Source organism: Thamnophis elegans, chromosome 9 (assembly GCF_009769535.1).
Source record: "Thamnophis elegans isolate rThaEle1 chromosome 9, rThaEle1.pri, whole genome shotgun sequence".
NCBI classification, from domain to species: domain Eukaryota; kingdom Metazoa; phylum Chordata; class Lepidosauria; order Squamata; family Colubridae; genus Thamnophis; species Thamnophis elegans.
The window spans coordinates 56,327,232-56,568,749 of record NC_045549.1 but is presented as its reverse complement, the minus strand read 5'-3'; the positions used below and the strand labels follow the sequence as shown (position 1 = coordinate 56,568,749).

General features: G+C 41.2%; 2 protein-coding genes across 3 annotated transcripts; both read right to left on the bottom strand.

Moving 5' to 3' along the window:
• Window positions 1–15,130: 15,130 nt before the first annotated feature.
• TAPT1 (transmembrane anterior posterior transformation 1) lies at window positions 15,131–96,943 on the bottom strand. Of its 2 annotated transcripts, XM_032224456.1 has the most exons (14): window positions 96,550–96,943; window positions 83,356–83,486; window positions 74,314–74,432; window positions 51,571–51,733; window positions 46,047–46,182; window positions 42,852–42,949; window positions 42,645–42,714; window positions 38,806–38,886; window positions 29,479–29,588; window positions 24,730–24,789; window positions 23,600–23,668; window positions 22,710–22,786; window positions 21,002–21,162; window positions 15,131–17,765 (listed from the first exon to the last, which is right to left on the bottom strand). In XM_032224456.1, exons 1-14 carry the CDS (start codon window positions 96,926–96,928, stop codon window positions 17,542–17,544), a joined length of 1,878 nt encoding a protein of 625 aa, XP_032080347.1. In that variant the 5' UTR covers window positions 96,929–96,943; the 3' UTR covers window positions 15,131–17,541. The 2 variants fall into 2 exon arrangements, with proteins under 2 accessions (XP_032080347.1, XP_032080346.1); XM_032224455.1 differs by lacking the exon at window positions 38,806–38,886 and having other exon boundaries at window positions 96,550–96,889.
• Window positions 96,944–101,473: 4,530 nt separating this feature from the next.
• LDB2 (LIM domain binding 2) lies at window positions 101,474–225,847 on the bottom strand. Its single transcript, XM_032223545.1, has 8 exons — window positions 225,433–225,847; window positions 182,421–182,523; window positions 152,408–152,580; window positions 135,351–135,473; window positions 133,338–133,421; window positions 107,691–107,814; window positions 104,800–104,951; window positions 101,474–103,116 (listed from the first exon to the last, which is right to left on the bottom strand). Exons 1-8 carry the CDS (start codon window positions 225,562–225,564, stop codon window positions 102,886–102,888), a joined length of 1,122 nt encoding a protein of 373 aa, XP_032079436.1. The 5' UTR covers window positions 225,565–225,847; the 3' UTR covers window positions 101,474–102,885.
• Window positions 225,848–241,518: the final 15,671 nt, after the last annotated feature.

The following is a 241,518-nucleotide window of genomic DNA, read 5'->3' as shown; positions in this document are numbered from 1 at the left end:
TTTGCCAGTTCTCCGAACTGCACAAAACCATAACAACCGGTTCACCTGAACTGGTTCGAACCGGCTAAATCCCACCCCTGCCACAACTCCTGGAGCAAACCATTCCATTGATTAATCATTGTCACTGTCAGGAAATTTCTCCTTAATTCTAGGTTGGATCTCTCTTTAATGATCTTCCACCCATTATTTCTTGTCCTACCTCAGATGCTTTAGAGAATAGATCAACCTTCTTTCAAACTGGAAAATATCCAGACAGATATAAATATTCTCAGATGACAATGCTATGGACACATTTTGGAGAGTATATCTAATGGCACGTCATTTTAAAGACAGTAGTAGTTCTGGTCTGATTTATATCAAAAATATCTTTAGTTAACCTAATTAAAAATAAATATTTAATTCCTTTCTTGTTCTGTGATAGAAATTTTTGACAAGAAAAATCTCACAGATCTTCAAAGGAGTTTATAATAAAATCCTTCATAGTTAGCTTGGCAGAATCACAGAATATCAACCAACAAGAGGGGCTTGAAAAGTTTTCACATGAGGAGCATATTTTCTTCTCTTTTCATTTTTGGTTGATCATGGGATCTTGCCTTTGACTATGCAAGTCTTATTTTGATGTCACACTTACTAATGATTGACCCAACTGTTATATACCCATGTAATTTTCAGTACATGCACTGAAAGTCCTTTTATCTTTCTATTATTTAACCATTTTTCCTGAGATTGAGCGTTACAAAAGAGGAAAGGCAAAAAGTAGTTTCTCGTAACATTACTCCCACTTTTTATGTCAGTCATCTCCCTCATTCTATTGTTTTCCATTTTGCCTCTTGCATTTAGTCTCCTGCTTCATCATTGACCTGAGAAAGTAATATGACACATTTGCAAGTTTGAAGAAATTAGTGCAGTTTTATTTACTTATTCAACATTTCCCACTATAAAATGTGGGAAACATAAAATGTTGCAAGATTGAGTTTTTCTGTTGAGTTCTTTCTATCTTAGAAAAGATGTTGAATGGTGCTGATTAAGATATCATCATTATCTCTAAGTTGTCTTCAGTGGTGGGTTTCAAAATTTTTTAGAACCTATTCTGTGGGCATGGCTTGGCAGTCATGTGACCGGGCAGGTATGGCCAACTTGACATCACTCATGCACACTCAGTTACATGGCCACCCCCCCCAAGCCATGTGGCAAAAATGTTTGGAACTCCTATGAAAGGGGGGGGGGAAGAGAGGGGAAAACCTCCCAAAAATAGACAACTGGAGGATTAAGGGCCGAAATTAGGGAGATCAGAGAAGGCAGGACAGAGAGGAATCCAGTAGAAAGCTATCACACTTTGAGGAAAGAACTTTGGGAGATCGGTGGAGGCAAGATAGAGGGGAATCCAGTAGAAAGCTATCACACACTGGAGAAAGAACTTTGAGAGATCGGTGGAGGCAAGACAGAGGGGAATCCAGTAGAAAGCTATCACAAGCTGGGGAAAGAACTTTGGGAGATCGGAGGAGGCATGACAGAGGGGAATCCAGAAGAAAACTCCTGAGCTTGCCTCTGCTGTCTGGTGGATTGTGCCGCTGGACCTCTCCATGCTTCTCCGTTCACCACCTCCACTCCCAGGTATGGGACTTGACACCGAATTGGGCTAGGATAGTGCGGACTGGTGGGAGGAGTGAGTGATGGAGTAGCTTCCAGATGGGCGCTGCATTCCAGAAGTTACTTCCAGGTCCATTTCACCATCCGGTTCTCCCGATCCGGTGCGAACCGGCAGAAACCCGCCACTGGTTGTCTTCCAAATAAACTCTAACAAGCATTTGGTGCATGTTGTTGGGTTCTGCTTCATTGGCATTTGAGATGCACAAGTATTTTGATACCCAAACCAATAGTTCCCATGGAAGGATAATTGCTTGTTTAACTACTTACTCATTTGATTTGATAGAAAAGGAACTCATCTGATTTGCAGATGTCACCAAGCTGAGGGGAATAACCAACACTATAGAAAATAGACTAAAGATCCAGAAGGATCTTGATTTGAACACTGGGCCCTATCCAACAAAATGCAATTCAATGGTGACAAAAATAAGATTTTATACTTAGGCAAGAAAAATGAAATGCACATGCATAGAATAAGTGATACCTGGATCAACAATAGTGACTGTCAGAGGGATCTAGGAGTCCAGCTGTAAGGACCTGCCTGTCTTCCTTTCCCAAGAAAGTATAGACTCCTGAAGCATGGTATTTCAAAACAAACCTTTTATTGAGAAGAAGAGAACAGAATAGCAGAACAGGTGAAGCAGATTCTAAATCCCTTCCCAAACTATACAGTTAGACATAGGGCTGTAGGATCCCTCCCTCCAGTCCAATGTGGATTTAGCCAATCCACAGGTGTGAAGATGTTTATTGTAATGGCTGTCTTGAGAAACAGATAAGGAGTCGTTCCCAGGATCTTCTTCTACTTGCAGCAAACTGAAACAACCCACATGGCTTTCCCTCCTTCTTACATTTCAAAGAAGGTGAGAAAACTGCAAGGCACTTAGACACCAGGAAAAAGGTTATAAAATTACAGCTTATCCCCATGCTCCCCCCTCTCTCCATTTGAATGGCAGTATCACGTTAGGGATCTGACACCAGCAGTGTGCTGGTACCACCAAAAAAGCTAATGCAGTCCTAGGCTGTATCAACAGAGGAATAGTATCAAGGTCACATGAAGTGTTAGTACTGCTATATACCCCCACTGGTAAGATCACACTTGGAATGCTACATCAAGTTTTGGTCACCACAATATAAAAAAGATGTTGAGACTTCAGTGCATAGAAGAGCAACAAAGATGATAAAAGATATGGAGGCTAAAACATATGATGAACGGTTGCAGGAACTGGGTATGTCTAGTCTAAGAAAGAGAAAGACTATGTGTTACATGATATCAGTCTTACAATATTTGAATGGCTGTCACAGAGAAGAGAGGGTCAACCTATTCTCCAAAGCATTTGAGGGCAGGATGAGAAAAAAATGGATGGAAGTTTATCAAGGAGAGAGCCAACTTACAACTAAAAAGAAATTTCCTGACAGGGAGGACAATTAATCAACTTGCCTTCAGAAGTTGTGGGTGCTCCATCACTGGAGGTTTTTAATAAGAGATTGGACAGGCTATTGTCTGGAATAATATACGGCCGTGATGGCGACCCTATGGCATGTGTGCCAAAGGTGGCACACAGAGCCCTCTCTGTGGGCATGTGCGCCGTCAGCAGCTGCTCTTCCGGGCTCCGGCACGCCCATGCATGCCAGCCAGCTGGTCTTCATGCTTGTGCATGCCAGAACTCAGAAGACAGCAGCTGCCTGGCACGCATGCACATGATGGAACCCAGGAGAGCAGCTGGACACCACACACACACACACACACACACAGAGGCCAGCTGCACTTTTCTGGTTTCCAGTGCTCTGGCACGTGCCACATGTGCACGCAGGTGCACGCTCCAGTTTCGGCACTTGGTGCCAAAAAGGTTAACCATCACTGGTAGAGGGTTTCCTACTTGAGTGGGGGCTTGGACTAAAAGACCTCCAAGGTGCCTTCCAACACTGTTGTTCTGTAATTCTGATTTATAACAACAACTTGGAAGGAGGATTGGAGAGAGACAGAAAAAGAGAAAGGGAGAAAGAGAGCAAGAGATCATGATTGACCCAAAGTCACCTAGTTATAACACTATTTTGAATTAGAGTCTATCAGAATGGTATATATTAGTGATGGTGAATGCATGCATGCCCACACCCATAATGCTATGTCCTCGCCCCCCCATGAGTGCACAACACCACCACCCCAGTGCTTGCGCACAGGCCTCACTGAAGCCTCCAGACTTCCTATAGGCACTACTTCTGAAGGCAAGCTCTTCCATTGGTTGATTGCCCTCCCCATTAGGATATTTCTCGTTACTACATTGCTTTTCGTCTTGGTTAGTTTCCAATCATTATTTGTCTTGCTTTTTGCTGCTTTGATCCTCTCAGCTTTGTAGAGCCCCTCAAATATTGCAACAGTGCTATCATTTCACCTCTAATCATTTTCATTAGACTAGACACGCCCAATTCCTGTAACAGTTTTGTATGTTTCAGCCTCCAGCCTCCTAATCAGAGGTGGGTTCCCACCAGTTCCCACCGGTTCGGTAGAACCGGTTCATCTAATCTACTGAACTGGTTAGAAGAGGTTTCACCAGTGGACCCGGAAAGCAGGCCACACCTACAGAAGAGGTTCCAAAAATTTTTGAAACCCACCACTGCTCCTAATGATTCTTGCTGTTGTTCTTTGCACATTTTTTTTCAAAGTCTCAACATCTTTTTAATATTGTGGTGACCAGAACTGAATGCAGTATTTGAAGTGAAGGCTTTATAAAATAGTAGTAGTACTTCACGTGATTTTGATTCTATCAAAATCTATTAATGCATCTATTAATGCATTGTATTAATGCAACCTAGGATAGCATTGGCTTTTTTGGCTGCTCTACTGCACACTGTTGGCTCATATTTAAGTGATTGTCCACTAGGACTCAAGATTCTTCTCTGTTACTGGCATTAAGCCAAGTTTCACCTAGTCTGTACTGATAGTCGGTTTTTCTTGCCCAAGTGTAAAACTTGACTTTTATCTACACTGAATTGCGTTTTGTTAAATAGGGGCCAGTGTCCTAATCTGTCAAAATCCCTTTGGATCTTGAGCCTATCATCTAAGGTGTTGGTTATTCCTGCCAGCTTAATGTCATCTGCAAATTTGATGAGTTCCCCTTTTTATAAAGATATTGAAGAGTAGTGTGCCTAAAATGGAACCTTGGGTTATTGTTGTTAGTTGCGAAGTCGTGTCTGACCCATCGCGACCCCATGGACAACATTCCTCATGTCCTTCCTGTCCTCTACCATCTTCTGGAGTCCATTTAATCTCACGCCTACTGCTTCAGTGACTCCTTCCAGCCACCTCATCCTCTGTCATCCCTTTCTTCTTTTGTCCTCAATCTTTCCTAGCAGTAGGCTATTCTCCAGTTAGTCCTTCCTTCTCATTAGGTGTCAAAGTATTTGAGTTTCATCTTCAGGATCTGGCCTTCTAAAGAGCAGTCAGGGTTGATCTCCTCTAGGACTGACCAGTTTGATCACCTTGCAGTACAAGGGACTCGCAGGAGTCTTCTCCAGCACCATAGTTTAAAGGACTCAATTCTTTGGCGCTCAGCCTTTCTTATGGTCCAACCTTCACAGCCATACATTGCAACTGGAAAAATCATAGCCTTGACTATACATACATTTGTTGGCAGGGTAATGTCTCTGCTTTTTAGTATGCTGTCTAGATTTGCCATAGTTTTCCTCCCAGGGAGCAAGCGTCTTTTAATTTCTTGGCTGCAGTCCCCATCTGCGATGATCTTGGAGCCCAGGAAAATAAAATCTGTCACTACCTCCATTTCTTCCCCATCTATTTGCCAGGAATTGAGAGGGACAGATGCCATTATCTTAGTTTTCTTAATGTTGAGTTTCAAGCCAACTTTTGCACTCTTCTTCTTCACCCACATCAAGAGGCTCTTTGGTTCCCCTTCATTTTCTGCCATTAGAGTGGTATCATCTGCATATCTGTGGTTGTTGATATTTCTCCCGGAAATCTTAATTCCAACTTTTGATTCATCTAGCCCTGTCTTTCTCATGATGTGCTCTGCATATAAGTTAAATAGGCAGGACAACAGTATACAGCCTTGCTGGACTCCTTTCCAATTTTGAACCAATCAGTGGCTTCATGTCCAGTTCTCACTGTTGCTTCTTGACCTGCATATAGGTTTCTGAAGAGACAAATAAGATGGTCTGGTATTCCCACGTCTTTAAAAACTTGCCACAATTTGTTGTGATCCACACAATCAAAGGCTTTAGCATAGTCAATGAAACAGATGTTTTTCTGGGACTCCCTAGCTTTCTCCATGATCCAGAGTACATTGGCAACTTGAACTCTAGTTCCCCTGCCTCTTTGAAATCCTGCCTGTACTTCTGGTAGTTCTCAATCCACATAGAACTGGAGCCTAGCTTGTAGGATTTTGAGCATAACTTTACTGGCATGTAAAATGAGTACAATGGTGCGATAGTTTGAACATTCTTTGGCATTGCCTTTCTTTGGAATTGGAAGGTAAACTGACCTTTTCGAATCCTGTGGCCACTGTTGAGTTTTTCAAAATTGCTGGCAAATTGGGTGCAGCACTTTTACTGCATCATCTTTTAAGATTTTGTATAGCTCAGCTGGAATACTATCACCTCCACTAGCTTTGTTGTTGCTCAGATTTCCTAAGGCCCATTTGACTTCAGATTCTAGGATGTCTGGCTCTAGAACCACCCCATCGTGGTTATCAGGAATGTTAATCTTGTTCTTGTATAGTTCTTCTGTAATTTTTCCACCTCTTCTTAATCTTGTCTGTCTCTATTAGGTACCTGCCATTTGGGTCCTTTATCATGCCCATCTTTGTATGAAACGTTCCCTTCATATCTCCAATTTTCTTGAAGAGATCTCTGGTCCTCCCTAGTCTATTGTTTTCTTCTATTTCTTTGCACTGTTCATTTAAGAAGTTATTATGATCTCTTCTAGCTATTCTCTGGAATTCTGCACTCAAGTGGATTTTCTTAAGTAAGCTTCCCATTGGGAGAGCGGGTACATTCAGTGAAGCGTTGTGAGAGTTGTGTTGGAGAACACACAAACCAGCATACAGAGACACTGCAGTTTAAATAGGCTTTTACTTTCGTGGAAATAGAGGTATCAGAGTCCATCAAACTGTCCAAGTTATACACGGATAAGACAGTCATCAATGTCTTTCAGTTAAGAGATAATCCAAATAACATAGTCCAGTATCATATAATCAGTTCAGTACACAAAGTTTGCTAACAGTTGCAAAACTTACAATAGCTCACGGCACTTCCAGATCAGCCCAGCATCTAACAAACAGAGAGAGCTAACAGTCCTTCTGGCTCCCTCTTATGGCTGATTGAGGAAAACAGCAACCAATCACATTTTACAGTATGCTTTAAAGAAACAGGTACAACATTGTTACATGATTTATATATTGCCAACCCAACCATTAGATTATATTCCTAACATTCTCCCCTTTGGGTAGGACAATATATAAACCTTACAATCTTAATCTGTATTCCTCGCAACAACGTTTATGCTTTATATTACCTTGGGTAAAATGATCTGCGATGTCTTCAGACATACAATACTCCAGTGAAACTAATTTACTATTCACACTTTGCTGTACATTCAGATATCTTATATCTGTGTGTTTTGACCTAGTTTTTACAGCAAGATTGGATGCCATCTGGATTGCTGCTTGATTGTCTTCATAAACAATAGGTTCTCGTATGTTAATTCCCATATCAAGTAGCAGTTGTTTATAGCACACCAAGTCTGTACATAATGACAGACATGAGAATTCAGCCTCCATAGTCGATAGACTTAAATGTTTTTGTCTAATAGACTGTGCAGAGCACAGTCAATCTGATTTCTGTGTTGATCGTCTCCATGTGTAGAGTCATCTCTTGGATTGTTTGAAAAAGAGTGTTTGCTATGACCATCATGTTCTCTTGACAAAATCTAAGTATACTATGTCCACAGCATTTCACTGATCCACTAATTTAGTCACTTTTGTTGAAGAATGAAATAGATTTCTTTGCATTATCTGTTTTTGATGAATTAATGTTGGCTTCTGGGTATAATTTTGCTTGCTTCTAAGTGTTCACAGGTTTCTTGCCTGATAATCTTTTCCAAGATCTTCAGGTCTTGATGTCGAACTCACTGGTCTGTAATTTCATGAATCTGTCCCCGCTCCCTTTTTTTGAAGATGGAAACTACATCAGCTCTTTTCCAGTCCTCAGGCAGTTCCCCAGTGCTTTGAAAGATACGTTTCAATGGTTCTGAAAGCATGTCTGCCAGTTCCTTCAGTAATCTGGGGTGTAGTCCATCAGGACCCAGTGATTTGAATCCATCTAGAGCTGGCAGGTGTTCTCTTACCTTATTTTTGCATGTTTTAATTTTCATCCCTAACCTATCATTTACTCTTCTGTTTTTGATAATTTGTGTAGTGCTTCCTTCTTTCCCATCTTATCCAGTGGTGGGATTCTTTTTTTTTTTACTACCGGTGCTGTGGGTGTGGCTGGGTGGGCATATGACTGGGTGGGCGTGACTGGGTGGCTGTGGCCAACTCAACATCACTCACATCAAGGGGCACCTCGCCGAGCACCTCTCCTCCCAGCCACTCCGCGTCACACCCGAACTTAACGTAGCTATAGTTATGTAAAAATGTTGTTCATCTTTTTTTGACTTTATTATCTGCATCTACATACTATAGATGTAGTTTCATGGATCACAGGCTTTTCAGGGGCTGCCACAAAGAAGGGGGAGAAATATATTATCCAACGAAGCAGAAGGCAAAACAAGAAGTAATAGATGGAAACTGAACAAAGAAAGAAACAACCTAAAGCTAAGGAGAAACTTCCTGACAGTGAGAAAAACTAACCAGTGGAACTACTTGTCTCCCGACATGCTGGGTGTTCAATCACTGGAAGTTTTTAAGAAAAGACTGGACAGCCATGAAATGGTATAGGGTTCCCCCCACCACAAGTCCCTTTTAAGTGTTATTCTGTTATTCTGACACTCAGATTTTGGCATCCTCAGTTTTCCTGCTTGAGCAGGGGGTTGAACTAGAAGACCTCAGAAATCCCTTTCAACTCTGTTATTCCTGAAACACACACACACACACACACACAATTTAAGCAAATTTCCTTTTTTTGGAAAGCTTAGAATCAGAAGGTACCTTGGAGCAGTGGTGGGCTGCAATTTTTTTAACAAGTTCTGTGCTCTAATGACTGGCTGGGCACTCTGCCAGTCAAAACGGGGCGCAGGGGTTAATTACAAAATGTGGGCATTGCTTTATGACATCCAGACCCAGTGAGCAAGGGGTGTGAATTGCACAGAAAATACACTTTTGTTTGGTTATGAAGAAATATCTCCAAAGTCAGATGTATACTAAATGTAGACTGACTTTTAGCTACACATCTTCCTAGCAAACAGCAAAATTTGAAGCTCCAGATAAAGAGGATTCATTTTAGGATGAGTAACCGCAGTTTGCATGCTGGAGGTCCCTAAGGAAATGCTTGAAAACTCTGTATTTTAAAGAACATTTGAGGGAGGGGTGCAGAATAGCCCTTCTCTGCCTGAGGCTGTAGAGACCTGGCACCAATCAAAACACTGTTTGTGAAGCAACTGATCAACACTTACAGGGGGAAGCCACTAGTATATGCAAATAAGAGCAAACTCCACTCTCTTCTAGTATTGATGATGTTATCTTGTTTGCAGGGACGTGCAGTCAGGGGAGGCAGAGCCTCACCACTGTCATGAAAAGAAAAAAAATGTAAAAGGAAAAAGGCTGAGCTAGTTGCTGCCAGAGTCTCAGTGGATGACTCTGCTTAGTGCTTGACTGTTTAAAAAAGCCTCCCAAAAACTACAGGAGGAGGCAGGAGAATGAGGTGCCTCATCTAGTCTGACTTTATGATCACTCGAGCAGAGCTAAGCAAGGGTTAAAAGCTGAAAAATTCCTGACGTAATTCTCCTGCCTCCTGTAGACGGCATTTTTTAAGAGGCTTTTTTAAACAGGTAAGCAGAGTCATCCACACGGTGACTCTGGCAGCAACTAGCTCAGCCTTCAGCTCTTGTCTTTTTCCTTTTACATTTTTTTTCTTTTCATGATGGCAGGCAAGAGCAGAGTTGAAATCCTCTCTGAAACAGCTGGAAAGGGTATGTGATTGCATGCAGAGCTAGGTTGCCTTTACACACACACACACACACACACACACACACACACACACCTGGATAAAAGTATATCAGCCCAGCTTTACTGATTACAAGTTTGAAAAGGCAATGTGGCTCCACTTGCAATCAAAGGCTCGGATCGAAAGGCAGCAGGGGAATGGGGGGGTATGGCAGAGGAGCTGTTTTCAAGCCATTGGAAAATATATCCAATCCAACTTCTTTGTTTGAGATTGAGTGAGTGAGAGAGGGATCCAACTTCTTTGTGTGCGTGTGTCTGTTTGAGAGAGGGGGGAGGGAGAGAGAGAGGGAGGAAGGAGGGGGAGGGAGAAGAAAAAGAATGATGGAAAACTTTTTTGCAAAGGAGAAAAACAAATGCTGTCGCTTTAAATCAGAACTGAGCATGCCTGGCTGTGGAATTCTGGGTGTTGAAGTCCACAAGTCTAAAACAATTTGAAACCACTGTCAGTGGTCACCAGCCAAAAACCTCACCGCACGCCACTGCTTGTTTGGTAATGAAACATCTACAAGAAAACCATCAAGCTCAGAGAGCACAAATGACTCCACAGTTCAACTCTGAGCTACAAATATTCTCTTCTATCAATATTCTCTTCTAACGTTTTGGTTATAGGGACTCAGTGTCTGCATTATATGAGATGGCTCCCAGTGGATTTCATTCTAAATTTTGATTTCTGTAAATTATAATGGCTGAGTATTTGAGCCTTCATACATAAAAAAAATTTACAAAGCTAAGGGATAAACAAATAAAAAACAGATTTGAAAAAAGAAAAGGCTCAGGAAAGAAAAAGAGTGTAAGTGTAAGAAAGAAAGAGGAAAAGAAAGAAAACCAAAAAGGAATGACTTCCAAGTTTCTTTGGTACAGATTGCGTTGGCATCCTTCAGTCTCAAAAGACTATGGTATCATGCTCTGGAAAGAGGTCAAAGCTGGAATGTCCTCTCCAGCATGAGGCCTGGATAGATTAATATGGAGGATAGACTGTTACCCAAGCCGCAGATCCGCCCTCTCCACGCCACTGAAATAGTCCAATGGAACGGCAGAGCCAATACGATTGGTTCCAAATGCGCCACAGGAGTTACCAGAATGTGGTTGTACACAGTCACGAACTGCTTCCGGGACTCTGGCTCTGGATTTTGCCTCATGGTTGAGTCCTGAACCCTTTTCCAGTAGTGGATATAGCCACACGGCAGTGGAGGTTTGTAATCAGTTTCCCTTCTCCTAGAAGATGGTTCTGCTGCTTTATCTACCATTGGGGCGTAGAGCCCTCTTCCGCCTTCAAAACCATTGACCGTCTTCTCCTGTAACCGTGGAAAGGGGCCCTTACAAGGCGGTACCAGCTGGGCCAGTTGGACCAAAAAATTTTAAGGAAGTGTTACTCCTCCATCACTCACGCTTTGTCCTGGCTTGTGACAGGCAGAGCCTGGCTTCCAAAACGTTGAGCCCAGGATGATGGGTACAGATATAAGTATAAAATATATCAAATTTTTACTCTAAGATTAACATTTGTCTACATTATTTCCATAATCCCATATCTAATCATCAAAGCACAGATCAACTTTTCATTTCAGTTTCTCACAAAAAGTCCAGTAATGATTCATATTGCTTTAATCACTATTTGTTAAGGAAACCATAACTGATATATTTAATTGCACAAAAATAAAACAGGAATGGAAAATCCTAAGATGTGGCAGGCTTGAGCCCCTAATACAACAATGGCTTCCAAGCTTGACAGGCTTCCCACCCTCAATAGAAGTGTGTGTCATGTAATGAAAGTAACACAGGGGGTTCATCAGATACCTAAGCGCTCTCCCCCCTCCCCCAGGGGGACCCTTTGGATTAGCAGGGTATTTGTCATGAATTGTTTAATTAGTCTTCCTGCCTTCACATTCCAGCTTTTTACCCACGTAGCTTCTGACAAAGGGTACCCTTGCCAGTGAACTAAGTATTGTAATTGACCCCCATACAACCTGGTCTAGAATGTTTTTCACTTCATAATGGTTTTCCCCTTGCACTACTATAGGAGGAAGTGGGGCCCGGGTCCGAGGCCTTAACCTAGATCCCAGGGCCAGTTTTAGTAGGCTACAATGAAGCACAGGATGTATTTTCCTTTGAATGCTGGGGAGATTAAGCTGAACTGTCATTGGATTGATCACTTTCACTATTGGGAATGGGCCTGAGAACCTAGGTCCCAATTTCTTGGTAGGCAATCTTAGCCATATATATTTGGTGAACAGAAAAACTTTGTCTCCCACTTGGAAGAGGGGATGAAAGAAACAATGCTTATCTGTCTGTTTTTTATATTCCTCAGCAGTGTCTGCTAGTGCTTTCTTCATATTCTTCCAACTCTTCCTCAAAGGCTTCATCCACTCAGTCACGGTCATCGAAGAGGGGAGGCTCTCTGGGTAGTTCTGGCATGGGGACAAATTCAATGCTGCTGGTGACTTGGAAGGGGGTTAGTCCGGTACTGCTATGCAGTTTTGTTATAAGCCACTTCTGCAAACGGCAATACGTCTGCCGAGTTCTCTTGCTGGTAATCCACATAGCATCGTATATATTGTTCCACCATGGTGTTCACTCTCTCCTCCGTGGCATTAGTACTTAGATGAAAAGCTGAGCTAAGTCCTTGTGTGGATCTGACTGATCTCAAGAATTCCCTCCAGAAATTAGCTGTGAACTGGACCCCTCAATCCGAGATGATTCAGCGGGGAATTCCATGTAGTCGGTAGATGTACTTGATGAACAATTTAGCTAGCTTCTTCACAGAAGGCACTCCGGAGCAAGCAACGAAGTGTCCTTGCTTGGAAAATAAGTCAATTACTGTCCAAATGACTCTGTTTTCCCCATCTCTGGAAGTTCAACTATAAAATCCATTGCCATGTCTTTGGAAGGTCTGCTGGGGCTTCCTACTTGTTGAAGGAGCATTTTGTGAACAAATTGTGCCTATTAGGTTTATATTAGGTTTACACAAACACACACATACTTTGTCATTGTACATTACACATACAACGAAATTCACATAACACCCAGAGACCAGTCACAACACCCATAACAATCCGCAAACACCCACCAAGAAAAAAACTCCGCCCCTGAACCACCCGAACATCCACATAGCAGACCAAGTAGTACTGACCAATAGCTCACTGATGGTGACCTTTAGTTCATTGTTGAGTGCAATTATAGCTCTGGGATAAAAACTATTCAGAAGGCGTGTGGTCCTAGTTTGAATTCTGTATCTTCTGCCAGAAGGCAACAGTCTAAAAAGATTATAAGCAGGATGGGAAGAGTCTCTGAGGATGTTATGCAACTTCCTCAAACAGCGAGATGTGAAGATGTCGTCCAGGCTGGTAGCTGGAGCCCGATGCTATTCTGGGCAGTTTTAATAATTCTCTGTAGAGCTTTTTTGTCTGCTGCAGAGCTGCTCTCATACCATGCAAGAATGCCATATGTCAGGACACTCTCAATGGTGCTGCAATAGTAGGACAGAAGTAGATGCTGAGATAGATTTATCTTCCTTAGCATTCTCAGGAAGTACAGCCTCTTCTGTGCCTTCTTCATAAGCATGTTAGCATTCATGGTCCATGAGAGGTCCTCTGAGATATAAATGTCCAGAAATTTAAAGTTACCAACTCTCTTCACCTCCTCGCCATTTATGTACAATGGTAAATGTACACCTCTCTTTTTCCTGAAGTCAATTATAAGTTCTTTAGTTTTTTGGGTGTTAAGTATAAGATTATTTTCTTTACACCACAATGTCAGCCTTCCTTCCTATAAGCAGACTCAATGTTCTTATCAATGAGCCCCACCACTGTTGTGTCATCCGCAAATTTAATAATTGTGTTGGTGTTATGCAATGAGGTACAGTCATGTGTGTACAAAGAATAAAGGGGCTTAGCACATAACCCTGGGGGGCTGCTGTACTTAATATCAGAGTAGAAGAATGGTGAGATCCCATCCTTACTGACTGTGGCCTATCTGTCAGAAATTCCTTTATCCATAAACAAATCCTCTGATTTACACTTATTTATGTAACTGGATACTTGATTTAGTTATTGTAGGCCCATTTTGTGTGAATTGGAAGTGTTTCCAATTCCATCTTCTTGAGTACAGGTTCCCCACAGAGTTATTTCTTGAGTCCGTACCAGTGGTGGGTACCGGTTCAGACCAGTTGGCCAAACCGGTAGTGGTTTGGTGGCCTGGGTTGCTGGAACGGGCAGCGACCCAAGCCTGCCATGCCCCCGAACCGGTTCCCCGGGCAGTGCCACTATCTTGTTTTTTCAACTTTCAGAACAATTTTAATTGCACTGTGTATCAAGCATGCACGCATGGAGCACACACACGAGCGAACCAGCAGTACTACCTGCCGGAACCCACCCTTGGTCCCTACTGTTTATCTTGATGACCCATGACTGCTGGGCCAAGTGTGCTATGAATCATATTGTGAAATATGAGGATGACACAGCAGTGGTGGTCTTCTCCGGGATGATAGTGGAGATTCTTATAGGAAGGTGAAGACTTTGATGGACAGGTGTAATAAAATAACCTGGTTCTGAATGTTAATAAAACAAAGATCATCGTTGATTTTAGAAAGAGCCAGCATAATCACACTCCACTTTCTATCAAGGCTGCAGCTGTGGAGATGGTCAACAATATTAAGTATTTAGATACAGATAACTAATAACCAGACTTGGTCTCTTCATACGTTATTTTTAATGAAGCATACAAATCAGCGTTTGCATTTCCTGCATCAGTTGAGGAGAGCACATCTTTCTCCTTATATCCTGGGCACTTTTTACAGAGGCATGAGAGCGTTTTAACAAACTGTATCACTGTTTGGTTGGTACTAGCAGTCCCTCAGATAGAAGGTCCATAGAGTGGTAAGGACAGCTGAGATTATAGGAAGCTCACTTCCTGTTATTCAGAATACTGCTTATAAGCACTATGTGCTCAAAGCATTGTTAGAGAGCCCACACACCCACTTCATGGTCTGTTTCTGTTGCTTCCCTCTGGGAAGAGGTTTTGAAGTATTTATAGCAGCAGTACTAGATTCTGCAACAGATTTGTTCACTATGCCATCTTGTAAACTCGCAGGATTCTTTTCCCCCCACCATGTATATGTATACATTCGAACTAGACTGTTATGGTTCTGTGTGTCATATATGTTGGTGTATGTGGCTATTTGCATAATGGTTATCCTTTGAGAGCTGAATGCAAAGAAATTTCACTTTAATGTATGCTGATTAGTGTACATTTAAAATCACAGTAAAATTCTATTGTCTTCTATTCATATTGTATTTTCTATTTTGTTTATAGTACACTGCTCACAGTCAGTTTGGACTTGGGTGGGACTTAAATTGAGTTAATTAATTTCATTTCTGTAAAGGCTTGATGCTCTTTAAAAAGTTCAAAGGCAGGTCTGGTTATTTCACTCTATTCTCATCAATTCCTAGATTTATTTGATTCATGAATATATCTGCATTTGGTTGTATTGCAGGATTTGGTTTAAATAGATAAGATTGTATTTATTTACTACTTTCTGAGTTGAGAACAAAGCTTTGTTAAAGTGTGTGTGTGTGTGTGTGTGTGTGTGTAAGCGATAGATAGAGAGAGAGAGAGAGAGGGAGGGAGGGAGGGAGGATATTGAATGATTAAAAGTTGATTTGTGTTTGATGAGATATATGCTGCATAAAAATCTTAGGTGGTGGTAATGAACCAATTCTAGTAAGTGTAATCAAAATCCTATCATCAAAAGAATACAAAATAGAGGAAAAAAGTAGGATATCATAATGAACCGGGGGGGGGGGGGGTGTTAAGATTTTTTTTTAGTTGAAATTATGTCTAGTTCAACAGATTTCAGGTCAATTTTTGCTTTCTTAGAACGAAGAAATGCTAAAAACAGCTTATTTTCCCAACAGACTGATGCCAATAGAATTTTAGCATCCGATAAAACCAAAAGGGCCTTAGCCAGGATTCTAGCCAAGAAATATAGAGCTTCAACAGCACAAGAGAACATACAGATCCTCTTTGTAGTCAGAGATACATGAACCTGCCAACAGCATTTTCCACATGAACATGGACAACCCATCAATCTTTAAGGCTCCTGCTGGAAGAATTGTATCTCCTATAAGTGTGTACAATACTTGAGGATGGATGGATCTGAAGTAAAACTCAATTTGCTTCCTCATCCTTCAAATTCTAGCAAAAAAGCTGGGAGTCTTGAATATGTGGTTGCTGTTTTCTTTTGTAAACAAAGGCTACAAAATTTAGTTTTTATTTTGACACACAAGATGCAATTATAAAATCCATACATAATTGTTTTACAAGGAAAAGGTCATTCCAAGCTTCCTTTCAGCTACATTTAAATAAAATCAAATTACAAGATTTAACAAATGTTCTGAATTTAATTTTAATGAATCAAATTTGTCAGAAGCAGTACGTTTATGAAATTAATATCTTGTAAACTTCAACTTCAAGCTTTATATTTCTCCCAAAATGTTCTCTTAAGTTGAGAAGCTGGTCAAAGGAGGTTGGCAGCATGAGGAGAAAATTATTAGAAACACTTGACTATCCATACTGCCTTCTTTCTTGGAACCTGCTTGTCAGGATACCATTCCCACATATTCATCCTCTCAACTTTGGGGAAATAATAAATGTATTCTGGACTTCAAACATTTGTTTTGGCCACTCTGCAACAGCTAAGAAGTAAGTTGCCAAAGATTTGCTTATTATTCAACACACACAATTTTGCTTTTTATTTAAAAAAAAAAAAGACACTTGATATTGCATTGTGTTCCTTAGGCATTGAGGATAGAGAAGAAAGGAGCACCTTGAGTATAAATTTGCTCTTAAATATGTGGAGCTAAAAAGAACCATAATTCTTGTCTTAATCTTCTGTGCACTCCTCTATACGCATCAAGTGAAGCTGCTTCGTATTTCAAAACGCTAGTTTCATAAAGCTGGTTTTCAGGAAAATCTATTTGAGTCTGTCATTTTGGCAACATGCAGCTTTTCCAGCCAAAGCAAAAAAAGAAATAATCTTCAGTTGTTTGACATATAATGCAAAGAAAATAGTTGCACAGTGAATAGGCTGGCAGCTGGAACTGAAGCCTACTGATTTCTACCTTGATACTTAAAATGCTGAAGAGCAAAGATAAGCTCCTGACTTCTTGTTCCTTCAAACTTTCAACTCTTTCCTTGTTATGATCAATTTCCGATTTAAAAGTTTAAGATTTAGGATGAAAACAATTAATAGAAAATCTTAAAGGATGGTCCATTTTAGTTAGATGAAATGCATTTTGAGCCATCACCTGGGGGTAAGTTTATCCTGATTATTTATTTTCCTGTAAATCGGGGAAAAAATGGCAAGAAGAGAGGTGCTTCTCAAGAACTTTTCAAAATTCTCTGTTCCAAATTCTCTGGCAAAACGAAGTGTGAAGGAAGCACAGATTCATACAGGAAAAGGGTTTTAAAGGTAGGTCACTTTTCAGAAAAGCGACACTGCAGCTCTGTCCAACTGTCAATGGTTTCTTCTTTTAAAAAAATCATTTTTCAAAATACCAAGGTTACAAAGCTGACACTTGATCCATTTTTCAAGCCAACTTACACCCTTGTCAATAGATTTGTTGTTGATAATTTAAGTTTTAAATAAATATTGGTATGCCTATTTGGCATCTGTCTGTCACTGACTGCCCTTTCTGTTCCAACTGTTCAGTCTCCCACTCACAGACTGCTAGTCAATTCGATTTCCACAAATGGTAAACCTGTCTATCTCCAACAAATCTTTCTTCGTGGATTTGGATTCTGCGCTGTCTTGGCATATGTCTTTCTCATCTCCGTCAGGAGTGGTCAGAAATTGGTCAGAGGGGCTTGTCACCAGTTGGGGGGCTACATTTTCCTTTGGTTGCACAGGCTGACTGGTCACTGAATCAGAGAAGCCTTCCTCAGTGGAAAGTCCTGTGTAAAATATAAGCACAAATTCATTTTGTTGTCTTTATTTAGATCACTGTAGCTACCCACTCAAAAAGACTCTAGTTCAGTGTCTACCAATAAAATATATTTCAAAGGGGAGGAAAAAGGGGAATCCAAGAACAACAAACACCCTTATGGCATTTTCAAGACTAACAAATGGATTGCAGTCTTCTTCATCTGATACAAAGGTGCCATCACACTTTTCATTGGGTTTTCTGCAACAGTGCAATATAAGCACCTTGTCTCAGGGAAGACACAAGACAACTCAAACTACTTTGTCATACATTTTCTTTGGTTTGCTAATGATAGTGTTCCATACTAAGTCTGATTTTTGGGTTCTTTGATGATGTATGATTCCATTCATGTAAGACCTTTCAGCCAATAAATAGGCAAGCATGAAGGCGTATAGGCATTCATGACGTGAAGTCTTGAATGTGGTTTGAGTATCCTTAGCAGGTAGAACAACTCATTACACAAAAATGTAAGATGAAGCTTTGTCTCCATTATCGTAACAATAGGAACTCTTAGCACAGGACAGCATAAAACATGTGTTCATTCAATAAGGGACCTTTACAATTAGAGCATATAATTATGATCACTAATTTGGAAAAGCTTTAAAGATCACATTAAAGAATTACATCTTATTGAAGCTGGTGGTCTTTAATCAAATAGGAAACTTTCCAATCAGAGATGATGGGAGGAAAGGGCCATTTTCCCCCAAATTAGTTGGGGGTACCACTTTTTACTCCAATCTTGGAACAAATGAGATTGTTTAAGTGACACTGTTCTTGCAGCTTGCTTTTTTGTTGGTTTCCTAGATCACTTATTATCTATTTATTCCTGCAGTGAAAACTGAAAAAGCAAATTAGCAAATCAAATGGAAGGTACAATTATCATTTGCTAGAGCCCCTTGAAGAGAGGAAGGGAAAAGAAAGAACATGCAATTACTTACCATATTTTTCGGACTATAACACGCACTAAGATTTTGAAGAGGTAAATTTTTTAAAAACGTTTTTGCACTCTACAGACCTCCCAAACCCTCTGCACATCTAGTTTTTTGTGAAAAACATGGCCTGCAGAGAGTTTGAGAGGTCTGCAAAGTGCTCCTGGGGGCTGCCCCCCCCAAAAAACGAGCAAAAAATGACCCATTTTTCACAAAAACGGCATGCATAGGCTTTGGGAAGCTTGTAGACTGCTCCTGGGAGAGGGCAAAAATTAGCAAAAAAATGGCCCATTTATTGCTCGTTTTTGCACTCCCCAGCCCCCCAGGAGCACTTTGCAGGCCTCCCAAACCCTCTGCACGTCCATTTTTGCAAAGGGGGTGGGGTTTCGGGAGGCCAAAAATGCTGTATTGAGTGTATAAGACGCACCCAGATTTTCACCCTCTTTTTTGGGGGGGGGGAGGTGCACCTTATACTCCAAAAAATACAGTATGTTTGGGACAGAAAACCATTTTGGGACTCAGAAAATAATTGCTGCTTCTTTGACAGGTAAGCTGTACACTCATATTAAAAACTGTGCCATGGGGAAGTTAGACTTTTGAACTGCATCCTGAATATTATCCCTGAAGTTTTTACAATGCAGATGGCAAAAAGTTGTGTTTCATTGAGCTTTGAAAATGCAAAAGTCTGCCTTATGAAGAAGAAAACTTAATGCAACTGTCAGAGAAAGGCATTTTATATTGGCTGCTGTAATGTTCATGGCTGATTTTGAAAATAATGCATTGCTCTGACTTGTTTTTTTAAGTGGGCTCACTTTTAGGACTGCTTGTATAAAGAAAGATGAAAAAACAGGCGGAGAGTATTTCATTGTTTTATGGTGGGATTTTAATGTTTATTTTAATCTTGCCCTTAAAAATTGTTTCCTTGGCCAATTTTACTGTCACAGGTAGGGCCATGTAACCTATCACCTTACTTCTTTGCATGCATGCCTGTGTGAAAAGCAAGTAAGGAAGGTATGTGTTATCACTATTCTCTATGATGGTATACCTGATACATTTATGAAATATTTGCCTTATCAAAACACAAGGTAGTTGAAATACTCATTGTGGAGTCACTCTATTCAGAGTTTGGAATAAACCCGTTATTCTTCTTTGATGCTTCCTAGCAGCACAAAATTAGCTACTGTTTGTACTGATTGAGACTTCATCAAGATATTCTGACTACCAAGATTGTTCTTTTTACTTCTACCATGTTTCCCCAAAAATAAGACAGGGTCTTATTTTCTTTTTACAAACAAAATATGGCTTGGGCCTTATTATGAGGGGAGGGTTTATTGTTTTGGGGTTGCTGGGCGGCTGCTCTCTTGTGAGCAGGGCACAGTCTCATGGGCGAATGGCTGTGTTGTGCTGTCAGCGCAACACAGCAGCCATGAAGCAACCACACTCATGAGCAGCCACCTGACAAACTCCCTTTCCAGCCGGGCACAGCGCCGTTCAATGACCTAGGGGTATTGCCAAGCCGCGTGAGCGCCCGTTCGCTGCCACCCGGCTCCCGCGGCTTGGGAAATGGCAGTGAATGGCGCTCTGCATGGCTGGAGAGGGGGGTTGCGTGAGCGGCTGTTCCGTTGTTGCTCGCGTGCTTCCCAGCCTCACGATGCCCTGGCCCAACTCTCTCCACAGAGCCAGGGGACCTCTGCTGCCGCCGCCGCCACATGGCTTTTTCTGCGGCTTCCAAACTGAGTCTTCCAAACTGAGTCTTCTGGCAGTCGCCACTCTGGGCGTATGCTCTGTGATTGTGGGCCAACTGCCAGCAGAGAGTACAACCATAGAGCGTACGCCCAGAGCGGCCACTGCCGGAAGAGTCAGTTTGGAAGCCACAGAAAAAGCCATGCGGCAGCGGCGGAAGTCCCCTGGCTCTGCGGAGAGAGCTGGGCCAGGGCATCGTGAGGCTGGTAGGCTCTGCCTGGCTGGAGGTGGAGGGATGTCCAGGAGGGTTATTTGCGGGGGAGGGCTTATATTTTTTACCACCAGAAAAATGTGGCATTATCAGGACATGTTGTAATTTCGGGGAAACACGGTATGTAGAGTGATCTGAGGACTCTGAAGCAATAAAAGGACTGCTGAGGGTTCATATGCACTTCAAACCCTGCAAAATTCATTCTTCTTAAGAGGAAAAAGTCTAAAGCTGGTTTTATTCAGAACTATTCAGATTTAGCTCCTTAGATGCTACCACTCATGCCTCTATTTAATACTGGAATCAGCATTTTGACATTTTACTTACCTTGAGGAGACTTGTACTTGCTCTGTGCTTTGCCACCAGATTTTCCTGGGGTGCTGGAAGGAGGTGGGTTGAACAACTTCTCCTCCATGTTTGCTTCTTTGACATAATGGCAGGACTTTCCCAGCAATACAATGCTGTTAAGTACCTTAAGTGATATTAAACTGAAAACAATAAGTGCACAGGATTAGATATCATGGCCTGAGTAGGTTCACCTCCCCCAGAGGCTTCCTCAAGCTGTTTATTAGGACAACACATAGACACTATTTTAATCTGCTGTGCATTAACTAGAAATGTAGAACAAACTTATTAAATTTGTGCCAGGGAGCCTGGATTCATTTTGGTAAAGAACTTGATGTGCGTCCAAGAAGGGGCTTCAGATGAGTTTGACTACCTGGACCAGGCTGTGTGGACAAATGGTCCTGTTTTTTGCAAAAAGCTGGCTGAGGCAGATGAAGAACCACTACCAAGCTACCAGTGCTGTTCTTAAAGATGAGGAGGCAGATGCTACTGAGTCCAACTTCAAGGAGGCCTCCCAATAATTATCATGCAGTATATTACCATCATATTCGAACATCAATACCCTGCATTATTGAGTGTGTTGGGGCAGCAGGGCAGGCAAACATGCATTCACACAACTTTCCCTGTATTTCCACACTCAAGAATAGAGAGGTTTATACCTGCCATGTTCAAATCAGCTGGATAAGAGCTAACGATGATAAAATGTTTTATTTTATGATTTCCCATTATTATTCATCATGAAATTCCCTCTTCAATAGTTTGCCAAGCCTGGAAATCTTAACTAAATCATGAATTGGGCACTGATACCAAGTTATGACATCAAGTGTAATTAGTGGAAAATTAATTCCATTAAAAGTAGCAGCATTTGCTTTCAAAATAAAGGTTATGGTGGGCAACACTTCTGTGAAATACATTTTACCCTCTTTAGAAATGTAACTTTCTAGAGATGGGTGGCACAAAAATTCAATAAACAAACAAACAAACAAACAAGCAAATCGGAAGCATGTTTTAAAGTGGTAGTTGACTTTTGGAAAGAGAAAATAAACATATTAAGAACTTATTGTCCAACCTTGGAGACATAAACATCTTATCTTTTAAAACAAGAATTTTATGATTCTTGACTAATGTATCTTGTCTTTTTATCTACATTGAGAGCATATGCACCAAAGACAAATTCCTTGTGTGTCCAATCACATTTGGCCAATAGAGAGTTCTATTCTGTTCTATGTGGCTTTCAACTATTGAGCAGTTTGCAGAATTGATTATTCTAGATCAATCATGGATGACTAATAAATCATGGCATCAGTTTATTAATATGTGTATGTCTGTAAGTATACATATCTTGTACGCTTTTCTTTTCTTTTTTTCTTCTAATTTTGTATACTCTTTTTCATCACATATTGTATTTAATTAATGAAAAATATTTTCTTAAAAGCTCAATGGACAAAGTATATTTAACCTGTGTGATTAAGCAATAATAATCACGATTAAGAAATTTTAGTTCTAAACATTTTATTTATATAGTAAAACCTTAAATCTTTGTATTTAATATTTTATTACCAACTCTATGGTGCTGATATATTCTTAATAACAAAATGGAACTTTATTGTAAGAACTTTTTATGTTTCATGTTTTGGTATTCTGATATACCTACAGATAAGCTTTACACAATTATTTGATTTACACTTACCCACAACAGAAAAGAATTACACAGGAATAGGACAAGACCCCTTGGACTTTTACAGAACTTGTAACAACTCTGATAAGCTAGAAAGAGAAATAACAGGGAATTACTTCTGAGTTATTATTATTAATTATTTCTGAAAAGGCATGGGTCAGACCTGCAGTTATATTCCTTTTGGGATCTTTGGCCTGTCACTCTTTTATTTTCCTATGCTATTTCATTAGTGTAGTAATTGGGAGGGGGAATAGTAAGGAGTAGAGTTGTAGAATGTATTGTTGTCGTCCCTTTCTAGAAGCTCAAGGTCATCTTTTGTCTCTGCACCTCTGATCTGACCGGAACTAGATGGGTGGAAATGCCAGTGTGGGTGAAGAAGATTGGACCATGTGATAGATTTATGGGTGTGGGGATAAGATCATGAACTTTCAACTGGGTGGAATCCCAGGAAGCTTTACATTTGGGATTTCCACAGATGTGCCAACATGTCTGTCTTATTAAATTGGAACTTTAAGGATAGCTCTGCCTTGGACTCTGATTTAATTCTGCATGATATTTGGAATGCTGACAGCATGAATGTGTAGTTGAAATTGTTTAAGTTATTTTAAATATAATTTAACATTTAAGATACCCCATGTTAAATTATTTTAACAGATAGCAGAAGCACACAATTTTATTTCAATAATATACAATAACCACACTCTAACCCAGGACAGAGGGCCATCTCAATTTAACCTGAAAATCTTGTTCACCAAGTCCAAAATTACAGTATAGAGTTATCCAAATTTTAAAATAAGAGTCAATATTATTTTATTTTTATTAACTAACATGCTCAGGAAAATATTATTTGATCCCCTGGGGCAATTTTCACTAGGTACTATGTGGGGAAAAACATGACTTACTAAAACAGCCAGTGGGAGTGGAATAAAGCCCATTCTCCTGGATACAGAGTCACTGTAATCTGTATATGCCTGAAGGTAGAGAGCAGAGAGCAAACTATGAAAAAAGCACTGGAACAGGCAAAACATTGAAGTACTATGAAGTCTTGGAAGTCTGTTTACGGAATTGCAAATTACATATTATTACCTTACATTATTACATATTGCAAATTTATTTACTTTAAATTCAAACTCATAAAGAGAATTAAAAGTCAGTTCACAACTGATCAGCATATATTAGTGGTTCAGGGGCAGAACTTGGCTGAAAAAAGCCAAGGAAATTTGATGGGGTTAGTACTTTGAAGGGAGAGCATCAGGAAGCAATAAATCTGCAAGCCACCCTGAGCAGTTGAAGTAAATACTGGAAGAAGTAAATGGCCATCTGTTTCCATAACTGTTGCCACAAAAGTGACAAAAATATGTCCATTTTGTCATTAGGAGTATTTTTGACACTTCTAAATTATCTAATGGAAGGCCCTGGGATGGATCATACAAATTAACAGGTACAGCATTGAATGGTTTTAAAACTAGGTTTAATTACTTCCTATAATATTTTATTCTTAGTTCATTATGACATAAATAGTGCAAGTGAAAGGCATTTCCTAGGAATACTGGAAATTAAATCAGGTGCTTGTGGCCACAGGGATGTCCTTGGAAGTTCAACTTCACACAGAGATCCAAGTTACATATAACAATAGCAATAGCAGTTAGACTTATATACCACTTCATAGGGCTTTCAGCCCTCTCTAAGTGGTTTACAGAGTCAGCATATTGCCCCCAACAATCCGGGTCCTCATTTTACTCACCTCGGAAGGATGGAAGGCTGAGTCAACCCTGAGCCGGTGAGATTTGAACAGCCGAACTGCAGAACTGCAGTCAGCTGAAGTAGCCTGCAGTGCTGCATTTAACCACTGCGCCACCTCGGCTCATCTATATCTACATATCTACATATGATGATCTCTCCAATTGCAATACTTTTCTAGTTTCTTCCTAATGTAAAATTAAATTGCAAGCAAATCTAATTAAATGTGCACATTTCTCAGTACTGAATTTTTTAAAAAAAGATTTGTATAAAACTACAAGCCAACACTTACATTTTTCTGCCGACTGCTAACAAAGTCAAAGGCAAGGCTGGCTTTGTATTCACTGTAAACCTGTGGACAGGAAAACAGGCAAATCCTTTTATTAGTCATTTGACAGATTAATAGCAGACACTTATTATTAGAGAGAAAAGATAAATGTGCATATGAAAACCCTTGAGTCTGTTTGCTTTTGAATATTCATGTAGCCAGGGACAGCATCTGCAGTAATCAAAATCCTAAGTCAGATGGAAATAACACTATTTGGTTGCTTCAATTGGACTAGGGATAATAGGTGGGGTATATGTTTGTGTTCTTAAAAGGAGGATAGAAGATGAGGAAGTGTGTAGATAATCCACTCAAAGGAACTAAGAAATATGCAAGAACCAAGTTTGTGGGCTCCAGGCAGGGATCAAAACCCTTTTTTGGGCTTGACATGCCCCTAATAACACCCAGACGTTTAATGTAGGTTTTCTTATCTTCTCTTTCTACACATAGGACAAATGAGCTGGGTGATTTGACGAAGAGAGAGAAATAACCATTCTGTAACCCGCTTTCAGTGAACAGCGCCTCTTCCCCCAGCCTGCCAGGTACAGACAGACCCTAACATTTCGAGGCTTCAAAGTCATTATAGTTGGAATTAGAGTACATAAATTATATTGTAAGATTATACTAAAATAGAAAATTTGGATTAAAATTTAGGGAGGTCTATAGTACAAGTTTTTAAATAAGGCCCCAAAATAAGATTCTGTTTTTGTCACTAAACCCAATTCAGGTTCACTATCAAAAATCTTGGGGATATGGAATAGTATGGCTTTCAAAACTTTGGGAGAGAAAATTAAGCCATCCACATTTTTAAAAGATGCTACGTAATTATTATGTGAATTATATCATATTAAATTTACATAACAATTATTATGTAAACTTATTAAATTCTTTTAGGGAATTTGCTAAGTTCCTTTATTAAATCATTTAAAGCAGCAACAAACTCATCCTCGATGTGAGCCTGCCTTCCACAGGGCATACAACACAATGAAAAAGAAAACCACTTTCCTTCTTGTTTATTTGTAAGCTGTTACAATTCAAATAAATTTTAAAAATAATGGTAAGTTGGAGAATGCTTGTGTTATCAGAATTTTGTCATCTTGTAGTTTAAAGACAGAGGAGCCATACCCTGCTGTTATGAAAGTATGGTGGGAATTCATTGCTGATACACTTAATTTAAGAACACTTTAAATATATCACAGTAGAAAAATAAAAACAATACAAAGGCTCTTATGAAGAAATAAACTTTACTGTCAGATTGTCATCTGAAGCTGCCATCTTCAGCTTCTTTGCTCCGCTGGCATCCTGCCAGAAACCAAAAAGGAGGGGGAAAAGGAATTTGGGGAAGCTAAGCTCAGGTTGTGATGGGGAAGACAAATGGAGAGGAGGGGGGAGGAGAAGCTGACAAGAACCAGAGGTGTCAAACCACAATAAGTCAATCCCCAAGGACACGTGGCCTGGGAATGGAATGCAAAACTACATTGAGAGGCACCAAACATCAAAGTGGTTTCCAAAACATTAAAATGGAATACTATTGGACACTGTTGAACTGGTCAAGGGGGGAGGGCCAGGGAAAGGGGGAAAATGTAACCATTGCATGGGAATATTCAGTTCTAGCTTTACTTTCATTGCAACCGCCTGACATTAGTAAAATAACCTGTACTTCAACCAAATGGAGTCAAGAGTCTTTCTTTCCAAAATGACTAAGTTGGAGCAGGTCTGACATTAAGCCCCTCCCTGGCTGGGATATAAGGAGGGGTCTGTGGGAGGTGCGGTTGTCGGAGACAATCATGCATACTCCAGAACATGTCCCTGCAGCGGATTCCTTGCCAGGATTTCCTTGCCACTATCCAGGTTGGTCAGGACTCTTTGTGTTGGGATTGAAGTGTTAATTGAAGTGTTCCCCCTTGCGGGGGAACTCAGAGACTGCTAAGGCTTGTGAATCACCTAAGGATGTGTGACCTGGAGCTTTGTCAGTGAATGCAGCTGTATTCCTGCCTTTCTAAATAAAAAGGGGTTTCTGCTCAGGAGTAGGCTGTTGAGTGGGGCTCGAGAAGGCTGGGTCAGAACACCATGCTGCCACTCCACCGTATGCTTCAAATGCAGAAAAAGAGGGGCACTGAGCAGCCAAATGCCAAGCATTGCACCAAACACAAAAAGCCAAATTCCTGTATCCATAATATAATAAAGGCCAAAACTGAGGATTTAGTAAACATTACAATACACATTGATTGCAGCAAGAATATACCTAGCACAGCACCAAAAAAGAGATATGTTGAATACATTATTAGACAGGGAAACTAAAATGGAACAATAAGCTGCAATGCTAAAATTGACAATATACACCCATCATGAAAGTTTCAATAGGAATATATTACATAGCTAGGCAAATTTAGACATATGTTTTAGAACTCAAATAGAAACCAACAACAATTAGTAAGTGTCTAAACCAGTGATGGGCAACCTTTTTGGCGTGGTGTGTCAAAAATCGGCAAAAAATCGAGCATAACTCGCGTTGTGTGTCACTTCGACAAAAACATAATTTTGCGCAATTTATAGTTTAAACTACAAAAATGTATAATTGCAATATATAATTGTATTTAATAAACCAAAAACAAATTATTTAACATACCTGCTTAGTAACTTCTTTGTTAAGCGCTTTTGCATGCTGAGCTATGGAGTGAGCAATGCTCAAACTTGCAGAGTTTAAATTTGTAGAGCCTTTCATAAATTTAAGGATGGAGTTAGATTGGCTCTTATAAAGGTGTAGCTTCCTGGAAATGTATTCCCTCCTTTCATCCTCACTTTTTTCCAAGAGCTGGGAATGATTAGTTTCAAAATGTCTATTTATATTCCACGTTCTGCTTACTACCGTTTCAGTACATAGAACGCAAAATGATCTGCCATTTTTTTCTATAATGCCATACATCTCGCTCCATGTCTCTTGAAAGGGTCGGCCACTGCCACTACCACTCCCTTTACTTAACCTTTGTTTTTTATTTTTTGGGTGCTCCATCAGTGGGCCAGTGACAGCAGATAGAATTATAGATAGCCAATTAGGGGTTAACTAGCCTAACAAGCTAACACAACCTCCCCCTCACTTATCTCAGTTATTGTGGGCAATTACAAGTCCATGGCACCCCAATATTTGCTGCTAATGGCGCTCACAGTTCCCGTTGGCACTCCGCTGTTCCCTGCTGTGGTGCGGTCGTAACCGACAGTCCCAGGAGTAGACTCTCTGTGCCGGCCTGACTGGAGAGAGGCGCGCACTGTTCCCGCGCTCCTCTCCTGCGGGTCCTCCCTCGCCGCGCTGATGACGTGTGTGCGCACGGCACGCACGCCTTACCAGCAGCCCCTGCGCTCAGAAAGGGGCGGCGGCGATACAGTAAGTGAGTGTGGGCGGGGGAGATCACACGTCCCCCCCCCTGTTCCTCCAGCACAGATTCTTTCATCCTCGGCGGCCGTGCAGGAGCCGAGGATGAATCGCATGAAATCCTGTGCGTGTCACCCCAAATGGCTACGCGTGTCAGCACTGACACGCGTGTCATAGGTTCGCCATCACTGGTCTAAACTGTGGTTCATGCTTGGGGATACAAATAAAAAGAAAGAGGTAGATAATTATTTTTTTCTCATTTTCACTAGGTTTTTATAAATTGAAATACAGTGTCATCTTGCTTTTTCATCTTTGTGCTTCAACATTTCCTTTTCCTATTTCTTTTGTACTTCAATTTTCTAACAAAAGACATATATTTTGTTTAAAAGGATAAATAAAGGGATAAATACAATTTTAAAAAACCATCAATCAAAAAAAAGTATAGCAGTTCTCAATTTACGACAATCACTTAGTAACTGCTCAAAGTTACAACAGACCTCCCCAGGCTACTTATGATCCAGATTCAAAGTTCCAATTTCCCTCCTCCTCCTCCTCCCCCAGATTGCATGATTGCATTTTGGGCACCTGGAATGGGTCAATAATTATGGCTATTTGCATCATCACATAATGACTGCAAATAACTTCATAACATTTGGCGTTATGTGGTGATCCATTTTGTGATGTTTTAGCTCAGTTATGTCTGTAAGTTGAGGACAGAAGTATTAATATTAGGCAGAGTTCTTTATTAAAATCTTGCTGAAGAACAGAACCAAGAGATAAGCGAATAAAAGGTGACAAAAAAAGTTAGTTTAGCTGTAAATCTGAGCAGAAGGAACAAGCGATTGCTGTATCTCTCTCCTATAATCAGCTTGGATTATTTTTCCATGTTTAACAACATAATCACCCCTGTCTTTTCCTATCCCCAACCTATGCTATCAGTTAAGTTTACAAGTTAGCTTTTAAGTTTTTAATATGCAGATAGTTCTCTATTTTGGTGTTTCTCAATCTTTGCAACTTTAAGATATGTGGACTTCCAACTCCCAGAATTTCCCAGCCAGCACTGCTCTCGAAAACACTGCTCCATAGTACAAAGATGTGGGAAGAACTCAACATAGGGAGCCTGCCTTTAGGAATAGCCCCAATCTAAGTGTAACTATAATAATTAATTAATTTTGTAAGATCCAATTCCATTAAAAAAAGAAGTATGGTATATTTAGCTATTTTTAATCAATGGGAGTAACTCATGCACAGGTGAGAAAGGCAAGGTAATATTTCCCTCATTTCTTCTATAAAACTTAAAAGCAGATTTGGTCCAATCATTTGGAAATGTTTAAGTATATACTTACATCAGCTGTGATGTCATTGAATTTGGTTATGAAAGCATGTTTCACAATATCAACAGCAACTTCTGATGCAATCACCATGCAGACATCAGGGAACAATACCCACAAATGATCTGTAAAAGAAGGAAGGAATTCACAGGAATAAATTTGGTCTGGAACAAAAAAAAATGATCTAAACACAGATGGAATGTCTTATTTTGCATTCCCCTCAATATATGCAAAATAGAATCCTTAATCCATATTCTTAAAAGCGAAGTCTGAAAATATTTAATAGAATGCCGGCAAAATGTGAATCAGGACCAATTTCCTGACATTATCAGGGTCCTAAATCTGATCAGTACAAGGGTGAAATTGCATATAACCAAAGATACTGAGACGAATTGTGCTCTACTGAATGGAGCAGAGCAAAATACAAGGCATAGTCATTTGTTATAATGTCACTAAAAGCACTTCAGTAACTTGTAAAAGAAGGAATTAAAATTATGTACCAGTCAGAACTTAATATCCAATGGCAATACAAAGATATAAAGAATAAAGTAATAAATAAATAAATAAATAAATAAATATCTGCTGGTTTAAAAAAGATTAATGGAGTTGTTCTATACATAAAGCCTCAACTTAAACCTAAAATACTTATAGCAGATGAACATGGTAGATTTGTAATCATGGAAATTGAACTTAATGGAATAAAATCAATAGTGATTGGCGTGTACAGGTCAAATGATGATAAAAGATTTTTAAAAGAATCTGATGGATCAATTATTACCCTTTTCAAATGAAAATTAGTTTGTGTTGGGGGATTTGAATTGAGTAATTATACCAGTTTTGGATCTACTACTTTGAATCTACTTAAACATTTCCAGGATAAATTACCAAAGACCTTTTTTGAGATGAACAACAATTTAACACTAAAAGATTCATGGAGTATAAAAATGGCTATTCCAGAGAATACACCTTTTTTCAGAAAGACAAATCTTTTTCAAGGATATGAAATGAACTAAAAACCTTGCAAATAAGATTTTAAAAGTAGATATTTTACCTAAATCCTTTTCTGATCATAATTCAGTGCTTTTGGTAGTAGTAGGAAATAGTTTGAACTTCAGATGGAGATTAAATGAATCTATTTTTCAAAAGGAAATGATAGTAAAAGATTCTAAAAAGAAACTACACGAATATCCCAAAGCTGTTTTTTCAGGAGGCAACTGGACTTTCTTGTTTTTTTCTTTTGAAGACTTTTCACTTCTCATCCAAGAAGCTTCTTCAGCTCTGACAGAATAGTGAGGAATGGAAGGAATTATATTCCTTGCAGACAGCTGATAATTTGCATCCTTTTAGAGGCTCCTTGAATTTATCTGTGTCCTCAGGGTCACCTGAATAGTGTTCCTAGTTCCTGCAGTCTGCAATTTTTCCTCTGGAAATCCATTCCTATATGAAATTACACAAATACTTTGATAATAATTTAGGTAAAGGGACAAGTTTAATGCCTGTGTGGGATGCTAGTAAAGCTGTTATGAGGAGTTATTTTATACAGTATAATTGCTTAGAGAAGAAAAAATCCTAGGAAAGACGCAAAAGATACTGAATGAAATCAGACAGAGAAATCAAATTGCAAAAGACACCGACGAATTCTAAAACTTTACATGAAATTAAACTGCTACAACCGTCCATGTTAACAGTATAAGAAATAGAAACAAAACTGAAGTACGCTAAACAAAGACACTTTGAGTTTGCAAATAAATCAGGGAGATGGTTGGCATATAAATTAAGAAAGGAAAGGGAAAAGAGAATGATTGAGAAAATTTTTGAAGGCAGCAATATAATAACAGAAAACAAATTTCTCAAAAAGTCTTTTCATGATTTTTATACTAATTTGTATAAAAGACAGGAGTTAGATATGTCTAATATATAAATATCTTTTAAGACAACAGCTACCTAAATTATCTCATACTCAGAGACAACTTATGAATGATCCAATAACTGCCGTTGAGATATCAGAAGCCATTAAAAAATAAAAACAGGTAAAGCTTCAAGCCCAGATGGCCTTATGAGCCAATACGATAAGTGCTTTGCGGATGAACTTATTCAACCATTAAAAGAGGAAAGATACCTAAAATGTGGAAGGAAGCTAATATTGTGTTGTTACCGAAGGAGGGTCAAGATGTTACAAAGATGAAGAATTACAGAGCAATTTCATTATTAAACAAGAACTATAAATTCTCAGCTAAGCTGCTGAGATTGTTGATCAGAAGGTTGGCCGTTCAGCAGTTTGAATCCCTAGTGAGCTCCCGTGACTTGTCCCAGCTTATGCCAACCTAGCAGTTCGAAAACACATAAAAATGCAAGTAGAAAAATAGGACCACTTTGGTGGGAAGGTAATAGTGCTCCATGCGCCTTCGGCGATGAGTCATCCCAGCCACATGACCCTGGAATTGTCTTTGGACAGCGCTGGCTCTTTGGCTTTAAAACGGAGATGAGCAGTGCCCCAAGACCCAGAAATGACTAGCACACATGAGCAGGTGAATCTTTACCTTTTTATAAACTCTTTGCTCAGTGGTGGGTTCCGGATCCCGTTGCAACCGGTACGGTGCAAGGTAAGCTCGGGCGAGCGGTGGGCCCTCTGGAGCACCATACCGGAACAGTACCCGGTGCTCCCGGCAGGCGCCAGTACGCCCGTACCGGGGCATACGGCCTGCAACCCACCACTGTCTTTGCTGCAATTTTGGCAGAAAGACTAAAGAAGATTATACAAGCATATATACATGAAGACCAATCAGGCTTCCTGCCAAAAAGACAGCTAAGAGATAATGTAAGTATTGCATTGAACATTATTGAATATTTACAATATCAAAATGAGAAACAGGCAGCTTTAATATTTTTAGATGCAGAGAAAGTCTTTAACAATTTAAATTGGGTTTAAAGTGCTAGAAGAAATGGACTTTGGAGAGAACTTTATTCAAGGAGTCAGAGCATGTCACAGAAAGCAAAAATTATCATTAGTGATGATTTAACTAACTCAGGTGAAATTCAAAATGGTAAGAGACAAGGATACCCTTTGTCTCCTTTACTATTTACCTTGGTGTTAGAAGTTTTCAACAGATATGAGGCAAGATGAGAAAATAATGGATATAACTATCAAGAGAGAAGTTTATAAATTGAGGGCATTTGCTGATGATCTGGTTATATTCTTGCAAGATCCAAAAAATAACACAGAATATTTGTTGAGCAAATTAAATGAGTTTGGGATTTTGGCGGTTTTTAAAATCAAGGAACAAAAAAAAAACAATGTTGATTAAAAATATGTCATCTCAAGATAGTGATATATTAACTAAAAAGGGTTTTAAGGTTGAGAAAAAGGTAAAATACTTGGAGGCTTTGTTATAGCAATAGCAATAGCAGTAGACTTATATACCGCTTCATAGGCCTTTCAGGCCTCTCTAAGCGGTTTACAGAGAGTCAGCATATTGCCCCCAACAATCTGGGTCCTCATTTTACCCACCTCGGAAGGATGGAAGGCTGAGTCAACCCTGAGCCGGTGAGATTTGAACCGCTGACCTGCTGATCTAGCAGTAGCCTGCAGTGCTGCATTTAACCACTGCGCCACCTTGGCTCCTGTTATCACCTTGTTGATAAACACATATAAAATTGTTTCAAAATAATTATGTGCCTCTTTGGAATGATATTAAAAAGGACTTACAGTGATGAACATATTATTGCTAAGGTTTATAAAACATTACTGTAACTAAATTTGCAAAGTGAATATGTAAAACATTATTTGATTCAGTGGGCAAAGAATTTTGGATATAATCTGATGCTTAAACAATGGGAAAATATGTGAACAAAAGCTTTAACATTCACATTAAACTATAATTTAAAAGAAAAAATTTATAAGATGTTGTATTGCTAGTATTTAACACTCAATAAGTTATTTAAAATGTATAAAGGTATTTCAAATTAATGTTGGAAATGTAAACGTAATGATATGATCTTTTTTCATTTATAGTGGACATGCAATAAAACAAAGAAATTTTGGAGTAAGATTCATATTTTAATGCAGAAAATTCTTAAAATAAAGATAAAGATGAAACCAGAAACTTTTCTACAATACAATAGCAGAGTTGGAAGGGACCTTGGAGATCTTCTAATCCAACCCCCTTGCCTAGGCAGGAAACCCTATACCGTTTCAGACAAATGGCTATCCAACGTCTTCTTAAAGACTTCCAGTGTTGGGGCATTCACAACTTCTGGAGGCAAATTATTCCACTGATTAATTGTTTTAACTGTCAGGAAATTTCTCCTCAGTTCTAAGTTGCTTCTCTCTTTGATTAGTTTCCACCCATCGCTTCTTATTCTACCCTCAGGTGCCTTGGAGAATAGCTTGACTCCCTCTTCTTTGTGGCAACCCCTGAAATATTGGAACACTGCTATCATGTCTCCCCTAGTCCTTCTTTTCATTAAACTAGACATACCAAGTTCCTGCAACTGTTCTTCATGTGTTTTATTCTCCAGTCCCTAATCATCTTTGTTGCTCTTCTCTGCACACTTTCTAGAGTCTCCAATCTTTTCTACATCAAAACTGAATGCAGTATTCCAAGTGTGGCCTTACCAAGGCATTATAAAGTGGTATTAACACTTCACATAATCTTGATTCTATCCCTCTGTTTATGCAGCCTAGACCTGTGTTGGCTTTTTTGGCAGCTGCTGCACACTGCTGGCTCATATTTAAATGGTGGTCCACTAGGACTCCAAGATCCCTTTCACAGTTACTACTATTGAGCAAGATACCACCTATACTGTACTTGTGCATTTCGTTTTTGTTGCCTAAATGTAGAACCTTACTCTTTTCACCATTGAATTTCATTTTATTAGATAGTGCCCAATGTTCAAGTTTGTCAAGATCCTTCTGTATCTTAAGCCTATCTTCTGGAGTGTTGGCTATTCCTGCCAGCTTGGTGTCATCTGCAAATTTGATGAGTTCCCCATTTATTCTCATCCAAATCATTGATGAAGATGTTGAAGAGTAAAACAGAGCCTTGGGGTAGTCCACTGTATACTTCCCTCCATGTAGATGCTGTTCCATTGAGGACTACACGTTGAGTGTGGTTGGTCAGCCAATTACGAATCCATCTGGTGGTGATGCTGTGCAACCCACATTCTTCTACCTTATCTAGTAGTAGGTTATGGTCTACTTTATCAAACGCTGTACTGAAGTCCAAGTAAACTATATCGACGGCATTCCTCTGGTCCACTAATTTTGTCACATTGTCAAAGAATGCAATAAGATTGGTCTGGCATGATCTGTTTTTGACAAACCCTGTTTTGGCTATTACTTTGTTTGCTTCTAGGTGTCCGCTAATTCGTTGCTTGATTATCTTTTCCAGAATCTTTCCTGGTATTGAGGTCAGGCTGATGGGTCTGTTGTTTCCTGGATCTGTTTTTTTTTCCCTTTTTTGAAGATGGGAACCACATGAGCTCTTTTCCAGTTGTCTGGTAGTTCCCCTGTGCTCCAGGATCTCTGAAAGATATAGTTCAGTGGTTCTGAGATCTTGTCTGCCAGTTCCTTCAGAACCCTGGGATGTAATCCATCCAGTCCTAGTGATTTGAACTCGTCTAGAGTAGATAGGTGCTCATTTACCATTTTCTTCCCTATTTCAACTTGTGTTCCTAATCTGATTTTTGTGGTATTGTTTTTGATAGAATGGACTGTTTTATCCCTTTGTGTAAAGACAGATGCAAAAATGAGTTAAATAGTTCTGCTTTCTCCCTGTCCTTGTCACCTTCTTGCCACTTTCTCCCAGCAATGGATCAATTGTTCCCTCAACTTTTTTCTTGTTTTTAACATACTGGAAGCAGCTTTTTTGGTTATTTTTTACTTTTGTGGCAAGCCTTTCTTCATTGTGAGCCTTAGCTTTCCTCATTTCATTTTTACAGGCTCGGGCTATTCGCTTATTCTGCCTTAGTTATGTCCCCCCCTTTCCACTTTTTATACTTATCTTTTTTGTCTTTCAATTTGTCAGAGAGGTCTTTATGCAACCATGCTGGTTTCTTGTGGGAACTCCTATTTTTCTTCTTCATTGGTATTGTGCTAGACTGGGCTTTTGTAATTTCATTTTTCAAAATTTTCCAAGCTTCTTGAGTTGTTTTCCCTTTGAGGATTCTCATCCATGGAATTCTTCCCAAGCTCTCTCTGAGTTTATTGAAAGTAACTCTCTTAAAGTCCATGACTCTAGTTTGACTTTGTTCTACTACTTGGGTTTGCATAATGTCAAATTCCAATATTGCATGGTCACTTGGCCCCAGGGTTCCTGTGGCTTCAACACCTTCTATAATTTCCTCTCTGTTAGTGAGAATTAAGTCCAATATGGCTGATCGCCTTGTTCCTTTCTCTACTTTTTGGGAAACAAAGTTGTCTGCTAGGTTTGTTAGGAACCTGTTGGATCTTCCACTTGGTGCAGAGTTTGTTTCCCAGTTGATGTCAGGGTAGTTAAAATCCCCCACTACTATAGTGGTGTGCTTCCTACATACCTTAGTTAGCTGACTAGAAAAAAGTTCATCTACTTCCTCTGCTTGATTGGGTGGCCTGTATTATAGACCTATGGCAATGTCATCCCCCCTCAACCTTTAATATTGACCCAAATGCATTCAAGATAGTTCTCATTATTGTTGTGCTCTATTTCTGTAGAGATGTAGTTATTTCTTATATAGAGAGCAACTCCACCTCCTTTTTTATTTGGTCTATTTCTTTTAAATAATTTAAATCCTTCTAGCTGTATGTTCCATTTGTGGATTTCATCCCACCAAGTTTCTGTAATGGCAACAATATCGTATCTGCCTTCATTTACTTGAATTTCTAATTCATCTTGTTTATTCACCTCATACTCTGTGCATTGATGTATATACATTTGAGTCCATTTTGATTGACCCTGTGTTTACTGTCTACATAACCTGTGTTATGTCTGACTGCCCCTATTTTCTTGCCACTTGTATGATTCATGCACATGGTATGGCATTCACTATTAAATGCTTGGTTTTGCTTGACAGCAGGAGTGATAATCATACCCGCACAAACATCTGTGTTACATGCACTGATAACCCTATGAGTTTTAGATTGCTGGGGACAGAAATGTTCTGTATCAATTAATTCTCTGTCCCTGCTGTTCAGTTTTAATGTTTATCCAGAAAAATCTGTGAATTTAATGCTAAGTAACTCAGTCCCTTTCTTGGGTGGGTGCAAACCATCTCTTTTGTACAGTTTTTCATTGGGCCAGCTGCAGACATGACTAATAAAGCCAAAGCCTTCCCTTTTACACCACTCCTTTAGCCACACATTAAACTCTGCTACATGCTGGCCCTTCCTTTTTGTTCCTTATATACTGGTAAAACCTCTGAAAAGATAAGCCTACAACCTACACTGCTAAGTTCATACCCAAGCTCTGGAAATCATTCTTAACAGAAATTATATCTTTTTGGGACAGATCATTTGTGCCAAAATGTATAATAGCATCAACATCACAGTCCTTACTTGCATTCTTGACTATCTTAAGAATACGCCTCTTGTCTCTGCTGGCAGTAGCACCTGGCAGACACCTGACCTCTTTTAAAACCTCCATATCCTTTCCTAAATTTACATCCCTTACGAATGAATCACCAACCAGAAGGTGACTTCTCTTTTTACATACCTTGATCTTCTTGTGCGACTGATGTGTGATACCTGGGTCCCCATTTCGCCTTTCCAAAGAAAGTTCTTCATGTTGGACCACGGTCCCCTGCTTATTTGAGTCATCATTATCACAACTACCTTGACCTGTCTCCTTAGTGTCCCCATTAAGGTCAGCAAGGGCACTATATCTGTTATGCTGGGTCACAGCAAAAGCTTTGTGTTTATGGTTCACAGCTCTCACCCTGCTAGATCTCACGGTTGTCCAGACTACTCTTCTCCTGCAGAATCTTTGTGGTAGAGGGAGCTGATAGCGTGGCATCTCCATAGTGTGGAATGGCCAAATTGGGCACCTAATTTCTGCTTGGAGAGCACAGATTAGAGATTCTAGATAGGTAGTCTGTCTATGTAGACTAGTAATTTGTTTATAAAGGGGACAGTATCCAAATTTGAAAAGAGTACTGCGAAAGACAGGTGCAAAACAGCTATTACATTGAACTAAGTCGGTCATTTTGAAATAAAATAAAATCACAATTTTAAGCGCACTAATCTAGAATGTATTATTGCTATTTTGGTTTATCGATATATGATTTGCGTGCCGTTAGCTCCAATCACCAGCCTCAGGAAAGTTCAAATGAAATGGAGTTAAAGGGCCACTATCTACTCCTCTTTGTCTCTCTGATTTCCCCCCCTGTAGCCAGCAGCTCCAATCACCAGCCTCAGGAAAGTTCAAATGAAATTGAGTTAAAGGGCCACTATCTACTACTCTTTGTCTCTCTGATTCCCCCGCCCCCTAGCCAGCAGCTCCAATCATCAGACTCAGGAAAGTTCAAATTAAATGGAGTTAAAGGGACACTACCTACTCCTCTTTGTCTCTCTGATTCCCCCCTTGTAGCCAGCTGCTGTGTTTCTTTTCTTCTGGATTTAATGGAAAAAGACTTAGAAAAGAAAATTTGGAATTTGATCTTATATATGTTGATGGCAGCATGACAACTGTATGCCCCCAAATGCAAGGACATTTTGATTCCCACCACGGATGAATGGCTACAGACGTTGATGAGCTGGCAGAGATACCTAAAGTGACTGCTTTGATTAAAGAAAAGAATATAAGTAGTTTTGTTGCTTCTGGACATTGTGATTGAACTTTTTGGGTTTCACTGATTAGATTGATTTGTTGTTATAGAAATGGCTAGTTTATATTATTTTGGAAAAGTAAAAAGTTGAGATTCAATGTTGATGCTTTATTCTACTGCAACAGAGGGAGTTGGAAGTTCCTCCCCTCTTCACTTTTCTTTCTCCTTTCCCTCCCCACTGTGTCCTATTATTTGCTTTCATATTTTTGTATTTTATTCTATAATCTAATAAAATGTTTAAATACACAGTACAAAGAAATAAAAAATAAAGTTAAAAATAAATTAAAATTAAATGAAAAAAATAAAGGAAACAACCTCATTTTATTATTGCAACAAACAAATACATGTTTGACAATTAATATATATGAACATCAGCAAGTATTGCGGGCCCAACTGGCAAAAGAAAGCTCAGAACTGTATTGGTTGGAAACATACAGAAGAGGCCGTCATCCTGTAGTGGATAGACAATGGCTAATATGATGATGATAATATATGAACATATCTGGAATATTTCATTTTAACGTTTATGTCTAAAGTATTTACCTGGGTTCCATGAAAATTGTTCCATATTTCTTAGGCAAACTATCAGTAACAGCACATAATTGGTGAATCTCTCTTTGATATCTAAAATAATGATGACAGTAATAATAGTAATTATCTCTTAACTCTACATAAGTTTCCACTTTCCTAAAAGCCTACTATACCGAAGATCCAGTAGGAAGGCAAACAAACCACTCATAATTTCATACAGGTAGTCTTCAACCTACGACTTTAATGGAGCCTACCCATTATAGTTGCAAGTGATGACAACTGTTGAAACAACCTTGTTTAATAACTCCCCCTGCTCTCCCTAATGCCACTGTTAAATAAACACAGACTGTTAAGCCAGCACAGGGTACCCCATAGGTGAGGGAGGCCTTGGGAGGCCCATCCACCCAGCTGGGTGTAAAAAGGGGGCAGACAAACAGCAAAAAGCTCTGCAAAGCCAAAAATAGCCCAGCAAGTGGGAAGACCCCAGCTAGATTACATTACAATGCCAGAAAGCTTTCCAAGCAAGGCTCCATGCTTAGGTAATGAAACCATCCTCAACAACGGATAGAGTGGATGGAGGGAGGAGTAGAAGGAAAGATAGGAAGGAGAGGAGAAAGGAGAGGAATAGGAGAAAGGGAAAGGCAGAGGAAGAATGGGAGGGAATGTAAGAGTAGGAAAGAGGGGAGGAATGGGAAGAAGAGGGGAAGGGTAAAGGGGAGGAAGGGGAAGGAGAGAAGGGAAAGGAGAGGAGGAAGGAAGGAGAGAAGAAAGAGAAGAAAGGGGGGGTAGGAAGGAGGGAGGGAAGCAAGGAGGGAAGGAAGGAGGGAAGGAAGGAGAGAAGGAGAGAAGGAAGGAGGGAAGGAAGGAGAGAAGGAGAAAAGAAAGGAGGGAAGGAAGGAAGGAGGGAAGGGGAAGGAGGGAGGGAAGGAAAGTGAGTAGGAGAGAAGAAACGAGGGAAGGAAAGAGGGAGGGAGGGAAGAAGAAGTAGGACCGTTGTAAGATAAGATGGATCTATGGGATGTTAAAAAAGCAATCTTCAAGTATATTGTTAACAGTAGGGAAAAATTGTTATAAATACATATTATTAATAACATAATAAATTCTGTGAATTGTGGGGGGGGAAAAGAAAAAAAAGAAACCATCCTTATGGGCTGGATCTCTTCTGAGATTAATTAACTGGTCATCAGGAGACTGGCTCATGGCTTTTGCTAGCTTTGAGGAAGTCAGCTGCCTAGATGCAAAGGCAGCAGCTGCAGGACCAGCTTCCCAAAACTTTTCACTTAACCCACAGCCAGAAACCCACATTTCTTAAAAGACAGTCGACAGGCAGGAAAAAGCATGGAAACCTTTGGAAAACATTTTGCTGCCCATCTGGCTGCCTTTAGGACCCAGCTTCTGCCAGGGCCGTTTGGTGCAAATTTGTGCAATAGCTGCTTTTTCTTTAGAGCTAAACTTTTTCTTCAGTTCCTCAAGGCAAAAAGTTGCAGAAAGATTCTGTTTCCTTCCTTTCCTCTATTCTTCAGCCTGGCAGTGACTTATTAAGGTAAATAATTTATAGAGTTTGCCACCCTTTCCAGGCTTGCAGTAAATTTAGCAAATTAAGTGGTTAAAAGGATTGGAGGGGGTCAAGATTGTTGGTTGGGCCAAACTGATACTGAATCAATGGCTTTCAAAAATTTGTAACATCTTGCATGACTTTTAAAATGATAAATGGATTTGCATATTCTTATGAATAAAATGAGAGTTACCATACTTGAGTTTCAGAAATCCAAGTTCTCAATTCTGGGCTGCTGTTTATAGGTTCTTTGGATTTTGCAATTGATACAGCAGGCCAAGCAAACCCATTAAATATCTATAGCTAAATGACATAGTTTTGACAGTTGTATATGTCAAGTTAGCCGCCATTTAGATCTTACTCTAAGACAGTGGTTCCCAATGTGGGGCCAATGCCACACGGGGAGGGGAGGATTTGATTTTTAATGGGGCAATTAAAAAATGAGCTATTAACTGAATTTTTTGAAAGCTCGCTAATTGTTCTTATATATTTGTGATGAAACAGCTGTTGTTTCATTTACCTATTGTTGTCTTTGTTAAAGTGCATTTCCTAGGGCATGGTTTGAAAAAGATATATCAACGGGGGGGGGGGGAGCAACTGCCAGCCAATCAGATGTATTCCCACTAAGGATCATGAGACAGGCAGAGTCTCTCTCTCTCTCTCTTTCCTGTGGGCTTTGCTGCTGGGTGACTGCAGGGAGAGCTGTTCTGTGGGGAGACAGAGTGGATGGCTGCTGGGGGAAGCCCAGCAGTGAGCATACAGAACCAGGACCCAAGCTTAATTAGAAATTGTCAGATTTACAGTTACTTTTAGTCTGTGTTTTCCCAGGCTATGTTTTACAAGACCTTTCCTCTCAGAGCAAACTGGGGCTGGACCACGCATGCATAGGCCTTGCCAGGCGTGTGTGATTACCTCCACCTACTAAAGTACCAAAGCATTTCCCCACTAAGCTGCGGGTTCAAATAGAGTGGGAGAGTAGGGGGGGGATCATAGGTTAGAACCTCCCTTTCTTCATGACAATCTTATTATTCATAAATTAAGCAAAGAATGTTTTTAAAATTTCCTTTGGGTGAGACAGAAATTAAATACCTAAATCCAACCTATTTTGCAAGAAAACTGCTGTTACCATTCCCATCTTCATATTTAGCTGAATGTGGCTTTTGTGCTGTAAATGATTTGCTACTGAAGAAAAGAAATTGACTGGATATCACTGACCAAGGAGACTTGAGAATGAAACTTACTAAATTGGAGTCTACTTAACTACTTAAGTAGACTAAAGCTGCAATCCTACAATTTTCCTGGGAGTAAGCTCCATAGAAGACAATGGTACTTACTTCTGAGGAGACATGCATAAAATTGTGTTGTAAATATGATCTTGAGGTGAGCTCAAATTGTATTTTGAATTTGTTAGGCACCTTTATTTTAAGATGTATAGTAATTAATATGATCAAAGTATTACAAAAAACTTTCATTAAAATTATTCTATATTTATGCATTTCAATTCTCTTATATGTTTTGAAACTGCTGTTTTTTCATATCCTTTCATACTATTATTTTTTAAGTTCCTCAGTACTTCTACTGTCTTTTGTTCTTTTATTTTTCTCTTTCATGGAGATGCCATGTTCTTTGGAACCTTGTTTAAACCAAGTTAATGGCCTTTTAGGCTTCCTCTGTGTAAGTAGGAGTTCACTTTTTGAATAGTAAGAATTATATGTCGGGGAGGGGGGGGGGACAGGATTTTAGAGATGCTTAGGTGGGGCAGGTTAGGAACCACTGCTCTAAGCTAAAGGTAATGATTCCCCTTGCACATATGTGCTAGTTGTTCCTGACTCTAGGGGGCGGTGCTCATCTCCGTTTCAAAGACTTTGCTATCCGAAGACGTCTCTGTGGTCTATTTGCATTTTTACATGCATTTAAACTGCTAGGTTGGCAGAAGCTGAGACAAGTAACAGGAGCTCACTCCGTTATGCGATGCTAGGGATTCGAACTGCCAGCATTTCTGATCAACAAGCTCAGCGTCTTAGCAACTGAGCCATCACATCCCTCTAGATCTTACTCTAGTGATTTCCAAATTTCCTTTAGAGGAATGAGATTTGAGAGCCTTCTGACTTTGCCCACCCATGGATTTAAACATTTGTGACCCCTCTCTAAGTTGCTTGTGCTCATCCACACTCATCCCAGATCACAGCCCACAATCTAGAATCTGTACAATTCAGTGTCACTAAATCAACCTCAGATTTTAGACTTTTACACATAGAAAGTAGTATTAATGGCTATCATCCAAAAATATACATACCACTGTTTGACATCTGAAATAAATTGTTCTTCTCAAATTTCTTGAAAACACTTCCTTTTATTTCCACAAACTGCATTTTAAAGAAAACAAATTCCCATTTTAGGCAAATCTGGATTTAAAAGAACATTTCTACAAAACCAAATTATTACTTCTTAAAAACATCAATAGTGACAGATAAGACTTGCATTAGATCTTTCTAACACTTACATTGTTAGACATCATGATAGTAAGAAGTGATTTATTGTGGGAGTTGAAGGCTACATTGAGTGTTGTTGCTTGGACCATAATAAGGATAGCATGCAAGACTGTAGTCACATACATTAAGGAAAAAATTTTTTTACCAGAAAATATTAGTCTGAATTTCAAGATCCCCTCAATAATCAGTAGAGTCTGATATTTCACCAAGCTCTACTAAACAATACACTCAAAAGTTTCCCTTAACTGTTGATTCCAGCATGCAATAAAAGTTCCTTTCTTCAATGCATGATTCAAGTAAAACTGTCAAAAGAAAGGGTTCTGCATAGTAATGAATATTGGCCAGTAAATAGTAATTAAACACAATATATTTCTTTACATTAGCTGTAGATTCTTCACATTTACTGTATATATATTTCCAAATTGTTCATTCCCCTTATTTTATCTGATCATGAAGTTTTGTATTTCTCTTCTATACATTCCAATTTTCTAATATTCAAATATTCTAAATTAAAAAAATAGCTAGAGCATAGAAGAATTTGTGTGGTGGGATAGATCAGAAAATAAGAACAACAAACGTCTTTGTAAGTTGTTGCTGATTCATGAACCAATTCCGACAAGGAGTCACTATTGTTTATGGCATAAATATTAATTTATTCTTTCCATGAAAAATATTTGTAAGAAATATTTGCTGTGATTATAGATAGCAAATGAAATAAAAGAGTCAACAAGACTTGTGAAAGCTAACAATACAATAATTTCTGCGATAGAATTGCCCCCAGAAGATTTCACAATGGTCAAAAGTTTCAAGTAGACATTTTCATATGTCTATATCCTTTTCATCTTCAGATACCCCTACACCATGGCAGACAACAGTGATGTGCAAATCCTTTGTAAGCCACCATGGTTTTTCTGCCCCCAAACTCTTATAGCATCTTCCCTATCTGTTCCTGGCTGTGACTGAATGGTTGGGCACACTTTGCCACTTTGGTCTGCTGGAAAAAAATCAAAGCATCGGTGTGTAAATATGTACACCAATGGAGACAGCCAGGAGCAGTTCATGAATCTGGGAAAAATGCAACTGTTTCAATGATCTGTTCATTGCAAAGCATGTTTCTTGATTTGTATATGGATAATTTTACTGTAAAAGTCATGTGGGGGCACTCTTTACCAGTCTTATAATTTAGTTTTATATTTTAATTAAATACAGAGGCCGCTTTTCCATGGGACTCACATGGCATAACTAAAGAAAATATGACACCAAAACAAAGATACCAATGAAACAATTTAAGTAACGAAACAAGTGAAAATGTTAGCAATAAGAAAAAGTAAAACAAAAATATAGCACCATCAAACCAGCATACCAAAAGTATCCTTTCCCAGAAAAGAGAAAAGTTGCTAATTTTTTCATATAAAGGAAGAATGAGAGTACAACACAAAGAATTATGCATGCTTATTTTAATATAGCAAAACCATGGTTTTGGATTACCCATTGATGGGCTGTCTGTTAAAATAAAGCAAGATCATGGCACACACTTGAAAGTAAATCAGGAAAACTGTAATTGTGGAGTCTGTCTGGCAAGAACAAAGAATGCTTATCCACAGGATATATGCATGTGTAAAGCTTGTAGCAGTTCTGGGCAGTTAGAAAATTGATAAAAATAACAAGATTTAGGCAACTTGCAGACCTCAGCTAAAAGTTAGTAACAGAGATAGCCTGCAGCAAATGAAATGCGTATTACAAAAATCCTGGGACATTAATTAGCCAAGGCTTAGGAATAGGGACAGGTAGAGACCAATAGAACAAATTGTAGAATTATTACTAAAATGTTTATTAGATGATATTTCTTATTATCTTGCCTTGTCCCACCTTCTCTTTTGGTGAAAATGTATAAAGCTTACTTAATCTTTTTTTCTTGGCATTTGGGCCAGGAGCCCTTTTCCTTGGAGTACTCCAATAAAAAGCAACCAGAAAACCTGCACCTCATATCTGGCATCCATCATTGGCTTCGGCACCAGGCTCTTCCCTATATTGAGGACAACACTATTTTATCAGCTCTGACGGTGCACATGGCTGAAATGGATTTGAGTTTGCCTTCTTCAGAAGAAACTGAAACTATTTTAGATCATAAGTCATTTAATTATTAAGTTGAGTGCTTCTTGATGACATATCAAAGAGAAGTTTGAAAATTAAGCAAATAAGAAGGATGAAGAAAAGCTTTTATTTGTTGGCATTAATCAAGGCAGCATTGAGGAAGAGTACTAAATGTTATATAATATACCAGGCAGCCTATTATAAGTAAACTCCAAAACTTCAATCATCATTGAAATGCTTCTAATACATGCCAAAATTGTTTATCATCCAAGAATAATCTGTAAAGTATGTTATTTATGGATGGACAGGTTTAAATAATGTGTAAAGGCCTTTTGAAACTAAGTTAAATGAAGTATTTTGAATTAGGATTAGCAACCTAGAGATTTAGCACAGCCAGTGAGCAAGCTGGACTGTGAAAAAAAGTACCACTTTAGCCACTGCTAACATGTGTCTCAGATAATAATGAGACTGGAACCCACCAAGCTGAACAGTTAGTCCTTTACAGGAACAAAAGCACATCCACCCGTTTTTTTCTTACTTATGCAGGTTTTCCAACACAGAGAACCCCGTTTGTGTCTTCAGGGAAAGCTTTAACTCTCCTTCATACTCCTCAAATCCAGTCAACTATTCAATAGTTCCCTCAATTCTCATGGGGTCTTTTGATGGAAAAATAATTAGTAAGTTTTCAAGAATCTTCATTTTTATTTTGTAAGAACAATTCACAGAACCCGTTAAAATAGCTTTTAAACTTCTGTTTACACTTCTGTTTACCTTTGTAAAGGTTCAGAATAACTATTCTATTTATATTGACTACTGCCGTTTCTTCTAAGGTCATACAGCTACCACATATGACCAAGGAAAGGAGAATCAGTGATGCCTAGATTTGTTTGTACAGTGGAATGAAGAAATTGCCTCATAAAACTGTACATCCTAGGAAAGAATCAGTCCAGAGAAAATAGGCTGCCATTCTATTTTTTCCTTGCAAACTAAGTTTTTCAATTTACTGTATTATTAGAGCTCCTTTGTTTCCTTTCCGGATTTGTTGCCCTCCTTACACTTTTATAAATTTTTGAAACTACGTACACAGATCCTGAAATAACACAAAAGGATACAGACATACAGCACTGCCATGAAGAAATGGGGAATGACCCCTATGTGTGCTCTTTTCCTTTCTTTTGGTTCTGTTGCAGTCCAATAGAGAGCATCCAAGATATCTTGTCCAAAAGATGAAAATAAACGATCAGCTACCTAAAGAAATGTACATGGGCATTCAAAAGGTTAATTTAATTTTGCAGCTTGGTTCTCTTAAGCAAAAGTTAATTGACTAGGGCCATAATGCAAATCCATTTGTAGGTTAAGATACAACAACAGTGTATGAACAAACTTCGGGGTGCAGACTTTTGAATTATTACGTTGCCTATTGCATTTTTTACACATCAGCATTGAAAATAATTTTAATCATTTAAGATTATTCAGAACAAAAACAGCACAAAGTTTTTGACCTGCCTCGCCATTCCTTCAAAAAAGTGTAGACTCTGGTATTTCAGAAGGAATCTTTTATTGAAAAGAAGTGAAAGCAAATCAATATCAAAAGCATGCTCTGGGACCCTCAGGCTATACAATCCATGATAAAGGGACTTAGGAACCCCTCCTAATGTGGATTCCCACCAATCCACAGTTGTGAAGATGTTTTTGTACCGGCCTCTCTGAGAAACAGATAAGCAGGGATTCAAACCATACTACTTCCCCCCCTTCCTGCATCCTCTAAGAAGTGAGGATTTTCCGGACCTCTGAGGCTGGTTATAAATTGGGCAAAAGGTTAGGTAAATATGCAATGCAAGACATAGAAAGGAGAAAGAACAAAATGCATCTGACAGAACCTAGTATCTTGGTACAAAGTTTTCACTGGTTAGGGAAGCCCAGTTTTTCATCCTTGATTGTCTTTCTGACCTAGTTCTGTCATTAAGCTTGCACAATTACTTTCACAATGAGATTTCAATTTTATTATGCTTTGTCTTGATTACAGTAATTGTTCCCTCTATGTAACTTTAAGAGAAAGCTCTCTTGTAGCTTTTCTACTATGTTACTCTGGATATAATTATGCATTAATTTCTTTCTAACTTTCTACTTAGACACATTACATCTACCTTTGCTAAGGAGCTGTGCTATTTTTTAGTCATAGCATGATGTTTAAAACATATAGTCATATTCTTCGCCCCAGTTAGATCTATTCAACTTAAACATGCAACTCTGAAAATATTCAAGAGGCCTGTGTTGCTATGAATCAGAGGGAATATCAGTACTAGAATAACCCTATAATTAAGTGGACAGCCTTAACAGAAACAATTAATTTAAATCCACGTGGAAATACTGGCCTCATTGGTTAGACACATCTTCTGAAACTGAGTACTGGAGCAAGGATATGTGTGTGTGTGTGTATGTATAATATTCAAGTCCATCAGTATAATCAGGAGTGTAGCAACAAAGCTAAATGTTGGCTGGGGAATTGTGGGACTTGAAGTTCACACATCTTCAAGATGTCAAAGGTTGAGGACTTCCGGTTGACATCACGGCGATCTTAGACACAGGGAACAGGTCTCTGTGTTCTCTGTACTGAGTTCTTCCTGGTTGTGGACCAAAGCTGCCCTGTAGGAGTGGTGAACCAAAGAGGGGCACCCTGTGAGGTCAAAAAGAGTTGCAGCTCTCCTGTCTGAACCTGGTTTTTTTTTCTTTCCCTCTCAGCCATGGCAAGAAGAACAGACAGCCTAAAGATGGCTGCCACAAAGCTGGGACAACCGAAGAACAACTAAGACTGGTGCTGGAACAAAGTGGGTTCTGGAACTGGGGGAGGGGATTTTCTGTTTGCTTTAAATTTAACCCCAAGGGATAATTTAGAATTATCTGCTCAGAACTATGTATTAAAGGGGTGTCTAGGCATTCTGAGAAAACACTAGACTGGAAATGGAAGAGAAAAATAATAAAATTTGAAATATACAGGAAATTGGACTCTTAAATTGGGAAGAAGTGGTATTGGGAAGGCATTTTAAAATGCTGGAATATTTTATCTACAAAACTTATTCTGCTTTTATAATTGTTTTACAACTAGAAATAACGATCGACTAACAATACTGAAATTTAAGTGGAGTGTGCACCTGCTGACAAAGGGGAAAACTACAAATTTAGAAATACCTATATGAAGGCGAGGGAAAATCCATGGGATTATTTTCAGTTACCCAATGACTACTGGAGACCCAAATATGAAAATGAGGAAACTATTTAATTAAAGGGACACTTGAATGTTATGACAGAAGATTGAACCTGCAAAGAGGATGTAAAGAGGTTTTTGATAATCTTTGGGACTATTTAAATGGGACTGAGTGTTTAAGGACGGGATATAAAGAACTGGGATTTGTGCACTCCTAGAAGGGAAATTTAAGACTGAATAAATAGTTCTTGGATTGTTCGACAAAAATTGAATCCTTTAAAACAAAATAAGATATTTTATAAGGAAGAAATTACAAGAATTTCAAGGAGATGGGTTCGCTTTTTCAAAATACCAAAGACATCGTAGAGAAAGGATTTAAGGAGATTACAGAATAAAATGGAAATATCATACGAGGAAGGATAGGTAAAGACCAAAATGCCCAGGAAAGGGAGGATTCAACCGAAGAAATGAAGGAAGAAGACAAAGAGATGACAATAATGAAAATAACAGCGATTGATGAATTAAACCAGGGAGAAAATATATTAAGAGAGTTGAAAGATATGTCTGAAAGAGAGACAGAGGTCTGGGTAGAAACTTTAGGGTTGGGGCTAGGCAGTGGAAGAGGGTAGAGGTGGGAGAAGTACCAAGATTGATCATCCAAGAAGTAGATACAAACAGAAATAAAGATTTAAGGGAGAAATTTGGCAGGCAAGTAAAAAAAAAAAAGCATAGTAAATTGTTGTGGCCCAGCAGGATCCGGTTGAGCTGCTGATGGACTCTGATAGCAAGGAATCATATGAGTCTGCCCTGGACAATGTGGAGGACCCTGGGCAGGGTTCAGACTCAGAGCAGGGACCAGAGAGGCTGGCCGGCCAACAGGAGGTGCCTGAGGCATGGAGCAGTGGGGAGGCTCAAAGGCAGTTTGTCCCTGATGCTAGATTGAGAAGGGCTGAGAAATGGAAGCAACTCCGTAGGCAGACTCACAGAAGATGATTAAGCACAGGTGGTTGTTGATTGGTCCCTCCCAAGAGAGATTATAGGTGAGTTGTTGGGAGGGGACATTTGCAGGAAACAATCATTTGAGTTAGTAGTTAAGAAAATCTATCTGTGTATTCTAGCTGTGCCTGTTCATTTGTACGTTGCTTCGTTTGAACTATCTGGGTTGCTGCAGAGCTACTCTATTGAACATGAGTTGCCTGGGCCCTCAGCCAAAGGATTCGTTGAATTGATTCGTAATTGAACAGTGGCAAACAGCCACGCCTGTGTTCTGGTTTATTCACAGGCCGGCGGAGTCAGAACAGTTTGTTTCCTGCCCAAACAATTTACATTAAGCCACCATGGAACAGCCCCCTGCTGAAAACGCTCAATTGGCACAGCAGGTGGCCTTGCTGGCCGGCCAGATAGCTCAACTTCAAGGGCATGCTATTCCCCCCAAGCCTCGGAGGAAATGTCCGGTTGCCATGCCTGATAAGTTTGACGGAACCCAAGCCATGTTTCCAGCTTTCTTGGGACAATGCCAGCTCTTTATCAGCCTGAGATCGGAGGACTTTCCCACTGACTGGGCTAAAGAGGGATTTATCATCAGCTTACTCTCCAGCTCCGCAGCTCATTGGGCTACCCCTTTGTTGGTCCAATCTAGCCCTTTGTTGGACAATTTCAGGGGTTTTTGTGATCACCTCAGACTCATGTATGAGGACCCCATTAAGGAGGAAACAGCCACCAGACGTCTCAAGACACTGAAGCAGGGCCGGGGTTCCTTGCAGGACTATGTTCCTTATCTCTCTCTCTCTCTTTTCTTTTTTTTAGGTAGGTGACATGATTAGAAGTTAGATAGGACAGAAGGAAAAATATTGTAATAAAGGGTGACATGATTATGAAAGCTATAATTAATGATAGAAAAAAGAGAAAGGAATACTAGTACATATATTTTTATTTAACAAAATGGAAGTAATGACAAGAGATTGCAACCTATTATAAATGTGTATTATTATTAGAAATACATAAGTTGAATGAATGTAATAATTACGATTAACTTTACTAATTTTATTTGTATTAGAATATATGATACCCAGGTGCCACTGTTCACGCATTGATTTTATATATTTATAAAAAATAAAAAAATAAAAACACTTGGAAAAAAAAGATGCCAAAGGTTGAGAAACACTCCCTAACTACTACATCGCTGTTGTCTTTTTCCTTTATCTGCAACTCTGCAAGACTGTGGTCAAAGATGCATCTAGCTTACAGAGTTGTTGAGAAGTACTATTTTGGCACTCTCATGTGTTGAAGCCTCTTTTAACCTTTGAATCTCTGCATAATTTTTTTTTAAAGGTAAAAAACCAAGATGTATTCTTTCTAAATGAAATAAGAGTAATAATTAACAGTATCAGAGTCAGAAGGGGCCTTGGAGGTCTTCTAGTCCAACTCCCTGTCTAGGCAGGAAACCCTACACCACTTCAGACAAATGGTTATGCAATATCTTCTTTAAAACTTTGAGTGTTGGAGCATCCACAACCTCTGGAGGCAAGTTCTTCCACTGATTAATTGTTCTAACTGTCAGGAAATTTCTCCTTAGTTCTAGATTGCTTCTCTCCTTGATTAGTTTCCACCCATTGCTCTGCCCTCAGGTGCTTTGGAGAATAGAATTATTGGCCTCAAGTTGAGAAAAGAATTCATTTGTTTACCAAAGAATTTGTTTCTTTTGAACATAATTTGGATAAAAAGCAAGAATGAGTTCAACTCAGCATTTGACCCTGAATTAGGTCATTGTCAGAATCATCTATTTTACAAGAGCTATGCATTGATAACCTTCTAAATCCCAAAGAAGCTTTTTCAGGAAGCAACTGGACTTTCTTGTTTATTTTTTTCCACCACTTTGTTGAGAATGGAAGGATTTATACTCCTTGCAGACAACTGGTCATTTGCATTTTTGAAGAGAGTCATTGAGGCCACTTGGAGGTTTATCTGTGTCCCCAGGGTCACCTGAGTGCAAATAGCTGTGAAGTTACAATGGCACTGAACGAGGAGACCTATGGCTAGTCCTTAAAAGTTGTCATCGGTCCAGTGATCGCTGAGTGATCATGATCTGGTGCTTGGCAATTGGTTTGTAATTATGATGGTAGCATCCTGCAGTCACATTATTGTTTCCCACAAGGTTAATGGGGAAGCCAGCAGGATTATAAATGGTAATCTCAAGGCTGGAGAATGCTGCTACCATGTGCAATTTGCCTACTGTTGGCAAATAGGACTGCCAGAAATGCTGTCATGAGTAAGTACAGGTACATGAGATTGCACTGCTTAGCAATGGAATCCTTGACCCCAATTACCATTGTAAAGTGAGGACTACCTGTATTCCTAACACAGTGAAAAAGGAATTACAACAAAGCTTTGATACGTTAAAAAGGACTGGGTGTTATTCATTCTTTACTTACCTCAAGCATATTATAGATGATGTAGAGTTTAATTACAGACTGTCCTCTTATCAGATGGTACATCATGGAATAGTCAACATAGTGCATCATGAAGTAGCAAATTACAAGTATTACACCTTTGAAAATATCACACACCTGGGCTGGCTGCAGCAAGCGTCTATCACTGAAATATAAAATTACAAAAAATAAAGAACACATTTGCTACAAATGAAGCCATTGAATACTAAATAAGTTAGCTTCCCTATAGAAAAAGCACTTCTAGCACCTGCTTGGGCTTCTTCTTCAACTGGCAGATTCCTTTCTGTTAGTCTAATAGGATGAGATGGCAGTTGGTTTCTGTTTTTGTGACCGGTTTCTGTTTTAGACTTTTTTACTTTTACTCATACTATTTAGAGATTTGCTAGCCTCAATTGTGCAAACTACTTGAGCCTTTGAAGCTGAAAGTTAATAGTCTATTAATTTTAGAGACATATGAAGAGTTAACTAAGCACTAATATATTAATGAGAAAACCTGTTTTTACAAATTTCATTTCTACTGCACCCATAGTTTGAAATTTTGTGAATGTTTTCCTGATGTTCAAAATCCTCTGTAGCAGTGGTGGGTTCCGGATCCTGGTGCAACTGGTAGGGTGCAACGGGGCCGCACATCCATCATATGCACACGTGCAGCACGCGCACAGCGGAGCATCACGCAGGCGCCATACACTCCGTGCGTGAAAGCCCCGATCGGCTCAAATACAGGTAAGGAGCACAGGTGGGTGGACGGGCACTCCAGAGCACCGTACCAGAATGGTACCTGGTGCTCACAGCAGGCACCGGTATGCCCGTACCGGAGCGTACTGGTTGTATCCCACCACTGCTCTGTAGTATTTTCAAGAGCAATTATTCCACATTTAAGGATCCACAGTGTGCCCTGAGGAGTTTCTAAGGCTCTATTAAGTGGTTGGCTTACCTAAGTGATAGACCCAGCATGGAGCTGTCCCAAATGTCAGGAGAAGTGTGGTTGAGTTTTAACCACAAAATGAATGCAGAAATGTTATTTCACCTTATTCTGCCACATTGCCTCATGTGATCTTCAGTACTAGATTTTATTTCAATTATGCAAAATTCATGTTAGAGATTGGAAAATGGAAAGCAGACAGGCAAACTCATGGTATACTTTTTTTTTTAAATGACCCTAAATGTGAGCTCCAAAAGCATGCTTTTTACAACATAAGGACAGAGGCAACTTACCCCTCCTGGTTTGGTGTAGTGGTTAAGGCACCAGGCTAGAAACTGGAAGATCATGAGTTCTAGTCCTCCCTTGGGACAGGCCATGAAGCCAGCTGAGTGACCTTGGGCCAGTCATTTCTCCTCAGCCCTAGGAAGGAGGCAAAGCTTCTTTGCCTCCTTCTGAAAAACCTTGACACGAAAACTGCAGTCTCCAAGAATCAGACACAATCGAACAGAAGAAAAAAAAACTCCAAATAAATTTTGTCTTCTTTAGAAAAATTTCAAAATATCTAAGTTAAATTAAATCTGATAAATACAAAAGTACATTCGAATTTTTAAGTATCAGAGATTTCTATAAAAATATTGTAGAAAAACCTAAATAATAATACAGCTACTCTGAAAGTCACATTAATATTTTTCCAAACTTACTTTATATCATCCTCAACAGCCAAAGTTATCCTAAATAAATTCTATACACAAACAACATCAGATCCAGCTGCTTGTTAAGACTATATCGAGATGCAAGGCTTTTCACAAACAGTCAATATGAGCACAGACCTAAGTATATATAAATGGAAATATTGACAATTCAGCAAGAAAACTGTCAAGATCATGGAACAAGAATAGATGTTATACAGCATCCAAGATCCTGGATGTTTGATCCTGGATGCCCAGCAACTCCACCTGCTGTGAAGCTTCTACAAACCATGGTTTTTAAAATTCAGATTTTATATTAAGTTATGGTTTGAAGCAACACCTTAATTCTGCAAATGATTTAGATCCGTGATGGCGAATCTATGGCATGCGTGCCACAGGTGGCACACTGAGCCCTCTTTATGGGCATGTGAGCTGTTGCCCAGGTAACTCCACCGCACATATGCAGTGCCTCCCACTGACCAGCTGATTTTTGGGTCTGTGCCATGCATGCAGGAGATGCATGCACATGCGTGGGGGTGGCACGCATGTGTGAGTGGGACAGGGAGTAGCATGAGGGTAGTGCTGGGGGGGGGGTGCATGAACCCCCAAGCCCTGTTTTTTGTTTCAGGAGGCTTTAGAGAGGCCTGCTACCCCCAAAATGGGGAGGGGTTGCGCACATGTGCAGGGGGAGCGTGGGGTGTTGTGCACACATACGCAGGGAGTGGGGCACATTGCATTATGATTGTGGCGACACACGCAATTTCAGCACGCGAGGAAACAAAGGTTAGCCATCACTGATTTAGATCATTGAAGAGGCTTCACTGCCAATCTCTTATGTTTCGTAACTAGCAATAATCCTTAAGTTAGTTATCACAACTGGGACCAGCAACTCAGTTGTTCTTGATAGCTGAATAAGACCCACCACTATGCTCATGGACTTAACTTAATCCTTTGATTTCAAACCTGAAGGTCATAAATGCGAGGACTGGTCATGGTTATTTTTTATTACCTTAGTAACTGTGAAACATAATAATAGAGTCATGGCTTTATAAGGAAAATCAAGTGATATGACAATCAAATAATTCAATTTCAGCAGAATTTGCAGTTTAGACCAAATCAGCATCAATTCTACAAATTCATCGAAAATGAGAAAGGAACAAATAACGGAAAGCTTGATAAAGCTTTAGAACTCTAAACTTTGGAAACGTTTGTGGGAAAACAACAGGAATCACACTGGGAATGAAAAATGGATCAACCAAGCTGAAAGTACTCAGTATGGAAGAGATTAGGATGGCTGAGGAAATAGTATGAAAATAATCAGAGAAGGTAAAAAACTGGAGTGATCCTGAACCAGATAAGCTCCATGGAGTCTGGCTAAAAGCACTGACAAATCCACATTTGTGGTTGGCATACTGATGAATATAATTTTGCAAGCTGCAGAAAATGGAAACTGGCTAGCAACTGGAAGAACATTCCCATTTCTCAGAAAAAGAAAGAGAAGGGAAATGAGCAGAGACACGTACCTGTTTGCAACAACAAATTCTCTTAAAGGCATAATTATAAATCAAATCTAGTTATTTGAAAAGAAACAATTTATTTCCTCTAGAATAAAAAGGGTGCTGCAAAAGTTTGAAAGGAATAAAGGATGGGTTTGATTGACAAATTGGTTTTAAGGAGTGGAGTAGAGTATAATAGATTTCTTTATTGGCCAAGCGCGACCGGCTGGGAAAAAGCAGGTTCTGCTTGCATAAATCCAGCCAGACAAACTGCTGTCGGGAGGTCTTCGGACTGAAAACCTGTCCTGGAGGGCAGGGGAGAAGAAGGGATGGCTCTGATGTCCTAGAGGACCTGGCAATTTCTCGGGAAGTTGGAGAAAACCCCTTCAAACCGGCAGTGGAGTGATGGCCATACGTGAATGACCGCTATAAAGCTGGGGCACCTGGACTAAGTTATTGGGCAGGAGCAGTGTCTGGAGCGGAGTGTTGAAACCAGGTGAGTGATTGACCAACTAACAGAAAAAAGAAAAAGCTGATCTTAATCTTATAAAGGATCCCGAAGCGAAATCTTTACACCATGATGCCCTATACACAATCTGTACAATATGGCATCCTGGGAAATGCAAGAAATGCGCAAATACATAGACAAAACCTAGCACGGGGGTTCATTGAGCCAGCCAAGCCACGGGTCGCAACGCCAGTTCTTCTTCTTCAAAAAAAAGACAGAACTATAAGACGATCTGCGGACTTTAGAGGAATCAATGGCGTGTGCATGCACACCTACACCCTCTACCCCTTATGAAGGATATGTTATCTCACCTAGTCAAGGGAAAAGTCTTCACCAAACTAGACCTCAGAGAAGCATACTACAGAGTACGCATCAGGGAAGGAGATGATTGGAAAACAGCGTTCAATTGCCCCCTAGGGAGCTTCCAATTCAAAGTGATGCCTTTCGGACTGCAGGGAGCCCCCGCAGTGTTCAAGCAGTTAACAAACAAGGTGCTGCACGCGCATCTCTACAAAGGGATCCTCGTTTACCTGGATGACATCCTCATCTACACGGAGACCATTAACAACCACATACCCCTGGTCTGAGAGGTACTGAAAAAATTTCTGACAGCCAACCTGTACGTCAAGCTATCAAAATGTGAAGTTCACTGTGCACAGCTAGACTACCTGAGTTATCAAGTGTCAAATGAGGGAATAGAGATGGACCCAGTCAAATACAAACCGTCCTAGGCTGGCAAATCCCTCGCACCTGCAGAGAACTACAAAGCTTCCTAGGGTTCGCAAACTTCTACAGGCAATTCATCCCCTCCTTCGCAAAGATTGCCAAACCCATGACAGACCTCCTAAAGACAGGAAGCCTAGGAACAAAACCTCACCCGACAACCTCTACAGTGAGACCTAACCTGCCAAGAGGCATTTGAAACACTAAAAGAAATGTTTGCAAAAGAACTGGTGCTGAAGCATCCTAATCCTGAGCAACCCTTCGTTATCCAAGCAGATGCCAGTGACATGACAGTGGGAGCAGTGCTACTCCAAAGAAACAGGCAAGGAAACCTACAGCCCTGTGCCTACACTTCCCTCAAGCTCACGCAGAGACGATGGGCTGCAAGGGAAAAGGAGGGTTTCGCAATGAGATGGGCACTGCTAACCTGGTAATACCTGCTGGAAGGGGGCCAGAAACCAGTCAAAGTCTGGACTGACCACAAAAATCTGGAAGCTCTCAAGACCCCATGGAAACTATCACCCAAACAAGTCCGATGGCTCAATACTTCAACTATTTCGACTTCGTACTAAAGCACATTCCAGGGGGAGGAACTTTCTAGCTGATGCCCTCTCCAGCATGCCCCAGTACAAATGCAAACACGAGCAGGTGGTGGATGCCATCGTTCCCCCTACTCAAATAGCTGCCCAAGTGACCACCAGATGACAATGCCATGACCAGCAAGTCCAACCAGCAAGCGACCTTACCACAACCCAAAACTGAACTGCTAGCAGACCCCTGGTTCCAAGACAACCAGCAGATCTTGACAAAAAGAGATGACCTCACATGGAATGGGACAAAACAATAGCAATAGCAGTTAGACTTATATACCGCTTCATAGGGCTTTCAGCCCTCTCTAAGCGGTTTACAGAGTCAGCCTATCGCCCCCACAGTCTGGGTCCTCATTTCACCCACCTCGGAAGGATGGAAGGCTGAGTCAACCTTGAGCCAGTGAGATTTGAACCGCTGAACTGCAGATAACAGTCAGCTGAAGTGGCTGCAGTACAGCACCCTAACCACTGCACCACCTCGGCTCTTATGTCCCAGAATCCCTACACACCCTAATTCTCCAGAGAGCCATGATGCCAAATCAGCAGGAGACCTTGGGTTCCTAAAGACTTTACACTTATCCCAGAGGCAGTTCTGGTGGCCCGGCATAAAGAAAGATGTGGACAGTTATGTGAAAAGTTGCATCATTTGTGCCACAATGAAGAGACGACCCGGAAAAAAAACCCAGACTGCTGCAACCAGTAGCAGAGCCATGGGAGGGATGGCTCTACTACTGGCCGTGGGAGGAGATCACAATGGACTTTATAGTAGAGTTGCCTAAAAGGAGGGGGGGAGACACGATGATTTGGACTGTAATTGACGTGTTCTCCAAATACGCACACGTCATACCCTGCAGCGGACTACCCTCAGCTCACCAGCTGGCCAAACTGTTCTGAAGTACAGCTACCGCCTGCATGGAGTACCTCAAAGAATTATCTCTGACAGAGGGGTCCAGATCACGGCTAGGTTCTGGAGAGAGTTCCTGAGGTCCATTGGGTCATCCCAGGGCCTTAGCTCGGCTTTTCACCCAAGCACCAATTGGGTGGCTTCATAGAGATTAACACAGTAATGCAAGAAACAGAAACTTCATATAGAGATTAGCACAGTAGAGTAGGAAACAGAAACAGAAACCTCATATACAGATCACTCCCTCCTTCCTCCCACCAAAATTCCAGCATCCCTGTAGAAATATCTGGGACCTGACACAGGTCTTCAATGGAAGGCAAGCTGCTTTATGAATATTTCAATGAAATTTTAGTGAATGAAGCTGATGGCTAATGGATTAGAAGTCAAAATCAAATGTGGAATTTTCCAAGACAACTTATTATCACCATTATTGTTTGCACTCTCAATGGTCTCACTGAAAACAAGTCTGAAGAAGACAAACTGAATATACATGTGCCAAAACGGAGTAAAAATTTCACATTTACTCAATATGGATGATTTAAAATTACTTGGAAGAACAAAAGCTGAACTAGATTCCTTATTAAAAACACAACAGACTCAGTAAAGATATGAAGTACAATATTGTATTAACATGTATGCAACCATAACCGTAAATGCAAGTAAGATTGTTGAAGGTGATAGAATATGCTTAACATGAAGATTTTGTAAAAAGTGGCACAAAGAGGTTACAAATATTTGGTAATTTTGGAGTCTTCCAATTTATCACAGAATCAAGTCAAAGAAAATACAGCGAGTTGGAAAATTTTGAAATCAAAGTTAAATGGTGAAAACATCATTAAAGCAATTAATACCTGGGCAGTCCTTATTATTCAATCTACAGCAGAGATAGTTGATATTTGTATTCATTTAAATCAGAACAGTGCAGGCAATGACCCCATGACACTCTATAGAAAGAAAAGTTGGACTTTGATGAAGGAAGGAAGAATATTAAAGAAAAAAAGGAGAACTGAACAAATCAACCCAAAGTTCTTACTTGAGGCACAAATGACCAGGCTCAAATTCTACTTAATGAATCCTTCATTAGAACCCATCCTGTGCAACTCTTCTCTGGCAATTGATTCCACAAACACCCTAAAAGACAAGAACAAATCTGCTGCTTTTTTCTAACTTTAAATGTTTTAAACAAACTTTGAAGAAGAAATGGGAAAGCTTACAGATATTTATAAAATTTTAGCTCCTCCGATGGAAATATTACCTAGTTTGAATTTTCAATGATATAAAGATAAAGAATTCCCCTATCCAATTATATTCATCTGTAGGGGCAACACTCATCTGTTTCTTAGCTGAGGGAACCAGCAGTATCCAAATACTTTCCCGTGGTCATGTGGCCAGAATAACTATACATCGAGATGCATGGAATGCTACTACCTTTTTATCTACTTGCATTTGCATGCTTTCAAACTGCTAGATGGGCAGAAGCTGAGGCAAGTAATAGGCGCTCACCCCCATTGTACAATGCTTGGGTTTCAAACTTGGGTGATCAGCTTTCCAGCTGACAAGTTCTATCTTTAACTGCTGAGCCATCACACCTCCTTTCAACAATGTAAGTAATGTTATTAACAATACAAGTTAATAAAAATTGCTGAGGAATTGATTTAAGCCTCATTATGATGATAGTAGAACAGCTTTCCTACTTGGGTTAAGGAACATAAAGACATAAATCAAAGAAATAAAGTTGTAGAACTTCTAACATCCGTGGTTTTAATCTTGGTTGTAGCTTTAGTAACTGACTCTAAAAGGAGAGTAAAAAAAGTTCTGCATATGGTATTTCTACCCACCCATGAGTCTGTGAAACAACAAAAATTAGACAACTGCATCCCTAATCAAAGTCTATCTATAAATTAATGTCCCAAACTTCAATATTTGTTCATTGTCATTTCACTTTCAGCTTATCCAATTGCACTGTGAATATGCCAATTTTTTTGCAAGTCCTTATGGCAAACACACAGAAAAATCATCACTGGAAGAATCTGAAACTCTGAAATAAGACAGGTAAACCTATTTTTTTCTCTCTGCCTAATAAAAAAAAATAGTATGAATTTTGTAGCCTTAGAATAACATAATTAAACCTGAATGGACTTAGGCTCTTACTTTGCTTGAATATGCTAGCAAATGCAGTGCCCATACAATCACTCTCATCTACAATACCTAGCTGAGATTCATATCGTTTTCAGGAGCAACATTTTTTTAGGAGCATAGTCTGTTCTCACATTATATGAAATGGTAAATATTACATCCAAAAATGTAATGCATGAATGAAAACACATGCTTTGTATTCACAAAAGCTTTATTATACCTATATCATAGCCATATGATAAATGAAAGAACCTCAGGAGAAAGTTTTGGGACATTTATAGCATGCATTTTTATAAGAAATATATAAATAGACTACTAATTTTTTTTCTCAGTTGCAGCGTAACTATCAATTAACATGCTCCCTTCAGCCAAACAACATTTTAACAAAACAAAAAAAAATTATAAATACCAACCTCATCCTTAGGCCCATCCTTAGGTGATAGCTGTCTCAAAACAAACATGGCAAAATGAGACAAATCTTAAAACATTTTCCCTAAAAATCATGTATCTTAATAAAACTGCCAGCTCATTATTACAACAGGTAACCATGCCGGAGGTGGTTGTTGTATTGATAGCAGATGTCACTTCTCCCCCCACTCTGCTCTCTACCAGCCCATTTTTTGGTTATCATATTGATGTATTCTCATTGCATTATTTTTCATTGTTTATTTTATTGTTCTATTATTTTGCTTCTGTTCTGTTTACACTACTTTCATTTTCTTTCTTATTACTCTAAGAATCTAGAGTATTCCCAAGGCAAGGTAGGCAGCAAATAAATTTAACAAATAAATAAATGATACCTCTCATTTAAAACCACAATCATCTTTTATTATTCTGCACATAACCATTAGCCTTTATTGTAAATTTTCATACAAAGTGGATTAACTTTCCCATTAATCTGCAAAGCTTCCTCGGGAAACTGATGTAGGAGAGATTCAACCTAGAAATAAGGGGAGATTTTCTGACAGTGAGAACAATTGACCAATTGGACAGCTTGCCTTTGGAAGTTATGGGAGGCTTCCAAGAAGAGATTGGACTGCCATTTGTCAGAAATGGTGTAGGGCAGGGGTAAGTTCCGGCAGGCACTACTGCCGGTTTGCGCGCATGCGCAGTGCAATTAAAATTGTTCTGCATGCGCAGAACTGAAAAACAAAATGGTGTTGCCACCGCCCAGGGAGCCGGTTTGGGGGCGTGGCAGGTCTGGGCCGTTGCTGGTTCCAGCGACCCAGACTACCAAACCACTATCGGTTCGGCCAAACCGGTCCAAACCAATAGGAACCCACCACTGTTGCAGGGTCTCTTGCTTGGGTGGAGGGTTGGATGACCTCCAAGGTCCCTTCCAACTCTGTTAATCTAATCTGATCCATGTTTCTCATTAAGTATGATCCAAAAAAAATTTTGGCTTCTTTTCATGAACACAACAAAAAAGCCAGAATTATCTTGGCTTAAAAGATGAAATTAAATCAGAGTTTGCAAAGTGTAATGGGAACATTCCGTTTCATGCAAATCTGAAATGAAATGCCAACGCTGGCATCAGAGAAGATGAAGGGCTAAATGAAATTAAAAGGATACAAAAGGACAAAAGAAAATTTGTTTCTAGTTTTAGAAACACTTTTCAAAATGAAGTTAAGGAATACCATCTAAATCAAATGACTTTGTTCAATGTGTGCAGAGTAGAAGCCAAGGTTTGAAAAAAGTTCATCTCCAAACATCTATTTTTTTTACATTTGAGTTCAATGTAATTCTGAATTACATTTTCAGTGTTTATGTGAAGAAAAGCAATTCTGCTTTAACAAAATCTCTACAGATTCCCATCTCAAGCTGCAAAAGCTGTCGGTTTTGCTGGCCCATTCCACTTTAAATGTGGCTCTTCTGAAAGCAAAGAAGGCTGCAAAAAAGCAGTCCTATTTAAATGAGCATGTAATTATTATTTTGCTACAAGACGACAGTACAGTATTCCCAAAACCTTATCCACAATTTTTACTGCCTATTATTTTAAGTGACCTGAAAACTAGTACTGTAACTATAATAAACAAAACCCAATTTTATTTTTTTACATTACAGTCAACCTAGCAAATTCTCATTTCCCCAACATGGTTAAAAACTCATCCGAGGAAGGTGACAGAGTGCATGGGGCAGCTTCACACACCTTGCCTCAGCATTAGTGCATTGCTTGTCCTCCTGCTCCATTACAGACAGAACAAGAAGAAATGGGCTGGCAGACATGCGGGGGCCTGCTGAACGGGGCTGCTGGTGCTGTGACCACAAGGCGAGACAGATGTCGGGCTGTGGGTGGCCTGGCTGCAGGGCCCCCGAGATAAGCCGGTGCAGGACACATGGGGCAGCTCCACCTCCCCCCCCCCCGTCTCGCAGAGCAGCATTTACACACTGTGCTGCCTTCTGCCCCACCGCAAGCAAGCAGAGGTGGGTCCCCCATACACAGGAAAAAATAAGGCACCCCTGAAAATAAGCCCCAGGGCTTATTTTGGGACCCAAAAGAAAATAAGACCCAGTCTTATTTCCAGGGAAACACGGTACTTAAACCCAAGAATTACAAATTTCCCCCAGAAATTGGCAGAAGAACAATAATCTTAAATAAAACATAATAATTATTTCCTAAACTTTCTCAGTACATCTCAAAGGAGGCTCTAAGGAGTCATTACAAACAAATTAATTTCTCTTAAGGGTCTTGACTATGTAGGAACCAGGAAAATGCAGAAATTCAAGTACCGTATTTTTCGGAGTATAAGACGCACCAGGGTTTTGAAGAGGCAAATATAAAAAAAAGTTTTTGCACTCTGCAGACCTCCCCAAAATGGCCCGTTTTTCACAAAAACAGCCCCATGTTTTTTTTTCAAAAAAAGGGCATGAATATCTTTTAGGAGGCTTACAGAGTGCTCTGGGGGGGAGGAGCAAAAATGAGCAAAAAACAGCCTGTTTTTCACAAAAACTGGCCTGTTTTATGTCAAAAAAGAGGCATGCATAGCCTTTAGGAGGCCTATAGACTGTTCTTGGGAGCTCGGGGGGGGGGATTTGAGCAAAAAATGGCCCATTTTTCACTCATTTCTGCCCTCCCAAGCCTCCAGGAACACTCTGCAAGCCTCCTTAAGGCTATGCACGGCCATTTTAGTGAAGGGGGCAGAAAATGCTGTATTCAGTGTATAAGACGTATCCAAATTTTCAGCCACTTTTTTGAGGGAAAAAGGTGTGTTTTATACTCCAAAAAATATGGTATGTTGCTTAATAGCAATAGCACTTAGACCACTACATAGTGCTTTACAGCCCTCTGTAAGTGGCTTAGAGTCAGCATATTGCCCCCAACAATCTGGGTCCTCATTTTACTGATGTTGGAAAGATCGAAAACTGAATCAATCTTCAGCTGGTCAGGATAAAACTTCTCGCAGTGGGATTGTAGAGTTAGCCTACAATACTGCATTCTAACTACTGTGCCACCATTGCTATTTTTGTCTGACTTCTTTATATTTCTAACAGTCAAACCTACAAATGAAAACTGCCTAGAGAGACAAGTGAAAGTGCTCTCCCCACAATCTGATTTACAAGAAATAAGAGAGAGCGGAGGGAGGGAGAGAAAGGGAGAGGGAAAGAGAGAGGGAGAGAGAGAGAAGGATGTAGCTACACTATGTATCTTACCCACATGAAAAAGAGGGAAAGTGATTTGGGCCCCTTTCATTTCCCTTGCGCAGCAGACAAATTGCAAGAGCAAAAGGATTTGTATTCCAGATGAAAGGAACCAATCATTCTGTCTCAATTTATAACAAACTCCAGCAAAAAATGAGTAAAGCAAAAGTCTGATACGGAGTGAACTTACTTATGAGATATGTGCTACCTACCCCAAAAAGGAAATGTCTCTATTTAAGAAAACATGTTTGTTTACAAATATATACAATGCTGCTCTAAGTAATAGTATACAGACATTACCAAGAAGATAAAACTAATCCAAATATTGGAGTATAGTCATTATGGGATAATAGTAATCTGAACAAACTAATGTTTTAATCTTGGCACACATATAAATAATTTTAATGAAGGAAAAGAAAGATATTTAAGAAATTTAAATATTTTAAATTTTAATAGCGGAGTTAATCAGACTTTACTAAAGCAAAAGTTGTTCTACTACTATAGACTTGGTTTAAGGAAAGTAATAAACTTAAATCTAGCAAAAATATGGTATATTACATTAATCCCATTGCCCAGAGCAGGACATTAGTATGTCCAATAATAATTAATGCTTTGACAAAAATGTTGCCTTGTGCAGACATCAACTTTTCTCCAAAGGCTGGTTTAAGGTAGCAGTTTTACTTTATTAATTAAAGAAAGTATGACTATGGTAGCACTTCTTTTTATAATGCAATTTTTTTTGCCACACCAAGTCTGTTGTTGGAAACAACATCTGGCTTGCAGAGGTTGGTAGTGGAGACCTAATTCTCCCCTCTGATTCTTCTGGGACATAGTCATACATTCTTAGGCATCAAAGTACACCGGAAAGGATTTCTTAACAAAAACTTCACATACGTGTGCAAACAGAAATAACTTTTAGCAACCATATGCTAGCCAAATGATAGAAATATATAGGTAAGTCTTCTTATAGCAATTATAATTGGGACCAGCAATCCAATCATTAAGTGAGGTAATTAAAATGCAACTGTTCTTACAATATTGCTTCAGCTTTCTGTCTTAACTGGGAACAGTCACTATACAAAGAAACCACTAAACAAGGACTGACTACCTTAAAAAACTCAGAAACTCCCAAATTTGTGCTTATTTCCTCAATAAATTATAAACCAAAGCATACAAAGAGATTAATTGAAAAAAGCATAAAACTGTCCCACCTGTCTCTCTGTTTATAGATAAGTTCGAGAAACAGAATATAGAATTAAGGATGTAAAAATTACAACTTTCATGTTGTTATAAATAAGAATCATAATTGAACTAGGAAAGGCTGTTTAGGTTTTTGGAATATTTAAGAGTGAAATAACATATAACATATGATCTGAATAGGGCAAAAATAAAAGGAAAAAGCTATAGGATAGCTATATAGGATAGCTATATAATCTCTCTATTGAGATCTTGAAAAAAAATAGAATGCAGGGAAGAGCACTTTTAGTTTCCATATAGAATAGAATATGATGTGTGCCTAAAGGAGTATTTTTCAAGCAGCTCAGTCCGAAGAGAATATCCACAGAGAAAGGAAGATAGAGCAGCCACCATCAACAGATTTAGCTTTTGTACCTCATTTCTGAACATTGCAGTTGTTTTAAACAGTCCCCCTTACGTGATGGAATGATACACTTTTCTATCACAATGTTGGCTAAACATATGGACAGTTCAAGAAAACTATAAAGCGTCAAACTTTTATTATTATTAAACAAGCATACAGAGGAGTGCTCCATAATGAATTGAGCAACAAACAAGAAAACCAAATCTGAAACATTTATGAAATATTGACAATATCAAAAAGGTATTTTGAGCTGTGCCACTAATGGATGGGTTGGGACCACATCCCTCAACAACATAAAATCTTATTCCATCCCAATTTCTAAAATCTAGGGATGCAGAGGGATAAGAAATCACTGAACTTTTACAGTCACTCAAACAAATGAATCTGAATTGTGCTCAAAGCCTTTGCAGCACCTTCTGCATGTTGATTATAGGCACTTAACAATTGCTGGCAAAAGACAATTCATACATTCATTTTTTCTCATGAGCCCTATAATAGGTAATCTATACAATGTTGATTTATTTACTTGTTCTTTTATATGGCTACCAATTTACCAGAAAACACTGGGTGGCTAATAAAAATTAAAAATATCAAGCAAACAAAGTGGATTATATTTGAAATGTTCTTTCTCTATGCACATCAAAAATAGTGTGCTCAGCAACCTTAAACGTTAATCGTGTGTTTCCCTGAAAATAAGACAGGGTCTTATTTTAAATAAGGGCTCAGCTTTATTTTCAGGGAGGTCTTATTATTTTTCAGGTACAGGAGGCAGCAAGCCCATCAGCCCCACCCTCTCTGTCCCACCACCTGCTTGCCTGCGGCCACAATGACCACAGTTCTCTGTGTCCCTGGCCTTTGCCTGCCCTGCTTGCTAGCCTTCTGCTGACTGGTCGCCAAACAGCTGACTGTGTTCTGGCCTCACGGGGGCACTTCGCCCTCCTGCCAGCACTGCTTTTGGCCATCCTGTTGGCTGCTCCTGCCTGGTGCAGGGTGAGTCGTCCCAGATCTATGACCTCCGGAGCGTGCCCCTGCTGCTGGTGGAGCCTTGCACCACCTTGCACAGCCAGCATAGCTAGTGCCCGTCAGGGCCTGAAGAAAATGGACCCCCCCAAGCCCCACTGGCCATCACAGATGCCCCGACATGAGTGACGTTGAGCTGGCCACACACACCCGCCCATGCCTCCCCGATGTCGAATGCAACCCTGATGTGCCCCTCAATGAAATCGAGTTTGATATCCCTAGTTTAGAAATTTCTGCCCAGAGCTATATTTTAATCAGTAAAAAACAGAAGTGGTTTCAATTTACAGAATGAGATTGTACCAACTCATTTCTGTGAGATTTCAAGTGGGAATTCTCACTGCAACAAACAGCTTTGTTTAAATCCTCCATCTGACCATGGAACCCAGGGTATAACTTTAGGCAATTATTAGAAGAGTCCCTATGGATTTTACTTTGTTAGTCATTGTCACTATAGGGGGTGGTGAGTATCTCTGCTTCAAGGCTATTGGTGTCTCAAACCTGGGTTTCTGGCTTTCTAGCTGACAAGCCCAGCATCTTAACCACTTAACCACCACACTGCCATTATTAGTTAGGTACACAAATGAAATTACTGAATGATGGGAGGGGGAGAGAGAAAGAAAAAGAAAGATAAAGATAGACATAGAGAGAAAGAAAAAGAGAGAGACAGAGACAAAGAGAAAGAAATTGAATTGCAAAAGATACCTACGGATCCTAAAGCTATACATCAAATTAAATTGTTATGGCAACAACTGTCTCAGCAATGGTGAACCTTTTCAGCACCGAGAGCCCAAACTGGAATGCACGTACATGCACACCGGCCACCTGGTTTTCTGGTTTCTGGTGCACGCATGCGTGTCGGCCATCTGGCCTCCGCGTCGGAGCCCCAGAAACCCAAAGACCAGCTGGCCGTGACGCATGTGTAACAGTATCAGGTGGCAAGCATGCATGCTCAAAGAAAGGGCTCTGTGTGCCACCTGTGGCACACGTGCCATAGGTTCGCCACCACGGGTCTAAGTTAACAGTACAGGAAATAGAAACTACATTGAATTATGCAAAACAAAGACCCTTTGAGTTTGCAAATAAACCAGGGAGATGGTTGGCATATAAACTAAGAAAGGAAAGCAAAAAGACAATGATTGAGAAAATCTGTAAAAGCATCAAGGTAATAACAGATAATGAATTCATTAAGAAATCATTTCCTAACTTCTGTTCAAATTTTTATAAAAGACAGGAGTTAGATATGTCAAAAATAGATGAATATCTTTTATGATAACAGCTGCCTAAACTATCACAAACCCTTATGAACAACTTATGAATCACCCAATAACTGCCTTTGAGATATGAAAAGCCATTAAAAAAATGAAATCAGATAAAGCCCCAGTCCCAGATGGCCTTACAAGCCAATATTATAAGTGCTTTGAGGATGAACTTCTCCAACCACTAAAGGTACAATGAATGATGTACTACAGGGGCGAAAGATGCTCCAGATGTGGAAAGAAGCCAACATTGTGTTGTTACCAAAAGAGGGTCAAGATACTACAAAGACAAAGAACTATAGACTAATCTCATTATAAACAAGGATTACAAACACTTTGCTGTCATTTTGACAGAAAGATTAAAGAAGATTCTACAGACATATAGAACTTTCTACTGAAAAGATATCTAAGAGACAACGTGAGGACTGTTTTGAATATTACTAAATATCATAATGAGAAGCAGGCAGCCTTAATATTTTTAGACACGGAGAAGGCCTTTGACAACTTAAATTGAATGTTTATGTTTAAAGTGCTGGAAGAAATGGATGTTGGACAGAACATTATTCAAGGAATTAAAGTATAAGACAAGGATGTCCCTTGTCCCCTCTGCTGTTCATCATTGGAAGTTTTGAATAGAGGTATTAGGAAAGATGGTAAAATAAGGGGGATAAGCACCAAAAAATAAGTTTATAAATTGAGGGAGTTTGCTGATGATCTGGTTATATTCTTGCAAGATCCAAAAAATAATATATAATATTTGATAAGGAAATTAAATGAGTTTGGGGCTTTAGTGGGTTTTAAAATAAACTAACAGAAAACAACCATGTTGATCAAGAATATGTCATCTCAAGACAGTAATATATTGTCTAAAAAGTTGGGTTTTAGGGTCATGAAAAAGGTGAAATACTTGGGGATTATGTTGACAAATACAAATATAAAACTGTTCCAAAATAACTATGTCCCTCTTTGGAGGGATTTACAAAGATGCTCCTGGGGAGGAAAGCTATGGCAAATCTAGGCAGCATACTAAAAAGCAGAGATATCACCCTGCCAACAAAAGTATGTATAGTCAAGGCTATGGTTTTCCCAGATGCGATGTATGGCTGTGAAAGTTGGATCATAAGGAAGGCTGAAGATTGAGGCCTTTGGACATTGGTGCTGGAGAAGACTCCTGCGAGTCCCTTGGACTGAAAGGCGACCAAATCGTTCAATCCTAGAGGAGATCAACCCTGACTGCTCTTTAGAAGGCCAGATCCTGAAGATGAAATTCAAATACTTTGGCCACCTAATGAGAAGGAAGGACTCACTGGAGAAAAGCCTAATGCTTGGAAAGATTGAGGGCAAAAGAAGAATGGGATGACAGAGAATGAGGTGGCTGGATGGAGTCACTGAAGCAGTAGGTGTGAGCTTCAATGGACTCCAGAGGATGGTAGAAGAGAGGAAGGTCTGAAAGAACGTTGTCCATGGGGTCGTTTTGGGTCGGACATGACTTTGCAACTAACAACAACAACAAAGATGGAGAAAATTGCACCTATCACTATTGGGTAATTTGTAATTAAGATGAACATCTTACCAAAGATGCTTTTCTTATTCCAGACATTACTAATACTCGCAACTGATTATCCATTTGAACAATGGCAGAAGGATTTTTCCAAGTTTATATGGCAAGGAAAAAAACCAAGATTTGTATACAAGCTACTGCAAGACGCTACGGTAAGAGGAAGTTTGGGTTTACCAGACTTAAAATTGTATTTTGATGCATGCTGTCTGGCTTGGTCAAAAGAGTGTGTTCTGACCCAAGGTTCCTTAACAAGCAAGAAGCGGAGTCTTGGTCCCAGCAAAACCCCTTTTATTTACACGACTGTGAATTCCTTTCATTCACAGTCCATAAGGCTTAGCAAACAGTCTCTCAGAGGATTGTTTATCAAATATGAACCTTATCTCGTTTGGCGAGCTGCTAAATAACTAGTTCTAAACACAGTGCAGGGCAAAACTTGGCACAGAGTCTCTTATAGTTACAAACAGAACTTTCTCTCTTGACACGACCAAATTTCCTGCAAAAGCCCCCTCCCCATTTGCTCCTCTTTTGTTTCCTATGGGAGGGGCCAATTACTTCCGAGGTGTGGTTTACGCTTTAGTCGATCCTGCTTTCTTAGTTGTTCTTGTCTTCTGGCAGCTCTGCGCATGCGCACACTGTGAACAGGCTCCATCTGTTCTTCTGCCTTGCTGCTGTCTAATGCCCTCTCTATCTCTGAAGCAAAGCCCTTGTCTGATCTTTCAACCCCCAGGACTAGCCTATGTTCCTCTCTGACTCTGTTGCCAGCTCCGCTGGTTGCTGCTGGGCCACAACAGGGTGAACCTCCAGAATAAGAGATTACTTGAATTAAAGGGCCATGAATTAAGGTTTGGATGGCACGGTTATCTATGGTATGACAAAGCTAAAGTTAATGTTGAAATTAATAATCACTTTACTAGACATGCCATACTAAGTGTCTCGAATAATAAAAGAAGATTCTCTACGAAGTTGCCTCTTTGGGTGTCCCCAAAAAGTTTTTTTTAGAAAAGAAATGGTGGCAAAGCCAGATTGGTGGATGTACAGTAAAATACTATCTTTCAACTTTGGTGACCCTAAAGTCGAGGGAAGAACTTGAATCAGAAAGTTATGTTTGCCATTGATTTACATATTAACAACTAAAAGAAAGATTTAAACTAGATTAAAAAGAGTTATGGGTTTGATTTCATTTTAAAAATGAATTTGAAATTTTTTATAAGATGATGTATCACTGGTATTTAACACCGGATAAGTTAACTAGAATGTATGAAGATATTTCTAGTGAATGTTGGAAGTATAAAAATAAAGAAGGGACTTTTTATCATTTCTGGTGGACATGTGTTAAAGCAAAGATTTTTTAAATTCATATTTTAATACAGAAAATTCGTAAAACAAAGATAAATATGAAACCTGAAGCTTTTCTTTTGGAAAAAGACTTTGAGAAACAATTCAGAACTTCAATGTTATATATGTTGACAGCAGAAAGACTACTGTACACCTAAAAATGGAAGGACATTTTGATTCCCACCATGGACGAATGGCTACAGAAGCTGATGGAGTTGGCAGAAATGGTTAAATTGACTGTTTTGATTAAAGAAAATAATATAAGTACATGGAGACTGCTTTATGCTTGAGGTGGAAAAAATATGAAACTTTGATTTTGGGTTTTACCAATTAGACTGATACATGTTTTTATAGAAATGGCTAGTTATTATTACTATGGAAAAGCAAAAAGTGGTCATTTGATGTTAGTGCTTTATTTTACTGCAACAGAGGTAGCCAGAAGTCAACACTTTTTTTTCTTTTCCCCAGCCCTTCCTCACTTTTCTTCCCCCTTTTCCCCTCACTATCTTAAAACATATAAAAAATGTAAAACCTCTAAATAATAATTCTCTTTATTACTCTGGCTCTTTTTTGCCTGGCATTAGGTTAAAATCTATTGATGTGATTATAATAGTATATAATGTGCATGGTATACACATTAGCATAATGTTTTCACCTTAATAAAAATCCACTTCAGAATAACCTATATTGTGTACATTGATAAATCAAACTATGATTTGAAAATTACAAGTCCTCAGCCACAGAATGGGCTTTGGTCTTACTTGATACACCTGTTCTCTGGGAGGTTGAGATAGCATCCAGGAATGGGTTAACTCCATCTGTCATCTAATTGGGCTGAATCTGCAAACTGTGATGACATGTCTCCTCTGCTAGCTCCTCCCAGCTTTTTGATGAAGGTGTCACAGCAGATTGATGTGTTGTGATGAAGAAATGTCTCCTGGACACCAATCAGGGTGGGGCTGGATGCTTTCTCCACCTCCCAGAGAATGGGCATATCAGATAAGACCAAAGCCCATTCTCCATAGTGGTGGAGATAGCATCCAGGAATGGGACATACCAAAGTATGGCTGTCCAACAGGTGGACTACAGGAGAAACCATGGTTCTGGAGAACCTGATTTGTGAGTTCCAGGTCCTTCTTCGCCTGTGGTTCTGATGATGATTGAATAAGGATATCGTCCAGATAGCACTGGATCCTGACTGGTATGGTGCGAGGGTGTCTGCCAGTGCTGCGAGCAGCTTGGTGAACACACTGCGAGCGGATGACAGGCCGTGTATTGGTAGTATTTCCCCCCATAGTAGAAATGGAGAAACTATCTGTGGGTGGGGAGGATGAGCACGGGCAGATATGCCTCTGTGAGATCCACCAACATGAGGAAGTCGCCCCTTCTGACACTCTCCAAGATGGTCTGGAGCAAGTGCATCTTGAATCATCGATACACAATGTGACAGTTCAAACGTTTAAGGTCTAGAATTGCCCTCGAACCCCACCTCTCCCAGGCCTTTTGAACGATAAACAGGACACTCTTCTGACACTCTCCAAGATGGTCTGGAGCAAGTGCATCTTGAATCATCGATACACAATGTGACAGTTCAAACGTTTAAGGTCTAGAATTGCCCTCGAACCCCACCTCTCCCAGGCCTTTTGAACGATAAACAGGAGGGAGTAAAATCCCCAACCCTGCTGCTCCTCTGGAACTGTCTGGATTGCCTAAATATCCAGTAGATGCTGAATTGCCGATTCCACGAGGAGCTGCTTCGCCCAGTCCTTTGATACAGGATACCTGATGAATAAGCTTGGATGATGGTGGTGGTGGTGGAGAGGAACTCCAGGGAGGGGCTGAATTTTACTGTCTCCCTGACCCAGGCATCCATGGTGATCTTCTCCCATTGCGTGGCAAAGGCCAGTCGACCCTCCAACACTGTCCACTCCTACCTGATCTGTTGCCGCTATCTGGGTGGGAATTGTCTCTGTGGCCAGGGAAGGCTAAATCCACCGTCCGACCTTCAAAAGGGCGAGCAGGGAAGTGGGCAAGTCTCTGCTCGCCGGGAAAGGGACGGCAGGATTGGTTCCAGGGAATCCCCAAACAATTTTTCCCCTGTGAAGGGGGCGGAGGCCAGTTTCCACTTATGTCTGGCATCCGCTTGCCACTGGCGGAACCAAAGGAGACATCTGGTTAGTAGTGACGAGGCAAAGGACTTGGATGTGAAACATGCTGCATTCAGTGTGGCATTCACCGAGAATTCCATTGTGGACTTCAATTTATTAGTATCTTGATGTGACCTAGAGTCACTTGGAGGGATCCTTTCCTGTAACTGCTTCAACCACAGCAATGAAGCTCTATTGAAGGAGGAGGCTGCTGTGGAAGCTTTTACAACCCAGGCGGCAGCCTGGTGACCTTTTACTAAGGTTTGTTCAGTTGTCTTGTCCTCCAGTCAAAGGGCTTCCTCTGAGGAACCAGCCATGACTGATGATGTTGACAATGCAGCCACAGGGGTATCAACTATGGGGACCTCTAGGGCCTTGGATAGATCTGAGCCCATGTTATATAAATGCTTGTCCTAACTGTTAGGATAGGGTCCTGACCCAGGGGAGGTCCACTGCTTTGCACTACATCCAGGAAGAGCCTGGGAGCTGGAACCACCTCTCTCTCCGCTGCTGGTTCTGAGAAGAGTGTCTTCCAGGTCCCCTGATCCAGGTGCTACCTCCTGCGTTGTTTGATTGGCCCCCATATTGGCTTGAACAGCAAGAATCTAAATAAAGATGGTCGGAAAAGACCAACAAAGGCAGGTTGATCAGGCATTAGGATCACCATCTGACAGCTCTAAGTCCCTATGTGCCTCCTCTTCTCCTAACAAAGAAGCCTGACTGGGAGAGGCAGGAGTGTAGTGCTCTGGGGGGCATAAACCCCTCAGGCTCATGATGCTCCATTTGAGCGGTGGGCTGTGTTGGTCTGAGATCACTGAAGCTGCTCTCTGTTGTAATCCTGCAGCTATCTCGTCTGATGGCCTCTGGAATAATGCCATGTTGGGAGGAGGTAGAGCTTCTGTTTGTTCCTGAGAGCAGAGGCCGGTAGCAGTGGACGTGCAGGTTGCTTCTGTGGTTAAAACCCTTTGTCTCCCTGGCTGCTCCCTGGCAGTCATTGGAGAGTTATGCTCTGGCGGGGAGCTGAAGAAACTCCTACCATCACGAGGCTGATTGGAGGGAGAAGGAGAAGGCTGCCACTCCACACTGTCTGGAGACCATGCGGCCAGCTGTGGACTAACACAAGGGTGAAGCAGCTCCAATGACTGCAAGGTGAAAGGATGGGGGCTGATCTGCCCAGGAGGCCTCTGATCTCTGGATCTCCTCGGCGCCTCTCTCTGGGCCTTCATGAATTCACAATCCAGGGCTCTCTGGCTGCGGCTTTTGATTCACTGTGTGGCCTTAGAGGACCTTTTGGAATATTCTCTTGTATGGGGCTCAGAAGCTTTCCTCTTTCTTGTAGGACTTGATCCCAAGGGTCTTGCAGCCTCTTCTCTGCAAATGGAGGAGATCTCCTGGGTTTCAGCCTTGAGGGCTGCAAAGCGGTATGCCCGAGATCTGGACTGTGGCTCACCAACATCTTGGTTTAATGACGCTAAGGGCTCCAATTGGGGACTTCCACATGGCTTGAGTCATCCCGACAGTTTGGGACTCACCCCTCGCTGTGCCTCCCCTCCATTCAAATTTGGTGCGCAATTTAGCCGCTCACTGAGCCCCAGTGTCAGCACAGCAGAGGAGGCATGTTGTCACAGTTTGCAGTCCAATTAGATGACAGATGGAGTTAACCCATTTCTGGATACTATCTCGCAACACTATGAAGAATCTTGCATTTAACATATTTCAATTTGCAATATTCTCACTTTTAAGTTTTAGAGAATATCTGAGATAGATATTCATTTATTTTGGAAGTCTTGAATATAGTTTTCATATTATAAACCTCTATTTCAGTGTTATAAAAAGATTCTATGTTCTCATTAGAAAAGCCATGTCATCAGAGACATCTTAAGGATACATTTATTTATATTTGATTTAAAAATGTATGTGATATGGATCCTGGCTCTTGATAGAAAAATCATAGGTTACAGTGCCAAATGAATTGCAATTTAATTATACCATAATTTGCAAGAAAAGGTACTTATGGAAGTTAATGCTTCATTCACCACTTTTAAAGTTCTATAAATGTCCTCAGCAGTTATACAGAACTCAGCCATGTGAATCATTGAAACAACTGGAAATGTTAGACTCTTCTAACATACTCTTAAGACAAAGGTATATAAACAATTAAACATTGTTTTTACATAGCAGAAAGAGTAAAAAACTTACCGCAAACTACTACAAGGCAATGTGACGAACCTGAACATTGCCAGAAAAACTCGCAATGGGAGCAGGGTGAATACATAAAGGAAAGCATCCAGGCACAAAAAGATCCCAAAAATCATCAACTACAGAGGAAAGAGAGAGAGAGAGAGATTTAAGGTTCAACCAAGTTTCAAACTGAATTAATTACATGTAGAATGGATATGACTATAATCATAACCATGTTCATAAAACACGACAATTTACATAAAATTATATATAAATACAAAATTCTATTTCAAGGCCTGGCAAAACCAGTAGATTTTCCACAATTTAATTAGAAGCAAGGAAGGGGCACCTCTCCAGAGATGAAGTTCCAATTTTACACTAGACAAGGGACAGGGACGTTCTCATTTAGCAAGGTACTATTTTTTTTAGAGCCGCGATGGTGAAACTATGGCACGTGGGCCACAGGTGGCCCACAGAGTCTCTGCAGGCACACAAGCTGTCGCCCTAGCTCAGATCCACGAATGCATGCATGCCTCCCAATGACCAATTGGTTTTTGGGTCTCTGCCGCACACACACGAGGTCACACATGGATGTGCAGGGGCCAGAGGAATGTGGGGGAGAGTGTGGGATGCATGCGCGGGGACAGGGTGCACACAGGGGGTCATGTGCATGTGGGAATCACGCATGCATGCAAGGAGCACACGTGCATATGCACACGCAGGGGGTGGGGTGCACACATGGGATGGGGCACATGCGGGAGCGTACGTGCATGTACAGGGCGCACACAAACATGCAGGGCACACATGGCACACACGCAGTGGTTGCGTGCACATTGCACTTGGTGCCAAAAAGATTAGCCATCACTGCTTTAGTGTAAAAAAGAAGTTGGAACACATTTAGCAAAAACTCTCTTTGTAAGCCACTGGCACCTGATCTTTGCAGATATTTATGGTTTCAGTGACCTTAATCTTCACTCAGTAGATGAAGTGTTTAGATTAGATTAGATTAGATTAACAGAGTTGGAAGGGACCTTGTAGGTCATCTAGGCCAATCCTCCGCCCAACCAGAGACCATTTCTGACAAATAGCAGCCCAATCTCTTCTTGAAAGTCTCCAGTGATGAAGCTCCCTCAACTTCCAAAGGCAAGCTGTTCCATTGTTCTGTCAGAAAATTTATCCTTATTTCTAGGTTAAACCTCCTTGTTCAGTTTCATAACCATTATTCCTTGTCTGGCATACAGGTGCCTTGGAAAACAGTGTGACCCCTTCATCTCTGTGGCAACCCCTCAAATATTGGAACACTGTTTTCATATCTCCCCTGGTCCTTCCCTTCACTAGACTAATCATGCCTAGTTCTCGTAACCGGTCTTCATATGTTTTAGTCGCCAATTCCCTAATCAACCTGTTGTGGCCCACCAGCGGCCAGCAGAGCTGGCAGCAGAATCAGACAATGAGGAGGTTGGGGAGGAACATGGGCCAGTTCTGGAGGCTGGGGAAGGCTCAGACAAGGGCTCTGTGTCAGAGGCAGAGACGAGGCCATCTGGCAGTGACCAGGTGCCTATGGAATTAGACAGCAGTGAGGCAGAGGAACAGCTAGAGCCTGTTCCCAGTGTGCACATGCGCAGAGCTGCCATCTGTGGTACTGACTTACTTCTTGCCTCATAGGCCCGGGCTATACAAGCCCACAACCACCATCCAATGGTAGAGGGGGACACCCGTGACCAAATGGCAGAAGACTGGAAAGAAACAAATAACGCCTCCATCTTCCTGGAGGGTGCTGTTCTCTTCATGTAAATATGGAAAGCTCTCTGCACATCCAGCTTGTGCCACAATTTTGTCCTTTCTATGAGTGGGGTTAGGGCAAAAATCTGGGAGAATTAACTTCTGAGCCCTATGAAAATAGGAACTTATCTGGGGGATAAATGCGGGATCAAACCTCAGCACGACTGTGATAGGCTGGAAAATACAAAGGTCCTCCCTGACAGAGAGAGCACCCAGCTCTGAGATCCTCCTAGCCAACGTGATAGCGACCAAGAAGATCACCTTTAGAGCAAGGAACTGCAAGGAAATGGTCCACGGTAGTTCAAAGGGAGAATCCCCTAGGGACAGGAGGATCGTAGACAAATCCCAAGATGGAAACCTGTGAATTACCAGGGGCTGGAGGTTAGCTGCCCCTCGTAGAAACCTCTTCACCAACGGATGACGGCCTAGGCTCTCCCGACTGTCCAAGACCAGGAGAGTTGACAGAGCCGAGACTTGTCTCCGAAGCGTGTTATGGGCCAACCCCCTCTCCAACCCGTCCTGAAGGAATTCCAGGATATTAGGGAGCGAGGGACGTTTGGGATCCACGCGCATCTTACGGCATCAAGTAAAAAAAGTGGACTGATTGATTGATTGATTGATTACATTTATATGCCACCCTTTTCCCCGAAGGGGACTCAGGGCGGCTCACAATTCAATCAGGGAAGGAGGTACAGACAGGGGGATAAAAAAGACGAGACTAACAATACAAGATTTAAAAACACACAACAACCATACCATTCGAGAAGGGGGGCAAATACTCTTTAGCCCCAGGCCTGTCGGAACAGCCAGGTTTTAAGGGCTTTGCGGAAGGCCTGGAGGGTGGTGAGGGTTCGAATCTCCACGGGGAGCTCATTCCAGAGGGTCGGAGCAGCCACAGAGAAGGCTCTTCTCCGGGTAGTCGCCAGTCGACATTGGCCGGCGGATGGAATTCGGAGGAGGCCTAATCTGTGGGATCTGATCGGTCTATTGGAGGTAATTGGCAGCAGGCGGTCTCTCAAGTACCCAGGTCCAATACCATGAAGGGCTTTATAAGTGATAACTAGCGCCTTGAAGCGTATCCGAAGACCAATAGGCAGCCAGTGCAGCTCACAGAGGATAGGTGGGTGAACTGAGGTGCACCCACACTCGCTCGCGCGGCTGCATTCTGGACAAGCTGAAGTCTCCGAATGCTCTTCAAGGGCTGCCCCATGTAGAGCACATTGCAGTAGTCCAGTCTAGAGGTCACAAGGGCACGAGTGACTGTTGTGAGGGCCTCCCGGTTCAGGTAGGGACGCAACTGGTGCACCAGGCGAACCTGGGCAAATGCCCCCCTGGTCACAGCCGACAAGTGGTGTTCGAAAGTCAGCTGTGAGTCCAGGAGGACTCCCAAATTGCGAACCCTGTCTGAGGGGCGTACTGTTTGACCCCCCAGCCTGAGAGATGGAAAACTTGGCCAATTAGTGGGAGGGAAACACACCAGCCACTCGGTCTTATCCGGATTGAGTGCAAGCTTGTTATCCCCCATCCTGACCCTAACAGCCTCAAGGCACTGGCACATCACGTCAACCGCTTCACTGAGTTGGCACGGGGCGGACAGATACAACTGTGTATCGTCCGCATACTGGTGGTATTTTATCCCGTGCCGTCGAATGATCTCACCCAGTGGCTTCATGTAAATATTAAACAGGAGGGGGGACAGGACCGAACCCTGCGGCACCCCATAATTCAGGGGCCTAGGGGTCGATCTCTGCCCTCCGACCAACACCGACTGCGACCTGTCCGAGAGGTAAGAGGAGAACCACCGTAGGACAGTGCCTCCCACCCCCACCTCCCGCAGTCGTCGCAGAAGGATACCATGGTCGATGGTATCGAAGGCCGCTGAGAGGTCAAGGAGCACTAGGACGGAGGCATGACCTCCATCCCTGGCTCTCCAGAGATCATCGGTCAGCGCGACCAAAGCGGTTTCCGTGCTGTAGCCAGGCCTAAATCCCAACTGAAAGGGATTTAGATAATCGGTTTCTTCCAAGGACCGCCGGAGCTGAAAGGCCACCACTTTCTCAACAACCTTCCCCACGAAGGGGAGGTTGGAGACTGGACGGTAGTTGTTTAAAACGGCTGGATCCAAAGATGGCTTCTTCAGAAGGGGTCTCACCACCGCCGTCTTTAAAGCGGGGGAAAGAACCCCTCCCGAAGGGAGGCGGTAACAACCGCCTGGATCCAGCCCCGTGTCACCTCCCTGTTGTTAACAACTAGCCAGGAGGGGCACGGGTCCAGCACACATGTGGAGGCACTTACAGCTCCCATGGCCTTGTCCACTTCCTCAGGGGTAACAGCTTGAAAATCAATCCAGTGATGTCCATCCAGATTCTCCCCTGGTGCCTCGGCTGGTTCTCCGTAATTGGAGTCCAGGTCCGTCCGAAGCCGAGCAACTTTATCCGCGAGGAATTGGACGTAGTCCTCAGCTCTGCCTTGCAAAGGATCGCTCGTATCCCTCCTGTTTAGGAGGGAACGGGTTATCCTGAACAAGGCGGCTGGGCGCGACTCAGCGGAAGCTATCAGAGAGGCAATGTGTGAACTTTTTGTCGTTCTAATTGCCTGAAGGTAGGCTCTGATGCTGGATGTTAAAAGCGCTCGGTCTGACTCAGACTTACTGGATCTCCATCATTGCTCTAGGCGTCTCTTTCGGCGCTTCATCTCCCGGAGTTCCTGCTCCGAGAGAAATACGAGGTCGAGCGTGTGACCCGCCGAGTGAGTCGGGCCCCGAATTACTTGAGTCAAGCCCATGGCTGTCATGGAAGCCATGAACTCCTGCGCTCCATCAGAGTGTTCACCGAGCGAAGGCAAGTTGAAATCCCCCAGAACCATAAGCCTGGGGAACTCAATTGCCAGCTCAGCTACTGATTCAAGGAGCGAGGGGAGGGCTGCTGCAACGTTGTTGGGAGGCAGGTACGTTAACAGCAAGCCCACTTGACCCTTGAGGTCCAACGTCACCAGCAAGGACTCACACCCGACAAACTCGGGAGCAGGGATCCTACGAGGTACTAGAGACTCTCGGATAACAATAGCCACACCTCCACCCCTTCTCTGGGGTCGCGGCTGATGAAGCACCTGAAAACCCTCTGGGCACATCTCCGTGAGGGGGACTCCTCCCTCCGGGCCCAGCCAGGTTTCAGTAATACATGCCAGGTCTGCCCCCTCGTCTAAAATTAGGTCCCGGTCGAGGGGAGCCTTGTGAACTACAGACCTGGCATTTAGCGACAGCAGCCTGAGACCAGGGTCCTGATTACTCACGCCATCTGGCCTTGGAGTGGGACTCATAGGGCCGGAAGGAGGGATCTCTGTAACGTAGCGAGCCCTCCTTCCCCGGTAATGGCCAGCCCTAAAGTCCCCGCCATATCTGCGCCTCCCTGTTAAGACCTGCATATGGGCCAGCCGCCAGCTTCCACTTCGCTTTGGCCTCCGCCTGCCAGTTTCGGAGCCACACCATCTGCCTAGCTGAAATAGAGGAAGAAAGAGCCCTGGAGGCAAACTTAGCGGCGTTCAAGGTCACATCCGTCGAAAACTGAGTCGCAGCAATGACCTTGCTGATGTCCTGAAGCAGCCTCAAATCGTGCGCCGGGACACGCTCCTGCATTTGCTCAAGCCACATCAACGTGGCGCGATTGAAGGATGCAGAAGAAGCGGCTTTAATTGTCCATGTTGCCACCAGGAAGGTCTTAAGCAACACCAGTTCAGTCCTCTTCTGCTTTCAGGTTGTCGGCCACATCACTCGCCCCCATGGGAGTTGGGGATGCCAGGGCGGCTACAGGAGCATTCACCTCCGGAACCTGTAATGCCTGGGAGAAATCAGGCTCCATATTATAGAATCATCTGTCATTCCCACCTGGGGAAAGTACCTGGCTTGGCCCACTGCTTCTGAATGACATCTAGAAACAGTTTCGGTGCAGGGATCTCCTCTTTCCGCACCGTGGGTTCTACAAAGAAACACTTTTTCTTTGGCGCTGCCTTGGAAGTCGAAGCCTCGGCCACAGCCTCCTTCTCCTTCTCCTTCTCCTTGTCATCCTCCGTCTCAGCGGCTGCAGTGCTCCTGGCTTTAAATAGCAAGGAACGGAACAAATTAGGAGAAAAGAAACCGGCAAAAGCACGAGTATCCGGTGCCAAACCTTCATCATCAGAAAGCTGTCTGCTTTTGCTCCTCCTCTTCCTGGAGCAAAACCTCGCACCTCAGCGAAGGAGGAACCTCTCTCTGTGCCCTGTCTGGGCGAGAAACCAGATCCTGGATATGTCTGCGCTTGGCCTCCATCAGTTCTGTGTCTGCCTGGTCAGTGGAGCGACCCTGGAGGGCTATGCCATGTGCAATGGCTCGATGAATAAGATTGAATGTTATCAGGCAACTCCTCAAGTTCACCAGTGTCATGACTAGGCCCAGGCCTGGGTGCCAGCTGGTGCCTGTGCCCTGGGTCAGGAACAGGCGCAATGCATGGAAGCGAATGGTACTCGCCTTCCTCGTCCTCAACCTCTGAAAGTGGAGGTGAGATGAAACTGGCCCTTGGGGATCCAGAGATCCTTGGAGGGGAAGGGGAGGGAGAAAGTGGAGCCGCCCTTAGGAGGGGGGATCTCACCAAAGGCAAAGGGGCCTTATCTCCACCTCCCTGCCTGGACTTCTCCCCATCCCCTGTACTCCCTTGCCTGGAGGGAGCTTGCTTCACCAGTGGAGGAGGATCCTGAGGGGAACACTTCCTCTTCTTAGACCTCTTCGATGGCGCTACAGAAGTCACCCCAGAGCTGCTCTCACCAGGGGAATCAGTCATGGTACTGTAGCAATCTCTTTGCCCCAAGGCCTCACTCTGCCCAGTTCAGCAACCAGCACAGTAATCTGCGACTGTTCTCACTGGAGACGGCAGTCGCAATGAGCCTCGTGGCAGTGAAAAAAGGGAAAACAGAATGGCCGCTGACCATGTGATCCACCGGAGGTCCAAGCAAAATGGCCACCACCTCATGGCCACTAACAAAATGGCCATCAACGACACAAGGACCTTCTCAAGATGGACACCGCCCAAGAAGCTCTCCCAAAATGGCCGCCCCCAGGGCCCCATACTCACAAGGGAGAAGCTTCTGGGAAAACAAATGGTGCCAGCGAGCAAATGGCCCCAAGAACGTCCGGATCCGCAAGCCTAGCTAGTGCCGATCGCATCTTCCCGTCGTTCCAAACTGTTTGCATTTACACAGGAGTTCCGGCGCTCCGCCCACATGCTCCACGCAGCAGCAGCCTCGATGTCCGCCCGCTGCAGCCCCTGAAAACCAGCAGCAATGCAGGGAAGCCTCCCTGGCCCGCTCATGAGCCAGCAATCAGAATCAAGCCGAACGGAGCCGCAATAGACTCCGATAGCCGGCACAGCCAGCTGCTTGCCTGGGAGGAACCTGAAAACCTCCAGCAGGAGCCAGCCCACAAAATTCACTACTCTAACAACAACCAGGTGGGAAAAAACTTGTGAGCCAAGTTCAAACACCTTCCATACAATAGTAACATTAAAGACAAATGATAAAAGTAAAGAAAAAAATACTGTAAAGCAAACTATTCTAAAAAAATTTGTCTTTATTTATTTTCAAACCTGCTCCTTTTCCATATTCCTCTATTTTTTTCTATCAATTTGGGTGCAGTTTTAAGTGGATCCTCTAAGATGAAGACCAAGTCATCTGCAAATGCTTGCAGTTTATATTCTTCCTTTTTTATTTTCCTTCCTTTTATGTCTTTTTCTTCTCTGATTTTTCTGTTTAAAACTTCTAGTGTTAGGACAAATAACAAAGGGGATAATGGACAGCCTTGTCTTGTCCCTTTCCTTATTTCAATAGAGTCTGTCAATTCTTCATTTATCGTTATCTTTGCTGTTTGTTTATGATATATAGTTTGTTTGGCTTGAGTAATTTTTTTTTACCAAATCCCATCTGTTCCAGTTGTAACAACATAAATCGCCAACTCACGTTATCAAAGACTTTCTGTGCATCTAAAAACATCAAAGCCATTTGCTTTTCAGGATATGCCTCATAATATTCCAAAGTATCCAGAATTATTCTTATATTATCTTTAATTTGTCTCTTTGGTAGAAACCGATTTTGATCAGGGTGGATAAAGTTATTTAAGTATTTTTTGAGTCTTTCTGCCAATATTGAAGCAAATATCTTATAATCTGAATTTAACAAAGAAATAGGTCTATAGTTCTTAATTTGAAGTGGGTCAGTCTCCTCTTTTGGCACAAGTGTAATATATGCTTCTGACCACGATTTGGGTATCCTCATCTTTAACATAACCTCATTCATAACTTCTAGTAATGGGAGACACAACAATTCCTGCAATGTCTTATAGAATTCCACTGGTAGTCCATCCAGACCTGGTGCCTTGCCATTGCTTTGTTTTTTAATTGCTTCAGTTAGCTCCATCATCGTTATGTTGCCTTCTAGCATCATTTCAGTTTCTTTAGGTATCTGGGGTAAGTTTGCTTCCTGTAAGTATTGTTTAGCTCCTCTCTCTTCTATATTCTCTTGTTCATACAATTTCCCATAATAATCTTGTGTAATTTTTTCTTTTCTTCATTTCTATGGCAGATTTCATTAATTGCAATATTTTCCTTGATTCTCTCTTTTTTCAATATGTACGCTAACCATCTGCCTGATTTATTTGCATTTTCAAAGTAGTTCTGTTTAGCACCTCTAATTTTTTGCGCTAATTCCTTTTTTTCCATTAACCCCATTCTATATTTAATCAGGTTACTTTACTTTTCTCATGTGTTGTTCTATTACTTAAGATTAACATGTAAATTAACTCAAAAATAAGGATGTTATTAGATTGATTTAGCGTTTGTATGCTTCCATCTATCTTCCATCGGAGGGTGTTTAATTTTAAGAGACTCCCACTAGCATTTGTCCTAAAGTAAAATCAGTCCAGAAACAAAGTCTGCATTTTCCACCACAAGAGATCAACAACTTTTAAAACTTGAACATTTTTTTTCCCATTGGTGATAGAACTGCTCCTCAGAAAACAACAAATGAATTTTGGCTGCACATGCCGTTCTACTGCTGATACATCACTGCTTTGGAATCAGTCCAACATATTCAATTATAGTGTTATCACATCAGACTTAAGGCAAATTGAATGTCAGACTGAACACCCAAAACACGCAGTCAGAATAATATTCTTTATATACTTTAAAAAGGTTTATGTGTTCTATAAAGTGAGACTGAGCATTCCTTAGGCATAAAAATGCTGAGAAATTAACTTACCTTTTCCAATTCTCTTGGTATTCGCATGCATGTGTACACTCTCTCTCTCCGTTCTGTGTACTTGGCTTCATTGTGTTCAAGGAAGTAACCTCTTGTTAGCTCTGCATTGATAAACCTCAGTAGAGAAAGATCTGCATTGAAAGAAAACCTCTTTTTAAAAATGTTGAATTATTTAGCATTCCTTTTCTCATTTTTTTCTTAGCTGCCATAGTAAACTACTTTAAATTAATCTACGTCAGGGTCTCTAAACTGGCTGGGAGTTGAAGTCCACAAGTCTTAAAGTTACCAAGTTTGGGGACCCCTGATCTAGACCAACACGCAAGTGATAACATCACTTCAAATCTTACTATCTTTCCTCAGCATGCATCAGTGCCCCATCTACAATTCCACAGTGACAATATCTAGAATATAGCTCTTTACTATTTGTTGTTGCCTCCAGTTCCACCCACTAATTCTTCTCCTAATGTCTATGGATTTGCCTCAATCTTATTCAGTTCCAAGAATCTCCAAACTGAGTTAAACAAATTCCTGGCAGGAATTCCAGACAGCTCGCTCTACCAGTCCCCTATTCATTTTACTGGATGAAATGAGCCTTGCTGACTTATAACGTAAATCAGCAGGACTCTTCTTACTAGGGTTGCTGTTTAGCACTAGTTTTTCTGCCTTTATTTAAAGACACGTAAAGACCCAAAAGTTTTCAGAAGCAATTAGAATTCAGAGGTTAAGGAAATAAATAATGGGTTTAAATCTGGAAATTGAGAATGAAAGTGATAAACTAGAGTCTATGAACAGAAGGGAGAAGGGATAATAAGGAAGCTTGACAGATTAGAGAAATGAGCTCAAAACAATGGAATGAAATTTAATAGAGACTAGTGCAAAATACTTTATTTGGAGGGGGAATCAGGTGTACAATATAAAAGTATATATGTATGAAGGGAGATCCCTGCACAAGACTAAGCCTTCCACAGAACTTCACATTTTTTGTAATGTTTTGTAATGGATAGGATAGCCTGGCAGAGATTTTTTTATGTTTGATATCCTTGGCCTGACTTGTTCACTATTGTTTCAAAGCAATGCAGATCGTAGAGGTGATAGTGAATCTCTTTGAAAGATTCCTCTCTTGATATTAACCTCTCCTATTTTATTACTATTGATCAGTAACTGTAGCTTCCATTGCACCACTGATCTTCTCATGATAAATTATTAAGAATGTGTAATAACTATAATAATATTTAATTAATAATTCATTGTTTAATAACATATTAAATATTATTATTAACTACAGTTTATCACAAGCTGATGATAAATCAACCAAAACTCATAGAGTATATTTTTAGTTTTTGATGTTTTGTGATGTAATTTGTTTTTGTTGCACCCTGCCAAGAGTCCTCCAAAATTGAGACAGGCTCTAAGTAACTTTAAAACAAATATTTATGTATTAGGCAAGAGTAAGTTAGGAATACACATGCTGAATCCATGATCACGTTGAAATGGCTTCATGCAATGAGTTACATCATTCCTTCTGTTCTTTGCATGAATTGGCAAACAAGCCAGAAATTATATGTTCCTTTATATTTAATCTAGGAGACCGTGGTTTAATCAATTTAGCACAAGCAGGCTATAAAGCCATAGTTTAAAGTTAATAATGAGAAAAGCTGTATTTTAAAGTTCCAAATCCACTTGTCTAGAAATTAATCTAATATTTGTCAAAGAAAAAAATACAACCCTGCATATACACTACAAATTACTAAATGTTGAAGACTAACTTTGTGATTGTAACTTGTACTCTGGAACTATTACAGAGTAAAAACAGATTCAAATATTTGCACAAGTTTCTAAACTGCAGTTTTATTAACAAAATGTACACAAGTAATGCTTCTACTTGTGCCAAAGTGTTTCTGACTCACAGAAAATTGGACACTGCACACTGTACAATCTCCCCAAATAATAATTAGCTCTAAGTCAAAAATCAGTACTCTTTTTCTGTTCCTCTAAAATAATTCAAATTTTCTAATTATAATCAAGGCTTCAATTTTCATTACACTGGTACAAACTTACTTTTCAATCCAAAAGATCATGCCAAACCAATCTTATTTCATTCTTTGACAAAGTGGTAATGAAATGCTGTGGGCATAGTAATACTTAGACTTCAGCAAGTCATTCGACAAAGTAGCCTACTTCTTGGTAAACTAGAAAAATATGGGATAGACAGTATCACCACCAGATAGATTTGTAACTGGCTGACAAACTGTACTCAACCTATAGTCCTTAATGCTGGTTCCACCACAAAACCCCGGACGACAAAATCGCGCTCGACGAAAGCGCGTACGTGACGGCATCACAGCGCGACGAAAACATCGTGCTGTGATCGATAAATGTAAAAATAAAGCGAAAACCTTACCCTAACCCCCCCAAACCTAACCCTAACCCTAAACCTAACCCTAAATCTAACCCTAAACCTAACCCTTAACCTAACGCTAAACCTAACGCTAACCCTTAACCTAACGCTAAACGTAACCCTAACGCTCTAAACCTAACCCTAACCCTTAACCTAACCCTAACCCTAACCCTAAACCTAACCCTTACCTTTATGTGAATCGGCTTGCTTTAATTTTATTTTTATTTCAATTTTTAATTTTTTTCGTCGTGCTGTGATGACGTCAAATGCGCGCTTTCATCGAGCGTGCTTTTGTGGACCGCGGTTTTGACGGGTCACGCTTAATGCTACTACATTTACAGGGAGGGAAGTAAGCAGTGAAGTGCCAGAAGGTTCTGCCTTAGGCCCATCTTCATAAATTCCTTAGATGACGAAATAGAAGGGGCACTCATCAAATTTGCAGATGACACAAAGGTGGCAGGAATAACCAACACCCCAGAAGACAAGCTCAGGATCCAAAAAGATCTTGACAGATTTGAACAATGGACCCTATCCAACAACATGCAATTTAATGTGGAGAAGAAAGAACGTTGGTCCTTATTTTAACGTTTCTTTTCTGTAGTAAGGCAGAAGGGGCTACAGCTGGGTTTAGTCACAGCCTGATTGGTCCAGAGACTGAGGGATTTTTCTTAAGTATCCTCCTTTCCCTCTAGGCTCCCAGTTTCACAAGGTCGAATGAAAAAAGCTACAAGTAGTATGTAAGGAAAGCCAAGAAACACAAAAACACAGACCCCCAACTGCCCCGAACACCGCTGATCAATGTCATGGGTGGGATGTAGCCCCTCCCGCCTTACTACAGAAAAGAAACGTTCAGGTAAGGACCAACGTTCTTTTTCCTGTAGTTTCGGCAGGAGGGGATACAGCTGGGACATTGACTCCGGGGGAGGGGGGCGCTACTTGTTGGAGCACCCGATGGCCGAAGGCCGCGTCCACCGAAGTGAAACAATCCAAACGGTAGTGTTGGATAAAGGGAGTCGAGGAGGCCCAAGTGGCTGCCCAACAGATGTCCTCTAGAGGAGCCCTGGTGGCCCACGCGCCCATGGTAGCCGCACTCCAAGTGGAGTGGGCCATAATTCCCTGCGGTGGAACCTGAGATAAATGTGCAAGGTGCAGCGGACATCTAGCCTGTGCCAAAGAATTTCCCTCTCATGGGAAAGAGAGGAACAGAAGTTAGGGAGAATAACCTCCTGCAATCTATGGAACAGGGAGTTGACCTTTGGGAAAAAGGTCAGGTCGAGTCGCAGGACGACCCTGCCTTGGTGGAATTGACACAAGTCATCTTTGAACGACAAGGCACCCAACTCAGATATCTGCCTAGCCGAGATAACAGCGATGAGGAAGGCCACCTTTAAAGTTAGGTACCTGAGGTATACCGTCCTTAATGGTTCAAAAGGAGGTCCCGTGAGAACCCTAAGTACTAGGGAGAGATCCCATGTTGGAAACCTGTGCACTGGGGGCGGGCACAGGTTTGCTGCCCCTTTTAGAAAACATTTGACCAGAGGGGACTGGGCTAGGGATAAACAGCCCTCCCCTGCCAGGACTTCTTATCCTTGTTCTCCACAAGGATTGGGTCAAGGGAAGCCCCAAAGAGGTTGGGACCAGTGAAGGGGGCCGCTGCCAGATTCCATTTGGACTTGTTGTCCATTTGCCAATTGCAGAGCCACAATAGGCACCTCGATGTTACAGAGGTGGACAACGACCTAGAAGCGAATTTTATGGAATCTAGGGTGGCGTCTGCAGAGAACTGGGTGGCTGAGATGATCTTGGTGAGGTCTTCATGAAGACGCTCATCCTGCAGCGGGATGCGGTCCTGCAACTGCCGCAGCTACATGACCACCATATGATTAAAGTAGGAAGCTGCTGCAGATGACTTAATGGCCCAGGCGTTAAAATTCTTACGGATTGTAAGCTCTGCATGCTTGTCCTCGGGCTTTAGCTTGTCGGCCACATCGCCTGAGACTAAGGTAGCAGCATTAGCAAGGAGGGTAATGGGGGTGTCTATGGTAGGCAATTATAGGACCTGGGAGAAGGCCTGCTCCATGTTGTAGAAGTGCCTATCATTACTCCCAGGGTTGGGCAAAGAAGGTTGAGACCACTGGTTCTTGACCACTTCTAAGAAGAGGGGGGGCTGGAACCTCCTCATCAGTATTGGGATTTATAAACATGGCTAGGTTGGGATCCCTGTGTTAGGACAGGGGCCCCGTGCCAATTTGAGTAGTCTTTTTGGCCTTATGCAGAAGAGGTTTCAAGGTCGGGGGAGGAAAGAGACCTGGAAATGCCGGGGGGGTCAGGAGGAACTGAGTCCTCATCTTCCGAGAACCCTAGTTCCGGATGGCCCACCTCCCCCAAGATAGAACACTCACTGACTACCAAGGGGGAAGGAGGCCGAGGTAGATCCTGTCCCCCTAGATGAAGACGGAGATCTGTGTATGGGGGCAGAGTGAGGCCTTGCTACCCTTTGGAAGGGGCATTCCCTTTGGGAGAGGCCCGAAGCGATGCCTTTGGCTATAGCGGTGGAGATGAGTCTCCTGATGCTATCAGGCAGCAGCTCCAGATCCTCCAAATCCTCTCGGAGGAGGGCCCCCGGGGGGAAAGCTGGGCAGCTGGCAGGTAGTCCCGAGATGCCCCCTCTCCTGGATCCTCTCCCCTCTCCCTATATGATCTAGGGGATATGGGGGGCGGTGAAGGAGAAGCCACCTGTCTGTGAGGCCTTGCAGGTGAAATAGAAGGGGAAGAAGGGCTGAAACCCCTGGGAGGCGAGCCAGAATGGTGAGAGCTGGGCCCTATTGGGGATCTGGATCTGCAGGGGGATTCAGGCCTAACCACTTGCGCTAGCCTCTCCGCCCTAGTCACCTGCTTTTCCAAGGACTTTTATCTCCTTGACTCATCCCTAGCAACTGCTCTGGAAGGGTACTGGTCAGCTGTAGGCTTGGAGGCCGCTGCCCTGGGCCTGAGCCTGCCTTGGCCTTCGTCTGCCATTTCTCCTTGGGCCTGCACGGATTCAGGGGCTGTGGAGGCCATGCCTCACTCACGTGGTCTGTGCCTGGATTGACTGAAGCAAGCCTGCTGGCCTTGATCTGCAGCCACACTGCAGGTGCTGGCCAGAGTTTGACCCAAAATTTCCCCCTTCCCTCCAGTGCTGGTCCTTTAAAGTTGAAACCAGCTGCCAGGATCTGTGCTATCTTGGAACCAAGAACAGAAAGGAATCTCAATTTCAGATAACATAATTTGCTCAATTTCCTTTCTAGTACTTCACTATTTTTTCCATTTTTTTATTTTCTAACTGTACCCAAATGCAGAGTAAAGAACCATTGCAGTAAAAATAAATGTTCATAGCTATTTTAATAGACGCAAGTACATTGCCAGAATCTTGTTTATTTCAAATACAATCCCTATCTTAATCATATATATGCTATAGTAATGCCAGAAATGGGATCTATCTATCTGATGTTAATTTCTACATCCAATGAGCAGCAGAAATATCACGGTTTAAAAGCACTTCATAAAAATAGATCGGTTGAACAGGTGAAAACATCCAACGGGTTACAGCTTTCTTTTGAACATCACCCTGGAGGCAGACCTTGACATTGTCCCTTTTTGGCAGTTCACTCCCTTCTATCCAGGACATAGCATATAAGTTGCTTGAGCAGGCTCTGCAGTGTTGTTGGAACACTACACATCCTCTAATACATCTGTTTTCCTTGTCACTCTCTGGGAGGCGGCTTCATGGTATCTGAAGAACATCCAGATTCAGTCAGTTTTGTTCCATACAGTATAAACCTTGTGAACTCTCAAGCTTCCTCTTTCCACTATGTAATCAAGATGGGCAGTGGTTAATATTTTATATATAGTAATATATAGGTAGGTATATACATGTATGTATATAGCATATCTATGTGTGTGCTATGTATGTGTATATTTTTGAGAGCAGGCAATAGAAATTCATTTTTAATCTGTGCCAGTGTGCCCACAGTAAAAAATGACAATAAAGGTTATTCTATCTTTTTCCAAAGTCTGTTTAAGAATTTGATTCCCACCTAATTTTTCCTCCATCATATCAAGTATTTTCATTACTAAACTTATGATATATTCCTAATCATTTTGACTAGCTAAATATCTCTCACTGCAAGGAAACAAAGGTACCCAACAATGTATGGACATTTACTGAAGGCAGGAAGATTGTAATACAAATAATACCCTGATTTTATAGTACATCAAGCACACAATGCTTTATGTAGACTCCAAAGTCACCAAATATAAAGAAGCTTACTTCCTGAAAACACATTTAAGACTGTATGGTGAGTCATTAGCTGAAAATAGTAATGAGAGATAAAGTCTTAATCCTAAAATAGAAATGTTACCCACTTAAATATCTGTCCACAACTGTTTTTCGTTTGTTAAAGAGAAGATCTGATCAAGAAAACCTATATAGTCACACTCATACACACTTCTCTCCATCTTCTAAGAACTAAGGATAGTACATTTTTCGGAGTATAAGACGCACCAAGGTTTTGAAGAGGCATTTTTTTTAAAAAAAGTAGGTAGGTAGATAGAGGGATAGAAAGGGAGAGAAAGAGAGAGAAATACAGTAGGTAGGTAGGGAGAGAGAGAGTTAGGTAGGTAGGTATGTAGGTAGATAAAGGGAGAGCGAGAGGAGAGAGAGAGAAATGGAGACAGCGAGAGAGAATGTGTAGGTAGGGTATATAGGTAGGGGAAGAGAAATACAGTAGATAGGTAGGGAGGGAGAGAGTAGTTAGGTAGGTAGGTAGATAAAGGGATACAGAGAGAAAGAGGAAAAAAATAGAGAGAAATAAAGTAGGTAGGTAGGGAGAGTGTAGGTAGGTAGATAGAGGGATAGAGAGAAATAGAGAGAGAAATACAGTAAATAGGTAGGGAGAGAGAGTAGTTAGGTAGGTAGATAAAGGGATAGAGAGAGAGGGGGGGAAAAATAGAGAGAGAAATACAGTAGGTAGGTAGGGAGAATGTAGGTAGGTAGGGAGAGGGATAGAGAGAAATAGAGAGAGAGAAATACAGTAGATAGGTAGGGAGAGAAAGTAGTTAGGTAGGTAGGTAGATAAAGGGATAGAGAGAGAGAGAGAGGAAAAAAATAGAGAGAGAAATACAGTAGGTAGGTAGGGAGAGTGTAGGTAGGTAGGTAGAGGGATAGAGAGAAATAGAGAGAGAGAAATACAGTAGATAGGTAGGGATACAGAGAGAGTAGTTAGGTAGGTAGATAGGTAAGTAGGTAGATAAAGGGATAGAGAGAGAAATAGAGCGAGAAATACAGTAGGTAGGTAGGGAGAGAGAGTGTGTGTGTAGGTAGGTAGGTAGATGGATAAAGAGAGAGAAACAGAGATAGAGAGAAATACAGTAGCTACGTAGGTGTTTCTGCTGGCACTGCAGCCCTTGAAGAGCATTCGGAGACTTCAGCTTGTCCAGAATGCAGCTGCGCAAGCAATTGTGGGTGCACCCTGGTACACCCACGTCACACCTATCCTCCGCGAGCTGCACTGGCTGCCTATTGATCTTCGGATACGCTTCAAGGTGCTAGTCGTCACTTATAAAGCCCTTCATGGTATTGGACCTGGGTACTTGAGAGACGGCCTGCTGCCAATTACCTCCAACAGACCTATTAGATCCCACAGATTAGGCCTCCTCCGAACTCCATCTACTGGCCAATGCCGATTGGCTACCACCCGGAGGAGGGCCTTTTCTGTGGCTGCTCCGGCCCTCTGGAAAGAGCTCCCCGTGGAGATTCGGACCCTCACCACCCTTCAGGCTTTCCGCAAAGCCCTTAAAACCTGATTGTTCCGACAGGCCTGGGGCTGACGAGTTCCCCGCCCCCGCTCGAATTGTGTGGTGGTTGAGTGTTTTTAAATTATTGTAGTTGTTTGTCCGTTGTTTTTTTTCCTCCTGTTTGTATTCCCCCCCCCCATTACTTGGTTTGTGAGCCGCCCTGAGTCCCTCTGGGAATAGGGAGGCATAGAAATGCAATAAATCAAATCAAATCAAATCAATGTAATTCTCATCAATCAGTTAAAGAACTTTCCAAAAGGAAAAAAAAAGTTTTTGCACTCTGCAAACCTCCCAAAAATGGCCCGTTTTTCACAAAAATGTCCCCGTGTTTTTTTTCCAAAAAAAGGCATGAATAGCCTTGGGGGGGAGATTGCAGAATGCTCCGGGGGGGGGGGCGAGAACGAGCAAAAAAACGGCCTGTTTTTTGTAAAAACAGGCCCGTTTTTTGTCAAAAAATTGCATGCATAGCCTTATGGAGGCTTATAGAATGCTGCTGGGGCTGAGGGAGCAAAAAACAACCCATTTTTTGCTCATGTCTGCCCTCTCCAGCCCCCACGAGCTCTCTGAAAACCTCCATAAGAGTATTCACGGCCATTTTGGTGAAGGGGCGAGGCTTCAGGAGGCAAAAAATGCTGTATTCGATGTATAAGACGCACCCAGATTTTCAGCCTTTTTTTTTTAGAAAAAGGGTGCGTCTTATACTCCGAAAAATACGGTAAGTATATAAGATTATCTTTATTGTCCCTTTTTTTCTGTGAACACACTAGATAAATAGATAGATGAGATAAGATACATAGATAGACTGACAGACAGATACCGTGTTTCCTTGAAAATAAGATCCAGTCTTCTTTTCTTTTTGGCCCCAAAATAAGCACCAGGTCTTATTTTCAGAGGATGCATTACCTGTTTACCTGAGGACCACCACAGCCACACCTCCCATGCACTGACACCTGCAGCCACTTGTAACCGCTCGCAGCCAGATGTCATGTGACTCATCATGCTGGTGCTGTCACTCATAGAATGCCAAATGATTTGTCATACTAGTGCCGCTTGGCTTGTCACGTCAATGCTGCTGCTCGCAGGGGGCTGTGTGGCGTGTTATGCCATTGTGCACACAAGTGGCAGCACTAGTGTGATGAGCCTTGCAGCAGCACCGACACCACATAGCATCTGGCCACAAGCAGTTGCAGAAGAAGTTGGGCAGCAGCGTGACCAGGGTCGGAGCATGGGAGGCCTGGTTGTGGCTGTCCTAAGTTAAGTGGTTAACTTAACCCCCCCACCGCTTGGTTTTTACACCTGCGTCTCGCTCCACCTTGTACAACCAGATGGTGGGTGGGGATTAACTAGGGCTTCTTTTGGGGGTAGAGCTTATATTATATATTAGGTATAGGCATAAAAATTGGGGTAAGGTTTGTTTTCAGGGTAGGTTTTATTTTTGGGAAAACACAGTAGATATAAACACATACTTGCACATATGTATACATATAAATATACATAAGCACACACAATATCTCTCTCTCTCTCTCTCTCTCTCTCTCTCTTTCTCTATCTCTCTGTGTGTGTCCATTTATAATACAGGACAGAAAAAGGGTTTTAAAAGTTAACAAGGTTGATACCATATGGTACAATGCTATTACAAAATCTAGTTGTTCTGTTTTGGATACCATGAAGCCTTCTCCCAGAAGGAAAAAAAAAAACCAGTCATAAAGAAGATGTATAGTGTCTCAAACAATACTGCACACCCTGGCCAGACATCGCTTTTAAAAAGTTATTTATATGCTATGTCCTGGGTAGAAGAAAGTGAACTTCCAATAATCTTTTCTGCTGTCCTCACCACTTTCTGCACAACCTTCCTGTCCAAACAGTAATACTTCTAAACCACAATAATACAACACAACAGGATGCTTTCAATGATCTCTCTGTAGAAAGTGGGAAAGATGAGGGAAGGAAGATGTGCTCTTCTCATGCGACATAGAAAATGTAGCTGCTGCACCTGTTTCACCAGTCTCACTGTTGAGTGTCCAAGCTAACCTGCTTGTCAGCTGCATATCCAGAAATTTGATACTACTAACCACCTCCACAGTTGAATAGTTAATACAGAGGTGTATGGCTATGTCTGCCTTTTCTGAAATTTATCTCTTTCGTTTTCCCTACATTTAAAATCAGGCTGTTTTTATTACACCAGTTCATCAAACCTTCCACCTCAAGGGTGTCAAACTCAAGGCCACGGGCCAGATTTGGATCGCAATGAGGCCAAATCCGCCCAACATGGTCATCCTGGAAACTGTAAGGGTCCACCCAGTCCCTGTCATCCCAACAGGCATGGGCGCATTCAGGCCCAGTTCTCAGTCACTGCATGCAGAGCAACTAGCCTGTGGGACTATGGTAAAAAAATAGTTCAGACCTTCCAATCTCACGAAATATTTTTTCCCGTGAGAAGTTGGAAGATCTGAACTATTTTTTTTACCATAGTCCCACAGACTACTTTAGTTGCTCTGCATGCGCGGCAGTGAAAGGAGCTGGAAAGTTTAGTGAAGGGATGTGGCTACCCTGCATGGCGCAATGTATGTGTGAGGGTTTGGCCTGGCTGAAGGGCCCTCAGGTAAGCCTGGGCGGGGCAGGTCTTCACCCACTGCCTTGCTTCATTCTTCACTTCTTCTCCTTGCTTGCCACTGTAACCTGGCAGGAGGCTGACCAATGTACTGATGGCGATGGCCACAAAGGCGGGGGGGGGGCTGTAGTACGAAGCAAGGCAGAGTGGTGCAGAGCTTCCTCTCACCTTGCTTCATACTCCACCACCAGTGGCTCCTGTTCCCCGCACCGCTGCTAGCAGCTTGGGTCTCCCTCCCTCTCTCTCTCTCTCACACACATGGATTGCTCTCTCTCTCTCTCCCTCTCTCCCCCATTTGCATGCAAGCATGCTCTGTAGGACAACGAGGTCTCATTAAATAGTTAAATGTAAAGTAGTTGAGGGGGAAGGGAGGAGCAGGAGGTCAGCAAACAATTTTTACACCAAGAATGAAAGTTTCTGAGTCCCTGACTCTGAAAAAGAGGATGGGTGCCTGAATCTGTGCAATGTTATAGCACCCAAGAGAAGCATCCATTCTTGGCATGAAAAGCATTCTCCAGCCAACTCTCCTCTCCCTTCCTCAAAGCAACCTGTGCTCAAGAACATATTAGTCCCAACTCGTACATACTGGGGCTTATCAGTGAGAAATTCAAAAATCTAGTTACACAAAGGGTTAGTGTAGCCTAAAAGACCCAGTTTATCTTTTAAATGTTAAGGAATGATCATATGAAATGCCAAAGTAAAGTCAACAAACAACATTCACATAAATATTTCTTTCCTCTAAGTGTGCCACGCTCAGATGGAGAATAGAGGAAATAACATCCTTTGTGGAATGATTTGGATGGTAAGCAAACTGAATTGAGTCAAACACTGGAGGGAGGCTGGATACTTTAAAGTCAATCAGCCTTTCAAAACATTTCATAATGATAGACGTATGTGCAATCAGACGATAATCATTAACATAAATTAAAATTATTCTTCAGCAATGAATGTAGAGCAAAAGTTCCAACAAGGAAGTCCTGGCTGACATTTTCACACAAACAAAAAAGTAAGACATTTGGGAGTTGATTGCTTGGAAGGACACCACACTAGATTTTCTATCTACAAAAACAGCATTTACGGGTTGACCACTCAGAGGAAAAACCTGTTCCAGAAAATCCCACAGCATTCAATCTTCTTTTTAACACTGTAGGTGAAATGAGGCTGTTGGGAACAGCCTTTGTCTACCTTTCTCAACTATGAAATTTGGCAGGAAGGAGGACAAGTCAGATAAACATTATGAGTCCACATCATTTTGCCCCCACTATTGATGAGTCAATTCTCTTTTCAGAATCTTTACATTTTACCTGGCCTCAGAAGACCCTGAAAACATCAAGCTAATATTGCAGCTGGATAATAAGGGCCCTCCCTGCCAAAGAAAAAAGCAAGGGAAAAAGACCTTAACCACAAAAGGGCACCTTTCTCCAACGTATCCCTTACACTCCTGTTTTGTTTTTTGCCACAGTAAATTAACATAGCTCTCCTACACTCTCCAAAAGACAAAAATAGTGGATCCAACATCTACTAGGCTGTACTTTAGTAGCAAAGATTACTTACGATAACATTTCAAATGCACATCCAATTAAGTGGCTAGACATAAAATACTTAAGCTATCCCCTAGCAAGAAAGCAGTCTTGCGCACTCAAGTCCAATGCCAAGAATATATTTCATAGCATTAGATGATTCTTTACCACTTGTTCCTGGGCAAAAGTAAAGCTAATTTTATATTGATATGCCCTTATCCAAGTTTCACATATAAAGCAGAAACCTATCCCGGAAAACAGATTAAGACCGAGATCTGAGCCTCCTTTTTCAAACTTGGATGCCTAAAATAGATTCCCCAAAATAACTTGGTGAGGTCTTTCATGAGCCAGAGAGAGGCAATGTGAACATGGTGAGGGCCAAATTCAGGCACCCTGAGACTCCAGCATACTCGTTATGGAGAAAGCATACAGGTCAGAAATCCTCTTTTGGACATCAAGGGGAAAGAGGTATCTTTGTCGGTCTTGGCATTCCTAATCCACCCTACCTCGGTGTAAAACTTAAGGACCATAGCTTGCTAAAACGAAACCACTTTTGGAAGATGCGGGTGGAGGAAGAAAGCCCTTTATGGAATGTTGCGACCCAACAGAACAGAGGTTGGGGTGCAAATGGGGCTTTCTCCGCTCTTTCTTCTCCCCAATTTTTCTGCATACCCCCCACCCCGTTTCCCACGGGGAAGAACCCAAGAAGCGCTCTGCACACATTAAGGGTTTTCTCCTCATTTTCTGCACTCCCCTCCCAAGCTTTTCACAGGAATGAAATTCCAAAGAGGCACTCTGCACATGTCTAGGGGTCCGCGACGGAATCTCACCCGAGGGCGCGCGGCGCTGCTGTTGCTTGCGGTATCGGTCGCTCTCGTAGAAGCCCAGCGTTTCAGTATGGGGTGGAGATTGCCCATCGCCGCCGCTGGCGAAACTGCTCTGTCGCGTCTGCCCGTCTTCCTCTGGCAGCAGTAGTGGCAAGGGTTCCGGCGGGGAGCCCCGGTGGGGTCCGGCCCCGCCACCGCCATTCCCGCCACCCGGAGCCGCCTCGGCCAGCCCCGCCATCTTCGCGCGCGCGACGGCGGCGGCCCCCGGCAGTGGAGGGAAGCAGCCGCCACCCCAGAGGACGTCATCTCCGCGCGACACAGAGCGCACCAGCCGGGTCCATTTCTCCCGCGCGCGTGAGCAACGAACTCCCTGCGCCGCCATCTTGGCTGTGTTGGCCAGCCGACTGTTGCCCTGGTGACGGCCCGCCACTCGGGAGGTGGGGCCAGAAGTCCTAGGCAGCGTTCCCTGGACGCAGGAAAGAAGAGGAGGGTTTGAGGAGCGGGGTTCTGCTCGGGGGTTTTCAGCCTCGGCAACCTTAAAACCAGTGGATCGCAACTCCCAGAATTTTCCTGCAACCTGACAGGGAAATCTTGGAAGTTGAAATCTAGTCGTCTTAAATTTGATGATACTAAGAAACGCTGCATTAACCCAGTCCTTTGGGTTTTATCCAGCAGTTGTGTAATGAAACGGCTCCAGCGCCTTTGCCCAGTTGTTCCACGGCCCCTCAGGATGTGCCTACACTTCTTCTCGTGCAGAGGTAGTAGTGGCAGCGGGAGGTTTCGCCCACCCGCCTGGACGCTTCTGTGCAGGCGTCACGTCTCAGCGCGAGCGAACTGGTAATAAAAAAAAATTGGAAACCCTCCACTGTTCTTGTGCCATATCCGTCATCGGATGTTGGCGATCATGTTGGCAGTCCTATTTTTGTCAACAGTCAGATGAAAAAGTGCTGCTGAGTTTTGTCCCCCAGTTAAAATCTTTTATTCCTATATTGCATTCTGAAGTCTGGAATGCAGTTTCAATGCCTAAATCCACAGGCACTTTAAGAGGTGTGTCTTTATTGTAGCCTACAGAATTGGGCAGGCACAAAACACTTTGGCATCTAGAAATTGAAACGGCAGGACGGAGCTGGGAAAATAAAATGGCCCTCATTGAGATACCCTTGTACAAATCCATGGATTGGCTGTCTTTTGAAGACAGACCATCCCTGGGTTCAATATGTGGCTCAGGGCTAAACTTTGGAGTTGACTCCCTGAATTTGGTAGTTTGCTTGCAGATGGTTCATTATTCAACATTTTCAGTGATGGTGAATGTGCGCTCCCTGCCTTTATGTTTTTGAACGTCCTTCGATTAGAATCATTTTTGACTTGAACCACCAAGGAGGAAAATACTCTTCACACTCAGTGATGGGATTCAAATATTTTTACTACTGGTTCCTGAAAGATAGTCTAGACAAGAAGCACTATCTATTTTATTCTGCTTTATTAATTGTGACAGAATGTCCTCCCCCTCCTTGTCAGCTCTCCAGCCCAAGAAATTAAGGATGGTGCCTTCTGAGATGTTTGCCATATCCCCATTCTTTCTGCAGGCTCAGCTGCAGCTTAATGAATTATTGCCCTGCCTATGGCCCTTCCCCGTCTTCCAAGATCATTCCGTCCCTGTCCTACTGTCCCCATTTATCTGTACTCATTTCTCTTATTAATGTCCATGTTTATACTTATACCTATTATCTTGTACATGTTTGACAAACTAAATAAAATTAAAAAAATAAAATAAAATTACTGGCGGGCTGGAGAAAGTGGAAAATAGGTTAGCCCCTGTATTTGGAAGGTTTTAATGTTGCCATGGGGAGAAAGGGCTTGGATCAGTGATGCGATTCAAGTAATTTAACAACTGGTTCTCCCTAATGACTGGCTGAGTAGGCGTGGCTGGGGGGGGTCATGTGACTGAGTGGGCATGGCCAGCTCACTCATGGCAAGATTGGGCGGTGCAGGCAGGCCAAAGCGGTGGTGGCGATGGCTGGAGCCTTCGTGCAGGAGCGAAGCGCCCCATTGCACAGCAACAGCATTTGCCTTCACCACAGTACATTTGTGCTCAAGCAGCACTTAACTCCCATTGCTTCGGGCTCAGAACTGCAAGCTGCGTCCGTCACTGCATGAGAGAAGCGGACGGGTCTGATTTTCCGGCACCTCATCTCTTGCTGGGTCTCACTGCCTGACAGTCAGTGGTTTTTTAAAAGATTTTTGAAGCAGGAAATGGCAAGCGACTACTTCCGGCCTTTGTTGGTGCAACTTGGCATGTCTCGGTCGCTTGGGGAGATGCATGACCTGCTCTCCACCCCGAGACACTGACCTGCTACATTCGCCATGGTCACCTCATGGTGTCAGCCCTGGAGCCATCTTTAATTGGAGTCTTCAGGGCTGCCACAAAATCGTGGTACCCACAACAGTGTCTCAAGGGGACATAGAAGCCATCATAGACACTGGCTGTACCAGGTGCCTGATTAGCCTCCCTACCATCCAGAAACTAAGGCTGAACACAAAATACCTACGGCATCCCATGCACTTCAAGCAAGTCAATGGGACAGTAATAGGTGGAGCCCTGGCACTTTAGTCACTGAGCTCATGAAACTGGAAATTGGGACACCACTGGGAACTTACATGCTTTGTGGAAGCTCAGAAGATGACAGAGTCACTGATCCTAGACCTCGCTTGGCTGGACAAATAGGGTCCAGTCATCATATGGGAAGATTGCTACTGAAGACTAAAAATTGGCATCACCCCACTGCCTCCACCCACTTAGGCTGAAGCTCAACCACTTCAGTCCCCAAGCAACCTTGGTCAGGGGGAGGGGGCCACAGCTGCTGCAGATAGCCTGCCTGGCATCCCCCAGCTGCCCAAATAATACAGGGACCTGGCAGACACATTCAGCAAACATAAATGTAACTTCCTCTCCCTCCACCACCTCACCACTTGTGCAATAGAATTTGTGCCAGGAGCTAAGCTGCCAAAACCCAAAATGTATTCCATGACCCCTAAAAGAGATGAGCGAATTAAGAAAGTACATCAACACCAATTTGATGAGGAGCTTCATCCAACCTGCCAAATCAAAAATGCTGTTCAAAGAAAAGAAGGATGGGGGTGTGAGGCTCTGTATGGACTTCCGTGGAATTAACACTATGTCGGTGGAGAACACCTACACTCTCCCCCCCACCCCATGAAAGACAAGCTAAATCACCCAGCAAAAGACAAAAGTATTCAAGCTAGACTTATGGGAAGCTTATTACCAGGTGTGGATTAAGGAGGGACGTGAATGGAAGACCGCCTTTATTAGGTAGTTTCCAGTGTAAGTCATGCCGTTTGGGCTTCAGGGAGCCCCTGTCGTACTCATGCAGCTAATCAATAAGTGATGCATGAGCACCTGTACAAAGGTGTCCTAGTTTAGCTGGATGACATTCTCATATTCAGCGAGACACTCAAAGAACACATTAAACTAGTGTGGCAGGTTCTGAAAAAACTAGCCACGAAGCTCTATGCAAAGCTGTCCAAATGCAAGTTTCATAAGATTTCCCTAGACTACCTGGGCTATCGAGTGTCAAATGACGGAGTTGAGATGGACCCAGGAAAAGAAGAAGTACTTGATTGGCAAACTCCACGCAACTGGAAGCAACTCCAAAGCTTCCTGGGATTTGCAAACTTACACACAGTTCATTCCAGCTTTGCTGAAGTAGGTCTACCCCTGACAGAACTGCTGAAAACATGAGGGGCTGCTAGGAAACTGACCCCTGCTGTCCCTGGGAGGAAATTGCCATGGACTTTACAGTCAAACTCTGAGAAAGTGGAGGAAACACAGTCATTTGGCTGTGATTGACCTATTCTCAAAGCAAGCCCGCTTCACTGCCTGCTCAGGATTCCCCTCTGCCAGGAAATTGGCCAGGATGTTTTAAAGCAAATATACCAGCTACACAGAGTGCCCCGCATGACAGAGGAGTTCAGTTCACTGATAAGTTCTGGAGGGAGTTCGTGAAGTTCATCGGATCAACCCAGGGGCTTAGTTCCATCTTTCCATCCAAGCACTAACGGAGCCTGCAGGATGTGTGAATGCCATGATGGAGCAGTACCTGAGACACACACCCACACACACCCACACACGCACAAATTATTTACAATTATTTACAAATTACATTAATTTTGAATACCCTCCCTTCCCTCCGACCCACATACCTTTTCCAGCTGTTTCACAATCATAGAGGATTTCAACTCTGTTCTTGCCTGCCATCATGAAAATGTAAAAATATAAAAGGAAAAAGGTAAGAGCTGCTGAGGTCAGGCTGGGTTAGCTGCTGCCAGAGTCCCCAATGGATGACTCTGCTTAACTGTTTAAAAAAGCCTCTTAAAAAAAGGCCCTCTACAGGAGGAGGCAAGAGAACCATGTGCCTCATCTACATAAGGAATTTTTTGGCTTTTAACCCTTGCTTAACTCTGCTCGAGTGATCATAAAGTCAGACTAAATGAGGCACGTGGTTCTCCCGCCTCCTCTTGTAGAGGGCACTTTTTTAGAGGCTTTTTTAAACAGTTAAGCACTAAGCAGAGTCATCCACTGTCACTCTGGCAGCAGCTACCTCAGCCTTCTCCTTTTACATTTTTTTCTTTTCATGATGACAGTAGTGAGGCTCTGCCTCCCCTGCCTCCCCTGACTGCATGTCGCTGCTGTTTATTCTGTTAGAAAGGAAATATATAAACAACACATTTGTTAACACAGTTTATTGGCACACGTATTGGCAAAGCATACATAAAATACAATGGTATCACATCAACTCACTGTATTTTTACATGATGAATTAAAAATATTATGTAAATGAAAAAAATACTTTTTTATAAAGTTTCACATAAATATATTTGATCAAAAATTAATTACTTTGAAGGGCTTTACAAAACGTATTATACAAGAAATAATGCATGAAGAGAATCAAATAAACAATATGCAATAAAACCCAAATTGGTTTTTGTTCAAATTGTTCACAAAATTTATGGATTACATGGCTTTCAAAATTCAGATCAACAGCAATTTTACAAAGCATAAACTTTCATAGGGTACAGCTACCCTCCCACATAAAAATATTTGTCATGTGTTTGATGAAACAAAATGGCATTTATAATTGTTTCAGTGCTTTTCACAAGGGGACGAAAAATTTTGGATTTAGAATCTGTTACATTATTTGCCTGAAAGCAATGAAGAATAGAAAAGGGAGAGAAGGAAAGACGGCAAAAGGTCAACTTGTGTCAGGAAAGAGAAAATTATGAAGATGTTGAGAAAGAGGGCTTTTGACAAATCCCAACTTCAGTAGAATGAAACATATGTAACTTTGATCTGACAATTATTCCTAGCCAGACACATAGCTAGATATGAATGGTCACACCCCTTCCAAGAAGTTTTTCCAATCTTTGGAACTGGAGTTTTCAAGTAACATTTCGGCTCTGCTATGGATCAGAGCCACAAAAAAGATATTGGGGTATTGTTATGATTTTATTGCAATTGCTTAGAATCTTATCATTTGAAATCTCAAGGCTGAATTTTGTAACCAGTAACATTAGAATGATTGGATCTTTAATAAAGTCCACATTATCATGGCTGAATCATTGGTGTCCTGGAAAGCTTGGTTTCCTTCTTTGAGAAAATATTTTAACTTCAAACATTACAGTAGCATTCTCCATCATGTGGCATCAGATCTTCTGGTCCTCAGTTGCTGATTCAGTTGCAGACTATGTAGACTAAATGCTAAAGCTTTGCTACTGGTTTTTTTTTTAAATAATAACAATAAGCTGTTTTTGGAGCCTGATTAAAAAAAAATTCTCTCCTGCCTCTCGCCTTCTCAAATGGATAGCCATAAAAATCAATGGCACAGAAAGAAAATAAGGGCTGTTTCCAAATTCTGCTCTTTCCATTTATATTGCAGAACAAGAAAAGCCAGGATATCCTCTTTCATGGTTAAAAAAAAAAGTCATTCGATCCTGAGCACTGACAGAAGATATGGCCTTTATAGAATAAAAGGAGATTATCCTGGGGAAAAATCCTCCATCAAAATCTAAAAATCGTCATGAGGTGCTACTTACATATTTAGTTTCACTGAGGTCAGTGCCAAACTCTTGCAAGTACAAGCATTTCTGAGATCATCTCCTGGGTGCTTATAAATTGTTTTTCTAGTTCACAAAAGCTGTACATTTAGAAATAGTTTCCACATCTGTTGAAAATCTAGAGGTTTTTGTTCTGCTTACCTATGGAATGCTGTGAGATGGGGGTTAGTTGCTGATACCAGTCGAGCAGGGGGTAAGTATGGAGTTCTACTGGGAAGCCTGGGGTGTGGGGTTCTCAGACTTGGTCTCCTGGTTGGTAGACATTTTACTGTTCCAAGGACTGTTATTTCCTAGGGCAGGGGAATTGTTGAAGTCTTCATCATCATCCAGGCCATTGGCTGCATCATATTGCGTGTTTTCCAGTCTAGTGATCAACCGCTCATCTTCATCACCAAATTCTCCGCCCATCAGAGTGGGTTCCCCAACGACCATCACATCCTGGAAAGGGATCCATGATTTGTTAGCTGTTATAAAGTGGAGCAAGCTAAATAAAGTATCTCAATTCCTATGAGAGGATTATCCAGAATCCTTCTAAACATTTCCCCATATTATCATTGCTAGACCTCAAAGGAGTATATCAAACCTGTTGGCATTCTGTTTGTATATGCTAACTTGGAATCTAATTTTCAAAAATCCCAAACTGTTGACTGAAAGGGTTGAAACAGTTGTAAAAAGGTAACACAACACTGTATAGAATCAACACATTATTAACAATTTGCATTCGTATTTTGGGGGTTTTCAGGTAGCAAAAGCAAGTAGTATCACCACAGGAATAATTTTAGTAATCTCAAAGACAGAATCTAGTGAAATCTGTTCTAACAAGATGCTTGGAAGCTTTTCTCCTGATTAAATCAGGGGTGGTCAAAAAAAGTCAAGGTGCTGGCTGTGACTACATGACTGAAGACTTGTTCATAGGCTCATCTTGACTTTTCTGACCATCCTCCCCATATAACCCCGCCTGACATCTTTACATCCTAACTTATTTCTCCCTTCTTTGCTACAACCCTTTAAAAAGCTGCCTTTAATGCACAGCGGTGGGGGGAAAAAGAATGAATTCAGGATTTCACGTTCTTATTCTTTGCTTTATTTGGATGGTTGGTCCAAGATGCTAAGTCCTTAAAAGACCCTTTTCCTGAGGTCTTATTATAGTAAGGTGTTCTAAGCCAGGAGATCACAAGGATTGTCTGGCTGTTTTTGTGGAAGAATTCTCTGAATTTGTATTGTTGCCTGGGGGACTCTTGAGTGTAGGATTTCTTCATAGGACTCAACATGGCAAATGTACTAATCCCTCCATAAATTGTGAAAGCTCTCCTCTTTGGAATGTAGCTGTGGTGCTCCAAAGCAGACAGTGGGACATATTCTGGAACAGTGCCCTCTGAGTACATATCACAGGAACCCCAAAAACCTTTAGTATGCAACTCTCTATTGAGTATATAATCTATCTCTGAATTTGTAAATAACTAGTTTCATATTTACTCTTTGACAATGTAATTGTGATGTGCTTTTAAATATTTTTTCCACTATGCTAAATAACTAAAACTCCAAGCACAATTGCTTGTTGGTGCTTCGTGACTCATCCTAAGCCAGCAAGAAGTATAAAAGGATAGCAATCTTTCTTGACCTCATGGCTAATTATGCGGAAACCTCTTAAATGCAATAGCCATAAAGGTCATGGGCATTTATGAGACGGCAAGTGACCTCATGTGCAGCACAATCGCAGCATGCAAATGGCCTCAGTCACATCATTAGCCCATAGAAGTCGTGTCATGCATGGTACCGATGTTTATGACTGCACTGCTAGTCAAGAGTGCTTGCCTGCCCTGCCCATTGTTTTTTACGAATTGGATTCAATTTCTAAAGGTGTGCAGCAAGGCATGGGAGCATTGCTGAGCTCTATGGAGGGCAGGTAAAAGTGCCCCTTGAACCCAGCCCTTCCCCACTGGCCAATGCTAAGAAGGTAACTTCTGAAACCCTGCTTGGTGCTTGAATAAATTGCCAGCAGTCGCTTGGGGATCCAATATGGGAAGGAGTTGCTTAATGATTTGTAGCAGTTTTTGCTCTTTTAGGGATCCAGGCCTACAGGTGGTCTTAGGTGAGGCTTAAAAGGAAAAGGGGACTTACAGGTACCTGACTGGCAAGGCTCAGGTTCACTGCTGCAGCTTTCTTCTTGCTATTGGTGCTGTTGATGTTATTCCCGGCACTGCTATTGGAGGTGCTACCGGTGGAATTTTTTCTTTTTCTCCTTTTGGTGGTTGGCTGTCTTGCAGGCTCTACTGTGGGAGAGAAAAGGCTGAGATGCAGCACAAAGGCATATGCAGAGAGTCGAAGGAACCTGGCTACCATGCATGAGTCTGTGCCCTCTCAAATTCATTAAATGGGGCAGGCACAACGTTGAAAATAGGGCTAACTCTTGGGAAAGTTAACCTGTCAAAAAGCATAGATAAATTAAGAAGTAGGAAAAAGAAGGAAAAGTTGTTTATAGTTTGGCATCCATGATACAAAAAAAATGCTCTGCTATATGCTATTCTGTACTTCTGTATAGATTGTGTTGTATTATAATAGTGTTTCCCAACTTTAGCAACTTTAAGATATGTGGATTTCAACCCAGAATTCCCTAGTCAACCATGCTGACTGGGAATTCTTGGAGTTGAAATCCACATAACCTTGCCAAGGTTGAAAAATACTGTATCGTAGTAATAGTGTTTTATAGTCTTTGCACAAAGTTGCTTGCCACACTCAGCTGAGCAAAAAGTGGAGACAAATTGCTTGGGCATTATCAAGAAACTAGATTATCTTGGCTTAGAGTCAGAATAAAAACCTAAGATTTACATCCATTCACTTTGCCCTCTAAAAGACAATAGAAGCATTATCTTGCGTGGGGTGCAATTAGACGTCTATTTATGCAAAGATCTCTTCTCTTCTGGACAAATCCTGAGTGGGAGGGTCAGAAAAGTACACTGAATCAAAAATATTTTCTACCAGAAAGACTTCATATTCAGTGTACATAGAATCATAGGGTTGGAAAGCATCTTGGAAGTCTTCCAGCCCAACCCCTTACCCAAGGCAGAAGTCCTACCATCTTGGACAAATGGTTGTCCAATCTTTTCTTGAAAACTGCCAGCAATGGAGCACCTACACAGCTGGAAACATTTCCTAGATTCTGCTAGGCAAAATAACCAATGATAATTTTAGGAGATATGCTTTAGGTCATGCTTTTTTAGCTCTAGACAATCTTTCATATTCATATCCCTATCTGTGCCATTTCATTTCCCCCCTTCTCTTTCTGTTCCCCACCCTGTTTTATTTTCCTCTATGGCTACATAGATGAAATTTATTACAGTCAAAGACCAGTACAATTAAAAATGCTCAAAAGAGTATCTGGTAAAAGTTCTAGAATGGAATAATAGTAAATAAAATCTCTGTTGAAATCATAATTTGACAGCTTATCTATTGTTGTATATAAACAAGAGCATGGCCTGAGCTATGTAACCACATTCCTGAAATTGTGAAGCCCTATAGTTATTAGGTACTAAAATACAACAAGGTGATAATATGTGTTAAGGGTATCTCCATTGGGAAAGTAGTGCAGCGGAATGTACAGCTAGAGAGAAAGAATGTTGCTAGTAGAAACACACAAATAGAGTTTCAGACACTGCTAGTAAAAACAAGTAGCTTTACTACTGATAATTGCTTCATAAGCAGTGATAGTAGATAGTAGACATTAGTCCAAACACAATTCAAAGAACAAACAATAGCTTACAGTAGCAGTTCACATTCCAGTCATCAAGTCATCAAGCATAGGACAAGCAGAGAGAGAGAGTGAGCTCTCCTGACTCCTTCTTATTGTAAAGTTAATTACAGTTGTTAAGTACATCCACTTATTTAAAGCTACAACAACCATTTGTTGTTGTATATAGATATATATTCCCTACCCAACACTAGGAGTACACTCCCAACATTTGGAGTGTTAATTGTATAAAATGGTTATAATGGATTATTCATCAGGCTTTGACAAATCTTTAATGCTGCTGCAGCTACATTTAGTCATTTGTTACTAAATCGTGCTGGACCATTCATAAAGGAGCATGTCAATCTATAAGGAGGGAGGGAAATTGCTTTCATCATTTCGATGAAGGGCATCAAAGAACAAGACACTTAAAAACATTTGTATGTAAACATGGAAATATGTGCATATTTAAAGAAAGTCATGGCACCCTTCTGAAACCAGGACAACCTCAGAAACGTCATGAAAGAGGGATCTGCTTGCAGGAGCAGAGCACAAAACAGTTGCCTTTCTATCTCCTCCTCTGTTCTGGACATGCCAAACATCAGGCGACAGCTGCTGGGCTGAGAAGGAATTTATTCTCTTCTGGGTGGATGGGTGGGCAATATAAAGATCAAGGAATGGTGCCACACAGTAAATGAAAGGTTAAAAGGCCCACCTGGACCCTTTCTCACCCTTCTTCTCATGACAAGACTAGTATTGCCTAAGTTTGACTTCAGGCACAATCTAAAAGTGTCAGCCTCAACCATTTTTATCCCAGATGTTCTTGACTCTGCATACTGCAAAACATCTTGGGAATGTCACCTGCACACTTTAGGAATTGTGCATTTTGGGCAACCTCTACAATGGCTGGCATGCTAATTTCAAGAGCAGTTGGGTTTCCATACCTCTTTTTAAGGGTGTGGGATTACATCTGTACATGATCCAGAAGATCTGCATGCAACTAAGAAGATGAGTAGTTCCATATGCTAGGCAGAACATATTCTTTGTCATTATTACAGTATATAATGCATACCATTTGTACAATGACGATCATCATGTGTGTGAGGTCATGTACTCTCTTTCTCCATACCCCTCTCATAGAAATGCTCACATCTAGCAATCCAATAATTCTATTGAAACAATGATTTAGAGAGAATATCTGCAAAATAGTCACAAGACTTTCAATGGTATTCCATGTTCTTAAATTCTTACCCACTTAGAATCAGAGACCAGAGAGAATTCCTACCTGGAGGTGCCACCATCCTCTGCCATTTTTGAAACAAACATGTTTTCAAGCAGTCCCGAGGACTTAAATTATATGTTTTATGTCTTGACATTAGTTCTTGCATTGGCTCCAATATAACACACAACTGCAAAGAAGGAACAGAAAAAAAACATTTCTGGACATTTTAAGATTCAACCATTTCTTTCGTTGCTCTCCAACTTCTTATTTTCCTGCTAAGAAGAGAATTATGAACATAAATAGTGATTAATAGGAAGTTTTCCAGTTTTAGGGTTTCAAAGATGGATTGCAGGTTCATTATTTTGTTGCAAATAAATATGAAGTGAGCAGTGTAACTTTTTTGTTGTTTGGATTTTAATCAGATCAGAAAATTCCCACTTCTACTGCCAGGGGCAGGTTTACAAAGGCTCTCTCCAATGTATGGTTGCCTTCACTATTACTGTTTCCCAACTAACCAAATGTTCCCTTCTTTCATTGCCCCCATCCTCCCCACCGCAGTTAACCCAGTGCACAGGAGGCGAGCACACAGAGTCTTGCAGAGTTGCAGCTCATTGGCGCTTTGGCCGCTAATAACAGCCAGCTGGGTGTCAGCCCAGGGTGTCCAATAAGCTGTGCTCAGCCCCACCTGCACTGCATTTGTGCACTTCGGGGCCCTGTAGCCAGGCCACCTCTTGCCCTGCCACCTGCGTTGCCTCACTGCAGTGGCAACACTGGCAACAGCAGCCCTGTCCAGCAGAAGCCCCGCCATCCATTTGCTCTCCTCCAGCCTGGGAAACCCATGAGCCCGGAGGGGAAGGGGGCTGGGAGTGGGCTGGGCTGCAGGGTCCTGGTACCCTAGAAGCTTGAGGACTGGGCAGCCACAGCAGTTTCTCTGGGAAGAGGGGAAGGGGAAGGAAGGAGGAGGAGAAAAAGGCGTTGGTCGGATACAACAGTCATCAGGAGCCTCTACTGGAATATCTGACAGCGCTATCTCCAATTACTTTAAAGTTCCAAGGAAAGAATTACAAAGTACCAGAGTACCCAGATTTTAATTGTGAGAACACAAAGTGTCCCCAAGATATTCAGGGGCTTCCCCAAGAAGGAGTGATATGGTTTTCTAATGGGCTATTACAGAGAAGAGGATAACAATCTACCATATTTTTGTGGAGTACAAGATGCACCTTTTCCCCCCTCAAAAATGAGGGAGAAAATTTGGGTGAATCTTATACACTGAATACAGCATTTTTGGCCACCTGAAACACTGCCCCGCGCATCCTGTTTTTCACAAAAGGTTTGGGAGGCCTGCAAAATGCTCCTGTGGGCTGGCGAGGGCAAAAACAAGCGAAAAATGGGGTCCGTTTTTCATGAAAATGGGCCTGTTTTTTGCAAAAATGAGTCGTGCAGAGGGAATGGGAGGTGTATAAAGTACTCCTTGGGTCTGGGGAGGGCAAAAATGAGTGAAAATGGGCTGGTTTTTCACAAAAATGGGGCTATTTTTGCCCTCCCAAGCCCCAGGAGCATTCTGCAGCCCTCCCAAAATCTCTGCATGCCCTGTTTTTGTGAAAAATTGGCCCATTTTTGCACAAAAGAGGCCAATTTTTTGCCTCCCAAACCTCCCATGCGTTACGTTTTTGCCCTCCCTGTCCCCCCAGGAGCACATTGCAGGCCTCTCAAACTCTCTGCATGCTCCTTTTTCACAAAAAACAGGGTGTGCAGAGGGTTTGGGAGACCTGCAGAGTGCTCCTGGCAGCTGTGGAGGGCAAAAACATTTTTTAAATTTACCTCTTCAAAATCTTGGTGCGTCTTATACTTTGGTGCGTCTTATAGTCTGAAAAATATGGTATTCTCCAAAGCATCTAAGGGCAGGGCAAGAAGATGAAAACTAATCAAGGAGAGAATCAATCTAGAACTAAAGAGAAATTGCCTGTCAGTGAGAACAATTAATCAGTGGAATGACTTGCCTCCAGGAGTGAGGAATCCAATGCTGGAGGTTTTTAAGAAGAGAATGGACAATGTCTGGCATGGTAATTTGCATCCTTTTAGAGAGTCATTGAAGCATTTGGAGGTTTATCTGTGTCCTTAGGGTTACCTGAGAAGTGCTTCTGTCAGAGCTGAAGAAGCTTCTTAGATAAGAAGTAAAACGTCTTCAAAAGAAGTGCCACTTGAAAAAGCACCTTTAGGACAAACATGATTGAGAATCTCTACAGACGTTTAGCTATACAATTTGGGATAAACACCCTTTTAATAGTGTGGGAGTAGCAATGGATTTCCAGAGGAAACATTGCCGACCACAGGAACCAGGAGCACTACTCAGGTAATCCTGAGGACACAGATAAACCTCCAAGTGCTTCAACGACCCTCTAAAAGGATGCAAATTACCAACTGTCTGCAATGAATATAAATCCTTCCGTTTCCCACTATCCTGTCAGAGCTGGAGAAGCTTCTTGGATGGGAAGCAAAATGTCTTCAAAAGAAAAAACAAAGTCCAGTTGCCTCCTAAAAAAGGTTTCCTTGCTATGCAAGTCAATCAGCAACAAATTGGTCCAGTCATTGAGATCATCCAGGAAGAAAAGTATTTAGCCCCCCAAATTTCTTGGGGGAGTTTCCCCCTTTTCTTGCCTCTATTCGTACCCACAGGACTGGGCCTTGCCAGCAGCAAGACCAAGCAACAAGAAAGAGAGACTTCCTCTGCTTTAGCACCAATCTGCATGGGCCATTACCCAGGAAAATGCTGGGGGAGTCAGAGGGCCCTGGATGCTGGATGTACAGATACCTTCTTCTTTTACTACAGCTTTTTTCCTGGCACAACTGTCTCTTTTTGTTGAGTAAGTCTGGCTTACTTTCTGAGATGGGTCAAGAATTGGGAGAAGAGAAGAGAATTAAACCTAGAGTAATTTAAGCACAGGTTGTGTACATCGCAGTTTGCTCTCCTATGGAAACTTTATTTCGATTAATATGGATAGAAAATGCAAATGAAATGAATGAAACCCTGAGATGGAAAGGATTAAGGACCTTGAAGGTGAACCAGAGGTGGGTTCCTACCAGTTCAGACCTATTCGGTAGAACCGGTTCATCAAATCTACCGAACCGGTTAGAAAAGGTTCCACCAGTGGACCTGGAAAGCAGGCCACACCTACGGAAGAGGTTCCAAATTTTTTTGAAACCCACCACTGGCAAGGATCTTGTAACTTGACAGCTTTAAGACTTGCATGCTTCAATGCCAGAGTTTCTGAATAGCTACTTGGACCGACCCTAAGTACTAATTCATAATTTCATATCCGGTCAAATGGGCGACAAGCCACTCCCATTAGGTCACATGGGTGGCAAGCCACTCCCACAAAGGAGGCAACACCCACAGAGTAGGTTCCAACAATTTTTGAAACCCACCACTGCGGTGAACCTATGGCACGCATTCCAGAGTGGCATGCAGAGCCCTCTGTGGGCACGTGCGCCATCACCTGCTACTCATGGTTTCTAGCATGCACATGCATGCTGGCCAGCTGATCTTCACATATGCTGGAGTGCTGGAAATCCAACCACTTGCTGGCCAGTGCGCATGTGCATGCTGGAAACCAGAAGACCACATGTGCATGCCAGCTAGCTGGTCTTTGAGTTTCTGGGGCTCAGGTATGCACACACCCACATGTGCACATACGCACATGTGCATTCCGGTTTGGGCACTTGGTGCCAAAAAGATTTGCCATCACCGATTTAGGAGATCAAGATTGACAGATAATTTTTTTTCACAACACATGCAACAAGTTAAGCTTTTAACTTGAAGCTTAATATGAAAAGTTAAGCTTATCATCATATAGAAATTCAGGTTTCCCAAAATAAATCCTATCCGATTGTGTTTCATCTCTATCACGTCCAATTTGCTTTCTTGTATTTTTTTTCCCTCTTCTTTTTCTCCAACCCTGTTTCTATGATTAAGCAATTCCTTTAATCCTCCTGTTTCTATTATTTTTATCTATTTCATTCTAATGAAAACAAATTTACCAAGAATAATTTTCTTTGGATTGAATTAACTCCACGATCTTCACCATCCTGCGGTTTAAAATATTTTGACTCAGGCTGTCTTTCTTGAAGTCCCTTAGCTTCAGAGCAATAAATAACCCTTTCATACATGCAATCTTGGACTGCAGTTTTGTGAAATCACTATCTATGAAGTGGGGGGAGGAGATAAAGTTTCTTCAAGATGAACTTGATTACAAGTAACTATCTAGACATATCCATGTTGTTTCTCTTGGTAACAGGACAAAAGTAGATTCCTTTCACCAGCATCTTTTTTCCAACTTCTCAGTTTAAACTAGAGTTTTGAGCATTCCTGGTTGCCTAGGTATGCTTGATCTACTTTCTGAGATCAGCTAATATGTTACACGTGTACATATTTGTTACACAGGGAGGACGCTGTAAGGATTTGCCTCTCCTATCCCCTCAAAAAAGCAGAACCCTTGAGAGATCAGTTAGTGTCGCAGTTGGAACAGTCTGTAAATAGCGGAGCTTCGTTGAGCTCCATGAAAACCAGCTGGTATCTGCTTGCCGAGAGACCCTGCAGGGTCAAAGCCACCCGGGAGGTGTGGTGAAAAAAGGAGAGGTGCTTCATTGATCACGAGGAAACCTTAATTTCCTCATTAGATCCAAAGAAAACTCGATGGCCATTTTGGCAAGTTTGACAAGCTGTGACAACTGGGACAATAAGATTATGTGCAGGAGCAGTTCATGGACAGAGCATTGAAACTGGGTGAGATAACTTCCAATTTTTATTTTAGAGATTTAACCCAAATAAAAGAATTACAAAAAATAATCTCCAAATGTTAAGAAAGCAGCGATTGGATACATGGAGAAAGATCAAAAGCGAAAGAAATGTCTAATAGAAGCTTTAAAATATAGAACACCTGGAGAAGAGAATAACAACTTGAAAAGTGATTATTGAGAGAAACTGCTTTTCCTATTTTTACTTTTAATCCCCCTTGATCTGTTGACAGTCAGCTGTTCGATGTTTGCACGTTATTTAATGTTGGAATTTGGAGCAGGGTAGCCATCTACTGGAGGGAGAATATCACTGCAGCATGGGAAATTAATGGGAATTATTAAATATAAACAGAGGAAAGGATGGAAAGTAAATAACACCTGGAAGGCCACTTGACCTTGATTCCATTTCAGGAGATAAAGATCTCACTTCAGTAAGTTCTTTAAGACAAACAGGATTGCAAATAACTAAAACTCTCTTGAAACTGTTCCCTGGATGGTGGATTTGAAAGATTTGATGAAATTTGGTGGGCCGATTTGGATTTGGGTTACTAATGCTACTTGACAGAATATCCTACAAGGTGAAGGTGAAAGAAGAAAAAAGAAAAGAAGAAAAGCTAAATAAGACTTTAAAACTTGCACAATTGAGAAGGTGCAAACTGGAAAATTATAAAAAATATAAAATATCAATTTATAGCTTTTAAGGACCATAAATGTAGGGGACTTGGCAGTATAATTTTGGGACTGACTAAATCTTATTAATAACTGGCTTTTTGGGAGTTTTTAGATGGCTTTTTAGTTTTTAGTTTAAGGATGACTGCTGTAGTTGTACCAATTTTGGATGCGTTCCGGCACCCCCTGGATGCCACACGCCTTACGGAGGCCCAAGAAGAACATGTAAAACTGGTGCAGTAAGTTCTGAAAAAAACTTCTTGCTGCCAAACTCTACGCGAGGCTATCAAAGTGTTAATTCCACAAAACCTCCCTGGATTACTTTGGATATCGGATCTCCAATGAGGGGATAGAGATGGATCCAGGGAAAGTGAAAGCTGTGCTCAACTGGCAACCCCCACGTACCCGCAAGCCAGGGGTGGGTTTCTCGCCCCGTTTCAACCAGTTCGGTTGGAATGGGGCCGGCGGCATCCTCGTGCACGCGCGCAGCGCACGCATGCGTACTAGCATCTGTGCGATGCTCCAGCTGCTCCTGGAGGATCGCGCAGGCGCTGTATGCGTCCTGCGCATGCGTGGAAGCGCAGAACTCGTCAAAACCAGGTAAGGAGCGCAGGCGGGCGGGTGAGCCCTTCGCCGTTCCCGGAAGTTACTTACTTCCGGGTTCGCCGACCAACCGGTTCGCAGGGACCACCGCGAACCAGTTGAAACCCATCCCTGCCGCAAGCAGCTCCAAAGTTTCCTGGGGTTGGCTAACTTTTACTGGTAGTTTCTCCCGGTGTTTGTGTGGGAGTCGCCCTGCCCCTGACTGAACTGTTAAAAACAGGATCATCGCCGACAAAGCAAAAGCCAAACCAACCAATTGTGTGGACAATGCACTGTCAAAAAGCCTTTGAGAAGTTGAAATGGCTCTTTACCTAGGAGCCCATTTTGCAGCACCCAGATCCAGAGCAGCAATTTATAATACAGGTAGACACCAGTGTAGTAGCAGTGCTGTTGCAAAGAAACCCAAAAGGACAACTCTCGCCTTGTGCTTATGTCTCCAGAAAACTCACCGACACTGAAAAACGGTAGACCAAAAAGCCTATGCAGTTTGCTGGGTCCTACTCTCATGGAGACACTTCCTAGAGGGGTGACAAAGTGCCATTCAAGATTTGGACTGACTATAGAAACCTCAAAGCCCTGAAGACCCCCCCAGAAACTGTTTTCAAAACAGGTGCGCTGGGCGCAGTACTTCAGGACATTTAAATTCGAACTGAAGTACATACCTGCAGAGAAAAACTTGGTAGCAGATGCCTTGTCAAGAAAGCTGTAGTTTGACAGTCAGAGGGAGGAGGATGATGCCATAATTCCTCCAAAACAAACAGCAGCACAAGTCACCACCAGAGGCTAGACCAGATGGCCGACCAATCCCAGACAGGACAAACTGACTGCTGCACTGAAAGCAGCACTGACAACTGACCCCTGGCTCATTGACAACAAAGATGTCTTAATGATGAGAGATGGACTAGCCTGGAAAGGATCCAAAATATACATTCCTGCCAGAGAAGGAGTCAAGTTCACTGCCAAGTTCTGGAGGGAGTTCCTGAGGTCCATTTGATCCATGCAGGGACTCAATTCAACTTTCCATCCAAGCACGAACGGGGCAGTTTCAAGCCCGCCACATTTTCTACTGTGGGAAAATGGGAGGGGGAAATATACGGAGTTCGGTGATGCACAGCCATAATAACATTCATTTTAGAAAGTCAAGGTCGTTTTTGTCTCTGCACCTGGCCAGATGTGGATGGGAGGAATCTGTCTTTGTGGCAATGGAAGATTGGACCATGTGATGAACTTGTGGGTGTTGGGGCAGGATCTTGAACTTTCAACTGAGTGGGAAAACCTAGGAGCTTTCAGATTCAGGTTTTCCCAGATGTGCCAACATGATATCTCTAATAAAGTAGAACTTTGAGGAAACACAAGCCTCATGGTTTTATTTCGCTGGGAGTGTTTTTTGGAACCCTGACATCACATTGATCCTTTAAGAGCTTACAATAGAAATAATCAGAAGTACCTCAGCGAGACAGACGGAAAAAAATGTGAGCTCTGAAGAGCCTCACATAAATTCTGTCTGACAAACCAATGCCGAGATCCTTTTGGATCAGAACTTTTTGTGGGGGGGGGAGTGAAGAAGGAGCTGCATCTCATTAGACCCAGAGGGATGTAATAGGTTCTTTGTAGGTTGGAGATTAGCTCTCTGAATCAGTGTCGGGGGAGCATGGCAACATGGCAACATGGCTGCTATCAAGTTGTGGGCCTCTGGCCAAAGCATCGGAGCGGTGTATGAATGGAATGTGAAACCTGGTAAGAAGACTTAATTAACCAACTGACATAAATCAGAATTTGGAAAAGGCAAAGAACCTTGTGAATATAAATTATATTGATGGATAGATTGGGATTTTGGCAGAAAGAAAAGGAAGAAGGGGGGGAAATAGTGGTTTAAATCATTAAGCCCCAAAAGAACTACTTGTTTTAAACAACTTGGAGACAGAAAGGAAAAAACAGAGAATTGATTAACCCATTGAAACACAAACTTTGAATTTGGATTTGAAAAGATTGTGTCTTTAAAAGAGATTAATTGACAATTGGGAATTCTATAAAGGAATAGAAGAAGGAGGGGAGGAGAAACAAAAGTTAAAAGCATACCAAGGAGATTTTCTTTGTTTGAGTTTGTTCTAATTAACATATCTTAAGCAACTCTAATCAATGAGAGCTGGAATGTAACAAGGGGGGAAAATCAAGAAAAAGCACTAGTCTGGATATAAAACTGGATTTAAAAATATCAAGCTGTATTGGTGGAAACCATCGAGCTGAAAGAGCCATTTGGGAAGAACAAAGAAAATGAGTTGATCAAGATGTCTTCCCCTTCTCTTCCTCTCCATTTTAGCTGAAGCAAAACATAAGCTGGGTCAGATCCTCTCCATTTTAGCTGAATGAGAATATAAATTGGATCAGAATTGAGAAATAAGAAGAACCTTGGAAAACGTGGAACTTAAATTATAATTAACTGTATAACTAACTGTAATCTTGGAACTGGACATAATGGAAAGGTGGGAATTTGAAGAATTACATGAAATTATAAAAAATATGCATAAATCATTAAAATTAAGTTTAAATAGAATTTTGAAGTTAGAATCTGAGGAGAGGCAGGAAATGAGGGAAGAAGAGGGGGAGGGTAATGAAATGGTAAAAATGGTGGAAAATAAAAAGCAGACAAAATATTTCGCTGGGTTTGACAGGTATAGGGAAAATTGAAAAGGGGGGATATGTCCCAACAAAGGGAAATAAAAAGCAGACAAAAGATTTCACTGGGTTTGACAGTGGCTTGGGGAAAATTGAAAAGTGTGGATATGTCCCAACAAAGAAAAGGGAAGAGACAGGAATGGAGAATTGGGACAAAAGACTTACTAGGAAAAAATCAGATATTTAGAAATTGTTATGTGGGATTGCTGGAGGAGGAGCCAATGTCGCAACGATATGGACGTGTAGTCTCGATGTTCCGATCGGACCTAAACCATCCCAAAGAGATGGTGAACAGGAAAAATATGTCTTGCTGACCTCAGAGACATTGCAAAGTCCCTGAAAGAAGCAAGAGAAGTTCTTCAAGCCGGCAACAAAAACTCAAGCCAAGGCTGATGAAGTCAGGGCGGCTCCAAAATGGAAGGATACAAAAAGAGAAAGTGTTTCCACCTGGTGAGGAACTTTTACGGTTTTAAAAAGAGACTGCCTATAAAAACTTAAAATTAATTAAAATTGGAGAACAGAAGAATCAAGTGGCGGAATTAAATTTGGAATGGTTTTGGGCAGTGGTTATATTACTTTTTAAATGCTATCTTCATGGATGGAATTTATGCAAGCCTTTTGAAACGGATGGATTAAGTTTTCTTCTTCTATTTTTTTATTGTTGTCTGTAACCTATGGACTAAAGTTTTCCTCTTTCATTGCTGTGGGTATTTTTCTAACTCATTTAAAGATTCAATTCTTTTTTCAGATTTGCAATGGTATTACTGCTGCTCGGAGACTGGGAGGGTTTGTTTTGTTTTTTTCTCCACTGATTGTTTTGACTTAGCACTACAAGATTTCACTGCTTGGTTACAGAGAGTGATAAGAAGGGAAGCACACAGATGTCCCTTTGAAGTATATTTTTAATCAGAGAAAAGTGTAAACAAACGTTCTTTGTGAATCTATGTTTTAATTTTATTAACCTTCCAAGCTAGAGCAGCTATGTTTGTTAGAATGGCACAATTTCAAAAGAAAACAGAAATGCAAGTTTACAAAAGATACTTTCAGAAATACAGAAATTATCAAATACATATGAAAGGATAGAGAAAAAACTGGAAGATGTAGAGCATATAACAACAAAATATGATGAAGAAATTGAGGATGTCTATCAAATGCAAAATGGGGTGGTTAAAACTCAAAAAATCGAAGTGGAAAATTAATATAAAGAGATTAAACCTGCTGATATTCAAGATGATTGGTTTGTCTCTGAAAATGGAAAGAATGGAATACTGAAAGAGGAATTAAATGGAGGGGAAATTTATTCCAGAGGGCAAGATACAGAAGAAGAAAAAACCAAAGAATCTATGGATTTAAAGAGAGAAATTTTATTAGCAAAAGCATTGATAATACTGCTGACAATCAAAGATAAGCTCAATAAGGAAACAGAAAGAAGGCATCAAAATTATATGAGAGATCTTATAAGCAAGGAGTTGCTAAGAGGAGTCTCTGCAAAGCTGATCAAGAAGATTAGAGGACTGGCACCAGAAATGGCAGAAGATATGAGACTGTTTTGCTATTGGAAAGATACAGGTTGATAGATGGAAGAATATAATTTAAAACTAGTTAAACTTAGTGAAATTTATTGACAATAGATATAGCTTAAATAAATAACTGATAATGTTACTAATGTATACAATGTGTAGTGTTATGATGAGTATAATTGGATAAGCATCAGCAGTAACAATAACATTGGTGAAGGATTGGATAGAGCTAAAGAATAAAAGAATTTTGACCTTAGAAGGCCATGATTTGCAAGCAGGCTGGCATGCATTCCTATGGGATGATAAAAATACTTTCAAAATCATTTAATCAGAAGAGCATTATTGCAAAAATGGCTCAAAATCAAAAAAATCCACTATGTGAAAATCCTGAATTGGCTATCACTGACAGAAAGGACGACTCACCCAAATTTTATAGATTTGAACAAAATGCTAAGATACAGAGACTTAATTGATAGACAGGGAAATTTAAAAACAATTGAAGAATTGGTAGATCGGAACATGAAAGTTGACTGGCTAACTTACCTCCAAATCAAAACTAAATACAATAAAGATACTAAATTATATGACATCGAAACAGAACCACACGAATTGGATAAAATTATTAAAAGCTCAGAAAGAAAGATGATAGGGAGAATATAGAAATTCCTCCTGAAGTATAAAATGGAAGAGGAAATTGTGAAAGAACAAATGATAAAATGGGCGCTGAACTTTGGCTATAATATTGAATTAAACAAATGGGGAAAATTTTGGGGAACAAACTTAAAAATGACACTATCACTTGCATACAAGGAAAACCAGTACAAAATGTTTTACAGATGGCACCTGGCACCAACAAAGTTAGCTAAAATTTTAACAAATACCTCCCCAAAATGTTGGAAATGCGAATCAATACATGGAACATATTACCATTTATGGTGGACCTGTGAGGGGGCTAAAAGTTTTTGGAAAAGGATTAAAAATTGGCTGGAGGCAATAACGGGGGTTAAAATAAAATGGAAACCTGAAGTTTTTTTATTAGGAATAATATCTGCGAAATACAAAAAAGAAATCCAGTATTTAATACTACATATAATTATTGCGACAAGTATTGCCTTTGCCCAGAAATGGAAAAACAAATTAATTCCAAGCGAAGATAAAACAATAAGAAAGGTTATGGATTGTGCTGAAATGGACAAACTAACTAAAGAAATCCAGGAAAAGAAGAATCAGAATTCTACCAGATATGGGATAAATGGTATAGGTGGATGGAGGAAAAAAACAAAAACCAATGAAGGAATGTAACAAAACTCAAAAAATAATAGTTATGAGTAAAATAAGAGGGTTAAGAATGGTGAAATCCAAATGAAATACAATAGAAGGGGAAATAATATAAGGTGAGCGGTATCGATTAATAATTGCTATTATAAAGAACAGGAAGTTCCTGTTCGTATTGTATTGTATAAATGTGGTGTATGTCTAAGTTTTGTGTGTGTGTGTATTTTACATGTTTGTTAATAAAAAATAAAAAATATATATTTATATTCCACCATAATTCCAATACCCCAATTATCTAGAAAACACCAATAAGTTCAATTATTAATTATTATTAATTATTAATTATTAATAAGGATTAATCAGTCCTGGGATTATATCTCCAGGTCCCGTAAATTTACAGTGCTTGAAAGCTATAAATTTCAATATACTTTTATATTACACTGTTAATAATAATAAGACAATTAAGTATACCTAATCATAGTCTTCCATCTTCTAACCTTAATATGCTTATGATTATAATAAATTCTATTATATATCAATATGTGTAGTACTATTTTCTCAATTTGTACTTTCTACTTTTTTCTTTTAATTTTTAATACAGTCACTGTATTGAAAGGTATTTTATCTCTGTCCATCATCTCTTGTCCTTTTTGTAATTTCATCATTTATTGACTTTTTGGTAACTCTTATATTTCTCTCTTGGAATCTTAAATCTCTTTCTAACATTTTTATACAAACTGAATATTTTGAATATTCTCTCTGCCTTACCCCTTGGCTCCTCCTGCTGTGTCATTTGAATATCCATCCAGAATCCTTTAATTATTTTTGGGAGATCTTTCCTTTTTTTTCTCTGTTCTATTGTAATTGTTTTTTATAAAAAGTTTTTTATTTTTTCATTTTCATAACAAACAACCACATGTATACTATTACATAACCAACATTATTTTATATTATTAAATATTAGCAATAGCAGTTAGTTAGACTTATATACCGCTTCATAGGGCTTTCAGCCCTCTCTAAGCGGTTTACAGAGTCAGCATATCGCCCCCACAGTCTGGGTCCTCATTACACCCACCTCGGAAGGATGGAAGGCTGAGTCAACCTTGAGCCGGTGAGATTTGAACCGCTGAACTGCAGATAACAGTCAGCTGAAGTGGCCTGCAGTACTGCACCCTAACCACTGCGCCACCTCGGCTCTATATTTACATCATTTACATCAATTCATCTTACCATCAACCCCCAAGAACAATTATTGATTCTTCTGCTCTCCATACACCATATTTGTACCTTATCCATCACTTTCTTCTCCCTCTCTCCTCCTCCTCCCTACCTCCTTTCTTTCCTCTGTCATCCTTCTCTTCACTACTTCTACTTCCTCTGTCCCCTTTCCACTCCTTCTTTTTCCTCCACTTCCCCCCGCCCTCTCTCCTAACCCTTTCTTCTTCCCTTACCTCTCTCCTCTCTTCCACATTCTTCATCTCATTCACTTTCAGCCTCTGAGCAAACTCCATTTTATGTTGATGGTATTTATAATTTCATTTCAATAAACATCTTTAATTTTAACATATATCCTCCTCCTTTTTTTGAAAGAAAAAAGTATACATCTATAACAATTATATTTTTAAACAACCCCCCCTCCAAAAAAACCCCTTCTTTTTGGCCGGAAGGTCGACCTGGTTACGATTCCCAGCTATTCTCATCATAATATTGTATAGTTATACATCATTACACGGCCTAAATTTTTAGTTCTGTCTTTATAATCTAAATAATTTTCCATTATAAGTGTGTTCCCACTCCATTTTTCCATATCTTAACAGCTTACATTTAATTGTCCTTAAATAATAATCCTTGCTGTTCAATGCGCATTACAATTCCATTAGTCTGCTATGTAAAATAATAAGCAATACACATCTCACTTTGTTCATCTTCTTAAGAATTTTACATGCATCCATATTTCATATATTTTAACCTATATTTAATTGTCTTTCCATTATCATATTCAATCAATAAGCAACTCAGTTTAATTATCATATAAGAGTAAATCACATACCTCTACTTTATATTCTCCACATAACAATTTCTTTTTTTTAATAAATTTAATTTAAAATAAATACAATATCCTTCTTTACATGCTATCAAAAGTGTATCAGTTGATTACAAAAGTCTTTCATGCATCTCTTCCACAGTCAACAAACATAATTCATATTAACTTAAGTATTTTAACTCAAATACTCATACTTGTCACCATCATCGTATCTCCATTTTCATTTGACTATAATTGTTTAAGTGTCCTTCATCATAAAATATACCAAAATTTAATACATAACCACATACTGGCCTTTCAATTACTATTTCTAAAATCCTCCACTAACACTAAATCCTTATGTCCTATTCTAGCTAAACATCCATAATATTTAATAACAAAGTTTTCTAATCCTCCTTTCCAAATCACTATTTAAAGTTTACATCCAGTTTCCTTATGTTATACCCATATCTATATCTATATCTATATCTATATCTATATCTATATCTATATCTATATCTATCTATCTATCTATCTATCTATCTATCTATCTATCTATCTATGTTGTTATTCTTATCCTTCTTTTATTTTACTACATCATCATCATCATTATTATTATTATTATTATTATTATTGTTGTTGTTGTTGTACAATTGTATCACAGCGGCCAGTTGTTTCGCCGGATTTGGCATTGGTTACTAGTCGGGCCCCACCCAGGGGCCTAGGACGTCGTAACGTATTTTCGTAATATGCGTGCAGATCCAAGCAGTGCGGCTTTTTGCATTTGACTGATGGTGATTTTGTCAATTTTTAACTGTTTTAAATGTAATTCCAGTGCTTTTGGAATAGCACCCAGTGTGCCAATTACCACTGGAATTACCACTGCTGGTTTGTGCCATAGTCGTTGAATTTCGATTTTTAAGTCCTGGTATCTTGCGATTTTTTCATGTTCCTTCTCGGCGACCCTGCTATCACCTGGTATTGCGATGTCTATGATTGTGACCATATTTTTCTCAACCAGTGTGATGTCTGGTGTATTATGCGCCAGTATTTTGTCGGTTTGTATACGGAAATCCCACAAGATCTTGACCATCTGATTTTCGGTGACTTTTTCAGGCTGATGTTCCCACCAGTTTGTTGCTGTTTTAATATTATAATTTTTGCACAAATTCCAATGGATCATTTGTGCTACTGAATTGTGCCGCAATTTATAATCAGTCTGCGCGATTTTTTTACAGCAGCTGAGTATGTGATCAACAGTTTCATCAGCTTCTTTGCAAAGTCTGCAATTGGCATCATCAGAGGATTTTTCGATTTTGGCCTTAATGGCATTTGTGCGGATAGCTTGTTCTTGCGCAGCCAGGATTAGTGACTCTGTTTCTTTCTTTAATGTACCTGTTTTTAACCATAACCAAGTTTGTTCACTGTCCACTTTATCTTTTATTTTTTCCAGAAATTGACCATGCAGTGCTTTGTTCTGCCAACTCTCCATTCTTGATTTTATCACATCTTTTCTGTATTCTTGTTTTGTCTGTTGGGCCTTCAGTAGATTTTTGTTCTTTACTTCGATTAATAGATGTTCTTGGGTGTCTTTTAAATAATCAGCCAGTGCATGTTTTTCTTCTTCAACTGTTTGCTTCACTTGTAATAATCCTCTGCCACCTGATTTTCGGGGCAGATATAGTCTATCAGTATCACCACGTGGATGTAAACTGTAGTGCATTGTCATTAGTTTCCTGGTTTTTCGGTCCAAAAGGTCCAAATCAGCTTGTGTCCAGTTAACTATGCCAGCTGTGTATCTTATAACTGGTATTGCCCAGTTGTTGTTGTTGTTGTTGTTGTTGTTGTTGTTATTATTATTATTATTATTATTATTATCCTTTATGTATAATCCAAAGGGATTACTAATCTTCCTTACATTGGTACCATTCAATATAAATCCCAATTTGGTAATGCTAAGCCTCCCCTCTCCTTGCTGTCTTGCATTGACTTTAGTTTAATCCTCGCTTTTCATCCCTGCCAAGTAAACCTAGCGGTTATTTGGTTTAATTCTTGAAAGAATTTTTTACATGGATTAATAGGTGCGGCTTGCAACAAGAATAGGATTCTTGGTAAAATATTCATTTCAATTGTCGCTATACGTCCCATGAGTGATGACTGAATATTTTTCCAATTTTCTAAATCTTTCTTTATTTGTATCACTAATTTATTATAATTATTGTCTTTAATTGTGGAACATTTTGCCGACACCCAGATCCCCAAGTATTTCACTTTCTTAGTTACTTGCATTCTGGTTGCTACTTCCAGTTCCTCTTCTTGCTTTTTTGTCATGTACTTGGTTATCATTTTTGTTTTGTCTTTACTGATCTTTGGTCCTGCCACTTCGCCATATTCTTCTAATTTTTGAATTAATTTCAGGCTGGATTCTAATGGGTCCTCTAGAACAAATACTAAGTCATCAGCATAGGCTTGGGCCTTATATTCTTAAATTTTTGAGTCTTAAACGTTTTATTCCCTGGTCCTTTCGAATTTCATTTAATAAAATTTCCAAAGTTAATATAAACAGCAAAGGAGAGAGAGGGCATCCCTTTTCTGACTCCTTTTTTATTTCAATCTTCTCTCTTAGATCTCCATTCATCAGAACTTTGGCTGTCTGAGTGTTATAAAATCCTTCTATCATTTTTATAAAATTTTCTCCAAATTTCATCTCGTCCAATAGTGTTATTATAAATTTCCAGATTACGTTGTCAAATGCTTTTTGTGCATCAAGGAAAAGCAGTACCATTTGTTTTTCTGGATGCACCTGGTAATACTCTATTATGTCTAATATGACTCTCGTATTATTTTTAATGTGTCTGTGAGATAAAAATCCATTTTGGTCCAGGTGTATTCATTCATTTAAAACCTGTTTAATTCTTTCTGCCATAATTGCTGCAAATATTTTATAATCGGAGTTTAGTAATGAAATTGGCCTGTAATTTTGAATTTCTTGTAGGTTGATTTCTTCTTTTGGGATTAGCGATATTATTGCTTCTGTCCATGATTCAGGTATCTTGGCTTTTCCTAAAACTTTGTTAAACATTTCCACTCCTAGCTCTTCCAATATTATTTTGTTATATTTGTATAACTCCAACGGTATGCCTTCTGGTCCTGGGGTTTTATTATTTTTCTCATTTTTCAGGACTAATTCCACTTCGGCTAACGTTATTGGCTTGTTTATCACCTCCCTTTGTTCTTTTGAGATTGGTGTTATCTTTTCTGTGTTTAAATAATGTTTTATTTTGATTTCCTCCATACTATCTTGCGCGTATAGTTTTGCGAAGTATTTATGAATAATATGCTTTTTTTCTTCCGCTTTGTATTGAATTCTTCCCTCATCATCTTTTAATTGATATTATCCTTTTTTCTCTTTCATTCTTCAATCTATATGCCAGCCATCATCCAGGTTTGTTGGCTTGTTCAAAGTAATTTTGTCAGGCTGCTTTAATTTTCTGTGCTAATTCCTTTTGAGTTATTAAGTTGATCTTATGTTTTATCATCTCTCTTTTTTCTTTTTTAATTTTATTCTTTGGATCTTTCTGTAGTTCATCTTCGGCATCCCTAAGTTCTTTTTGCATACATTCTTGTTGCTCTTTTCATTTTCTAGTTTTTCTCGCCATGTAGGGAATCGTAAGGCCTCTTGTGTATGCTTTCATAGTATCCCAGAGATTTTGAATTGAGGTGTCTTCTTTTTTATTTATTCTAAAGAATAGTTTTAATTCTTTCTCCAGCATTTGAGTGTATTCTATTTCATTTACAATATTTGAATTCATCATCCATCTTTTTCTTCTTCTTTGACCTTTTCATCTTAATTTTATTGGATTATGATCTGCCCACTCATTTACTTCTATTTCAATTTCATCTAATTGATTACATAGATCAGGTGAGATCCAAGCCATGTCAATTCTTGATAGGGACTGATGGGGATTTGAATAAAAGGTATATTGCTTTCTTGTTTTGTGCCTTTCTCTCCAAATATCATGTAGTTTATATTCCATTGCCATCTCAAAAAAGGATTTGGGCAATGTATTTTTTTTTGTTTTATTTTTCTTTTTGCTTTCATAGTCCATTTTTTAATCCACTATTGCATTATAATCCCCAATTAAGCAAATATTTTTATATTCTAATTCATTTATTTTGTTGTGTAATTTCCTATAGATTTCCTCTTGTTTCTGATTTGGTGCATATATGATTATTAATAATATCGGTTTTTCTGTTGTTTCTAATTCTAATTCATTAGCATCCTGCCTTCTTCATCAGAGTCATCAGAGTAGACTTCTTTGGAGTGTATTTTTTTTCCCTTTATATAGGTTGCTATCCCTCTTTTTTCATCTGCCAGTGCTGTATATAATTTCCCTAGTTTTTTGTTTTCCAGTAAGTTCCTATGTTCCCTTTTAATATGCACTTCCTGTATACAGGTTATATCTACCTTCAGTTTCTTAAGTTTATTAAACATCTGCGCTGGTTTTTTTTGGGGGGGGTGAGTTCAGTCCATTCAAGTTTATTGAAATAATTGTTATTTCCTGGTCATCCTTAGATGGGGTGTTTTTTGTTGCTTCTGGTATGTATCTGACTTTTCCCTCTCGTGCCTTTCTTTTCTGCTCTCTCTCTCTTTCTTACTTCTATTCTTCTCTCCTATTTCTTTCCTTGTCTCCTCATGTTTCTTCCTCTTGACTTCTACTTTCTAGTTCCTCTTTACTTCCTTGTTCTTCTTCCCCTTTGCAGTATTCTTCACAGAACTTCTGCACTTCTTCTATATTCTCTATCTTATATCTTTTTCCTTGCCAAGATACCAATATCCCTTCTGTACATTATTCTGTTTTTATTTAACTGATTTGTTAAAAATTGGTATTGTCTACGTTGTTCCCGAATTCTCTGTGGAATCTGTTTAAGCATGATCAACTCTTTTCCCTGTAATGTAATCGTCCCTTCTCTGTTTTTTTTTTTGTACACTTCATCTCTAGTTGTTTTTTTTAGCAAATCTTACATGCACTTCTCTCAGCAGCCTATGTTTTCTGGCATAATTAATATGCACACGGTAAGCTTCATCAATGTCCCCTCTCAACTCTTATTCTTTTCTCTGTAAAATTTTGGTGAAGATTTCGATCATTTTTCCTTTCAGGTCTTCCTCCTTCTCTTCCGGTATGTTTTGGAATCTTAGGTAGAGGGCAGCTCTTTCATTTTCAAGTCAGATTATTGACAACTCTAATTCTTTATTAACTTGTCTATATTCCAGCTCCATTTTTTCCATCTTCTGATCTGTTTGTTCTATTTTTGTTCCGATGTTCTGGATTTTCTGTTCATTGATTGCTAAGGCATTCTGTATCCTTTCAATTTTGTCATCCACGTTTTTGATATTTCTTTTCAATTCTCCCATTTCATTTTTCATTTCTCCATGATTCCTCCTTTTCTCTTCATGATTTGTAGCTGTCACTTCTTGGCTTTTCGTCAGTGTCTCTTGTATCATCTGGAGCATCAATTGCATACTCTGCATTGTTGGTGCTGGTCCCATTGTTCCTGCCATGGTTCCACCTTTCTCCAGCACCCATGCGCTCTCAATTGATCTTTGATTTGAGGAGGGAGGTGTTGCTGAAATCATATTGATTTGATTTGATTTATTGGATTTCTATGCCGCCCTATTCCCAGAGGGACTCAGGGCACCTCACAAACCAAAAAAAAGGGGGGGAATACAAACAGGAGGAAAATAACGGACAAACAACTGCAAACAATTTAAAAACACTCAACAACCACACAATTCGAGCGGGGGCAGTATTTTTCACTAACTTTACTGAAGTTGCCATTTTTTAAACCAATAATTTTTAAATTATGAAACTATTAGTGACTCAACAGGGGACAACAAATACATTGTATGAAGAAATGTTATTGATCTTTAAATGTATTTATGAAGAAGTGACAAAGAATCATAAGGAGAGAATGGTATTGTTTAAAGACAAAGATGTGAATGTAGAAGAACCCCCCAAAATGGGGAAAAAAGATTAGTACAAATTGGGAAAATAGCATTACATACAATGATATATAATGGAATATATTATAATTATAATGTGCATTTAAGGTTAGAAGTTGGAAGACTATGATTATGTATATTTAAGTGTATTATTGTTAGCATTGTATAAAAAGTATATTGACCCAGTCAATACTCTATCCACAAAATATGTATGGCTGTTAAAGGAAAATTGCAAATAAAACATATGTACAAAAAAAGAAAAGAAAAGAAAGCAGAACTCTTGAAACAGGCAGAATTTCAAAAGGAACTTTTATTGGGAGATGGTGATAGCAAGAATGGGCAGAATCTGTAGATCCTGCTCAAAAACATTAGGTTAGAATTGTAGAAATCCCTCCCCCCTTCTCCAGTCTGAGGCAAGCCAATCCACAGGTGTAAAGTTGTTGTAGGAACTTCAAGGTGAGAAGAAGTTAGGTGCCGCTTGCTTGTTCCCTTAGTGCTGAGACAAAACAGATGGCCCCAAGCCATTCTCTCCCTGCTCCCTAGCCCAGGACGATACATCAAAGTAAAAGCCTGAGATTTTAAAAGCTCATAAAATGTCACCAGCCCTCCACTCCTCAGAAGCATCCCGATAGGGATCTTTGGGGACCTGACATGCTGCCCCTCCCCCAGGAGAAGGAGAAGTCCACCTGGAAGAAAATAAAATAAAGAGGGGAAAGAGAAAACATAAATGGTTAGATAGGCTTATCTGGATAATGGTCGCGAAACTATTTTAGTAATCTAGGGGCCCTAACATTTTTTTAAAAAATGTACCCACTTATTTGCAGATGAGTGGAAGTTTTTCCAAGTACTGGGTTATGTCATGGTGCTTTCTTGAATCAAGTATTTTCTTGATTTCAAAATGCTGCTTGCCTCCATCCATAATGGGCTGTGGCAGTGCAGCAGTTTTAGGTCTTAAAGGTGAGGTTATTTCGGGCTTTAGGAGGCTACAGTGGAATACTGGATGTAGGATTTTTGATAATTGGATTTCCATTGTAAATGGGTTTATGATACACGTAATGGGGAAAGGTCCTATGAATTTGGGTCCCAGCTTTTATTTTGAAAAAAAATTTATTTTTATTTTTAAACAAACAAAAACAAACAAAACATGAAACACAAAACCCTCATCAATTGCATATAGCATGTTGTTAGGTTACAAGCATTTGTGCATCACCACTTTCAATTGTATATAAGGTCACAGATTATCCATCAAGCATACATAGATACATTATTATCATTATACATCATATTGTTCAGTTATAATTGATATTCCTTCCTTTTAAACAAATATTCTAGAAACTAGATTCACATATATACCAATATTCCATTGCATCCTTATTTGTCTATTTAATAATAATAATTATATGTCTTTATAGAATCACCTATCTCTTTAATTATTTTTGCAATATGAAAGAATTCTCCAACATTTTATATTTATGCATGCATCACTACTCTCAGTTGTACATAGAATTACAGATTGTCCATCGAGTATACATAGGTACATTGTTATCATTGTACATCATATGTTCAACTATAATTGTTGTTCCTCCATTTTAAACAAAATGTTCTAGATATTTGATTCATGTATATAGCAATATTCCATTACATCATTGTTTAATAATAATAATATGTCTTTATAGTATCATCTATCTTATTCTATTATTCTTACAATATGAAAATCTTCTCTAACATTTTTCATTTCCATGTTTTTTTATCTAGCCATTGATAAAACAAGTCCCATACCTTATAAAATTGTACATCTTGGTCTCTAATTTCAAATGTCAATTTACTCATTTCAGCACATTTCATTATTTTTCGATAAATTCCGTCCTGCGTTGGTATTTTCTCATTTTTCCAATTTTTTGCAAATGCAATTCTAGCTGCTGTTAAAACATTTACAGTCAAATATTTCAAATCTTCATTATATGTATTTGAGGGCTGCAGGGATTGTAGGAACTGAGTGGAGAGGTATACTCTATCTCTGACTCAGAATGGTTTTGGTTCTATTCATTTATTGCCTGCCTGTGCTTTGTAAGCAGTTCTTGCTTCGCCTAAGGCTTTGCATATGACTGGCCAGGTGTTTCATAGTTGTTCTATCCAGTCTTTATGGTGGGTTCTTCAGTTGGAAGTTCTGGCATCACATTGAAGTCCTGCCCAGTGGCTACGCAGAATGGAGTAAATCCAATGCTGGTATGGACTGCATTATTGTAAGCAACCTCTGCGAAGGGGAGGTGGTCGATCCAGTTGTTGTGTTGGTAGTTTATAAAGCATCTGAGGTATTGTTCCAGGACCAAGTTTGTTAGTTCTGTCACAGCATTCGTTTGTGAGTGGTGACTCGAACTCAAACCCTGATCTGTTCCCAAAAGGGCCAGAAATGCCCTCCAGAACTTTGAGGTGAACTGGACCCTGCAGTCTGAGATTATCCATCGTAGGGCTCCATGTAGGTGATATATGTGACTAATTCTTTGCATCAGTCTTCATACAAAAAGAAACAATAGTCCAACCTACCAAAATATGGTAAGAGAACACCTGTCTGATCTTGATGAGTACAAATCACCAGAGCCTGATGGATTATATCCCAGAACTCTAAAGGAGCTGCCAGATGTCATTTCAGAACCACTGTATCAAATCTTCAAAAAATCCCGCAGCACCGGAGAACTACCAGAGGACTGGAAAAGAGTTGATTTGGTTCCCATCTTCAAAAAATGGGAAAAAATTAGACCCAGGAAACTACAGACCAGTCAGCCTAACATCAATACCCAGGAAGATACTGGGAAAGATAATTAAAAAACAGATCTGCCATCATCTAGAAATGAGTAAAGTAATAACTAGCAGTTAGCATCGGTTTGTTAAAAACAGATCGTGCCAAACCAATCTTATTTCATTCTTCAACATAGTGACTAAAGTAGTAGACCAGCAAAATATTGTGGACATAATATATTTTGACTTCAGCAAGGCATTCTACAAAGTAGACCACAACCTACTTCTTGTAAGCTAGAAAAAAGTGGGATAGATAGCATCACCACCAGATGGATTCGTAACTGGCTGATAAACTGTACTCAGCAAGTAGTCCTTAATGGTACTATATCTGTATGGAGGGAAGTAAGCAGTGGGGTACCACAAGGTTCCATCTTAGGCCGAGCTCGACTTGATGTTTGGTTAAGGATTAAACAGCAAAATTACATGGAAACCCAAACTAGTTATCGACATTGGAGATGTTCTTGCACCCGAATTTTATTAATTTAGGGAAAGTAATTGCTTATAACGAGATACTAAACGAAAGAGGTGAACTAACATCTAGAAGAGAATTATATGAGGAAGGAATAGAACTGGAATAGTGGGCTTACTTAGAAGTCCAATCTTGATACGTAAAAGACAAAAAAGAATGGAGTATTTAGAAAGAATCCACAGAATTAGATAAAATTTTACTAGGTGAAGAGGAGAAAATGATTAAAAAATCATATCAATATCTATTGGATTATACAATGGCGGAAGAGCAGGTAAAGAAAACCATGTTAGCATGGAGTAGAAACTTTGGTTACAGCATAGATTTGGACAATTGGCAAGACTTATGGAAAAGAAACAGAAAGTTAACTTTAGCCACCTCGTATAAGGAAAACTTATACATGATGTTCTACAAGTGGCACATCCCACCCACAAGATTAGCTAAAATTAAGAAAAATTTATCACCATGATGTTGGAAATGTAATGCTGCATTAGGGACCTTCCACCATATGTGGTGGGAGTGCACAAAAGCTAGGGCTCTTTGGCACCAGATAAGAAAGTATTTGGAAGAGATGCTAAATCAAAGCATGGAGTTGAGGCCAGAATTTTTTCTACTAGGGATCACAAAAGAAAAACATGGCAAAGATGGACTATATTTAATGCTGCATATTTTAACGGCGGCAAGACTGGTTGTTGCACAAAAATGGAAAAATAAGGAGACTCCCTTAAAACAAGAAATAATAAATAAGATACTGACATGAAAAGTGTCTCATGAAAGGAGGCCAAGCCTCTCCGGGGACCACCACCAAGGCCCGGATGAAAGTGAGCAAGGCAGAGGGCAAGCAGGCAGCATGCGGGTGGAGGCCCAGGAAGGCCAGAGCCAGGGAATGGTGCGTTCCCTGACCTGGCCAAGGTGAATGGTGAGCAGTGGAGGCTCCGGGGTCTCAGAAAATGCCGCGTCCCTGGGTTCTGAGTCTGACCCAAGGCAAAGAGTGAGCGGCCAGCATGCTTACCTTTGGTGAGCAGAGTGTGCGTGGTGCGAAGGTGAAGTGAGGCAAGGGGAGTAGCTGGGCCATATGGCGAAGACAACATATATAGGGCAGGGTGGGGCGTGGGTGGTTGGGGTGGATGGAGTGAGCAGGCGGGGCGAGCAGTGATGAGCGAGCAGGTGGACTGAGTGGCGATGAGCAGGTGGGCAGGGCAAGTGGCGACTGGGCGACTAGGTGGGCGGGGCCGGGAACAGCCAGAGATAGTATTTGCCAGTTTGGCAAACCAGTTAAAATTTCCACTAACGGTTTGCTTGAACTGGCTGAATACCACCTCTAGTGTAAGGTCTGTTTGGGCAGGGGGTTGGACTAGATGACCTACAAGGTCCCATCCAATGCTGTTAATCTGTATCTGGAGTGTATGTGTTGTTCCAGAGTGTGAAATTAGGATCAGTTGAGTGCTTTTATCATTTTTACAAATAACTCAAGGTAATGAATATATTTAACACATCTTCCTCTTCCTATTATTCCCACAACAATCCTGTGAGGTGAATTGGGCTGATAGAGAGTGACTGGCTCCAAGTCACCCAGCTGGCTTTCGTGGCTAAGGTAGGACTTGAACTCATGGTCTCCTGCTTTCTAACCTCGTGCCTTAACCATTAGACCAAACTTCCCGTTCAATTTCCCATTCAAATAGAAAACTTGTCTGAATGCCTTTGGACCAGTTACTAGTCTGCAACCTAACTTACTTCACAAAGTATTGTGCATTGTTTTGACACATGAGAAAACATGAGATAAATGCAACTGCATAATATAGAATAAAACCATGCTAAAAGACTGCTATATTTATCTTTTCCTGTAAAGGTTTTTAAATTTCTGAAAGGCAATGGATCATTAACAAAGCATATATTGTCTATAGCAGTGATAGCAAACCTATGGCACGGGTGGCACGCAGAGCTATTTGTTAGGGCACGCAAGGCGCTGCCCTGTCAGCTGGCCAATGCGCATGCGCGCACTGGCCAGTTGAGTTCACCCTTTTTTAAAGCCATTTTTCGCCCTCCCAAGACTACAGACGCTTTATAGGAGCCTGGGGAGGGCGAAAAGAGCCTCCCCCCCCCCCCCCGGAGGCCCTCCGGAGGCTTCCGGAGCGCAAAAAAACGCCCCTACGGGCAAACCGGAAGTTCGGGAAAGGACTTCCGGTTTGCTCGGAGGGTCGTTTTGACTGCTCCGGAGGCTTCAGGGAAGCCTCCTGAAAGTCCATGAATCCTCCAAAGCACTCAAAACGACCCTCCGAGCGAACCGGAAGTGACTTCCGCTTTGCTTGAAGGGTCATTTTGACTGCTCTGGAGGCTCCAGGGAAGCCTCCTGAAGGTCCCTGAAGCCTCCGGAGGGCTTCCAGGGGGGCAGGGGAGGCTGTTTTCACCCTCCCCAGGCTCCTATAAAGTCTCTGGAACCTGGGGAGAGCGAAAAAATCATGCAAAAAATGGGGGGGGGTTTGCCTGTAGAACGCACATGCGCACTGGGGGGGATTGCATTATGGGTGTGGCACGCCCGCACACGACCCCCCCGGAGCTCCTCCCACTTATGGCACGTGAGTCAAAAAAGGTTCGCCATCGCTGGTCTATAGCAAAACAAATGATGGTGGAATAAGTATTTTCATTGTCCTAGAATTTTTAAAAATTGTCCCATCTTCTGACTACACTAGCCAAGTTGTATCTCTTTGTTAAGAAGGACCACTAAGTAGAATGTGGAGCTAACAGATTAATCTCAGGTTTCCAGAAAACTAGTTTTGTTAAACATTTTTGTTGTGACTTAATCATGAAGATGATGAAGGCACACAAAGTTTGAAGGTGAAGAAAGAACAAAAGTAATGCTTGAAACGAATCACAGAAAGCTTACCCTGAGGTAGTTGAGAGTGAAGTTAGTCAGACCCATACGAGTGATATTTTTGGAGAGCTGCTCCAAAATCTGAGGGTCTTGTGCCTGCACCAAAAAATAGATAGATATTTTTATGTTTAAATGAGAGATATGCAGTAGTTCAACATAGATTGCAGTTGATCAAACTCTTAGGAATCATTATACTAAAAAAATGATAGAATAGTCAAGATGGTGGGTTTGATCATAGTTGCTATCTTGAGATGTTTTTAAATAATCTGTCTGAAGCAGTTAAGTGATTTTATCTTTAGAAGAGCCATGTTCTCACTATATGTTACCACAATACTAAAAGAGCAAGGATACTGAGGTGATCCATTTTTGACATCTTCCTGAGGCAAATATTGCTTTGAATCATAACCCTAATGTAAAGTTAAAATATGGTGCTTACGTAAACGCCAGATTTTAACGTTATCTTATTTAGTTCATAGCTTAAGACATTCACAAGCTAATGAATTCACATTATTCTTCTGAGGTACTCTCCCATTGTCTTCAGGGTTTCTTAGACAATGCCTTAGCACAACAATTAAAAGACTTGATTTGGTCTGGTGGTTTTAATGGCTTTAATCTTGAAACCAGAAGAGCATGAGTTCTAGTTTCACTTTAGGCAAGGCATCCCACTGGATGGCCTTGATTCAGTTTCTTTCAGAAGAAAGCAGTTCTGAAAATGCTGGCAAGAAAATTTCAGAGATTTGTCCAGGCAGTCACTAGAAATCAAGATTGATTTGATAGGACAAACAAATACATTTTTTTAAAAATGCAGAACAATTAAAAGAAGTGGAAACAAATGGACAAATATATGTTAGGCTTATAAATTATTAAACAAATTATTACAAAAATATCTCAATTGGTAGGTCTAACAAACCAGTTTGTGCGATTAACACAAAATCAGTTTGTGTGACTGACAGGAAAAGAAATTCCTAGAGACGCAGGAACCATAGAGTTAGTAAAACAATAATGCAACTTGTTCTGATGCTGATACTCAATTGCACTTAGAGCTCAGAAATGAATTTACTTTACATCCAATTATTCCTGGCAAGTATTGATGTACAGTACCTTTTGATTTATTTATATTGATTGAAATATTTATATAGCTATTTAAATATGCAGTTCCCAAAACAATTAAAGAAAAGACCCATAAGTCATTTCCATCCTTCTAAAACAAAACTATCCAGTATACAAAGATGGAGAATGGAATATCAGCTGTTATGTGTACAAACCATTATTAATTAAAAGCAGAACTAATTCTTCATGGATGTTTAAAACTAAACCCCACACTTTCAGGACAAAGATGTGTAGAATTCAATATAATGCACAGAATATTCTGGTGTTCTATGAAATGTTTATTTTTGGGTCAGGTTCACCAACTAATGATTCTAGAATATAAATATTTTAGAATAGGAATTTGTGAAATTCCAGATATAATCCACCTTGACTCAGATCATATCTGAAAGGCCAAATCAGTCATTTAGAGAAAGCAAAAAATTATTCTGGAAAGCAGTGAAATATCCATGCCTGTAATGCAAAGTTCTGTGCCAAGTAGAGAAGATTACCATTTTAAAATAAATAAATAAAAGTGGATTCAGTACTTTTTCTGTTCGAAGAGGATTCTGAAGATATCTATCCACTGAAAATTCCTTGCTCTTCTATGTACTATTTAACAAATCTTGAGGGTGAACTTGACAGTTCTTGTAGCTGGCCTTCCTGGCTAACAAGTGACTTGTTCTAACATTCAGTAAGCCTGAATGTGTGCAAGTATGGCACTGAATGTGCCTCTAATTTTATTTCAAATTTTATTAAATAAAATTTCAGAGATATCAACCTAATGCTCTAGTTCAAAACATCACTGAACAATAATAAAGGCAAAATTCCTAAGATTTTCCCCTACAACCTAAGATACATGTACATTTTCTGGCGCAACAAATTATGGCTTTGTTGGTTTCCAAAAGTTTTAGAAAACAATTTGGGCTGAATACTTACATGCATGGCTAAAATACTGTGTGGGACAAGTTCTCTGTATTGTCTAATGGTAAAGTGCCATGTTTTTATTCTCATGAGGTCATCAAAGGTAAATTCCAAGATCAGATGTCCTTCTGTGCACACCTACAAGAATAAAATAAAGGGCGACATTTACTAGAAAAGTTTTGAAAACTTTTTCAAATGTCAATAGATTTTGCCATTTGACTTCATTAGGGAATTGTATCCTTTCCATTCCTGAGCAAAGAATTAAGAGAAAGCAATTGATGGGAGTTGATCAAGCTGTAGATTTTGTAGCAATGAGTACTAAAACCTTGTTTATCTCTTCTTTTTCTCTGAAATTGCTGTTGCTAGATAACAATACTAAGCCTGTTAGTCTGAGTGTGATCAGTAGTAGTACATTCTGGATAGCTGATTTTTGAAGTAGATGATGTATTTGCATACATATAGACGTATGGTGTTGATAGGCAATGAAATACGAGTAAATTATTCAACTGATTTCAATACAGACACATCTCACAAGTGTTAATGTTTACCCCATTTTATTTACTGTAGTTTTTTTCTCTTTGCTTTTACATTTTTTCTTTAGTTTTGTTCTGGTTTCCTCCAGTCAGCATATCATAATTAAAACATGCAAGTTATCCATTAATAACATTAATTTAATTAAGGATGAACTTCCTCTGCCTCTACTGGGATGAGATACCATTTTCCTGTTGAACTTATTTAGTGACAAATTTAAAAACTGGGTGATGCAACACCAGAAAGCGGGGGGACGGGACGACCCCAACCCATTTAAAATTGCCATCCTTCAGTGCTCCAAACTGCTACATCAATTTAAAAAGAGAATGGTGTTGTCTTCAACCAATGCTTCAGAGGTTCAAACAGGACAATGGTTTTTAAAACAAAAATAAGCGAACAACTGGGCTGAGGACCATGATTGCTTGAAAGAAAAATGTATAATGGCAAAAAAGCATTGCAGAGTCAAAGGTTGAAAACCTCTGTTTTAATTATCTTTAGTCCTCTTTGTTTAAATTCTTTTAAGTAAACACTGAAGGACAGTAACCTTGTTAGTCTGGAATTCTGGAATTGCAAGGAAATTAAAGCAACCTATCTGTAACCTATCTCCTCTCTGCTCAAGAACGTAAAGACTCTTGAAACATCGGCATTTCAAAAGGAACCCTACTGAAGGAGAGAGATTGCAGGACAAAAGAAAGCAGGATCTAAAGTTCCCAGGCAATTCAGTTAGGCTAAAACAGTTAGAAACCCCTTCCCTCAGTCCAATGTTGAATGAGCCAATCAATAGGTGTGAAGTTGTGAGAAGCACCAGCTGAGAAGGTGATAAGAAACTGTTCCCAGGCATCTCTTGCTGGAGGCTTCAAAGCGGAGCAAAACAGATGGCCCTCCCTCCTTACATTCCCCAGAAGGTAAATCAGGCATGGTACAGGTCATCATTCAGCCCCTCCTTAGACCAGCTCAGTAGGACATGCTTCACAGTGCTGATGTGGTCACGGGCTTTTTGGTCTGCCAGGGAGACCTCAAAATGACATCGGAGGGCCATCATGAAATGGTTGAAATTCTGCAACTTGGGGGCATTGGCATTGTGTAGGATCACCATCCAGCGGGTGGTCGCCCCTTCCAGGGCTAGGGTGATGACTCAATCTCAAGTGCCCTGGGTTTGGAAATACGTCCCATATTCTTGCATATATATGAGGACATGTGCCAGGAAAAACCCCAACTGCTGCGGGTCACCATTATACATCATCAGGAAGACGGAGGGATGGACATGACAAGGCAATGGCCAGAGGCTTAGTGCAGGAGCAAATCAGCCCTGTACCTGCATTCATGCCACATTTGCACTCAAGGCAGCCCTCACCTCCCAAAAGGGGGGAGGGGGGAGATAGCAGTTAGCAATAGCAGTTAGACTTATATACCGCTTCATAGGGCTTTCAGCCCTCTCTAAGCAGTTTACAGAGTCAGCATATTGCCCCCAACAACAATCCGGGTCCTCATTTTACCCACCTCGGAAGGATGGAAGGCTGAGTCAACCCTGAGCCGGTGAGATTTGAACAGCCGAACTGCAGAACTGCAGTCAGCTGAAGTAGCCTGCAGTGCTGCATTTAACCACTGCACCACCTCGGCTCTGTTGGGAGAATGGGAGATGGGAGAATGAAAGGAAATTTCTCCCCTTTTCTCTCTCTCATCTCTCTAACACGCACACACACATAAGCAGGATACCCTCCTGGGCCAGGTTCATGGGGCAACAATTTGACAACGACTCCTGCTGCTGCCACTGCATGCTCAAAGTAGCCGGCTGCGCTGTGCAGGAAGAGCCAGAGCTCTTCCCTTCTTGCATATGGCGGCAGTGGCAGCTGCTCCTCCCTTCCTGAGCTGACACAAAGGGGATAATGGTGGACGGTGAGCTGCCTGCAAAGGACACGGTCCCCTTCATGAGAGTGAAACAAATGAGAGAGAAAGAGAGAGAGAAGGGGGAGAGGGACAGAGAAATGAGAGAGAGAGAGCTGGGGGGAGAGAATGAGAGAGAGGGATAGGAAAGGGAAACAAATGAGAGAGAGAAGGAAGAGAAAGAAAAAGAAAGAGGGAGAGGAAAAAAATAAATGAAGGAGAGAAATGAGAGAGAGAAAAGGGGAGAAAAAGAAAGAGAGAAATGGGAAAATGATGGCGGGAGAGAATGAGAGAGAGGAAAAAAGAGAAACAAATGAGAGAGAGAAGGAGAAGAGGGAGAGAGAAGATAGAACTGGAGGGAGAGAATGAGAGAGGGAAATAAATGAGAGAAGGAAGAAAGAAAGGAAAAAAGAAAGAAAAAGAAAAAGAAGAGGGGGAGGGGAAAAAAGGAAAAGAAGGAAAAAGAGGAAAACAGAAATGAGAGGGAGGGAGAGGGAGAGAGAGATTTCCCACAGAAAAAAAAACAGGAGCAGCAAAACCTGGGTAGATGTGGCTGGGGGGGAGGTGTTCATGTGACTGTGTGGGAGTGACGTGGAGTTGGCCATGCCCATCCAGGTTTTGTGGCTCCCGATGTTTTCCTGTCCTAGGACTATTATGTTCAAGTCAGGTTGATCAATTCAATGTTTATATGGGGAACCATCCTTTGCACATTTCCCCAATCACAGTGTCCCACTATTTCCCACAGGTGTGTATCAGGTGTGTATCAGTATACAATCACAACAGTAATAACAACAACATTCAGTGATACAGTTACAATCACAGAACCAACACAATCTGTAGAATCCGAAGTTGCACAGCTTCTTTTGGGATCTTCAGATGGAATAAGAGAGGCCACCACTCATGCTGGAGAGACCAAAAAGTTGCTACTCCTGCAATGAGAAAAATCACAAACAAAACCCATTCATTCCACAATGACCACATCAGTTTTTGAGGAATGTTTATTCTGAGCAGGTCTTCCCCAGGAATCACTTGCCACTCTTTAAGTTCTTCCACTGTCCTTTTACATGTGTGTAGTGGCCAGTGGTGGGTTTCAAATTTTTTGGGAACCTACTCTGTGGGTGTGGCCTGCTTTGTGGGTGTGGCTTGCCGGCTATGTGACCAGGTAGGAGTGGCTTGCCGGCCATGTGACCAGGTGGGAGTGGCTTGCCGGCCATGTGACCAGGTGGGAGTGGCTTGCCAGCCATGTGACCGGGTGGGAGTGGCTTGGCAGTCATGTGACTGGGTGGGAGTGGCCAAGACGATGTCACTGAATTCTTTGCCCCAATGGATGAAATCCAAAAGTATGAAAGAAAACACCAATTATGTAAGGAAAGGTCACTAAAATGTATAAGGAAATATTATTAGTTCTTGATCATTATTAATGTGTAGATAACTGCGGGACATTACACACCCACACCCACACAAACTATGACAGTGCCAGGAAAACACCAAAAAAGAATAATTCCTCCCCCAAAAGACTGCCAATAAAACCAGTTTTTTTCCCCTAACCCTAAGGACAGGAAAGACAAAGCCACTGGAATAAAAACCATCAAGGCATTGTGGAAAATTACAAAAGACAGTGCCAGGAAGCTCACAGAACCAGCAACCACCTCAGAATTACCTAAACAACGAGGGTGAAACACACTAAATCTAGCAACGCTGCCTTGCACCAACCTGGCCTGCCCATAGAAAAGCAGCCACTTTGAGACACATAAACTTGGTCTGAACACTTAAAAGCAACATATTGCATCACAAAGAAAACATCTGCAAAAAGGAATAACGTTTCTTATAGTAAGTATATTTTATAAACAATTAAAAAATAAAAATTCCCTAAAAATAATAATAAAAAGATATTCTATAAATAAAAAAATCCTTATAAACCATTGTTAAGTATTCCGCACACAATCATTTATACTGTAATCATTTCAAGGTATTCTACCAGCAATAATTTATACTGTAACCATTTCAAGGTATTCTACCAGCAATAATTTATACTGTAACCATTTCAAGGTATTCTACCAGCAATAATTTATACCGTAACCATTTCAAGGTATTCTACCAGCAATAATTTATACTGTACCCATTTCAAGGTATTCTACCAGCAATAATTTATACTGTACCCATTTCAAGGTATTCTACCAGCAATAATTTATACTGTAACCATTTCAAGGTATTCTACCAGCAATAATTTATACCGTAACCATTTCAAGGTATTCTACCAGCAATAATTTATACTGTACCCATTTCAAGGTATTCTACCAGCAATAATTTATACTGTACCCATTTCAAGGTATTCTACCAGCAATAATTTATACTGTAACCATTTCAATGTATTCTACACACAATAAATTGAAGTAAACCATTTAAAAATATTCTACACTCAATACTTTTAAGTAAAACAGTTTTAAAAATTGTATACACAATAAATTGAAATAAACCATTTTAAAATATTCTACACTCAATACTTTTAAGTAAAACGATTAAAAAAATATGTACACAATACATTTTAAAGTATTGAGTATAGAATTTTTAAAAATGGCTTATTTTAATTTATTTTGGATAGAATCTTTTTTTAAATAGTCTAAGACAATTTAAAAAAAGAATCCAGACACAATAAATTGAAGCAAACCATTTTAAAATATTTTATACTCAATACTTTTAAGTAAAACTGTTTAAAAAAAATTCTATGCACAATAAATATTCTTTTAAAAAACATTAAAAGAATAAAAGAAAAAAACACGGGTCACTTACCAGCAGGTAGAATCAGCAGCTCTCCGATGCGATGGATGCAACAGGTAGCAGGGAGGCAACGAGGCAGCAGGAAGGTAAACTTACCGGACTGGAGGGACAAGGGTTGTCAGTTAGCTAGGCACGCTGCCTGGCAGGCTTAGCCAGCCAGACGAGGCTGGAGAGGGGGGGGGCTTTTGGCCGCGTGGCGTACACCAGCTTGTGGCTTTCACGAGGCAAGGACTGAAGGCCTTCCCTTGCGAAAGCTAGCCCGCTGCCACCACCCATCCACTTTTGGCTGCGTGCGAAAGCCGCTGCCATCGCCACCGCCGACCAGTGCCTTTTGGTCACACGGCTTACGCTAAATCACGGCTTTCATGAGGCAAGGCCTGAAGGCCTTCCCTCGTGAAAGCTAACTGGCCGCCGCTACCACCCGCTTTCTGCCGTGTGGCATACGGCAACTCGCGGCTTTCGTGAGGCAAGGCCTGAAGGCCTTCCCTCACGAAAGCTAGCCTGCCGCCGCCGCCCATCTGCTTTCAGCCGCGTGCAAAAGCTGCCACCGCTGCCATCGCCGACCAGCACCTTTCGGCCACGTGGCTTATGCCAGCTCGCGGCTTTCACAAGGCAAGGCCTGGAAGGACTTCCCTCACAAAAGCTGCAAGCTGACATAATCTAGCCTCCCACTGCCCTCCTCGTGCTTAGTTGTTTACCTGAGAGAAGCAGCAAGCTGCTGGAAGGTGAATCGAAGCGAAGGGAGGACCGATCAGCAAGCGCAATGTGACAGCTGCTCGGGAACGAGAAAGACTTTTAAACGGGTCGCCTCCAGCCTGCTCACTGATTGGCTGGACTCCAGCCAATCAGTGAGCGGGGGGCTGGGCTAGTTTAGTGCAGATGGGTGGGGAGCGAGCGAGCTGTGACGGGACGGCAAGGGCGAGCGAGTGACAGGGCTGGGGCAGGCGTTCCGGAAGTTACTTCCGGGTCCACTGGTTGAACCTCCTCTCACCGGATTGGTAAATTTCACCAACCGGTTCTCCCAAGCCGGTGCGAACCGGCAGAAACCCACCACTGGTAGTGGCCCACCCTTCGTCTTTAGTTTGGACTGCTGTTTCAGTGGTCAGCAGGAGTTGGGAGGTGTTAGGTTAGCTCCCCATTGGGAGAGTGAGTACGTTCAGAGAAGCATTGTTAGAGTTGTGTTGGAGAACACACAAACCAGCATACAGAGACACTGCAGTTTAAATAGGCTTTTACTTTCGTGGAAATAGAGGTATCAGAGTCCATAAAACAGTCCAAGTCATACACGGATAAGACAGTCAGTCATCAATGTCTTTCAGTTAAGGGATAATCCAAATAACATAGTCCAGTATCATATAATCAGTTCAGTACACAAAGTTTGCTAACAGTTGCAAAACTTACAATAGCTCACGCCACTCAGATCAACCCAGCATCTAACGAACAGAGAGAGAGCTAACAGTCATTCTGGCTCCCTCTTATGGCCAATTGAGGAAAACAGCAACCAATCACATTTTACAGTATGATTTAAAGAAACAGGTATAGCATTGTTACATGATCTATATATTGCCAACCCAACCGTTAGAATTATATTCCTAACAGTAGGATCTGTCCCAAATTTGGCTAGGCTTTTCCTCACATCAACTTTTATCAAGACCCAATCACCAGGTTGGAACTTATGGAAAATAGAATCGAGAGGTAGGGTTTGAGCTAGTAGTCCTGTTTTTCTGAAGTAAGATAAAGAAGAGGAGAGGCCAAGTATACAGTTCTTTAGAGACATATCTTTAGTTTCTTATTGTGGAATTTCCCCCATTCTGTCCAAGTGTGTAAATCCAAACATCATTTCGGAAGGCAAGGCCAAAGGTAAAGATTTGGTTCACAACATAAGACGATTTTGCATTCCATGGAAAATGATATTCCCACTGAATTCCCACTGTCTCTTCACTGAGTGAAGCACTTTGCAGTAAAATGAATCTCTTGGTTGTTATCTAGAGCTTCTACTATTCCATATCTAGGTATAATCTATTCCAATATAATTTTGGTGACTATTGCTGCCGTGGCTCTCATGGCTGGATAAGCCTCAACCCATCCAGTCAAGTGACCCACTACAAATATTTATGTCTCCCCACTTGAGGTAGCTTAATAAAATCAACTCAAATGTATTGAAATGGTCTCATGCCTCCCTTTTCTTTATGTGTAGAACTTATTTACGGTTTTACATACTATACATTTTTCACATATTTGTCACAATCCACAGCATCCATAAGCTTCTACAAACACCATAACTTAATCCCCCAATGACTACCCTGATGTAGTACGTCCAAAATCAACATTTGCCTTCCATCAGGTATTACCCATTTACCTCCTCCACTTCACACTTTTGCTCACTCCTTCTTCTCACCTAACATTAAACATTCAGTTCCTTCAGCCGTTGCCATTCTGGCTTCCAAGTCAGCTACATTATTGCCTCAAGTTTCAAAGTAATTCAAAGCTTGATTTAAGGCATAGAATTCACAAGTCTGTGCAGACCAACTTAATTTTTTAGTATCTATCAAAATTCCTTTACTTACCTTCAACCACTTTCTCTTCCCATCTATAAACTAATTAACCCCTTCTCAGCACCAATATCTGATCATCCTAGCTAGATTCAAGCAAACATCAATGGTTAATACTAAATCATTTTGTTCCATAAGCATACTCTCATATTTTAAAATCCTTGAACCTGTCAGCCATCAACTGGCTTTTTGGTTCAAGATCACCTTCACTTTAGGAGGGGCACTAGAGCTCATCCAAAAGTCAATTTTCTACTTTCCCTCACTAACACTGCCATAGCCGCCACTGCTTAAACAATCTGGCAATCCTTAATAGACAGGATCCAACATTTTAGACAAAAATGTCACTGACTCTCTTTCCTCCCCACCTCTGGGCTAAAACCCTCAAAGCTATTCCCTTATCCATGTAACACTAGGCTCTTTGCATACTAGTCTTGATTCAAAATAGCATAATTATCTATTCACAGCCTACAATATCCAGTCAATCATAGAAATTTCCTCAAATCCTTCTTCATTTTAGGCAAGGGTTGAGTTACTATTCCCTCAATTCTTTCAGATGTTATTTTCTACTTCTTTCACTAATTAAATGTCCTAAGTATTTTATCTCTTTTTTACATATTGTCATAGGATGGAGCACTGTGATACCGAAGCATTCAGAATCAGTGTGTCAGATTCAGAAAAACTTACAGAGAAAAAAAATCAAAATTGTATTCAGAAAAGAAAAATATATCTGCATAGCTTTCTATATGCAGGCCAAAAACACTGCAAACTGCAAAACTGCAAAGGCAGGTATCAGATGTCACCCTTTACCACTTTCTCGGGTTGGCTGAGTAGAGAGAAAAAAATGGTTTAAAAGAACAGAAAACCACATCCCCCCTCCCTTTCCTGTTTCTTTCGCTCTTCCAAGGCAAAAAGTTGTTGTGTAAAAGAATGACCCACAGCGGGGAAAAATACAGGGAGGACAAATGTTTAAAAGGCTACACAGAATTCTCACCTCATTTCTCCATTCAGCATCCACAAAATAATTTTCTCTGCAACTCTCTCTAGCTTCAATAAATCACAGACATTTTCCATAAATTTCTCTCCCACATCCTCCATGGGATCTTTCTCATTTCTTTCTTTCTTTTTTGCAAACACTTGCTGTTGCCTTTTCACTTACTTCACAACAACAACCTTGCAACTTACTGTTTCAGTCTGGGGATGGGGGCCAACATACAAGCATTCACACCATTTTTTTTACCACCAATATACTCACACATTTGTACTGCAATCAGACTACTTGTGTAAACCAATTCCACATACAAAAAAATCATTTCATGCTTTCTCCATTCAAACCAATCATTATCATTATTTCAGGGAGCTTTTTCACAAGCCAATGAGCTCCATTTTCTAAACAACTTTTTATGTACTATTATTACTAATAATTTATTAGAGGGTCTCATCCTTCCTGCAGGTTTGGAAATGATTACACACAGACACATACACACACATACCATTAAACAACATTTACAGACCTGTGGTTTTATCCCTTCAAATTGTCATTTATTTTTCTTTTTAAAAGACATTTTTAAAGCAACTTTTACTGCCACAACATGTTTTTTTTTAAAAAAATATTTATACATTTTAAAAAAATATTTACATTTTTTTTTCCACAATGTGTTTTTAACTCCAGTGAGCTAACACACAGCCCAATGGTAAACACAGCCCTATTCTTTTTACTAGGTTATTTGTTCCATACAGGCTACTAATAAATATTGTTGCCTATATTTCCTAAGGGATTTCTCAGACCTTCTCGTCAGCTTGGAGTTCCTCAGAACCCTCCCCTGAATCTAAAAATTCTTATTCCAACATTCACACTCCTTTCAAAGTGTAGGCAAACCTCTACTAGGTATTTCCCACATCTCAGTCACTCACACGCACAAGGCAACACTCCCCTCCCCTCCTCCCCAAATTCTACTCACCTAGAAGAGGTCAGTTCCACAACCCCCCAGTGCAAGCTTCTTTAAGGATTCTGGAATAAAGAATCTGCCAGCAAATGACCAGGTCAAAGTCACCAGGTCAAATTTGCCGGGAGTGCCATAGTGAAGGCCACTGAACTTCAAAGGAGTTCAACTTATGAGGGCCAAATGTGACCACCTTGCCTTCGAGCCCCATGCCAGAAAAATGTAAGGTTTGGCGATGCGCTTAAGTCAACGATAGGCCAAAAGAAGCGCTTAAGCGGAGATCTGAGAGCCGAGGTGGCGCAGTGGGTAGAGTGCAGTACTGCAGGCCACTTCAGCGGACTGCTATCTGCAGTTCAGCAGTTCAAATCTCACCGGCTCAGGGTTGACTCAGCCTTCCATCCTTCCGAGGTGGGTAAAATGAGGACCCAGATTGTGGGGGTGATATGCTGACTCTGTAAACCGCTTAGAGAGGGCAGAAAGTCCTATGAAGCGGTATATAAGTCTAACTGCTATTGCTATCTGAAAAAGAAGCAGCTTTTTATTTTTGATCAAAGCAAAGAGCTGGGTAGACCATTTCATACACATACAGACAAGGTGCATGTAAGGAAGGCCACACTTTGGGGAAGGTATGGCATCCTTTTATACATTCAGAGACACCTTTCCAAGCAGTCTCCATGTTTCCAGTGTCTTTCTTTCCACTTGGAACTGAGTATATAGTAACATCATGCATGGATACAGGACTATGCCTTTACCCCACCTGGGAGAGTCAGATCATATATCCCTGTTCTTGATACAGACCTCTTGTCAACAGAATCAGACCATCAATTAGAGAAATACAAGTGTGGCCAGTGGGTGCATTGGAGCATCTTTAGGAGCACTGATTGGGCACTGAGGAGGACAATATTGATACTTAAACTTCTACAGTACTGTTTTATATCAAAAACTACATTTATGTTGTCACTACCACCAGACAAATACGGGTGTTCTCTAACAACAAGCCCTGGATAAATAGAGAAGTGTGTCTTTTACTAAGAGCTAGAAATGCTGCTTTCCATTCTGGTGATGTGCTATAGTATAGCGAGACAAGAGCTAAATTGAAAATGGTATCAGGGACGCTAAAGCTACCTACAGATGGAGGATTGAACATCTTTTTGATAACTCAAGACTCTTGTCGGGTATGGCAAGATCTGCGACAAATCATGGAGCAGAGCAATAAAAATAGTTTGTCTAACAGTAGTGATTCTTTGGCTGAGCAGCTAAATCAATTTTTCAGCCATTTTGAGGTGGAAACAGGAATGACCATCATTCCAACATCTACCATCGATAGACAAACATTTCTACTGCAGATCTCTGATGTGAGACACGCTTTCCAGAATGTTAACATTCGGAAGACAGCTGGGCCTGATGGAGTCATGGACGAGTTGTTAGGGACTGTGCTTCACAGTTAGCTGGAGTGTTCACAGATATTTTCAATCTATCCCTGTTGCAGTGCTCCATCCCTACCTGCCTGAAGACATCCATTATAGTGCCAGTCCCTAAGCAGATAGTAGTGGTATCTCTTAATGATTATAAACCAGTAGCTTTAATATCTGTTGTCATGAAATGTTTTGAGAAACTGGTGTTGAACCATATTAAGGCTAGTCTTCCATCTACTTTGGACCCGTACCAATTTGCAGATAGGAGTAATAGATCAACTGATGATACTACGTCTATTGTTGTCTATACTGTATTGAATCATTTGGAACAACAGGGAACATATGTAAGGTTGTTATTTGTGAATTATAGCTCTGTCTTCAATACTATTCTACTCAACAGGTTGTTTCTTAAAATATCCAATTTGGATATAAATCAGAGGATTTGTTTGTGGATAAAGGATTTTCTGACAGATAGGCCACAGTCAGTAAAGATAGGATCTCACCATTCTTCTACTCTGATACTAAGCACAAGAGCCCACCCCACCCCACCCCGATTGTGTGCTAAGCCCCTTTCTTTATTCTCTGTACACACGTGGCTGCACCCCATTGTATAACACCAACACAATTATTAAATTTGCGAATGAACGACAGTGGTGGGGCTCATTAATCAGAACAATGGGTCTGCTTATAGAAAGGAAATACAAGGGCTGACAATGTGGTGTAAGGAAAATAATCTTACACTTAATACCAAAAAAAAACCCCTAAAGAACTTATAATTGACTTCAGGAGGAACAGAGATGTACATTTACCATTGTACATAAATGGCGAGGAGGTGGAAAGGGTTGGTAGTTTTAAATTTCTGAGCATTTATATCTCAGAGGACCTTTCATGGACTATGAATGCTAACATGCGGGCAAGGAAGGCACAGAAGAGGCTGTACTTCCTGAGAATGCTCAAGAAGATAAATCTATCCCAGCATCTACTTCTGTCCCACTATCGCAGCACCATTGAGAGTGTCCTGACATACGGCATTCTTGTATGGTATGGGAGCAGCTCTGCAGCAGACAAAAAAGCTCTACAGAGAATCATTAAAATTGCCCAGAATATCATGCGGCTCCAGCTACCAGCCCTGGATGATATTTTCACATCTCACTGTTTGAGGAAGTTGCACAACATTCTCAGAGACTCTTCCCACCCTGCTTGCAATCTTTCTGGACTGTTGCCTTCTGGCAGAAGATATAGAACAATCAAAACCCGGACCACACGTCTTCTGAATAGTTTTTATCCTAGAGCTATTATTGCACTCAACAATGAACTAAAGGTCACCATCAGTGAGCTGTTGGACAGCATTAATTGGTCTGTTGTATGGATGCTTGGGTGGTTTAGGGGTGGGGAATTTTTGGAGGGTGGGGGGTGTTTGGGGATTTTCATGTGTGTTGGGCCTGGTCTCTGGGTGTTATGTGAATTTCGTTGTATGGGTATACTGTATATATATGTACGATGACAATAAAGTAAATCTAAATCTAAACCCAGATGGACATTTCTTCCAACAGAAGGCAAGGTTTTGATCGCATGGTTATGGCCAACATTTTGATTTTTTTAACCCTTTCATGTGGATATCCTGTGATGTGGGTAAATCTGAAATGTCCAGATTAAAGGCTATGAAATTTGGTTAAAGGGACCATTGGAAAACAGCAGAGAGTCTTCTGCATGTTTCTACTGTTCTCTAGTGGCTGGTGGTGGTTTTCTAGCTCAGATCTGTTTGTAGTGGTTCTAGTGACTAGTCCTTGTACAAATATTGAGAGTTTGATGTAAACATTCACCTCTTCCTAGTAAAACCAATGGTGGATCATATCCACTGAAATCCACCTCCATTAACACCAGAATTTGCATCTTGGTTCTTGAACATCCTTCTTTAGGAAAAGCTGAGCAACAGCAACCCCCAGATTACAGCACAGTCTTTAAAAAGACATTCCCCTTTCCAATTTGTAGAAAAACAAAACCAATCCTAAACTTACTTACTAATCAATTAAGGCAAAATCTTATTTGAAGCTCTCCTCCCTAGCTACGCCTGCCAGCTACCTTCCCCATAAAATCCAAAATGAAAAAGGTCTCCAATTAAGAAAACATTTCCAATTGTGCTGAATTCACATTCCTGCACTGTGAGCTCTGACATTCTGTTTCTGTGGCAACCCAAATCAGCTGATTTGTTGGCATAACAACAGAAAAGGTATAATCCTACCAGACTGTTTCTAATCAATGCCCCTAGTACAGAGGCTCTCTAGAGAATCAACAAGAAAGGGATCATTAACTCAGCAGATCATGTGGAGGTACTAGAGTAGGCCAGGGGAGGAGAGGGGAGAGGGAGTGGAAAAAGAACATTTCTACAACTCACCAGTCCCTAGTTAACCCTTTTCTTTTCTTGCTAATTGCAAGAATTTTACAACTTGCACTAGATGGAAGGATAACTCTTTATTTTAGTTCTTTTTTAAATGGAATGGAATATTATCTTACAAAGTTATGAAATATTTTTTGACCTTCACTTTACCGAGACCAAAAACCTGAGATATAGTTTGTATAAATGTACAAAATAAAGTATGTGTGGGTTTTCTTCTTTTTTTTTCAGTTCAGATAAAATTGGAAAACATAAATTGAACCTCAGGGTTGTACCCAAGATTGAGGAAAATGCTTCTGATTGCATAAGAAGGGAAAGTATATTTTAGCTGTATCTGGAGCATATTATTAACATTTCTATGAGTGCTGATGTCTATAAAGATATTTATATTAAGCTATAAGAATATACTGACAATCTATTTTTAACCAAATCCATTTCTCTGCACTGAGACAAAGCATAAAAAGTGATATTCCCATATGTGAAATACAGTAAAAGAATAAGGCTCAATTTATCTATTATCTAATAAAGGAGGTCTCTAAAATGTTGTTCATATAGTAATGTTGGAGACAATGCTAACAACTGCAAAGAATCCAATATAAAAGACATATATTTTAAATTGAGTATCCTTGTTCATTTTATTGAATAGTCTGCCAATGATCAGCCTGCCATATCCTTCAACATTCCAATTTTCATAATGGAAATGTCACAAAACAAACCTTTAGCATATCTTTTAAAACTTTAGCATATTTTCAAAAGCGCAAACTTTTTTCCAACTCCAAAACCCGATAATCTCCAGTTCTACTGTTATCTGCAGCAGTTCAGATATTTATTTCAAGATTGATCTTGAGGAGAAAAAAACCCACTCAAATGTTTCTTTGGATTTCTCTTCCTAGGGATCAGATGTGTTGAGCCTTTTTGGTGTGCACAAAAAAAAAAATCAGAATCCACTCTAATGCAAACTGAAACAACTGTTGAATTTCCTTTCCTAAATTTTGTATAATGTTACTTTACTATAGGTTCCTTCCCAGGCAGAATTTTTTAAATCAACCAATTTTCTAAACACTTTGGAGTGGAACACGTATTTTATATCCCAGAACTCTAATTTAGTTGGGCAGTACTTCCTGAAGAAAAATACATTAGGCATTGCAAAACAAATAGATGGTTATCTTTTTATGGATTAAGTAATTTTAGATCCCCTGAGAATACTGAAGGCAATATTAGAAGCACACATTTTAAAACAGCAACAGATAATGAGACAAATATACTCAGGCAACACCATAATTTAGAAAATTATGACATTAACATCTCAGAAATCAAGAAAGCTTTAAAAATTAAATGGCTCCAGCAGAAGTGGAGATTGTTCTAAAGAATTGAACAATTACTGTGAAGTTCTATCCAAGCTATTTACACTTCACTGAAACCGTATTTACAAAATAAAAAAAATCATCTATCCAGTTATGGATCAAGCGAGCTAAATACAATAGTAAATATTTCTAAGATACTTGAAGTCAAGCAATGCAGTGGTAATGCCTACCTTCTCTCTCTTAAGGTTTAAAAATTCAAATTAACACTCTTTTAAGCCAATTTGGTCTCTAATTTTGAGTTAAGTTGGGATTAAGAACACGAGACATAATAAAAACAATTCAGACCAGAAGTAAAGTGATCTATTGCTAGGGAAGTGGTCTTTTGTAGGATGCTACCAATTATTAATGAATCAGATGGGTTAACTAATTATTATTTATTTGGTGACATAGCGGGGGATTACCAGCATGTAAAGAAACTCCTGATGAATGGACAGTGGTATTGCCCTTAACAGTGCTGATGAAATCTGATGAAATATTACATTTCTCACCACTACGACTTTGAACTACTGCCTCTGAGATGCTGGTGATCAAACATGAAATGGTTGCACACTCCTTTGGCCAAAGATATTGCATTTAAATAAACCTGAGTAGTAAACCAAGAAGATATCAATAAAGATAATCTTTTAGTTATAAAAATCCTGCCCAATTTATGAAACCACAAGAAAAGTACATAGCTGTGATAAATAGCTGAGAAAGTATCACTTGTATTTAGCTTTAATAGATAATTGGAAGTAGATTTGCCAAGGTATAGGGGTAGGGGAGGTAAGAGATATCATGCACATAATTATGCCACTGTGCAAACTATACAATTCACATCATTTGTGTGTGAAGCCATGTTGTGCCTGGCATCATTGTAGCTTTTACTGGATGTTGTTATTATAGACAGTGGCAATCATTTTCTCAAAAAGATAAAACTTATTGGGAAAATAAAAACTGTTGCGTAAGGAAGAGCTCCCAAAACTTTGAAATAATGGCCGACCATTTATCTTTAAAGGCAAAATTATAGAGGAAAGGATGGTAAGCAGAGATATTACTGGATCACAACTTTTATCAGCTGGCTTCCAATTGGAATTCTAGTGATAGCTTTAACTTCTTTATCCAGAAGGCTTGACACCAAGATATTTGCAGTGTCTACCAATCTCATTTTTGTAAGATAGAGGAACTGTGACAATAAAGCATTGCTTATCAACTATTTTTTGGGGAACACCTACCTCTAGAAGGTAGAATAGGTGCTTTGGTAATTGACTTCCAGAAAGTATTAAATATAGTTGGGAAGTGATCCTTCACCAGTCATTTTATATATTTTTTATAAAAAAATTAAAAATTAATAATTTTTATTATTAATGCTACTTTTGATTTGATTTTAAAATTATTTTGAGCTCTAGTGTTATGAGGGCTGTAGAGTAAAAAATTAATTATTAACTTTTCTTCGTTTAGCATGAGTGTTAAATTAAAGTTGGGTTTTTTATGCTTTAGGTCATTTTGTTCAGTTTTTAAGGAACTGGGGACTATAATGACTTGAGGGCACTCAAATACAGCGATGATGTTGCTATTGAGGATGATGATGTCTGATCATTTGTCATGGCATCTGGGATTGTTGGAATCTGTCCAGCTCCCTCAATACCTAGGCACACAGAGTTTTTCCATTCCATTCAAGTGCATGTTCAAACATTCAGCATGAATTCTTCCCTAGCTTTACTTTCTTCAAATTAAGTAGCTCTTCTGGTGCTGCCAGACTCTGTTTTTGGCTATCATAATCTAACATAGTTCCAGAATGTCTTCTGGATAGAGGATAGGGACAGATCACCTCCAATTTAATACGATATATGAGATGTGCATGTTTGTGTTTGAGTGGTGCAAACTTGGTCTCTATATAATTGAGTCTTTGCATGACTCATATGTCAAGCTCATGTTTAATGGAACAGTTGTATGACTGTCCCTTTGCTAAACAAATTGAAATATCCTCTGGGCTTGTGTCTAGATCTGGCAGTCTCGTTTTCACACTCTTAAACTAAATATGTTAAAATTAATAGTAGTTCTTTTTCCCAGTTTCTTGCTTATGACTAAGAATCTAGTTATGTCCCTTAAAAAAGAATACTGATATTTAAGAAACCAAGATATTCATCAACCGTCAGGAGAAAACATTTGTGATACACTGAAAAGTATCTTGAACACCCATTATTTGTATGTTTCATATCACCCTTTCTTATTACCTTTGTGAACATAGGTTTTCCATGCTGGCTGATCATGGTGCATTGATCACAATCCACTGTGATGGAGGAGCTATGATAGGATTCTTTTGAATGCTTGAGGATGTAATACAGGTCTGTCACTCCTCCTTCAAAGACAGTACTAAAATAACGAGGGATGAGGGTCCTTCCAATGGCTGTGGGGAAAATAAAAAGCACATGAGCTGCTAGAGAGAACACGCTAAACTTTTGACAGCTGTTAATTGACTAGACCCCATTGGCTTTATAACAAACCAATCCTAGTTCCCAAAAACAATAATAGAATAACAACTGGACATTTTTATTCATTTAACATGAATAAAAGAGAATGATAATTTTATTGTAACTTTTATTTCTGCACCATGGGTCTGCAGAGGTGGATTTCAAGAAAATTACAACTGCTGGGTCTATGCAATTGAAGCCCTGCATCCTGTCCTATGCACTGCAAATGAATACAGTTTTGTCCAGTTTTGTGACAATCATACCTGCCCATCTGGATTCTCCTGTTGCATGTCCTTAAGTAAGACTTGCAAGGTGGAATATTCTTGCAAAGGATTACAGCCAGCCATCAATGCCATTTTCATTTATTCTCTGTTCTATTTCAGAAGGGAAGCATTCCGGCCCTTCTCTGCCTATTTCAAAGCAACTGAGCCCAGCCTTCATTTTTCAGCTTTCTTTCCCCTTCTGCAAGGAGACTTATTGCCCACTATTCTGGGTAGATAAAGGTGCTTCAGATATACAATGATCCAGTTAAATGATACATACAATATTATAAAGTTACCAATGTATAAATAAGATTATAAACTCCTGCTCTGTTTACTGAGGTTAACAGAGTTTTAAAATTGTGATTTCCATGGTTTTAGAGACACTTTATGAATAAATCTTACTACCTTATCAGATTTAGAATTATTCACAAGTGTGCATAAGGTTGCAAATTCACCACTCTTCCTCCTTCCTCAAAAGAGAGGAATAGGACACCTTTGGGTGTCTGCTTTCTCCCAAGGAAAAAAGTTGGAGCCTGGTTGTCTCAACTGGGATCATTATGTCTCATTCATAATCACATTCGTCAAGTTCTGTTGGAATGAATTATACTTCAGTTGGTCTCCTTCAACTAGTTTTCGGACTAAACTTCAAATTATCCACCAATCTTAGTTCTTTTTAGATGGGAAGAAGGCAACCTCAAACAATGTTTAAATCTCTTCCTCACTGCTATTATTGTTCATTGAAGATTACATTTGGAGAATAGAAAATTGGTTCATATTTTGCACCACTGGTGTGTAATAGCTATCCTATATGATGTCAAAATGTATGCCCAAAGGAGGTGGGGCTTGCATCACAATGCTTTCATCATTCTGCCCCTGGCAACATCTCTTGTAGATGCTGCGAATATACTTGAATAAAACTTAAATTAGTCCAGTGCCAAGTATCCACTTTTCCTCTACTCTGTTACACATCACTGCATTTTATTTTTAATTACTAGCACACATACACACATTTGTAATTTGTAGAAGACCAGCATCTTTTCTATTTAGAGTGGGGAACTTATCTGCATAGTTCCAAATAATTTTTTTAAAAAATCCTTCCAGCTTCCAGTATGTAAAAATGATAACCACAAGATTTAGAAGTTTGCTAAGCATTATTTCCATTATTTGTTTTTTAAAAAAACATGGTAGGAAATTTTAGTATACAATACTCAGTTTGTTAAACCCTCTTAAATCAAAGGAGACCACAGGAGAGATCCTTGCAGAAAAATTAAAATGAACCCACAGCAGGCAGAGAAAGAACTTGCTCATTATTTAAAGGAGAGGATGTATTTGAGCAAAGTAAAGAGATTCCCGATATAATTAATCAGTAATATCCTATTATAGATGCAAGAGTATTTCTAAATTTATTAATGCAGTGCTGGAATTTAATAAAATACTTCTTCACAATTTCTTCTCAGAATCTTGGGATATAATTTGTGGAATTACTGTTAATTCGTATTACTGGAATATGATTCATGCAGTCTTTACAGATTGAAGTATCCTCTATACAATGTTACTCAACACTAGCAATTTTAAGGTGTGCAGAATTCTTCCTGGCATGGCTGGCCAGTTCAAGTGGTTGGAGTCCACACATCTTTTGCTAAGGTGAAAAACATTACTCTATAGAATAAGCTTGTTCTCTAATTAAACTCACTCAGGATGGCCTGAGAACTGAAGAAGGCAAGAATGGCTTTAAGAAGAAAGCTTGCTTACGGAGAAAACCTCCTGACATCATGTTTCTCTGTCACTGTCAATTTTTATGGGATTAAGAATTTTTATTAGTAAAATAGGTAAAATATTGCTGACTGGTTATTTCAACCCACATTCCTCTACTATTTGGAGATGTTTCTTTATCACTGTAAACCAATGAAATTTCTTGTTTTGCCATTGCAACTTCACATCAGCATGTTCTGCATTTTATTTCTCTATTTAAAAATTAGCCAGAGGAAAGAAATGGAAGGGCAGCACACAGTTATTTTTTCAAAAAATGCAAAACATCATATGCTTTGCTTCGTGATATAGAAATATATAAAAACGTAAATATAGAAAATGTAAAATATGTCCTATTAAATTGATTTCTTAACCTCCTGGATTAATCAATACAAATTACATTTCAAAATAATCATGCTGTAGTTGCCATATAATACCAAAAAGTTTCACTCCTATGGTTTGCCAAATATATTTGCATTGTTTACCATTATATATATTTTAATAACTGATGATCTCATGGAGTAAGCAGAGATAAGGAAGTCAATTTCTCTTGCACTAGGAAAAGTATTGCAGTTCTCTCTGCCTAGCCCTTCAAGATACTACTGGCATTGTAATCCACTGCTGGTAATGTCTGCACCCCAAATACCTTCTGCAAAACACCACATTGGATATGGCTGGTAGGAAGCTGGAGCTGGCAATAGAATCCCTAAACAGATGTGTCAGGACTGTGGGAGAGGAAGCTGTTACCTAGGCAACCGACGACCAGCAGTGGTAGACCTACTGAGGTAAAGAGCCAGAGTGACAGGTAAAAATGCTGTGGGTTCTGTGGAAGAGGACAAGAAGAATCTGCTTGAGCTGGGAGAAAGTCAAAGAGACTTCAGCATCAAAATTATCTCTCCCTAGAAGAAACCATTCAGACTCATAGAAAAGAAAAAATCATTAAATGTCCTTAAAAAAGTAGCACCATCAAATGCTTCTGTGATAGATAGAAAAATACCCCAAACCTTCCTAGGAAAAAAAGGAGAGCATTGGTGATAGGATAGTCATTTTTTAAGGGAACAGAATCAGCCGTCTGTAGACCAGACAGTCAATCCAGAGAGGTATGTTGTCTTCCTGGAACAAAAATCAAAGATGTGGCTGAGAACCTAACCAAAATAATAAAATCACAAGATTACTATCCTTTTGTACTACTACAGGTAGAGGGATGAATGACTTGAAAACAATATTGAGTGATTACAAGAAGCTAGGCAAGAAAATGGAGGACTTAGGTGCACATATAGTTTTTTCATCTATACTGCCAACGAAAGGACAACATCTGGTAAAAGAACAAAGAATTCTAGAAATGAACCACTGGCTAAAGAGTTGGTGTCACCAAAAAAACTTTGGATTCCTGGACCATGGTCTGTGATATCTCCAGGATGACCTTTTGGCAAGGGATGGGCTGCACCTCATAATGACTGGAAGAATGTTTTCAGAAAATGACTGGCTCAATTTATCAGGAGGGCTTTAAACTAAAATTGAGGGTGGAGGGTGACCAATCTTTAGGATCTCCAGGACCTAATTCCAAGCAAAACACCTTAGAAAGCAAGTCAAATAATGAAGTAAGGAGGGATGGGAAGGAAGACAAATTCATACATCAAATAGGAGACATAGGAAGCATACCCAGAGTCAGACATAAAGATCTCAAGTGCCTATATACAAATGAACAAAGTCTGGGGAATAAACAGGGTGAACTTGAACTATTAATACATGAAGTTAGATATGATATAGTTGGAATAACAGAAACTTGGTGAAATAAAACACATAACTGGACCATACTGATAGAAGGATACAAACTGTTCAAAAAAATGGCTCCTCTCCTAACTTGAGAAAGTAAAGACTCTTAAAATGAATTATTTCAAAAGGAACCTTTAATCAGTCAGGATGGAAACTATTAGAAGCAAACCAGCATCTGAAAACCTTTAGGCCATGCAAATGGGATTAAGCTGATAATGACCCCTCCCCTTTGTCCGAATGCTAATTCTGACCAATACACAAGTGTGAAGATGCGTCCTTAACTCTTCTGCCCTGGGAGTCAATAAAGCACACATTCCTGTTGTATAGTAAAAGTTAGTCCTCGCTGTTACGAATGACAGCTCGGCAGCAGCCAGGCGCGTCTTAGCCAATCAGACGCGCCTGTCAGTTGCCGGGCGAGTCTGAGGAACTATAAAAGGCAGACTCGTTCAAACTGTCAGTTGTTCAGCACCAGAGCAGACGAACACTCCAGTCCAGCTGGAGCTGCTTCTCTGCCTCTCTCTCTGCACAGATCATCCTTCTGTTGCTACATTGTTAAACCAGCACCCTGCCTGGTTGTTACCTGTTACTGTTACAAGTTGTGTTAAAATAAATTGGTTACAGAGTTACCGGACACGAGCCTCTGTCTCATTCCTGAAGATATAATACTGGCGACGAGGACTGGGGACCTGTAACCAGAAGAAAAAGGAACCAACTGCCACTTCTCCAACCAACTGCTATGGCCGGAATGCCAATGTTTGCCCCTTTTGGGGTTGGAGGTGAAACCTGGGAGGCATTTCTTGAACGGTTTGAATGCTTTTTAATCGCTAACAACTGTCAAGGTCAGTCTCAAGTGAGGAAATGTGGGTTCTTCCTTACAGCTTGTGGCCCAGAAATGTTTGCCACCGCAAGGTCCTTTGCCGCCCCTAGAGCGGTGTACGACCTCACCTGGCAAGAACTAACAGACGGATTGCAGGCATACTACGCACCTACTCCATCTCAAATAGCCAGACGCTTCGCTTACCGCAGGCGAGTCCAAAAGCCTGCAGAAACGGTAAATCAATTTTTGCAAGCCTTGAGAGTTGCTGCAGCGCAGTGTGAGTTCCCAGATCTTGAGGCAAATCTAGCAGAGCAATTCGTCTGTGGCCTAAAGGATATTTTTCTCAGGCGTAGACTTTTGGGCAAGCCTAAGGTCACATTAGCTTATGCCATAGACGAGGCTCGCGCTGCGGAGTTGGCAGATTCATCCTCCAACGAAATAGAACGCTACCTCGCGCAGATGACGGTTGCTGGAGGGTTACCTGCCACTCAAGCCTCAACCGTTCCAACTCTTCCTCCGCTCCAGCAGCCAACGTACATTACAAATCTAATTGATGAGCTAGCCCCCCTGCCTGACTATCTACAACAACTTCAGGTAGATAGACTTGGAGCACAACCCCGCCGTCAGCAGCCTCGACAGAGTCAAGCCATCAGCCGTTTCCCTTCAAACTCCTCTGCTTGCATTGGCTGTGGCGGAGCGCACGCCCGGGCTAATTGCCCCTTCAAGGCAGCGGTTTGCCGCCGCTGCGGAAAGAAAGGACATTTAGCCCATGTCTGCAAGGCTTCACTTCCTACTCCTTCTGCAGCAATCGAGCCACCTCCTCCATATGGTCCTCCTCCACCCCCGCCGAAGAGCTCGCAGCAGCGGAAACCTGCTCAGCGTCAAGACGAATGCTTTAACATCAATCAAGCTTCTTCGTCCCTGCATGACACCTCCATCAACTCATCCTCACAGGGTACGGACAAAATCAATATTAAAATACTGATTGAAGGGAAGCCGTGTCAGATGGAAGTGGACTCCGGCTCATCAAAATCCCTTCTTTCTTGGGACACTTTTTCTATGTTGTGCCCCCACGTGAAACGTTGTCACTTGTCACCCCTTAACGCAATTTTAACAGACTATCAAGGCTCCCATATCTCTATCCTAGGTTCATATGCCTTGAGGGTTTCTTATGGCAAGTTTTGCGCTGTTTTACCTGCTTTAATTGTTCAGAAACCTTTACCAGCAATTCTGGGGTTAGAATGGTTTTCTCCCTTGGGTATCTCCCTTCAGGGGATTCATTCTACTGCGGACACGCCCCCAGACATAGCAGCAGTCTTGTCAGACTATGCTGATATCTTTGATGGCCAGCTAGGCCATTACAAAGGCAGCCCCAGATCCCTTAGCTTGGACCCCCAGGTTGCACCAATCAGACTGAAGGCCCGCAGGGTGCCCTTTGCATTAAGGCCAAAGGTTGAAGCTGAGCTCGATAAGCTCGTGGCGCAGGGCATACTGGAGCCCGTCGACCACTCACCTTGGGAGACCCCCATTGTGATTGCGGTGAAGGCCGACGGCTCCATTAGGATCTGCGCCGACTATAAGTCGACCATCAACCTTGGCCTTCAGGCAAACCCCTATCCAGTCCCTGTTGTACAGCACCTGCTCCATTCCTTGGGGCAGGGCCGTATTTTCGCTAAACTGGATATGGCGCAGGCCTACCAGCAACTCCCTGTGGATGATGATGCAGCGGCTGCCCAAACCATCGTCACCCACCGGGGGGCTTTCTGTTGTCGCCGCCTTCAATTCGGCGTTTCCGTTGCCCCGGGGATTTTCCAGAGCCTCATGGAACGTCTGCTCCATGGGCTCCCTGGAGTGGTACCTTACTTTGATGACGTCCTGATCGCTGCTGACAGCCGCTCAGACCTCATCAAAGTACTGAGGAAAGTCCTCGACCGTTTCAGGGGCGCGGGTCTTAAATTTAAACGCAGCAAATGTTTCTTTGCTGTGCCCCAAGTGGATTTCCTGGGCTTCACAATTGATGCCCAGGGAATTCATCCTACCCCTTCTAAATTGGCAGCTATCAGGAACGCTCCCACTCCTACTACAAAGGCGCAGCTCCAATCGTTCCTGGGGCTTCTAAATTTCTATGCGCCTTTCATCCCTCACAAGGCATCACTAGCCGAGCCGCTACATCGGTTGCTCGACCGATCCGCGCCTTGGCAATGGGGCAGCCGCGAAGCGCATGCGTTCGCGGCTGTCAAATCCCTGCTGACGTCAGAGGCAGTCTTAGTGCAATATAGTGACAAGATGCCCCTGACTCTAGCATGTGATGCCTCCCCCGTCGGTTTGGGGGCTGTTCTGAGTCACGTCCTGCCCAACGGCTCAGAAGCCCCCATAGCTTTTTATTCCAGAACACTGTCCTCGGCTGAGAGGAACTACAGCCAGATTGACAAGGAGGCTCTGGCTGCAGTGTCTGGAATCAAAAAGTTTCACGACTACCTATACGGGCGGCACTTCACCCTATTCACAGACCATAAGCCACTCCTTGGGCTACTGGCTGGTGATAGACCGACCCCTCCTATCCTGTCCCCAAGGATGACCAGCTGGACGGAGTTCTTAGCGGCGTATTCTTATGCCCTGTGCTACCGTCCGGGCAAGCAAATAGGGCATGCAGATGCCCTTAGTCGCTGCCCTCTTCCGGACACGGAAGATCAAGCGGTTCCTTGCCGTTCTGTTCTGGCAATTGCTCAGTTAGAATTGCCATTGACTTCTACCGATGTGGCAGCCTACTCTCGGTCTGACCCCACACTGTCACAGCTATTGAACTGGGTCCTGAGAGGCTGGCCTGCGGGTGAGTTACCACCTCAGTTCAAGCACTTCAAGAACAGACAGTGGGAGCTTTCTATACATTCAGGCTGCCTACTGTGGGGCGACCGTGTGGTCATCCCAACGGTCCTCCGACAACAGATTCTGCAACGTCTCCATGAAAGTCACCCCGGAGTAAGCAGAATGAAGGCCCTTGCTCGCAGTTTCGTTTGGTGGCCAGGGTTAGATGCAGAGATTGAAGCCTGGGTCGCCAAATGCAAAACCTGCCAGCAGTCCCGACCATCTCCTCCTTCCTCTCCCTCCCGGGAATGGGAGATGCCTCGGGGTCCCTGGTCTAGAATACATATAGATTTCGCTGGCCCCTTTCACGGCCAGACTTTCCTTATAGTTGTGGACGCGTACTCTCGATGGGTGGAAGTATTGCTCATGCACTCCACCACATCTGACAGTACTGTGTGAGCCTTGCGACGATTGTTCGCAACCCACGGGTTGCCGGACACAGTAGTGTCCGACAATGGCCCGCAATTCACGTCTACAACGTTCCAAACATACCTGGCCGAGCAAGGGGTCCGCCACACGCTGGTTGCCCCTTGCCACCCGGCCAGCAATGGCCGAGCGGAAAGGGCGGTTAGATCTGCCAAGGAGGCTTTGGGCCGTCTAAACCGTGGAGACTGGCAGGCAAGGGTGGATGCTTACTTATTGGCACAGCACTCCACACCTTGCCCCCTGACACAGAAAAGCCCCGCGGAGATGTTGATGGGCAGGCGCCTGCGGACCACCCTGGATAGATTGCATCCCGTCTATTCAGGAATTCAGTCTGGCAACCTGGGGCCTCCAACCCCCTCCCGCACTTTTAAGCCTGGGGACCTGGTTTGGGCTAGAAACTATGGAGGAGAGACGAGATGGGTGCCCGCAATTATAACCGAAATAACAGGGCCCGTTTCCTACAGGATTTGAGTTTCAGATGGATCAACCTGGAGAAGACACCTGGATCAATTGAGACAACGACGGTCATCAGAAAATGATTCTCAAGCCGACACGCAAGGTCCTGGCTTAACCGTTTCTCAGCCAGACCTGAACCCGCAACCGCAGTTAAATAACCACAACTCTCCAGCCTTCTCCAATCCAGGCCAGCCTAGCTCAGTATCACAGCCCAGCAGTGCTTCTCAATCCGGAGTTGAAAACCCCAACCCATTACGTTTAGGCCAACATAGACCTAGCCTTCCCCTTCCAGAGGCCGCCTACCGGCCTAGTCATAAGCCGTCAACATCCTCGGCCGCGCCCCCTTCGCCCAGCTTACCATTCAGTGGGAGTCATCCATTCAGGGTTCCTCTGCCATCAGACGTCACCTGGAGCTTCACTCCCCGAGGGGAGGAGCTCAGACAGGGACATCAATGCGATGATCCGCCTGCAATGCAATTGTGGCGTTCGGGGCGTGTCCGCCGTTCTCCTGTATACTTACAAGACTACGCGTGCGCAAACATCACGCATGCGCACAGCTGGGGGGGAAGAAGTGTTGTATAGTAAAAGTTAGTCCTCGCTGTTACGAATGACAGCTCGGCAGCAGCCAGGCGCGTCTTAGCCAATCAGACGCGCCTGTCAGTTGCCAGGCGAGTCTGAGGAACTATAAAAGGCAGACTCGTTCAAACTGTCAGTTGTTCAGCACCAGAGCAGACGAACACTCCAGTCCAGCTGGAGCTGCTTCTCTGCCTCTCTCTCTGCACAGATCATCCTTCTGTTGCTACATTGTTAAACCAGCACCCTGCCTGGTTGTTACCTGTTACTGTTACAAGTTGTGTTAAAATAAATTGGTTACAGAGTTACCGGACACGAGCCTCTGTCTCATTCCTGAAGATATAATAGTTCCCATGGCTATCTCTAGTTAGACATCAAAGTTATATATCCCACATGGCTACCATAAACATCCCTCCAGAGATATTGGGACCTTCAGTCTCCTGATGACAGGAAACCAGTTGTAAAGTTGTAAAACTCAGTTGTTTCAGATGTAGCTAATGATTTAACTCCGAGGCTCCCCTCTTTCCAATTGAATGGCAGTACCACTTTTAGGGATCTGACACCAGACCCCATAAACCAGGAGTTGCACTGTATGTAAAGGACTATATTGCTACAAAAATGCATGAAACCAAAGACAAAAACCTCCTAGAATGCATGAGTCAATATAAAAGAAAAAAAGAATGACGTGGTCATAGGTATATACTATAGGCTACCCAATCAAGCAGAAAAAATAGATGTCCTTTTTGCTAACCAATTAACATGTAGGAAACACACTACAATAATAATGGGGAACTTCAATTACTCTGACATCAATTGGAAGACTAATTCTGCACCAAATAAGAAATCAAATAGGCTCCTACCAACCTAGCTGACAACTTTGTCATCCAAAAGGTAGAAGAGGGAACTACAGTGACAGCTATACTGGACTTAATTCTAACAAACAGAGAAGAAGTGGTAGTTGAAACTGCAGGAACCTTGGGTGATATAAATAAACCTTAAATAAATATAAACCTTGGGCATATAAATAAAACGAAACCTGAAACCTGTGAGAGTGACCATGTCATACTAGAATTCAACATAACACAAACATAAGAAATAGCACATAATAATACAGAATCCTAGATTTTAAAAGAGCTGATTTTAACAAACTCAGAGTGAACTTGGGAAAGGTTCCTTGGATGAAAATCCTTAAGGGGAAAACAACTCAAGAAGCTTGGGAAATTTTGAAAAATATGATCATAAAAGCCCAAACCAGCACAATACCACTGAGAAAGAAAAACAAAAAATCCAAGAAGAATCCAGCATGGATGCACAAAGATCTCTCTGACAAATTGAAAGACAAAAAGGGCAAGCACAAAAAATGGAAAGAAGGACACATAAATAACTAAGGCAGAATATTAACAGCCAGAATCTGCAAAGACAAAGTCCGGAAAGCAAAGGCTCAGAATGAACAAAAACTTGTGACAAAAGTCAAAGATAATAATAAAAAAGTTTCTTCCAACATAAAAATAACAAGAAAAAAAAATCAAGGAAACAGTCGGTCCACTAAAGAGAGAAGATGGCAAAGAAGTAACAGGCAACAGAGAGAGAGAGTTGCTTAACTCATTTTTTTGCATCAGTCTTCATGCAAAAAGAAAGTATAGCCCAGCCTACCAAAAACATAATTGTAAAAGACAGACTAGAAGTTAAAATAAGCACAAAAAAGAAGGTAAGAGAATACATGTCATGGGTCTAGGTCAAAACCTGACCTAATGCAAGTGATACTCTGTTTCCCTGAAAATAAGACCTCCTCAGATAATATGCCCAATCGGGCTTTTGGGCAAATGCACTAAAATAGGGCCTCCCCAAAAATAAGCCCTTCCCAAAAATATTGCAACACAGCAGCAGCCATTAGGTGACCACACTCTCCGCCTCTTGCACCTCAAAATTAATAAGACCTCCCTGAAAATAGGCCAAGCTCTTATTTCGGGGCTCAAAAGAAAATAAGATTCTGCCTTATTTTTGGGGTAACATGGTAGTGATCTATAAAATGAGTGTCAGACATTACCCAGTTAGATCCCTAGGAAAGAAATACTCTTAATTGCAGTTGGTTGAAGTGATCAGTTCTTTTACTGAAGATCAGTGGTTGTAGTGAAAGCAAGACTAGATCTGAGTCCATTTGCCCTTGATTTATGTCCACAATTGAGCCCAAAATTTTTGTTAAGTGAGACATTTGTTAAGTACATTTTGCCCCATTTACAACTTTTCTTGCAGTTGTTAAGTGAATTGGCTTCCCCATTGACTTTGCTTGTCAGGTCACAAAAAGTGATCACATGACCTTGGGACATAGCAACGGTCATAAGTATGAACCAGTTGCCAAGCATCTGAAATTTGAATTTGTGACCAAAGGGATGCTGCAATGTCATAACTATGAAAAATGGCCGTAAGTCACTTTTTTCAGTCCATTGTAACTTTGAACTGTCACTAAATGAACTATTGGAAGTTGAGGACTAACTGTATTTGCATGCAAAAGGTTACAATTTTCCCTTTTCCCTGATCCTCCCCCCTTGACCAACAATGTCCAATAGCATTCCAGATTGATATTTTGGGAACTGCTTTGAAGCTGGGTGATTCTCAAAGTAGTTTCACATTCTATCCCCAGGCCAGGTATCCTTGGTGCCTGATTTATTCTGGCTTGACATCTCTGGTTCCTGTCAGCTTGTTTCGTTTCCCCTTTTAGCTGTCTTTTTTTCTTGAGCCCAGTCTTCCCCCAATTCCTTCCCTCTCCCTTTTCAGTTTATGACAAGATGCCAACATAGTGAAGAAAAGCAACTGAAGATGAAGATCTGACAATAAGCTTGTGTAGTTCCTAATTCATAGCATTTCTGTCTTTGAGGACTAGGCTTCTGGAAGAATTGCTAGTAATCCTTCCAGTGGTGGGTTTCTGCCAGTTCACACCGGATCGGGCGAACCGGTTGGTGGATTTTACCGATCTGGTGAGAGGAGGTTCGACCAGTGGACCCGGAAGTAACTTCCGGAATGCCTGCCCCGGCCCTATCACTCGCTCGCCTGTCGCAGCTCACTCACTCCCCTGCCCGTCTGCACTAAACTAGGCTAGCCCAGCCCGCCGCTCACTGATTGGTTGGAGGCCAGCCAATCAATGAGCAGACTGGAGGAGACCTGTTTAAAAGCATGGTGCCAATGGCCAACATTCCTCTCTTTCTCATTCCCTAGCTGACAGCTTGCTGATCGGTCCTCCCTTCGCTTCACCTTCCAGCAGATTGCTGCTTCCCTCTGGTAAGCAACTAAGCGTGACGGGGGGCGGCGGGAGGTTAGCTTACGCCAGCTCGTGAAAGCTGTGAGCTGGTGTATGCCGCGTGGCCGAAAGCAGGTGGGTGGCAGCAGTGGTGGCGGCGCCACGCAGCTGAAAGTGGGTGGGTAGCAGCGGTGACAGCCTAGCTTTCGTGAGGGGAGGCCTAAGTTCAGGCCTTCACTACTGGTTCGGTAGTGGTTTGGCGGCCTGGGTCGCTGGAACTGGCAGCGACCCAGGCCTGCCATACCCCTGAAGCAGTTCTCTTGGCAGCAGCATAGTTGCCGCCATCCTGTTTTTTGCTTTTGCACATAACAATTTTTATTGCACTGTGCATGCATGCATAGCACGCATCAAGTGTGCGCACGGTGCACACATGAGCGAACCAGCAATAGTGCCTGCCAGAACCCACCCCTGCTAATTAATGTTTCCTGAAGCTATATCTGAGCTTGAACAAGCTTATGTTTCTCTTCCTATAGATTTTTCCTGGATTTTGCAATGCTGTTTTCCTAGATTGGTGAAACAATGTGCCTATTCACATTGTAAGAAAGAAAAATGTCTCAAATGAAATGTAAAAAGCCATGGTGGTGCAGTGATTAGAATGCTACTTCTACTGACTGCCAGCTGACTGCAATTTGGCAACTCGAATCTCACCAGGCTCAAGATTGACTCAGCCTTCCATCCTTCCCAGTAAAATGAGGACCCAGATTTGTTGGAGGCAATATGCTGACTCTGTAAACCACTTTGAGAGTGCTGTAAATCAGTATATAAGTCTAAATGTTATTACTGTTAGCCATAATACATAGTAAAATATGCATAAAATGTGTACTAATATTTGCATAACCTTTTATTTAAAATTCAAGAAATTAGAAGAAATATAGTTTTGGTTGGAAAAATGGAAAATAGCAAAATCAAATTGGACAAATTCTGCTTTACCCATTTATGTTCAATTTACAGAGCAATGAAAATTGTAATGAAATAGACACACATCCAAAACAGGTAGAAGTTATGCCCAAATAGTGTAATACAGTTTTTTCATTTGTATGAAAGCATCAAAATCTGCAAACATCTCTAAATGAAAGGCATCCATTAAAGAATGTTTCGACTCAAATCAGCATTTGTCTTCCAGTCCCAAGGAATTGGAGCTATGTAGGATTCAACCTCCAAGAGTTACATTCTGTCTTTAAGCAACTCATCAGAAAAATGTTGAAGAAAGTTTTGCTAATACAATTTATCAAAACGATTCTGCATGTCCTTGGTGGCCCTTAGAAAAGGAACTCAAAGAGATCAGGTGAGGAATTGTGATTATGATTTAAGTGACACGTTTGAGGGAAGCTAAAGGCATGTTTCTAAGAGCTTTCTGAGAAGCTTAAATTAAATAGGGTTAATTCCTAGAAAAGTACATCAAGGATTACAGCTAAGATGTTCACTGATGGTCAGTGACTGACATGTCTCACATATCTAATCACTTGGTGATTAGAAAACCCCAGGCTTTGGGGTTGAGCAGTAACAGGTAGATGGAGATGAAATTGCTGAGCCAAACATATGTTCTTCATATCTATGCAGCTTTTGGAAAGACCCTGCCAGTTATAGTGACAGTGGACAGTCAAAAAAAAAAAAAATCTTCCCAAAACTCCTGTTTTTCTCCCAGATCCTCTGATAGGCTTTCCCCTTGAATTTTTCATGACCTCTGTCCAGCATTTTGAGGCAAAGAGCTTATGCTATTCATAGTTAGCAATTTCTGATCAGCAGAGACTACCCAACCCAATTTTATTACATTCTGCAGCTCCTTCATCTCTTGATGAAGTTTTGGATAAGACTTCGTTTTCTTACTGTGTTGGAAAGAAAGCTCAGGAGATATGATTAGTAGTTGCTTGTTTCAGTAAACACTGAATATAACATATGCCTCTCAACTAATGTGTATCCAAACACACAATTTACAAATAATTAACATCATGTTAATTAGTCAAATTAATTTATGCCACTTGGTGGGATTATTTTTTCAGAGCCTTTAGGGAATTTGCCAGCAGTTTGAGCCAGAAAACTGAAAATTAACTTAGGAAAAGTGTTGTGATTGGCTGTGACATGCAGTGTGAACAACCAAACCTGGGAGCCATCAATGCTAATGGCTACCCCTTGAAAGTAAGCTACCAAATTGGTGCTAGCAGCATTCCACCCATAAAAATTTATATATTGACTAGCAACATCTCCCCTTACCTCTGGACATACTATGCTCTAATTCCAGAAAAGTTTTTAATATATTGCTTCTCCCAGGATGAAGGCAAAGTGAAGCTGAGCTAGCAAATATGTGTTTCAGACAACAAAGGGCATTTTGACTCTGCCATTGATCTCAACCCCTTGGCTGATGAAAGTGATGTCCTTCAAAATCAAATCTAGACTTCAGAATGTATGCAAATGTAAGCAAGCTCACTGTTCCTATTAAATCAGGGTTTGGTTTTAAATTGCAGCTGATCATTTCTGATTCCTGGGCTGAAATCTTTAATAAGAACTGGAAACTGGAGTTGATTAAGTCTTTATATCTAGGCTAGGTCTTTTGTCTAAGCCAGGGATCACATCATCACGACAGTGTCACATGACGTATCAGGACTCCCCCCCCCCCATTTGCTAAACCAGAGTGTGCATGGCTGACGTGTGATGATCCAGCCCTTGGCCCGCGAGTTTGACAGTTCTGGTCTAGGCTAATTAAACCCTTGTGTCAACCTGCTCAGGGTACAGCATGATGATAGCATAAATAGAATAAAATAACAGTTGGAAGGATCTGGAGTCTTTAAGTCCCCCCCCCCCCTTAGGCAGGAAACCCTATAGCAATGATGGCTAATTTTTTTGTCGTTGCGTGCTGAAAGTGCTATCATGCACCTGTAATGCAATGTGCATGCAACCCCCTATGCCCCTTGCCCCTCTGCGCATGCAAATGCACCCCCGTGCTCCTCCTGCCCCCGGGCATGCGATTCCCTGTGCTCCGCCCACACCCCATTTTGGGCCTAGTTGGCAAGCTGTTCCACTGGTTAATTGTCCTCACTGTTAGGAAATTTCTCCTTAATTCTTGCTTCTCTCTCTTTAATTAGTTTCCAATCATTGTTTCTTGTCCTGCCCTCTGATGCTTTGGAGAATAATTTGACCCCCCCTTCTTTGTGGCAGCCTCCTCAAATACTGAAATACTGCTATCATGTCATCCCTAATTCTTCTTTTCTTTAGACTAGCCAGACTGAAAACCAGCAGCCATTCTTCATATGGTTTAGTCCCCGGGCTTTTGATCATCTTAGTTGCTCTTGTTTGAACTTTTTCCAAAGTCTCAACACCTTTTTTGTAGTATGGTGATCAAAATTGGTTGCAGTATTCCAGGTGTGGTCTTACTAGGGTTTTATAAAGCGGTACTAATATTTCACATGATCTTGATTCTATGCCTGTTTATACAACCCAGGATTGTATTAGCTTTTTTGGCGGCGGCTGCACGCTACTGATTCATATTCAAGTGATCATCCACTAGGACTTCAAGGTCCCTCTCACAGTTACTGTTTTGAGCCAACCAGAGAACAACAACAACAAAATCACTCAGGTTTCCTTCTGGGCTCCGGAATCATTGTGTTACTTTGTATTTCATATTTCTGTATCAAACTGTAAGACTGCAGGGAGAATAAGACCGATGACTGTCTATCTATGTCTCATAACTCTTCAGTTTGGAAACACTGATGTGGATGAATGATCTAAGCAAGGTGGGAAGTAAGAAGACTATTATCATTATTGTCTGGCTGTATGTTCATATTAGACTTCTGCAAGTTTAGGCATTTTTATTTTGCACAAATTACCTTGCAGTCAAATTATTGGTAGCAGATACTCAAATGCAGAACAACGTGTATTTCATGCAGGTATTCTGGGATGAGAGGAAATTATTTGATGCATGATGAAAAATGTATTTTGTCATTCCAGACTCAGATCTAGCATGGAAGACACAGTCCTTAGGTTAAGTCTAAGAGAGAGAAGAAAAATAAAATTTAAAGCAAAAGGATTGTTCAAATAATGTGTGCAATATGATTGTAATTTGCATGCCACATCAATGCTTCATCTCTAACAAGGAAGAGACACAATTTAAAGTGGGTGGGGCATGTTTAATGGTTGGGTGTGAAGAACTGGAAAATAAAAACCCTCCGCATATTCTTTGAGAAACTCTTGAACTCTTCTTTTTAACAATGATTGGCACAATTTTACTCCATCCTAATACATTTATAATAATCCAACTCCTGTGAAGTTTAGACAAATTTATGTTATCTGGAGACCGAAGGATGTTGTTTAAAAAGTGAAGATGAAACTTCAATGATGTCATCAAAGTCCACTCGACTTTACATGCCATAAAAGTGGACTGAGCTTCAATTCCTCATTGTGATGATCATGCTTACTTTTTTGATCATATCCTGTGGACATTCCTGAACCTGGACCTTTGGATGGTTTTGCATATTTCCCCAGAATGACTTGATTAACTTTGTAAGAACCCAGCCTGATGTCTCAATGCCATGCAGTTGTTAACTGAAGAGAGACCAGTTAGCACTAGAAATTCTATCCTTAATTTTCTGCCATCTTGCTGTTTCTGCTTTTCAAACAGCTCTGTCTTTGAAAAGAGGGGGAAGGAAGGGCTTCCACAACTAAGAGTTGTGGCTCAAAATTTCAAGATGGTGGCTGCAACTGCATGACTGAAGCCCCAACTCCTTTGATCATGTTATTCTAAATACTATCTTGACTTCTGATACTCCCACAGATCCTCTTGTGCATAAGTTGCACAAATATGCAAGCTGCTTCTGAGTCATCATAGCTGAGATACTCTTCCCACGAGACTCTTTCTATAGAACTATTTTTGCTCTTCCTAGATTTTTATGTACTTTAATTCTGTTATATTGCAAAAGCACCATTAAATTTTTGCAGTAACTTGTTTGTCCCTTTTTCTTTCCTAAAATAATTCTGTGAGTGTTGTTTCCATTCTGTTTTGAGAACCATTCCTAAAATTGATAGTGAACAATGGAATCTTAAAACACATTCCCAATTAAATAGGCATGTAGCTGGGCCCTCCACTCCCATGTGTCACTGAATGTGTGGATATACATATGGGTGAAAAAATGGAATTAGAGGTTACTCTAATGCAGGAATCTCCAAACTTGGCAACTTAAAAGACTTGTGGACTTCAACTCCCAGAATTCCCCATCCAGCATGGAGACCCTTGAGTTAATGATACTGATATTTAGGAAGTTTTAATATTTAATGGGGAGGAGTTGCTCAAATTGATAACATTTTTTTCAGAAAATTAACCTTTGCGATCATAAAGACAGAAGTCAAATCCAATCTAATCATTTGTCTAGTGCTGGAATCCAATTTAAGGCAACAAATGGGTATTGACCTTCCTTTTCAATATGTCCAACCAAAAGGAGCTTGACCCGTCTTTCTGGGTCATTGATTTCAATGCTGAGCAGCTCCTGTTGGTAGGAAGTTCAAATGAAATTTGCCTTGCCTCATCCAATGCCCTGCACTCTGGGATAAGAAAGATCTAGAACTTCCAAACGTCCAAAAAAGGCCATCCAATGCCTTCCCCACAGAAGACAATCCCGAAGGACAGATATACACAGCTCTTCTAATCTGTCTTCAAAAGAAATAGTTTCCATCTCTTGATTATCCTAGTTTCCTATGGGGTGCTATTCCAATTTTTCTGAATTGTTCTATAAATTGTGGTATCCAGAACTGGACATAGACGGAGTATCTGACCAAATCAGAAAATGCCTGGATGTTTAATTAACAGGAAACTATATTTCTGCTGATGCAACCTTAAACTGCATTTATCTCTTTTGTAGTGGCCTCAGACAGATTTACATTCACTTTACAATCAAGTACTGTTGCTAGATCTTTATACACACACAAACACCCACACCCACCCTGCGTTTCCCCAAAAATAAGACAGGATCTTATTTTCTTTTGACCCCTGAAATAAGCACTTGGCCTTATTTTTGGGGAGGACTTGTTATTTTTGAGGTTCAGGAGGCGGTGAGCATGGTCACTTCATGGCTGCTGCTGTGTTGCAATATTTTCAGGGGAGGGCTTATTTTAGCCTATGCACTCAAAAGCCTGATTGGGCTTAATATCCAGGGAGGTCTTATTTTCAGAGAAACAGAATATTTATACACACACAGACACACACCAGGGGTGGGTTGCTAATCCCGTTCCAACCAGTTCGGTTGGAACGGGACCGGCGGCGTCCTTGTGCACGTGCGCAGTTCACGCATGCGTCTTAGCGCCTGCGTGATGCTCCAGCTACTCGCGGAGACTCACGCAGGCGCTGTATGTGCCATCCAGCTGCTCGCAGAGAATCGTGCAGGCGCTGTATGTGCCATGCGCCTGCGTGGAAGCGCAGAAGCCTTCAAAGACCAGTAAGGAGCGCGGGTGGGCGGGTGGGCCCTTCGCCGTTCCCGGAAGTTACTTACTTCCGGGTTCGCCAACCAACTGGTTCACGGGGACCGCCACTAACCGGTTGAAACCCACCCCTGACACACATACACACACACTTCCTCAGGTAAGGAACTATTGCTTAATATCATGTCAAAGACAACTCTTGTGCTTTCTTCCATCTTACGAAGATTCAAGCTGTCAATAATACAACTCAGGAACTTCCTGGAAGGACCATGTTTGGCAGACTTTCTCTCCTAACAAATGTTGAGGAAGATAGGCTTCTTTTACTATGACTTTATGCTTCCTGGAAAGATCTTCAATTCATTTTTGGAAGACACTGGCCGTTCTTCTGCAAGGTTGGGAGGATGACAGTAGACACTAATAACAATAAGCACCAGGTAAATTGTGTTTAACTTTCCTCTTACCTATTTCTGGTAAATACTTTCTATCATCCAACATATTTGACAAATTAATTCCAGAAAACAGAACCTGTTTAGAATCCACAGTAAGGAAACATGTTTATTTGTATTCCTGTTGGTATGAAAGTAAGAGCTGGGAGCATCTTTGATTTCTGATGTTAGCAATTATTCTTATAAATTAATTATACTTGAGAATTAAAGACAAAAGGTCTTCTGTATAGACATTGCTGCCATGTTTGACTAGAACAGATTCTTAAAGAGAAACTACACACTGCAGTAAGAAGAGTCAATGAAAATTCTATGCTAGCCTTTCAGGACTGAATCAGAACAAACTTGTACTTCCAAATGGTCATTTGTTATATAACAAAAGGAAAAACAGAAAATTTATTGGTTGCATGTACAAATTTTATTTCAGAATTATATCCAGGATGTAATTCATATTTATATCCTACATTTCCTCCACGGTAACTAGGACAGTGTTCCTATCATAGTCTAAGTGTGCCTTGTTCTGTTTAAGTTTAATATGCCTGGTATCTAAATTAATAAGCCAGTATGTTCATCTCTAGATGAAGTATGAGCACATTTTCTTTTCCAAAACAGGAAAAAATAGATGAAGAGTCTAATGCAGTGGTTTATGTTTGATGATTTTAAAAATCTAATGGAGGAGTAAATCCAATCAGTGGTGGCAGCAATTCTAATAGCATCACCAGAAGACCTTCTCTCCACAACATCCTAAGAGAGAACAAAGAAAGAAAATGAATAACAGTCTTTGTGACAGCTACTGTACATAAATGTTTATAAACTGGAAGAAAGAGACCCTTCTTTTATATTACTATATCTATACTAAGTATTTAAAACTAAATGTATCTCAGTTGGCATCAGAGGGAGGCCAACAGAGGCTTATTATGGCACAGGCAATAATTTTCATTCATGCAAGTATTGAAGATATATTATTCTCTAGAGAATGATATGTCCACAATAGAAACCGCACTTGCCTTTCTTATGCAAAGGAATGGTAACATTCCAGATCATATGGAGAATGATTTCTTTGTTGCTAATATTTCTATGTCATTCTAAATCCCAACACTCAGAAGGATATACTGTGGCTCTTTTAGATGTTTCTCCACCAACACAGGCAGATGTTGTATGGACTAACATTCAAGTGGGGTCTGACTAGCATACAGGTGGATAGATTTGCTATGTGGCCCACTGCCAATAGCTGGGGAAACAAGTCCCCAGGTTTGAATGCAGCATTTGTACATGGATATAAAACATGATGAGACACCCAAGTCTTGATAGCTGCTGGTGGTAGCAGGGAGCAGACAATGAGGGAGTGGAAGGGAATTGGTCCAGACGCACATGGCAGTGAAACTTAAGATTATGGAATTAAATGGAAAAAAGGGAGAGTCTGCAGAAAAGAATTTAACCTATGTAATTTGCTCCTGTCTTCTGTGGTTGTTCTGTGATTGTTGCACAGTGGTGGGATTCAAATTTTTTTACTACCGGTTCTGTGGGCGTGGCTTAGTGGGCATGGCTTGGAGGGTGTGGGAGGGGACGGATACTGTAATATCTCCATTCCATCCCCACTCCAGGGGAAGATTACTGCAAAATCCCCATTTCCACCAGATCAGCTGGGACTCGGCAGACAGAGAAGAGATGGGGGCAGGGCCAGTCAGAGGTGCATTTACCAGTTCTCCAAACTACTTGAAATTTCCGCTACCGGTTCTCCAGAACTGGTCAGAACTTGCTGAATACCACCTCTGTTTAAGAACCTCTGCCGAGGGACTGAACTGTGTAACTTGTTTTTTCCTTATTAAAAAATAAATAAAAAGGGAGAACCTGCTTATACAGCAGCTGTAGCACAGCCCTGTTGTGAGTAGATAGAAAGGATAGATTTGGAAGAAAAACCAGTGAAAGCATTTCTAGGGAAGGGAATCATTTTGCACACATTCCCTCTTCTGTCTGATTCAGTATTCAACTCTTTGCCTGCTGGAAAAAAGAAAGAATGCTAGCAATAGAGAAAGAGCAGGATAAGAAGGTGGAAAATGAATTTTTCTTAGGTCACAATGCAGTAGGAATTTTGTAATAAAAACTGAAAGGGAGAGGTTCTCCTAAAGTATCTTTCTCTTGACTTACAAAAAAATAAAAAAAAATGTAGAGATTGCCCTACCCCACCTGTGCCAACATATCTTACACATATTGATCTGTGCTGTTTTCTAAAATTATGTAACCAAGGATAAAAATTCATGTTGATGCTGATAAACTACTAGGACATTTTGAGGAAAAGGAAAAGGTAAGTCGTTGGGACGGGAAAAGCCCAGGGGAGGCAGAGATGATGTCATGGCGAAACAACGATTCCTCCATAGAGGGTTCGCCAAATTCCCCTTGCCAGAGAGTCCCAACAGACCTAAGCCACCTCAGCTCAGGTGAAAAAGAGAGAAGATGACCTTGTAGATCACAAGGAGACCGCCAACTCCTTGTTTGACCCAGGGAAGCTCTCAATCCGTCAAGAAGGAAAAGACTACCATTGTGTGCCGTCCAAGGCTGTGACAGCCTGATTGGAGAAGAATGAAGAGAGATTGAAATAACAGAGCAATGACTGGGTGAGAATTTCCTAACTTCTGCCAAAATTGCCCCATTTAAAAAAGAAAGGGGATGGATTTATTGATCTCCCACCCCCTGAAATAGTGGTGAATAAGCACAAAGCTGAAATAGACCTGAATAAGAATTTTGGATAACTGGAGAATAAATGTGCCAAAAGAGGAAAATCAGATTGGCTAACCTAAGGAGTATATTAACTGGACATTATTGAACTTTAACTTTATTTGGGATTATTAAAACTTGGAGTCTGGAATTTTTAAAAGGGAAAAAATGGCACTTGCCAAAGAAGCTTAAGGTGAGTAGAAGAGAAATAGAGTGACATCTACTGGCCAGGGAGAAGCATAGGGAAAATAAAAAAGTGAAAGAAGAAAGTGAGAAATTTCTGACCTTGAACATTGTTACAAGATTGCTGCAAGACTTAGAAAAGCTGCCTGCACCTGGAAATTGTTTATAGGAAAGAAGTATATAGAAAGAGAGTGGAAACAGTGTAAGTTGTAAACATTATAGCTCTTGGACTAGATACAGATTTCAGCAAGTGAGTAATTGAGCAACTGGAACTGGGAACTAATAGAGCTAGTTTATAAAACAATGAAGATTTTTATACTTCAGCCTTCAACTCCTCTTCTGGGGTTTTATAATCTGTTGGATATAATTCTGGGGCAGTGGTGGGATTCAAATTATTTAACAACCGGTTCTCTGACCTAATGACCAGCTGGGTAGGTGTGGCACAGTGGTCATGTGACTGGGTGGGCGTGGCCAACTCAATATCACTTACATCGATGGGCGCTTCGCCTTAGCTGTTACAATGTAATAAGGGTTAACAGGAGAGGCAGTTTCTGTAAGCAGGGCAATAAAAATTAAGCTAGAAACAACACCAGAATGTTTCCTTCCTGCCTTCCTTACAGGATTAGCCCTGTAAAGTGGAAAAAAACAAAATGGGATTTCTTCCAACAACTGGTTCTCCGAACTGCTTAGAAAGTTAACAACCGGTTCTCCCAAATAGGTGCGAACTGGCTGAATCCCACCACTGTTCTGGAGTCTTAGTGGGCCTTTATGGATTACAATTTTGTGTATTCCCATGGATTATAATCAATAACTTTGTGGGATTATAACATAGAAACTAACAAAAAGAAAAGAAGAAGAAAGAAAATAACCTTTGTGGGAAAGAAATTGGATTATGGATATTTTGGGTTTGGCTTTGTGAAATATAACACTTATAAACAGAAAGTGACTTGGGGTTTGGAATTAAGAATTAGAAATAAGAAAGAAATTGATGGACTATATTAGATATATCTTATAATTAGATACTGTGGTGTATTATAGTGTTTGATTCATAGTATTGTTGACTGTTGGGCTATTGACAAGCTGTTTTTATAAAATAATAATTACTTAAAATATTTGACTATTCTAAATTTTAACTCTACACTATTAAAATGACAAGCAATATAAACTCAAGTAAAACGGAGGAAAGCACCATCACCTTCACCATCCTCAGTGGCATCGAGCCCCGTGAATCAGCACTCCATTTGATGCCATTTTGTAGAATGAAAAATTAAATGCTTTCCAGTCAGAGATGAAAAAGATGATTCAATCACTACAGGAATCACTACAAGGAGCGATGGTCGAGAATTATGAGGACATGGCAGATAGGATGCAAAAGATGGAACAAAGAGTGGAAGAAAAAATAGATATTATCCAGCAAATAATTACTAAAAATGAACAATGGATCCAGAAAGTGGACGAAAAGGCAAACAGATATGAAAGTAGAAGAGATAGACTCACTAAGGTAGATCATGACCTTGAACGATCCATAATTATGTTGGAAATGGATAAGGCAGAATATTTTTTTAAGATTCCAGAATGTTGGGGAAGAAAAAGGGGAAAACCTTGCAGAGAAAATGGCAGAATTACTGGCAGAGGCACTGGAAATAGATCAACAGGACACTCTCTATGGGATGGAAGAAATATTTAGAGTATATACAAGTTAAGCAAGAAGGCATAAGCTTTGCAGAGAGGTACATGTGAGATGATCAAGGAAGGCAATGAGAGCCCTTGTGACCTCAAGACTGGATTACTGTAACGCGCTCTACATGGAGCTGCCCTTGAAGAGTGTTCGAAGACTTCAGTTAGTCCAGAACGCAGTCGCGCGAGCGATTGTGGGTGCACCCAGGTACACCCACGTCACACCTATCCTCCGCGAGCTGCACTGGCTACCCATTAGTCTCTGGACCCACTTCAAGGTGCTGGTCTTACCTATAAAGCCCTACATGGCATCGGACCTGGGTACCTGAGAGACCGCCTCTTGCCGATTACCTCTCATAGACCGATTAGATCTCACAGGTTAGGTCTCCTCCGGATTCCATCTGCCAGCCAATGTCGGCTGGCGACTCCCCGGGGGAGAGCCTTCTCTGTTGCAGCTCCAGCCCTCTGGAATGATCTCCCCATGGAGATCCGGACCCTTACTACCCTCCCGGCCTTCCGCAAAGCCACCAAGTCCTGGCTGCTCCAGCAGGCCAGGGGGCTTGTGAAACATCCAGCCCCACCGAAACTGTGAATGTTGCGTATTTTAAAGTGTTGTTTTTGTCTATTTATCCCCCTTCCCTTGTTTATTGTGAGCCGCCCGGAGTCCTTCGGGAGTAGGCGGCATACAAGACAAATAAACTAAACTAAACTAAACTAAACTAAACTAAACTAACTAGATGAAATGCCGAAAAAGACGCCTAGAGAGTGGTTGGAGGGCCAGCTGGTCCGAATCTGATCGAACACTAGTAAGAATTCATATTAAATACTACTTAGTGGTGATAAAAGCGGCAAAATGGCAACATTTTTCCGCTCTTATCGCGTCTGCAGATAACTGCCCAGCCGCCCTGTTTGGGGTGACCCGCTCCTTACTCAACCAAGGAACTGGGAAAGACCCCTTGCAGGGTACGGCTGAAGAATTTGTTCAATCAGGTTTCAGGCCCGGATACAGCATGGAGACGGCATTGGTCGCGTTGGTCGATGATCTCTGGCTGGCCTGGGACAGGGGCTGCTCCTCTGTCCTGGTCCTATTAGACCTGTTGGCGGCTTTCAATACCATCAACCATGGTATCCTACTGTGATAACTCGGGGGGTTGGGAGTGGGGGGCACCGTTTTACGGTGGTTCTCCTCCTACCTGTCGGATCAGTCGCAGTTTGTGTTGACTGGGGGGCAGGGATCGACCCCGAGGCGCATCACTTGTGGGATGTCCCAGGGGTCGGTTCTCTCACCCCTCCTGTTCAACATATATATGAAACCACTAGGTGAGATCATCCATGGTTTTGGGGTACAGTATCATCAATATGCTGATGATACCCAACTTTTCATCTCGACCCCAAATGATGCCCTCGACGTGATGTCTCGATGCCTGGAGGCTATGCGGATCTGGATGGGGAGGAACAGGCTCAAGCTCAATCCCTCCAAGACTGAGTGGCTGTGGTTTCCGTCATCCCGATTTGTGCATGTTGTTCCATCTTTGATGATAGGGGGAGAAATTTTAGCCCCTTCAGAGAGGGCCCACAATCTGAGAGTCCTCCTGGATATGCGGCTTAGTTTAGAAGAACATCTGAAGGCTGTGACCAGGGGGGCCTTTTACCAGGTTCACCTGGTACGTCAGTTGCACCCCTTCCTGGATCGGGATGCTCTGTGCACAGTCACTCATGCCCTCGTCCTTTCTCGCCTGGACTACTGTAATACTCTCTATATGGTGCTGCCCTTGAAGAGCACCTGGAGGCTTCAGCTGGTCCAGAATGCGGCTGCACGGGTTATCATGGGGGTACCTAGGTGCTCCTATGTTGCGCCCCTTTTAGGCGGCCTGCACTGGTTGCCGGTTGTCTTCCAAGTGCGATTCAAGGTACTAATTATGACCTTTAAAGCGCTCCATGGCTTAGGACCAGGATACCTGCGAGACCACCTACTGCCACCAGTAGCCTCCCACCATCCAGTGCGATCCCACAGAGTTGACCTCCTCAGGGTGCCGTCGGCCAGACAGTGTTGGCTAGCGACCCCCAGGGGGAGAGCCTTCTCTGTGGGAGTGCCTTCTCTCTGGAATGAGCTGCCCCCAGAGCTTGGTATAATCCCCGACCTCCGGTCCTTCCGACGCACCCTAAAAAGTTGGCTTTTCCAGCAAGCCGGTCTGGCCTGAACAAAATAAAATAAATGATTGATTATTGCTAATTTTAATCAAATTTTTTAAAATGTTATTGTTAATCTTAATTGGGTTTGTTTTTTGGATACTCAGTCTAATTTTTTTAAACTTTTGTAAGATGTATGTGTTTTTTAATGTTGTACGCCGTCCTGAGTCCTTGGGAGAAGGGTGGCATATAAATCCAATAAACAAACAAACAAACAATTGCATACTTTGTATTGTTTGTGCTGGTCCCATTGTTCCTACCATCGCTCCACCTTTCTCCAGCCCCAATGCACTATTGATAGATCTTTGGTTTGAGGGTGAGGATGTTGCTGATGCAGGGTTGGATGCTGTTTTTTTCCAGTCTTCATTAAATTAGTGCTAGTTGCCATCTTTATCCCTCTGTTTATCCTCGCCAACCGTTGCATACAAGTTCTACTTTACTTATACTTTATCTCAAATATCAGTGGTTATATATCTCAATATTTAACAATTAACCTTTCTTAATATCACGTTTCTACATCTAGACAATCCTATATATTATTCTATTTTTAATCCTTAACTAATATATATCACATAATTATATATCACACTATTATCTCTCTGTTATATCAGTTATACAAGATACTCAGTTCTAATAATCAGTTTCTCTATGGTTTTCTTTCATCCACCTTATGTCACTGACAATTCTTCTTGCATCAGCCTTCGCAGGTCAAATTTATAATCCATTAGATGTTGTCCTCTTCTCAGTATCACTGTGCATTCCGTCAATCACAGTCAGTAATCACAGCAGGCCCGGGGCAAAGACAGAACAAAGGGTGGGGGGATAAGAGAATTCTTCAACCGTTCCAAAACAGCTCTTTTTCTACCGTCCCCTGTTCAGTTCCGACTCCCGAGGAGAGTAAGTACTGTATATTTGTAAAATATCACCCCCCAAAAACCTTGAGCTCTTCGTTACCTGGATTTATTGTTCATGATTGAAAGTCTGTTCAAAGTTCAGCTATTCTTTGGAAAGAAAAAAGAGCAGAAAAGAGAGAAAAAAACAACCAGCCTGACTCATATGTGTGCCTGTCAGGTTTTCTCAACAGCCAATATATCCTGCTCCCATTGTAAATGCCGGCTTTTGGTGCTTTCTCTTCACTCTCCTATCGGGTTTCCCTCTACGGCCACTTCTGTTCTATTATTCACGCTGCCACTTTCAGCTCTTCGCCTCAGCTCTCACTGCTTTTCGGCAACAATCCGGACTGTAAAAACAGTCTTCACCACAGAGCCTTTTTCTTTCCAGCTCATCCGCTCTGCCAATTTCACATTGTCCTCCTTTTTTGGGTATTCAATGATAATAAATGTCTTGATTTCAACTGCTTTCTCTATTCACTTCCCTCTTATACAGTCACTATCGCTCCAGTCTTGTCCAAGTGACAAGATAGATCTTCGTCCATTTAGTAGGTTTCTCCTACCCACTGGGGGGTTTGCCTTACCACCCAGGGGTGGGTTCCTACCGGTCCTTGCTGGTCCTTGCGGACCGGTTGGTCGGTGAACCAGGAAGTAATTAACTTTCGGGAACGCCCTCTCTAAGGTGCGGCTAGAACTGGCCACCCGCAAAAGACCTCCCAGACTTGTTTTGTTGAGCACTGCAACTGACGGTAGGCCTCATGGCTCCTCAAAAGTACGGCGGAGGAGGGGGGGAGGGATAACGCGGGGCCCAGCTCAGGTGCTCCAAGCAGAGGGGGATGTGTCGATGCCATGGGGGGGGGGGTGCCGGAGGGAGCTTTGGCAGCTTCACCTCAGCCGCAGCATTGGGTGGCAAATCTGGCAGTGCTGTTGGAGGAGGAGGCAGCAGCAGATATTCCGGTGGCAGCAGGGACTTTGGGGGTTCAGTTCAGCCACAGCGCCGGGCGCAAGTGGCTAGGACTGGCCGTCCACAAAGGGGGCTTACCAAGTTTACCCATCTTCTCCAAGAAGCAACTACATTTCTGTCTTTCTTTATCCCCTACATTACTTCTTTTTCAGTTTGTACGTGTTCCTGGGTGGTATCTTTTTGTCCACTTCTATTTAAGGATGGAAGTCCTCCCTAGGAAAATGATTGCACCTGATATACTATCTCTTTTTAGTTGGTAGTAATATTTAGAAAAGCCCTTTCTCTACTTTTGTCTCGTTATTTTCATTCCCCTTGTTAGGCCTCGTTTTTCCACTCTGTTTTTCATTTGACTCATGGCAGCTGATGGCTTCTTTAAAGACAATGGGGCCTAATAATGAAAAATGCTTCTTTCTTAAAAGAAAAAAGAAAAAAAAAAACAGAATTTCATGACTGGGGATAAGAGAAAGGGTCCTTGGACATGATTATTCTACACTATCCTGCTCATATTTATAAAACTCAGTGCCTCTGTAAAAGGTAAGGATTTCTATTGCGTTTGTGGTGTAATCAGAACATTGCGTGTGTTGAAGTTATTTTAATGCAAACCAAAGATGCCTTTTAAAAAACAAGTTTACATCATATTCTTACTAATTCATAATTTCATATCCAGTCACATGGGCGTCAAGCAACTCCCATCCGGTCACATGGGTGGCAAGCCACTTCCACAAAGGAGGTCACATCCACAGAGTAGGCTCCAACAATTTTTGAAACCCACCACTGTTACCACCCCAGTGTCTTCAGAATTCCCCCCTGAATCTGCTGACCCCTTCAGGTTCCGCAGTGCTCAAAAGTGAGCCCAAACAAAGAAATTTGGGTTACAGGTTATGGGAGCTGCCATTCCTCAATTCCAGCATGATGACATCACCACAGGAAGTCGAGAAATGTTATTCTAGATACTAGCAAATATAAGAAGACATGAGACAAAGATCCTTCTCTATTTCTCACAATCCGATATGTCTTAGGTGTTCATAAGCAGGAGATGAAAACGTATCATTTTCCCACCACTGTTCTCTCAAAATTGATATTTTGAACTATGCCACCCCCGATCTGGAATCTACAACTAATAGCCCTCAACACACCTTCCTCTAGGAATTGATTCAAATTTCTTTTAAAGATCTCCAAATTGGGGGCTGTTTTGTGTGAATAAACTTCACAAGTTATTTATGTGATGTGTGATAATTCTCCTTCTTTTGCCATGTAATAGGAAAATGTTCAAAAGTAGAGATGGCTGACCTATCATAAGGCAGGAGCAAATCATGTCATATCAGTAAATAATAATTGAATGATTAAGGTCTGCTAAGGATCTCCCTTCATTTCAGAAACCCAGACAGGAAGTGATTCTGGAAAAGCTTCAGATATGTCAAATGGACAAACAAGCTGAAAGGGAATCCTGCTTTAAGACTAAAGGCCTTATAAGTATACAAAAGTGTTCCTATTTTTTAATACGATGAGTAATCTTTGAATTGACTCTTGAAAACCATAACAGAAGAACTACTCCGAAGCATAAAACACTTGTGTAGTTAACTGCATCAGGGATATCCTTTTTCCTTTGTTTCAAGCAAGTCATAATTTGCCATTATTTGAGAACTGGATGAGAATGCAGCAAAAGAACCATAAGATTACACAGTATAAATATAAAAATTCTGCAACTGAAACTCTCTTTTAGAAAGAGTTGGGCTCATGGAAATATTCTGGGAAACAATCTATGACCCCTCCCTCCCACTTACAGGTTTTTCTTCTTTATTTGTGTCAGAAATAGACCAGGAGCCTTTCTTTTCACATTATCTGCCTGCCCATAATATTTGTATCAATCTCCAGTTCAGCTTTCCAAATAAATGCCATATATGAAGTTTACTCTCCTCATTCAAATACAGACTAGATGCTTGGAAAGGATTTCATTTCATTTCATTTTTACTTTAACCTCTAAATTTGGTCAGAAGCAGAGTTTCATAATCAAGAAAACCCACAGTTGAAGGAGGACTTTATATCTCTCCTCACTTCATCACTGGAATATTAAAATATATATTTCCCTTACTGTATCGCTTTGGTCCATCTTCCAAACAAAAGGAAAGTGTTAAAGTTGCATCATCTTCAAAAAACTCTGTCGCAAAGGCATCCCACCACAGGTTGTCACTGTCCTGAGAGAGAGAGAAATGTTCTTTGAACAGGAAAGGTATACTTTACTATTTTAAAAACAATATATGTTCTTATATAAATATCAAGAAAGTGAAATTACTATCTATCAGTAATCTACAGTTAGATATACAGCCTGGTAGATAATAAGGTTCTAATCAAGAGCTAAGAATTATTAAGGTAGAATCTAAGAATATAGTGAATTCCAAGCAGGTGGAATTTTGGAAAAGTCAGGTGCCCAGGTCTGATAAAACCTATATTCTCAATATAGAGGAATTCTTTTAAACATCTCTCTGAGGGTTTCAGACATGATTGGTATAACAATGGATTTCATTTTCCATAATTATTCAACTTCATTCTGCACATCCCAGTATTCAACCTGCAATTCCCAGTATTTCATAATTTATTATTATTCTTTTAAAATATTGCTGATATTAAGGGGCCTCTGCATTGGGAGAGGGAGTTAAAGACATTGGATAGGACTGTGCAATCAAAGACCTGCTTTTCTTAGGGTATGCATAAGCATGCATAAACAAGGAATAAAACCTGGACCATGCAGTTTAGGGGCATCTCTTGACTTGTAGGACCCACATACATCCAGGGTGTCTTTATTAATAATTAAGAATGCCCTGCATTTTACTTATAATCTCATCTGAGCCTTGGTGGTTCAGTGGTTAGAATGCAGTACTGCAGACTACTTCTGCTGACTGCCGGCTGACTGCAATTGGGCAGTTCGAATCTCACCAGGCTCAAGGTTGACTCAGCCTTCCAGCCTTCTGAGGTTGGTAAAATGAGGACCCAGATTGTTGGGACAATATGCTGACTCTGTAAAACCACTTAGAGAGGGCTGTAAAACACTGTGAAATGGTATATACTGTAAGTCTAAGTGCTATTGCTATTGCATATCAAACAAATATTTTTAAAGAATAATTGTATATTAAATGATCAAATGTAGGTATGCAATAAATTCCATCTCCAAGTTTATTATTTGTGCTTCACCTTGTCAGGCAACACCTGAGCAAGACTTTCAGTACATTAAAAAAGAAGATAGATTTTCACTGTTTTTTGTTCGAACATGAGCCCTGCTCATGAATGTGATCTTATTTTCTATTTTCAACACAGCAAAAGTTCAGGCTGTCAAGTTAGTGAAATATTGATTCACGTGAGACTATTAAAGAATGCTTAAGATAAATACCATGGACCTCAACTGCCATACTTATCATGCTAAAATAAATGCCACATTGCAATGACACTTCAAACAGGGTGTAATATCTAGAAATATTACCCTAGAACAGGCAATAATCCTCTATTTCTGTACATGTTGGCACCCAGTATCACTTCCCAAGAAAGATACACGCAGAACACAGATCTCAGAATCATAGGCAGTTGGGTCAGGTAGAAGTAAGAAACAGGCTTTGCAGATACATTAATAAATCAATCCTTCCTTCCTTCCTTCCTTCCTTCCTTCCTTCCTTCCTTCCTTCTATATGAGGGAGAATCAATAAGATATATAATGCATTCACTGAATTAGTGTTAGTTTACAGCACACTATCCTATGCACATTTGTATGCCTATGTGTATGTGATAGAGTGAAATAACAACATACGTGTTATCATACAAATTAGCTAATTTGTTTCAATTGAGCAATGACATCTACATAGTGTCTACTGGACATCCGTCCTTTTCTATCACAAAATGTAGTTGAAATATTTCTTTTCAAATCAAGTTTAAGTTACCCTTAAGTCTTGTGAGTTTACCCTTGACGTTCATAACAAGGGAAGAAATATGTAAACTAGCTAACAAATATTGAGATATACTGTTTTTTTTTACAAAATTGTGATTATTCTGCATATTAATATATATTTTAACCTAATGTTTTCAGCAAGTAAATAGCATAAAATTCTTCTTGAATTCCTTTGAAAAGAAAATCAATCATTGAATTACCTATTTATTCATTGTCCGCATTTGTACCCTGCCAATCAGAGACTTTTAATGGATTACATAGAACATAAAACTAAATAAAGCATTTTAAAGTGACCAACTATTGAAATGCTAAATTCCTACACATTATGATTTCAGGAACACCTTGTATATTATATACATCTAAATTATCAATGGGTTGGGTTGAACAATTGCTTGATTTCTGCCCATTTCATGTATTGCTTTTATTTACAACTCAACATTCTAGGTCAGAGGTTTTTCTGTGGACCAGAGGGCAGTGTGGTATGTATAGTGTTTGTATATGTGTGCGTGTTTGTGTGTGCTTGTGTATGTGTGTGTGTAATCGAAAGTGATATATATTCCCAATTAAAATGATACATACTACATTTGCCACAGAATGAAATTGTATGTATAACTCCCTCCCTCCAAAGTATAACAATAAGACAAAAATATGATTTTCAAAATTCCCCATTTTTAAGAGAAAGAGTTGAGGTTGCCCTAGTCATCCTTAACTCAAGCACTGACAGGTTACCTGGGATTTTTTTGGCAGAGTAATTATTTTCCAATTCAACAATAATGAGATATTTCCATGGCAACCCTTCTTTCACATTGCATTAATGCTCTCCAACACTGAAATAATGGACAAAAAATAATACTTAGAAAAGTACTTTAAAGATATATTTAATGCATGGGACAAAGGAAGGAAAAATACAGAAGGAATTTCACAGAAGAGGACTTACCTGTGACCATTAAAAACTAACTAGGTATTTTTTTAAATTCCATTTTAATTTTCCTTATTGTTTTCCACCAAAACCTATATTCAAATAAAAGAGAATTTTTTTAAAAAGATTGCTAGATTTCATCGTTGCCATTTTCTTGAATATATGGAAGCTAGGAGATGTAAGCTTCTGTTAGTTTCTCTTCTCTAAGTTATAGATTCCTGTGACATTCCCCAAATTTTACTCTTTGACATCAAATATTAAGATGGAACCTTTTGGCCATAGTCAAACTCTTACCATAGACTTTTAAATAAGGGTGTGACTTTGCAGGCACGTTAAATCAGCAGTCAGGGGGCCAGAGCAAAAAAGATGAAGCTCCAGGTCATTTCTGCTTCTGCACATGAAACCTCCAAATTGGATTTGGTTAATAATCCTGATTGTTCTAAGTTTAGGCTGGCTCAGTTTTAGATCAGAGGTGGTGCAGTGGTTAGAGTGCAATACTGCAGGCCACTTCAGCTGACTGCTATTGAAGTTCAGCGATTCAAATCTCACTGGCTCAAGGTTGACTCAGCCTTCCATCCTTCCGAGGTGGGTGAAATGAGGACCCAGACTGTGGGGGCGATATGCTGACTCTGTAAACCGCTTAGAGAGGGCTGAAAGCCCTATGAAGCGGTATATAAGTCTAACTGCTATTGCTATTGCTAGATCCCTTTCAGGCATTGCATTTGCATAGCACTAGAGACTGCTGGGAAGAGCTGCTCACTGTAAGTTCAGGAGGACTGAGACAAAGTCCAGTGGACCAAGATAGGCACCTAGGAGGTGAGTTACTGGTTGCATCTGCATTGCATTTGTATACCACCAGAGACTGCTGGGAAGAGCTGTTCAATGTGAGTTCAGGAAGACTGAGAGGACCAAGGTCATTAGGCCCATTAGGCACGCAAATCATATAACTGGAAATCAACCTTGGTAAGTGCTTCTGTGATTGCAATTTTATTTTAGAATGTCTGGCCTAGTTCAATGCAACACTTGTTTTGCAGCTGTCTTTCATGGTACTCTTTAAAATTTGGATTACTGTCCTATCTGTAAGCAAATTGCTAGTCTACTTGGACAGGTTGCTTATCTAGAGTCTTTAGTCGGTGCTTTCCAGACAGAAATTAGATGTCCGATTTAGCCATTCTGTTCTATTGAGCTGTCCCACTATCAGCCCCCTCAACCACAACGATCCTGCAGGAGAAGGGCAATATGGACAACTGTGTGATTTGGCAGGGTGATACCTGTGAGCCATAAACACAAACTTTCGGTGTATCCTTGCATAACAGATACAGTGCCCTTGCTGAATAGGGAAACCAAGGTGGCAGATGATGATGATAACTATCAGCTGTTCATCTTCCCTTTTTTGAAGCTTGCTAACAACTGTCATAACCAGGGGGAGGGGCATTTGGGAAGGGAGGCATGCTGGAGGTGTAAATGGGAAATTGGGAAGTATGAATACTAACAGGAACCAAAGTGAGCCATCCGCCAAGCCTTAAGGATGCCAGCCCTGGGAAAGGAATTTACACCAGTGCCTGAAGCACCAAGTTCCCAAAACATCAGAACAAGACCTAATTGGACTGCTCTCCCAGAGGGAGAGGTTTTAAACACTGGGGATTGCTTTCAATATATGATTTTCACATAGTTTTTCTTCAGAGCTTGCCTCATCCATGCTGCACTCAGCATCTCTAGTAAAAGTATCATTTCTCTAAAACCTATGGAGTCAAGGGTCATTCTTTCCTAAGGACAAGCGTGGGTTGCTGCCAGTTTTACTACTGGTTCACAACCCGCTGCACACATGTGTGCTGTTCAATATAAATTGTTCTTCGCATATGTGCAGAACAATTTACAGTGAACTGCGCACACGCATTCACTGAAAAACAAATTGTGGCAGCCCAGCAGCGGCAAGGGAACCGGTTCAGGGGCATGGCAGGCCTGGATCGCTGGTGGTTCTACGACCCAGGCCTGAATTCCACTACCAGTTCAGCTGGACCGGGCCGAACTAGGAGCAACCCACCTCTGCCTAGGGAGTAGCTGGGGCCAGTGACAATAACTCAACTTAGCAGTTGAGGACACTTGAGGAACTCTGGTATTATGTATTGGACGCTGTCCTTTATCTATAAATGGGTGGGGGACGACCTCTTCCAATTCAAGCTCTGAAAACTGCTTCTACATATATATATCTTCTATAAATGAACAATTACTTTAATTAAGCATTATGTACAGGGCGGGGCATAACCTTTTCCTAGGGGGTCACAGCAAGATCGACAGCAGTTTACAACTTCCGCGACACCTCATTTTAAAGCCCATAAAAAACTGAATTGAATGAGCTATTAAATGTTAAATTTGCTTTAAGAATGGCTGGAAAATTCGATTCGGAAGAACAAAGGATCATTGACAGAATAAAATGCATTGCCTTTCGAGAGGCTCGCGATGCTGGAGCGACGCTTATCAATCGAAAATGGATTGCAAACAAATTGAAACATCATCCGGATTGGGTTACTGATAATTGGAACAAAACAGCCCAAGAATGTTTCACAAAATTTGGAGAAGGGCGTCCTCTGCAACTGTCCCAAGAAAGCAAAGCCATCATTGCAACTGGAAGTCGCAAACAACGAAAAGGAAACCGAAAAGTGGCCCAAGAAATCCTTCAAATTCGTGGAAAACGAGTTGATCAAAGGACAATCGGCCGATATCGAGAACGAGAAGTTTTGAAGCCATTCCACGTCATTTGCAAACCATTGAAAACTCAAACACACGTTCAAGATCGGCTTTGGTTGTGCGATTGGTTGTCTGAATGGACCGAGGAAGATTTCCTTCATTTGGCGCCATCTGACGAATTCTTCGTTTATGCCATTCGAAAACCGAATTTCCAGAACGATCGAATTTGGGCTAAAGACGTCGACGACATCGCCAAACATGAACGATATCGACAAATCGTTCGCAATCCGACTTGCATCGGGATTTTCGTCATTTTCACAGCCAAGAAACTGCATTGGGTTTTGAAGGATAAAGGGGAATCCTGGGATGGCAGTTATTTCCGTGAGAAAATTTTATTGGAGAATGTCATTCCATTTCTCAGTGATCCAGACAATGTCTTGGTGGTTGGTGAGGCTGTCTTTCTTCATGACAAAGCTCCTTGCATGCGTGCAAATGCGACTCAGCAATTGTTAAAGGAAAACAATGTCGAATTTTGGGGCAATGACGTCTGGCCGGGAAATTCGCCAGATCTCAATCCGGCAGAGAACATTGGGGCCATAATTAAGGATGAAGTGGAAGCTCTGATGATTCAGGAGCAAGGTCAAAATCGATATTCGGTTGAAACTTTGAGAATGAATTTGGAAACTGTGTTGAAAAATCTGGAAAATCGAACGGAACTGTTTGAAGATTTGTTGTGTTCTTATCCACCTCGTTTGAATGCTGTTCGAAGGGCTAATGGTGGTCATACTGACTATTAAATCGTGTCAATAAACTCAGTTTTTGATGGGCTTTCGAATGGTGTATGAATTATTTGTGTTGTTATTACAAGTGTTGCTGTGACCCCCTAGGAAAAGGTTATGCCCCGCCCTGTAAATATGTTTATATAATGAATACTTTTTATTTTCTGTCCTGAATCCTCTTTAATTCCAGCTTGCTTATATGTGAAATTAGTGCCATTTCTAGCTCCCTCCTATAAAGCATTCATTTTTTTAATTGAATAATTTTTATTTTCTGAAGCAAGCAAAGATGAGTTCCAAGTTGGTGCTTCAACAAAAATGCAACTTAATTAATAAATCAGTTGCAGAATGAGTCTTGGGCTCTATAAAGTAGATTTCTTGGCAAATCACAGGATAAGTATCATTAAATCAAAAGCATGTTGTTCCTCATGCCAAGCTGTTAAATTTTTCTGCTAGTTTAAACATATACTATTGAAGATGGCAGTGAAGCATCTTTGAGAATGAAAAAAGCTACCAAGGTTGTTAGGTGAAACCAAAAGATAAGGAATTTACAAATTGTAAATTACAATTTAGGCATTTCCAATTTAAATAAGGGATGAGTAAAGAGTGAGTGCAATGAGAGAAGATTCGATTTATCAGTATAACATATATCTCCTCTTTCTTCCTAAACATCAGTCACTCTTAGTTTTTAAAAATAATTTTATTAAAAGTTGTAATTACAATAGTAAAAGAAAGAAAAAGGAAAGAAAAAGATGAAAAAAGAAAAAAATAGAAACAGAAAAGCTAAGAAACTAACTTCCCACCCTCGTCATGACAACTATTAACCATTTCATAATCTCTTTGTGTACTTCACAAGAACCAGGAAGAATGGGGACAACCAGTTGGCGCTGTGGCGGCAATAGTCTGGAAATAGCAGAGCTCCATGAAAACCGGCTGGTATCTGCTTGCCAGGAGACACTATAGGGTCAAAGCTGCCCTGGAGGGGTGGTAAAGAAAGGAGAGGTGCTTTGCCAACCATGAGGAAACAGCAATTTTGTTTGGCCCAAAGAGAGCTCTCCCACAGGGACGATGGCCATTTTGGCAAATCACAAGCTGTGACAACTGGGACAATAAGATTATATGCTGGAGCTGTTAGTAGACAGCATTGAAACTAGGTGAGATAACTTCCAACTTTTATTCTAGATATCTAACCCAAATAAAAGAATTCCAAAAAATAACCTCCAAGCATTAAAAAAAGTGGTGATTGAATACACAGAGAAAGATTAAAGACTCAGATGTGAAAGAAATGTCTAATGGAAGGTTTAAAACACAGAAAGCCTCAAGAAGATTTAACAACATCTTGAAAAGTGATTATTGGGAGAAACTGCTTTTCTTATTTTTACTTTTAACCCCCTGGATTTGTTGACAGTCAGCTGTTTGATTTTTGCACGCTATTTAATGTTGGAATTTGGAGCAGGGTAGCCATCTACTGGAGATCATTGCAGATCATTGCAGCGTGGGAAACTCAAGTGAAAGTGGTAATTGTTTAATATAAACAAAGGAAAGCATGGGAAGTAAATAACACTTGAAAGGCCACTTGACCTTGATTCTATTTCAGTAGATGATCTGGATGTTTGGAAATATTTAGTGAGCTTTTTGAAGATCTTTAAGACAAACTGAATTGCAAATAACTAAAACCCTGTTGAAACTGTTCACTGGATGGTTAATTTGAAAGATTTGAGGAAATTTGGTGGGTAAATTTGAAGTTGGTTTACTAATGCTACTTGATAGAACATCCTACAAGGCAAAAGAAGAAAGGTGATAGAAGAAAAAAATAAAAAAGAAGAAAAGCTAAATAAGCCTTTAAAATTTGGACAATTGGGAAGGTATAAACTGGAAAATTGTAAAGATTGTAAATTATCTATTTATGGCTTTTAGGGACTATAAATTTAGGAGATTTTGAGGTATAATTATGTGTGCAAACTGGGAACAGGCTCCAGCTGTTCGTCTGCCTCACTGATGTCTGACTATAAAGGCAGCTGATAACAGACGGCCCTAGCCCCATTTCTGCCTCCAACACAGAGCCCTCATCAGAGCTTTCCCCTGACTCCAGGACTGGCTGATGTTCCTCCCCAATCTCCTCACTGTCCTGTTGGCCTCTGAGGGCCACAACATTCCCAAGCTCCATTTCCCACTGCAACGGCCTCCTATAACCCTCTGCCAGTGAAAATGGAGCTTGGGAGGACCATGTGTGGCCTTCACAAGCTCCATTTCCAGCTACAATGACCTCCTGCAACACTCCTGAGCTCCATTTTCACTGACAAAGGCACTGTGGGCCGGTCCTTCACTATTTCCAAGGTGGCCCCATACGCCAGATCTAAACATCCTGTGCCAGATGTGGCCCCTGGGTCTTGAGTTTGAGGGTGTTGGCTATTCATGCCAGCTTAGTATCATCTGCAAATTTGGCAAGTTCTCCTTCTATTCCCTCATCTAAATCATTTATGAAGATGTTGAAGAGTACTGGCCTAAGATGGAACCTTGTGATACCCCACTACTTACTTCCCTCCATGTAGACATAGTACCATTTAGGACTACTCGTTGAGTACAGTTTGTCAGCCAGTTACGAATCCATCTGATGGTGATGCTATCTATCCCACTTTTTCTAGCTTACCAAGAAGTAGGTTTTGGTCTATTTTGTCAAATGCCTTGCTGAAGTCTAAGTGTATTATGTCCACAGTATTTCACTGGTCTACTAACTTAGCCACTATGTTGAAGAATGAAATAAAATTGGTTTGGCATAATCTGTTAAACCCATGATGACTTCTAGTTATTACTTTACTCATTTTTAAGATGCTGGCAGCTCTGTTTTTTATTATCTTTTCCAGTATCTTCCCAGGTATTAATTTTAGGCTGATTAGTCTTTAGTTTTCTGGGTCTGTTTTTCCCTTTTTTGAAGATGGAAAACACATCAGCCCTTTTCCCGTCCTCTGGTAGTGGTCCAGGATTTTTGAAAGATGTGGTACAGTGGTTCTGAGATGACATCTACCAGCTCCTTTAGAACTCTGGGATGTAATCCATCAAGTCCTGGTGATTTGCATTCATCAAGATCAGACAAATAAATCTTACCAATTTATTTGCTTATTTTAGGAAGGATATAAACTGTTCAACAGAAGCAGACTATGAAGTTCCCAAGAGATGACCTAATTAATTTATGAGCCTCGAGACAAAGTTGAAAAAAACCCCAATTCATTTATTAGGATCAACATCTTGGCATGATCTTCTGTGGAGCCGAAACTGAAATCCACCTAATGGCGTCTGAACTTTACCCCTGTGTCCCCACCCCTCTGCCTGAAGTCATAAATCACATTCACCAACAAGATATTACGGCAGGTTATGGACATGCACATTCACATGCCAGCTGCAAGAATATGAGACCTGACTATGGCCAAAAGTATGCATGGAATCTCCTCCCTTCTCGAGTTGATAGTAGTAATGGAAACACTTTACACGTTGACACAGACCTAACAAAAGAGGAGGTGAAGTTCCATTACAAGTAAGAGATCACTACATCTCTATAGAAATGAATAAAACTAAGGATAAAAGCCTCCTAAAAATCATGTGGTTTAATATAAAAGGGAGAAAATGACATTGCCAGTGGTGTACATTACAGGCAACCCAACCAAGCAGAAGAAACAGATGATTTTTTTGCTAATCAGTATGGGAAGCCACCCCTGCACTACAAGAATGAGAAATATTTTAAAAGGCAGGATAAAATATTTCCCCTAAAAGAGAAATAAAAATATTAAGGGAGACAGAAACTCAGAGCCCCAGTTCCCTCCCCCAGCAGATATTTTGTGCCCATTAAGAAAGACTGGGCCAGTGTATCTACAAAACAAAAGACCTTCAGCTCCAGGGTGAAGGGATTAAGACATGACCCTTCAGGACATAATAGGATTAACCGACTACCATCTAGCAGCAGAGCTCACTACATTGCACAATCGCCTAAGGACAATGCATCACCAAATTTAGCTCAGACATATATACAGCCAGATATGACCCCTACAACAACCAATAGAATACATGCTCTTGCTCAGGAACAGGAAGCTCAAATACAAAGCCCAAGATAAGGTATAAAAACCCCTTACTCTCAACTCCATGTGGTCAGCTACCCAGGATCATCCATGTGGTTCTGCTTCATCATTAAACCATCTTTCCAACCAGTCTCCAGCCTCCATTTTATCTCCAGTGCCTTTCTCCTGGCTTGGAACTGGACCTGGATATTTCTTCCAACATCTAACAAATGTATGTAGGAAATATACAACCGTAGTAATGGGGGACTACCCTGACATCAACTGGGAGACAAACTCTGAATCAAGTGGGAGATCAAACATGATCCTGACCAACCTAGTTGATAGGTTTGTCACCCAAAAAGTAGAGGAGGGAACAAGAGGAGGGAACACTGGATCTAATTCTTACTAATAGAGAAAAAATGATAGAGGGGGATTGCAATTGCAGGAGCCCTGGGGGAGAGTGATCATTCATATTAGAATTCAATATAATGCAGACAGAAGCAATGGAACATAATCAAACCAGTATCCTAGACTTTAAAAGAACTGATTTCAACAAGCTTATAGAGAGTGTGGGAAGGATTCCATGAATGAGAATCTTAAAGGGGCCAACAACCCAAGAAGTTTGGGAAACTCGAAAAAGCCCAATACAATGCCACTGAAAAAGAAAAATAAGAAATCTAAGAAACCAGCATGGTTGGACAAAAACTCTCAGACAAACAAAAAGGCAAAAATGATGAGTATATAAAAAAAGGAAAGGCAATAGCAATTTATAACCTGAACCTGCAAAGTCAGAAAAGCTAGGCTCAAAATGAACTAAGACTTGCAATAAATGTTAAAAATTATTTTCAAAAATTATTTCAACATATAAACAATAAGAAAAAGGCAAGGAAACTATCAATCCACCAATGGGAGATCATGGCAAAGATGGGCAGCAGGAGGAATGCAGAGCTGCTTAATTCCTACTTTGCATCTGTCTTCACCCAAAAGAAAAAATAGTCTAACATACCGAAAGCAGAAATGTAAAAGACAAACTATTAATATAAATTAAAATAGGAAAGAAAATGTTAAGAGGAATGACTGTCCTCTCTAGACCTCCATGGTCCCTTCCAAGTCTGTTATTCTGTTATTCTCCTCCTCTAAATTAAGAGATACAGTATAAAGCTTTTCAGCCCATAATTTCTCTCTTAATTATAGCTAAATCCAATAATATCTTCTGCAATTACATATCAGCAAAAAAATCCAAAAGAAACCACAAAATAGTAGTATTAATTAACATATGCTAAATTCTGCATGCTACATCTCAACTCTTAACTTTAAGAAAATCCACATTTAGAAAGCATAAAGTGGCCCAGTATCTTAGTATGGACAAAATATTAAATTTTAACATGGCAAAGAGGAATAATTTATTCTTTAAAAAAGCCCTTACTTTAAGTGGAAAGATGATTAGATAAAAAGGTTACTTTAAATTTTGTCAGATTAGAATACATAAAGTAACCTGGAGGTGGGGGGAGGCTTCAACACCATGTTAATGATAAGAAAATCCAGTACAGAACATTTTCCTATTCCAGATGTCAGCAAATTCACATGTCCCATTCAAATAAATGTTACATAAGGCATAAAATAGTCCCACTAACAGTATGAACAAAAAACTGAAATTTAACATAACAGAGAAGGGTATATTTTTCTTTAAAGAAAACAAGCTGACAAAAATTCCTTACTTTAAGTAAAAAAACATACAAAACAAATTTAACATGCAATTATCACTGTTAGGAAGAATAGCCACCATCAGAATGAATACACCGAGACTGTTGTACTTGTTCCAAAAATTCCAATAAAGCTAGAAAGGAAATATTTCAAGGAATTAAATAGAATGGTAACCAAATTTATATGGCAAGGCAGAAAGGCAAGAATTAGGTTGAAATCAATGCAAGACTATCCATAGAAGAGGTTTTGGATTGCCCAACTGGGAACTATACTATCAAACAGCTGCCTTTACCTGGCTATAAGAATGGATAACTGGAAGACATAGACGATTACTTGTACTGGATACGACTTACAACTGGGTGGCATGCCTTTCTATGGTATGAGAAATATAAAGGACATAAATACTTTCAGGGACACTATATTAGAAATGCCCTACTCTCAATATGGGCAAAAAATCAAGGAAAAACACTACTTGAAATACCAGTCTGGCTCTCCACAATGGGGGCACGAACATACCCAAATTTGATGGACATGGGAAAAATTGTAAGATACAAAAAGATTTTAAATGAGAAGGGGAAATTGAAAAACAAACAGAAATTGAATAACCAAGGGATAAATTTAGCATGGTGGCCACATGCACAGATACAATCTAGATACCATAAAGATGCCAAAACATAAGGTTTTTATAAAGAATCAACAGAATTGGACTAAATTTTAACAGGACCAGAGGATAAACTGATTTTAAACTTCTATAATTATTTATTGACTATCAGAATGGAAGAGGGACAAGTAAAAGAAACTATGATAGACTTTTTGGGTATTCCATAGAATTGGACAAATGGCAAAAGTTGTGGGATAGAAACTATATAAACTGACATTGTCCATTGCATATAAAGAAAATTTATACAAAATGTTTTATAGATGGCACTTCCCACCAGCAAGATTAGCCAGAATGTTTAAGGATATGTGTGCTAAGTGCTGGAAGTGCAACCACTTCCACATGTGGTGGACATGTTCAAAAGCAAAAAAAATATTGGACTAAAAGACACACCTAGCTAGAAAAAATGATAAAGGAACATATAGATCTAAAACTGGAAATATTCCTGTTGGGCATCATACCAGACAAATATAGTAAAAGAAACACATATTTAATAGTACACGTGTTAACTGCGGCCAGAATTGTGTTCACACAACATTGGAAGGGTGAGGAGATCCCCACAGAAGAAAAGATAATAACAAAAATTCAAGAAAGTGGGGGGGGGGGAGAGAGCCAGGAAACTACAGACCAGTCAGTCTAAAACAGTGATGGCAAACCTTTTTTGGCTGCCGTGCCAAAAGCGGGGGGAGCACAGGGGGGGAGGGGTTCGTGTGCCGGCATGCCACACCCATAATGCTATGAGTGTGCGTGCACACACACATGCACACGATCAGCAACACCCCCTGCTTTTGCTGTGGTTTTTTCTCCTTCTCTGAGTTCCAGAGGCTTTCTAGGAGCCGGGGGAGGCAAAAACAACCTCTCCTGCCCCGCTTGGATCTCCTCCAGAGGCCTCAGCAGCTTCCCTGAAGCCTCCGGAGGGCAAAAGGCGGACCTATGGGGAACCCGGAAGTTTGGGAATGGTGACTTCCGGTTTGTCCGTATGGCCGAGATCGCAAAAACCAGCCCTATGAGCAAACTGGAAGTGACTTCCGGGTTCCCAGTAGGGCCAATTTTCGACCTCCGGAGCCTTCAGGGAAGCCTTGCATGCCCCTGACAAATGGCTCCACCTGCCACCTATGGTACGCGTGCCATAGTTTCACGGGTCTATAACATCAAAACTCACATAGAGAAAATTTTGCTCTCTTATTCTGTCCAGCAGAAAGATAATGGTGGGGGTTTAACAGGACCAGAGGATAAACTGACTTTAAACTTCTATAATTATTTATTGACTATTAGAATGGAAGAGGAGCAAGTAAAAGAAACTATGATAGCATGGGCTATCATACCCAGTAGCAGAAGCAGTGATTACATGAGGATGCAGAAATGCAAAATAAATGCACCTGCCTTATAACTGGCCAACTTTAATGTTATCATCATTCCTACAATGTAGAAAGCACAAGGCACTGACTGTTTTTGTTAAAGACTCTGCAGTACTGAATAGATCTGCATTTTAAGAAAAACAAGTCCAGTTGCGTCTGGAAAAAACATCTTTTGGACAAATAAATGGATTCTTTCTCTAGATCCAGGGTGACAAACTCGATTTCATTGAGGGCCACATCAAGGTTGTGTTTGGCCTCGGGGGGGGGGGCTGGGACGGGGTGTTGTGGTTGAATATCAATCCATATTCCTCTGCATCCTTTTTGTATCTCTATTGTAGCTGTAAATATGGCCACCGGTCAATACATATTCCTTGTTCTTTTCGGTCCTGATTGTTTTTGTGTTCCCCTTGGCAATCTAAAATTTCATTATACCTAAACATTTTACCTATATCTAGTGTATTGGGGTAGATCATAGCCTCCATGGTGGATAGCCACCCGGGGATCTTCATACAGTGTTTTCTCTTTATATCTTCCCAAGTTTGTACCAATGCATCCCTTATTTTATGTCTGTAAAAATATAAATGTGTTTTATTTCCCTTATCCCACAGAAAGACGTGCCACCCCTTTTCGAAATCATACCCTTCCAATGTTAAGATTCTTTTATTTTTTACGTTTATCAGATCTCTGATCCATGCTAATATGGATCCCTATGTAATAGAGATTCCACACTGAGAGTCCAAAGCCACCTCTACCTTGACTATCCTGGCTAGTTTTTTTTTTTAATTTTAAACACATAAACAACACAAAACATAGATTAAACAAAAGAAACAGACACAAGAAAAAAATTCCATCATACAGGAGTTCCATGTCTATATATCTTTACAATTGGTGTTTTTCCCCTTATACATTCATGTCTCGCATTTGCGATCCCTTTGTTCTTTACTTATTTGTGAATGCTATTCCATGTTTATTTATACTTAGCTGTTTATATCATAATATCATTTTGCAAATATTGTACACTGTATACCTACTGTCGTTGGCTACTTAACTTTTCTACAACTTCATTATTTTATATATTCCTACTTCTTGTTTCTATCTTCTAACCATTTGTACCATTTGTTCCATGTTAAATAATATTCCGACTCCTCTTTTCCTTGTATTTCTTTCGTCAGTTTGTCCATCTCTGCACATTTTAAAAATTTTCTTATCACCTCATCTTCCTTTGGGATTGTCGTTTTTCCAATTCTGGGCATATATTATTCTGGCTGCAGTTATAATATGAAGAATTAGATATTGTATTTCCCTATTGTATTTTTTTGTAAATATGCCCAGTAGGAATAACTCTGGTTTCCAATCAATATAATTTCCTGTTATATCTTCCAGCAACTTTTTAATTTTAGTCCAGCCGCACTTCTGTCATTTCAATATCCTCCTCCTTATTCAACTCCGAGTCCCTCTGCTCCATCTCTGCTGTACTTTCACTTTACTTTTGATCTCTTTGCGTCTCTCGTCTCTCTAGCCATTGTTCTGAAACATCGATTTCTTCCTCCAACCTCCATCTCTGATACCCATCTGCTCAATTCTCCCTCGCTGCCACAGTCCGCTGTAGCCCAAGCTCGCCGTTTCTTGCCCTTCTCTCTTCTCTCCCATCACTCAGGTTCACCAGGTCTCTTTCTCCATTCCTCCGCTCCTCATTCCTCCAGTCTCTTCTCTTTTCAGTCTCTCTATCTCAAAATTCTATGTCCTCTCTCCTCTGTTCACTTTTTATGGTTAACTTCCGTATGCGGAGTCACTGCTCCTCTCGCTGGGTCGCCACCCGTTCTTCAGGGAAATCCCCCCAACTGGAGCTACCTTCTTAACCGAATAGCTGGGACTTACTTTTGCAGTCAATTGTCACTGTTGCAGCAACAACATTTGGGATTGTCAATCAAATAGTATGTCACAGTCTGTTAACTAAATCTTCTCTTTCTTAGTCTCTCTGGCTCGTCACAGCCTCGGGTCCGCCATAATGCAATGACAGACACTTTCGCGTTGAAATCAATGAGATTTCCTTCATTGCAGTGGGTAATTGCCTTTCACCTCACTGCCCTCCAGGCTTCCCCTCTATTCTGCTTGGCTCTCCAGGCTCACTGCGCCCCGAGGGGGTGTCCCCAAACACAAAATATTCGGGGTCTAGGAACACCGCTGTGACATCACAACCAGAAGTTCTCCTTTCTCTTGCTTTCTTTTCTTTATTTCTGCCCTCCCATTTCTCCTCCATTTCTCCCTTCCTATCTCCCTTTTTCTTCTCTCTCCCTCTCCCACATCTTTCTGTCTCCCCATCCTCCCATTTGTATTCCCCTCCCCTTCCTTCCTTCCTTATTGACTGTTTTCTCCTGTAACTGGGAATATGTACTTTCTACCAATGCTCTTCATCTTGCAAAAGATTAGGTAAACAGCAACAGCTGGTATTGATTTATAAACAGCAGAGCCAGCTTGTGATTTTGGGTATTATTTTCCCAACACCCCAGCTTAATTATTTGCAGACAGTTATTCAGCCTACTGGATGGCGCTCTGCCTTGTGCTTGGGGAAAGAAGTAGAACCATATTTCTTTAACACCTCCTGCCACACTCTGAAAAAGTGTGACATGAACATCTAGTATAATTGTAATTTTCAAGGTCATGCACAGTTTTGGCTCAGAAAAGCAATTAATTTCAAGGCTCAGCATTTCAAATATGAAACCACACTTAATATTAAATGCTATCCTCTCACAGTCTGTAAACTCTTCCAAAAATTGCAATGCCAAGTATTTACATATTTATTAATTTTAAGATATTACATATTGCACCACATGCATATTATGGAGAATTATGAAGAAAGGAAAGAAAAATCACAGCAAAAGATCACTAAATTAATGAAATAAATATTTTAAACCGCCCCTTCCATTTTGCATAGTGGCTGCAGACACATCCACATATATGAAAATCAGAGTAAACCATTCTTCATTAGAACAAATAAATATTTAGTAACAACATAGAGATTCAATTCAACATAGATACACTACCATAAAGGAATACTTTCTTTTAACCTCTGAAGAAGAAGGACCAATTAATATCATCTCCTATTAATCTTGTGATTGTCAAAAGGTATAAATTTGGTTTCCAGGTTCTGTATTTTTCTGTCCACACCCTGGGAAATTTTTAACATGATGCCAATATCTTATGCTTAAGTTATGCTGTTTTTAGCATTTTGAAGAAGTTGCAGTGATGACACATGTGTAATGTTGTCGTGCAAATGACATGAATGAAGGCACTTTGAATGATGAACACTATCAATTCCAGGGTTGCAACAACCATTTTGAATTATTTTTTATTTCCCCTGCATATCATTCAGCTTCATCTTTAATAGCAGTGTTCCAATATTTGAGGTGTTGCCACAGAGAGGAAGGGGTCAAGCTATTTTCCAAGGCACCTGAAGACCAGTGAAGAAACAATGGATGACTACAATTATCAATGACAGGGAGAATTTCTACAATCAAAATGAACATTTTACCTAGAATTTTATATCTGTTCCAGACAATTCCAATTAGACTAGGGAAAAATTACTTTGACGAATTAAATAAAATAGTATTGAAGTTCATTTGGCAGGGGGAAAAAGCAAGAATAAAATTAAAGTCGTTACAAGATGCTAGAATAAGAGGAGGCATGGGCCTACCCAATTGGGAATTATATCACCAGGCAACAAGTTTGATGTGGGTTAAGGAGTGGATAACACTAAACTGTTTCCCCGAAATTACAACATGTCCTGATAATAAGGCCATGCCACATTTTTCTGATAAGCAAAAATATAAGTCCTCCCCTGCAAATAAGCCTCCTGGACAACCCACCTCCGGCCAGCCAGAGCGCCACTCACCAACCTAGCGGTATCCCAAAGGTGACAAGCTGTGGGAACCGGGGGGGAGGCAAAGGTGATCGTGTTGCTTAGTGCCTTCGGGATTCTGCTAGGTTGGCGAACAGCTCTGTGCCCAGCTGAAGAGGGGGGTTGCCGGGTGGCTGCTCTCTTGCGAGCGGGCTCCCAAAGAGCCAGGCACAGCCTCATGGGTGAATGGCTGTGTTGCGCTGTCGCAGCGAAGCGACCACACTCATGAGCAGCCATCCGGCAAACCCCCTTTCCAACTGTGCAGAGCGCCATTCATTGACCTAGAGGTATCACCAAGCCGCGTGTGCGCCTGTTCACTGCCGCCCAGCTCCCACGGCTTGGCGCCTTTGAAATGGCAGTGAATGGCGCTCTGTACAGCTGGAGGGGTTGCTGCGCAAGCGGCTGTTCTGTTCACGCTCATGCACCTGCCAGTCTCACGATGCATGGCCCAACTCTCTCCGCAGAGTCACGGCACCGCCACCACTGTCGCTGCTGCATGGCTGTTTCAGCGGCTACCAAACAGGGTCTTCCGGCAATGGCTGCTCTGGGCGTACGCGCTATGGTTGTACACTCTGCCGGCAGCTGGCCCACAACCATAGAGCGTATATTGGTGGTTATTATATATTCTATTACAGTATATGTCAATATGTATACTATTATTTTCCCAATTTATATATACTTTTTCTATTAGTTGTTAATACAGTCACCTATTGCAAGATATTTTATCTCCATCCATCGTCTCCTAGCCTTTTTTAAAATTTCATCATTTATTGACTTTTGATAACTCTTTTATATTTTTCTTTTGGAATCTTATATTTCTTTCTAACATTTTTGCACTTACCCCTTGTCTCCTTGATTATCCATTCATAACTTTATTTTGGGGAGATTTTTCTTTTCTCTCTTCCATTCAAATCTCTTAAAGAACTATCTATTTAATTCGTAATACTTATTGTTACTATCTCTTCAATATCTCTATCTTGTAATTTATTTTGATTTGTCTCCTCCATCCTTCCCTTCTGGTTTTCCTGTTTTCTGAATATTGTGTTCATCTATTTTTCTCCATTTGTTGAAGATTTTCTACACTCACATCTTTATCTTTAACAATACCATCCTCTCCTTATGATTGTCATATTTCCATAAATATTTTAAGCATCAATAACATTTCTTCATACATTTTTATTGTCTCCTGTTGAGTCATTTTGTAATAGTTTAATATAAAAGTTGCTTGATATACCATTAAGATTCCAATGTCCCAATATCTAAAAACTCCAAAGAAGCCAGATTAATAAAATTAGGCAATCCCAAAATTATACCTCCAAGTCCCCTAAATTTATAGTACTTAAAAACTATGTTGATAATTTATAATCTTTATAATTTTCCAGTTTACATCTTCCCAATTGTCCAGACTTTAAAATTTTATTTATCTTTTTTTCTTTTCTCTTTTTTTTCTTTTATCACCTTTCTTCTTTTGCCTCATAGGATGTTCTGTTAAGTATCATTAATAATCCAAATTGGCCCACCCAGTTTTCTCAAATCTTTCAAATCCACCTGTCAGGCCTGCAGCTGGATCCTTTTAGGATTGTTGGCCTGCCACACCCTCTCTTATTTTACTATGCTGTTTCATTAGTGGGGAATTGGGAGGGGGAATAATAAGGAGGAGAATGTGTTGTTGTCAAAATAAAATATTCCTTTCTAGAAACCAAGGTCATCTTTTGTTCTCTATACCTCTGAGCCTGACCGGAACTGGATGGGTGGAACTGCCAGCGTGGCAGAGGAAGATTGGACCATGTGATGGATTTATGGGTGTGGAGGCAAGATTTTGAACTTTCAACTGGGTGGGGAAACCCAGGAAGCTCAGATTCGGGTTTTCCCCAGATGTGCCAACATGTCTCTCTTAATAAATTGGAACTTAGAGCAATATTTTGCCTTGGACTCTGATTTAATTTTGGATGATATTTGGAACGCTGAGACCTTCCAGTAAACAGTTTCAATAGGGTTTTAGTTATTTGCAATTCAACTTGTCTTAAAAATCTTCAGAGAGCTCACTAGATATTTCCAAACATTGAAATTGCCTACTGAAATAGAATCAAGATCAAGTGGCCTTCCAGGTGTTGTTTACTTTCTCTCCTTTTTCTTTGTGTATATTAATTATTACTTTCACTGAAGTTCCCATGCTGCAGTAAACGTCTTTCTCCAGTAGATGGCTCCCATGCTTCAAATTTAAACAGCTTACAAAAAACAGCTGATTGTCAAACAATGGGGGAGGGAGTTAGAAATAAAAGTAATCACTTTTCAAGATGTTGTTAAAACTTTTTCCAAGCTTTCTGTTCTAAAGCTTCCTTTAAATATTATTTTCACATCTGAGTCTTTAATCTTTCCCCATGTATCCAATCACTGCTTTTTTTTTAATAAATGTTTTTTAATTTTAATTGAAACAAGTACAGCATCTTTCTTTACATCTGTAGAAAATGTATCAATCGATTACAAATCCTCCACGGTCAACAAACATAACTCATATTAACTTAAGCATTATTATATATCCATTTTCATTTGATTGTATTTATTATTTAAAAGTATTAATACAAGTAATAATCTTGAACAATACCTGCCCACACCAGTGGGAAAAGAAAAAATCAAAAAGAAAAGGCAAAAAGAAAAAAAAATAGAACAACAGAAAAAAAAAAGACAAAAACGACAGAGGACAAGGCAGGAAAAAAGAACAAAACACAGGTATCTATTATAAAAAAGAAGAAGTGTATCAACTGGTTACAACATGCTCTGGTGCTTCTCTTCCATTAACTCATATTAATTCAAATATCTTAACTCAAATGTTTACCATATTAGCATCATTATACCTCCAGTTTTAATTACCTATAGTTATTTAAACATCCTTCATCCTTAACTATGCCAAAGAATTAATCCATAACACATGCTGACATTTCATTTACTTACTTATGAAGTCCTCTATTTACATCAAATCCTCATATCCTATTTTAGCTGAACATCCATAATATTTAGTTATATCATATATCATAACATTTCCCAGTATTGATTAACATTTGATTGTATATATTTTATTTAGTTTTTATAATAGTGATAATTATTGTAATTAATACTCTTTATGTATAATCCAAAAATGTTTTCTCATATCCAATTGTTATTTATCATATCGACTCCACATTATATACATTACTATCAATATCAATTATTATTCAGCTATATCTGTTACAAAGAGAGCAATTAGGTTAGCTAGATTTCAATTGTATTCTTCAATCTATCAGCCAATTCCACATTATATCCAGTACCATCAATATCAATTATTATTCAGCTATATCTATTACAAATTAAAGTAATCAGATTTAGCTAATTTTAAGTTATATTCTTGCATCTGTCAGCCTGTGTCCCTCCAACAGCAAAATATTCTCAATCCAATTGCCATTCGTTGAATAAATTTACCAAATGTTTTTATAAACAAGTCCAGACAAAAGTATCTTCGCACCTTTTGGCTCTGAATGTCAGTGATGAAATAATAATGTTGTCCCGGGCTTGTAAAACTTTTCAAATTGACTTTAATTCTCCAGGGTGGGGTTTCCATTTCTCCTGCACTCTGTCTCTTTAAATGAATCTTCTTTATAGCTCCCCCCCTCCTTTCTTCCTCTGAGATAGACCAGTCGCCATTTCTCACATTTTCCATTTGTATTTCAGGAACATTCAAACATTCAACGATCTCAGTTTTTCCTTCATATTTTAAAATCAGATGATCCAATTTTCTTTCCAATCTCTGAAAAGAGTCAAAAAGCTCTCGACATGCAGAAAAAAGAATCTGGAATGAGGCTTCAGACGCCATGATGTGTCGCAGTTAGAAATTACAAATAGAAACACGCTGGAAACTGTGCAATCTTATCTGATTGTAAACACAGCCAAGTAATGAAACTGTCAGATCGTGAAGGGCTAATTAGTAGAAAGTTGACTTTACGATCCACTTAAAAAGAGTCTGTGAGGAGGGCTGCCGAAGCGTTCCTTGAAGCATTTAAGAAATAAAGTAGCCACCAACCATAAATCCATAAAAAAAAGACCAATTCGCCACTAGATTCTTCTATTTTTTGGTTTCAATTAGCTTAAGCTTTTAATGCGGACAGTCTCTCTTGAGTAATAAAATCAGCTTACCAGATGACATCACTTCTGCCATTCTTAGGGGCAACCTGCAGTTTCAGTTAGCACGCAGCTAATACAGAAAGGAATTGGCACGAGGAGTTAATACCCCCCCCCCGAGACTTTGCGGGTGTCTCTGAGGTCATGGGTCTCTCCTCACCTTCACTGTCGTCTCCGGGACAGCTAGGGTCCAAAGAACCCGTCCAAAAATCCTTCGGAATAGAGGAATTTCAGGAATAGCCTGAAACTCCGTCTTCTCACTGCTAAGCCCCGCCTTCTTCCCAATCACTGCTAAAAAGAATTAAATTCTTTTTACATTTTTTTTACTTGGGTTAGATTTTTAGAATAAAAGTTGGAAGTTGTCTCACCCAATTTCAATGCTCTGTCCATGGCCTGCTCCAGCACAAATCTTATTGTCATACCACATTTCAAAGACCTTCTAGCTGACCATAAGGCTAGGACCAGGATGAAATCCCTAAACCAGGGATGGAAACTGGTGGCAGAATACACCAAGGAGTTTCGCGAGCTGGCTTGCCACATGTGGGGATGGTCCCAAGAGGCTCTGGTGGAATGTTACAAAGATGGCCTTAATAAGGATGTCTATCAACACTGTGTTTCCTGAGCCCCCCCCCCCGACCTTCAGCACTGGTATGTGTTGACAACGGATGTGGAAATTGACCTGGCCAGATGCCGGCACTGGAGAAGCAGCAGCTGAAACAAGTCTTCCACCTCCACCTCAAAAGAAGCCCCGAGAGATACCAAAGGGGGGCGAAGCCCAGGTAAACAGCATAAACAGCATGTTTCAGATGTGGAAAGGAGGGGCACCGAGCTGCTGATTGATCCACCAAGCCTGCTCTAAATCGACCTTGGCTAGAGGAAAGAGCCGAGAAGCAGCCAGCAAAACACCACAAAACGGCACTGAAAGGTGTGGAAGTTATTGAGTTCACTCCTCCAGGCCTGGAGAAGCTGGGAGCTCCAACCACCCCAGGGGAAAGTGAAACTGACTCCGATGATGACCCCCTGGTAAGTCAGCACATGGGCCCCATAACTATTCCAGTGGAGTTAAGGGTGCCTTCAACCGGTGCCCAAGGGAAGATGTTACATCAGGTGCGTAATTAGCCCACAGGTGGTGGAAAAAATGGGACTGAGACTGAGGACAATGAAAGTACCCATTGTGTTTTGTCAGCTGGATGGGTCAATAGCTGGGGGGGGGGGAACAGCCCATTCTGTAACCAAACCAGTTGAAATGTGGATGGAGGAATCACCAAGAGACTTTGAGCTTTATCATAGCCCCCAGGATGGAACAGCCCCTTATATTTAGATTACCCTGGCTACGGAAATGGAACTCTCATGTGAATTGGAGGAAGGGTTTGCTGTGCATCTGTTCAACCCATCTGGAAAGGGGGTTGGGAAAACCCCTGCATAGCCAAAGCCACAAAGGAATTGGCAGCTGCAGTGGGCACAACATTGCTGGGGAGGAGAAAATCCCTAATGAATATTGGGACCTCAGGAAGGCATTCAGCGAAAGGGCTTCAGATGTTCTCCCACCCCATCACCCCACGGACTGCAGTATAGAAATCCTCCCAGGGGTGAGACTCCCTAAGCCAAATATTTACTTGATGACCCCATGTGAGCTGGATGAATTGAGAAACTTTATTGATAAAAACTTAAAATGGGGGTTCATCCAACCAGCTAGGCCACAGGTAGCTGCCCTGGGTGTGGTTTCAAGAAAAAAAGATAGCTCTCTTCATTTGTGTGTTGACTACAAATATCACAATGTCATTTGCGTAGAAAATGTTTACCCATTGCCGCTTATGAAGGACATGTTAACTCATCTGGCCAAAGAAAAAATCTTCACTAAGCTGGACTTGAGAGTTACTACAGAGTTTGAATTAAGGAAGGGGACGAGTGGAAAACCACCTTCAATTGCCCTTTGGGCTGTTTCCAGTTTAGGGTGCTTCCTTTTGGGCTGCAGGGGGCACCAGCTGTGTTCATGCAATTGATAAATGAGAATGCTGCATGAACATCTTTATATGGGGTTTTTAGTTTACCTTGATGACATTTCAATGTAAATGAGAATGTCATCAAGGTAAACTAAAACCCCCATATAAAGATGTTCATGCAGCATTCTCATTTATACTGAAAACCTGAAGGAACATATGAAAATTGTGCGCTCAGTTTTGAAAAAACTCAGAGCTGCTGAGTTGAATGCCAAATTGTCAAGATGCCAATTTCACCAGGAAAAAATTGACTATTTGGGTTACCGCATATCGCATGAGGGTACTGAAATGGACACGGAGAAGGTCCAGACAGTCATGGAGTGGGTGCCCCCATGCACCTGCAAGCCGCTACAAAGCTTCCTAGGTTTTGCCAACTTTTACCGACAATTCATCCCCTCATTCGCTAAGATTGCATTGCCCATTATTAATCTCATAAAGACAAACATAGAAGCAAAGCCGAAGCCTAGCCGCCCTCCTGAGTGACCATGGAGTGTCAGGCTGTGTTTGAGAAACTGAAATGATTGTTTGTGGCCAAGCCCGTCCTAAAACATCCTGACATGAATGCCCGTTTCATGATACAAGCTGATGCCAGTGACATGGCTGTGGGGGCGGTACTACTTCAAGCTAATACTGATAGGACATTACAACTTTGCACCTATACCTCCCAGAAATTAACTGAAACCGAAAGGAGGTAAGCAATTTGGGAGAAGGACGCTTTTGCGGTCCAATCGGCTCTGTTAATCTGGAGGCATTTCCTCGAAGGGGCAAAACAACCTTTTGAGGGGTGGACGGACCACAAGAACCTAGAGGCCTTGAAAACCCCGGAAGTTGTTGACCAAGCAAGTTCACTGGGCGCAACACTTTAATTGGTTCAATTTATCTCTATGCTACCTTCCTGGGGAAAAATACTTTATGGGACATGCTCTATCCAGGTTGCCCCAATATAATAGCACCTGGTTGGAAGTGATCTGCCGGATCATCCCCTCCAACCAATTGGTTGCTTCTGTGATAACCAGACCCAGGTAAAGGTTGACCTGGACTTATCCACTGATCTAACCAGGTGGCTGAAGGAAGCGCTAACAACTGATGACTAGTTCATGTCTCACTCAAATGAATGTACGATTCATGATGGCCTTGCATAGGTGGGGGCTACATTGTATGTTCCCGCCAAGCTTAGAGTATGTGTGTTACAACAAGCCCATGATTCTAAAGCTGCTGGACACTTTTGGTTTGTGAAGACATTACATTTAGTTAAACAGCAGTTCTGGTGGCCATCTTTGAAAAAAGACAGGCCTACGTCACTAATTGTCCTGTCTGGCCTTCTGCAAAGTGGCCACCTGGGTAGCTGCCTGGATTACTCCAGAACATTGCTAGAACCCTCTCTTTAAGTTTTATCAATGAAATTGCGTACCTTTTACACACTTTCATTTATCAATGAAAGCGCATAATGGCTGCTAGGTCTGTTGCAGCTCTGGCTAGGTGGGAAATCTTTCCCTCTCCCTCTGACGGTTTAGCTGAATGGATGCGTAGCCACCCCTTCCTCCAGTTCACATATGGATTCAATTTCCAAAGTCAAGGTAATCCCAGTATGAGGTGCCGATCCATCCCCGGCGCGATGACGAAACTCAAGGTTTCTTGGTGATATCCCATCCACATCTCTACTGATTCGGTTACAAAATGGGTGCCGCCACCCCCCAGCCATTGACCCATCCAACTGGCAAAAGGCAATGGGTACTTTCAAAGTTCTCAGTCTTAAACCCATTTTCCCCACCACCTCTAAGCTAATTATACATCAGGTACAGCCAGAATCTAAAAGGGCCAGCATCTTCCCCTAGGCTCCAGTCGAGGGTACTTTAATTTCTACTGGGATGGTCATGGGGCCCAATCGGAGACTTACCAGGTGGTTATCATCAGAGTTGGTTTCATTTTCTCCCAAAAGAAGGGAGGGTTCTTTTTCCTCCTGGCTTGGAGGAAGGGCATCAGCAACTTCCACGCCCTTCAGGGCGGTTTCTCTGCACTTCTCTGGCTACCGGTTGGGTTTCTTTTCTCCAGCTGTGGTTGGTTTTGGGCCACTTTGAGTAGCCGTCAGCAGTGCCCCTCCTTCCCACAACAGAAACAGGCAGTTGACCAGGGTTTGGTTGCAGGCCATCCCTTCCCTGCTCTTGGAGCCTCTTTTGGGACGGACGGGGATTTTTGGTTTTGCTCCCTCCACGGTATTGATTTTTGGCTAGATCAATCTCCACATCCAATACCAGCATTGCAGGCCACCACCACCACCCCCATTCACACAGCTCTGGTAAACATCATCGTTCAGGCCATCCATAAAGCTTTCCATCAAAGCCTCCTCGGACCATCCCCGCATATGCACAGACAGCTCACAAAACTCCTGGGTGTACTCAGCCACCGACCTCTTCCCCTGGTTTAGAGTTTTCATGCTGGTTCTTGCCTTCCGATTTGCGAGGGGAATCATCAAAGCACTTCCTCAGGGCTGTCATAAACACATTGTAATCCCTCAGCAGGGAGGACTCATCATTATGCAAAGCAACCATCCAGGCAGCTACTTTGCTCTCCAATGCCATAGTAACAGCTCTCACTTTGGCATCCTCCGATGGGAAATCCTCCCCATAATGCTGCATGTAATTCCAAACCTGAACCAAAAAAACCCCCAACTCTTTTGGATCTCCTCCGTACTTCACTCTAAGGGGAGAGATTTTTGGAATTCGATGCCTGTGGGGCCCCACTCCCCCCCCTTGGAGGAGCTCAAACAGCTGCTGCTGTAGCAGCTGGTGCTCCTCTATCCTGGCCAGCTCCGATGTCTGCCCCCGGGGCTGTCTCAGGGATAGACAGGTCATCTACTCGTCCCTCTGCCTGCTTGGCTAATTCAATCTCCCCTTCCGTTCGGATTTCACAGAAATGGCACTTCTCCCATGCTTCTTGGAGAAGTTTCAAAGCATGGGTCATCATGAGGTCCTCTTTTTCGGCTTCCTGCCAGGCAGCCTCTGGTTGCCGGCATCGGCTTGTAGTGACTCCGGCTGGAATGACCATATGGGCCAGATGGATCTTTCCTCCAAATCCAGTTCAGCCATCCATTCCCTTTCCAAAGGAAATGAGGATCCAGTAGCTCCCATGTCTTCCTGGTCACTGCAGGGATTAGACATCTTTTTTTTTGTTATATGCACCCCCCACAGAAGTTTTAGCTCTGGGATGGGTGTGATGTGAGTTCTTGCTTAACGTCAGGCGTGCCTCCTTCAATAATCAAGAAAGAAAACTCCCAAATCCATTGTTTGTGGAATTAAAGATACTTTTACTGGTTATGAAATGATAGCAGTGAACGAAAAGCAAGATCTGAGCCAAAAAATGCAAAAATGTACATATCAAAAATTTGCCTAGCACCTACCTTCCAATTACACCAACCCAATGACCAATCTGCAACTCCCAAAGGTGTCATGTGGTGGGAATATTAAAAAACCTCACTCAGATGGTATGCAGAGATGGTTGACCTTTTTAGAAAAAAATTTATTTGTTTTTGAACAAGGACAAACAAACATAAAAATAAGAAACCCATCTTCCATTACAAATTATAGAAAGTGTGTCAATTGGTTATAGTATTTCCATGCATCTCTTCCATAATCACCACCTGCTTTTCATATCAAATCACATATTTTAAATTCACCTATATTCATGTATATCACAATTATTATATCTCGAGCTTAATTTGACTATAATTGTTTTTATGTCCTTTTATATATAATATTCAAAATCTAGAATAAGATTATATGATAACATTCCATTAAATCATCCTAAAATCATTCAATCACAATGCATCTTTATAACATATTCTAGATAAAGCTTTTAAATTTCCTCTCATAATCTCCATGTGTTGTTTATATAAAATTTTGTATTATCAAATATATCTATATGTATTGTTATCATTAACTATAGCTATTGTCGCTTCATTTTATATATACTACTAGTAAACTAAATTTAGCTTAGTTTTTATTATACATTTTCATTGCATCAACCTGCATCTTTCCAGTAATAGTGCAGTCTCATATCTCTTGCCTTTTGTAACATTGTTCTCGTTACTTTCTAAATAAATCTTGTATAAATCTCCCTTGGCAACATGCTGTTCCTTTCGTATCTCACAAAAGCTTGAAACCCAACAACTGCTCTTATCTTTGGTTATCGCTAGTGCTTCTATCAAGATTTCTCTCCTTATCTCCGTCAATTTTTCCCTCTTTTCTTCTTCTGTGCTTTGAAGTCTGGGGTAGAGTTCCAATCCATCCATCTCCCCTTTCCATATTCCGCTCTTGTCATTACCAACCATGCTCACTTTGTCGTCAGTATCCACAGTTTTCTTATCTCTTTGCTCATTTTTATCTTCCATTTTTTGAACTCTGTTTTCCAGATTTTTCATTTGAAAAACATCCTCAGTTTTTCCATCAAATTTTTCAGTTTTGTATTCCATATTCTCCAATCTCTTTTCAATTCTCTCTGTCACAACGAATAGTTTGAATCATTTTTCCTGCTGTGCCATTCTTCCAATTTTGCAGGCACTGCCACTATAGGATTCAAGGCTATTTTAATAAACTTCAAAAAGGTTCATTTATTATCTTTCAAGTCAAAATGTTGTCTTCCCTCCAATAGCTAGTGATAGAACTCCCAAAAAGCACCTGTATAAACAACTTGTGCTCTTCCTACTATCACTCTCAGTAAACAAAGTGAAAGAACCTTGAATCTCAAGTGATCAAAGAGAAAGAAGAAAAAACAATGTATCCAGCCTCCAGCCTCTAAATGGCAGTGTAACTGCTTTTTCTCCTGTTCAACCCTCTTTATAATCCTTCTTATTATCTTCTTTATGTTCCAAGATTAAGAAAGAAAAAAACCCTTAAATGGAAATCAAAAACAATCCAATCAATCCAATCAAGCATTATAAAAAAAAGAAGGAAAATTGGACATATTCCTCTGCTCTACCTTGTAGGGGGTTATCCGCAACCCTCCCATTTAGGAGGGAGCGGGTCACCCTAAACAAGGCGGCAGGGTGTGACTCAGTGGACGCTATCAGAGCAGCAATATAGGTGTTCTTGGCTGTCCGTATTGCCAAGAGGTATGCTCCGATGCAAGCTTTTAATAGTGCTCGGTCTGACTCGGATTTACTGGACCTCCAGCGGTGCTCTAGGCGTCTCTTTTGGCGCTTCATCTCCCGGATGTCCTCGGTAAACCAAGGAGCCCTCCTGGATCCACTGCCGCGGATCAGCCGTAAAGGCGCAATCCGGTGGAGAGCCTCAGACGCTGCTGAGTTCCAAGTAGCAACTAAGGTCCCTTCACCCCCACCAGCAGCCGGAGGAGCCGAAGAGAGTTGCTCATCCTTTCCCTTTGGAATGGGATGAACTCCCACTGAAGAGGACAGAGATGGAGCCTGGCCCACGGAACTATCCCTAGTTAGAAGGCCAACCCAAAGGGAAGAGCCCGGTACTAGTAATGGTTCTGCCCGGGGGGAAATCTCAGATACCTGCGATGTGCCAGAAGAATTGGAATATGAAGGTAGCCTCTGTCAGGTCTATCAATGCCAAGAAATCCCCCTTCCAGATGCCCTGAAGGATAGACTTTCGGGAGGACATCTTGAAGTGTCTATAGACCAAGGACCGGTTCAGACGCTTGAGGTCCAGAATTGCCCTCCAGCCCCCCGAACTCTTCAGGATCACAAACAGGTTGGAGTAGTGGCCCAGCCCCCTTTCTTCTCGGGGAACTACCTCCACCGCCTGAATGTCAAGAAGATGTTTTATGGCCTGATCCATCAGGTGGCGGCACTCCAGGCTCGGAGACGGAGGGAACGACCAGAAGAGATTCGGGGGGTGGGGTGGAGTCTTGGACCAATCAGCCTTTGAGAATACCCCACACGTGACCACTCCCTCTCTTCCACTAGAAAATTTACACAATATTTTCCCATCACTGTGAGTATGAACCTATGGTACCGAATAAAATATGGCAGTGCCTGCCACAAGAGTGGCATGGTGATGCTCTGAGTGTCAGGCCTGCAGTTATGTTCCTTTTTAGGATTTTTGGCCTGCCATACTCTATTATTTTCCTATGATGTTTCATTAGTGTAGTAATTGGGAGGGGGAATAGAAAGAAGTAGAATTGTGGAATATGTTGTTGTCATTCCTTTCTAGAAGGCCAAGGTCATCTTTTCCTGTGATGGATTTATGGGTGTGGGGATAAGATCATGAACTTTCAACTGGGTGGAATCCCAGGGAGTTTTCAGATTTGGGTTCCACAGTCGTTGCCAACATGTCTGACTTATTAAATTGGAACTTTAAGGATAGCTCTGCCTTGGACTCTGATTTAATTCTGCATGATATTTGGAACGCTGACACTGAGATTTGGTCACTGTGTTAGAACAAAATGTTGGATACAAGGGATCAGAGGGAAGATCAAATCTAATGAAGCTAAATATAAGACATTTGCCCCCTCCCTCCTTGGGAACGTAACACCAGTAGTCATTTCTGATCCCACTGGATTGGCAAGAGTCTCTCTCACCTCACCATGTGTGTAAAATGTTCAAGTTATGCCTGCCTGTGAAACAGGAAGTTTTTAAGTTCATAGAATCCTAGGGCTGGAAGGGACCTTGGAGGTTTTCAAGTCCCACCTCCCAAAACAGGAGTCCTTATTTTTAATGTTGCTAGAGGTTGAAGTTAAGGTAAGAAAAAACTACCACAGGCACCAGAATGGAAATCAAAAGAAGGAAAGAAGGAATTCCAAGAAAAAAAGAAAGAATTCCAAGCAATGGAATATTCTGTATTCAATAGCCATCATGTCAAAATGTGTGGACTTCAGCCATAGATTATTTTTAATGTTTTTTTAATGCCACTCCTTACACTCTGTGAATACCAAATGTCTTTTGGCACCTCCCGCATTCAGGTCAAAAGCCTCATGCAAAATAAAGCCCAAGATTCATGCTCACAACACAGAAACTTTAGATCCAGTCCTCTACAATCTGAATTTTATCACTATTTGTTGCTATGAAGATAATTAAGAACTATAGCTGCATATTTATCCTGCTCTCATTTTTTCTCAGAGGAACTAGAACAGGTTAGAAAAGAATAATAAGAGACCTAAATAAAACCATAGCAATAAGATCAACAAAAGTACAAAAATTAAACTTTTAATGTTTGCCGAGAATGACTTGGCTGCGTGCCGTTTGGGAATCCCAGATGTTGATATTGAACTCAGAAAGAAAATAATGAAACCTTCAGTGTTCAAAGGCCAAACTCATATCATCCCCCTTGGAGCACAACCATCATTGTACTCCTCATCTACCAAATGATGTATTGAAATGATATTCTACTATCTCCTTCAAAATGGCTGCTGTAATTCCCCCTTTCAAAAAAAAACCTCTTCTCCCCAAAATGTCTTGATTTATTGATATGTTGTAATCCAATAGTGGGTTTCAAAAATTGTTCAAACCTACTCTGTGGGTGTGGCCTCCTTTGTGGGAGTGGCTTGCCACCCATGTGACCGGATGGGAGTGGCTTGCCGCCCATGTGACTGGATATGAAGATGCCGACCACACTTGTCAGAACCACCTTAAATTACACAGCACTGGCATGCATAAGAATATGATGTAAACTTGTTTTTTAAAAGGCATCTTTGGTTTGCATTAAAACAACTTCAACACACACACTGTTCTGATTGCACCACAAATGCAGTAGTCATCCTTACCTTTCACAGAGGCACTGAGTTTTATAAATATGAGCATGATAGTGTAGAATAATCATATCCAAGCACCAGTGGTGGGTTTCAAAAAATTTTGGAACCTCTCCTGTAGGTGTCGCCTACTTTCCTGGGTCCACTGGTGGAACCTCTTCTAATCGGTTCGGTAGATTTGACAAACCGGTTCTACCGAATAGGTGCGAACTGGTAGGAACCCACCTCTGTTGTAATCTCTATATTATATAAAATACTAGCTGAATACCCATGCTCCGCTATAAACCCATGTGATTGGGCTTGATAAATCGACACAGCTTGAAAATTAATGAATAGTTACCATCGGTCTCTTTTCTCCCCTTCTCTCCCTCAGCCTTGCTCTACAAAATCTTCTCCTATCCTATCCCCTTCCCTCCCTAAGCCTGGTCCCATAGAAGCCCCACCTATCTTATCACCTTCTCTCCTTCAGGCTCCTCCCCAAACTCCCAGCCAGCAGGCCAGATGGGTCACATGCCGGCCCCATCCACATTTAAGTTTTTAGGTTGGGAGGGGGAGTAGAACCTCTAACTCTCTAGCATCAGAATGTTAATAATAATATAAGGAATACTAATGCTCTGATGGTCATTTTCAAAAATCCTTTGTTACTGAGCACCTAGAAGGCAAGTGGAACATGTGTGCCAAATTTCAAGTTTGTAAGCTTTACGGTTCTGGAGATTTCATGATTCCTGTGTGAATGTTTTCACATTTATATACATACATACATACATACATACATACATATGTGAAAACATATATATATATATATATATAGATAGATAGATAGATAGATAGATAGATAGATAGATAGATAGATAGATTGATTTGCAGATGGCTATCAATGCGAAGGAACAAGTCTATCCGACAAGAAGTGACATGAATATAAAACACAACCAAAACAGTATTAAATCAGGCTGAATTAAATTAAAAAGTCAAGGGAAATTAAATGATCTTCCAGGAATATGGGAAAACAGAGATATGCATCTGATGTGGGTAATGCTGCACTATGAAGTCAGTTTCTTCCGCAGGTCACACCCTTCCCTGCAAATCCTAGATGGTATTGGCAGGAGTGGGGGCAGAAAAAGTTAATAAGGTGGTCGCAATCACCCATTTAAAGGCTACCCTTTAAAAGATGCCCTGCAACTCTCTCTGCTTTTCAAAACTGATTGAGGTTTCTAGCTGCAAAGAAATAATGAGGACATGAGCGTGGATAGTCAGGACTCTGGCTGGGTCACTCTAGGACATTCACAGAGTTGTCCCTAAGCCACTCCTGTGATGTCTTGGCTGTGTGCTTCGTATCATCATATTGGAAACTGAACGTTTGTCCTGTCTGAGGTCCTGAGCGCTGTGAAGCAGGTTTTTATTGAGGATATTGTATTTTGCTCCATTCAGATTTTTCACAACCCTGACCAGTTTTAATTTCCCAGTCCCTGGTGCTGAAAAACTCCATCACAGCATGATGCTGCTACCATCATGGTTTGCTGTTGGGATGGTATTGGGCAGGTGATGAGCGATGCCTGATTTCCTTCAGATGTGATTTTTAAAATTGAGGCCAAACAGTTCAATCTTGGTTTCATCAGACCAGAGAATCTTGTTCATCACCATCTGAGAGTCCTTCAGATGCTTTCTTCCCCCCAACTTCAAGCAGGCTTTCGTGTGTTTTGCACTAAGGAGAGGCTTCCATCTAGCCACTTTGCCATAAAGCCCAAATCGGTGGAGGGCTGCAATGATGGATGTCCTTCTGGAACTCTGTCCCATCTCCACACAGAATCTATGCCAGTTGTCAAAATACCCAAAATCTGATCATTGACCATAGGGGAAAGGTGTCAGCCACTGCAACTTCAAAATCAAGTTGGCATCTGTAATAACTTTAATTAGTCACTAAGCGACCAGTCATAAGTTGAGGACTATCTGTACAAATTGCCTAGTAATTTCTTTCTATTTTTTTTTTAAAATACGTCAAATGGAAAGATTGCTGGGGAAAATAATTACACTTTGGACTCTAGAAAGGGTTCACTTCTACCAGTGGTGATAACGTCCTTGCAGTCCTTCAGGTAAACAAACACTAGGAACACTTCCAATCCCTGCTCGCTAAGTCCAGCACATGGAAATGCTGAAGAGGAGATGTACTGCATACAACTGTCTCCAGAACCTGGGGATCTGACTGTGCAATGTTTTTATTGCACATGAGCAGCGCCTCACTAAAGCTCACACAAGACCAGGTTTAGTCATGATATCTCAATGAACACCTGGAGATTAGCAAGAATTCAGGGAAGTAGGTGTGCAATTTCCTCCCTCACACATTGGCAAAATGCCACCCCTCCCTCCCCCATTTTTAATCTGCCCAGGGTCCTGTTCAAGATGAAGATGTACCGAAACACCCACAGTGGAGGAATAGATTGCAAAGATATCAAAAGTGGCCGAAGAAGCAGAACTGAACTAAAAAAAAACCAATAAGAACTTTTATAAAAGTCTGGAAAACTTTTATGGACATTTTGCTGAAAATGAAAAAGAATGAAACAATGTGTGGATTTGACGACGGAAAAAGGATTAAATAAGGAACTGAAGGGTATTTGTGACATTGATAGGAGAGGTATGAGTTTGTAATTACTGAGGTAAGACATCACTTCCTTTTCCTGACTCTTGTTAATTGAATAATCTTTTTTTTTCTTTGACTGTACTGATTTCTGCACTTTTTTTCTTTATTTTCATACTTGTCTCTAGTCTTTGTAAAAGATAAAACACACACACAGGCATTCACGTTCTTAGACCTAGGACCTGGCTCTTAGTGAGGCTATCCACAAATGACGCTTTGTACGAGGTAGCTAAAAAGACGGGGTTTATGTGTGATGCACATAACAAGGGCAGGACTGCAATCACACTGTTTTGGCTGCTGCCTTGAATGTTGAAACAGTGTTGAAATACATCATGATTGAACTTATTATATTTAAGAGTACGAAGACCAAAGAAAAGAAATTCAGCTCCATTCAGATCAGACTAGTAGTTTGCAATCAAGAATCAGCAAATGAAAATTCTTAAAATGTTTCATTTTTATCTTTTCCTCCCCATTTCTTTTTCAGCTAGGTTTTTTAATAGTATTTGGAGAAAATGTATACTGTTTTTTTCTTTGATGCTGGTTGCTTTTTATCAGCAGCATAGTAATTTTTATCTGTGTTCTGGACCTTCAAATCAAAGATCCATTTCTATTCTTAAAAAGTGCTGCCACCTAAAGAGGTCTTGATTATCTCTAAGGATCTTTTTGTTCTAGCTTAAAATCATTAAAAGCAAATTTCCTACATTTATTATGGTTTTGCTTATGCAAATCCAAAGTCTTCACTTAATGTACCTGCCTACTGGTGATTAAACTTTTCTAAATTCTGTCAAATGTATTACATATTTCAAAACTGAAAACTTAGTCCATATTCACACTCATCAAGGAATATTTGAGGAAAAAAATAGGAACCTTGGATTCTATACATTTATTGATCATGTTTTATGTTCCTTAATTGTTTGAAATCCATTACTCTAAGTTCACGTAGAAAGTTCTTGGATGGATCATGGGAATCCCAGGGCTGTTTGCAAGACTAGAAAATATAAATTCCGAAAGAAGCTAAAGTACTTCATCTCCACTCCCAAGAAAACTATGTGGAAAATGCATTTTTTGCAATATTATTACAATTTCAACTGGAATCGGACTGGATTGGTGATATGTGAAAATTACATGAGGAAAGTAAATCTCCAGAGATACTTTTGCAATTAATATTTCAAGGCCAACTGGTAGAACATCAAAAGATAAAGAATTACCTTTCTGGTAAGTTGCTTTCGCTTACCTTTGTCAAACTACCTACTCTCCAAATATAGATAGATGCTGAATTCCTAGCAATGCTGTGTTGACCAAAAAACTGCAGGAGCTGCTCTACACATTTGGAGGGCACTAAATTCATGAACATTGCTTTAATTGAATTTGAATTATATGAAGGCTTTTGACTCATTTTCATCACTGTAATAGCTAAGCCTTTTCTACTCTTACCCTAATGGATACACTCTGGCAGATTGTAGGGAGAGGCTATCCATCTCTCTTCCTCAAACTCCAATTCAGTTCCAGGATATGCTGCCTCTTATCTCCTCCCCGCTTTCTGGAATGTGGTCTCACCTTCCTCAGAAATCACCCAGGAAGCCCATTACACCAACTCTTCCTCCACAGGCACCATTTCTCACGCCTACAAATGCCATGGCTGATGCCTAAGTTGCTTAATATAATTAAAAGCCAATGAACAAATTAAATGAGCTGCACTCTGGATGAGGGACAGGGTTTGGGAATATTTGAAAAAATACCCTGAAGCTCAGATAAAGCTCATCTCCATTACTGGAAACCCATCCATGCATTTTTGGGCAGGGTTTCAGAAGTTCTTTGTTCCTTTCTACAACCTTCCAATTGAGCTACAATCCCATAATATTCCTGTTGCTTTCTTCTCTGAATATTAAGCCAAACCATCCCGGAGGTAGCTTGGGAAAGTTGGCTGAGTTCTGTCACCTGCTGAAGCTTCAGACATCTACCAGTTCCACAACTGTTAAGATCACCAAGTCTAGTCCATCTCAGATTATGAAAGTCCAAGAACTGAAACCTTAAAAATGTCCTTTCTGCATTGGCAGACAGAACAGTGCAGCAGCTTTTGATTTATTTTAAAAAGAAAAGAAATCTCACAGCTCTGGGCCTATTTCTACATTTGCATTTTTCCAATAAAGTTCAAAACCATCTGATTTAATTCTGAACAAGCCTGTTCAGTTAGACATCTTAGTAGTAGATAAAAGAGAGTTTTCTCTTGATTGCTGAGGATTTTTTCGATACACTTGTGTAATTTCTTGACAACCTTGACTTTTCTTGAGATGTTTTCCCATTTCCCAGTTTTACCTGAAGTTCTACATAGTCTTACTCCATCCAAACAGGAGCCTCACACAATTAGCTAAGGTCAGCTTGGTACCAATGCTTCGTAAGAACACAGATCAAGTGTTTTCAGTTGATGAGAGTACGAATGTCACCAAACTCCTTCCCCAAGATTTCACCCCTTCCCTAGACATCAGGGATATTCAAATAGTGGAAAAAGAGCAAGATTGTGGCATGAATGGGAAAGTAAAACTTTGAAACTTTCAGTCAAAGATACAAACCAGGCAACTTTTCAGCTAAGTGATCTAAAACCAGCAAACATGATGAAAACATTCCAATCTCATTTAAACCCCCTTTTCAAAAGCTTTGATTACTATATTTCTTCCTTTATTTTTCAGGTGCCTTATAATTCAAATGTAAAAAAAAACATGTGCAAAACAGCTCTTGCTTCCTTTATAAAAAGGGGAAAATGTATTGTGTAAGGATAGAGTTGGGGTTTACTTTACACTGACTTGGTCCTGGTAAGAATGATGGTCCTTCAACTTCCATTTAAGTACAGACATGTCTCAATCACTTGGAGGATGAAAAAAGAAAGAATGAATGGAAGAAAATCTCAAATCATACATTTGCAACATCGAGCAATATTTTGATTTCTACCTTATGCCGGACTTCTAAATCAAATGTAAACTGAAAAATTCAGAGAAATGTAAACAATTCCTCTAATTCTAAACACATTCACTCAGGAAACAAATATTGCACAATTCCAGAGCTCTTAATTTCAGATGTTGTTGGGGATCAGCAGCCACATTGTGTAGCTGCTGGTGAGGTTTGCCCACCCCACACACACCAGTGAAATTCACTACATTGCCAGAGACCTTCTGGTTGAAGGACTTTTCCTATTTCAGACTGGCAGAAATCTCAACAGCTGTCAATCCAGCTCAATGCAACTATTGGTAAGTTTGATACTGGTAAGCTTCTTTCTGCTAGCACCACATCCTTGAAGGAAAAACCATTATTACTAGACAGGAAACAAGAACCCCCAAAATGGGTTTCAGGCAACTTTTTCTACCACCATAAGATTACTATGATTTTGTATTTACTGATTAGCAAGACTTTTATATTTATCTGGTGCCTTTGAGATTTCCAAGAACTGTATGTGTCATGTACTCCAGACTTCCTTTGGCAGGGTAAGCAATTACTCAACCAGTACTGAAGCTATGTAGGATCAGCCCTACTTGGTAAACCTGGGAATGCCAGGGCTGTAGCAAAATCAGAGAGTTAAAAAAAACCTGCAGAAAATTATGTGAAGAAACTTGAATGTATAGGCCCAGTAAGCCACCTGAAAAGTTGAAGAAGCATTTTGGAAGAAGACAGTTATAACTGTCTACACAGTTAGGGTTTGAATATTTATCTATTTATTTATTTATTATGTATTTATTTATTATGTATGTATGTATGGGTGGGCAAGGATAGTTGATGCGCAATATACATTGCAACGCTTATTGCAAAGCCTCTCAGCTATCAAACGACAACCCGGCCTTCACGTGGTGCCCCCCGTTCCCACCAATCGGGCTCTGTCGACCCTTGGGACTGGCGTCCCCTTGGGTATATCCAGCCGAAACAGCTTCCATGGATCGCTGTATCCATTCCAAACAGCCTGGTCCGACCTGGAAACGGCCAAAAGGAGGTGTTCGTCTAACCACTCTGCGTCACTTCAAACGGAAAGCCGAAGATGTAGTCATGCGCCCATTCAATCTTAGCCGAAAATCATATGATAGCGACTGGCTGCACCACCTGACAACCCTAGCCCAGGACCGAAGGCAGTGGCGTCAAATCTCCATGGAAGTCACCTATACCCACGATGGGTGAAGAGGCGTCAAGTCAAGTCAAAGTATGTATGTATGTATGTATGTATGTATGTATGTATGTATGTATGTATCTATCTATCTATCTATCTATCTATCTATCTATCTATCTATCTATCTATCTATCTATCTATCTATCTATCGCCTTTACTATTTTTTACAAATAATTCATTTCAGACAAATGATTGTCCAGACTCTTTTTGAAAGCTTCCAGTGATTAAGCTCCCACAACTTCTGAAGGCAAGCTTGGTTGATGGTTCTCATTATTAAGATGTTTCTCCTTACTTCTAGATTGCTTCTACTTCTTATTAAGTAAAGCTGTATTAGAATATCACTTTATCTGATTCTAACCCTCTATTAATGCATCTTAGGATTGCATTGGGTTTTTTGACTGCTGTCACACATTGTTGGCTCTTATTTATGTGATTGTCCACTAGGACTCCAAGATCCCTCTCACTGTTAAATCAACTTTCACCTAGTCCAGCGATTGTTAACTTTTTTGGCACCAAGTGCTGAAACTGGAGCATCTGCATGTGCCAGAACACCGGAACCTGGAAGAGAGCAGCTGCCAGTGTGGCTGTGTGCCAGCTGCTCTTCCAGATTCTGTGTGTGCATGCCCAGAGAGAGACTGTACCCAGAAGAGCAGGTGGTGATGGCACGTGTGCCCACAGAGAGTACTCTGCATGCCACCTCTGGCATGCGTGCCATAGGTTTGCCATCATGAACCTAGGCTATACCTATATAGTTGTTTTTTCTTGCCTAAATGTGAAACCTAACTATCTATATTGAACTTCATTTTGTTAGATTGGACCCAGTGTTCAAGCCTGTCAAGATGTTTTGGATCTTGGGCTTATCTTTGGCTATTCCTGTCAACTTAGTGTTGTCTACAAATTTCCTAAGTTCCCCTTCATTTATGAAAATATTGAAGAGTATCCAGCGTAAAATGGAATATTGGGGTATCCACTGCTTACTTCCTTCCATGTGGATATAGTTCCATGGAAGACTACATGTTGAGTATGATTTATCAGCCAATTAGAAAACCCACCTAGTGGAGGTGCTTTCTAGCCCACATTTTACTATATTGCCAAGAAGTAAGTTGTGGTCAACTTTATCAAATGCTTTACTAAAATCTAAGTATTCTATGTCCACAGATTTCACTGATCTACTAATTTTGTTAAAGAATGAAATAAGATTTATTTGGCATAATCTGGTTTTGACTACTGGCTATAACCTTGTCTGCTTCTAGGGGTTTGCAGATTTGTTGCTTGATTATCTTTCCAGGTACTGATGTCAGGCTGATTGGTCTGTAATTTCCTAGATCTGTTCCCCCCCCCTTTTTTTTATTTAAGATGGGGACCTGCATTTTTACAGTCCTCAGGTAGTTCCCCGTGATACAAGAACCAAGAGACATGTTTCAATGGTTCTGAAATTACATCTGCCAGTTCCTTCAGAACTCTGGGATGCAGTCCATCTGAAGCCATCTAGAGATGACAGGTGTTATCTTATTTTCTTCATATTTTGATTTGCATATGCAGCACACCTTCCTTCAACCCTTTGAGGTGAGGTGAGCAGTGAGAAAGATACTGGCCCATGGTCACCCAGCTGGTTTTCATAGCTAAGGTGGGACTAGAACTCATGGTCACCCACTTTCCAGCTTGGTACTTTAACCACTATGCCAAATGGGATCTTATGATCACTAACATGACTCTACAAAACATAGAAGTGTGATTGTTTCGATACTTAGTTTAGAGGAAAGAAAAGGTGAAACGGAGAGAACAAAGGTTCATTGCAGACCATCTTCTATGTTTGTGATGGATACTACCAGGGGCATCTGAAGGGGGAGAAGGGCTCAACAAAGTCTGATGGCAACATTGACCGTGTGATCAAAGCTGCACCTTTCTTTTTGCACACATCTTATAAATAACTCAATATCTTCTAATTCATTATTTTGCCTTTTCAGTTACTAAATGACAATAGCTCAATAATTGTGGTCAACATTTCCATTCAACTAATCATCCAAATGTCAAAGTGTTTTAGAAATTACTCACTTAACAACATCTTAGAAATTTGGAGAACTAAAGCATAAAGATGTATTATGTGAATGCCGGCTTTGTATAGAAGAGAACACAATTCTGACTGTTATTCTTCTTAGAAAAGAAATGATAGCTAGGTAGGCAGAAGCTAAGAGGTAGACAGGTAACAGGATGCTAACTGTTGGAAAAACACCCAATCCCAGATCACTAGAAATTTAAGACATCTATCTCAATGGTGTCTGATACATTAGGCCTGTAAGGAGGTATTTAGACGTTATAGAAAGAAAAAAATAAAGCTAGTTGTTATGATTCTGCACATGTTCTAAGGCACCATCATATATCATGTGTTCGGGCATGAAATGACCTTCCAGGACTGAAATCAATTCTTCACAAGTTCAAGCAATTGTTGAGATAATAGTATTCCAGATCATTGACAAGTTCGCAAAAGTTAAGATGCTGTATGAAAATATCTATAATAAAAGTACACACATATTCATGTTTAATATGTATCTCATGTTGTCATCCAAAATTGCCAAGTTGTCTGAGACGAGAACTGATACTTTGACAAACTTGTTTAGAAAGTTCTCAAAAATCAGGAGGCTGACCACACTTTTCCAACTAACAAATGTCATCATTTGTGGCACAATGAATGTCAAAGGCTTTCTTGTGCATATTAATAACAGTCAGAAAATATGTGACCAGTCCTGATCTTTGATGCCATTGAGTAATATAAATTAACATGCTTAGAAGTCACCCTGATTGCTGAAACATAGCTGCTACATGTAATTATGAAGACACCCTACCAAATGTAGAATGTTAACGACAAACGGTTCAATTCTATTCACACCTTTAACACCCGATTATAATAAGAAATCCTGTGACAGACTTAAGTAAATCCATTTATAGATAATGGAGCAGTGAATCCAAGTCCCTACATCTGATAATATATTTTGAGGTGAAGATTCATTTCTTATAAAGATGACATGCTGATGGAACATTATTTTCCCTCTCTACTGAAATGTGTACAAGAGCAGAACTAGTGGTGGAAATCGGTAGCTTTGAAGCCATCAAAATATTAAAGAAGTCTGCAAAACCCAGATATATCTTAGCATTGTCCTTCCCAAGAACCAGGCACACCAGGTGAGGCAATAGGTAACCAGGGAACAAATTCAACTGACTACAATCTTATCAATTCAAGCTAATAAGCTTCAATCTTTGTAAATATATTTTCAAAACTTTTTTTTAGTGTAAAAAGAAAGTGATCTCCAAAACGAACATCTTGTAATCATGGAAAATATCAATTGCCAAATTCAAGCTGGACTGCCACAAATCACAAAATTTAATTTGCAAGCTTAAACTAGCAGGAGGAGGATCTAGGAACCGCTAGTAAAAATCTGCAGAAAAGTATCAGCAGCTATGCCAGGCTTTAGTGCCTTCCCTTATTATGAAATATTTCAGGAAAGCAGGATTCTCCAAAGTGATGCAGAAATGGAATGACTATCAGAGCACACTAGATTTGGGAGTTGTATAAATCTGAGAAACCTCGAAATAAACATTTTCCAGGAGCCATGGGGACCTCAACTTCCTTTCAACTTTAGTGGAAGAGAAAACCAGCCCCCCAATTCTAAACAGAAAGCACAACGACGGTTGGAAAGGAACCAAATCCACAAACCCAGTTTAGTGTCTGTAAATCTAAGCCATTCTCCTTAAGACACCAGCCAGAAAGCAGGTCACATTTTGATCCCCATATCCCGCAAGGCAGCCTCTGGTCCGACAATTCGGAGTCCCTTGCACGCCTTCGCCAACCTAACCAAACCCCAGGCCGCCTTTTGCAAGGCGGCCGTTCCCCAACCCCAAAAAATTAACTTCAACCTCCAAGAGAAAAACTTGGAAAGGGACAGAAAAGTAAAGCCATCGAAAAAGCCATTGAATTCCTCAAAGGAGTAGTCCGGCCCTGGGATTAACTGTTTCCTTGCCACGCGCGCAAGAGCAACTTCAGCTAAAACCAAGAACCATCCAGGACATCAGTTTCTGCTCTGGGACCAGCAGGGAGAATCGTATTGGCCGAGCCTCGAGGGAAAGATACCCCGGCCCATCAGATCCTCCAAAGCAGAACTAGGAGGTGGGGATGTGTGCCCTTTACGGGGCATTTCTGCTCCACCGCCGCAACCTCTGGCAGCAAGTTGGGCCAAGTTGCCTTTTCCTTTACCCCCTTCCAAATCATGCAACTGGCGAGTGCGTGTACGTTGGTTGGGGGTCGCAGAACACCCCACAACCCCGCCGCTGAGATCTTGCGACGATCACGTGTGCCCAAGAAAGAGCTGGCTGGGAGGTGCGCCCCCCGCTCGGTCTTCCAGGCGGCGTGGAGTTGCGGTGCACCGGGCCAAAGACGGAGGTGAACCGTTCCGAGGCGATGCGCCTGGGCTGACTGCGCGCACTCACCTCGGAGCGAGCCTGCAGCCGCTTGTTCATCTCGTAGATTCGGTACTCAGGCTGCACCATGTAGGGCGTATGGCGCCGGTAGAAGGGGCCGAAGGGCGAGGAGTAGAAGGGGTCGTGCGACGCGCTGGACATCGTGCCTGCTGGCCGGAGCTGAAGACGAGGCGCGCAGCAGGGGAGCGCCGGGCGAGCACATGGGCTGGGGGCTCTGCGCCCTGCAAAGTAAGCGGCGCAAGGCGGGGGCAAGCAGGGAGGCGGGCGGGCGGGCAGGGAGGAAGAGAGGCGGGGTTCGCGACTGGCTGGGAAGGGTTGCCGCCGCTGCTGCTGCTGGAAAGGCAGGGGGGCGCTGGGATGAAAGCTCTCCACCTGGGTTGGGAAACCGCGGCGGTAGCAGAGGGTGACTTCCCGGTTACACGGAAGCCCCTGCGATCACCGAGCCTATAGATGCAGGAAGAGAGGCAGAGCGGGAATGGAGAAATGGAGAGACCGCGCAGGCGAGCGCGCGCGCGCACAGATCCGGGGGAAAGTCGCCCACCCCCCCACCCCGTGCCAAGCGAGGACCCCACTCGGCACCACTCCCTCTCCTCGGAAGGGGGTCGGGCACACCTGGGTTTGGTGGCGCTGCCCGAAGAATGCCTTGCCTCTCCGCCCCCCACCTTGGCGCGGGTTTCAGTATGGTTGAGGGATGGCCCAGCTTTCTTTGCGCTCCACTGTCCGGCTTTGCTTCCCACACCCGAAGCAGCGGTTTTCATAGGAAGGGAGAGCGGGAAATGAGAGAGCAGAAGTCATGTGCATAAAAAAGAAGCGCCAAAAGTTTGGCAATGAAAGACACTCCCTTTGAGACGTCGTCAGGGAGGTATCTGCCAGGTATCCCAAAGAGGGCTTCGCGCAGCTTCTGGTGTTCATATCCTGCAGTCTCAAGCATTTGGAATTGCAAACGTCCCGCAATTGCTGAAAAGGGCTTTGAAGCAAGGGTGGGATGCTGCCGGTTTTACCATCGGTTCGCAACCACGTGTGCCAGGCAGGTTCTGTGTGCGCATACACTGTGCCAGGCATGAGCCGAGGTGGCGCGGTGGTTAAATGCAGCACTGCAGGCTACTTCAGCTGACTGCAGTTCTGCAGTTCGGCTGTTCAAATCTCACCGGTTGACTCAGCCTTCCATCCTTCCGAGGTGGGTAAAATGAGGACCCGGATTGTTGGGGGCAATATGACTCTGTAAACCGCTTAGAGAGGGCTGAAAGCCCTATGAAGCGGTATATAAGTCTAACTGCTATTGCTATTCAATGAAAATTGTTATTCCCGCAGGCGCAGAACAATTTTCAGTGAACAGCGTATGTGCAATCACTAAAAACCGAAATGCCGGCAGCAGCAAGGAAACCAGTTCGGGGCCATGGCAGGCCTGGGTCACTGCTGGTTCTGCGACCCAGGCCTGAATTCCACTACCGTTTCGACTGAGCCAAACCGGGAGCAAACCACTTCTGTTTTGAAGTCTAAATGTGCTCAAGCCACACAACAGCTCTGTGAGGTGTACTGGATGAGGAGCCTCAAATTGCTGTGCTTAAGTGCATCGGCTGTTCTTTCCCCATTTTTTAATGCTAAGCAAAACTCCCCGCCTGTGGCGCCATTTCCTATGTTTTGAAATCTATTCGAACCTGACAATTCTTCCTAGAGTTTTTCAGGATCTCTACGGCAGTGGTCTCCAACCTTGGCAACTTTAAGACTTGTGGACTTCAACTCCCAGCTTTGCTGGCTGAGGAACTCTGGGAGTTGAAGTCCACAGGTCTTAAAGCTGCCAAGGTTGGAGACCATTTCTGTACGGCATTCACATGCACACCTATGCCCACATTCCCAAGTTCTCAGAACCGGCAGAGTTGTTTTCAGAAGCAATAAATACATTTCCAGCTGTTGCTCCCAAATGAGGGAAATAGCAAAACAATCCATGGAGAAACATAATCCTCAGAATTTTGTTGCAATCGAACAATGCATTCCCTTTGAAACAAAACAATGCAACTTAATCCTTGGCACATTCATTTGAAACACTGTGGATGGCAACTGTGCAAATCATTTTGAAGGGCCACAAGCAAAATTCCCCTACTAATAATTTGCACAGCTCCAGCATGGCTAAAACAATCAACCCAGTGGTGAAATTCAAAAATTTTCCCTACCGGTTGTGTGGACATGGCTTGGTGGTCATGTGACCAGGAGGCATGGCCTGCTGGTCATGTGACTGGGCAAGTGTGGCTGCACAACTGACTCACTCACAATGTAAAAGCAGTTGGGCTTCACACAAAATGGCCCCTGCAACAAGCAGGAATCACAGAGAGCTCAAAAACAAACTATCACACCTTACCAAAAAATAACACAAAAGCTGCACAACTGACTCACATAGAATGGAAAAGCAGCTGGACTTCACACAAAATGGCCCCTGAAACAAGTAGGAGCCTCACAGATAATCAGGCACAACTGATTGATCCACAGCTGATCAGTAGTAAAAAAATGCTTAAAAAAAAGTTCCAACAATCGTGTGGCATTTTTCACCCCTGAATCAACCCATAAATTCTAGATCAGGGAATCGGGTGAAATTTGACCAGTTCGGACCGGTTCAAGCGATGCAGTACAGACGAATTGAATCCGTTCACAAACTGGTAGAAATCACCCCTGGTTGGCTCCGCCCACACCCACCCGGTCGCCCCTCACCTTTTCCGGCTTCTTCACCCCTTCCTGCTGTGACTTCAATAAGTAGTTGGAGCCAAAGGATTCTGTTCTCCTATGCTTGGATTATGTGCTTTAATGAGCATGGAACAAAAGGATTAGCAAATATTTCTTATGAGACTTATGGAGATGTTCTCCCCGAAAGGAAACGTTCAATGCAAGATAATGCAAGAAAAGGGTTTTGTGACAATAATCCTGGTGCATCTTTCTTTCTTTCTGATAATTTTTTAAAAATTATCCTGGACATTTTAATAACATTAATGTTGCTCTGATTTTCTAAGGTTCTTATTTTATATTTTACTTGCTCTCCCTGTTGTATTATTTATTGTATGTTGTATATTATAAGTTATATTTTAAAGTATTTTCAGCTTCCTGGATCGTTTGAATGTTGTTGTCAGTGTTCCAAATATCATGCAGAATTAAACCAGAGTCCAAGGCAGAGCTATCCTTAAAGTTCCAATTTAATAAGACAGACATGTTGGCACATCTGTGGAATCCCAAATCTAAAAGCTTCCTAGATTCCACCCAGTTGAAAGTTCATGATCTTTTCCCCACACCCATAAATCCATCACATGGTCCAATCTTCTTCGGCCATGCTGGCATTTCCACTCATCTAGTTCCGATCAGATGCAGAGGTGCGGAGACAAAAGATGACCTTGATTTCTAGAAAGGAATGACAACAACACATTCCACAATTCTACTCCTTACTATTCCCCCTCCCAATTACTACACTAATGAAACAGCAAAGGAAAATAATAGAGAGTGTGGCAGGCCAAATATCCAAAAAGGTATATGACTGCAGGTCTGACAGTTCTATATCACTTTGAGATTTTTCCAATGTAAAGTGCTATACACATTTATAATAAAAGCTGGTATTAGATTGCTATTAATTTAATCATTCTCAGAATTAAAATAGAAGTGTCAGAATAAATGAATGATGAATAATTGGATAAGGGAAAAAACACAAGCGGAAAAATGTTTTGAAAGCCCTGAGCCTAAATATTTTAAATAAAATGGTCTCTTCAAGAAAAAAAATGCAACAAAGCTCTGAACCTGAAGACTTAAATAAAATTGTCTCTTTTGAAAATGAAACATGTAAAGGAAAGGTAGACAGGAGAAAGGTGAAGAAAACTGATAAATTAGAAACTAGTCGTCTTAATTAATTAATTAATTATTAATTAATTGGATAAAAGCATTTAGAATTTAAAGCCTTTGAAACAAAAGTATAAACACAGAGCAAGCACAGTTAATTTCAGCACCTTGAGTAAATAAATAATATAGAGGAAAAATATTAAAGGAAATGTCAAGCTGCAAAAGAGATGTTCAAAATATTTCAAAATGAAAATATCCCATACTCAAAAGAACTATAGAGTCAAAAGGGATCCTGGAGGCCTTCTAGTCCACCCCACCCACCCCTGCTTGAGCAGGAGAGCTTATACCAGGGGTCCTCAATCTATGGCCTATGGGCCAGATATGGCCTACCAAAACCATTAATCTGGTCCAGGCAGGACCAAGAGGCTGCCCTGCCCACCTGCTGGCCCCACCCTTCAGCTGAGCACTGGACTTACCTTCGCAGGCTGGAACTGGAAGTTAAGACCAACATTTTTGTCTGGCAGAGAAGCACTCTACTAGCCAAAATCCAGGTGCATGCAGACCTTCCAGGGCCCCCGCTCTACTCTTCAGCATGCCACTCGTCGGCCTCCAGACATCAGATTCCCACGACCCAGCAGTAGTTCAGGGATTCGTTCCTCCTCAGGGGACAAAGAGAGGGAGGGAGGGAAAGAGAGATAGACAAGAAAGAGAGAGAGAGAGAGAGAGAGAGACTTGTTGATTGTAAGCTCTTTGGGGCTGAGAAGAATTACTGCAAAACTGAGTTTCCTGAAGTGGATCACTAGACTCCTAAACAACTTAAAAAAACAATCTAGGAGAAAGAAAAATCAACCAAAAGAGCAACATACAAACAAAAGCAAATAAAACACCCCAGAAGCGAAACAAATTAATGTTAATTTATGTGTATTGTTTAATGGACTGCTGAATTGCCCATGCCCACCCAGTCACATGACTACCTAGCCACACCAGTGGTGGGATTCAGCCAGTTCGCACCTATTCGGGAGAACCGGTTGGTAACTTTCTAAGTACTTCAGAGAACCGATTGTCGGAAGAAATCTCCTTTTGGTTTTTTCCACTTTACAGGGCTAATCCTTAAGGAAGGCAGGAAGGAATCATTCTAGCGTTGTTTCTAGCCTAATCTTTAGTGATTGTATTTAGTGATTGTTAACCCTTATTACATTGTAACAGCTAAGGTGAAGCGTCCATCGACCTGAGTGACCTTGAGTTGTCCATGCCCACCCAGTCACATGATCACCGAGCCCCACCTACCCAGATGGTCATTAGGGCAGAGAACCGGTTGTTAAATTATTTGAATCCCAGCACTGAGCCACACCCACCCAGTCACATGACCTCCCACCCAGCCATGCCTTCCCACCTGGTCATTAGGGCACAGAACTGGGTGTTAAATTATTTGCAACGCCCAGCCCCATCTCACCCCTCCCCTCCCAGCCACCTCTTGTCACGCCCACTTGCCTCAAAGGCCTCAATCTATTTATAGTTCTGCTAAAATGTTGTTCACCTTTCTCTCTCCCACTCACTCCCTCTCTCTCTTGTCTCTTTCCCTCCCTCTCTTTTTCTCTCTCGGTCCCTCTTTCCCCTCTCTCTTTCTCTCCCTCTCTTCCCCCCTCTTTCTCTCTTTCCCTCCCTCCCCCTCTCTATGTCTGTCTGTCTCTCTCTCTCTCTCTCTCTCCTTCCCTCCCTCCCTCTCTCCCCTGGGAGGAAAGAAACTCCTGAACTGGTGCTGGGTGGTGGGAATCTGACGTCCGGAGGCCGATGAGCCCAGGAGCAACGTGCCGATGATCAGTGGGGAGGCGGGACATCACAACACCATCAGCTCTGCAGGAAAAGCAACTGACATCTGGGAGGTGAGAGCGAGCTGACGACAATGCTGCTGTTGCCAGGGGCAAGTTTGGCAGGGCTGCATTGTGGCTCCATGTCTAATGGGCTCCAGGAGTAGGGGACACCATCTCCTCCATTGTGAAGTGCGCTAAATTTCACTGTGCTGCCCAAGACACTATGAGAGCAGCAGGCAGGCCATGGAGGCAGCAACAGCAAATGTACCACAACAAAGGCGGAATGTTATTTCATGCAAAGGCAAATACAGGGGGTGCTTTGCTCCTGCACTAAGGCTTTAGCCATTGCCACCATCATGACAGGGCAACAGCCCTTTCATCCCTCTACCACGACAGGGCATCAGGGGGCTGTAACAGAGGGATGAAAGAGCCACATGCGACTCTGGAGCCACGGGTTGTCAACAGCTGGAATAGATGGTACGTGACTCAACAGCAGAGGGATCTAGGACAGGGGTGTCCAACTTACATCATCAAGGCAGCGTCACATGACATATCAGGACTTTTTCTATACAATGAACAATTGTGGGAACTAAGTACAACTAAACTATGAAGGATTTGGGACGACATGATATCAGTTTTGCAATATTTGAGGGAAATATTGCAAAACTAATTGAGAAAAGAGAGGGCCAACTTATCCCCCAAAGGGAACCTGAGGGCAGGACAAGAAGTAACAATGGAAGTTTATCAAAGAGAGATTCAATCTAGAATAAAGGAGAAATTTCCTGTTGGTGAGAACAATTAATCAGTGGAAGGACTTGCCTCCAGAAGTTGTGGGTGTTCCATCACTGGAGGTTTTCAAAAAGGGATTGGATAGCCATTTATCGGCAATGATATAGTGTTTCCCGCTTGAGCAGAGGGTTGGACTATAAAAGATCCAAGGTCCCTTCCAATTCTGTTATTCTATGACTTCTGAGATAATTTGTTAAGAAGACAGTCTCTGCAGTGTTTCAGAAGGAAGTATCACTAAACTGAGAATTAAATCGAGAAAAAAAGAAATACCAGCTGCATCGTTTCCCTCTGGTTAAATGTTGTCCAAGACATCCCCACCATTTGAAATCTTGTTTCTTTCCCATCTCCCACCCCACCCATCCCAAGAACTGGATCATCCATTTTACTGTAAGCTTTCGCGGTTTCACTCAGAGGTGGGTTCCTGCCGGTTCTAACCGGTTTGGTAGAAGACGTTCGTCAAATCTATCGTATCGGTTAGAAGAGGTTCCAGTTCCAGAACGCCTGGCCCGGCCTTGTCGCTCACTCACGCCACCCGTTCTGTCGCAGCTTGCTCGCTCCCCCTCCCATCCATACTAAACTAGCCCAGCCCACCACTCACTGGTTGGCTGGAGTCCAGCCAATCAGTGAGCGGGCTGGAGTCAACCTGCCTGCCTCTAACACCCATTTAAAAGCGCGGCACCAATGGCGAATATTCCTCTTTTGAAAAGAGTCTTTCTCTTTTGAAAAGAGTCTTTCTCGCTCCCGAGCAGTTGGCGCATCGTGCTTGCTGATCGGGTCCTCACTTCACTTTACTTCGCCTTCCAGCAGCTTGCTGCTTCCCTCAGGTAAGCAACTAAGCATGGGGGGGTGGCTGCAGGAGGCCTTCCCTCATGAAAGCCGCAAGCTGGTGTACGCCACGTGGCCAAAAGGTCTGGCGGTGGCAGGAAGCTAGCGTATGCCAGAACAAGGCCGAAAGGGGATGGGCGGCAGTGGGAGGCTAGCATACGCCAGCTTGCGGCTTTCGCAAGGTTTTCAGGCCTTCCCTCGTGAATGCTGCGAGCTGGCGTAAGCTGCATGGCCGAAAGGGGGTTTCCTGCTACCTCCCTGCCCCACTCCCAGTCCCCAGCCTTGCGTGACTGGCTAAGCCTAGCTGACCCGGTTGTCTCCTGTCCCTTCAGTCCAGCTTACTTGCTGCCTCATCGCCTGCCTGCTCCCTGCTGCATCCATTGCATCAGAGAGCTGCTGATTCTGCCTGCAGGTAAGTGACCCGTTTTTTTTTTCTTTTATGCTTTTAATGTTTTTTTAAAGAATATTTTATTTATTATGTATAGAATTTTTTAAAAAATAGCCCCAATCAGGACGCGGCTTGGCTTGTTGCTAGCCACTAGGTTGTAAGTCGAGGACTTTTCAATCCTCAACACCAACAACTCCAGGGATCACAAATGATGAAGATAAGTATACCTTAAATGAAGTGATGCAGTGTATGATTTTTTAAAATTGTATTTTAAATGAAAAGCTCTAGATTTGGCCATAATGAAGCATGTAGCAATCAGTGATCAATTATAAATATGACATTGTGCCTAAACACATGTTGTTGGTTTTTTTAAAAAAAATAATGATATTATACTTAACTAATTAACAAAGGAAACATATAACTTTGGATAATGGAATGTATTCCAATAGTTAATGTAGTTTCAATGTCAATAACTGTCATAATAAAAAAGAAAGAAGGGCCTGGGAAATTAGGTTTTATGCTTTAAAATGTTAGATTTGTATTCTGCCTTTTTTTCCAGGAACTCGACATGATTTCTATATGGATCTTTCTTCATTTTATCTGAACAACAACCGTGTCTCATCTCAATGCTTGAGTACCTGCTTGCTGTGTTTTATACATTGTAAGCCAGACAACTGAGCTGGGGATCGCAACCTGGGGCTCAGAGCCACAGGCACACTACACAAAAAGTTTACTCTCTTGAAATCTCTTTGTCTCCAAACTTGCCACTGTATGGGGGGGGGAGGGGGGAAAAAGATAAGAGGTTTTTTGCAGACAATCTCTCCTTTGCCTGACCCTTTCTTGCTCCCGCACAATCACATTGCTCCTGATGTGTAGAAGAGCTTGCTCTCTTGAAATTATCTTCAATCTTTCCAGGGGAAAGAAAAAGAGAGATTCCCTATAAAATGTCTTGCTTTTTTTCTCCCTCCCCTTTTGCAAAATAGAGAGAAAGAGATTTCAAGAGGATTCTGCAAGCTGTTTATGTAGCACACCATAGTCCCTTTGTCAGTGTTCCAAATATCATCCAAAATTAAATCAGAGTCCAAGGCAAACTATTCCTCAAAGTTCCAATTTATTAAGAGAGACATGTTGGCATATCTGTGGAAACCTGAATCTGAAAGCTTCTCGGTTATCCCACCTAGTTGAAAATTCATGATCTTGCCCCCACATCCACAAGTCCATCACATGGTCCAATCTTCCACTGCAACGCTGGCAGTTCCACCCATCCAGTTCCGGTCAGGCTCAGAGGTGTAGAGAACAAAAGATGACCTTGGTTTCTAGAAAAGAATTTTTTATTTTGACAACAACACATTCTATTCCTTACTATTCCCCCTCCCAATACCCCACTAATGAAACAGCATAGTAAAATAAGAGAGAGTGTGGCAGGCCAAAGATCCTAAAAGGAACCGGCTGTAAGCCTGACACCCTAGCTCTGAGCTCTGGATGCAGTCACATTATTTTCAACATGTAGAAGAGCAAACAGCTTACTTTCTTGCAAGCCATTTCTTTCCCATCAACCTACTCTGCAAGAGAAAAATAAAATACCACAGGTCAAGCATAGGACAGCACAAATTTACTATAATGATTAGACCCATGAGGGGGCCAAGGAGATGTCCAAGGAGATGATCAGTAGGAAACTGCCCTTCAACTGCAAATAAGTGGGCTGATGGTGTCTGGCAGCAGCCACCCCATCCCCTGTGTCACCTTATCTCGGCCCACAGCAGCAGCAGAAGATGGAGGCAGAGGTGCAGGGGAGAGCCATGCGGCCTAGCCTGCTGGATGCTGTCCCTGCCCCAGCCACACAGGATGGAGGGGGCACATCCAGTGGTCCGCATCATGTTCCTCCCCCCAATTCTGCCAGGTGCCATCACCATCGCGCCTACTTCTTGGATGGCCAGCTGCGGAACTCCTGATGCTGGACACCTCCCCTGCCCACTTGCACATGTATGTACAAACATACACACAAGACCAGAGACACAGGTATGGTGTTTACCTGGTGACATTCATGCCGGGATGGAGTGGGCTGGGCTGAGATGACACACACACACAACAGGATGGGGTGGGCCGGGCCAAAGCGACATGGGCCAGCCCTTTACAGTTTTCAGACAGCCGTGTGGGCCAGATCTGATGTCACTGTGTGATGGATCTGGCCTTGAGTTTAACACCCCTGGTATACAAGATATATGGAGATGCTCTCCTTCTTGATATTTCTTGCTGATGTGTTCATAAAGGCTATTTCATAAAGACTAGCCCTCTCTGAGTTCCATCAAGGGAATATATAGAGATGATACATCTCCTACTTATGCCTGTGATAACTGATTTACCGATAATGTGCCATCAAGTCAGTGGCGTCACCAGATAGACAATCTGTTCCAACCCTGATCTTTCAGGTCTTCTAATGGTCCCTCTGTTGCCACTGTAACTGAAAAAGTAAATGTAAAGTGTAATCAAGAATGATACCTTATAACTACATTTGCTCTCTTCGGAAAGTAAGACTTGTGACTCCATTTTGTTGAAGCAAAGGAACTTTCAATAAGACATTTCACAAAGTAGACTACAACCTACTTCTTGCAGAAAAATGAAGGATAGACATGTCCCAAAGGTGTTTTTTTAAGAGGCAACTAAACCGTCCTTTTTTTTCTTTGAAGACATTTTGCTTCTCATCCAAGAAACTTCTTCAGCTGTGATTAGATGGTGGGGAATAGAAGGATTTATACTCCTGGCAGACAGCTGATCATTTGCATTCTTTTAGAGAATTGTTGAGACCGCTTGGAGGTTTATCTGTGTCCTCAGGGTCACCTGAGTAATACAAATGGGTGTGGAGCCTTCTAGGAACTGCAGAAAGGACTATGTTGTAGATGAGATAGATGATGTCATATCCCTCCTCCTCTGTTGAATGAGGGCTGTTCAATTTTGACATAGATAGCCTCTTTGACCCCTCTTTCAAAATCAGCTGTCTTCTCTCTCCAAAAGTGGAGTTTTTTGTTTTCAGAAGAGTGGCCTTTGTCTTTTAAATGCAGATGGACTGCTGAATCTTGTCCTGATGTATTTGTTCTCCCATGTTATTCTCCTGTCAGATTGCCTGAGTCTTTTTTCAAGTTAGTTTCCTGGCCTGAGCTCAAGCCCTGCTTATCTAACCATTGCTTTACTAGTGACTCTTCTGTCCTTCAAGTCCATTTTTATGCCATCTACAGGAGCCCAAATAGAAATGTTGATCCTCAGCCATAGAATGGCAAAGTGTCTGGATTATATTTGGATAGTCCAACCTATTCCACAGGGTTTAATTGAAGGAAATTGGGAGGAGAAAATTGTATATATGCCACCATGGGCTCCTAGAGCAGCTCTACATGCAGTGGTTCCCAAACTTGGCAACTTTAAGACTTGTGGACTTCAACTTCCAGAATTCTCCAGCCAGCTCTGCTGGCTGGAGAATTCTGGGAGTTGAAGTCCACAAGTCTTAAAGTTGCCAAGTTTGGGAACCACTACTCTAGAGCAACCCCATTCTGTGAGCTGGCACTGGGCCATGGCATGCCAGGAACTGGGCTACAGAAACAAGCAAAGCCCCATCCGCAGGATGCAGGCAACATGTGAAACCAACAGGTACAAGCATGGAGATCAAGAAGTAATGGTTTCTTTAAAAGCAATAAATTATCATAGAATACATAAAACAAGCAATGTAGGGAAACTTGGCAATCTCAGATTTCTAAAGGCAAAGATCCATCCATCCATCTCATACCATAGCAGAGATGTTTTCTCTTGTGTTTCCAAACAGAAAGAATTAGAGTCAAGGGATCCTCATATGCAATTATTTTGTACCCCTTGAATTTCCTCCTAAGGTTGCTTCTTCATTGAATCCACCTCTAGTTTGTGGAAACTATTTTAGCAGTCTCTCTGAACCAGATGTCCTCCAGATGGAGGACAAATCCCAAGATTCTTCAGTGCTGGGTGAGTATCATGATTACCCTAGTTCAGTAAAGCCCTTGGTGCTCTATAAACTTGGTTGTTTTCGTTGTTGTAATGAAACATCTACATTTTTCATTACTCAACGAGGTAATATCAGTGCTAGACGGGTATGTGGTTTGTCCTTGGTTTATATACAGGTGGCTTACCCTGTCAGTGTTGTTGGGAGTATTCTTGAGGTTCCTTGATTAGGTTGTTGTTTACTTTTAAAAGCTAAAAAGGAAAGAAGAAGATCAAAACATCTCTGGCAAGCAACACCCAAATAAGCAGAGACTAACACCAAGATTAGCTTCAGACCACAAACCAAACTGTAAGCAACACCCCAATCAAGGAATTATCAACTCAAATAACAAATAGTAAACAACAGCCTAGTCAAGGAACCAATGAGAACATTTCTATGACCACTTGTATATAAACCCCTTTTGGCTCTGATGATGTTATCTACTTTGGTAATGAAACACTTGCAAGAAAGCAACCAAGTTCAGAGGACACAGAGGACCTCACAATTCAACCCCGAGGTACAAATATTCTCTCCTATTAGTAGCATAGTTCAGCATCATTAGAAAACTGCCTTGGAGATGCTTTTTGGGTACTGCTTCTCTTCTCTTTCCCTCTGTAAATGAGATAAAGACTAAACTGGAATACCCAAAAAGACATTATTTTTAACTGAGCAAGGCAGGATTGGTCAGAGAAGGCCTTCTCTTAAGTAGTTAATTTTTTTAATAGTCTCTTTATAAACTTCTAATGATCTTTTAGCATTGGTACTGCACACCAGCATATCTTCAGGGATGTTAGGTTTTAAAAACTTGTTTATTGGAAACTATTCTAAATAAATGAAGAGACCAGAATCAATTAGCACAACAGCAGTAAAGAAACAAAATAGTGCACCTTACTTTACCTCCAGCATAAATGGCTTTTAAAGATGATTACAGAAATAGAAGTTGTTGCTCTTGAGCTAACCTAATATTGCCCATGGTCCTGGGTAGGTGATTAGATGCTAGCTAGCTCTGCATACCCCTAAAATTGCAGTTTGTCTAGAAGATTCCTTGCAGAAAGTTTCATAAAATACAGATAACATTCTGCTTACCAAAGGGTATTATAGATGCCGCCCATAGGCCACCTACCCCAGGAGTCCATGGTGCCCAGCAGTCTGAATGGTGGGAGAGAAAGCTATGGATGATGATGAGGGAGAGTGGAGTTATTCAACGGCTCTGGGAAACTACACCATGGAGGTACTAAGGGAGCGGTTGGGAGAGGCCAGCTTCCAGGACATTCCTTCCTGGTCTGTTCCTTCCTGGAATGTGGCTACTGAGGCAACTGGGAGTTGGCAGGGTCAGTGGTCAAGGTCTCAGCAGGGTCCAGTACCACAGACCCAGTTCCACCTGGCTAGTCCAATCTGTGGTTGGATGCTGTGCCTCATTATATCCAGGATGCTCTGCAGATGAGGGCCTGATACAGGGTGCACACAGTGCCTAATCAGCTGGGCTGTGGCTGTTGAGCTCAGGTTATAGGTAAGGAAGATGCCCAAACCCATGAAGTTTGAGCAGGTTGACAGTTCCCTGTTAGAGGGAGATGCTACCCACAACACAGAGCCCATGAGGCTTGAGATGGGGAAGCACTGGGAAGTGATTCGATTCATAGTGGTGCCAACGGGGCTGCTAAGCCCCGACCTTGCCAGCTACTTCCATGGACAATAGACTACCAGCAGGCCTTCAAGGCTCTAAACGCCCTGTTTGCAAAGGAGCCTGTCCTGAAACATCCAGACCCCAAGGACCACTTGTCATCTAGACCAATGTCAGTGATGTGACTGTGGGTGCTATCCTTCTGCAGACAAATGCCCAGGGTCAATTGCTACCCTGTATGTACATGTCCAGAAAATTGACTGAGATTGAGCGAGTGTAGGTAATCTGGGAGAAGGAGGCGTTTGCGGTTTGATGGGCTTTGTTAACATGGCGGCATTTCTTGGAGGGTGCCAAGAACCTGTTTGAGGTTTGAACAGACCACAAGAACCTGGAGGCCCTGCAAACCCCACGTCACTTGTCCCCGAAGCAGGTCCAGTGGGCACAGTATTTCTGACGGCTCCGGTTTATTATCAAATATATCCTGGCAGGCAAGAACTTCCTTGCAGATGTCCTATCGCAGATACCCCAATATAACAGCCACCGAGACAAAGTGGTCCAGGCCATAATACCTCCTTATCCGCAACAGGTGGCTCAGGTGCAGCGTGCTGCAGACAATCTAACTTGGGAAATACATAATGAGTTCTGGAGCGATCCCTGGTTCCTGGAGCATCAACTTTCACTAACCTAATGGGACAGATTGACATGAAAGGGAATAAATTATATGTCCCATTGGCCCTGAGGGAGAAGGTGCTTCACAGGTGTCATGATGTCAAACAGGCAACCATTTTGAGTTTCTCAAGACACTAACCTCGCCAAACATCAGTTTTGGTGGCCTTGGATGAAAACAGGTAGAGAAGTCTATGTGAAAAGCTGTCCAGTCTGTGCAACCTCAAAGTATCAATTGAGGAAGCCCCGTCATCTGTTACAGGTGGTGGCAGACCCAACCTGACCTTGGGAGGACATAGCAATGGATTTTGTCATGGAGCTGTTGGAGAGTAACTGCCATACTGTTATATAGCATGGAAACTGGCCAAATTATTCATCACCCATGTCTATCATCTCCATGGGGTGCCTTGGCTGATAATATCAGATCGGGGAGTGCAGTTTACAGCTAAGCTCTGGCAGGCATTCATCCAGATGATCGGTTGAGTGGGTGTGACTGAGGGGTAGGCGGTAGCTCCTAGCACTGACTTTGCAATGGACTGCTACATACTCAATTTGTGCCAGGCCTCAGGCTTGAATAAACTTATATCCAACGGTTGCAGAGCATGTTTGCTTCACCAGGCCTGGGAATTTGGACATTTGAGATCCCCTCTGCCAACTCACTGCCACCATCTTGTTGTAGGACATCTCAACACCAGAAATTTGCTGCAGGGATAACTCACTGTGGGTGTCAGATGGAGAACCAGGCAAGTAAGTGGGTTTTTCAGAGGGCAGTAGTGATGAGCAGGACAGTGCTAGATTGGAAGCAAGCAGGCTTGTCAGGGATGGCTGTGGGTGGAGTGGTGCTGGATGTAGACCCAGGCAGGTGAGCAAGCAAGAGGGTTTGTTCAGATGACACTGGTGGTAGATTGGATCCAGCCCAAATGCCAATCCAGCAGTTTCCCTGTGGTAGGGGAGTGGCCTCAAAAGAAGGCTGAAGTCATCTGGCCAGAGCACATGCGTGCTGGAGCTAACAGGGCAACACTTCGCGTGCCCTAATAAATGGCTCTGTGTGCCACCTGTGGCACGCATGCCATAGGTTTACCATCACGGGCCTAGACGTTGAAGAAAACATTCCCAGACGTTTATCAAAACAATGGAAGAGATCCAGCCCCAGCAGCTTGCCCTTCATTTGTGTTGACAACACTAGGATACCAATCTGTCTTCACTGGACAAAAATTCTGCATCACTCCCCTTTCCCCAGTTTGCTCCAGTTGATTTAGTGGGAGATCAAGGGCAGGAGAATGTCAGCTTCTCCTACTGTCAAAGGAAGGGCCAAAGACAAAGAGTTTCAGGGCTAGAATTCTCTTTTTGCCTCCTTTTAATGTACTCCTACTGAATTGCATGTTGTTGTACCATAAGGATGAGTCAAAGCAATGGCTTTGCTATGTAGGGTGCCATATCCTGTGGTGGAGGTGTGATCAAAGCTACTGCTCTGCCATGTTAACCCTTCATATCCTGTGTTAGGAGTATGACCTTGGGCTCTATTTGAATCAGAGAAAGAACCATGCTTTTCTCTTGACCCATCATGTATTTGTACTTACTTCATTAAAGGCATAAATGGCAATACAACTCACAGTTGGCAAAGCAATTTATCCCATTATTTGCTCACAAATTTCAGCACTTGTTTTTCAGTTAAAAAACAAGGATTTATTGTCAGTTACTCTTTTGTGCCACATACCATTGATTGCAATATTATGCAGCAGGGCAAAACAATTAGAAATACAGCTCCCAGATACAATTTGTCCTTAATCAGTCATATAATTGCTAATAGGGAGGAGCAAACAAGATTCTGGTTTGTTTTCTGTTTAAATTTTATTGTTTCAATACTTCTAAGCGGCATCAGTGCATGCCCTGGAATATTAATCTGCTATAGATTCATGAATGAAATGCTCTGGAAAACTAATTACCATTTGTAGGAAAGCAACATCACCAGGTTCAATATACACATGCAGCCTTGTATCTTATAACCCATATCCACAAAGGAAGAGCAGAATGTTGATTTACTACCCAAAAAGTGAGTGTATAACATTTTATGAGGGGGCAGTCTAGCTGCCAGCACGAATGGCTGCTTGAATGGAGAGCTTCATGAAGAGCAGCTGGATCTGGCGTCCAGAGGGGTTTCTGGAAAGACTTTTGTAAACCAAAG

Excerpts from the sequence above, each read along its gene's own strand:
- TAPT1 (XM_032224456.1), bottom strand. The coding sequence starts at position 96,928 with ATGGCGGCGCAGGGAGTTCGTTGCTCACGCGCGCGGGAGAAATGGACC. Across the intron at positions 42,715-42,851 it reads CTATCATGATGTCTAACAAT|TTTGTGGAAATAAAAGGAAG; the intron begins GTAAGTGTTAGA and ends TTTAAAATGCAG. Across the intron at positions 22,787-23,599 it reads CACTCCCACTGGCTGTTTTA|CTTATCAGAGTTGTTACAAG; the intron begins GTAAGTCATGTT and ends TTCTCTTTCTAG.
- LDB2 (XM_032223545.1), bottom strand. The coding sequence starts at position 225,564 with ATGTCCAGCGCGTCGCACGACCCCTTCTACTCCTCGCCCTTCGGCCCC. Across the intron at positions 182,524-225,432 it reads GGCTGCAGGCTCGCTCCGAG|GACAGTGACAACCTGTGGTG; the intron begins GTGAGTGCGCGC and ends TCTCTCTCTCAG. Across the intron at positions 135,474-152,407 it reads GAAAACCTATGTTCACAAAG|GTGTGCACAGAAGGACATCT; the intron begins GTAATAAGAAAG and ends TTATTCTTGTAG.